Below are 288,358 nucleotides of genomic sequence, written 5' to 3'. Positions count from 1 at the left end.
AGAAAGCTGAATGTGCTTTGCATAAATTGAAAGAATAGAGAATGCAAACAAAGGTGGCACCAGTGAAAGCAGTGAAAAACAAAGAACAAATGTACAGGCAGGTACAGAAACATGCAACAGAAAAACCTGTGAGTAAAACAAAGCAATTCACAAATATTGGAACAGATGGTCAAAGGGGTAAAAAGCTACTCTGCTGTAGAATTATAAAAGCTGATATAGAGTATCTGCCCTGTTGAGGAGAGATACAAACACTCTGTGACTGAGACAAAGAACTATGGTAGAAACTGGATCTAGGATAATACTTAATTTACAGTACTAAAAAGTGGTAGAAGAAAAGTCACATTCCCCACCCCATCTTAACTACTATTAATGTGATTCATTGTCTGCTTACGTCGCTTATGTACTGTAATAGTTCAACAATGACATCCAGCAAAAATAATTTACAGTACAAACAGCTGCTGCAGCAACAAGTGTCACACAGCAGATAAAAGTTTTATCCTTCAGACAAACTGGCACAGTGCCTTTATTAGTATTTACAAAGTGCTTAGAGTACAAGGGCAAATAATACTGGAATGCGACTAAAGGGGAAAAAATGCAATGGATCAGAATTTTCACTTGGGTGGAAAGACATATAAAGCAACTACAGAAGCTTCAAAATCATACTTTATCGTCATAAATAGATGGATTTCAACCAGAAAAGCATACTTTAAATGAAATATAACTTCACAAGTAGTGAAACTAGACACGAAGTTCAATATGCAGTTGAAACATGCAGTAAAAAACTAATTTCCATTTCCTGCAAGGCAAAATGACAACAGAATGATTTAAATTACTGATTTACTAGTTAAAAGTGTATCTAACATCCTCACAAAATTTGATTATTATAGGTTAAAAAAAAAAAGCCTACAGCACTTACATATTGTCACCTAATATCTGTGCTGCTGAGTCTCACTTTCCTAATGTTTTGCCAGATAAATGTCTAACAGTTCTGGTTAAAAAGATGCTAAAAAAGCATCAGAGTAACAGTTTAGGACTAGAAATTCATTGTGAAAAATAATGTTCGTTCCAAAAATTAAAAATAATATAGTTGCATAATGAGACTTCAATTAAAACTGGACTGCCGACATAGTCTAAGAGTAGTATAGACACATATGCAAATTAATGTCTAAGTAACGACACTGAACAGTAACACCCTTGAAAGATATTCTTAAAAAGTAAATAAAACCTGTAATTCTTGCATCTCTTTATAACAATCTAAACTTGGTAACAAAGTCCTATAAAATACAGGGTGAGAAGCAGAGACATCAGGGAGAGGCTAGGAGTACAACCATAGATCCTTCTCATTCAGGTGGTTCAGGCACAGAAACTAATACAGATGCCTCCTGGACGCATTCCCGAGGAGGTTTTGAGTACAACCAGCTGGGGGGGAAACCCCAAGACAGACCCAGGGCTCGCTGGGAGGATTATATCTCCAAGATGGCCTGGGAATGCCTTGAAATACCACAGTATGAGCTGGCAAATATGGCTGGGGAAAAGGACATATGAGCTTCCCTGCTATGACTGGTGCCACCACTACTCGGTCAGATAAGTGTTGGGAAACTAATCAATCTTCTATCCAGAGTTCTTGTTACTTTTCACACTTTACTGTTAAAACAGATTATATAGTTCAACAACATTCACATAAACTCATTTATGCTTTTATCCCTCTGTACACTTAAAAAGTTTAGAAATAAAATGCTACACATATTCTTAAGTAATTTAGACACCATTAAGGCCTCCAGCATAAATAGTTCAAATCAATTGAGAAACAGGTCAGCTGTTAAAAGCAGCAAGATGGAGGCTATATTAATTTCTTCAAAAACTACTAAACCATCTTAACATTAGTAACATGTGGGAATGAAACAGCAAGCTTATCTATATATATAATTCACTAAGGGCACGCAAAACAGTGAGCGCAAGCAAGACAGAGAGCCACGGCCGCCAACATTAAGACCATGAGATACGCTCGACAGAGCCCTGCCCACCAACACTAAAGAAGGGCAAGACAAAGAGCGCACGCAAGACAGAGACCCACGCCCGCCAATTCACACAGCCCCGCCCACCAACTCTAAGACCATGGGATACGCACGATAGAGCCCCGCTCACCATCTCTAATCCTACTTCCGTGTCCACAGTCGCTCTCGATCAAACAGCAATAATTAGCAAACAAACAAAGATAACTGGCAGTAACAGTGAAAATTCACAATTGGTATGCCAGTTTGAAAAGATAAGTTTTGAGGGCAGTTTTAAAATGTGTTATTGAATCGAGCTGACGTATATGAGAGAGAAGAGAATTCCCGAATTGAGGAGCACTATGAGAGACGCTTGAGCTCCCATAGCACAGAGTTTGATGTGCGGTACAGAAAGTGGAGCTGCAGATGAGAATCTGAGTGAGTGAGAGGAGTGTCAGTCTGTAGGAGATCAGGGAGGTTGTGGAGAGCTTTAAATGTTCAGAGTGGTATTTAGTATTGTATTCTGTAGTGAACAGGGAGCCAGTGAAGTTGAGAGAGAATCGGTGTGATATGTTCAGTGGATTTAGAACAGCAGGTTATTATCCTGGCTGCAGAATCTATACTAATAAAAGGCAAAGCCCTCACTGACTCACTCACTCATCACTAATTCTCCAACTTCCAGTGTAGGTAGAAGGCTGAAATTTAGCAGGGTTCTTCCTTACAGCTTACTTATAAAACGTTAAGCAAGTTTCATTTCGAAATTCTACACATAACGGACATAACGGTCGATAACGGTCGACAACGTCCGCCATGTTGAACTTTCTTATTTATGGCCCCATCTTCACGAAATTTGGTAGGTGGCTTCCCTGTGCTAACCAAAACCGATGTATCGTATACTTATTTCAGTGGTATGATACCACTGTCGGCCGCCATATTGAAGTTTCCAATGTCACTAATTCTCCAACTTTCCGTGTAGGTAAAAGGCTGAAATTTGGCAGGCTCATTCCTTACAGCTTACTTACAAAAGTTAAGCAGGTTTCATTTCAAAATTCTTTGCGTAACGGTCATATCGGTCAACAACGTCAGCCATGTTGAACTTTCTTATTCATGGCCCCATCTTCACGAAATTTGGTAGGTGGCTTCCCTGCGCTAACCGAAACTAATGTACATACTTATTTCAGTGGTATGACGTGACTGTCGGCCGCCATATTGAACTTTCCAACGTTACCAATTCTCCAAAAATGAAATGAAATTTGGTACTTATTTCGGTGGTATGATGCCACTGTCGGCCGCCATATTGAACTTTTCAACGGTCTTTGTTACTTATGGGCCCATTTTCAAGAAATTTGGTATGCGGGTTCCTAACGCTAACTGAATCCTGCTTACGTACATACTTGTATATACGTCCATAGCCTGCAGCTCGGTCACCACGTGAGGCGGCGTTGGGTCCCCCATCCCAACGCCTCCCACGTTGTTGGCTGCCTGCATATATAAGGCTGTCCGTCGCTCCAGTCTCTACATTCCCTTCCTTGCTTCGCCACGGGATTCACGTCTCCCTGCTGATAACTACAGCCTTTTAATTTAATCCACGGCTTCTCCGCTGTTTTATTGTTCATTTATTACGATTATAGTTATTGTGTAGGTATTTTAGACTTACTTTACATTGCTCAGGTACCCATTTCCTTTATCATTCCAACCGTACTCCCATTAACATGTATATCGAGGTGATCACCATCGATCAAAGAACTGTCACTTACCGAGCGGTTTCCATGCCCGGAGATGGCACCAACCTTTTCCATTCTCTTTGTTACATATTGCACGGTCATATCAGGCTCACTCTTGATATCAGGTGGAACATTGTGTCTTATGTATTGAATGACTGGGACAGGTTCAAGGTGTGGACTGATGACAGTACAGGAGATAATTAGACTACACAGGAGCACTAGAAGAGTGAAATGCTTAAGTCCTTCACCTATGCATCTGCATGTGAGTTGATGGCTGCCGCTGAATTGTTCGGTTGTTGCTTTCAAGTGTACCGAAATGGCCAAATATTTTACACCTTTCGACAACTGCCAATGCCTCTTAAACATCTTAGATTCACAGGTGACGATTTCAGTAGTGGACACTTTGATGTTTATGAATGTTTAAACTCTTAAAAGCTGGATGTGAAGTTATCGATGAAACAGGTTGTATGCTTACAACGCTTGACAAATGCCGAATGTCACCTCAACACAACAAGTCCTACAAATACTAACATAATTGAAAGAAACCATGAAACTCAAACCGATTATGACAGCAGCAATCCAAGCTGTGAGATTTGAAACAAGATTACTGTTCACATGGCCAACTGTATGTTGCATGCTCAAGACTAAGCTCAGCGCACAGCTTGGTCATATTACAACCGGAGGGCCGAACTCACAATGAGATCCTTAACAAATAATTATTGGTATATATTCCCTCAGTTTAAAAAGGTTTAATTTTCTTCTTAATAAAAATTTTAAGGCAGTACTTCGCCGTTAGTTTTGAATAAAGTGCAAGCGATGGATAAATTTTTGTGGGATGACAGATAGAATACCATTACAGTAATCTATACATGAGGTGACTCGGGTATTAACCAATACTTTAGTACTGTGTTGCGTAAGAACAGGACGAAGTCTAGAAATGTTTCGGAGATGGAAGAAAGCAGTCCAAGAAATGTTACTTATACAGGAGGAATTATTTAATAACTAGCAAAATACCCGCGCTTCGCAGCGGAGAAGTAGTGTGTTGAAGAAGCAATGAAAAAGAAAAGGAAACATTTTGAAAATAACGTAACATGATTGTCAATGTAATTGTTTTGTCACTGTTGTGAGTGATGAGTGTTGCTGTCATATATATATATATATATATATATATATATATATATATATATATATATATATATATATATATATATATATATATATATATATATATATATATCAGAATACCAGCTTCAGCGACAGCGTAGTGTGTTAAAGAAGTTATGAAAAGAAAAGCAAACATTTTAAATATAACGTAAGATGATTGTTAATGTAATTGTTTTGTCATTGATATGAGTGTTGTTGTCATATCTATCTATCTATCTCTATATATATATATATATATATCTATATATATATATATATATATCTATCTATATCTATATCTATATCTATATCTATATCTATATATATATATAGCAAAATACCTGCGATTGGCAGCGGAGAAGTAAAAAGAAAAGGAAACATTTTAATAATAACGTAACATGATTGACAATGTAATTGTTTTGTAATTGTCATGAGTGTTGCTGGCATATATATATATATATATATATATACACATATACACACCTATACACATATATATAGTTATATATATACACATATACACACATACATATATATACATATACATATATATACACACACTGTATATATACACAAACACATATATACATACTGTATATACAACATATACATATCTACATATATACTGTATATACACATATATATACAAATCTACATATATATATCTACATATATATATTAGGTGGGACTCGATTAAAAAATTAATCCAATTAATTAGAGGCTGTGTAAGAATTAATCTTGATTAATCGTATGTAATCGACACGTAAATTTGCCCCAAATCGCAAATTTTTTTTTTTATTTAAAACGGTTTTAGTGGGCTTACAGAATCAAATAATAGACATGGACATGAATATTGTAAACTGAAGCTGTTTTAATTTCTGAAAAAAAGCTTTTAAACTGCATTTGAATTCAAAACAGAAACAAAAATATCATCCCTGGTTAAAATTGGGCAGACTTAAAAATAAAGTGGTAGTTTAAGTACTTTAAGTACATTTTCAGAATAGTATTGTCTTTAAATAATAATAACCAAAATTTCACCATAAAGTGCAGTTTTTCTTCTTAAAAAAATAAGTCAGAAACATAAAAGGTAATTTGACCAGCTTACTCTTTAAACTCTGAGTAACATTAGCCAAAATTATTTTGTACATTAGGCTAAAACAGTGTGATCATTGAACATTTTGTAATTAGATGTATTTAGAATTACTAACGGTCACGGAAGTCCAATGATCCCCAGTAAGAGCCACAAAGTCCGCTTTCTGTAATGCATCTAATTTTGCTTGCTTTTCAGTGTGCACAAAACCATGCTTTTATCAAGGCTTCTCGGGTAGTCGAAATGATCAGTCGTAGGAACGCTTTATTCCGACTCTAACATTTTTGTAGCTGTGATGTGTGCATCAGTGTAATGGATGTACCAGGAAATCATGCATTGACAAAAGTTCCCGTTTGCTTGGAATTGAAAGTGTGATTAAATGCGTTATTTTTTAACGCGTTATGGAGTACATGCATCAAGCTTCTCAGCTGTGCTTGTGCTAAGAAAGGGAAAATTTTAAAAATAACGTAACATGATTCTCGTTAACCTAATATTTTTCATACGTCCCAAACCAAGGAGATGTGAAGGTAAAATGAATCGGTAGCGCATACATACTCAGTACACCCCTCTCGAATCGAACCTCGAATGTCGGCGTTAGAGGCTTAAGACTCTACAATTAGCCACAGCGTGTGGCTTGTCTATGCTAAAGTATGTATTGTAGATGGGTATATATATACATATATATATATATATATACCGTGTATCGCAGTGGAGAAGTAGAAGTTATGAAAAAGAAAAGGGAACATTTTAAAAATAACGTAACATGATTGTCAATATACAGTAATTGTTTTGTGAGTGTTATTGAATGTTGCTGTCATCAAGGATTTGATTATCATTATTTCTTTCAATCAGGCTCGTATTTGTAGGATGTGTTCAAGTTACATTCCGTGTTTGTCAATCGTTGTAAAGATAAGAGGTTTCATTCATCGATTAGTTCCTTACTGCATCAATAAACAGCTCGTCTTCCTTTTATCTGTGATGTGACAAACTGCATGCAGGGTTTTTTTTACACTGTCTTCCTTTAGCAGGACATTCACTTTTTCCACCGTGTGCTTTGTTTCCGCAGTAGCTGCACTTATGAATATGATTCTATGTATAAGGCGCTTCATATTTTTTGCTGCCTTCTCAATTGTGTAATTCGGTTTTTGTTCAGCACTCTTTGGAACTGTTGCTTTTTGTCTGTGCACTGCGTCAGTTCACGTGAGCCGCTTGGTGTTCTTGCATCGAAGGTTCCCAGCTGTACTGGTGCCATCTCGTGTAATGTCAGCTAAGACCCGCACTTAAAAGTTTCTCTCGCAGTTTCAATGAGTTTGTGCCAAACACCACCCTGACCATCTCATCTTCCTCTGCATAAGCACAGTCCTTCACACGTGAATATTTACCGGCAGTGTTTGTATTGGATTGCCGCTGATGGACGGCCTTATATGGGCAGGCACTAAATTACAAACGCTAGTGGCAGCCTGTCTATGAACTTAATTTAATATAAACTTACGGTTCACGCCGTGCTTTGTTTCCGCATATGCATCATTTGCTTCATAATGTTTTTCTGCCTTCTCAATTGTGAAATGGCGTTTTGTGCTCATCGCTGGAGTTCTTCCTTGTTCTGTACGTACTTACATAGGAGGCGTGATGATGTCACACGAAACTCCGCCCCCCGCGGCCATCTCCAACTCAAGACTCCATTACATTATATGGGAAAAAATAGCTTCCAGTTATGACCCTTATGCGTAGAATTTCGAAATGAAACCTGCCCAACTTTTGTAAGTAAGCTGTAAGGAATAAGCCTGCCAAATTTCAGCCTTCTACCTACACGGGAAGTTGGAGAATTAGTGATGAGTCAGTGAGTGAGTCAGTGAGTGAGGGCTTTGCCTTTTATTAGTATAGATAATTATCTATACTAATAAAAGGCAAAGCCTTCACTGACTGACTCACTGACTGACTCACTCACTCACTCATCACTAATTCTCCAAGTTCCCGTGTAGGTAGAAGGCTGTTTAAAACGTTATTATTTTTTCATCAGAAAACCCAGTTTCCACGTCTACCTGTATTAGTTTAAATGGCACTTTTACCACTCACAATAGGGCGGACGCGCTGACTTTATCGTGTCGACTGGGCAACATAGTGAATGCGGCGTCTATCTATATATGTCTATGTTTTCCGTAGCCTGCTACAGGAAGGTACTCTCTCGACCATTGGCATTGGTTTCACTCCTTGCTATTTTCATTATACTGCGATGGTGGTTTCCTAAGCCTTTGTTATACTGAATTCCTTTCTCACCATTTTCCGTTCCTATTCTTACACCGCCATATGCTACGGCGGGCTTCGGCTAGTGTTTTATAAATAGATATATACAGTATTAGCTCAGTACTGTACACTACACACAGTGTTTAATATTAACATAAACTTTTGTAGTAAAAGGTATTATAAACAGTCAGTGATATTGAAGGACTCATTTCACCAAGGTGGACTTAAGTCCCAAAACAGTTTATAAAAAGAGTCTTTAATTAACAATTCACCTTTTAATAAAATAAAAGTAAAAAAAATAATAATAAAGTTAAAAGCCTGAGGAAATTGGCTTAAATATCACAGATTGCAGCAATAACTTATTTTTTACAGTACCTATTTGTGGTGGGTACGGAACCACACTTTCAACGTATGCTCCCTACCTCTCTCTCTCTCTCTATTAAAACACAACTATGAAGAAATGATATGCAAAGGTAAAATGATTTGAAAAATGCTTTGAAATAACAGTAACCAATGCAGACGATATAAAACAGTGGTTCTCAACACATTTTTAAAACTAACCATGGCTAACACCCAGAGTCCTCTCCATAGGATATACTGATTAACAGGACAGTCAACGCTTTTTATATAAAATACAATTTATTTTTGTATAGCCTAAAATCACACAAGAAGTGCCGCAATGGGCTTTGAAAGGCACTGCCTCTTGACAGCCGCCCAGCATTGACTCTCTAAGAAGACATGGAAAAACTCCCAAAAAAAAAAAAACCCTTGTAGGGAAAAAAATGGAAGAAACCTTGGGAAAGGCAGTTCAAAGAGAAACCTCTTTCCAGATAGGTTGGGCATGCAGTGGGTGTCAAAAAGCAGGGGGTCAATACAATACAATACACAAAACAGAACAAATCTTCAATACAGTATAAAAATAAAAAATGTTGAAGTACGGAGCAGAATTTAACAGTAGATGATATCACATAATATGATTTGGCTTTGTTTAGAGTCCTGGACACCTCAGCCATTAAGCTGCCTCCCCCATTTGGCCATTCCACAGCTGAAACAGCGCTGGGCCAGCCAATCCGATGAAAGGACCCCCATCCTCCATCAGGGAGGACTTTACCTTAGGCAGGCAAAACAACTTGGCAGGCTGGCTGTGGCACCAAGTGACATATTTGAGTACCAAGAAAAGAAACAGAATACGTGAGGGTTAGTAACAAAACAAAAGTATCATGTTACTTATGTTTTAGTGCTAATGACTAACAACAGAGATGCAATCTGTACAGTTAATCAGCAGCTCTAGTTAGGATATGCTAAACTGAAGTAGTGAGTCTTCAGCCGGAATTTAAAAGCTGAGACCAAAGGAGCATCTCTTAGTAGCAGGCAGACTATTCCACAGTTTAGGGGCCCTGTAACTAAAAGCTCAACCCCCCACTGTTATTTTATTAATCCTTGGAATAATAAGCAGACCAGCATCTTGAGATCTTAATGTGTGCTCTGGTTTGTAAATCATGATAAGTTCAGACAAGTAAACCGGACCATGGCCATTTAATGTTTTATATGTTAAAAGGAGGATTTTTAAATCTGCCCTAAAATTAACTGGGAGTCGGTGTAAGGATTTAAGAACCCGAGTTATGTGTTTGTATTTTCTTGTTCTTGTAATAATTCTTGCAGCAGCATTTTGGATTAACTGGAGGCTGTATAAAGAACAGTTTGAACATCCAGTAAACACCACATTGCAGTAGTCAATCCTAATAGAAATAAATGCTTGACCACATTAGTATGCTGTTGTGAGGTTTTTATTTAGTTCACAAAAGAAAAGATAAGGATGCTAATCCTTTATTTGCTGTGTGACTGTAAGAAGGCATGCATAACAAAATATCACAACCGCAGCAGTTAAACATTTCACCATTATGTGTCCCAGTTCAGCCCAGGTCTGAACCCAAAGTGTGTTTGGGTCTAGATAAAAGCAATAGTTCATCTGTTGAGATTAGGTGTTGGATTTTGGGGTGGGGACTTTAACAAAGCTGAAGAAGCATTTGTACTGAATGGAGCTTACAATCTATGAAATAGTAAAAAGACCAGCTTTGGCTGATTATAAATGATATACAGCTGTCTGCAGGATAAGCTGTGAAGTTAGGTATTTAGGGGTTAATTTTAAAGATTTCTCAAACTAAACCATCAACCTTTGCTCTCATTAATTCTCTCTCCAAATACCCCTGCTGTTTGTGATCTCAGAGAACATGCATCATGCAGCATCAATCATTATGTTCATTGGCACTGCACAATGTCATGCCGGGATCGAAACAGGACGTTTAACTGTATGAGGAAGATATGACGTGCTCCAACATCGTGTTAGAAAACATTTCTTTAGCAGGCAAATAATTCACTATGTCGAAGGACTGCAGAGCAAAGTAGACGGGTCTAAACGACTAAATTGGTGCACTATTAATAGTGATGTCTGTTGAATTACTGTTTAAACTAAATGCTGACTGGAAAAGAACTGCAGTTTAATGGTTCATTATTTTAATGTGTCAAGATTGTTTACTAATTAAAGCTTTTAAATCATTAAAATAAATATTCAGATCAACTGACAGAATTGTTAAAATATGTCATTAGTTCAGATTTTGGAAACAAATTTAAGAAATACTAAATTACAAACTTCAGAGTATTGCTCTTGATTCCTGTAAATTTCAACAGCTAATGGCAAACCAATATCTCAGTAGACATTTTAAAGTGCAAATCATTCACATTACCTTGGAGAGTAGAAACTTCTACAATTTTGCTCCATTAAAAATAACACTTATTCAAACTTGTATATTAAGTGTACAGTGAGACAAGACTATATGACAGCAGAAAATCCTGAGATAAAAATTCCTACACTTTAAAATTAGCTTGAGCTACCACTGCACTGAGATTAGAGTCATATTTGTACATACCACAAGGGTAAATTACTCCATCCTTCTCCTCCAGTATCTAATAGATATTCATTTTTATCATTCAGCCTCATAAGTGTTAACTGTATGTGCGTTCATGTACGATTTTATGTCTTGTAAATGGCTAGCATTCTGTCTATGCATCTGCTAACTCTGTAATGGCCTCAGAAACTGGTGGACTTACAAACTTTTAACACATATTGCACTTAAGCAGTTAGCTGGTGAATTGTCTGCATTAGGTGTAAATCCAGTATAATAACTTGCATGAGCTTAGAGTATTTGAGGGAATTCACCAGTTATTTCAAAGATACTGATTTTTTACTTCCGTCTACACCACAGAAGCTTATTCATGCCACAAACATGTTTTTTTTTTCTTCACACTTACAATTGCATCATTGCACAAATGTGTTATTTCCTGGCAACTGGTAACAATGCCCATGCATGCTGAACAAAGATGTTGTGAACAATATGGGAAGATATCTACATATAAACTGCCCATTTAATATTTTAAAATGGGCCAGATTTGATTTCTGCCTTAGTCACAGAGTTTGTACTTGCATGGGCTGACTGCCAGGACTGTATGTTTAGAATAGTGTCTAGAGATACACTGGTATACATTCCAGGATCAATCCTGAAGACAGATGCTTTATACATTTTCTGGAGGCACTGCATGCATGAGTTTTTCTGTCCTTTGGGAAAATGTACAGGGTTCGGCATGCATGCAGCAGTAAGAGATGCATAATCCACAGCCAAAACATTGATAAAATTCAAATTGCATCAAAGGCTCTAGGGGTGCAACAAAATTCATAACGTGATAATTCGGCCTTGTTGGAACCAATTATAAATCAAACCATGCACAGATAAAATATGTGCAATTGAAATGTAAATCCATACATGTAAATACCCACTTCATCCAATTCAAGAGCAAGGATCTTTACAGATATAATGAAAAAAATCAGAGCCCCACAAAATGTCAATGAAAGTAAAAGGGAACCTGATTTTAATGAGTCTCTGAATTTACCAAAATAAATGTGTAGAAATGGTGGCGACTAAATTCCCATTGAGGGTGGACAAGCAAACAAGAAAGAAAGCAAGAAAAAAACAGCAAGGAAACGTTTTTAGCAGGTCAAATAAGGGATGAGATAACTGTCTAGAAAATAATACAGGATCATGTATGTCTGTTACTCAAATGTATATATATTCAGTGAAAAGAATTTTCCACCCATACAAAGCTGTTTTAAAAATAAAAGCTGTGGTTTTAAACCATCTTTAAATGATTCGGAATCATCTTTATAAAATTAATAACAATATTCAAGTTTTGATGATTCTCATACCAGTTATTGAATGAATGATGTGAGATAGACAGATAGATGGACAGAAAGGCAGAACTTTATTGCTAAGCTGCAGACAATGCAACTAATTATTGTGCAAATATAGTTCCATTTGGTACAAATAATGGTACTGTACTGTTTGTTCTATAGATATGGCAGTAATGTATTATCTACTCTACTAACACAACTCAAGATCACTCAAGCTTTTCAAAAATTCAACAGTTTTTGAAAGAAAAAAAAACTGTCTAAAATAAATACATATTCAAGGTTGGCAAAATTAATGTAAGTGTGGATTGATGGAGGCAATATTTACTGGTATGGCACTGTCCGCATTAGCAAGTAACAGAAAAGATTATTACATATAATTAATTTGTAACTATGGTTGTCAAAAATATCCACATATCGATACATACTGATTTTAATATTTTAAATTAACTTCAGTGCTCATTTTTCATGGCATTGATTCTAGAGTCTACATTACAAATACAATTCAAGTTTCTCATGACTCAAGTTATGGCCCTGTTAAGAAGGTAACTTCAACAGATTCACAGCTTTCCTCAGCACAGTTAACTGACAAAGAGGGCAGTCAGAGTGGGAAATACTCTAGCTTTGTGGCAAATGGGGATACAAAACCACAAGATGCATACAAGCCTGTATGCAATATTTACAAACTTAGTCAATACAAAAAACTTTGAGAGGTGGCTTAATTCTAAATTACAGAAACATCAGTCAAGTACAAACCTATAAACTGTTGTGTTTGAAGTAGGGACGGAACATTTATTTTCTTTTTTGTACAAGTTAAAATGTTTGTTGCAGCCAGTTAAGCACATACCACATCAAGGCAAAGTCTGCAATTACTTTTACCTACAGGACACTTTTACTCTGTGCTGTTCTGGGGCAAGTTGGAAAAAAGGGGTCCAGTCACTCCCTCAATTTTTAAACATTGCCATGTAGTCTACTGCAATAATGCAAATCCTAAAGAGGACTGTTTCATTTATTTTAGGTAGAATGCCCAGAGGGGACTGGGCGGTCTCATGGTCTGGAATCCCTGCAGATTTTATTTTTCTCCAGCCGTCTGGAGTTTTTTTGTTTTTCTGTCCCCCCTGGCCATTGAACCTTACTCTTATTCGATGTTAATGTTGATTTATTTTGTTTTATAATTGTGTCTTTCATTTTTCTATTCTTTAATATGTAAAGCACTTTGAGCTACTGTTTGTATGAAAATGTGCTATATTAATAAATGTTGTTGTTGTATTACTTTCTTTTATTATGCACAATTTAAAAATTATGTTTCATCACATTTAATATATAATGTAAGGCACTATAATTTTTTCAGTACTCCATGGCATGTATTTAGTATGTCAGGGTTCTTTTGCAGCCCAACAACAGCAAGGCGTGGTCTAACAGAAGAGCACATTCACATGCCGGTCTTTCATGCAAAATCTGGAAGTTACAAAGACATTGTAGTTATTCACAGAGAAATGCAATGTGTACTGTTTGCACTTATGCAAAGCCTACAAGTGTGTTAGTGGTCTGTTTGTGTGTACTTTTCTGAACAACTGTTTACAAAAGATAACATTAAAGTTCTTTTTTCTTGAATGTCCATTTTAATATTTTATGTATACTGTTCACTTCATTGTACTACCTAAGTAACAGTATTTATTTTCATCAATGTATAAAAAAAGGTTGACCAGATTTAAATTTCCTTACTTTTTATTATTTACCTTTTACAAAAGATTGAAGTGCTTGAATCATTTGTATTTAATTACTAAACTTTCTATTATTTACTTTCATCAATGTTAAGATATTAACGCATACATATTTGAAATTCATTTAAATAAGTTTCGCATTGAGTTAAATTATATCAATTTCCATACTTTTCTAAGAATGGCATCTAACTGCTTGATTGCAGTTATTGCTGCTAAGGGTGGCCGAACCAGTTGTTAGGTTCAGGGGGCAATTACTTTTTTACACAGGGCCATGTAGGTTTGGGTTTTTTTTCTCCCTAAATAATAAAAACCATCATTTAAAAACTGCATTTTGTGTTTACTTGTGTTATATTTGACTAATGGTTACATGTGTTTGATGATCAGAAACATTTTGTGTGACAAACATGCAAAAGAATAAGAAATCGGAAAGGGGGTGAATAGTTTTTCACACCACTGTATATACGTCCATAGCCTGCAGCTCAGTCACCGTGTGAGGCGGCGTTGGGTCCCCATCCCAACGCCTCCCACGTTGTTGGCTGCCTGCCTATATAAGGCCGTCTGTCGCTCCAGTCTCTACATTCCCTTCCTTGCTTTGCCATGGGATTCATGTCTCCCTACTGATAACTACAGCCTTTTTATTTAATCCACGGCTTCTCCGCTGTTTTATTGTTTGTTTATTACAATTATAGTTATTGTATAGGTATTTTAGACTTACTTTACATTGCTCAGGTACCCATTTCCTTTATCATTCCAACCCCCATTACCATGTCTATCGAGGTGATCACCATCGATCAAAGAACTGTCACTTACCGAGTGGTTTCCATGCCCAGAGATGGCACCTGCCTTTTCCATTCTCTTTGTTACATATTGCACGGTCATATCAGGCTCACTCTTGATATCCGGAGGAACATTGTGTCTTATGTATTGAATGACTGGGACAGGTTCAAGGTGTGGACTGATGATGGTACAGGAGATAATTAGACTACACAGGAGCACTAGAAGAGTGAAATGCTTAAGCCCTTCACCTGTGGTTCTGCATGTGAGTTGATGGCTGCCGCTGAATTGTTCGGTTGTCGCTTTCAAGTGTACCGAAATGGCCAAATTTTTTACACCTTTCGACAACCGCCATTGCCTCTTAAACATCTTAGATTCACAGATGACGATTTCAGTAGTGGACACTTTGATGTTTATGAATGTTTAAACTCTCAAAAGCTGGATGTCATTTTATCGATGAAACCGGTTGTATACTTACAACGCTTGACAGATGCTGAATGTCACTTCAACACAAGTCCTACAAATACTGTCGTAATTGAAACAAACCATGAAACTCAAACCGATTATGACAGCAGCAATCCAAGCTGTGAGATTTGAGACAAGATTACTGTTCACATGGCCAACTGTACGTTACATGCTCAAGAGTAAGCTCAGCGCACAGCTTGGTCATATTACAACCGGAGGGCCGAACTGACAACATGGTATACAAAGAGATCCTTAACAAATAATTATTGGCATATTTTTCCTCAGTTTAAAAAGGTTACATTTTCTTCTTAATAAAAATTTTACTGCAGTACTTCACCGCTGCGAAGCGCGGGTATTTTGCTAGTAGTTAATAAAAAAACAGTCATACTTAGATTTTTCAATAAATATGTATGTAATCGGCAAGTGTCATGATGGACTGATTATAATACTTCCACATTATCAGTCTGCACTCATTTTTAGCCTGAGCAGCTCCCACACCAAGAACAGCAGGACTTTATTCACTTTTGTTTTGTTGCACATGTATTCTCTCATCTCCTCTGCTCTTGACTAGTATTTTTTCTCCCTGACCATCTCTTGGGCTGCCTTTCTCAGTGGGACAGCAGCTCACAACTCAGTTTGTTTATAATTAAGTACCGAACAGGCTTGTCTTTTAAGCAAGAAGCTTATGTTCTAAGGAAAGTGACGTGAAAATACTATGGTATTTTGTCCAATGCCCTCGAGTCTTTCATGAGTTCTAGCACCACAGCTGTAGACTCTCTTTGCTTGGTAATCAATAATGACTGTTAAGTGTTTAAAATGTGTTTGTCACTTACATAACCAGCAAACTAAAATCTTATTCCAGACATGTGAGAGAAAGGGAATCACACCTTCATCATGCTATAAACACATGATACAAGCGTGCTAAGTATATGATATAGCTGCAAAACAGCCAATTTACCAAGTACACAAACCACATCAATTTGACGTTGGGTAAAGAGAGCACAAAAGATATAATGTTGTGGACTGAGAAACCCACAAGGGAAGGGCACAGTGTTGGAAAGCAGTTTGCTCATGTTTTCAAAGACATGGCAGACTCAACGATATATGCAAATACGAGACCAAATACTGTAGTTGGCTTTCTTTGCTTGTGCTACATGCAGATACATACACACATCTGAGGTTAACAGATACCTTGATGGGCTAGTTAGTCTTCCTTGGTCATGGGTCTAGTGCCCTGGGTTCCAGTCGTGCATCTGATCCCATTCTGTGTGAAGTTTTCATGCTCTCCCTATGTTATTGTAGGTACTGCAGATCTTTTCCCAAATCTCAAAAATGTGTGCAACTTGCATTGTCTATATTGGCCCCAGGTAGGTATGTCCACAAGTAGGATTTACAATATACTGGGGTCCAAATTGGAAAAAGATCTCTGCTTTCTGTCCAGTGCTGCCTAAATAGGTTCTGAGCTCATCTATGTGGATTAGGCAGGTCTGAGAAAATTAAGTTCCCATAGTAATTATTTCTGTGCCGGTGTTAAAAAGCTCAAACATTACCAGAGACTGCAAACTATACAGTGTTACAGTTACAGGCGGGTCTCATTCACTTCAGAGCATTGATAAGAATACTTCACAGATGTCAACTTTTACTTCATCTTAAATTTACTGAACATTTAATAACTTATCAGTAAAATAATTTCTGCAGGGCATTAACAGTTTGCAGATAAATGCAACACACAAAAACTCTAAAATATTATAATCAGCTGTAATCAACACCCCCCCCACTATCACCACAACTTTTAAAATTAAGGATTTTCAGGATTCAACTCAAAACTACAAAATAATGTTTAAACTTTCCTGATAGAATTTTGAAATATGTTGAAATAATAAACTTATGGCCAACAGATACATTATGAATAAAAAGACAAACACACATGCTTCATTTTATTTCTAATAAAATAGGGTCCATACCTTAAATCAATTAAATAACAATAAAATATGGCTCAAACTCTAAGCCAAAATACAATGGTTCTCTTGAAACTGATGAATAAGAGCTCTGTCTTATGACAGCCCACGTCAAACAATAAAATATCACATATTTAATGTAACCAGCAGACTGTGTCAGATTAATGAAATCGGATAATCCATATCTATTAATGTCTGAATGTCGCATGAAAGATTATGAAAAAAATGAAGCAGATTATAATTTTAATTCCTAAAAAAACAAACACACACACAAGAAAACTTTGCGATTCTCTGATGATTAAAAAAAACAACACACACACACACACAAAGGTCCGGTGGTTTTCCTTTTTTTTGTATTCAAAACACTGCCAACTTAATTTTTTCTTCTTAAATAATCACCAAAACTTAAAGCACAAAGATTTGGTGTGTTTCTCAGTTTTAGATCATTTATACCAAACTACATTTTTACACTACTTTGAGCTATTACTCCTGGTGAAATATTCTACCGTCTCCTCTTAATCTACTATTATTGGGAGATCAGAACTATATTCACCCAAATACAATATACAACTGGAAAACTGTCAAATATCAAAATAAGAAAGTACCAACTATTATTTATTTCTCTTGATAAAGGTCATAAAGACTGAGAAGTGTATTCAAAACTTCAATGTCAAAGTTCACAAATACACACATTACTATATGTTTAACACTTATTTGTGCAAGACCAACAATAATTTAAATACAATCATTTTCAAGTTTTCCCTGTTTACAGACATTATTTATTATGTAATATTGAGGTCCATGTATATGGAGGTATGCAATAGTATTCAGTCCCCTTGAAAGACATAATTCCTGTGTGACAAAATATTTGTGCACATCTTTATCCACTCAGTATTTTAATGTGAACTCTTATGCTGTATCGATACACGTCCAAAGTCAAAATAAACTATTTTCACTATATATTTAACTGAAGAAGAAACACTTCACAGTTAGTGCAGTTTTTCACTGCAGTTTCTTGGAGAAAGTAAGATTAGGGCAACTTAACACCCTAACCACATTAACCCCTAACCTTAAGTATACACAGTTAAGATTAGGGGTAACTTAAGGTTAGGGGTCAGTGTGGCTAGCGTGCCGTATAGACGTGAGGTAACATCACTTCCGCCGTGAAACTGCTTTTATTACATTCAGTGACTTCCGCTAAGAAACTGCTGTGCTGTATGGATCTGCAGCTCTTTAGTTGGATACATCTTATAAACAAGCATAACAGTGGCCAACAGTGAAAAAAGAAAATCTGAAGGAAAGAAAATAGAACAATGTAACCCTGTACTGGTACTGTGAAAATTAATTTACTTATGAATGTTATAAACTATTTAAATGAAACAAAAACACAGACAATTAGGTTCACTCAGCATATAATAAAGTCCACACGCTTCAATTCGTGCAGGAAAAATAAAATATACACACTGCAATGGAATTTTAAATTAACATGCTGAAACTAGAAGATATGCAATTAAACAAACAGTTAAACACGATAATCACACAAGCCTCCGATTAACAGATTGACTGTAATGAAAACATATAGCCAGTGGGACTCTCTAGAATAGTAACTGGCATGGAAAAGATTATGTCTGCCTCTGCAGGAAAACAATACATGAGCCCACTGAGTAAAGATTTCAAGTTTGGAAATTTATTACAAGAAGAAACTCTGTCATATCCTCTCTTCATTATGAACCAAAGATATATATCACAGGATGGTTCAATAGAATACAATTTCCACATTACTTTATACAGGGTAGTCCAAATCTAATTATGTAATTTTCATTACACTATAACTTATTAAGTTAATTACATAGAGAATTCACAACTGAATGCAGGACAAGTGGGACATTACATGGAAGAATCAGTGAATTAATTCAATGTAAGTCAATTTTCGTTTATTACAAGATATTTCGAACAATTCTTTTGTCTTGCATTGTTTTCCTGCATTGCATTAAAAGTTGCATAATTAAATCTGGACCACCCTACCCAATGAAACCATCTTTTATAAAAACATGAATACTTTAATCATAAACATCTAAGAAAATTATATGATATAAAGTGTGATAAAGATATGATGTGAATTTGAACATAACTTCATAATTGTTTTCAAATTAGATATAAAAATGCAAATATTTAACTTTCAGGTATTTCTAGAAAGCAGAATAATAATGGTTTTCATTTAACACTGCAATGAAACACTAGAGGTTAAAAATTTAGGGTAATCAGTTTTGCTTGTCACCTTCAAATACAAAGAAAGAATAAGCTTTGAATTCACACAAGACACAAGTAACAAACTGAGTGCCAAGTACCTTTTAAAACTGCTTTAAGGCTTATTCATGTAAATTTACAGCATATGTTTTCCACTAATATTTTTCACTGTTGTTTGTCTTCTGTGTTGTACAAAGGCATATACTGTAAAAAGTAATTTGAAGAACTGCACATTATGAACATTTAAACAGAGAAAACAAGCTTTTTTTACATGCCACTTTTACAAAGAAGGGATTTCTGATTTAGATGGTATAATGATGAAACTGTGCTGATAATCTGCTTGTTAGTCATGCAATACATAAGGATTACAATGGCCAAATACTACAAAGACTGATTCCAAAATGATGCCCCACAAATCAAACTGAAAAATTTGTTATTTTAAATATAAACCATTGAGGGAACGTAATGGCTTATTTTGTTAAATTATCAAGATTTTTCACCAATTAATTAATATATCACCTAAAATAAATCACAAAGAATGATATGAATTTACCTTAAGCAAAGGTCTATCTGATTCAAATTCAGGCTGGCAGTAGATAATTTGCCAATGCTCCCTACTAATCAGTACAGGCTTTCTATAAGCAGTTGTGTGTCATAGATAAATCTCAAAAACATACCTTCTAAATGTAGATTGACCATCTGTTCTGAGGGGTTAAACAATAACAACCGAGACAAGATAAGTACTCCAGACAGCAAAGCGTGCTTCAGTCAGCTGGGATGTAAAAGAACTGGGATACAACATGTGTGCGGTACAAGAGGTCAGAAATATTAATAGAGAGAGCAAAGCGGCACCACCTCATTTCCATACTTGACATACAGCAGTTGAGACCTGAGAAAAATTCTTAAAATATATTTCAGGAAAGCAAGTCTATTTTTTTCCAAAATAAGCTGTCACTAATATGCAGGTACAGCTGCTCTTAAGACACGAACAGAAATATGCCAGGAGTATAGTACATAAATTGTATACGGCTTATCAAACACAAAGTAGTAAAATGGGGGAAATTAAACATATATATATTAAAGCTTTTATGAAAAACTAGAACTATAAAAAGGATTCATTTACTTGAAAAATTATAAATGGGAAATAAGTAGTGATGAGCAAAACTTTTTGTGAAATTGAATTTGCAGTGAAATTTAGGAAAAATAATTTTGCAAACACATTTACAAAAAAATGGTGTTTTGCCAGAGGTGAAATTCAGGCCATTAGCACATATATATTCATCTTATCTACAACCATTTTTCACCATGTGCAAAAGAGAGCATGGGTTTGGGTATGACAAGCATTTCAGAGGAGACAACCATGGCTGCCATCACTGATTGGGATTTGCTTACAGAGCTGGGCAATGTGAGTGCAGATGGTTATTGCTCTGACCACAATGGAGTGGTACTAGGTGAAACCAGCAAAATAACTTGCAGGCATGCAGTGCATAAGACAGATGAAAGCACACAGAGAAAGAGGAAAGGAGCCAAGAGAGACTGGGTAGTGTTAGAAGATGGACAAGTAAAGACAAACTAGTTTTGACTGCAGAACAACACTTAAGAAACAATATTACTTACTTTCCATCCCAACTTAAAAAAATCTAATTTTAGGGAGTCTCTGTTTCTCAACAGTGAGATCACATGAGAACAAATTTGAGGAGCAATTTTACAAAACTCCATGGGATGAGAAACTCAACTGTTTCCCTCATTGCTAGAAATAAGCATAACAGCACTTCAAATGTAAAACACAATTCCAACATTACATTACATATACCTTACCTTGGTGGCAAAGAAACTGGTGGTAAAACCATAAAATCAGACAGGAGATTTTCAATTCAGCTCTGAAAAACTGATTAAGTCAGTATCTACTAGTGCTCTAAATATACAAAGTTGGCATCTTGTGAAGCTAATTTCAGGTATTGTGCTAGAAAATAGGGTCTAGGTTCTAGTTATCTAGGGATCATCATAAGAAGTGTTACATTAAACAATAATGGACAATTACATAAATATGTGATCACTCCTGCTTATTTTTGCAGAATATTCAAAATGGCTCAAAAGACACTATTATGCAAAATGTTTACATAAAAGGCATAAGCTATTTCAGCACACAAACTCCTTAGAGCACTAAAATAGTTTCCAAACTGAAAGAATAGCAGCTTTAAGAGAAATAAAGGTCATTCATAGAAGCATGTGATACTAACATGGAAAACAAGAGAAAATACACAGGAAAAAAAGAACATTTACAAGTGTCTTTATGATAAATCTGAAAAGTCTAGCTCAACTAAAACAGTACCCTATTTGTTAGCTAATCAGGGCCAGTTTGATCACTGTATTCACTAAATTATATTAAGATACCATATGATGCTAAGGAATCAGACTTGGAAACCATTAAAATCATTTAAAGGAAAGATATTTAAAACAAGTACAACTTTTAACAGTGATGAAATCGGATTACTTTGAAAAGAATAGCATTCTATTCTTTGATCTAGGGTAGATACAAAGTAAGCAGGAACTTACATGATCCTTCTTTTTCATAGCAGGCTGGGCTGAAAAGTGTTTAGTATGCAGCTCTACTGTGCTACAAACTCTAATGAATTCACATTAACCTCACATTTTGAAAGTGAAAATTTGCTGTTACTAAGCTTCACACACTTCAAAAACATGTTGTTCTGCATCATATGCATGTATCTTCAGCTTTATCATCATCTTTATATTTTCTTACTACATTTTAAGTATTTAAGACTTTTTTTTGGTTAAGCAACTTTGAATAAATAGCATATACTAAATAATAATTTTGAACTATTCACTAATCATAAAAAGTAATACATTCAATTGTTTCATTTATTAGTCTCAAAGTGACCTAATTTGTATAAATAAGAGGCATGCAGCGTTATCTGTCAAACTTCTACAAGCACCAATATATTCTAAACATAAATTTTATGTATTTTACTAAGTCTTTTCCCCCCATGCAAATACAGTGGTAAGTGCAATTTTCTACTTTCTGCTTAATTACGTTAGTTCATCTTGAAGCACTACCTTCCCTGCAGGAAGGAGGATAAAGATAATGAGCAATGAACTAGGCATCTCCAACAACTAACAGCATGGTGCCAAGCCACAGTGGAGATCTGTAACGCAGCCCAAGTTTGAGGAACTAGACAGAATCATGTCTGCTTTGTTACTGACAACAGAAATAACCCAAAGAAAAAAAATAATGTAAACACAGCAAAGTTTAATGGCAAACTGGAATAAAATCATGCAGTGGAATAAGAAGTAGAGAAGATCTGAGTGGAGACATTAAAACATTTTTCAAATCTCAATACTTAAACTGTAAATAAACTAAAAAAATACATGATAGCTGGAAAAGTGTATGCTGGCACTGAATTTTCTTTACTGTATTCTTTTCAAAATGCCTTATTCTTTTCCTCATTAATGAGACAAGGATACCACAATAAACAAACATGGCATGACTGTTTCAGAATATAGTTTATGTAGTAAAATATTTAATTGAAACCTGATACCAATTACAAACTATATTTTTTCTTAATGAAAATATTTTTATACTGTACATAATATGAGACTATAACATACATAGATAATTTTTAAGTGTACTAGAATTCAGTGTTACTTGCAAATTCATCCTTTGGAAGTGTAGTTTTAATTGTGAATTAATAAATAGTAAAAAATGAAGAATAACTTCATGACTATAACCAATGTCTACAGTTAATTAATTTGTTTGTCAACCTTGCAACTATAAAGTAACTTTCTGGATTGCCTATTCAACCCAATAAATAAATGTTTTTAGACTCTGTCTTGTCCATTCACCCAAAATCTCTGAAACCCTAACAAACTATTTCTAAGACAAACATACATATACATTCACACATATGACAGACAGACAGACAGACAGACAGAGTACATATTTTTCATCACAACTTTATGTAAAAGTGCAGCACATATGTTTAATAATGCTTTACAATAAAAAAAATCCTTTGGAAAGACCAAGAAAACATGACAATCTACTGACAACTTGGGCTGCTGCTTAAAGAGAAGTTTATATTATTATAAAGCACATTTTGCTTAGGTGGTTTTAAAAGGTGATAGGCTGAGGCTGGAACTGCAATGTCTAATCAGAGATTGGCACCTGTCATTTTGATATGAAAACAGCCAAATGGTAAAACATTAAAGCTAACTCATACACCCAATTACAGCCATCATATACAAGTATTTTTACTTGATCTGAAAGGTAAATGTTGCCATTTTATTGGCTAAAATTCTGTCCTTTACCTAGCAAAAATAAAACCTTCCACGTCAGAGTCACCTATGCAGCAGCCAACTGGCAAGATGTAAAGACCAAGGAAATAACTTCAGGCATCAGAACACGAGAACAGAGCACCAGTGGAGAAACTGAAAAAACTGTGACCTGGTATGGGTCACATCCTCTACTCTGGTAGAAAATGAAAAAAGTGGGATTGATAAAATGCCAGAGCATCTTCTGGACAATAATAGTCAATGCTCGCACAACTTAGTACCCTATGGCCTATTTAATGCAGGCAGTCCAGATGCTACCTACTGGATGTGGAGAGATGCCACATGTTTGCTTATCTATCTGTTATAAATACCTGTACAGTACATCAGTACATTATACAAGACTGGAGGGAAGAAGAAAAGTATTTCTGCTGGTACCAATGACTAAACTGACTAAAGAAAGGCACAAATTTTAACGTTTGAATTTTGTCAACAACCTCCAATACTCTAAAAACAGAACATATTTGCATAGCTCATAAGGTTTCAAACCCATTAAACTTTTCCCTAAACAACTGCTTAACAAATGATACAGCGGCTTTGATGAGTAAACAGTTTTTGCGACTTGCATTTAAAATTAAAAACAAATGTTAGGGTTAAAGTGGAAAAACAAGAAACAGGCATTTCTGCATTTTTGGGATTTTTTTTAGAAACCTCTGTACTACAAGTAATATGGCAGGAATTGAAATAGAAAATATCAATCTAAATACAGCTTTTTGAATTGAAATTGAAAATATCAATCCAAATACAGCTTTTTAAAAGAAAATGCCATGCTAGACCTATATTTCTTAGTGACTCCCTAATCGTGTCAAAGTTGAACATTTTATATAACACTAAAGTTGTCCAAACATTTTATTTAACACTAGTAATGAGCGACCCCGCCTCACCATGAGTTTGGAAAATCCTGGAAATGTTCAGGAACTCCAAAAAATGCACTGAAGTCAATGGGGAAGCAAAGACTGTATTTTAAGTGTACCTGAGGCCTGGTGAAGCATATGCAAAGTATGTTAGACCAATTATTGTGGCCAAAAATGTGATCTAAGCTGTGAAGCAGCAGTGCTACCCACCAAGGCACCTTGCCTCAAATATCAAAAGACAAAAAATGAAACAAACAGCCACAAACTAGCAATAAGTAAATAAAATATAGATCATTGAACTCACAGAGAGCCAATCTTGTGGCACACATTGGCTTTGCCACAAAGCAGCAGCATGGGACTGGCACATTCCACTGTCTGAAGTCGTGGTTCTGGGAACAGCTTCCCATGTATCTGTGCAGATGTTACGCAAGTTTTACTGCTTTAAAAAAAAAAAAAAAAAGCACACAATTGGAAATCCAGCAGCAGTACTAACCAGGTCATAATGACAACAATCTTACAAAGAGCCTGCATGAAAGTTCTGCACATAGCTGCTATAGCTCTGTGATTTCAAGCTGGTGCCATAATGCACCAAAGGGCACTTGGGGGGTTAGGGGAGGGAATGTTTGCCTACACTGGCCCAAGGCAAATTTCCATGAAAATATTTGGCACAAAAGAACACCAGCGAATATGGCATATTCTTTTTGGAAAACACTGTGGTGAATTTCGAAGATCAACACTAACAAATTAGATTAAAAAAAAGCACTGAAACACTGTGCTCATTTGGCTCTTAAACATTCCATGAGCCTGAAAACCTCATTTTGCTGATTGCAGCCTTTAATGAAATACTTAATAGGATTTCGCTACGTCCAAGTTTGTCCTCAAATGTGCCCTTACCTCTGCAAGGCTATATTTTTGATAACTTTTCAATCAAATGCTTTAATGAAAATCTGATTTCAGTTGTAATACAAATAAAATACTACCTAGTTTTTGGTAAAACTGCCTTAGTAGATGCAAGCTAACACTGTAAAATGAAGTCGGGAAATATTTTTTGAAAATGCTCTGAGTTACCTTAAAGTTACAATATAGTTATTTATAATAAAAATAACCATGCACAATCTACTGTACGTAAATAAATATTACACTCAAACAAGCAATATCTTGTAGAACTACCCTTGACAGTTTACTCTTAACATATTCTCTTTATTAAGTCATATACAAAATCATATATTTAATTCAAACAAACTTTAATTTGCCTCCTGGACAAATTTGTGTTTTTTTTTAATAAACAAGACTTTTAGTTTCTATTGCTTTCCACAAAATGTAAAAACTGAAGCAATCAACTTGGGCACACTGAGAAATTTCATTTTTCCTAATACTTGTATGTCCTATGGTAAATTCTTCTAATCATCCTGTAGGAACGGGGATATACTTAATTCTACACAATGCGTGCACTTGTGGACCCTGCTGCTATGCAAGCAATGTACTGTCTATGCTTGAGTGTGAACTGGGAGATTCTACCATGTGGCAGTGCGAGAAATCATCATGGTGAGAAAACAATGTCCAGTCTCACCGTGTTGTGAGTTGAGGGATAAAAGACATTAAAGATAAAAATTCATTTGCGCATTCTGATACTGTTGCGAAGGTGCAAAAAAAAAAAAAACAAGACAACAGCAACACAGAAGATAGTATGTGAGACCTTTTGAGTCATTGTATCGAATTAATTAAGAAATGGATGTAAAAAAATCACCATGAATATATTTGCATGTCAGCATATATATTTGATGATTTGCTTCACCACATCAAACCATGTACATCGAAGCACGCACATTGATCATGTTTGAGCTGCATTGCGGTTTGCCGTCACAGGTTGGTATTAAAACAGTGATGTCACATACCAAAACTTGAACATACACTCCACCCAAATTTTTGCAGGTACTGCAACTCACTCACACGGCGCGTTAATTTCTGCCAACATGCTCAGAAGACGCATCAAAAGAACGCTGAGAATCTGTGGCAGCCATGATGCGTGCGCATATGCGTTCTGAGTATGAAGTATAAGCCGGCCGGCCGGCCGGCCCTAAGACTTACCATTGGGTGGTCAATCCAATACAGTTATTGTTCCAGCTGGGATTACATGTAGGTAGGCCTTAATTGTGTCGGCCGTGCATTTGAGATTGTTACAATGCTAAAAATAAAAGTTTTGCCAACAAGTAATTTTCCTAAAGGTTTGGCATGATCAATCAAAATCAGTTTATATTTCCCAGCAGTTCTAATTTCATTGATTTTCATGAAATTCCCTATAGTGGAGGGTAAAATGCACCCCAGACTAGGCCAGTGCCACTACCTTGCATGATAGAAGGCTGGGAATATTTTGACATGTCCCTGTAAATGAATGATTCAATTACTCAGAACAAGCAGCATGCATATTATGACAGTTGGGTTTCTTTTTTTTCTATTACACTACTGCATCTAGTAAACTATTTGCTATGCAGAAATATCACTACTACTATTAACAGAGGTTCATTAGGTTACTAATGTTGTACTGATATATATTTTTAACACAATGGTGCATTTATATATACACAAAGCAGAACAGAATCAAAACTAAAAACTTTCTAAAGGTTGTGGAAACAGGTTTCACTTTTGAATAACTTCCAAATATCCAATCAGCTGAGAAATATTATCTTTCTGAAAACTCTTTGATGATCCATGATACTCGCCTTAAATTAGCAAACAATAGGCATACAAAAAAAGCACAGCTAACAGTGCTAAGTAGCAACAACTTCCAGTACCAGGTCCACAATCCCAAAGGTTTCCACTGATACCAGTGAATTAAAAATGACTTCCTGATCTTTAAAGATTCCTTCCAACTACCAGCTGCAGCAACTCTGTGCAGGCCAGGCAGCTTAGACCAGCTCCACACAATGGCAAAAAAGCTTTATTCCACACAGATGTCCTCCCATGGTGATATTAAAGAGATGACATATACAGTAAGTATATTTAATCTACACTTTACAAGCAAAAACTTAATAGGAATGAAGTTTTTACATTCAGGAAATTAAAACAGAAAAAGATGCTTCTGCACTTGAGTCTGCACACTTTGCCTGTGGGGGAAACTCCCATGTAGTAGCATTAAATAAAAATAAAAAACACTTCTCTCTAGGCTTAAAATTACAGCCAAAAGGGCACTAATCCAAACATGAAACAAAAGCATTAGAAGTTAAGGAATGTGCCCATTTTGAAGCACTGCATGTTTCAGCTATTGATTAGCAGCTTGAGACTAAATAAACCATTGTTTAATAATTGCACAGACTGTTCACACAAAGATGTACACCATTTTTGAGACTTTAGAAAAAAAATCCAAAAGTTATTGTCTTTATATTTTTGTAACTGCCATTCATCGATAAGAGTCATAGATACAGGTTTCTGAAAGCTAATGCTGCACATTTATCTTAACTGTGGTTCTTGTGATCTTTCTATGTTTATTATTACTCTAGTCCTTTTTTTATCAAACAGGAATAAATTCTATTTATACCAACAAAATGTAAGGGTGACAAAAAGCCAAAATAAACATGTTTTATTTCTAGATTATTTTTTTATCCCCACATAGGTTTTGCAACTGGCCCTGTTATGTCACATGTTGTTGTTACTTAGCTATCCCACTTAAGTGAAAGAAGAATTACTGTTCTTTCCTCAAAAAAGATATGTAGCAAAAATTCAAATACAAAATTGTTTTCAGCCACCATATTTTCATAAACATACCTTCAGGTCAAACAGACTTGTTCTGCAAAACCTTTTTACTTGGAGGTGGACATACTCCATTATGTTTAAAGGCTTTTGTCTTACATTTGGTCGTGTGCCCAAATTGTCACAATTTAAGCTCAAGTTTACTGCCACTTACACACTGTACAGTGAAATTCTTACTTGAACAAATTATCCGAGGGATGCATTTTTTAAAAAAAAAATTGCAAATCACATCTTAAGGACTAGAGAAGAGGAAAACAAAACTCTCACTTAATAAGAGTTCATAGAAAAAAATAAACCAGATGGCAAAGGTAAGCACAAGAATATGCTTAAGTCCACAACTGAATAATCTTAAATTAAAATGGCTGGGGATAATTTAATTACAATTAGGCTTTATTGTACAAATCCATAGAGCACTAATGTTGTCAATCAAGGCTGTATATTAAAATATATTTTAAAAACAATTTTACTGCAATAAGATCTAAAAAATCCTTTGTTCTGCTATGATGAGAATTGCCTCCTCATCACTTCAGGCATTCTTGTCATACCTGTTTCAATTTGCCAGAAAAACAGACATATGTTAGGCATTTCATGCACCAAGTTTATTAACAGAAATTAATTTTCTCTCTTTTTTATGCAAGTCTTCGTCATTTCATTTTAGCATTTACCAAAACTTGCCTCAAACCAACAAGTGTTTGTTCCGTCAAGCTCTCAACATGACTCATTTGACCCATTCACTCTGCCACTGATCGCAATCTACTTAAAGTAAAATTTTATTAGTCGCAAAGAGACAGATGGGGTTTCCCTTCCCTTGCAGCTTTGGCTTCACAAAATAACTACCCACTTCACAGGCCAGGAGTAAGCTATTGATGTGGTCGAATAATGCCTCTTCTGAAAAGAAAGCATTCGGTACACTTCCGTTTCTGTAACCCAAGACAAGAATACCTCCCAAACAGAGAGTGCTTTTACTGGAAGATGCACTGTATGGCCTCTACTGCACTCTCTATCTAAAATGTAGCCTCTTACTGGCAGGTCAAAATTATGACCACAAGCTAAACAGTGCAAGATGCAAAATGTGCAAGCTTATAAATTCATCTTAAAATGGTCAATCCTAGCAGATGATGTTCAGAAAGGATACTACCATTTTCTGTGCCTATTATCATTCCAAGTATTCAGTGTATTTATAAGTCAAGAAGTTTTTGGTGACATAAAGTTATAAAAATCATTGAGCTAGCAAAACGACTTCAAATATTTGCATCACATGAATTCAAGTAAACACATAGACTAGAGAATGGGATCAAAAAAAAAAAAAAAAGAGTGAAAACAATACAAAGCTACATCTTGAAAAAAGTGTATTTTTCCCAGTTGTAGCCAAGGGTGCCAAGTCCGGCCTCAAACACTTACTCCATTTGTGACAGTGAGTATAATGTTTGACATGCTAGGATACCAAGAGCAGAACTATGTAAGCACTAGAATTAAATATTTGTGGTTACAAAGCAACACTTTGGCTATTAGCCAAATAATGTAAATAGATCCACCCACTGTATATCCCAGATTTTCTACTACAGTACAATGGGGGCCAAAAACTGATCCTAGAAAAAACTGGAGTAAGGAAAATACCCAAGAGAGGACATTCCATAACACGGTACACACTGTGAACACACATTTACCTAGACCAGGTCAATTCAGAACATCCAACTCGATTTTGTAGAAGTATATAGAACTCACCATAAAGACAGAGAGCACCCTGATGCTCACTCTCCAAGAATAATGTCTTAAGTACAAAACATCAGAGATGGTGCAGCAAGATAATTTTGCCCACCACTACTCCAGTTCTTCTCAAAAGCTGTTCATATGATAACTTGTGGTATAAATCCTCAGGCATGGTAAAGCAAACTCAATGTTTTAGGCAATAACCTCAACATTTAACTTTTGCCTTAAATTCAATTTACTTCAAAAAGATTAAAATACATTACAACTTAAAGGAAAAATTGGACAAAATGATTTTGCCAGGATAACAAAACAGTGATTTAACGCTAACGTGGAATTTAAGTAGTAGTAGTAGCATTTAACATTACAGAATCAAGGTGATGAATCAGTTGAAACACCATGAACAGTAACTTAAGATATGCAGAAAGAACAGATGAGGCTAAACAAACAATGCCTCAATATTAATAGAACAGACATGCTTTTCAAAGTCTGTGTGTACAAACGAATACAGGTTATTCAAAACCCATCTTAAAACACATTAGGCAACTGAAGAAACGATAACTACAATACAATTAACCTTGAACTGAAGCAAGTAAAAGAGTCATTCATGTGATATCCATGCTTTATTTGTTAGTCACTTTTCTTTTTTTAATAACATTCTCAAACTTATTTAGCCCAATTCATAGAGGCATGGGTTTATTTTGGGCACCCTGAACCAGGCTGCCGTGCTCACCCATACTTCTACAGGGCTTAATTTTCTATATTTGTTTCACCATTCCACATCCAAGTGCAAAATAAACTCACCCTATAATGAATGAAAATGACACAATAAGCTCTGCAAGCTCTTGCATACTTCGAGCTGATGACTGGTGTCAATGCAAGCAAGTGAAATTTAACAGGATAATCTTCTCGCTTTGTGCCACTAACATTAAGAAACAAATATTTACAAAGCAGTCTTTTAATCAAATCTATTGACTTAAAAATGATTAGAGGTGTGGGTAACCTTCAGAAAATATTTTTATTCATCTCAGAATCATGAATGTCAACTCTAAAAGATTAGTGGCTTTTTAAATATACACAAACATACATACATGTATGTACATACAGTATATAAATATTAGAAAAGGCAGAATTTAATCTATGATTTTTGAGTGATCATTGATACCCAATATTTATTAGGTACATTTACCTTCAAATATTTGTTGATCAAATAAATATACAGATATTTTCAAAATGGTATCTGTTTTTTGAATAACTATTATCAATATGTCCATTTTGATGGGACAGAGATGTAAGGTGATATTTTAGTGGTGTCCCTTTCTTCATACTCCAATGCCACAGTGACACAAATTTATACTGGTGAACAATGCGTCTCTGCTTTATCATTGGAATCATCTGATAATAACAAATATGGAATGTTGGCAGTTTTTTTGAGTATAACTATATGAATTATAATGATATTATTATAATTATAATGAAATCTCACGTAGTCTATGTGAAGAATACTCCAACTGAAAGTGCAAGAAAATGCTTTTCCAGAGTAGCACTTGATTGTATGGCTAAGAAAGAAGCGATATTGGAGATAAAGTTGAAATGTATTTGTAGTGTTGAACCAGAGCAAAAAATTTGACTTTGGTATTGATACCAGTTTTTGGACCTCAGTAATGTTAACATAACAATTCTGAAGCAAATAACAGCCTCACTAAGCATGGGTATTTGGGGATTGGTCCCTATGAAGTTACAATCACATCAAAGTGTATATCTTCATTTTATGAAGTCTACAAAACATACATTTTTCCAAAACTGCAGTAGTGAAGTTCGAGGGAATTAGGGGTGGGGAAATTGGAAGGAAGCTGATGTTTACCTCCAGTACCGTAAATCCCAAACTGCTGGCACCAACTATTTTAAAATTTGAGTTTTTCATTAATGTTCCTAATACCAGTATACAACACAACTCCATCTGTCTGTACAAAAAACAGTGTGGTAATGCTCTGGAACTTAAACTTGAGTGATTAGTTATATATGCTACCATGTGGACTCACCAGCTAGTAGGTGAAATGTACAAGATGGGTACGTTCCCATTCAGGAAGGCACTGGTCCTGAAGTGCTACAATCCTAGCAATGAAACCATGCTTGTGGAATAAGTAATGTCATGATATACATAATCTGTATTTAATTCAGTCTAAAATTCTTAAAGTAGTAATTATTACTGTAATGCACAAAAAGTAGTAAAAGAGGAATGGAGATAGTTAAACCTCTAATCCTATTTGACAAACAGTGGATTAAAACTTGATCCTTGTTTGAACATTTCAAAGGTTGGGGAAGTATGCCACTTGAAACCTCTATGATTTGAAGACTTGAAGAAAGTCAGTAACTATTCACAAATAAAAGTACAGGACTGAAAGCCTGCTACTTCATTTCATTCTGCCCATGTATTGGTAGATAAATGTGTTTACACACTTGGCATCAAGTCTTTTTAAATTGGGTTTTGATCTCCACCAAATGTGAACCTTGATTTTCACAAAAAGGATATCAAGGCATAGCCATGACTTGGAGAATATACAGTTTGAGGGCCTGATTGCTGCGCTACTGCTGTTTGTGAAAGATAAAGTCCTCTTAGACTCATCTTACCCTTATCTTTTACACGTACTGGAGTGGTTCACAGCTGTATATCACAAACTTATGACAAGAATCAGTAGCACCAAATCCGCAGCCATGGTCCTCTGCAAGAAGAGTGGTTTGCTATTGACATGTTGAAAGCAGCTGTCTCATGTGGAAGAATTCAATTACATCCAAATGTTCTATATTATTAAAGGTAAAAGTGATCATTAGATTAACCAACAGGTGTTCAATTGAAGAAAAGTGGTGTAACGTACAGTAGCATTTAAGGTTTCAGATTATCAATCAACTCAAAGTCATCTTCACCTCTGAGCCCAAGCACTGAGTAATGCTTGAAAGAACTATGTAAAGACTATAATTTGACAAAATAAGGATCAAACAAAGAATGGCTATGCTAACTCTCAGACAAGGTAAGGACCTTAACAATCTGCGATGACTACAGAGTCACTGCTCCTCCAGATGGAAAGGAGCCATTTTAAGTTGTTTATGCTTTTAGTATATCAAAAGAAGGGGGTTCTGGACAGTTAGAGGATTTACTGGAGGTACTGTACTTGTCAGCTTGCCTGGGAAACCCAGAAAATTAGCTGCAAGAACGTGTTAAAGTCAAATAAGTCTGCTGTCATTAACTTAGTCTGTGGCTAGCAAGACTTTTAAAATGGGATAGAAGACGCTACATTGCACAAGTGCAATAACACTACAGTGGAACCTCGGGTCATGAACGTCTCTGAACACGTACAAATCGAGTTACGACCAAAAAGTTCGGCAAACTTTTGCATCTGTTCACGACCACACACTCAGGTGATGAACAAGTCCATTTCCCTTCCGGTTCGTATGCGCCTATGATTTCCACACATGTTCAGTCTCTCCCTGTGCAGTGAGCGAGCAAGTGAGAGAGAAAGAGAGAGCACGAGAGAGCGAGCGAGAGAGAAAGCACGAGCGAGCGAGAGAGAAAGCACGAGAGAGCGAGCGAGAGAGAAGCACGAGAGAGCGAGCGAGAGAGAGAGCACGAGAAAGCGAGCGAGCATAGTTAAAGGCAGTTAAAGAATGCACCAGACTTGTTTTTAAAGAGACTGCTTCGAGCACTGTTTTAATCTTGTTGTATTTAATGACGACTTTTTTCTATTGGATTTTAACCTCCACTTCACTTCTGTTTTTATGGGATCATTTATATATTGAAGGATTCTGAAAGCATTGCACTTTATTTAATTTGGTCTTTGATTGCTGTTTTGTTGATTTTAATAAAAGCACTTGGCACTTTTTGCACCATGCGATTGCTCCATTGTAGTGCCTCACTGTCATGCTCATCGGTAACATTACCGACAGTGACGGGTTTAAGGGCTCCCAGAAGCGAGATGGGAGCATGCAGCAAACCCGCATTGTCACAGACTTTACCTCAAAACTGTAATCTCCTCTCTACCCAGTTCCTCCTCACTTCCTTCATGCCAGAACTCGACTCATGCAAGGTTAGTTTTATTGGTAGTTTATGGATAGTTTTTGTATAAATTACAGATTTTTCAAATGTTAATTTTTTTCCCTGTGCTTAAAACTCATTAAAAAAAGTGTTTACTGAGAGCGGTTTGTAAGGCTATAGCATGAACTCTTGCAATGTTAGTTTTCTCTGTTCAAGGTTTTCCCAGTGTTATTCAATGTTTTTACATTTAGTTTACAATTACACTGTGCATTTTATGGTATAATTAACTATTTTTGCACTGAAAAATCTTTAGAAAATATATTTACATACAGCTTGTATGGTCCGGAAAAGATTAATTGTATTTACATACAGGTCACGACCAAATTGGGTTGCGACCAGAGTTTTGGAACGAATTATAGTCGTGACCCAAGGTTGTATCTGCAAGACCTAGATTTTCACCAATCTAGACCAATTTCATGCAAGTAATTTAAGTGAGGATTTGCAAAATACAGTGCAGATAAATATGTTGGATAACTAGCTAGACTGAATCTTTGTTGTTACTTCAAGCTAAATGTACATAAAAATGTTCATTTTATTATATCTACCAGCCCTTACCATGTAATGGACTACGGTAGCAATATCATATTTGTGCACAATACAGCCATATACTAATCACGTGCAAAGAAGACTAAGAATACAAGTGGATGCCCTGCAGAGGACACTACTCAAACCACCACTTGTGTGTTAACAAGAAATACCCATGGGATACTGAGAATAGGTTAAAGCTTGAAAGTCAACTGAACAGCAGTTTAAAAAGGCACTTTTAAAGAAAACAACAACAACAACATTTATTTATATAGCATATTTTCATACAAAAAGTAGCTCAAAGTGCTTTACATAATGAAGAATAGAAAAATAAAAGACACAGTAAGAAAAAAATATATGTCAACATTAGTTAACATAGAATAAGAGTAAGGTTCAATGGCCAGGGTGGACAGAAAAAAACAAAAAAAAACTCCAGACGGCTGGAGAAAAAAATAAAATCTGTAGGGATTCCAGGCCATTAAACTGCCTAGTCCCCTCTGGGCATTCTACCCAACATAAATGAAAAAGAGGTGGCATAAGCTGGGCAGAGAGTAGGGGGTGTGCTATAATTAATTAACTAATACCTGAGCAACAGTACTGGCTAAAACAATTACAGTGGTACCTTGGTATACGTCCTTAATCCATTCCAGATCCTTGGACTTATACAAACGAATTTTTCCCATAAGAAATAATGGGAAAATGATTAATTCGTTCCCATGAAAAAAAAATCCTATTGTTATTGGCATATTATACATTGATGGGGTTGTATAAAATAATTTAAACACTGCTTAATACTAAAATACATACATACAAAAGCAATTAGATGAAATAAATGAAAATGACTTGTCCGATAACAATGAGTTTAATTTTACTGCACAACAAAGGAGAGCGTTACAGTTCTTCCAAAGGAGCCACTTCAGGCAATTGTGTAGCACTGCCGTTGTTCTTCTTCTGGCAGTCTTCAATCCAAATCCCTAAAGCAGATTCCATCCAGACTATACTTCCTTATTACATCCACTTACAACTCGTTTTGCACCCTGGTTAAAAGGACACTGCGGCCGTAGATCTTATATTCCTTTCCTACTTTTTAAATAAAAGAATCGTAGCCTTCAACAAATCCAAAATGTTTACCTTTTCGGCAATCATTAACATCTTCTGTTTGCACTTGGGCACGGCCCCTGAAGCAGTAGCAGATCGTTTTGGAGCCATAATGAAGGGCTTGACTATGCACAAAGATAAACACAAAAGAGCACAACTCTTTACACAGCGAAACACACTGATGCTGAATGAGCGAGACAAGACTTCCTGGTTAACACTGCATTCAGCACGCAGGAACTTAACTGCATCCTCTGATTGATTAGCTTCTCAGTCAGGAGAACTTAACTGCGTGCTCTGATTGGTTAGCTTCTCAGTCATCCGCCAATAGCGTCCCTTGTATGAAATCAACTGGGCAAACCAACTGAGGAAGTATGTACAGGAAGTAAAAAGACACATTGTCCGCAGAACCCGCAAAGCAGCGAAAAATCCACGTTATATATTTAGTTATGCTTTCATATAAAATCCACGATAGAGTGAAACTGCGAAAATCGAAGCGCGATATAGCGAGGGATTACTGTACAGGTTAAAACTTGGCCCTTTTTTTTTTTGAAGGCGCGCGCCCGGTATACCACACGTGTTGTTCTAGCACACGAGTCGTATACCAAGCAAAATATTTTGCCTCTAAACAGGACATATGCCAAGTTGGACTTATTCCAAAGCAGACGTATACCGAGGTACCACTGTATATTAAAATCAACTGATCATACCTCATCATGGAAGGGATGCTGCAGTCAATGACACAATCAAATTCCACTCCTGTCAACAATAAAATAAACGAAGCAGTATTATTGGACTAAGAAATAAAAACACAGGAGGCTGAATACCTAGAAAAAATACTGCTTGTACCAATAACTTCTGGTTCCTGGTTTAAGAATCCAAAATCCAAAGCCAAAAACAAAAAAGGTCAATTAATCCATTCTGCTGGATATACTGTACAATAAAGTAGGCCAGTGCTTATTACATTCAAAACATAGAGTGGACAAATTTCTATTTAACAACTTCATATCAAAATTTTTTAGTGATGCTGCTCACTGTTACTACTGTAGTTTTTTAATATTTTCATATATCACATTTAATTTACAGAAAGTTAAAATAAGAGAAACCTTTATATTCTTTTTACACCTGTGATCATTGTATGGTAAACAGTTGATGTACCATGCAGCATCACTTCCCTCAATTCAGAAATGGCCATAGCTGCTCTAATGTAAAAACAATTATGAAGTCTTTATAAATCTCCATTTTTAACCAAATTAAACATTTACATTACTAGTAACAGTAGTTAAATTACAAGGAGAGCAAAACAAATGCTTCAGTATTTCTAAAAAGATAATATATTTTAAAAGTAAAACTTCATTGGTAATGGAACACTAAGGGACACTAACAGACATCTAAACAATTCACTGCTGTCAATGTATTAAAGCACATTTTCCATTTCTAATTCTTTCAAATATTTAATTATATTTTACAGTTTACACTAAAAATTGTTCAATGTTTTGTATCAGCACTGCTCTCCCACAGATAAAAGTACAGTACATGCCACTGTGAGAATTCCGGTTTGCCAACTCTTACTCGCAAATCATTTGCAGAATTAGCCTATTTTCTGTTTCTGATGTGCTGCCTTCTATTTATTATAAATTAAATAGACAGCTTTTCATCTTGAGATGGGGAAGAGTTTTTCTTTTCAAATGCAAGTGTATTACAGCTTAACTCTACCATACCTTTCAGCTGGACAATGTACCTCTCTAATCCCTAAATATCTGCTGACATTAATGCTTAAAGGCTAATGCATACTTTAGGAAGCAGGAAATACTAGATTCTTCCTTCACAAAAACTAATATAATCAAAGGGTACTGGAAAGCTAACACTTTGAATTATGCGTCCCTTTCTAGCCTTTACACACATTAGTGGAGAAGAAGAAAAAAAAGAATAGACCACAATTAAAAACTGCCATTACTCTATCTATGATGCTTGCAGTGAATTTAATTTTTATTGGATTTTCCACACCAAATAAAGTCATGCAAAAAGATCATTTCCCCTTGGAGATTAATAAACTATATCAAATTGAATTTCTTATCACCTGTACTCTGGAAATTTTAGCTTTGTACACCTACCTCAGAGAACCCCTTTACACTGATCATTCTGTCAATTTCACTTGGTGTTTACCATGAGCAGAAAAAATAGCAACAAGTGTTTATTTACTCCAGCTGAAGTCATTTACATACCTTACTTATAACCTTTTTAATCACCATCACAATTATCATCTGTGGCACTTTCAGACACCACCATTCAGAGCATGGTTCATACATTCTCAATTGTTTTCACTACAGACATAATTTACTCAAAAAAAAAAACCTTAACACTTCTCACTACACACATGTTAAAATCCAGATCTATAAATTCAACAGCAAATTAATCTCCTTCACCACATAATTCTTTTGAATACTGAACATAAAATGCATTAGTTCACCTTATCCTTTGACTCTGTTACTTTGCCTAGCATACTCTTTTGTTGTTTTTTTTGTAATGATGTTTTATCTCTACAGTTAATTTTTATGCCAACTATTAAAATTTACATTCCTTAATTATAAACTATGTCTCATTTTCACAGGAACAATTGTTTTTATATGAGTTACTGTACAATAACCTTGTCTGCTCTGTGAAGTACTTTAATAGTGCATGCTGTTATAGGTGTCATATAAAAAAGGCAGATTTTTTCCTTTCTAGAAAAGAAACTAAACTGCCTTTCATTAACTTTCACCTGATTCATCATTTTTTAACCACTCTATTTAACCCCTGCTCCTGTCCCAGCATAAACATCTCAATAGGGGTTTGCAGATATGACATTGTTAAAGGGCGATGACTTGAATGGTTATTTGAAAGTCAACATTAACAGTTATGAGGGAGTTCAGTGGGGCTCAGTTGGTGATACAATGAATTGTGAGGGAATTTTTAAGATGTGCAATGCAGCGGAAATTTTTGTGCACAAGATAACATTTAAGAGGGAAATAAAATAACACAGCAGACTTTGTTAGTGATGTGGCTCAACTCAGGCATGGCACAAAATATAAAAGTCCTTTTAAGTGCATCAACTGACACTAGAACATCTTATAGAAATTTAATGAAGTATACAAAATTTGTGCCAAAGCTGAATATATGACAGCTGAATGGCGGCATTTGAAGGAATAATTCTGAAATGTCTGAACACTAGAAACTCAGGTTTGAAAATCACCTGGGGTCTCATGTATAAATCGTGAGTATGCACAAAAATGTTGCGTATGCCCATTTTCCACTTTTACATTGTAATGTATAAAAACTAAATTTGACGCAAAGTCACGCACATTCTTACAGCAGCACAATCCATTGCATATGCACGTTTTCTGCTCCGTTTTGCAAACTGGCAGCACCCAGCATAAAAGCAGTGTTAATGTTTCTGTGTGGTTTCCTTTATTTTTTTAGATCCACATCCCTGACGGAGCTTTATTAAATACACTGAAATTAACCGCATATCATTTATAAATTTAATGCATCTGATTGTAATCAACCTGAAACAATATAATGGTCCAAGGAATGGCCAAACTATTCCAAACACCATAGCTGCTTTAGCATTGTTACTCTCAGTGCACCACTCAGAGTATTTTAAACCAGTTTATCTTGAGAGTGGAATCACAGCTGTACAGCAGCGGATTGGAAAGCTCTACAGAGGATTGTCTCGAGAGCGCAGTGGACTATCAGGATACAGCTTACAGCACATGCTGCCTCAGCCATGCGCACCGCCTATTTGAACTTCTCCCATCTAGCAAACACATCAAGGACTTTCCTGCAGGGACCTCAAGGTTCAGAAACAATTTCATCCAAAGATAAACTCACTCAATCAGTACATCAAGTGCTCCTGGTAGAACTGTTTGTCCTCCAAAATGATTTATTTTGTGTTATTGTCACCATCTTACTATAAAAGAGAATTTCACTGGCAATTTTAGGCAGTCTTTTAAACTTTGAACTTTCCTCTATCCAGTGATGTGCAGAATGTGTTTCTGTCTTATACAATATGTTTGAAATAAATTTTTGAAATCTGCTGTTTCATTTTGAATACCCCTGTACTTATGAGTATAATTACCTCACTGTAAACTTGCCATACAGTTGCAATATTGCACAACCTAAACCACTTTATGAACCATTTGCACTATTTGCACTATATGTACCTTTACATGTATATTGCACTTATGCTTTCATATTGTATATTTTCATTGTTTTTATAGTAGTATTGTTGTTGTTATTATTATTATTATTTTATCATTTTATAGGAAAATAAGTTTAAGTAGGATCTGCATATTGAGTATCATCGTACCATACGATAACAATAAAGGAATTCAATTCAATTCAGCAGAAGACGGCACATATTCAAAGATGACGACCACTGGCTTCTAAATCAATTTAGTTTTCAAAAGCTATCTTCTTGGAGTTCATGACATCATTTTAAGATGAAATGCATTAAAGTATTATATTACTTCATAAACATACATTTTTAACTCAATTTAAATAAATGTATACTGTTAATAATTAAATGTGTGTGCATGGTGGCGCAGCGGTAGCGAAGAGCTGGCGCCCCGTCCAGGGATTTTTTTCTGCCTCACACTATATGCTTGCTGTTACTGGCACAACCCTGGATGGATAGATGGATGGAATAATTAAACATGTATTGTGAAGATTTTTCAGAAATCCTTAAAAGTTTTGGAGAATCAGTGTTGTAAGCTTACAGGATTTTTTGACATTTATAATGGAACGTATTGTGCGGCAATTGGTGACATGAAGAAAGAAAATGAAGGATAGGACTTGGGGATTGGTACATTTGAAAGAGGCAGTACTGCTGCAATAAATTATTTCACTGAGGGTCAAGCATCATGTGGGAGGCAAAACAATCTCTGGACTGGGTGCCAGCTCATCGCTAGCACTGCACCACTGTGCCCCCGTGTTTGATACATGCTTTAATTTATTTCATTATGAAAATTAGGTATACATCTTAGTATTTAAGTTGTTCAAAGAGCTGTAATATCAAGAATGTGAGGTATTATACTGTATTTCCCTGTCGGCATAAGAGAAAGCAATTTTAAGAACACCGTAGTGATTCACACACAAAGTGCACATAGAACAACACATACAGTACGAAGTATTTAACATGCTACTTTAGTTACGATAGAATCTGATAAACTCTAGTAAATCAAACATTGATTTTAAGATTAAGCTTATGACATTCTACTTTAATGACGAAATAAATTATAAGGTTAAAGTCGAGATTTCGAGATTAAAGTCAACACTGACATTTTTTTCTTCATTGCGTCCTTATTTTTTCTTTTCTCTGTACCCTAATATGCTTCCGTGTGACACTCAGACGGTGGGCTACTACTCATCATTTTATGGTGACTTTGATATCTGACGTCATCTTTTTATCTCACGTACTATGCAACTTTCTGAATATGAACTACAAGTGTCTCCGCCACTTCCTTTTGTTGTTTATACCGTTGCTTAAGCTAACGAGTAGTACATTTTTCCTTGCCTCCACTTCGCAATTGCTGAAATTCTTTTTTTCATGTGCTTTTACCATTGTCTTTTAACCAAACACTGAACGAAAAGTGGTATTTATATTGATTTGCATATTAAAATATGCAGAATTCTGGGAGGAGTCGTGGTGGGACAGCAGGCACGTGCACATACATTACTTTTCACTCTGACCGGAACTTATGGAGCAGAAGTGCGTGGGAGTTGACTTATGCATGGTTTTGTGCATCTGAATTTTTTTGTGGGCACGCACATTTCCATTTTTGTCTGTACGCCATGTTTTACTGTGAATTCTACACACAGCATTAAATATGAGGGCCCTGGTGTGATTACAAAGGACCAAATAATTACAAATGTCTTCTTGAAAACAAACAAATTTATAGAAATATATATATTTACCAGGAAGTCTTTTTTGCCAATAATTCATAATTTTTTAAAGTGCCTTTCAAGACAAACAGGAAAGTTAAAACAATAGTACTAACTTCACTGCTAGATAACAAGTATAAATTCTACAGAACTATGTACATGTGGCAATACTAATACTACTTGCATAACTACGTACAGGATTTTTTTTCAGAATAAGCAAGATTTTATTATTTTACTCTTCTCACAATAGTTCTGTGCCACTACAGGAAGCAAAGCTGTATTAAGAGATAAAGTCCTAGTTTAAGTTCCAAAACTGAAAGTCGCTACTAAACTTTCCTAATGATATTCATCTTTCTCTGAGAAAGGATTTTTTAATCAATACTAAGCAAAACAGTACATTTGTCACAGGTCAGCTTCACTGTAATAATAAAAAAAGACTTCAGAAAACAAAAAATGATTTTTTTTTTCTCTAAAATATTAAGAGTCATAAAATCTGATTTGATTATTCTTATAAAGAACCACCTAAAGCATTTTCTTCATGCATTCTCATGCAGTAAACAAAACCAGTGCGGGGGTGTGGAAGTCATCATCTCATTATCTTTTTTACTCCTCTACCAGAGCCACAAGCATGAACTCTAAGCAAAAAGAATTAAAACATATCTTTACGTTCTTCTAGCTACTGATTTAGCTGCCTGCATTAGGCCAACTTACAGACATGTAAAATGCTGATAACAAAGGCAGATTACATTTCAAGTGGAAGCAAGTTTGTATCTTTAAGTAATAAATACTTTACACGTGTACTTTCTCACAGTTTTTATTATTACTATATACTTTTCAGGTATTTTTTACAGTACTTCCAAATGTTTACAACAAGGGCCTTATAAGAATAAGTGAATTACTCCAAAAGGAAAAAAAAAACATGTAAAGAGGGAACTAAGCAGTGACAGATGCTCAGAGTAATCCCACTAAAGAAAAACAAATCAGCATTAAGTCAAACATTTAAAAAGTACACTGGTAATAATCTTGAAATGCTAAATAGAGCTAAAATTTAAGACAGCTAAGCCACATCATGCAGGCAGGTAAGCCAACAGTGAACCAAGTTGAAGATATTTGTACTTGTTACAGAGGCATGTTTCTCGCGGAGGTGAATCAAAATATGCAGCGTGTAAAACAGTTTGTGAGGGGTATCTCATGGGATCCTTAACACAATCCTTTACAACTGAGGTTAAAACACAATGAAGTAAGCAGTCTTTAAAAAACAAGTTTTCGGTTACGACTCACGACCGCGTGCACCATAGCAAACTGTTTTAGACGCTACATACAGCAATTAGCATCCGCGAAAAACGTGCGTCTTCTTAGATGCTCCTGCAGGAACACGGAAAGTCTACATGAGTCACAGGTGCATCTGGACTGTGCAAAGACGACAACGACTCAAGTGACAAGTTGGAGGTGGGCACATGAGCGATGGCGGTCCGCCAGTTTTCAGTCACGGACGATTGTGTGTTGGTTCATTCCGTGCATTGTTACAATGTTGCTTTTCTTGCTGATTTATTACATTATCGATTTTTCAAATGTTAATTTTCTCCCTGTGCTTAAAAATCATTAAAAAAACGGCCTGATTATGCGGCGTATGGTACACCGCGGGTTGGCTAGAAGGATGATAATGCTCTAGAAATTACCAAAATCAGCCACAGGAATAATTCTTTAGTTGTTAATATTTCTTCACAGGGTGTCACGTTTACTGACTCGTGGAGGATCCTTAAAGATTTGCTTTGATTAGAACTGCACCACTTAGGCTAATTATTGTGCATGCAGCCCACACCACTTTTCTTACACAGCGTTTTTCAACCTTTATGGTACCGCAACCAAGTTTTGCCTTTTCAATGTTATTAATGACCATCTATCAGCAATTTTCACTAGTGGTTGGGAAACCTGCCTTAAAAGGATGCAGCCACCAAGACAAAAATATGAGTGTGCTACTCCATACTGGCAGTTGTAGTATACATACAGGTGACCTACTTCAGACCCAAAGACCCTCCAATTGCAATGATCTGTAGACTTTGTGACCAACAAACAGCCAAACTGTCGCAAGTCAGCGCAGTTCTGTATTTTTTTTTATTGTCATTTCTGAACAACTGATATCAAACTGAATTTTTATGATTAACTAAAGGCTTGCATGTAAAGCACTCAGCCTTCACAAATTAATCTGCTGCTCTTCAACTTATACATAAAACCATGAGGAAATCTTGAGTTTAGATGTCACCCTTGGAGACAGGGTGAGGAGGGCAGACATCCAGGAGGGGCTAGGAGTAGAGCCACTGATGCTCTGCATTGAGACAAGCCTATGGAAGAGGTTTGGATGTCTGATACAGATACCTGCCAGACAACTCCCTGAAGCGGTTTTATGGGCACAACCAGCTGGGAAGAGACCCAGGAGAAGACCCAGGGCTCAATGGGAGAATTATATCTCCCAGGTGACCTGAGAACACTATGCAATCCCATAATATGAGTTGGCAAGTGTGGCTGCGGAAAAGGATGTATGGGGCTCACTGCTAAGGCTGCTGCCTCTGCAACCTGGTGTTTGAAAATGAATGACTGAGTAGTGACTATTAAATACCCTTTAAGAAATTATGGGTCATAGACAACTACAATAAAAGGCTAAATTACTGGGTTTTAAATTAAACAATTTCACTAATTGCTAACTTTCTCGACTAAGCTGATGCATTACTCTTATAAAACTGAGCTTTGAATTTCTGAAAGAATGGATCAGAACCTGAACGAAACAAGATTCACCTTAATATTCAGGGCTTTCCTTATGTCCATATTACTGACTTGAAGCTTTCATGATACCATCTCAATTAAAAATTCTTTCATTTTTGCCCTTCAGCAAAAACTTCCTTTTAATTAAGAGATATGGGTAACTTAGAACAATAACAAAGCAAAATATATATAATGACTTTCTGGATACTAACCACTGCCTGTCTGAAATAGGCAAGCTCTGATCTCCATCAAAATCAAAATTAAATTATCTTAAAACAGATAAAAGATATTTCATACCAACAATATGAATACCATGCCCTTTCATGTCAACTTTTCAATATTATTTTTATCACCTGACTTTCTGCTTTATCTTTTGATGTCAATTCTTATCTTTAGCTAAAATTGCTTAATTAGACTTGCCTCTTTCCTGTTTCTACAGCCAAACCTAACGTTCTGTATTTGACAAATTTAGAAAAACATATCTGTACTTCCACACTAGCGTCTATTAAATGGAAACTGCTTATTAGGATTTTGCACTTTTCTTTTAGTTTCTGAAAGTAGCAGCTTAATGAGATACAAACAGCTACAGTGATTCAGAATCAACTTTTATTTTTGAAGGAAGTATACCCATTATCAGTAAATGCCTATAAACCACTGAATACACCATTTAGAAATGTCTGAGTGAGATCAGAAGCAAATTAAATGACTCTGAAAAGAATAATACAATATATAAGCTCTTCAGTCAATACTGGTAAGTTAGGACAGTAAAAACAAATTTTTGCAAATATATTAAAAAAACGCAGAAGACACACTGTTGACATATTGTAACAAGTCATGCTAAATTTAAACTAAATAGGAAGACACAACATGCTTAGGCAAACAAGGATTATAATAAAAGCCCAGAATTAACACCTACTTCAGAAATGTGTTGGAATGTTAACCAAATAGCTGTGGCAAGGAGCAGAGCAAAGAAAAATTGATATACCCTGTTGTGACCAGCAGCCACAACCTTAGCACATTAACTTATACATCCTGAAACTGCAAACATGTTTTTCTTCAATTTGGATACAACACCACTTTCTACAGTTGAACCCACTACCCATTTTCTAAACAACTTTTTATATTTCATGATCACTTGGGAACCAGTGCAAGAAACAATCACAAGTTATAAACCTACTAATCAGTTCATCAACTTAAGTTTAGATTGTGAGAGGAGTGCAGACACATCTAGACAAAATCCATGGTTCCAGGAAAGTATGCAGACTTCACTAAAAAGGAACTGCAGACGGGGATTAAAGGATATCTATACCTAGTTTGTGTCACACAATTGCAACCACTAGTAACATAGAAATGCACTGTTTCCAAAGCTCTTGCTCGTTCTCACAAATGAATTCATTTGAAGTGAAACAAGCACTTTAAAATTACTCAAATTACAAAATTGAAAAACTGAAAGATTAGGCTACACACTTTAACTAAACAAGTCTCTGACCAGTAAACAAAAATGCCTCAGGACTCCAAACCTGTTACAACAGTTGCAGTTCCTGCACTGAATGAACCAATCTCTCTCCTTCCAGGGATACTGCTTTCATTCCACATTCCTAAAAACTCAATTACGGCTTCTAACTACGAAACATAACAAGTGCTATATATTTAAAAGCATTTTTACAATAAAATGACATACTTTCTGTTTCTTCCTTGCATGTATTCATGCTAGGATAGACTCCTGCTCTCCCCTGTACTATATAAAGTGTCTGTAAGGTCAGAAGCTGAGAACATCAAGCTCCATAGTGGAGGTCAATTTCCACATATATTTTACTGCAACAAATAAACGGCTCCTTACCTAAGCAGACACATAGTCTTCCTGTTTCTATTAAGAGTCTTTATATTCAGATTTAACAGACAGTACAAAATATGACACAAAGTCATACGGAGTTCTTCTAATTGCCACTAGGTCACGAATGCTTTTTAGCCAGATTCTAGATGTGATGACTCAGGGCCTCTGATGTGGCTGGCGGATCTAATTATCAATAAAAATGTATGGTGTAGATGCTACCATTGATCCAGCACAAGTGAACACAAACAATGAAACATTTGGCGTAAACTGTGGAAGTGAAATGTAAGCAATCTGCTTTCATGATCCATCCTTATACCAATATACTTCCGGTGCTGAAAAAACAGTCTCTCACTGCTAAAATATTGGATGCATTTCTTTCTTCTTTAATTCTCACTTCAACATCAATGCTCATGGAGCTAGAATTACCACGTTTGCACAGCTTTATTCCCACCAAAAACTGTTATTGCCTTGTTGTTCGAGGATGAACATAAGAGATGGCTACCATCGGAGATCTGTATCACTTTTGAAAGATTTCCTTTGTTAAGGGGTCTAGGTTACCTTTTAAACACCTTTAGGTATGTCATAACAGAGTGATTTAAAAAAAAAAATCTGAAATGAGGTTTAACTAATGTTAATACAGAATCATACCCAAAGAAAACTCTAAGTTGTAATAAAAAAAAACCTGGATAAGACAAGCTGAAACTATAAACCTACTGCTTTGCCAAACTCATTCCATATTGCTGTGAGTAAAAAATCATGGGCTCTCAATGAACCTCCATGCAAGTTAATATACTTTACAATGGGGTAGTGTTGTGGACAGTGAAAGGGAACAGACCTTAGGCTATGACCTCTAAGAAGATGGTAACCAATAGGTCACCTGGGTATTTATTGCAAATTAGAACAATGGACATCAAGATTTCAGCATGCATCCAAATACAGATTGAAAAGGAGTGAGGGAATAAATTTATTTAAAAGCACAGTGATAAAATAATGGCAGAAATCCACTAGTAAATGAGGAAGACATTCATCTGTTAGGAGAAAAAACTAGATAAACAGAATAAAAGGTAATAGGAACACAGAACAGACTAGCAGATAATGAGCTGGACTTTAATCCATTCGATTGTGAATTCAAAATGAACCTGATCGTACAAAAGTACCAGACTTGCAACACTGCTCACTTATATCAAAATGTTACAACACACTGTGGTGCCCTGTATGAGTAAAGCACCCAGGAACAGAAATCAAACTTGAAAGGTGCTGTGTTTATTAGACATGTATAAACAAAAGTGTATGTGTGTCTGTCTATGGAGTACCCTGCTCTGCTCAACCACAGCCATGCTCAACCACAGCGACTGCATACACTTTTAAATTTACTTCAGCGCTTGACTGCGCCTCACTTCTCACTACAAAAACCTGTGAGCAGCAAACGCTGCCAAGCAACAGTGACGTCATGCTAATGACACAGATGAAGAGACACCGAAGCAATCATCACAGGTTAACAACATGCAAGTGAAACACCTCAGCAACGGAGATCAAGGTTTGAAGTTTTCACTAAAAACATTGTCTGGAGGTATTTTCTCAAGGCAAAGATCAACAGGACTCATATGCCAGTGATATGGCTAAAATATGATATCGCGAGTGTCTTCTTAAGAAAACCAGTGGGGTAGCAAGCACAAGGTGGGTCCATGTCCTCTGCACTGGATAATTCTTAAAAGTAAGCTGACACCTCTCTAAGTTCATGAATGTAGTAAACTGCTAGCGGGTCTTCAGGATGTTTTTTTGTCCAGAAGACCACACATACTTAGTACTGTATAAGGAACAGAATAATCAACAGTTCAAAATGGACATTTCACATAAAACCCAAAATTATACAGTTTTTCAAATCATTCAACACTTGGATTCACCCTATTTGGTTCTGTGCCCTTCACACAAAAGGCAATTTAAATTGCTTTGCCTTTATGCCATTCTAGGTATCATCATTCTGTAGGAGTTTCTTTGTAAAAGCATTTGATCTTGTCCATGCAATGCTACAACTGACTTGACAACTGGCATCGTACAAACAATTACTGGAAGACAATTACAGTGACTTTGAATGACAGCAGCTTGAAACACATTTAAAGGAATATTAATTAGAAATACTCCATATACATAAAGATGTCAACCTAACATAACTTACAGAATGGAAGTAACATTTGTTTTAACAGCATTCTGAATAGTTTGAAAGCATCCATGTCATTTATTTCAATATACATAAAAGGCATGTTTATTTTTCCAGTTCGCTTTTATTTTTTGCTGTGATTTTCTCAACATTTTACTTGATTTCCTTATGACATATCACAGTATAGGTTTGGAAAGGGGAGAAAATTGCTGATATTGTGTATTTAGACATTACATAACCTAAGTGTCAGGGCTAAGACAACATTGCAGGCTATGAGGTTTCTTTATGTACTGTATATACATTCTTGTTTACATTTTGGGTGCTGGGCAACAGTGGGATGTAATTCAGGTTTGACCACAGGGCTTTTGTTTATAAAATATTAATTATTTAACAATATATTAAAACATATAAAGCTATATACATAATCAAATAATGTGCACCTTTTTCACACAGTATTATTACATTTTATCCTATTTAAGAAAATATAGAAATATCACATAATCCAAGATAACAGAAACAGTACACGGAAGGCAGAATTTCACAAAATTATGGACATACTAGCATAGGAAAAAAGGTAAATAAGTCTTTGTTAAAGCCAGATGTATATACTGTAAGTTTTTTTCCTTCTCTAGCTCCCTTCTAATTTGGCTAGTTCAAAGCACTGTAGATATTTCAAAATTCAATGACAGCACACACATTCTAAGAATATAACTAAAAAGGTACAATCTAAATAAACAGTATACACCACAAAAATATAAGCAGCACACACATTACATGAGCTCACGAACGACCTTCAGCAAGACACAAAGCACACTCAGTTAATCTTTGAATCATGTTGTTGAATCATGCTGTATAATTGTGGACTTGCAAAAGTGAAGAGAAGTGTTGGGGTTTTCTCCCCTTGTTCAAAATTAGAAAAATAAAATGAATGTACACAACTGCAGAATAAACTATGAAGTCCTACATGAACATGATGTGTGCACACACATCTTTCCATGTACTTTTTACCCATATTGTTAAAGCTCTGACAGGTAATCATTTCAAGTTGCACTAATAAACTCTGAAGAAAAATCAAAACTATTTCATCTTGAACTGCCCCAATTGACGGTATGAAAGTAAACTGCAAAATAAACACATGCAAATTAAAATACTCTAAGCGATTAAGCATTACTGTTTAAAAAGATGTCACATAACTATGTCAAGTGTCACTCTTTATATGCATACCCGACTGTCTCATTAATATTCTCTCAGCAACCAAGAATTTTTTCAAGAGTGGTAGTAATGGTAGGTTTAGGAAGCAAGTAAAGGTGTCCAGTATTTTCAAGTCACAATCTTAGTAGAATATAATTGTTAACAGACTACAAGTACAGTGGAACCTTGGATTGCGAGTAACTTGGTTTGCGAGTGTTTTGCAAGACGAGCTAAAATTTGTAAAATTTTGACTTGATAAACAAGCGAAGTCTTGCAATACGGGTAGTACGAATATGCTGTCTGCCGAGCATCATGTGATCACAACTGAGCTGATGGTTCTCTCTCTCTTGCTGCAGGATTGTGGGCAATCGTCTCCCATTCTCGGACTCAGTCGGCGTGCCTCACTCATATAGTCAACATCCGTACGAGCGTATACTGTTTACTATAGCATTGTAACCACGTGTGTGTGTGTGTGTGCTGTAACGTGTGAGTCAATGTCTTGCACCCCAAAACACAAAGCTGAGTCTGTACTTTAGCGACACCAGCTTTATTTAGCTTGAAACGGGAACAACAGTTATTGACTGTAGCGGGATCTGCCACTCTCCTATACACAGACACAGCAGTCAGGAAAGGTCGGGGCCAGGTTAGTGGCCAAGTAATACTGTGCCCTGCACATCTCTTATATACATTTCTCTTCTGGATCGTCCAGCTTCCTCTTCAAACCCGTTTCCACCCACACTCCGCACCCACAGCATTTCTCGATTCCTATTCATCCTCTTCCAAACCCTTCCCCATGCTGCCTGCGGCCTCTCATATACCCCCACGCCGCTTTTCTCGAGTCCTATTCCTCCTTCAGACTACCGCATTTCCCACTCCTCTCTCATGACCCCATTGTTGTCACATCACCGCCTGATATCAAGCCTGACCGCGTGACCTTTCACTTCGGCCATGTCTGCGCCTGGGAGTCTTTTCTGTAGCCTGCTACAGGAAGGTACTCTCTCGGCCATTGCCATTGGTTTCGCGCCTTGCTATTTTCGTTATACTGCAATGGTTGTTTCCTAAGCCTTTGTTATAAAAAGGCCGACAGTATCTTCTCTGTCAACGGGTTTTTGTACAACGTCATCTGTATTCTGGGATCAGGCAACTGCCTGTTCCTATCAGTACGTTATTTCTTGACACAAACGGTTGAAGAAGGCAATGCACTCTCACTACGACATAGGACAGTAGATTTCGTTGCATCACATTGAGACAGATTTGGATACATTCTTCCTGTTATTCTTTCCAACACAAGTTGAGTGATCACAACAAGTCACAAGTACTATCAATACATGGCAATATCAACAGTTTATGGTGGTGAAGCTGAAATTCAAGCTCTTTCCGAGATTAGATCTTTCCACTCATTTATCTGTCGTCTCCAGCAAAACACCTATTCACAACTATGTCTTTCAAGAAGTATTTCTTTCTTCTTGATTTCTGACTTCCTTTCTCACCATTTTCCGTTCCTATTCTTACACCGCCGTATGCTACAGAAGGCGTCCACTAGTTTATAATGTTCCTTGTGTCACCCATCAACAGCAGGTGCTTATATTATCTCTGCAGTTTTTTTGGATTTGCTTTTGCGACGAACTGCTATAGCGCTGGGAGCCTTCGATTGCTTCGGGACACTCTTCCGCGTGTCGTCCCATTGGGTGGAATCCCACAAGAGTTTTGAAACTCACCCGCACCAGCCACGATTCTTTTCAAAGGTAAAGTGCAGGTTAATTTGTTTTATGTATTTTTACTTTATATTTTTGTATTAATCATTTTTATATGAATAGTTTTGGGTTGTGGAACAAATCATCTGAGTTTCCATTATTTCTTATGGGCAAATTCACTTTGATATACGAGTGCTTTGGATTGCAAGCACCTTTCCAGAAAGAATTATGCTCGCAAACCGAGGTTCTACTGTAATATTAAAACAGACTGCACAAAGAGTTCTCTAGGTGTCACATCTTTAAAAATTTCATCGTTATATATCTCGTATGCAACTTGTAAATATATAATGCTGTCAACTTCAAAACATCTTGAAAACTCTTCTAATTTTCATCATAGCTCCCTGCAGTAAGAAGGGAAATATGAATTATTCATGGAGAAACATTTTCTCAAACTCACTCTCTAGGCCCTTTAATGAATGCTGTCACCCCAAATCTTAAATAGTGATAACCTAATAGCTATAATTCAACTTCTTTTGAAGTCGTTATAGTTCTGTTCTTGGTATGTTAAAAAAAATTCAAAAAGTTATGTTGACCAGAAAAGTAGTTTAGAAAAAATCAAAATCTTCTTACTGAGAGAAAGTTTGGGAAACCCATAATAAAAGTTGATTTCACGGTTGGTTGTTTTATATTACTACTTGCTCATCCATCTATTTTAAGAACTTTCTTAGTGCAACATGGGAAAAACTCAAAGGCCTGAGTATGGAAGTGTTGTTTATAAATATATATTTTACACAAACTCTTACATTATAATGTTCAAATAAAATGACAATATGTGTTTGATAATGATAATTTCTTGGAAGTGTTTTCATTGTTTTGATTCAACTTGGAGGCAACGACCCTCTTCCTTCCTGGAGGGCCCAATGTTACACCTGTGTGCATACTGACAATCTTGCCAGCTTGACTAAAGCCTGCATAGACCAAAGAATTCTCACCCTAAACTTTCCTTAGTAGTGCCACTGTGTACCAACTGTTAAACAATTTTCCATTTTATAGCAAGTGGGAAGCCATTGCACAAATATTTGACTTCTTGATTTTAGGGGTTTGCTGCATGGCACTGAACAAATTACCCTAAACTGCAACTGAATGTCTGCTTTATCAGTTAGTAAAGCTGATTAAAAACAGAAAATAGAGGGATGTGCATACACATACACAGTACTGTGCAAACGTCTTAAGCACTTTAGACTTCTCTCAAAAATTTTTGTTTAAGACAGTTATTTTCAATGCCTTCAGGATTTGTGTGTAAATGGAAATTACTATATTTTATAGTTCCAAATATTACTTTTGCAAAAATGAAGTAATGCAATAAACTATTTGAATATGCTTAAAGAATTAGTATTAGAGCTAGTAATAGAGCATCTGTGTGCAAAAACTTAAGGACTGGGTGCAAAAAATTGCAGCAGGTGCTTTGGATTGATGAATTAAAACTTTAATTTTTTGCTTTAAACAGGCAAACGGTCTGCTGTGGAATGACTGTGGAACAAGACAAGTGGAGCACAGTTTATGGTATCTATAAGTTTGGACATGCATTTCCCCAAAGAGAATTGATGATTTGTTCAAAATTGATGACCCTTTCACTGCTGAGAACTATATGCAGACTCTTATTCATTTTGCATTACCATCAGAGTGGCATCTGATCAGTCCCAACTTCTGCACCTTGACAATGACCCCAAATACACAGCCATAAATCATAAACTAATCTTAAGGAACAGGGAATCCTGCAACAGATAGTATGGTCCCCACAGAGTCCTGATCTCAACATCATTGAACTAGTCTGGAATTACTTGCACAGAGAGATTGAAGACGACCGCTAAAATCTGCAGTGGAATTGTACTCAATTCTCCAAATGGCTTGGATCAAAAACCAACTTCATAAGGACCTTCAGAAACTGTGCAAAAGAACTAAAAAACACCTTTGTCACACAAAATGTCGATTTAATTTTTACTCTGTTTACTGCACTTTCTAGGAAGTTTAATTATTAACAAAAACTCTTCACAGCATTATTTTTTAAAAGTATTCCTGCTTTTTGCCATAAAAGTGACGATGTACTTTGCCTACACAGATATACATACCTAACCATGTACACAAGCACATACACAAAATGCACAATATACTTTATGCATTTACACTTAAAGAAAGCAGTTCCAAGAGCCAGAGTCTGTTTTGCACTCTGGTATGTCTGTAAAATCCCTACTGGCTGAATATAATTGACTTATCTTTCTGCACCTACACATTTCCACATAAAGACCTAAACCTGTGCCATTATCTAAGAGTGAAGTTGACATTAACTTCCTCTAACTTTTTAAGTCAAAAGAAAACTGAAACTATACACAATTAGTTCTGCTTACCAATAGTTTTTCTGCATTCTTCACACTGTTTCATATTTACTATAAAGTAGAATAATAATTGTTACTGTATCAGTGACATACAAGTTGGGCTTTAAACAAAAATAGTAAAAAGGGCATATAATAATTCATTTTACATTACCCGTGTATTTATAAGCCCGACAATTTCAATGTGGCTACATTTATTTTTTATTTTTGTTTTACATGAGGTCATCTATGAATATTCCACACTACATGAAGACTTCTCATTTATACAGCACAAAAAAATGTAAAACAAAATTTGATATGCTTAATTTAAATGTTCTTCCATTTTTTTATTTTTAAACAACTACAAAGGTTAGAGAAAAATTGGCTACCCTCAATAAATGAATCAGTATTAAATACACCCATCCTATTAAAATATAATAAATTAATTAAGTTAAAGGTCTAAAGTATATTTACATTTTAAACAAAATTGTCTAGGGCGGCATGGTGGTGCAGTGGTAGGCACTGCTGCCCCGCGGTAAGGATACCTGGGCTCACTTCCCGGGTCCTCCCAGTGTGGAGTTTGCATGTTCTCCCCATGTCTGCAAGGGTTACCTCCGGGTGCTCCGATTTCCTCCCACAGTCCAAAGACAGGCAGGTTAGGCACACTGGCAATCCTAAATTGTCCCTAGCGTGTGCTTGGTGTGTGTGTGCGCCTGCCCGGTATTTGTTCCTGCCTTGCGCACTGTGCTGGCTGGGATTGGCTCCAGCAGACCACCGTGACCCTGTGTTAGGATATATAGCGGGATGGACGATGACTGACTGACTGACTGACAAAATTGTCCAGAACTCTTACAAAGCTCCTATATTTTTCTTCAAGACAGTTTATTAATGTGTCCAAAAAAACTAAACATGAAAAACACTTACTGTCAATGCAAACACTAGACAATACAGGATTTCATCAGCTTATACAGTACATGAAACCACTGCCTATGCATTTAAAGAGTTGATGAAAGTGGCCATGTTTCAGAAAAGGAATTATCTGCAGCCGAATTCTACAATAGTATTGATTCAAGGTTCAAGAAAATCTATTTCTCATACAAAATAGTAGGGGGGAGTGGGTTGACAACAATGTGCTCAATACCAAAAGCAAGCTTTGAGGTTTTGCACACTAACATTGTAGAAAGAAGAATAGCAAAAAAAAAAAAAAAAGTCACGAGTCCTGCTTTAATGTCATAATTAAGTATTTACTGTATATTGCTCTTTCCAACAGAAAAAAAAGAAAAATAAAAGTGCTTCTATGTTTCAAAAGAGAAACTTTCATTAGAAACTAAAACAGCTCAAATGCCTATGTGAACAATAATTTTGTGTAGTGTATTCTAGCCAAACTTGATCCAGCAAATTTCAGTTTCATTAACCTTTAATGGAAAGTAAAACTATACCACACAACAGTCTGAAAGAATGAAAGTGAAACTGCAAAATTATAGATCAACTGTTTTTAACTCCTCAATAAAATTATATTTTTTCACTATAATCATAATGCCTATCTAATGCTCCTAAACAATTATAATTGTATAATTTTGTTATACTTTGATCAGATTTTACAAGCCAAATTTATAAAATTAAAACCAGTAATTTCAAATAAGTCCCTTTCAGTCATTTTCCACACCTGGTTAGTCCAATACAGAGCAACAAGCAATAAGCAAGAAACATCACCCGCTTTATAATCTGCATTTTAGTTTCAGTTTCTTTGGTTTTACATTTTTTGACATTGTGGGCAAATATGTATTATTTTCTTAAACATATTAATATAAACAAGGTAGGCATGAAGCAATTAAGCACTCATGTACTGTATAATACCTAATACCACACATAATCAATGACAGGCAACAGCTGTTCTGTGTAAAGAAAGACACAGTAATCTTGCACTTACCCCATAACACATTTTAGGAAGACTTCATTATAAAGAAGCATAATTCTCAATTCGTTAACCAATGTATTGTTATGTGTGTGTGTTTATATATATTATTCATATATGTGTATATATACACATATATATACATATATATACACACACATACAGTGGTGTGAAAAACTATTTGCCCCCTTCCTGATTTCTTATTCTTTTGCATGTTTGTCACACAAAATGTTTCTGATCATCAAACACATTTAACCATTAGTCAAATATAACACAAGTAAACACAAAATGCAGTTTTAAATGATGGTTTTATTATTTAGGGAGAAAAAATCCAAACCTACATGGCCCTGTGTGAAAAAGTAATTGCCCCTTGTTAAAAAATCACCTAACTGTAGTGTATCACACCTGAGTTCAATTTCCGTAGCCACCCCCGGGCCTGATTACTGCCACACGTGTTTCAATCAAGAAATCACTTAAATAGGAGCTGCCTGACACAGAGAAGTAGACCAAAAGCACCTCAAAAGCTAGACATCATGCCAAGATCCAAAGAACTTCAGGAACAAATGAGAACAGAAGTAATTGAGATCTATCAGTCTGGTAAAGGTTATAAAGCCATTTCTAAAGCTTTGGGACTCCAGCGAACCACAGTGAGAGCCATTATCCACAAATGGCAAAAACATGGAACAGTGGTGAACCTTCCCAGGAGTGGCTGGCCGACCAAAATTACCCCAAGAGCGCAGAGACGACTCATCTGAGAGGTCACAAAAGACCCCAGGACAACGTCTAAAGAACTGCAGGCCTCACTTGCCTCAATTAAGGTGAGTGTTCACGACTCCACCATAAGAAAGAGACTGGGCAAAACGGCCTGCATGGCAGATTTCCAAGACGCAAACCACTGTTAAGCAAAAAGAACATTAGGGCTTGTCTCAGTTTTGCTAAGAAACATCTCAATGATTGCCAAGACTTTTGGGAAAATACCTTGTGGACTGATGAGACAAAAGTTGAACTTTTTGGAAGGCAAATGTCCCGTTACATCTGGCGTAAAAGGAACACAGCATTTCAGAAAAAGAACATCATACCAACAGTAAAATATGGTGGTGGTAGTGTGATGGTCTGGGGTTGTTTTGCTGCTTCAGGACCTGGAAGGCTTGCTGTGATAGATGGAACCATGAATTCTACTGTCTACCAAAAAATCCTGAAGGAGAATGTCCGGCCATCTGTTCGTCAACTCAAGCTGAAGTGATCTTGGGTGCAGCAACAGGACAATGACCCAAAACACACCAGCAAATCCACCCTCTGAATGGCTGAAGAAAAACAAAATGAAGACTTTGGAGTGGCCTAGTCAAAGTCCTGACCTGAATCCAATTGAGATGCTATGGCATGACCTTAAAAAGGCGGTTCATGCTAGAAAACCCTCAAATAAAGCTGAATTACAACAATTCTGCAAAGATGAGTGGGCCAAAATTCTTCCAGAGCGCTGTAAAAGACTCATTGCAAGTTATCGCAAATGCTTGATTGCAGTTATTCCTGCTAAGGGTGGCCCAACCAATTATTAGGTTCAGGGGGCAATTACTTTTTCACACAGGGCCATGTAGGTTTGGATTTTTTTTTCTCCCTAAATAATAAAAACCATCATTTAAAAACTGCATTTTGTGTTTACTTGTATTATATTTGACTAATGGTTAAATGTGGGTTCTTGAACTCTAGTTAGGCGCTATATCAAATACAGGCCATTTACCATTTACCATATATAGACATACACATACATACATATAGGTTGGGGGAAGAACCACGGTTTGTAGGGGGGCCATGGGAACTGAGCATGGAAACTCAACCCTGTAAGGACGTCAGCACTTCTGTTACACCGAAAAGATGCCTAAAAGATTACCAGAGACACCCATAGTGCTTCCGGGTGCTCATGCAGCATTTCCGCCACACCAGGAAGATCGTCAGAGGTAGGTATAAAAGAGGCTGCCTTCCTCCAGTCATTAGCCGGAGTCGGGAGGAAGGGGATAAAGCTTGGGAAGGAAGAACGGAGCGAATGGAAGAAAGGGAAATCCATTGGAAGGCCAGGGACTTAAGGGTGATTGGTGCAGGAGCACTATGTGCTGTGCTGTTTTGTGGACTTAATGTGAATAAACCTGTGCATGTTGGACTTATCGGTGTCTGTCCACAATATACACTGGAAAACCTGGAAAAATGGGAGTGCTCTAAAACTTTTTGGTTATATATACAGAAACATACACTCACTACTGGTCAAATGTTTAAGAAGACACATACATTTCTAGTTCAATTTAATCAGTTCAAGTCTAGTAAATAACCTGAAATGGTACATTTTCAGAGTCAAACAAAAAGGCCTTCTACAGGAAGCAAGTACTGGGTTAATAACTTACAATTTCTCTGCAGCAATTAAAGTAAATAAAGCTTTGAAAATTGATGCAAGGTGTCCCGATCTTTGTTCATTACTTACAAACCCTCTACCTGTAAAAAAGCAGCGTTGGAACAAATTGTGTTTCCACTTCCCCTAAAACACTATTTGGACAAGTGCAATGTATATTGCTATAAAAAAGCTATTAACAAAGGAAGACAAAATACTATAAAACTTAAAAGCATAATTCTTACTTTGAAGGAACTGAGAAGAAAACCAAGTTGTCAGTGAGTATGGTTTACTGAACAATCAAAAGGAACTTGGAAACTGGAGGAAACACAAAGGAACAAGTCTGGCAGAACCAACACCACACAAGAAGCAGAAGACAAGTTGATCATTTGTTGATTGCTCAAATGCATTAAAAGCAGTTATTTTTCCTGTTCCATAGCATAGTCTTATGTCCTGTCAATGATATTATGACTTACAGCCTCTAGTCTACCATTAGTTCTTTTATACAAAACTGAGGCTCAATAATTCTTAATTTGTTTCTCAAATAAAACAGCTGAAGGCAACATTGAGTACTACTTCATAATTATAATTTAGGAGATATTTTAATCCCCACTAGAATGTGCAAAAATCAATCTAATTTAAAATATGTGATTATTAAGTGACTGCAATATTAACAAAGGGTACTAGAACAAATTTTTAGTGTAAGTGAAATTGGCTGCATAACTAGGATACATTTTAGTAATTCCAAGGGGACATTTAGAGGCATACAGCAGAAGAAACATAAAAAACAAAGCTAAAAACTCAAAGTACAAATAATACAATCAATCTCGAGGTAAATAAATACACATTTTGTGTAGAAACAACCAAATGAACTTGAGAGTCTGTGTTGCCAGAAGAAAACCTTGAAAGATGAGAACTTGCGACATTGACACACATTTACTACAACTGCTTTGGTGGCGCAACGGTATCAACTGTTGACTGGTAATTAAAACTTCACGGGTTCGATCCTCAATGAGTCCGTTTTGAGAAATGAGCCATTTTTATTCTTACTATTTTAGAATAAAAACATACATTTGATATTAGTCTGTAACAGCTGGTGTAAATGTATGATATTTGTGAAGGTTAGCTTTTTTTTTTTTTTTTTATTCAGTCCCATTCTCTCAGTCGCGTTCACAATACTATCCTACACCCCCTATTCTGACACTGCTGTTTTCACATAAAGACGCGCTATAGCTCTGCACACTACTTGTGACTTTACGCTGTAGGACGTAAGTAAATAAACCAAGGTAAATAAGTAAATAGCATTCGAACTGGCTCTTATATACAAAGCACAGCGACGCCAGCTTCCAGCTGCAGCTATAGACTCTTCAGATTCTTCAGTTCGCAAGCGACTCCACGCCAGTGTTTACTTTGGATTTTGGGGGTAGGGTAGGATCGTGAACGCGACTGAGAGAATGAAACTGATTGGGGGGAAAAAAAAAAAAAAAAACAAAAACACAAAGCTAACATTTTACATTTACATTTACACCAGCTGTTACAGATTGAAATCAAATGTATGCTTTTATTCTAAAATAGTAAGAATAAAAACGGTTCACTTCTCAAAACGGACTCGTCAAGGATCGAACCCCTGAAGTTTTGATTACCAGTCAACAGTTGATACCGTTGCACCACTAAAGCGGTCATTGTAAATGCGTATCATAGTAAATACGGCTTTTAAACGCTTTTAGACTACAGTACTACAGGATTTTCCCCATTATGAAGAAATGTTTGCAAGATAGCAAAAATACATCGGAGATGCTAAATATCTAGAAATAATAGCATCTAAACTGCAGTAATATGCTCGGTACACAAGAGATGGGTAAAATGAACCAGCAGGATGACACAGTGGTTTGCCCCAATTTCTGCTACTTAATCTCACATTGTCAAGACATGAATTTTAAGCTAACTGTTGTATCTATACTGGTTCTGTGTGAGTGATTGTGTGATGTTCCGTCCTGAACTGAATCACGTCATGCATTCAAATCTGCCAGGATAAGTCATGCTTCCTGTGACACAGTAAGAGAACAAACAAGTTTAGAACAGGGACTAATGAAAGTAAGAACTCAATAATCAAAAATGTCATATCTACACAAATATTTGCATTCAGATGAGGACTGGTTAAATGTATATATATTACAAAATTACATAACATTAATGACTACTGCAAATAAAACAAATGTTATAAGAAATTAATATGTTTAAAGAAATGTCACAAAGTTAAGCAAAACTAAAGCTTTATGGGGTTGGGTACGTGTATTTTTTCCTGTCCTGACCACAACCCCATTATTTATAAATCTGACTTTATATGTGAGAGTGACAAGAATCAGAAGAACTGTGAAAGGTAAACAGAAAACTAAAAGGCTCCAATTGACTGTGACTCAAGGGCTTACTTCAAATGACCTGAAACCATCACACCCACTAACTTGAGGCTGTATTAGGAAAAAACAAAAAACCCCAAGGTTAAACAGCTGAAACTACCCATCAGACTTTCAATCTGTTTACTGAAATTAAACTGTAAGGTTGAAGAAACGTGAATTTCATCCAAACATCATCAGTTGCAAGGCAGGAATTAACTCTGGGCAAGGTAACAAGAAAATATTTCCTTTTGTTAGCCTCATCTTGACAGACTAGCATGACCTAGGGTAGGTGATATTACAAGAAGAAAGCAATTTAACTTATTGTGCTTTTCACCACCCACAATATGATAAGACTACCATATTAAATAATGTAATCTTTCTTAGTCATTTTCTTTATATTTCAATAAGGAATTATAGCAAGAACTGTGTAGAGGCTTCACTATAATGGGAGTTTAGCAAAGTGTACGGAAAGAAATTGTTGAAGACTCAAAAGGATTTTGTGATGGTTTAGTTGTTAATTGATAAGAACATACAAATTTCCATGTGCTATTTGGCTACAATTATTGGATTTTGTTTAGGGTTTACAGATATAGGTTTAAAGATCTCCTTGTATTCAAGTTTAGTATATCCTCTATGTTTCTGACCTGACATATCCTGCTCACTACTTTTCTGTCAAATCCAACCTGACAGGACAAAGAGGAAAGACAGCAGTAAAATGTCACATTACCAGCCTTTCTACATAGTGAAAGGAGGATATGGTTAGAGTTTTTTTTTTTATATATATAAATTTCATACTTTCCAAAATTTATATTGTTAACAAAATACACAAAGACTTATGTTTGGCCAAATGCTCCATCTTCTAGCCTCCTTCAATAGAATAATACTGCAACTGTTACTCATTAAAAAGAGACACACGGCTTAAAATCTCCAAAAATATAAATATATAACATATTTTTGGTTTATTTGATTTATCACTAAGTGGAGATATGTTGTAAAATAATTCTCTACAATTCTGAAAAATATTTAATGAACTTTTGTTTAGGTTTAGCAGGGAGTCAGTTATGCGTGCAGCTTGTTAAATATCAGGGATCTCACGTACATCAAGACATGAAGTGCACACACTGTTGGAGCTTGCTGGCGCACACATACAAGCAATAAAAATCTGATGCTGGAAGCATAAGATGGATATCCGAGTGTTCCCAAAAAAATGTGACAGTAACGTGAAGAAGGAAAACTGCTTGTTGCCTAAACCCTTTCAGCTTAGCTTGCTAACTGGCAAAGAGAAGCTAAAGCAGCTGTATTATCGATAAGAAAATACATTGCCTGTTTCTTTAAACTAGCTCTATGGGAGTCAAGCCAAAAATCAGTCCCAGCACTTACTAGGATAGCTCAGTTGCCAGAGAGTTCCACTATAACCGTATATAACAGGATAAGAGGATAGCAGTGATGCATTCTGCAAAATCAGGCAAAAATAAAAGCATGCATACAAAACGAGACTAGCTAGCTATGAAACCCAACACAGATCATGGGTTTGTGTCCAGCGTCCTCCCTGTGTTGTAGCACTTTAAGTAGTGAGAAAAAAGCACTATAAAAATGTAATGAATTATTATTATTCTTATTACCACATGTACATAAAAAGGAAGGAAAAAAAATTGAGGTGCACAGAGGTGCAAAACTTTGATATGGGTATGCTCAGACCACATTAAGATACATGTTTTATCAGTAATTGAGAGCAACTACATTCACTGGGACAGGTAAATTGTTATCCAAAATATTCAGTGAATTGTCATAAATACACACAACTATTCAACTCTCAAGTCTTTTCGATAAAATGTTTTTCTATAGGACAGGTAAAAGTGCTTCTAAATGAAATACAGTACCCTGGGTAAACATAAATGATGCGCTATTTTGGTATTACAGCATTATACAGTACTCAGCAAATTTGTCCTCTTTTCCTCTCAAAATCCTTCCAAACCTAGTTGTGTTGGGCATAATTTATTTTTGCTGAAGTCGTTGTCTTCCAAAGGTAAAATGATTTCACATACAGATTAGATACTGACCGCATACGCCTATTTAAATATAGAGATCACTTGATGCAATGCAGCAAGCTAACTAAATTTTATAATGCAAGTTTAAATTAACGATATAATTATTTAATTTAAAATCTGAAAGTAGGTTAATGTAAATGATGGTTAATCATTAACATCCCTTATCCTGATGAATGTTAGAGATGTTTTTTGAAATATCAACTAAAGCAACAGGCCTTAACTAAGAAATATTGCATTAATAAAGTGTATATAAGCAAAATTAATGCTATAACAGAGCACATTTTACTCAATTAGGTGTATCTACGTTTTATCAATAAGGACAGAATAAAGTACCACTACATACTAATACTATAACCTATATACACTACTACACTATAACCTTCTCCAATTTCAGGCTACTATTTTCAATTCTCACCAGTTTCCTAGTGCAAGCTCAGACCTTGCCATTAACTGATCATGTCATGTGGTTAGATGTCCTGTTCCAGTTCTATCATTTAATTTTCTCCAGTTTCTCATTTAAACTTATTAAGATACTAGCTATGGCTTGCACAGCTTTGAAAAAACAAATCATTTTGTGTTCTTACCTTTTGTTTTTGCCAGCACATAATTAACATTGAGCTGCAAATGACAAGTTAGTAAACAACTACACAGTGAGCTAGCCCTGTGTGTTCACCAAAAATGTATGTTGTATTTTATTTCCAGGACATTTTAATAGAAATGTGAATAGTTGAATGTTGAGAGCTATTAATCTGTACAGTGCAGAACATTCACAGATTTTTTGAAAAACAGACTGATGGTAACTAATGACATGGCCCAAAGTATCTAATTAAATAATGCGCTGCATTATCATAATAATTTGTTTTTTAATTCACTTAAAGAGAAACCTCTGATGCATGTTTCCAAGAGAAGTATTGTTTAAAATTGAACTACAGGCTTGTGGAACACATTTGTTACTGGGCTCTATGACCTAAATTACCTTGACAAATTGTCAGCTTAAAACATCACTCCAAATCTGGAATGTTTAGTAACAATTACTAGGTTTGAAAGAGAGAATACAATTAAAATGAAAGGCAGGGCAATATATGTGCAAAAATAAGATAATGGTAAGCTACAAAGTTTATTTCAAAGAGGATACTGCTAAAAAAACAAACCATTCTCAATCTATACTAATAAAAGGCAAAGCCCTCACTCACTGACTCATCACTAATTCTCCAACTTCCCATGTAGGTAGAAGGCTGAAATTTGGCAGGCTAATTCCTTACAGATTACTTACAAAAGTTAGGCAGGTTTCGTTTCGAAATTCTAAGCATAACGGTCATAACTGGAACCTACATATGTACATATATACCGGCCATAGCCTGCAACTCGGTCGCTGTGTGAGGCGGAGTTGCGTCCCTCATCGTCACACCTCCCACGTAATTGAGTGCCTGCCCATATAATGCCGTCCGTCAGCGGCAATCCAATAGAAACACTCTGCCACTAAATATTCGCAGGTGAAGGACTGTTCTTATGCAGACGAAGATGAGATGGTCAGGGTGGTGTTTGGCACAAACTCAGCGAAACTACGAGAGAAACTTTTAAGTGCCGGGTCTTAGCTAACGTTAAATAAAGCCGTGGACATCGCACGTGATAGCACAAGCACAGCTGAGAACCTTCGATGCATGTACTCCGTGCGGCTCACATGAACTGACTGTGAACGCAGTACGCAGACAAAAAGCAACAGCTCCAAAGAGCACTGAACAAAAAACGCATTGCACAATTGAGAAGGAAGTAAAAGAATATGAAGCGAGTGACGTATACAAGCATATTCATAAGTGCAGCTACTGCAGAAACAAAGCACACGGTGGAAAAAGTCAATGTCCAGCTAAAGGGAGACAGTGTAAAAAAAAAAACCCGTGCATGCAGTGTGTGATGTCTCAAATAAAGAGGAAGACGAGCGGTTTATTAATGCAGTAAGAAAGGAATCAATGAATGAAACCTATTATCTTTACAACAGTTGACAAACACGGAATGTAACTTGAACACAACACATCCTCCAAATACGAACCTGATTGAAAGAAATGACAATCAAATCCTTGATTACAGCAACACTCATAAAAGTCACAAAACAATTACATTGACAACCTAAGAAGCGCGGGTATTAACCTCAACACCAGCAAGACCAAGGAGCTGGTGGTGGATTTTAGGAGGCCCAGGCCCCTCATGGACCCTGTGATCATCAGAGGTGACTGTGTGCAGAGGGTGCAGACCTATAAATATCTGGGAGTGCAGCTAGATGACAAATTGGACTGGACTGCCAATACTGATGCTCTGTGTAAGAAAGGTCAGAGCCGACTATACTTTCTTAGAAAGTTGGCGTCCTTCAAAATCTGCAATAAGATGCTGCAGATGTTTTACCAAACGGTTGTGGCGAGTGCCCTCTTCTACGCGGTGGTGTGCTGGGGAGGCAGCATAAAGAGGCCTCACGCCTGGACAAACTTGTTAAGAAGGCAGGCTCTATTGTAGGAGTAAAGTTGAACAGTTTAACATCTGTGGCAGAGCGACGGGCATTAAGGAAACTCCTGACAATCATGAAGAATCCACTGCATCCACTGAACAGTGTCATTTCCAGACAGAGGAGTAGCTTCAGTGACAGACTTTTGTCACTGTCTTGCTCCACTGACAGACTGAGGAGATCGTTCCTCCCCCACACTATGCAACTCTTCAATTCCACCCAGGGGAGTAAATGCTAACATTACTCAAAGTTATTGTCTGCTTTTACATGTATTTTTATTACTATTTAATTTAATATTGTTTTATGTATTAGTATACTGCTGCTGGATTATGTCAATTTCCCCTTGGGATTAATAAAGTATCTATCTAAATATATATGTAAATATGCAAATATGTAAATATATGTAAAGATTAAGCACAAATATAGTTAATTACATCATAGAATGCACAGTGTAATAGTAAACTAATGTAAAAACATTGAATAACACTGACACAAAACACCCAGGCTCCCTGCTCAGCTACACGAGCAGGATCGATCGATCGATCTCTCTCTCTCTCTCTCTCTCTCTCTGCAGCACGCACGCACTCGCTCTCTCTCTCAGAACAGAGAGGAACATTTGAACAAATCCGAACTTTAATTTAAAAACCAACCACAAGCAACCAAAAAAGTAACAGTGCAGGAGATCACGCTATTAGCCTTACAGCCCCATCGCTGTAAACACTTTTTTTAAAATGAGTTTTAAGCACAGTGGAAAAAAAGGAACATTTGAAAAATCTGTAATTTAATAAACCACCAAGAAAAGTAACATTGCAACAAATCACGCTACGAACCACTCCATGTAAACACTTTTTTTAATGAGTTTTAAGCACAGGGAAAAAAACGAACATTTGAAAAAAGAGAAAAGTAACATTGCAACAATTCACGCTACGAACTGAAAAATTAACTTTTGAAAAATCCGTAATACAAAATCCATAAACCACCAAGAAAACTAACCTTGCATGAGTCGAGTTCTGGCATGAAGTGAGGAGGAACTGGGTGGAGAGGAGGTTACAGTTTTGAGGGAGAGTCTGGCTCCGCGATGGAGGGATATTTTCCTTCAGGTGTTTTCTCGGGTTTCTGGTGTTTTTAGCTGGTGGGAGTGAATATATATATCAGCGCTTCCCAATTCATTTTACCCTCGCACCCACTGTGAAGGACGAGGCCGATTTCGCACCCCCTTGGTTTAAGAAGTATGAAAAAATATGAGGTTAACATAGAAAAACAGATCACCAATTGAAGCTTTATGAATAATGGATACTTTATTCGCCATCAATAATTTTTTTGGTAAAGCCATACTCAGTGTAATCCTGCATCCATTTTCTAATTTTTTCGCGACTAGCCATGATTAAATAAATGGTAAAAAAGAGCGAAGCGACGGTGACTTATTGAGGCAGGGAAGCCGCCTACCAAATTTCGTGAAGATGGGGCCATAAATAAGAAGGTTCAACATGGCAGACATTGTCGACCGTTATGACCATTACGTGTAGAATTTCGAAATGAAACCTGCTCAACTTTTGTAAGTAAGCTGTAAGGAATGAGCCTGCCATATTTCAGCCTTCTACTTACACGGGAAGTTGAAGAATTAGTGACATTGGAAAGTTCAATATGGCGGCCGACAGTGGCATCATACCACTGAAAAAAGTATGTACATCGGTTTTGGTTAGCGCAGGGAAGCCACCTACCAAATTTCGTGAAGATGGGGTCAGCCTTCTACCAACACGCGAAGTTGGAAAATTAGTGACGTTGGAAAGTTCAATATGGCGGCCGACAGTAGCGTCATACCATCGAAATAAGTACGTACATTGGTTTCGGTTAGCGCAGGGAAGCCACCTACCAAATTTCGTGAAGATGGGGCTATAAATAAGAAAGTTCAACATGGCGGACGTTGTCGACCGTTATGTGTAGAATTTCGAAATGAAACTTGCTTAACTTTTGTAAGTAAGCTGTAAGGAATGAGCCTGCCAAATTTCAGCCTTCTACCTACACGTGAATTTGGAGAATTAGTGATGAGTCAGTGAGTGAGGGCTTTGCCTTTTATTAGTGTGTATATATATATGACAGCAACACTCATAACAGTGACAAAACAATTACATTGACAATCATGTTACGTTATTTTCAAAATGTTTCCTTTTCTTTTTCATTACTTCTTTAACACACTACTTCTATGCTGCGAAGCGCGGGTATTTTGCTAGTGTAGTATAAAAAGCAAACTCGAATGTTATAAGCAGTTTATGCTAGGGACACAAAGCATAATGAAACAGGAAGACTGCAGGTATACAGTACTACACACAAGTTTGCTGTAAGTAAGTCATCTGATAAACCACTAAATGCATAAATATACTCAGTAATTACAGCAATACGATATTGTCATTACTTAATTTGCTTATTTGTTTTAAGAACAAAGCAGACTTTCTAAGAAAACAAAAATTATCATCATTAAAACCTCATCTATTATGACTCCACATATTTACATCCAGTCAACTTCAAAAGGGATATAAAGATACAAACCAAGATAAGACACAAAAACAGATCAAGTACAAGTTATTTTTAATCATTCCATTCCCCCCTCTTGGCTATTTCAAGCTCTGCCATGTCACTACAGTATCAGCAGCTTCACAGAGGTTGATGTTGGCAGAATCTCTAAACAAGGGCTTCTGGACACTTTGCTAACCCTAGACATCCCTTGGAAAAATGATCAAATGATTTTTTTTGGCTTTAAAAACCTTGTCAACATTAAGCTATTGACAAAGGCACCAAGTAAGGTTGAGGTTAAAATACATAAAGCATGAGGACCAAAGCCAGTACACTTGAGTTAGCAATGAACATGAGTGGTAATATTCAGAATGAAAACATAAGGATTTTTCTTCCAATTAAACCTCACTGCTCCTTTAAGAAATATTTATGTTTCCACCATCATAGTGTCTGACAGCTGCAGTTGTTGTACTTGTCTTTCAGTTAAAAATATAAATACGTAAATAAAGTCAGCAGATGGCGGCTGGCAAGGCAAATGAATTCAGAAAAACTTATCAATGTGGAGTGTGGGGGTTAAATGTGTCAGTCCAGTTTTTGAAATTCAGCTACACCACCTGCTAACAAATACACAAAAATGGTCTGAGAAGACACAAGACATACTCACTGGACATCTGCGCATTCACTGCACCCCTGGAAATGAAGGTAACTTAGTTTATTGAAAAACACATGCACACCAGACTTTTGATTAAAAGTGTTCATAATAAAACCCTATAAGAATTTGTAGCATGTTGCAAACATTTATGAGTATGTGTTTCACCTTAAGTTGATCCAACACAACTCTTTCATATAAATCTTGACATAATACAGTATATATATTATATATATATATATTATGTATACTCCACCATCCACTGATGTTCGTGGTTGCTGCAGAAATAACCATTTTGCCCCACTTGAAGACCCAATCATTGCAAGAAAGACAGCAACACTGTAACGGTTTTGGAACATTTCAAACTTTCACCCATATTTGTGCTTATAAACCTTTATAAAGAAAACAGCTGTTAAGTGAATTTTACTGTTTTTATGACATTTCAAATAAAGAATAAAAATGTTGAATCGTTTCATATAGCACTTTTCTTCAGTAAAAATCATCCCAACACCATTTATAAGTACAAAGACAAGGTACAATTTTTACAGATTTTCTCCAACTGGAGTACAGGCATGTTTAATGACACAGACAGTGTGAAGCAGAGATTAAAGTGATGTACTATATCCAGCACCCTACACTCACCACACTCACTATAGGGAGGTGAACCCTTGATTGAACAATTCATAAGAAAAATATATTCCTAAAGAAAAACAAGTTAAAAAAAGAGAAAGCTCATCATCAACTGAAAAATAGACTTCCACACCAAAGCTTTGATATCTACAGAGCAAATAGCTTACAGTTCTTTACAAGTTCTAAACTTTTTCATCCAAAATGTAATGAAATGTGTGGGCATTAAGAGTTTGACATAATTATCTTGCATTTTCTGAAAGCAGATGTAAATAGAAAAAATGGTACAATGTAGAGCTATTAAAAAGAAATATCAATAGCTACTAATAGTTAAGGAATACTTTATAATATCTTCTCACCAATCATTCACACAGCTGGATACTAACACTTTAAAAGCTAATTGCAAAATACACTTTCTTCCTGCAAAGTTCACATTTGTTTATCACGATAAGCGCAATCTAACCAGAAAATATGTATTACCATGAAAAAAACTATCTTTAAACACTTTCACCCATATATTTCATACAAATGACCAGAGATTATTCAAGTACTGTACTAACTTAAAGCCATATGCATTACTGCCTTTTCGAGTACAACACTCAATTTGTTAAACATAGGCACAAAAATAATTACATAAATAATCACATAAAACTAATGACAGAACATGCTTTACATCTGAAACGTATGGTTAAACAGAGATTAGGCTTCTTCAGAAAACATAAGAAACAAGTCACTTAAAATGTTCTTAAATGTTTATACTATGAGAAAAGCTTATATTATTTCAACTAACTTTGAAATTCACAGTTACATTTTCTCATCAAAAATAAATCCATTTTAAAATAGAAACTAATGCCTGTAACATTATCAAGTACATGAGTGTCACTACCTGAAAAATTTAAAATAACTACAACCTTTCCAAAAATATAGTGCTTGCTATGAATACATAAAACAAATTCTTGCCTGTAAAGATGTTCATGTTGATCCTTGTCAACTGAAGCATCTGCAAAACACAATGTCTGTAACTTAAAGTGAACAGAAACAAATCTGGTTTTCTAGCAGCTGCTTATTGTATTTTGAATACATCTATCACAAACAATGCATTTTCTTTAGGCTGGACTTAAACTTGCAAACAGTATTTTCAAGGAAAAGTCTAAGCCTCCTCCAAAACCATCATATTTTAGCATTCAAAACCAGGACTATAACTGAGATGGACTATTTATCCAGTGTTATGTTATTTTTTTTTCATTAGCAGCATTTTGGTACATGTATTTAAAGTAGGTCCACTACTGAATCTCAAGGAGCCAAAGTTAGTCTGCGGTAGATGCGAGGCAGTTGGAGCAGAAGATCACACAATCGCAAGATGCTAGTGTATACACATATATACGTGCAGACATAAAGGTAAGCCAGCTCCCAATTAGTCACATTGGGCCAATTATAAGTTGACACTCACCCTGGGATGTAGGTGGAAACTAGACGACCAGCAGAATCTACAAACTACACAGGAAACACTGACCACATGAAGAATACAGATCACTGAGAAATAACAACAATAACGTTTATTTATATAGCACATTTTCATACAAATGATGTAGCTCAATGTGATTTACATGATGAAGAAAGTGAAAAATGACAAAAAAAATAAGAAAAATAGAATTAGGGAACACTAATTAACATAGAATGAAAGTATGGTCCGATGGCCAAGGAGAACAGAAAAAACATAAAAAAAACTCCAGACAGTTGGAGAAAAAGATAAAATCTGCAGGGGTTCCGAGGCCACGAGACCACCCAGCCTCCTCTAGGCATTCTATCTAACATAAGTGACCTCACAATCAGTCCTCATTGTATTCAGGGTTTACATGGAAGAACTTGAAGATGACAGTCATGTAGACTTCTGGCCTTTAATCCATCAATGTAGGGTCATCACTGTGCTTGATCAGGTGGTGGTGGCAAAGATCGGCACCACAGAAAAACAGAAAAATTAAACTGAAGAGGGTAAGACTTTTAAAACATATTTAACTGTAAGTCATGTTGTGGCTATTTAAAAGTCAACATTTGACAAACCTCACTCTTAAATCCACAAAACCATGACGACTTTTTTTACAAATTTTTGAAGGCTAGAATTTCCAATGCCAATTTAGAACAAACTATGCAGTGTCAAGGATATTTTAGCAAATGGGGAGAAATAATGGCTCCTTTTTGACACCAACTTCAGTTTACAAAGGTTACAACTAGGACAGTAACCAATACTGAGCTAATACCTTATATCAATTGTCAAGGAGGATGTTTTGGATTATGTACTTCTTGGAATAGCTACAAGGCACCTGCTTTTGTTCCACAGTAGAAAAATGCACCCTTTATTTTGTTCTGACTTAAGTTTTTTTTTTTTTTTAAACAAAGCCACAAATTTAAAGAATTTGCAGCTGTTAAAAAATATGCACCTACAGTTTTAAGCTATGTTTCAACACAAGGACTTAACTGTGTGTCACACTACTTTTAATTAGTAATTACTGTACAGTGTGCTAAGTTAATTAATAATTTTGCTAATTATATTTGTAATTAGTTTACTGAATATATTTTTGCAACCAACATTTTATTTTCGTCTATTTTATATTACTTAAGTTTTAAAATATTTTCTTAGAAAACATTAACTATAAGAGCCTAATTTGAGGGTTATTTTAAGCATTTGCATATTTTTTCATTTAAAATACAAACTATTTTTGTAAAAGGCACCCCCCTCCAAAAAAAAGTAGTCAGTACTAATTAATCATTATACACTCATTCTAAGAGGTTTACATATTCTCTCCATAAATGTCGGTCAGAATTCATATAGGAAAGAAGCCTGTATTAAGTTAACTTGCATTCCTAGGTAGGTCCGGTATGTGTAAGCACAGGCATACTGTAGATATGAGCGTGCTCCGATACTGTGTGGTAACTGTTTTCACCAGGACTGATGCTTGCCCTGTGTTTAGTGTTTGTAGAATAAGGTCAGATTCTTCACAACCAAGTAATGTAAAAATCAGGTTTTAAAAATGGAATAGATAAAATACAGAAATTTCAGGAAATTCAAAAGACACCAGTTTGAATGAGAGACTGAGAACACAAATGGACCAAAACGCACACCCTGAACACCTTGTTGGTAAAGGAATGATGGATTCACATTTGCATTGTTAACGGTAACAAATTAATATTTTGATCTATGAATTCATTTGAATCTAAAGAATTGTTCAACCAAACAAATGGCAGACCACATTCAATGTGCATAAATCAGATTAAACAAAATAAATAATCAGATACTTTCTCTTAAGAGATATGTCCACTCATAATCTGTTTGTTTTGTTCATAATCAGAGGACGTTTCATTTCTTTGTTTCAATTTCAAATTTCCTCGGTTTCGTTTCACACTGTAAACTATCAAGCAAACTAAACATATCAATAAACATCCCAAGGATGTTTCATAGAATTCTTTCATTAGGCAGAAAATTTTTTTGCTACAGAAAAAATATCATGGTGGGTATTTGCGGGCCACAGTATTTTCCATAATTATTAGCTGGAAGACTACTTGAAAATTATGCAATAAAGTTTATGTGCTGAAGGACATGTTTCAAATAGCTGGGAACAATAGAAAACAAGCTCTTCTGATGGCATACAATGTGTGCTTCAGTTTTATTACAGTAGACTTTTCATGTAACTGTATGATCTATACTAATAAAAGGCAAAGTCCTCACTCACTCATCACTAATTCTCCAACTCCCGTGTAGCTGGAAGGCTGAAATTTGGCAGGCTCATTCCTTACAGCTTACTTACAAAAGTTGGACAGGTTTCATTTCAAAATTCTACGCGTAATGGTCATAACTGGAAGCTATTTTTCTCCATATACTGTAATGGAGTTGAGCTCGATGGCTGTGGGGGGCGGAGTTTCGTGTGACATCACCACGCCTCCCACGTAATCACGTGAACTGACTGTCAACGCAGTATTTCGAAAACCAGGAAGAGCTCCAAAAGGCGCTGAAGAAAACATGCATTATACAATTGAGAAGGCAGCGAAACAATAAGAAGCGAGCGACTGACACATACAACCATATTCATTTGTGCAGCTACTTCGGAAACAAAGCACGGTGTAAACCTAAAGTTTAAATTAAGTTCATTGACAGGCTGCCGCTGGCATTTGTCACGCCCACGGCTAATGAGGGATACAAGTTTAATGAGAGGACGCAGGATATAAACGAGAGTTTTGTAACTAAGTTAAAATTGCAGGTGAATGGCTGTGCTTATGCAAATTCCGAGAGACTGTCTTTGTGGGGGGATTGACAGTTAAGGCGGGTGTGGGAGTCACGTCATCATCTCCCCTCCCATTCACCTCACTTCGCTCTGAGCTGAGCTCCGCAGCTAACGCAGTCTTGCAAAACCAACTTTGTGACGCTGCCACCAAATAAATACTCACAGAAAAATCCACAAGTTAATACACACGCTGTCTCTAGAGTTTCTCCACACTCTGAAACCTCCAGGCACTACTTACAAAAGGTTACACTGACAATCGTGTTACATTATTTTTAAAATGTTTCCTTTTCTTAGCACAAGCACAGCTGAGAAGCTTCAATGCATGTGCTCCATAACGCATTAAAAAATAACACATTTAATCACACTTTGCATTCCAAGCAAAGGGGAACTTCTGTCAATGCATGATTTCCTGGTACACCGATTACATTGATGCACACATCAGAGCTACAAAAATGTAACAGTCGGAAGAAAGCGCGTTGCTACGACTGATTGGAGGAAAATTTCATTTCAAAAGACTACCCGACAGAAGCCTTGATAAAAGCGTGGTTTAGTTAACATATATACATATATATATACATATATATATATATATATATATATATATATATATATATATATATATATATATATATATATACACATATATATATATATATATATATATATATATATATATATATATATATATATATATATATATATATATATATATATATATATATATATATATATATATATATATACACATATATATATATATATATACACATATATATATATATATATATATATACATATATATGTGGATGTATATGTATATATACTGTATATATGTGTGTATATGTATATATATATATGTTTATGTGTGTGTATATAAACATAAATATATATATATGACAGCAACACTCATGACAATGACAACACAATTACATTGTCAATCATGTTACGTTATTATTAAAATGTTTCCTTTTCTTTCTCATTACTTCTTTAACACACTACGTCTCCGCTGCGAATCGCGGGTATTTTGCTAGTGCTGCATACTTGCTTTCCAGTAGCCACGATATGAATGTAACCTCAAGATAGTTTATCTCAAATCACATCTCTGCTGTCTTAACTACTATACATATTTGTAATTAAGGTTTACTTTGGAATACCCGATTAACATTGAGCTTGATTCACTGACATGTCGGTGTTAGTTTGTGCATTAAGGGTTCACTCAAATTGCATGTGTGGTGCATTTGTGGTGTAAGATTATGACGTTTCATTGGCAATCACACAATGCAGTGTGGGTTATTTTTTGCCACTTTCTCGCCTCCATACCCTAACCTAAACATTGTCAACTACTGTCTGATCATGTGCACAAATGGCTTCAAGACTAAATCAGGTACTGCTCTGATTAAGCGAGTGATTTTGCAAGTCATTTTATGTGAATTGTGTAATATTTGTACAAGTGTGTATATTTTTTTTTACCTTTTTAATGATTGTAATGCTCCATGTTAATTACTGACTCATTATATTATGAATTAGATTATCCTATTACTGACAGCAGACTTTCAGCGTGACTACCACAGCATGCAAAATATCACGGATAATGCACAGTATTTCAGGTACTTAAAATCGATCCTGTGACGGATCACATTCAGACTTCATGGGAACTGCTCCAGGGTTTGCTTTGTATCACATCAAGACCGTCCTTTTCAAAAGGCTTTCAGTACGGTTGTTTTGGTCCACACCTGAGTGCGACTGGCATGTTCACATCTACCTCAACGAACTGGACTTTCAGGAAAATTGTGTCAAGAGTTTGAAAAGACTGGTCCAAACGAACTAGGTATGAAAATATCTTTAGTGTTCATGTTCTAGGATTATTACTCAAATTCATTCATTTACAGGAGTCAACTTTTTTTATAATTCTAAAGTAAGGCAAGAAGCGCCCTAAGGAAAACATCATACAGGCACCTACCCCTCCTTGTCTGTAGCTAGCTAGCTTGCTTTTGATTACTCTTCTGAAGATCTTGTGTTCTTGGTTCATATTAAATACTAGATGTGTAAGCCCATGCTTAACTATTGAAATCGTCTGAAAAAAAATTGAAATGTAGAGATGTCAGGTAATCGAAAGGAACTACTCTGAGCATTGCTGGAGGTTTCATTTTGCTGATATTTTTGCATCGTTTGTGCATTAGCGGCTAAGCGACTTTGTCTTTCTTTGGAGGTTTCGTTTTGCCGACATGCTCGCCTCGCTTGTGTATTAGCGGCGGGAGGAAAAGTAAAAGGAATACCGTTTTGCCGATGTGCTCACCTTACCTTTATATTAGCAGCTAAACAAGTCACTCTTTCTTCGGAGGATTCGTTTTGCCGACGTGCTGGCCACGCTTGCGTATCCTTGGAGGTGGAGCCCGTACCCCGACTCCACCTCTCACTTATGGGCCGGACAGACACACATACTTCCACACATAGATGTTTACATATAAGAATTAATCTTAAACAGGACTGGTTAAAAAATGTCTTTAGATCATCCACATCCTTAAGACATAAATTAATTATACAAACATGTTATATCATAAATATCATGGAACATAAAAACCCACATACAAAATTTGGATTTATAAAACCTAACTTTCACATCAAGACACTCTTAAATGTATGCAAACTGAAAACCAAGCACAGAACCTTTCGAACCTTTCCTTCATGCATATGCACTGGTAGACTACTGCTCAATCATTCCCCACATGATTTGCAAGATTTTTTCATGACAATGTAAGATTACACAAAAGCAATAACAAACAAATAAATAAACAAAAGCACATTTGGCTTTGTTAAGAATAATATCAAGTGTGAAATCATTCATTTTTAAAGACAAAAAGGAAGAATCAGAAAAGGACGATGAGTATGTATTCATATAGGTCGGCAGAAGGGCCATGCACAAAGACTATTTAGATCAAGCAAAGGATTGTTTAGTTCTATTTAAATAAAACTGTTTCATTATTTTATATATTACTTAATTAAAATGTAACGTTCACCTCACCAGTCCAGTATCAAGAATCATTACTTAGGGTAATTTATTCACTTTATATATGGAAATCGGGCCTAACAAGCTATGACTACACCTACTCTAGTTAGGGAATTTGCCTAAGGTACATTTCAGGAATTTGTTAGACTTTTTCACTCATAATGAAGTGACTCATGAGCAGTCATCAGCTACGATTATCAATTTGTATGAACCTCTACCAGAAGTTGCATCCCACCTTTGACAGCTCTATTAAGAGCAATCATACTTTCGCTGTGGAGGTGCAAGCTGCCTCTATGCTTGCGTTTCTTGCAAAATCAACCTTCCAGAGAGAACCTACAAACAGATCAGAAGCATCTTAGCCTATTCTAAATTCATACTTGGCTGGCTATCATTGTATTGTCTTCACAGTTCTAACAGTTTACCCTATAATAAAGCAGCTCAAGGTTCAATTAAGAAAATGTTTAAGCAAAAAAGGGATCCGAAACATAATCAGTGAGCAAAAACTGTGACAGTGTTTTGATATGAGCATCTTCAGTGAATGAGCATGAATGAACATGCTTATGTGAAAGGAAACAAACATTCAATTTAGATTCAGTTCATCTGCCATTTCATTTTCCATTTTAATAAAGTTAATCATGGGTTATTTCTTCCAATTTACATGGCATTATATCTTATAAGGATTTTTCAATGAATTCTTTGGGTGAAATTAAAATGCTCATTTGCATATGCTCATACTTAAGATGATTTGTGATTTATAAATAGGCTACAAGTCAGAACGATAAATGAACACTTTCATAGAGATATTTTATAAATCACTGGTAAAGATTTTTATAAAATAATCATACATTCAAAATTTGGATCACTCTACACACAATTTTAGAAATGAGACCTCTAGATTCTGACTTGTATTTCACACAAGATGCAAGCCTGTTGTTTACAATACATGATGTTAGAAGAGCAAGTTAGCTGGCATTCTGCTCCGAGAATGTAAAACTAAGACACTAATGATAATTTGCTGCTGTTTAATATACAGTATATGTTTGCTTCGTTGTGTTTGCCTCGGTGATTAAACACTAGGAAGAATAAAAAGCTTTTCCAGTTTATGAATACATGGTATATTATTTAACAGTAAAATTCTGCAAATGCTGTAGACAAACAACTAAAAGACAATCATCTTCAGTTCCCAGCTAAAGACGGCCGGTAATTTTTTTTTTATATATTCTAGCTGCATGCATCTACAGCAAACAAAATTTGAAAGGCATAATTTTTAAATAACACTATTGTATAACAAAAATTACACAAAAGAATTCAAGATAGTAAATTGTCCGTTTTCTCTCAACACACATTCATTCATTCCTTTGCCAAACCTGTATAATCATATTTCAGGTTTTTTGGACAACTACAGAATATACTGGCAGCTTTGGGCCCATAGCAGCTTAAACACTTTTAAATTTGAACAATTTCAAATATTACTTTAAAATGAATATGGGGAAAAAATTGGCTAGCTGGTTCCCCTTGCAATTACATAATCCATAGGAAAAATCTTGCACAAACAACCTGACAAACATAATCAGTAAAATGGTGTTGCATGTTTCCAGGATTCTCCTGCCTAAACTTGGGTATTTTGCTGTGTCCTGCATTCCTGTCACACTAAATACACTGAAGAGACTTGCATGGCCTCTAGTATGCGTGCTTTATACCTGACAAAGCTCAATCAAGCACCTTGCTTTCTACACATTTAGCACTAACTGACAAATACAGGGATAGATTATACATAAAAAAAAGTAAAAATTAAATTTTAAATTAAAAGTTGAATCATTTTACTTATAAAAAATGCTGGCAATAAGCCATAAAAACATATGTTTCCGTAGTGTAAAGTCAACTCTAATGTATTTAGTGCCCCTTTTGCTACAGCCTAGGAAGAAACTAAATGAATGCTCTATAAATAATCCTTTAATACAGTAGCTGAAATCAGTTTAAATATTTTTGTGAACTAAAAACATTATTAATGTGCTCTTAATAAAAGAGTTATAGCAAACACACCTACAAAACCAAAATATGAAAGAATGACTAAATGTACTCTGACAAATACCCAGAATTTTATAAAACTCTGCAAGGGAAATTTCTGAAGAGCAAACTTTATTTTGCATAAATGCCAAAAATGACTGTTAAGCATTAGCAAGTCGTCTGTAAAAACAATGTGCTATTTTGATATTTCAAACAATTGGACAAAATGTGCAACTTCACCAGTCTTAACTACTAAAATCATTCTACAAAATGTTCATGTTTTGCCTACTGCTCTGTTTCTTGAGTAGTATGACAATACTGTATGACATGATGGGAAATGAGGCCAGCAAAATCATTTCAGCTTTTGTCTCCACCGTTTAGCTTATTGCCAAGTCTCAAAATAGTTATGTTGGCAAAGCAGTTTGACAAGTTGCCGCTTTACAACATGTGACTGACCAATTTCATGATCCTTGCGCTAGATATAAATAAACAACTTTGTTGGACCTTAAATTTAATTGCCTCACACCATAACTGTACTTTATACAATTTAAGAAGATTGTTAAAAATACATATATACATATACACATATACATATATATATACACACATATACATATATATACATATATACATATACATATATATATACACACATATATACATACATATATATATATATATATATACACACACACACACACACACATATATATATACACATATATACATACATACATACATATATATACATACATACATATATATATATATATACATATATACATATAATAGATAATAATACATTATTATTTAGGTAAGCAGTGTAGTGTACAGGTTATGGCTTTGGACTTCAAACCCTTAGATTGAGGGTTCAAATCTTGCCACTGAAACTGGGCGACCATGAGCGAGTCACTTTACCTGCCTATTCTCCAACTGTAAAACACAAACAAGACACGCCACCAACAGTATCTCAATTGCACAACAACATTTATATTATATTACGCATATATATATAGTGCACTTTTCTTACAATGCAATGATACTTTATCCATAAATGCCTCATAAATGCCTTTTAAACCACAGTTTAAAAGTGAAATAGACAGAGCTTCCCAGTGACAAATAACATATAGATTCATAATATATACATTCATTCCTTAAATCTGTGCAATTTAATTGCAAGAAAGAACAACTGAATTTGAACTATTGGAGAAGAAAGTGGCATATCCTCCCAATGCACCTCAGCCACACAACCACCCCAATCAGAGAAAAGAAAACAAAAATTATGCCTGAGCATGTGTGCACAAAACCAAAACAGGCCCCGCAATTCATGTTATGGCATTTAAAAGAGTCAAATAATAATGAATAATATACAAGATGACATAAATCAAGGATCTTATTCTTCAAGGACTCTGTCATCTACAAGAAAGCAAGCAACAGTCTCCTTTTAAAATATAGAGCACTTGAGAACAATGACGGCCATTAAAATAAAATATCCATGAACACTAACAGGCAAAATGTGACTTTCACTGGGTAGAGGCAAACATTTCAATAGTTCTACCATTCTCTCTGCTGAAATTAAAATGCATGTCAAATCATGTATATTTTGTGACTGCAGAAATGATAAGAAGTGTAACAATGGCATAGTAAAGAATATGTATTTTAAACTAGATTTGAATTAAAGTGAGTGTGACAATGCGGCATGGTATATCTAAAAAGAGTCTAATTAAAATTGGACACAACTAAAAAATTAAATAAAACACAAAGATGAATTCCAACTTTACAGCTATGTCTTAAAGCTGAATATACCATATATGTTGCATTTCAATTTACTGAACCCACATTTTCCGTGATAGAAGAAATGGGAAGGACAGCCTGCAGTTAATGTGATCCAGCCTCACAGATGCACACGTCTGGGTTCAAATTACAGCCAGTCAATCTGTCTGTACGAGTTTTCCTCTCACACCCCAGAGGCATGTGATAGGTTAACTGGAGGCTTCAAATTGTCCTGCACGAGTGACTGTGGGTGTATATGTTACACGCAATGTATGAAAAGCAAGTATTCTATAGAAAAAAACAGGTATTGTACAGATTTCCTAGGCATTCTATATAGACACTCTAAAAAATGCCTAATTTCACACATTGCCGGTATCCTGCGAAATACTCTGTCAAAACAGGATCATGTCTTTCATCCAATGCTGCCAGGATATGATTCAAGTCAATACAAACCAAATGCTGGATTAAAAGCATTCAGTAAAGGGATGGATGGAAAACACAACCAAAGCCTACCACAAAAGAATCCAGTGCCAGCCAGAAAGCACCCTCAGGTGCTTTACTAGGAAAGTCCCAAGTGTTATACATTTTTCAAGAAACTATATTGCATGTACATACATATATTTATAGATACAGTAAGTGTGCGTATGTGTGTAAGAGAAACAGAAAGCATACACATAATGTTAAAACCTATAATGTACGACGACTTCCATTAATTTTCAGAGGCTACTTATGGATAGGGTGTCTGCCCATCAAAGGCCACATTCAAGTAAGTATACACACACAGGCTAAGCTATTTAACAGGCACTTCTTTGAGATAAAAAAGAAAAAACACAGCACCAATACAAACTTTCACATAAACATCAGGAGAACATGCAAACGCCTCACAGACAACATCAATGTGGGAATTCAAACCCAGGCTCCTGAAGCTACAAGACAGCAGTGTCAACCACAGAGCTATCCCTGTGACATATAAAACAGCAAGTGTGTGTGTGTATGTGGACAACTTTGGGAAATACAAAGTAGGGTGCTTTCAAAACTCACTTTATTTATGATTTATTGAAGATGGTTCTAGGCTTGCAAGAATAAGCAAAATTAGAATGTTGTTTTAAATCATTTATCCCAATGACATTTTATACATCAATTTCTATTCAAAACAGAAATGTCTCTTCTGCGGGGCAGTTTATAACTGATATGCAAGTTGTGTGCTCAAGACGAACCCCGTTTTCTAAACAATTACAAAGACTTGTAGAAAAAACAAACCAAAATAAGAAAAACACACAGAGAGAATCAGAAATCTTGTTTTTATCATTGCCGATTACAGATTTTCTGCATGAGGAGAGCTGGTTCAGACATAAAGCAAAAACCAACCCGCTATCTGTCTGTAGTGGACACACCCATACTGGGCCAGTTTACAAGCTCCAATCAACCCAATATGTTAAAACTACATACAGGCACAACCAGGCCTTACATTAGAGCCCAGGAATCAAGGATTGTGAAAAGTGCCACCTTAAAAGACATTTTTTTAATTCCTAGTTAAAAACTGTGTTCCAAAATAAAATGTTTTGACTTGGATCAAATCTTGAATAATTGGATTTCTATCATAAACCCCTTTTTCAAGCCCAATACAGTTATTCTAACAGAGGAGTCAAACTCAGGTTTTTGTTCCAACCACTTTCTCCTTTTGTTTTGTTACAGCTGCTAACTGAAGAGACTGCTTTTGGTTCATTTAAATGGACATGCTTCTTAAGACTCAGACTTCTTAACTGTTTGTCTCTTTATTAACTAGCACCTAAACAAAAGCAAGCCAACATAACAACCTAAGATGAGGACCTCAAAACCCAACACATTTCTTAAACAGAAGCCCATTCTTGATGTTACTGAATTCGCTTTTTTAATTCAACAGCTTGATGGTGCTGATACTCAACCACACGAGACATTTTCAAAACTGCAGATGATCTTCTTTCAGAGGACACCATCAAAAAATTTTGTGGACCAAAACACATTGGTATTTCTCAGACTTTCACCAGATGGCCACACGTGTGCAAATCGGATCAGGTTAGCTTGTCATGTTGCCTCATCCATCCATTATCCAACCTAACCTAACACAGGGTCACAGGGTCTGCTGGAGCCAATCCCAGCCAACACAGGGCACAAGGCAGGAACAAACCCCAGGCAGGGCACCAGCCCACCACAGGTCATGTTGCCTCGCTTTGCATAAAGTTATTGTTTGTTTGATTGCTGATTAAGGAAAACAAATACTTGAGAGTTGAGTCTTAAAAAGCAGATCAGTTAAAACTGACGTTAAAAACTGTGTTTCGTCGTCGAAGGTAATTGGCAAATAATTCCAGTGGTAGGAAGGAAAACATAGAGCCACTGTGGCTCCCCAGGAACACAGTTTGACATCCCTAGACTACACTGTTAAATATTAATGTGGATTTTACACTTTTTTTAATTTAATTTCGTGCTCGGTTTTTAGCAGAAACAATTTGCACCTTTGTTTCTTCAGCAGTACATTTTTATCTTCCCTCCCTTTAAATGTCACCTCAAACAAGAGTAAATTTTCTTTGCGTGTGTAAGCCTTTATAGAGGAAATTGTTAGCCAAATGCAAATGCCTCATTGCATTTTCGCGTTCTATGTTAAACACTTCTTTGTGAAACTCTTTTTGAAAAAACCCTCTCTACAGTACATGTGACACCTAACCTGGCGACAAAAACATACTGAAAAGGATCACACAATGGATCGATGTCATCGCCTTTCTAAGTAAATGTAACCATCAAAACAGTAATAATCCTTCTCTAACATTACGATTCTTTGCATCCTGAAACGTCAGAGTTAAAGCTAGTGCAGTGTCCTCTGACAGTATCATACGCATATTTTACTCACTGATTCTGTTACACACACTATTCGCCTATAATTAAAAGCTGTTAAAAGGCAACGATTGTGAATTAAAGCCTTGCCCTCCGAAATCAATTCAACTGACGACACACGTAAAGAAGACGGCGATGCCCCCCCCGAAACTCCCGCCCCTTCCCCAGTAAATACTGCCCAGAATTACTGCTAACATCCGCAGGCGTTTGCACCTTTATTAGAAAAGGACTCGGCCACCTGTAAGCGTGTTTATCGTTTCCACAGTCAATCCAACCATGCTTAATTTGCGATGGCTGGAAGATCGAGGCGTTCCGTGTGCCTAATGCTCAGGCAGAGTCCTCTCGTTGAACACCTGCTCGGACGGACATGCCGAGCTCGCGCTCTTGATGTTTTCTTTCTCTGCTCCCTTCCGCCACTCCATTCATTTTGACAGCCTGCCTCGGCACTCCTTCGTTCAGTACGACGAGGGCAGCGTGGCCTCGGCCCCGAGCAGGTACACGCCTTGCCCCGGTGCTCGAGGACAACACTTCGGCCCCTCAAACTTTCGCCCGCACCAGTCGCTACACTCCCTGTCGACTCTCCGCAGACTTTGTTTACAAGCGCTATTTTTCTTCATTATTTCGCAACCACGAATAGCGAATGCCAGTCTGCCCCGTGCTACTGTTTTTTTTGTTGAGCAAGTTACACAAAAGCGACAACACGTGCGTGACTACAACCAAAACAGACGAACGCGGGTGTACTTACCGGGTTTTCCACGAACGACCCAACGAACTGCAGCTTTGCCAGCGCCTCCTTACTCACTCACTCGCGCTGCGCTCCCTGTGTGTCTCTCTGTCGTCGTACATCGCGCGCGCGAACGCCGCCTGCTACGCACTTCGCCGTCAGACTGCGCGCGCTCGCCAACCGCTTACTTCCGGCGCTCTTCCGTCTAGTAACCACGCGCGCCCAAGCGGTGCTGCAGTTCTCAGTAGGAGCGGCGATAGATGATACACAGACCTCTGGCTTGCTGAAGAAGCAACTTCTGCTGGAGCAGGGTCATGGCACCGGCAAAACATGGAACGAACCGACAGATGCAAACAAATATTGTGGAAAATGGAACCTAGGCAGCAGAGCTTCTACACTGGCAAAGCAAGAACTCATAGAAGCTGGAATACTTCCCACTGTCAAAACGGCAAAAGCTGCACCTTTTGAGCATGGGGGAAAGTACACCTGCAAACCAGCGCCCCCTAGAGATGGGGAGATTAAACAAGGACGGTACTGTCCTAGGGAGGAGACCCTGCGCACAAGTAATCTGCAGCCCTGAGCAAGAGAGAGACCTTACAGTGGCAAAGTAGCAACCCCCAGAGGTTGAGAGAGATAGATAGATAGATACTTTATTAATCCCAAGGGGAAATTCACATAATCCAGCAGCAGTATACTGATACAAAAAATATATATTAAATTAAATAGTAATAAAAATGCATGTAAAAGCAGACAATAACTTTGAATAATGTTAGCATTTACTCCCCCGGATGGAATTGAAAAGTCGCATAGTGTGGGGAGGAACGATCTCCTCAGTCTGTCAGTGGAGCTGCTCCTCTGTCTGGAGATGATCCTGTTCAATGGATGCAGTGGATTCTTCATGATTGACAGGAGTTTGCTTAATCCCGTCGCTCTGCCACAGATGTTAAACTGTCCAAATTTACTCCTACAATAGAGCCTGCCTTCCTCACCAGTTTGTCCAGGCAACAACCGTCTGGTAGAACATCTGCAGCATTTTATTGTAGATGTTGAAGGACGCCAACCTTCTGAGGAAGTATAGTCGGCTCTGTCCTTTCTTACACAGAGCATCAGTATTGGAAGTCCAGTCCAATTTGTCATCCAGCTGCACTCCCAGGTATTTATAGGTCTGTACCCTCTGCACACAGTCTCCTCTGATGATCACGGGTCCATGAGGGGCCTGGGCCTCCTAAAATCCACCACCAGCTCCTTGGTCTTACTGGTGTTCAGGCGTAAGGGATTTGAGTTTAGAGATTAAACAATGGTTATAAAATCCCAGAGAGGAGAACCTGTGCTCAAATTATACCCGTCAGAACAAGCATCATAGTATCTTAATCTGTGAGAGAGAGACATTACACTGGCAAACCAGCACCTCTTGGAGATGGGGCGACTAAATAAGGACCATACTGTCCCTGTGTTTAAATTCTATCCATCACAACAGGCACCATAGTAGGTTAGTCTGCACCCCTTAGCAAGAGAAAGACAGTGGCAAACCAGCACCCCTTGGAGATGGGGAGATTAAACAATGGCAATACAATCCCAGAGAGTGGACCCTGCTCTCAAATTATACCCATCAAAACAGGCATCATACTACTTGATCTACACCCCTGAGGAAGAGAGAGACCTTACAGTGGCAAAGTAGCACTCCCTAGAGGTGTTTGGAGATTAAACAATGGCTATACAATGCCAGAGAGGGACCCTGAGCTCAAATTATACCCATCAGAAGAAGAGGCATCATCTATATATATATATATAAAATTCTTTTTGTGTTTGAAACGGAAATTACGTATGACCATGCGAAACGGAAATTACTTATGACCACAGAACATGTTATAACACAGGATCTAATCACTTCGTTTGTGGACGTCATTTTTATATCGTCTTTATGAATTGTTATTATTTCTGTGAGAGTTACTTTACTGATATTGAAAAGAAGTAAATACAAACACGCCGAACTATCCCATAGAAGTGCGCCCCACGTCACCCTCTCCCAGCCCGCCTCTCTGGACTCCAGCGCTGAGCTGTCCACCTCCAGGCGCGTTCTGACAGAGAGGTTTTATTTATTCGTCCCCGTGACTGTTGCGGAAACTGCCACATTATAACTTTTTTTTAATTGGCAGTACTTGATAGTAGAAGAGATGAGGAAAACAGCTTTGCGTCTTTCTACTTTTTAACTGCACCGAGCTGTAAACAATATGAAGACGACACCGCCTTCAGCGGCGAGGGGTCGTGAGAACGAAGTGGACGCTCTGAGGCGTAGAATGTCGGGCTGCTCCGCTGGGTCGAGAGCTTCGCAGTTTCGGGCGGCGTCCTCTCTTCGAGTGCCCCGTCGGCTCCTGGGAGAGTGGAAATCTTTGCGAATGAGTGTCATTGGCGCCATCGAAGCAAAAGTCTCTTTGTAAATTGTGTTGCACGACTACTTACTGTCCCATAAGGTGAGTTCGGGTCACTAAAACCCTGCAACATTCAAGGTTGCTTTTGTGATGAATTCTTTTAAGAAGATGGAGGGTTTACATCTACGAAGATGTACCGACCTCTTCATGTTAAGTTTTGGACTTGGGAATTGTTTGGACCTTCTGCCCGTTAAGCACAGAAGGGCAGCGTCCACATTTCTCAGAATAATTTTTCTCTTAAATCACAGGCACAGGCAGAAATTTGCAGGATCGCATAGAAAATGTAATTTCTATACCACAGCCGTCGTGTAGCGCCTCTCACAGGGGATCAGCTACCGAGAGAGATGATCCAAATACATTTAAGCTGCTGTTAGTGCTACTTACCTGTTGTGTTATAGCACCTTTAAAATGTTCTTTACCCGAAAGCACTCCAGTACTGCTCAATGTATCTTTACTTCTTACATGTTAATGTTTTACTGTTTAATAATTTATATACTGCTTTTTTCCCTTTGCACTCAGTGAGCGAAGCCACTGGGTAATCAGCTAGTACTATCTTAATCTACAAGAGAGCGACCTTACACTGGCAAACCAGCACCCCTTGGAGGTAGAGACATTAAACCATAACTATACATGTGCCAACTGTCTTGAAGAGGGGACCCTGTTGCACTAATGCTGCTTTCACTTGTTCTCGGACAGATGGTAAATCTGAGTTGTTGAGCCGGAACTATCACGTGAACTCTTGACACACTCAGAATTATAAGTTGGACAATTCAGACAAAACAATGCTACCCAAATTGTCAGACGTGTGACATAAAGCTGACGTTTCACCTTAGTCAGTTGTTTAAAGCATATAACCTGGTCAGCCCAAAATGCCATGCTATGATCGAAGTGCGCTTGAAGCCAAGTGATACAAATTCAACACATTTATTTTGCTCTTTATTTCAACACAAAATGCAGTTTATCTTTTTTATTCAGACCAAGTAACAAATCCACAGTGACCGTTGTCACGACGCTGCAGTAGGAGGCAGCGGATTGATTCGATAGCACCTGGGAAACCACTCGCGCCAGGGAATGGTGGGGTATTAACTTTCTCCCTCTGCTTCCTCATAGAAAGAAAGACCTTCCTGCACCATAGGCCTGGATTGACCGCAGTGCGATACTTCCGCCCTTCCTCCGCCATCTTGCCCTGACGTCATCCTTCCCATCCTCCCTTGCGGTCCTTCCCGACATTCCTCCACTTCCGGCTCCTCCCCAATAAAATGGCCGCGACGCCAGGAGTCGGCGTCGCGCATTATGAACTGTTTTGTTTGTAATTTTGACCAGTTTTTGTGTGTTTACAATATACGGGGCCGGAAAACCCCAACCCTTGCTACTGTCTCCTCGGTCCTTTACAAGTGGCGTAGTCGGCAGGATAGAGATCCCGGAATGACGGAGGGACAGGACCTGAACACCGTGCTGCAGGGAATGAACGCCCAGCTCCAGGCCCTGCAGCAAGCGCAAGCCGCTACCACCGGGAGCTGGAGGCCACGAAGGCCAGGTTAGTGGAAGCCCAACGGGCGAGACCAGACCCGCCCAGGCAGCCGCCTCCTATGGTCCGATGGGCCCTTCGAGGACGCCGATGCCTACCTGGGCATGTTTGAGAGGACGGCCACCCGGAACGAGTGGCAGCGGTCCGAGGGGCGCCCATCTTGGCGCCATACCTGAAGGGACCAGCTGCGGCCTATTATGACCTCCCTGAGGAGGAGGCCTAATTACGACCTCCTCAAGCCCGAAATACTGGCCCGCTACGCATTAGCCCGGCCAGCAGGCGGCGAATGGCGGAACTGGGTCTTTGACCCGAAAAGCCGCTTCCGCCCAGGCGTTGAGTTCTGGGGCAAGATGGGCGCTGGCTACGGCCAGAGAGCCCCGACGGGCGGAAAGTGGTCGAGCGGGTGGCCTGTGAAGGCCTGGTCAATCGCATGCCCAGTTCCCTCGCCCAGCAGGTCCGGGACACGCCTATCAGAACATGTCGGGCCTCCTCGACGCCCTGGAGCGCCAGTTGGCGGTCCTCCGACTTGGGGGTCAGAAAAGCCTGCTCGCGGGAACCGCAGGGACGGGCGGCCACCCCGAGCCCTCGACGCGCTGCAGAAGCGCCAGCCAGAGCCAGAGAGGCCGGGTCCGCCGCTGTTTCAAGTGTGGCGAGACCGGCCACCTGCTGCCAAACTGCCCCCATCACATCGCCCCGGAGCCTATGGACTGCAGCTGGACATCATCGGAGAGGTATTGTACCCCGCCGCATCCCTTGGCGAGTCCAATCACGGGAGTGGTGTTGCTAAATGGGCACGCCGTGGTGGCTTTGTTTGATTCCGCAGCAACATTACCATTGTTGCTCGCCGCTTGTCTTACCGCAACAGTGGTTAAAACAGCATTTGTTGGTTACCTGTGTGCATGGGGGACTAGGTCATATCGTTCCGCCACTGCTATGTTACCTGGAAGGGGAACCAATCCAAATGACGGTCGCTGTGTTACCTGACCCCCTTCCCAGTGATTCTGGGACAAGACTGGTCTAAAAGAATCAGCGGTAAGCCATTCGCCGCTCCCCGGGCCTCGTTGGATCTTGTCATGAGGGGAAAAGGCACCCCTCCCGCGGCCTCCACGCCGTGCACAAGGGCAGGCCCTATGGGCGCTGGTGTCTCGGGGGACCTTCCGTGGCTACGGACCTTGACCCGAAGATTCCGCGGAGAAGGGACTAGCCAGGAACTCTTCCCGGCCCAGGCCCCAAGACCCTCTCGGCGCCTGGACCATCAATTTCGTCCACGCCGCCTCCTTTAAGAGGGAGCAGTGGAATGATGACTCCCGCGCTTTGCCCGGAATGCGATCGTTCTGCCTAACAGCTCAACAGCGGACGGATCCACACCGCGGGAACCCTTCTTTGTCCTTGAGAATGATCTGTTGTACCGAAAGTGGCTACCCATGAGGGCGAGGTGCGGAAGTTGTTGCTAATTCAGCGTACCTTCCGGCGGAGATATGCGAAGTTGGCACATGCTCACCTCCTAGGCCCACCTCGGGCCGAAAAACACTGGAGAGGATTAAGCCCGCTTTTACTGGCCTGGGATCAACGAGGAGGTCCGGCGGTTCTGTCAATCTTGTCCGGAGTGCCAGACCCGCCAGATTCCTAGGAGGGACCGTGCTCCTCTAGTCCCTATTCCCATCGTGGACATCCCCTTTGAAAGGATAGGGGTCGATTTGGTGGGACCCTGGAGCCCTCAACCCGTGGCCACAAGTATATCCTAGTCATGGTGGACTATGCCACCCGGTACCCAGAGGCGGTTCCCCGCGCCCGCTAATACTAAAAGCATCGCGACGGAACTGGTTAATTTGTTTTCACGCGTGGGCATACCCAAGGAGGTCCTCACGGACCAGGGTACCCTTCACTTCGGATACGTTCAAGGAGGTGGCCAAATTACTGCAGATAAAGCACCTGAAAGCGTCAGTCTATCACCCGCAAACTGACGGGTTGGTCGAGCGATTTAATCAGACGCTTAAGCAGATGCTCCGCAAGGTAGTCAGCGCGGACGGCAGGAACTGGGACCAGCTCCTCCCGCTCGTGCTTTTTGCCTACCGGGAGGTACCCCAGGCCTCTACAGGCTTCTCCCCTTTGAATTACTATACGGGCGACAACCCCGGGAATCCTCGACATCCTAAAAGAAGGCTGGGAGGCCGAGGCTCTTCCCTCCTCTAACATTTTGAGTACGTAGCAACTGCGCGACCGACTCACAAAGATCAGGCCCCTCCTAAAAGAGCACGTGACTCGTGCGCAAGCAGCGCAGGCCCGGTGTTACAACCGCAACTCCGTCCTCAGGGAGTTCCGCCTGGGACCGAAGTTATGGTGCTCGTCCCACCTCCCACTCGAAGCTGCTCGCCACTGGCAAGGGCCTTACGAGGTTAAGGAGAGAAAGGACTGCCGACTATTTGGTGAAACAGCCCAATCGTCGACCGAAAGTGAGAGGATCTATCATGTCAACCTGTTAAAGCCCTGAGAGATAGAGAGGAGCTCCCAGCTCCGTAGGTCACTCTCCCTTTCGCAAGCACAACTGCCCTTAACCTCGGCGAAGAGCTGACCCCAAGCAGCGGCAGGAGTTAGCCCAAACACTCCGAGCTATCCCCGATGTAGTGAGCGAGTCCCCCGGCCGGACCGCTGATTGAGCACGATATAGTCACGGAGCCCGGGTAATCGTCCGGGAGAGGCCCTACCGACTCCCGGAGGCAAAACGCAGCGCAGAGGTCGAACTGGAGGTGAAACGTATGTTGGACATGGACATAATTGAAGAGAGCCATAGTCCCTGGTCCAGCCCTATTGTCCTCGTCTCCAAGCCAGACGGCTCCTGGAGGTTCTGTAATGACTTTAGACGCCTGAATCAGATCTCCAAGTTCGATGCCTACCCCATGCCCCGCATTGACGACCTCCTTGAGCGGCTGGGTACGGCTCGATATCTGACTACCCTTGACATGACAAAAGGGTATTGGCAAATTCCTTTAACGGCATCCGCAAAGGAGAAAACGGCCTTTAGCACCCCTAGCGGGCACTGGCAGTACAAGGTCCTCCCATTTGGGCTGCACGGGCCCCGGCGACCTTCCAACGTCTGGTAGATAGAGTGCTGAAGCCCCACCAGTCCTATAGCGCCGCCTACCTGGATGACGTTGTCATCTATTCCGCACCTGGGAGGAGCATCTACTGCAGGTCGCAGCTGTCCTCCTAACACTGGCTAAAGCCGGCCTCCGCATAAACCCCGGAAGTGTTTTTGGATTAAAGGAGGCCAAATATTTAGGCTACCTCGTGGGACAAGGACAGGTGCGGCCACAGAGCTCCAAAGTTAAAGACATCTTAGAATGGCCCGTCCGAGTACCAAGAAACAGGTGCAGGCTTTCTTGGGGCTTGCGGGTTACTACCGCCGGTTTGTTCCCGTTTCTCGAAAGAGCAGCACCCTTGACTGACCTGACAAAAAAGGGCGCCCCTATACGTGGTGTGGACCGACAAAGCAGAACACGCGCTCAGTGACCTAAAGAAGGCCCTAACGTCGGCACCTGTGTTACGGACGCCCGATTTTGGGCTCCCGCTTATTCTCCAGACCGACGCCGGACACAGGCCTGGGTGCCGTGCTGAGCCAAAGCGCCGATGGTGTCGAGCACCCTGTGATGTACCTTAGCGGAAACTGATGGACCGGGAGACCCGTGCACGGCAGTGGAGAGGGAGGCCTTGGCCATTAAGTGGGCAGTGACCCACCTCCGTACTACCTGCTGGGTGCGAATTCGCTCTGGTGACTGATCACGCTGCACTTCAGTGGATGTCCCTACACAAAGAGTCGAATCCGCGGGTCACCAGGTGGTTCCTGGACTTACAGCCGTATAAGTTCACTGTCACTTATCGGCGGGCACCCTTCAGGCCAATGCCGATGCCCTCTCTCGTATTCACGACCTCTCGGTTAGGTCCGCCCGACCTGACGGTCCTGGGCTAAGGGGGATCGTCACGCGCCGCGCAGTAGGAGGCAGCGGATTGATTCGATAGCACCTGGGAAACCACTCGCCAGGGAATGGTGGGGTATTAACTTTCTCCCTCTGCTTCCTCATAGAAAGAAAGACCTTCCTGCACCATAGGCCTGGATTGACCGCAGTGCGACTTCCGCCCTTCCTCCGCCATCTTGCCCTGACGTCATCCTTCCCATCCTCCCTTGCGGTCCTTCCCGACATTCCTCCACTTCCGGCTCCTCCCCAATAAAATGGCCGCGACGCCAGGAGTCGGCGTCGCGCATTATGAACTGTTTTGTTTGTAATTTTGACCAGTTTTTGAGTGTCTGTACAATATACGGGGCCGGAAAACCCCAACCCTTGCTACTGTCTCCTCGGTCTTTTACACCGTGCACATTTTTCCGAATACTACGACCAAAAGTGGGAAGGTGAAAACTCACAACTTGGAGCTCCAAATAGTCTGAGAGCATGCGAATGCGACATAATTACTGTATACCCATCAGAAAAGGCCTCATAACTGTCTAAATCTGCCACCCTTGAGCAAAACTGACTTTACACTCAAAATCAGCACACTCTAGTGGAAGGGAGATTAAACAATGACTAAATAACTTTCAATGACCAATAATCGCACCTTGGATTGTCCTTGAGGGGGGAACTCAGTGCACTATTTATACCCATTAGAAAAGACCTCATGAAACATCTAAATCTGCAACCTCCGAGCAAAAGAGAGTTTGAACTGGCAAGTAAGCACCTCCTGGTGGTAGGGAGGTTAAACAATGACTAAGTATAAACCTACTGTCCCAGAAAGGGGACCCCATGCACTAATTATACCCATCACAAAAGACCTCATGCTGTCTAAATCTGCAACCTTCCAGCAGGAGAAACCTTATACTAGCAACCAGCACCCCCTGGAGGTAGAGAGATTAAACAATGACTAAACGTGAACACGCTGTCATAGAGTAGGGACCCTGTGCACTAATTACACCCTTCAGAAAAGGACTCATAATGTCTAAATATGCACCCTTCCAGAAAGAAAAACTTTACACTGGCAATGCAGCACCCAGTGGAGATAGGAAGATTAAACAGTGACTATATACGAACCTAACCCTGTGCACCTGTTATACCAATCAGAAAAGGCCAAATAATGTCTAAATCTGTTACTTTTCAGGAGGAGAAAACATACACTGGCAAACCGGAGGCCCCTGGAGTTGGGGAGATTAAAAACTGACTACTTATGAGCCTACTGTCCTGGATAGTACTAATTATACTCATCAGAAAAGGCATACAATTTGCTACATCTAAAACTTCCAAGCAAAAGATACTTAACACTTGCAATCCAGCACCCCTGGAGGTAGGAAGATTAAACAGTTACTAGATATGAATCTACTGTCCCAGGTTGGTGGAATTAAGCAGAGGAGTGGATCTTGTAAGTCCTGATCTTTGAGGGTATCCTCTCATCTCTCTCTCTCTCTCTCTCTCTCTCTCTCACTCTATCACACATACCCTCTCCACCGATTCTCAGAATGGCTCCACGCCTTCTGAGAGCATCTCTCTCTTAAGTCCTGCCCCTTCTACAAGCAGTCTCTCTCGATCTCTTTCTCTCTTTTTTCTCTCAGGCTCCACCCCTTAAAACTGTATCTCTCTTGTTCTCTCTCTCCCAAGTCTAACCTCTTCAAACATGTCACTCTTCCCCAAGTTCCACGTCTTCTAACAGCATTTCTTTCTCTCTCTCTCTCTGCCAGGTCTCAGTCCATCTCACAGCATCTCTCTTTCAAGCTTCACTATTTTCTGACTGCATCTCTCCCTCTCTCTCAGGTCCCACCCCTTCTAATAACATCTCCCTTTCAGGCCCCACCCTTTCTATCAGCACCTACCCTCCTCTCTGTTCCAGTCTCCACCCCTTCTGATAGTATCTCTTTGTCTCTCCCAGGTCCCTCCCCTTCTGATAGTCTCTCTTTTCCTGGTTCCGCCCCTTTTGATCTTCTCTCTCTCTCTCTCTGCCAGGTCTCAGTCCATCTCACAGCATCTCTCTTTCAAGCTTCACTATTTTCTGACTGCATCTCTCCCTCTCTCTCTCTCTCTCCCTTTCAGGCCCCACCCTTTCTATCAGCACCTACCCTCCTCTCTGTTCCAGTCTCCACCCCTTTTGACAGTATCTCTTTGTCTCTCCCAGGTCCCTCCCCTTCTGATAGTCTCTCTTTTCCTGGTTCCTACTTTTGATCTTCTCTCTCACTCTCTCTCTGCCAGGTCTCAGTCCATCTCACAGCATCTCTTTCAAGTTTCACTATTTTCTGACAGCATCTCTCTCTCTCTATCAGGTCCCACCCCTTCTAATAACATCTCCCTTTCAGGCCACACCCTTTCTATCAGCACCTACCCCTCTCTCTGTTCCAGTCTCCACCCCTTCTGACAGTATCTCTTTGTCTCTCCCAGGTCCCTCCCCTTCTGATAGTCTCTCTTTTCCTGGTTCCGCCCCTTTTGATCTTCTCTCTCACTCTCTCTCTGCCAGGTCTCAGTCCATCTCACAGCATCTCTCTTTCAAGTTTCACTATTTTCTGACAGCATCTCTCTCTCTCTATCAGGTCCCACCCCTTCTAATAACATCTCCCTTTCAGGCCACACCCTTTCTATCAGCACCTACCCCTCTCTCTGTTCCAGTCTCCACCCCTTCTGACAGTATCTCTTTGTCTCTCCCAGGTCCCTCCCCTTCTGATAGTCTCTCTTTTCCTGGTTCCGCCCCTTTTGATCTTCTCTCTCACTCTCTCTCTGCCAGGTCTCAGTCCATCTCACAGCATCTCTCTTTCAAGTTTCACTATTTTCTGACAGCATCTCTCTCTCTCTATCAGGTCCCACCCCTTCTAATAACATCTCCCTTTCAGGCCACACCCTTTCTATCAGCACCTACCCCTCTCTCTGTTCCAGTCTCCACCCCTTCTGACAGTATCTCTTTGTCTCTCCCAGGTCCCTCCCCTTCTGATAGTCTCTCTTTTCCTGGTTCCGCCCCTTTTGATCTTCTCTCTCACTCTCTCTCTGCCAGGTCTCAGTCCATCTCACAGCATCTCTCTTTCAAGTTTCACTATTTTCTGACTGCATCTCTCCCTCTCTCTCTCTCCCTCTCAGGTCCCACCCCTTCTAATAACATCTCCCTTTCAGGCCACACCCTTTCTATCAGCACCTACCCTCCTGTCTGTTCCAGTCTCCACCCCTTCTGACAGTATCTCTTTGTCTACCCCAGGTCCCTCCCCTTCTGATAGTCTCTCTTTTCCTGGTTCCGCCCCTTTTGATCTTCTCTCTCTCTCCCCCTCTCCCTCTCTCTATCTGCCTCTGTGGCCCCACCAATATTTTTATGCCAAAAACGTGACAGGTAAGGAAGAACCTGTTCACAAAGTGAAAAAGTCAGAATCAGGCAGCAGTCAGAACAACAACACAAATGAAAACCCTGAACTCTTAATTTTGAAAGTGGGCTTGCAGATCGGATGGCACCTCATCTCAGAGTTCTCTCTCATGTTGTGTCTTCATTACCCAGCGGTGTCAGGTGAGCACCCTGTCACTGGAGCTGCACCATAGCAACCAGGCAGGCGCCACTGAACGGTGAAAGGAAACAGCATGTGCAAGTAAAGCATAGCCTTAGACCAGGAGAGAGCCAACATGAGGAGTGTGTGTGTGTGCGTGTGTGCAGTCTTTAAAAAATGGAGACCCCCTCATTCTGAGACATCTGTGCCTCTTAACTGAGAGCAGGCCCTAAAATGTTAAATGGAAAAATGTCCACGTGCTGGAAAAGGGCATGACGTGTTGGCGACCTAATGAGTTCACAGTGTCACAATCAGAGGCTCAAAGAGGGCATATGCAGGCATATGTCAAACGTTCTGGGGTCACACACCATTTTTTCCCATGTACTGTAAGTGTCTTCACAACCCACCATTTTGGGGGGCCCTTGGTGATTTGATTTTAATCCACAAAACAGAGAGGTGAATTCAGCTCGATCGTCAGAGGATGTCCTCTCTTGGTGAACTGAGTACAATCACCGTAGCTGTGACCCATTCGCGACACACTACCGTTATCAACGGTAGCAACTTGTGAACGACAGATCCTATGACCCTAAAATAGGTCGCCACCTAGTGGTTCAGAAACACGGCTCTGCTGGACTTCAGCTATTTGGGAAAATGACTCCCTAAATGTAACTGCACAGCCTCACCCACTACGTAGACCCACCAAATGGTCAATCAGAGGAATGACATCTGAGGTGGTATCTGAATTGTGATTTGCTGGTTCGTAATGGTCTAACCAATACTCTGATAGATTTCAAGGGACTAGGTGGGGTTTTGACTGTGATTGGGCTGTAAAATGCCACTCAAATCAAGGCACACCGTATTCAAGCTCACTCAGTAGGCGGTCTCTTGCTGCCTTGGCTTCCTTTTCCTATGGTGGTCCACCAACATCGCAACGACTATGTTGTCTATCCACTCCTCCGTGATGTGAGCAAATGTGACTGAACAAGCCAAGACTACTGCCACACATTCTGGGACAAAGGCTCCACTGAAGAGTTGGGTTCATCAGAGGATTAGGCCATTGCTGGTGAATTTATCGGTGAGTCATGTTCAAAATACATGATGTGATGCCATTTCCGCAGATAGCTTTCATGGTTTTACAATCTGCCGAGAGTTTCTCCATTTCTTCTGTCGGGTTGTTACATAACTTCATGGACTTTTTTAGATAATCTTTGAACCACTTTCATTGTCCTCCTGGTCTCCTGTAGTCAGATTCCACTTCGCCATAAGAAATGATACGAGGGAAACAGGAACGAGCCCACCAAAGTAGCCGACATGTTTATTGACTCTGAGACCCTGTTCTTCAGGGAATCTTAGTATGGGGGGGCTTTATGTTGTCATATGATCCCCAGGATCTTTTGAAGGCAGTGAATATGAAAAGACTCGAGAAGTTTTACGTGACGACGATATAGAGTCGAAGACTTAGAGGCATACAGGAAGGTGGAGACACACACAGCATTGTATACAACAATCTTGGTGGACAAAAGAAGGTCTCATTTTAATTAATTATTAATTAATTATTTTAATTAAATGTTAATTAATGTTGACTTATTTTTATTTTTTATCGTGTCTTCTATTTTTCCATTCTTCATTGTGTAAAGCACTTTGAGCTACATTTTCTTTGTATGAATATGTGCTATATAAATAAATGTTGTTGTTGTTTGAAAAAAAAAAATCAACAGTTGAAAACCAGTTACAATGATGACTAGTTTCAATACCCTGACCCCCCAACTGCCATCAATGTAGGTAATGAAGTGCATTAGAACATCCACACTTTTACCTACCTTGGAAGTATCGTCGACAAAAATGGACCACTAAAAGATAAGACTCGAAACAGGCTTAACCTCCTGAGGCCCAGAATTCTGCGTAAGTACGGTTAAGCCCAAGTCAGACTCGTGGTGACGTGTGATGAGCTAAAATAAGCCAAAATAACTCTCAGGATAATATTCTGCTGCCGTCTAGTGCAGCGTATCTCAACCTTTATGTATTTGCGACCCCAATTTTCATAACAGTTCTAATCGCGCCCCTCTAACGTTTTTTTGAAAGGGGCCCACTAATACCAATTAGTTCTTTTTTAATTAATGATATATCATAGATGGATATTTTATTATACCTACTTAACTTTTATTGACATTTATCTGACTCTATATTTATTTTTCTAGTATCAGAATGTATCCATCCACCCATCCATTTTCCAACCTGCTGAATCCGAACACAGGGTCACAGGGGTCTGCTGGAGCCAATCCCAGCTAACACAGGGCACGAGGCAGGAACCGATCCTGAACCCACCACAGGGTGCACACACACATACACCCAGCCAATTTAGGATCATCAATCCACCTAACCTGCATGTCTTTGGACTGTGGGAGGAAACCCGCGAGGACACGGGGAGAACATGCAAACTCCACATAGGGTCTCCTAACTGCGAGGCAGCAGCACTACCCACTGCCACCCTGTTTTATCTTGGTAGAGTAATATATATTGCTCTACTGTCCCCTATTGTATTATTAATATGTAGCCTTAGAATACCTAGTCTCACAAACTTACCACTGTATATAATAACTTATCCCCACCTTCCCTTCTATATCTATAACCTCAGGCAATTAGATGTAGTAAAAAGACAAGCAGGAGTTAATTATTCATAAATAATAAAAAAATGCAAAGTACATTTGAATATTGGCAACCATACAACCTGATAAAATGGTGATGTGTAATTCAGGTGGCACACAGACTTGCAGTTACTTAAAATGTCTCTAGTTAAGGCATCGTTGGTGCTCAGCTTTCAGCCACATGGCTGTTCAATATGGCTGCTGAGCTGTGCTCTTCATTGTGTTGTCTTCATCATCACAGGTTAGCAAGAGAGATGCTTCTTCATCATATGTCGGTCAGAGAGAGAGAATGTGGTTGAGCAACTACATTTATAGATGTTCTCTCCAATTCCTAGAACCAATAGGATATCACGGTACTTGAGGGCAGCAGTAGCTCAGTAGGTAGAGCTGGTGGTCCAGCAATCGGAGGGTCGCAGGTTCGATCCTGGCTCCCGGCATGAGAATGCAGCTGTTGTGTCCTTGGGCAAGACACTTAACCTACCTTGCCTGCTGGTGGTGGTCGGAAGGATTGGTGGTGCCAGTGTTCGGCAGCCTCACTTCTGTCAGTGTGCCCCAGTGTGTGTGAATGGGTGAATGACTGTTGTGTTGTTAGGCGCTATATCAAATACAGGCCATTTACTTGAAGGCCTCTGAGACAAGCCAATTCCAAACAGCCATATGGGTGAAATAGAACATCTTATCTCCTGCCCCCCCAAGACCATATATTACACTAACCTGGTTTTGTGTGGGAGATCAAACTGGTTTAAGACACATCCCCCCAAATCCTGTCGTAAAATTACAAAGAAAAGTCGTAAACATGGGGGGGATAAACAAGAATGCCTCTCACCAAGGTACCACTAAATTATAAATAAAGACATACAAAACATTTATCAAGTTATATGCAAAATCTTACATCACAACACGCCCGTATCAGAATGTAGTTTAAGTTAATTTGTGTTGGTTTCAATAGATGTATTTTTCATATTTTTGATTCTTGTTTTCTTTTTTTTCAGATCTTCACGCCCCCCCACAGTTTGAGAATCACTGATCTAGTGGATGAAATAATATCATCCTGCAAAAAATCTTGAATATTCCCATTGATATGCCTGGTGACTCTGGTTGCAGGAACGAGCCAAGCAGTGTGGCACAGTACCCGTATCGCAAAAGGGCAAAATGATTGCAACCAAATGGAAGGACAAGAAGAATGTCTGCCTCCTAGACGTTGCTCACAGTGCAGGAACTTTTGATGTTCACGTCAGGGGAAATGTGGAAGTCAGTAAGCGTAACGCGGTGGTAGCCCTCAATAACACAATGGTTAGCTTTGATCGTGTGGGTCAGGTGCCAACATTCTACCCTCTCATGTGCAAGCAACAGTAAAAAATCTCTCCATTATAAAAGAAAATCTTGGGACGAGACGAGGCTTTTTTCACAGCGACGAGTCGTGATCTTTTGAAGAGAGACAGAGAGACACCTTCACGTCCTGCAAGATGGTCAGCCATTTTCAAAGAAGATCACGGTCATCTAACGTCTCAGTTGTTTGGAATGCTTTTGGCAGACACACGTCCTGCGCTCTCAGCTCTTAACAATTTTACACGTTCTAGATGACACGTCAACGACTAAGCGAAGAAGAAAGAGCAGCGCGTCGAAAAGAGACACAAAAACATTTGAGAGAAAAGAATGCAAAAAAGAACAAAAATAATCTATGTGCAAATTCTGAAAATAAGGAAAGTAATAATCAACCCGTCCCGTGAAGACTAGACTTTGTGCCAAGAGATTTAACCACGCCTGGGGCCGGAAAAAGACAAAGTAGAACGTAGTAAAGAATTCAAAAACGTTAGCGCGATACACATGCAGAGCAGGTTAGAGATAATGGGAGTAGGAAAATTCGAAAGTCTCAAAAAAATGAGAGTAAAGATCGCATTAGCGCAAACAAACAGAAAATATTACTCGGTGAAATAACGGAACAGCGAAAAGAGATCGAATAGTGTTTGAGGATGTCCGGGGGAGAAGAGAGACAAGGCAGTGAGACAAAAGGACAGCTGCTGTACAGGCTTTTAAACGTTCAGAGCGCCGCACGAGATGCAGGTCACGCAGCACGGCAGCAGCAGATCGAGCAAAGAGGAGGTAAAAAAAAACCCAAAAAAACTGTATTTGTTTTCCATTGTATCACCGCTTAAGAGGGGTTTCAGAGGAGCGACCGCGTCTCTTTGGGGTCCGTTCAGCCCCCCCTTTTCACAATGGTGCAGGTTTGGCGAGCGAAGTAAGCAGGGGGTGAAGCCCCCTAGTATTAAAAAAAAAATTATCTCAGTGCGTGTGGGCATTGGTGACAGTTTCAAAACATGTCACACAAGGCCTTTGCACTAAATCTGCATCAGTACAGATGTGGACACCAAGACAGACATTTCTTAGTAGGGATATCTTGACCTCGTGGAATTTACATGTTTCTCTTGCACATAATAACATTTTTTGTTGTTTATGGAAAAAGAAAATTAAGGCTTTTGTCTCGATTAAAACAAAACACTAAGGTGGCTACGCTAGCATATTCCTCTTCATGCTGGCCACATGGAGACAGGCCTTCCACTTGTCAGATCTGGACAGGATGACAGCTGATTCAATATTCGGTAAGCCACTGCACTGGAGGGCCAGCTGAGGTTCCTCTCTGTGCACCTTTCATCTGCCGCAAATCTGCTCATGCCTTCCTGCTGTACAAGTCCCTCTGTGATGATTCAATGGATACTTGATCATCTGCCAGTCCATCTAGCTTGGCATCATCTGCAAACTTAACCAGCTTTTCATTTATATTCTTATCCACATTATTTCTATACCAGGAACGGCACGCTGCTATAACGCTAATGTGCACTACGCACACTTGACTTGCGCACTCCTAGTTTTCAGACTCTTTCTCTGTACGTTTATCACTCGTTTGCTCGGAGGTTGATGCGCTTGCTGCTTCCTTCTTTTCTCCACCCTAGTGGCCCGCTGCTTCTCCTCTTTCGTCTGCATCTTAAAACTGATTACGTCAGTGTTTGTGTTGCAATTACTTAGTACGTTTTCTTTAATTTTTCACTTAAGCTGGCACTTAAGTCTTCAATCTGCCTCAAGAGTGATTTAAAATATGAAGAGGTAGGGGAAGTGGCGGCGAAGGTGTTTAGGGATGAGAACGGCGCCCGTACACATGCGCCGCACAGACGCCCTGCTGGCCAATGCCGAGAGTTGATTCTACAATAAAATAAAAAGAGGAATAACCTTGGAGGTCAATCATTTCCTCGAAAGCGGATAGTAGACGTCACGTAGTCTATGTGTACCAAATTTCAGGTCAGTAGGTCAAACGGTTTGCGAGCTACAGGTACAGCCACGATAGCGTATTTTATATATAACTAGCGACTGGGAGCCTGATCGAATCGGGCTACAAATTCAACGTTTGTGAAATCCATTCTTTCTCTGCAAAGAATTATTTGTTTTGTTAAGTCCTTGAAATGATTTTTTGTTATCATGGCACTCATTTGTGGTTAAAATAGACCTTTTCGGCCACCGCAAGGCACGGGCTGCTCGATTTCTTTCAACCCGTGCTGCATTTGCGGCTGCTCGAGTTTCTTCAGTCGCTTGTGCACGGCTGGCACGATGTCTGTCAGCGTTAGTAGCCTTCTGTAGCGCATGTTCTTCATCTGTCCTTTGTGTCCCATTTGCACGATTCCTTTCAGCGTTAGTAGCATTTGTATCCGTTAGTTGTGCTCGTTGTGCACGTGTGGTCGCCTTAGCAAGTCCACATACCGCGTCAGTCATGTGACTTCGTTTCCTACGCATCCTTCCCGCGGCCACTGCTCGAGGTATTGCTGCGTACCCCATACATACGGATAGTTTCAAATTATATATAAGGATACTCTACCGTGGCTGTTCGTTTGTCTGTCCAGGATTTTAAATCACTTGTAGCTCACAAACCATTTGATCTAATTACTTGAAATCTGGTGCACATATACTACGTGACGTCTACTATCCGCTCTCGAGGTGATGATTGACCTCCAAGGTTATTCCTCTTTTTATTTTATTGTAGAACTAGCAAAATACCCGCGCTTCACAAGCGGAGAAGAAGTGTTTTAAAGAAGTTATGAAAAAGAAAAGGAAACATTTGAAAAATAACAGTCTCGTTTATACCCCGTGTCTTCTCATTAAACTTGTATCTCGCGAATATCGTATTCGTCGTAGGCATGACGCGTGTCTATAAACTTAATTTAAACTTACGGTTTACACTGTGTGCTTTGTTTCCGCAGTAGCTGCACTTATGAATATGCTTGACTCGCTTCATATTCTTTTGCTGCCTTCTCAATTGTCTAATGCGTTCTCTTGTTCAGCGCTCTTTGGAGCTCTTCCTTGTTCTCTACGTACTGCGTTCACAGTCGGTTCACGTGAGCCGCTCTCTTGTGTGATCTTGCGATGTCCACGGCTTTATTTAAGGTTAGCTAAGACCCGGCACTTAAAAGTTTCTCTCGCACTTTCGCTGAGTTTGTGCCAAACACTAGACCATCTCATCTTCGTTTGCATTAGCACAGTGCTTCACCCGCGAATATTTACCTTATATGGGCAAGCAGTCAAATACGTGGGAGGCGTGACGATGCGGGATGCAACTCCGCCTCCCACGGCCATCGAGCTGCAGTCTATTACAGTATATGGACGAAAATAGGTTCCAGTTTTGACCGTTACGCGTAGAATTTCGAAATGAAACCTGCCCAACGTTTGTAAGTAAGCTGTAAGGAATGAGCCTGTCAAATTTCAGCCTTCTACCTACACGGGAAGTTGGAGAATTAGTGATGAGTGAGTCAGTGAGTGAGTGAGGGCTTTGCCTTTTATTAGTATAGATAAACTCTTGGCAGTAGCCAGCAGGGCGGCCATGTGGCGCATGGGTACGGGCGCCATTCTAATTCACTACCACTTCCCCTACCTCTTCGTATCTTAAATCATTCTTGAGGTAGAATGAAGACTTAATTGCCAGCTTTAGTGAAAAATTAAAGAAAACGTACTAAGTAGTTGCAACAGAAACACTAACTTAATCAGTTTTAAGATGCAGACGAAAGAAGAGAAGAAGCGGGCCGCTAGGGCGGAGAAAAGAAGAGCTGCTCAGGAAGCATCAAGCGCATCAACCTCTGAGCAAACGAGTGCTAAACGTACAGAGGAAGAGGACGAGAACCAGGAATGCTCAAGTCAAGTGGATTCACTGTATGTTATCGTGCAGTACGCCGTGTCACACATGTGCGATTAGGAGGCAGTCAAAGAGCCTAAAGGTGAGTGAAACATCGCGAGATAGAGGGTTGTCACGTGGTACTTACCTGAATCTCTTTTGCCCAACAGAAAACTGAAAGAAAAATAATTCCTCCACTTCCGGAGTCCAAAATGGCCGCGACGACGCCACTTCCGGTCCACCATGATGACGTCACTTCCGGCTCCATCAATTCACCTCACTTCCGTCCCATCCTGATGACGTTGTATCCGGTTCCCGTTTTCAACGTCACTTCCTGCCAACCATTTCCTGTCCCATAATCCTTCCCTCTATAAAGTCGCCATTTTGACTCAGGAAGATTGTTCATTGTTTTATTTTGTGACTTTGAATCGTGCTTTTCTTTGATTGTCTAGACGACAATATATGGGGACGGTCCCCAAAACTTTATTTTGTTTGTGTAACATTCTTTTAAAGAAGAATCCTCATCACAGCCGTTACTGGTGAGATATAAACTAAGATATTAAAACTAGGAGCAGTCCTAGCACTGACCCCTGCTGGACACCACTCTTAACATCACCCATTTCTGATAAGGTTCCTCACACGATCCCCTTTCTTATTGTCCTTGTATTTTGCATTGTTTTGATGTTTCATTTTGCTCTTATTGTGTTTTATTGTTTACTGTTTTGGGGCTGTGACAAGTGCTTTACAAACACATTTTTCCTTTACTTTGCTTGCACACTTTTGCTGGATTATTTGTTGTCTGAAAGCGCTCAATGTTGGTGTGCCACAGAGAGGAGGTGCTACATCGTTCATAATGGCACTCAGTTTTATCTTCATTCACTCCCCAGGGTTGTCCAGAGTGTATCCCATATCTGAGCCTGTTCTTTAAATCATCTTGTTGGTAAGGTGGCTCTCTCTTGATGTGATGTTACCAGCCCAGCAACACCACACTGGCCATCACAGAACTGTAGAAGATATCAAGGACATCACTTCCCACATTAAAGGTACACAGTCTCCTAAAAAAAAAAGTGCCTGCTCTGCCCTTCCTCATTGAGTTCCTCCGTATTCCGAGACCAGACCAACCTGTCACTGAGGTGGACCCCCAAGTACTTGTAAAGCGTGTGCACCACCACTACATCCACTCCCTGAATAGTGACCGGACATGTAGGACCAGTCCGTTGGTGTTGCTGATGTTCAGGTGCAGACAATTCTCAAAGTTGTCCACCTGACTCCTCTCCTCCCTCTCATCCCCCTTAATCGATAGACCCCATAAGTGCAGAATCATCTGAGAATTTCTGCAAAGTGACATGACCTGCTGTTCTCATGAAGACCTCAGCAGTCTGGTGCCAAACCAGTGAATGGGTGGAGAACATCAGGGTCTTGCCAAGTCTTTCCACCCACAGCCCGGTAAGGTCGGGCACAAAGTCACGCTGCACTGCAGACTCGAGGTGAGGAGTGCCAAGTCCATCGGAGCCGAGTTCCTGCAGAGGGAGCCGCCTCACTCGCTCACTCGCTCGCTCGTACAAGGCGGAGTAATTAAAAGCAGCTGGTCGGCCGCTGTCCTCACATGAACTCCTTGGCTGCTTTGGAACTCTTTTTTTCCTTTAACGTGGCTTGTGGGTTATTCCCGTTTTTTTTTTTAATTTTATAACCGCAGACTACTTTGATTAGAGTCATTATTGCAAACATATGTAAAACAGAAAACGAAAAAAAAAAAAGCCCACACCGCCTTGAACCGGCTGGAAGGGGATGTGCGAGCAAAGCGGGCAAAGCTGTGAAAGTTCAGGGGAGGTCATCGCCGCCTGTCCCTGCCCTTCGTGATTTTTTTTTTAAACCTGTTGGGTTTCCAGACGCTCAGTTTTGCTTTCTTTTGGTGCCCATCTGTTAAAAAGCTGAAAGCCTAGACACAAAATGAGAGAAAACTGGCACCTTGGCATCTTTTCTGCCTCAGCACGGGTTTGTTTCGTTATTATTTTTTCATCGGTCTTTATTATGAAGGATGCAGTCTGTGAGGTATAAACTCCGATGGCAGCTACCAGCTGGGCATTGCTGGCCAACACCTTAGTGATGGTGCAGTGTGGTCACCTGGGAGCCCCCTTTCACCAGGATTTCCATCCATTTTCTAACCCGCTGAATCCGAATACAGGGTCACGGGGGTCTGCCGGAGCCAATCCCAGCCAACACAGGGCACAAGGCAGGAACCGATCCAGGGCAGGGTGCCAACCCACCGCAGGACACACACAAACACACCCACACACCAAGCACACACTTAGGGCCAATTTAGAATCGCCAATCCACCTAACCTGCATGTCTTTGGATTGTGGGAGGAAACCGGAGCGCCCGGAGACATGGGGAGAACATGCACACTCCACACGGTAAGAGAACCCGGGTCTCCTAACTGCGAGGCAGCAGCGCTACCACTGCGTCACCGTGCCGCCCCTTTCACCAGGATTTCACTCCGTTATTCTTGGGATATCTCAAGGTGGTGGAGCAGCAATGGTTGCCCCACACAGCTCTAGCCCAAGAACCTTTGGTTCTCCAACACCTTGTCCTGCCATCTTAACCAGAAGCTCATTTGTTCCTCCTCCTCTGCCAACTCCCTGATCTCCTTCTTCGTTCCTCCTCAAATTCCAACTCCCTGATCACCTTCCTTAACCTTATTCTGGTTACTCCCACGGACTTCAGCAGACGCCGGGTGGAGATTGCAATGAAGCCTCTGCAGTCAGGGTCAACAGGATAGGTGGTTGCCTTCCACCCTCCTTCTCTGCATTTCGCTATCAGCTCTGTGTATCTAATCTTCTTTCTTTTCAAAAGCCAACTCTGTTCCTTCCTCCCATGAGACCATAAGCTCTACCATTCCCAGGGTTCTTGACAGGAGTGGACCACAGCATGATGTCTGGGTGTAGTTAGATTGTGGTGAGCTCAGCTGAGAACTTCATCTGTGACTCAGGGTCCACTCTCATGCTCCCCTTGCCTAAGGGTACCAGGACTGACCTCTACTTCCTTCAAGGAGATGCCCTGTGCTCTACTTCCCTGTCCAGTAAACCGGACCAGCTGATGAGATGGTGTTAGGGCTACTCTTGTTTTCTTCCAACCATAAGGGCCTCTACAACTTCAACAAGCTTCTGCAGGCCCTTATCATGATGCCGTCTATACCAACCCAGAGCCAGAGCCACTCTGCTGATGGATAATGAATGTGCTGCCAGCTTGGGTTTGGCACATCACAGAGCTGGCAGGCTAACCCTGAGTGGTACTATAACCGGAAGTTGCTGGGACTTGGAGGTGTCATACATGGACCTGATTAGGATACTCAGTCTGGCTTGACGTCATTATTTACTGTTGTAGTGTGAAATTTTGTATATAAGTTGATAAATATTTGTATGCCTTTATTTGTAACTTAGAAAAAGCAAATGTAATATTAGTGTTACATTATTGATAAGAATAGGAATGGTTTGATGTGTAAGAACACCCCCCCCCCTTTTTAGGACAGAGTCATTGTAATTTTATGACAGATTGGGAGGCAGCTAAAGAGCCTGAACAAGTGTAGTTCCACGTCAGACCAGGGGGTGGCGAGGTGCACTAACTGTCTCTCTCAATCCTCTGCAGACCATCCATGGAAAATCCTGCCCGGTTCTGGTCCCACTGATGATGTCACTGCAGGGGTCACTGATGATGTCTCTTCCAGTTCCCACCTTCACTGCTGATGTCACTTCCTGACGCGGCCTTTGAAGCCGCCATCTTTGCAAGCCTTAAATGAGTTCTGTTGTGGACTCAGACCTGTGAACGTCTCACAACCTATTTACCCATTTTGCAGCCAGGGCCCAATATTACGGGTGGCTGTCCCACACCTTTTTGATGTCCTTTGTCTATTCTTGTGACGCAGGGTCAGGGGAAGTGCCTAAGACCAGTTTGGCCAAGTGATTCTCTGCAGGACCCATAAGATTTGTTAACCCTCCTTTTGTGTTAGGGTCTGCACCGACCCGTTTTAAATTTTAAATGCATGCAAGAATGACATAAATTTGTTTATTGCATCAAGGCCTTTTGACTTTGTCAGGAACATCTATTTCAACAAAATAAAGCAAAAAAAAAAAAAATTTTTACTAAATTATAAAATGCTCTCGTTGAAATTATGACCTTTGTGTTGTTAGGGGGGCGGCACGGAGTTACAGTGGTAGTGCTGCTGCCTCGCAGTTAGGAGACCCGGGTTCTCTTACCGTGTGGAGTGTGCATGTTCTCCCCATGTCTCCGGGCGTCCGGTTTCCTCCCACAATCCAAAGACATGCAGGTTAGGTGGATTGGCGATTCTAAATTGGCCCGTGGGTGTGTTTGTGTGTGTCCTGCGGTGGGTTGGCACCCTGCCCTGGATCGGTTCCTGCCTTGTGCCCTGTGTTGGCTGGGATTGGCTCCAGCAGACCCCCGTGACCCTGTGTACGGATTCAGCGGGTTAGAAAATGGATGGAAATCCTGGTGAAAGGGGGCTCCCAGGTGACCACACTGCACCATCACTAAGGTGTTGGCCAGCAATGCCCAGCTGGTAGCTGCCATCGGAGTTTATACCTCACAGACTGCATCCTTCATAATAAAGACCGATGAAAAAATAATAACGAAACAAACCCGTGCTGAGGCAGAAAAGATGCCAAGGTGCCAGTTTTCTCTCATTTTGTGTCTAGGCTTTCAGCTTTTTAACAGATGGGCACCAAAAGAAAGCAAAACTGAGCGTCTGGAAACCCAACAGGTTTAAAAAAAAAAATCACGAAGGGCAGGGACAGGCGGCGATGACCTCCCCTGAACTTTCACAGCTTTGCCCGCTTTGCTCGCACGTCCCCTTCCAGCCGGTTCAAGGCGGTGTGGGCTTTTCTATTTGCTATTAATTTAGGTATTTTTACAAGCCTTAAATTTTACACCGTTTGGCTTGCTCTCTCGATCTGTTCTTAGCATAATTCTTTTTTTGTAAAAACTTGATTGCTATGTATTGATTGTAATAAAATTAATAAATAAAAATAAAAAAAAAAAAAAAAAAAGAAAATGGATGGATGGATGGGTGTTGTTAGGGTCGGTTTCGACCCAGTTATGATAATACGATGATAAAACAATAATTAGAGCCACTAATGCACTGTCTGTCAGCTGACACACTGACAACCAGCTCCTTTCTCAACTCGCGTGGCTTTCCAGTTTACCTGCACAAAAAAACAAAACCCACAAAGACGGCCATGTCCAGACACGTGAGGTGAATTCACTCATTTGAGTGGCCATTCGACTTGCAGAGAGCACATTTACAATTTGCAGCATGCAAAAAATGAGAAGAAGATTTCCAGTGAGCCAAGTTCTGGATCATATTTTTGGTGAAAACGAAGGAGAGGACACAGAGCAGCATAGCGATTCAGATGAGCAGGTCTCTGAGGACGAAGACAATGTGGGGTATCATCCAGAAGACACAGACACATCTGATGAGTCGGATGAGGAGGTCACTGGTGCTGAAGCTGCTCCTGCTGAAAGTCCAAAAATGGTGAGATCTTTTGGAGCTCAGTACCTCAGCTGCTGCAAATGTCATCCAAATGACCCCTGGAATCACAAGGTTTGCTCTGACCAGAGTCAGTGACATCAAGACATGTTTTGAACTATTGATGCCATTGTCACTAAAAAGAATCATCACTACTATGACGAACCTTGAAGGAAAAAAAGTCCATGGCGACATGTGGAAAGACATTGATGAGGAATACCTGGATGCTTTCATTGGTGTCCTTCTTCTTGCTGGAGTGTACAGATCCTGCAACGAGGCCACTGATCGTCTATGGGACGCATCAACAGGCAGAAATATTTTCCGGGCAACGATGTCACTTCACGTCACGACATTTCAAATGATATCAAGAGTCCTCAGAAAGAGGTGTCGGGTCTGCCCAAGCAGTAAGGACAGAAAGACAAATGGATTGTGTTTCAACTGCAAGAAATATGTCAGCAGAGAACACACAAGAAGTGTCACTTTCTGCCACACGTGCCTCTAAACACACACACACACACACAAGCATGTTGTGGCACACAGAGGTTCTTACTCTGATTTAGCTTTGTATTAGTTTTGGATTTCTATTTGTTTGATTTTCTTGATTGGTTTTCGTTTATTTGACCGTGCAAATATATATTTTGTGCCCTGACCTGTTCTGCTTTTCATTTTTTTCAGTTTCTATTAAAGTTCTATTGTTAAAAAAAATATTTTTTTGCCTTTTCTTGATGTAAATATCTATGGGTCGAAATTGACCAGTAACACCATAGATGTCACTTTAGTTATTAATATTAAAATGAAAAAAATAAACAAAACAAATTCATTTAAGAGATGTGTTCTCTACCCCTCAGTATTAGTCAGGTAACACAACAACCTTTTATTTATTAACTAGCAAAATACCCGCGCTCCGCAGCGGCGAAGTACTGCATTAAAAGTTTTATTAAGAAGAAAATTAAACCTTTTTAAACTGAGGGACAATATACCAATAATTATTTGTGAAGGATCTCTTTGTATACCACGTTGTGAGTTCGGCCCTCCGGTTGTAATCTGACCAAGCTGTGCGCTGAGCTTACTCTTGAGCATGTAACGTACAGTTGGCCATGTGAACAGTAATCTTGTCTCAAATCTCACAGCTTGGATTGCTGCTGTCGTAATCGGTTTGAGTTTCATGGTTTGTTTCAAGTACGTTAGTATTTGCAGGACTTGTGTTGAAGAGACATTCAACATCTTACACAACCAGTTTCATCGAGTTTCATCGATAAAATGACATCCAGCTTTTGAGAGTTTAAACATTCATAAACATCAAAGTGTCCACTACTGAAATCGTCACCTGTCAATCTAAGATGTTTAAGAGGCATTGGTGGTTGAAACATGTAAAATATTTGGCCATTTCGGTACACTTGAAAGCGACAACCGAACAATTCAGCGGCAGCCATCAACTCACATGCAGAACCATAGGTGAAGGGCTTAAGCATTTCACTCTTCTAGTGCTCCTGTGTAGTCTAATCATCTCCTGTACCGTCATCAGTCCACACCTTGAACCTGTCCCAGTCATTCAATACATAAGACACAATGTTCCTCCAGATATCAAGAGTGAGCCTGATGTGGCCGTGCAATATGTAACAAAGAGAATGGAAAAGGCAGGTGCCATCTCTGGGCATGGAAACCACTCAGTAAGTGACAGTTCTTTGATCGATGGTGATCACCTCGATAGACATGTTAATGGGGATTGGAATGATAAAGGAAATGGGTACCTAAACAATGTAAAGTAAGTCTAAAATACCTACACAATAACTATAATCGTAATAAATGAACAATAAAACAGCAGAGAAGCCGTGGATTAAATAACAACAACAACAACAACATTTATTTCTATAGCACATTTTCATACAAACAGTAGCTCAAAGTGCTTTACATATTAAAGAATAGAAAAATGAAAGACATAATTATAAAAAATAAATCAACATTAACATCGAATAAGAGTAAGGTTCAATGGCCAGGGGACAGAAAAACAAAAACTCCAGACGGCTGGAGAAAAATAAAATCTGTAGGGATTCCAGACCATGAGACCCCCAGTCCCTCTAGGCATTCTACCTAACATAAATGAAACAGTCCTCTTTGGATTTAGGGTTCTCACGGAAGGGCTTGATGATGATGATGGTCACGTAGACTTCTTCCTTTTAATCCGTCCATCATTGTTGGAGCATCATGAAGCTTTGAGTAGGTGGAGGTGGCGCAGGCAACCGGAAAAAGAAACAGAAAAGAGAGTAGGGGTCAGTACGGATTTTAGAGCCACCATGAATAGTTGTTATGATGAATTGAACATACAGAGTATCAGGATTAAGTTAAATTACGATTAAAATGAAGTTATAAAAGGCCATGTTAAAGTAATGTGTTTTCAGCAGTGTTTTAAAGTGCTCTACTGTATCAGCCTGGCGAATTCCTATTGGCAGGCTATTCCAGATTTTAGGTGCATAACAGCAGAAGGCCGCCTCACCACTTCTTTTAAGTTTTGTTCTTGGAATTCTAAGGAGACACTCATTTGAGGATCTGAGGTTACGATTTGGAATATAAGGTGTCAGACATTCCGATATATAAGATGGGGCGAGATTATTTAAGGCTTTATAAACCATAAGCAGAATTTTAAAGTCAATTCTGAATGACACAGGTAACCAGTGTAGTGACATCAAAACTGGGTGATGTGTTCTGATTTTCTTTTCCTAGTTAGGATTCTAGCAGCTGCATTCTGCACTAGTTGTTTATATTTTTTTGGGTAGTCCTGAGAGGAGTGCGTTACAGTAATCTAGTCGACTGAAAACAAACGCGTGAACTAATTTCTCAGCATCTTTCAGTGATATAAGAGGTCTAACTTTACTTATGTTTCTTAAGTGAAAAATGCTGTCCTAATGATCTGATTAATATGTGATTTAAAATTCAGATTACAGTCAACAATCACCCCTAAGCTTTTTACCTCCGTCTTGACTTTTAATCCTAATGTATCCAGTTTATTTCTAATAGCCTCATTGTATCCATTATTGCTGATCACTAAAATTTCAGTTTTCTCTTTATTTAACTTGAGAAAATTACTATTCATCCATTCTGAGATACTAGTCAGACATTGTGTTAGTGAATCAATAGAATCAGGGTCATCAGGTGCTATTGATAAGTACAGCTGTGTGTCATCAGCATAGCTGTGGTAGCTCACGTTGTGCCCTGAGATAATCTGACCTAACGGAAGCATGTAGATTGAGAATAACAGCGGACCCAGGATAGAGCCTTGTGGAACACCATATTGGATATCATGTGTCTTGAGTTGTAATTCCCACAACTAACAAAATATTTTCTCCCTGTCAGGTAGGATTCAAACCAATTTAAGACACTGCCAGAGAGGCCCACCCATTGACTAAGGCGATTTCTAAGAATGTTGTGATCAATGGTGTCAAATGCAGCACTCAGATCTAAGAGGATGAGAACAGATAAATGGCCTCTGTCTGCATTTACCCGCAAGTCATTTACTACTTTAACGAGTGCAGTTTCTGTGCTGTGATTTGTTCTAAAACCTGACTGAAATTTATCAAGAATAGCATGTTTATTTAGGTGGTCATTTAACTGCATAATGACTGCCTTCTCTAGAACTTTACTTAAGAAGGGCAGGTTAGAGATGGGTCTAAAATTTTCAAGAGCGAGGGTCAAGATTATGTTTCTTAAGTAGGGGTTTAACTACAGCAGTCTTAAGACAGTCTGGGAAGACCCCAGTATCTAGTGACGAATTTACTATGTCAAGAACATTATCAATTAGCACGCCTGATACTTCTTTGAAAAACCTTGTTGGTATCGGGTCAAGGACGAGGTGGAGGGTTTTAATTGAGATATTATTTTTTGTAAATCAGGTAAATCTATCCTAGTGAAAGAGTTTAATTTGTTTATAACAGGATGTTGGGGTTTAGGGGATCCTTAGTGTTGGGGAGATATACTATGTTATTTCTAATATCATTAATTTTTGATTGAAAATACAGCGACAGCCTCACAGGTTTCACTGGAAGCACTTAGGAGGCATTCCTTTGAGCTACCTGGGTTTAGTAGGCGATCAATTGTTGAAAATAAGACTCTGGGATTACTAGCATTGTTATTTATAATATTAGAGAAATAGCAGCGTCTCTCAAGACGGACAGTGTTATTGTATTCTGTTATTTTGACTTTTAATATTTCGTGGTGGATAGTAAGTTTAGTCTTCCTCCATTGACGCTCAGCTCTACGGCATGTTCTCTTTAAATCAGACACTCTTTGGGTCTTCCATGGTATACAATGCTAGAAGATTTTTTCACTGTCTTTTCAGGTGCAACTATGTCAACAGCAGCTCTCACTTTAGAATTAAATCTTTCCACCTTACTATTTACATTGTCCTCGCTATTATAGCTGGCACTATAAACGGACTGATTGCTTAAAATGTTTGTAAGTTTTAAAGCTGCTGCGAATCAAAGAAGCGTTTTTAACAATATGCTTCTCATGAGTGTTTTTATCATTATTTCTATATTAAAAAGTAGAAGAAAATGGTCTGATAGACCAATATCAATGATCTGTTTTATATCAACTTTCAGTCCTTTAGTAATCACTAAGTCTAATGTATGACCTGCTTTATGTGTAGGCTGATTTATGAGTTGTCTCAAATCAAAAGAATCCAGGAGGTTCATAAATTCTTTTACTTTTAGATCACACTGATTATCTATATGAAAATTAAAGTCGCCAACTATTAGGAGTGTGTCATAATTAGTAATTAAAATTGACATTAAGTCAGAGAATTCCTCAAAAAACGACGCGTTATATTTAGGAGGTCTATACACGGATAGTACTAGAACTTGAGAATCTCCATGAATAACAACGGCGAGATACTCAAAGGACTTGAACTTACCAAAACTGACATCTTTACATTTTAATCGGCTCGAGTAAATGTTAGCCAATCCGCCCCTTTTCCCTGGCGGTTTGAATGAGTAAAACTGTAATCCGGAGGCAGATTCGATTAAAACTGACGCGCATCTGAATTCAGCCATGTTTCATTTAGTGCAATAAGATCTATTTTTATCACTAATAAGATCGTTGATAAAAACGTTTTGTTAGTTAAAGCTCTGACATTTAATAGTGCCATATTTAATGTTTCGGAGGTGCAGAGATGAGTACTATGTGCGTTATTGTTATTTGGAATAGGAACTAAATTATTATTATTAGCGCCGCTCTGTGTATATTTTTTGTTTAATCTGTGATCTGTTTTTATAGTTTTAATACATTGTTCCTCTAAAATAGTGATTTTAATTAGATTATTGGAGTTTATGCCGTATTTTTACAGATGAGAGCAGGTTCACCCTGAGCACGTGACAGAAGTGAAAGGGTCTGGAGAAGCCATGGAGAACTTTATGCTGCCTGTAACATCATTCAGCATGAGCAGTTTGGTGGTGGGTTAATGATTGTCTGGGGAGGCATATCCATGGAGGGTCACACAGACCGCTACAGGCTTGACAAAGGCACCTTGGCTGCCATTAGGTATCAGGATGAAATCCTTGGACCCATTGTCAGACCCTATGCTGGTACAGTGGCTCCTGGTGCACGACAATTCCTGGCCTCATGTGATGAGAGTATGCAGGCAGTTCCTGGAGGATGAAGGAATTGATACCATTGACTGGCCACCACACTTTCCTGACCTAAATCCAATAGAACACCTCTGGGACATTATGTTTTGGTCCATCTAATGCCACCAGGTTGCACCTCAGACTGTCCAGGAGCTCAGTGATGCCCTGGTCCAGATCTGGGAGGAGATCCCCACAACACCATCTGTCATCTCATTAGAAGCATGCACCGATGTTGTCAGGCATGTATACAAGAACACAGGAGCCATACAAAGTGCTGCGTACAATTTTCAGTTGCTGCAATTAAATTTTGGCAAAATGGACTAGCCTGCCACATCATTTTTTCACTCTGATTTTTGGGGCGTCTTTAAATTCAGGGCTCTGTAGGTTGATCATTTTCATTTCCATCAAACGATGTGGCATCCTTTCGTTCCTAACACATTACCCAGTCTATATCAGTATAGATATCCAGGAGGATTTCTTTTTCCCATTGAGATCTGATGTGTTTTCAAAGTGTTCCTTTCATTTTTTTGAACAGTTTACATGGGTCAAGACCGACCCGTTAACAAAAGAGATGATAACAGAAAGCTAACACAAGAGGAGGGTTAACAAATGGTATTGGGGGGCAGGTTTGAAACCCATTGTGTCACACCAGAAATATGTTGGTCTAAAGTTGCCTGCTTGGTTTGAAATCAGAAGCCATTAAGTACCACGACGCACTATTGGCTGTAGGGTTTGGACAGAGAGTCTGTAATTGGCTTGCTTTACCCCTCCCTCTCTCTCTCTTACACCATCATCATGATGGAGAAGCATCTCACACACCATGAACTGAAATGAAGACCACACTGAGAAGCACAACCCGGCAGCCATATTGAGACAGGCGTGCGGCCTGTTCTGAAGAAAGCTGACCAAAAATGAGGACTTAACTGGAGACATTTTAAGTAACTAACAAGTCTGTGTGCTGCCTGAAACTACACATCAGCATTTATCAGGTTGTATGGATGCCAATATTCACTTGTACTTTACTTATTGTTATTGTTTATGAATATTATCAATAGTGCATTATTTAAAGTCTAACTTAACTCCTGCTTGTCTTTTACTACACCTAACTGCCTGAGGTTATAAATGTAAAAGGGAAGATGGAGAGAAGTTATAAAGTACAATACCTTATAAACAGTGGTAGGTCTGTGAGATTTGAGGCATTCTGACAAGGGCTACGCATTAATAATACAAAATAGAGTAACAGAGAGCTCTACCAATACAAAACATTTACTTACTATTTGGCTGACGCCTTTATCCAAGGTGACTTACAACATGTGAGATACAATTGGTGACATTTCTTTTGTTTTTCCAGTTGGAGCACTGGCAGGTGACGTGACTTGCTCGGGGTCGCACAGTGTCAGTATTGGCATTTGAACCCACGGCCTCAGAATCTGAAGTCCAAAGGTGTAACACCTGAACCACACTGCCTACAATTTGTGCCATCAGACTAACAAGATCACAGCACGAATTTAACAAACAAACAGAAGGGTACATGTGGGCACTAATAGGCATTTACTACCCCACCGCCAGGCCTTCAGAGGCAGGAGTGGGCAAAGGTTCCTTCGGTCTAACAGGTTCAATGCCACCTGAGTGTGCATTTTGAGGGGAAAAAGAAAATGTGGCAAATCTGCAGGGCTGCACACTGGCATTCTGGGACAACCGAGGCCTCGCCCAACCAGCTGCATTAGCGGGGCTGCACTCTGGCATTCTGGGACAACCGAGGCCCCGCCCAACCAGCTGCAATAGCGGGGCTGCACTCTGGCATTCTGGGACAACCGAGGCCCCGCCCAACCAGCTGCAATAGTATGACTGCACTCTGGCATGCTGAGACTGCATTAGTGGAACTGGACTCCACCTGCTGGTGAGCCCTGGATACTGTGGGCTTAAAGAACTGAAGAATGGACTTGGGCATCGGAGTCACCCGCCTCCTGACTACTAAAGGAATAGGCGAAGAGGGTCCCTATTGTCACAAGTACAGCGATCAGCCTAGAAAGGGGGCAGGTGTAGACCAGAGACCCTCACGTTCGGTCCTGGGAGGCTGCAGTTCTGCAGGTTTTTATTCTTGCCAAATCTCCAAACTTCACTTCAGGAAATCAGGGAGGACAGTCGCTTTAAACTCCCACAGAAACCGCTCCAGAAATTCCTGTCGTTTCAGTGCCATGCGCCGTTTTCATGAGGAATATTGGAGGTAATAAAAATGATGGGAGTACTGCATAGCATTTTCCGTATGTATCAAGAGTCAGGCATGCATGTCCGTAGATCAACCTTAGGGCTTCCAACTTCCTTCAGCTAAACAGATCTAAAACAGAAGCCATTTTAGTTGGCACACCACACCAGCTTCGTTCTTCTACCACCACCAATATCACTTTTTCTGATAAAAAGATTCCTCTTTCTACATTTGTTACAAACTTGGGTGTTAAAATGGATTCTCAACTCACTTTTGACACCCACATTAAACATCTCTGTAAGTCATCTTTTCACCATCTCAGCAGCATTGCTAAACTCCGTCCAACACTTACCCTGGCAGATGCAGAGGCTTGTCCATGCCTTTGTCTCGTCCAGGCTGGATTACTGTAATGCGCTCCACATTGGGATTCCTGGCAAGAGTATCCAGAGACTCCAGTACATTCAGAACAGCGCTGCCAGGATCCTGATGAGGGTGCGAAAGCATAGCCACATCACTCCTATCTTGAAAACCCTTCACTGGCTCCCTGTACCGCTTAGAATTGAGTACAAGGATCCCCTTCTTACCCATCAGTGCATTTATGGATCTGCTCCCCTGTATCTACAGGAACTCCTTATCCCTCATACTTCCTCACGCACCCTCCGCTCTGTGCATACCAACACTCTTGGGTGATCAGGCCTTTTCTTCGGTGGCGCCGAGGCTGAGGAATTCCCTCCCTGACTACTTGAGAGCCCCACAGTCGACCGATGCCTTCAAACGAAACCTAAAAACGTATCTTTTTAGAAAGGCATTTTGTTAATTTATTTCTATAGATTTCCATCCATCCATCCATTTTCCAACCCGCTGAATCCGAACACAGGGTCACAGGGGGTCTGCTGGAGCCAATCCCAGCCAACACAGGGCACAAGGCAGGAACCAATCCTGGGTAGGGTGCCAACCCACCGCAGGACACACACAAACACACCCACACACCAAGCACACACTAGGGCCAATTTAGAATCGCCAGTCCACCTAACCTGCATGTCTTTGGACTGTGGGAGGAATCCTTCTCTTTCGTCTCATTTTCTCTTTCTTTTTGTCTTTTTCTCTTCATCTCATTTCTGTAGTTTCATTTTCGTTTGACTCTTTCTTCTCTTTGTCTCATTTTCTCTTTTCTTCTCTTTGTCTCATTTTCTCTTTCTTCTCTTTTGCTCATCCCAGTTTGAACTCTAAAAAGCGAGTCAGGGAATGAGAACTGAACTGGCACCACTGTGACTTGATATGGCCCGTTTCCGTCACTAACGCCACCCCAAGATGTTGTGGCTGACCGTTTCGGGGGTGACGCGGTGTGGCGGATGGACGAAGAGATGAGGGGGGCCATCCAACCTTGACTTAGCTTTGCTCCCTCCCTCCTTTGGCGGTGCACCTCAGGTTCAGCCTAGCCGTGCACCAGCCCGTGAGGGCACACGCTGAGAGTGGCACAGAGTGGCAGAGGTGAAGACGGCATTTATGAGGTTTTGTTTTTCTTTGTTTCATAAGCACTCTGTGGAGAGGCTTTAGGGGTACATTTCCTGCGTAGTGTTACAACTTTGAGCACTGGAAGTGAAGTGGCCCGTTCAGGGGGTGCACATCAAATTTGTGTATTATATATTATTGTGTATTCTATGTTAATTAATGTTGACTTATGTTTATCTTTTATTGTGTCTTCTATTTCTCTATTCATTTTGTAAAGCACTTTGAGCTACATTTTTTTGTATGAATATGTGCTATATAAATAAATGTTGATTGATTGATATATATATATATATATATATATATATATATATATATATATATATATATATATATATATATATATATATATATATATATATATTGTAGCAACCTGTGGTTGAGTATTGAAGTTTTCAGAGCCGAACTCTGCCGTGCCTTCCCAAGCTATCGGCTAGCGGAATGCCAGCGTCATGCACGCAGCTGTACCCAGCTCATTAAGTAGGCGAGCACTCGTGTCCCATACACCGCACGACTCCGAGTGTCTCCGTAATAATTGCATAGATGAAATCTAGCAACACACAGCTCTGTCCTTTTGTATCTCTATATTAGAGCTGATAGTCAGAAACAAAGCTCAACATATTGCAAGGCCGTTTCCAAGGTCATTTCTGAAGACATCTTTCTCATTGATGGTAACTGTTACACTTATTATACTTGGGCTACAAATGTCCCAAACCCCCCAAGCAACTGCAACACAATACACATATACATTCCCAATACAAAAGGAAATTGACTGCCTTGCTTGCCCAGCGCAAACAGTGAACGTTACAGAATTACACACAATGCACCACGCCGCCAGCGCTGACTGCCGGGTAATTATATATATACAGTGAAAATCGTTTAACACGAAACTGAGGGGACTGAAATATTTTTTCATGTTAAAAGAGTTTCGTGTTTTTACAAAAAAAACCATACAGTATATTCAACAAAATTAAGTTTATTAGCATTAAAGGTCCTGATATGGGAGCTTTCTGAGATCTCGCTTGTTTGAACCAAACAAGAAAAGCCGTCTCTAAATCCTCGTGCTTGGCCCTTCTCATCCGTTTTCGCTCTGCCTCAAACTTACTCCGTTCAAACATTTCCGTAATTTGCTCTCTTTTTTTAATTATTGTTGATAATGTAGAGTTAGCAATATCAAAATCTTTACAGATTTCCATTTTCGTCTTCTGTTTTTGATCAACAGCCTTAAGAAGCTCCATCTTCATTTTAAGCGAAATAGCAGTTTGCTTTCCCCCTGAGCTCTTTGCCATTGTGCTCGTAAAAAACTTCTTCTAAAACAGAAAAAAAAAAAACGCGAACCAAACTCACTGATTTTTACTCACCTGCGATGTACTCGTCACCGAATTCCAAAGCCAACTGATGAGAGATGAGATGTTTTCGTGTGGCGTTTGTAGGGTGGAGGGTGAAAGTAGCGTAGATAAACAAAATTGGCTCGTGTCACCGGCTGTTCCGAGGGTATTTCAAAGCCAAGTTAGCGTCCTTTCTACGAAACGTGTGAAATCACCTCTCTCTCATTTCACACCCCTCTTAAATCTCGCCTGCGCGGCTGGTGTTTTCTGTATTTTGTTCATTCACAGAAGGGATATCTTTTCGTGATAAGCGATTTTCGTTTCGTGTTAAGGAAAAAAAATGCATGAAAATACATAGTAGTTTGTCAGGACCGTTGTATTATTTCGTGTTAACTGATATTTCGTCTTAAGCGTTTTTTTCGTTAAATGTATTTCACTTTGTATGTATATATATATATATATATATATATATATATATATATATATATATATATATATATATATATATACATACATACACAGTGGAACCTCGGTTTGCGAGCATAATTCGTTCCGGAAACGTGCTCGCAATCCAAAGCACTCATATATCAAAGTGAATTTCCCCATAAGAAATAGTGGGAACTCAGGTGATTCATTCCACAACCCAAAACTATTCATATAAAAATGATGAATACAAAATATAAAGTAAAAATACATAAAACAAATTAACCTGCACTTTACCTTTAAAAAGAATCCTGGCTGGTGTGAGTGAGTTTCTAAACTCATGTGGGATTCCACCCAAAGGGATGACACAGGGAAGAGTGTCCCGAAGCAATCGCAGTCTCCCAGCGCTGTAGCAGTTCGCCGTACAAGCGCATCCAAAAAGATCGCAGACATGAGTGAGGCACATAGACTCAGACGGAGAATAGGAGACGATTGCCAGAAAGAGAGAGAGAGAGAGAGAGACGCACGCCCGCGCGCATGAGCGAGCGAGATAAGGAGAGACAGAGACGCGGGCGAGCGAGAGAGATAAGGAGAGAGAGAGAGAGACAGACACGCACGCACGCACGCACTGCGCGCGCGAGAGAGAGATAAGGAGTGAGAGAGAGAGAAGAACCATCAGCTCAGTTGTGATCACATGACGCTCAGCAGACAAAGTGTATCCATACTACTCGTATTGCAAGACATTGCTCGTTTATCGAGTCAAAATTTATTAAAAAATTTAGCTTTTCTTGCAAAACACTTGTAAACCAAGTTACTCGCAAACCGAGGTTCCACTGTGTGTGTGTATATATATATATATAGCCTTTCTAAAGTAAAAACTCTCTCCGAAGGTGCTCCATGGGTTCAGGACAGCTGCTTCGTATTCATGCAAGGTGAGAATGGCCAGGTGACGTGGCCCACTTAGGGTCACACATGGTGTGCCCTAAATTTGTGCTTTCCCTATACTTGGGGGCTCCGCCCCCTGCTCGCCCACCCCCGGGATTGGTTTACCGAATATACAATTTAATGAGATTGTTATTTTCACTTTTACTTTAAAACGTTTGTAAAAACAATACTTGTCCTTTATTTCTGGCCCCAGGCGTGGTTACATCTTTCTCGCAGGACGTATAACGCTACTTGCACTGTGAAGGGGGTGGCTGAATGCCTGCTAAGGAGATGCCGTCGGATCAGTTCGGGTGTGTGAGGTGTTCAGCTTTGTATAGCGCCTTTCAACAGTGAGCACCAAGACTCTCTCAAGGTAACTTTCAATGGTTTCTATGAATGACCCAGTCAGTGCGAGGTAGAAACTGAACTGCAGCTCCACGCCTGGCCACCTAGGGAGCAGAAGCCATCCTCGTCAGTCTACCTGTGGAAGAAACCCAACCTGGAGAACATGCCAATTCCACCCAGACGGTGACCACATGAGGCCGTGGGCACAGTGTGATCCACCGCACCACCTTGCTGCCCTCCGGAGGTGCTGGGTGTCGTGTAACTTGACTGCCTGCTCCCCAAAGTTAAAATACCCGCTGTGTTTGGAGAAGATTCTGACAAGAGGACCCCCCTCTTTGTACACCCCACCAAGCACCATAAAGGCCCTCCGTGTAGAGTGTACTCCGCAGCGCCATCACAGGGGTTGGAAACGCCACTGCAGAGAATCGTGGACCAATTGACCAATGTGTCACTGTCACCGCGTCACCCCCTGCTCTGTGTCACTTCACCTTATGGATGTTTAAACTCATCCAAAGGAAATGCAGCTCAGCGTGACTGAGCGAGCAAAAAATTGATGCAGAGAAGATCAAAGGACCCCAGGATCAATAGACCCCTAACCGGGCAAGCTGACTTTTAACAGAAATCAATCTCCTCTCATTGAGCTGCCCAGGTGACAAGTGCCACATGGCCCCCTAAGGGGATGGCAGCTCACTGCAGGACACCTGATCAGGCTCACACCTTGTGACGGTGGAGGAGCAGCCACAGGCCCAGGCCTAAACGGCCCCCCGCGTCCGCAGGGGACCATTAAAAATGCAGGCGAGTGATCTGGCTTTGACAGCAGCTCTGGAGTGCGCCTTTTAATATACAAGTGTTGAACGCGTCAACGTTGTTCTCAGTAAATATACCTCTAATGGGGCTGTCGACATGAAATTTTCCCCAGATGTCCACACATACAAAGAAATCAAAACCAATAAGTCCATAAATTATGTGTAATAAAGTGGAATGACACAGGGAATAAGTATTGAACACGCTTACTGAAATGTACTCAATACTCGGTAGGACTAGGGTGTTGTACCGTGTTAGCCATAATGAATGGAGTGAGAAGTCAAGCAAAATGACCCCTTTGATTGGCGAACTAAAAAGATTACAATATGCAGGCTTTCGAGGAAAGTCAGGCCCCTTCTTCAGGCGAGATGTCATTTTGGAATTCACTGCACCTCACGAAGGGTCCCGAGTTTCTCTGAAAGCCTGCTGCATATTGTAATCTTTTTAGTCCGCCAATCAAAGGGGTCATTTTGCTCAACGTTGTAGAAAAAGCCTTTGTTGGTAATGCCAGCTTCAAGACGCCTCCCGTATGGAGAAACGAGTCGCACGCATTGCTCCGGTGTGATTCTCCTACACAAACGGTCTTCAAATCTAGAAGGTTCCGGGGTCCTCTTCTATGAACTCTGATCGTCGGTTCTTTCCATAGATTATTAATTGGATTCAAGTCGGGTGACTGACCATTCTATATATATATAGTGATGGATGGCCGGCGTTTCAGTCCGACCGGGAAGTCCCTCAACAGAACCTTTTCAGGGCACTACATTCCTCAGGACGCTAGATGATGGCTCCCCTGGATGGAAATGCTTCCTCGGATTCCTGCAGGGCAGTATGGGACATGGAGTCCATCTCTTCAGCCCTGGTGGGCACCTCCAGGGGGAGCTCGCCAAGAACCCAGGGAATATTACTGTGACGCTAACCCGGAAGTACTTCGAAGTCACGAGAACGGAAACATCTGAAGAAGAAGTTTGACCCGGAGAAGGAATACTTTAAAAGGACTGTGGGGAACCCCAGCAGACCAAGCCGGAGTTGGGTGGTAGTGTGACGGAGCTGCTGGGAGTTGGAGGATTGTTTATTGTATGAATGGTGCTTTAGGCACTATTATCGAAGAAATTATTAATAAATCTTCATTGTGCTTTTTTAAGTGTGTCTGGGACGTCTGTCTGAAGGGCTTAATGGGGCAACAACGCCTCTAAGTACCACTATATATATATATGGTACCCAGCCAGGACACCCAAGAGGATCAGAGGAGGGCTTGTGCCTCCTCCAGACCACTAGGGGGCGACCGCCCTGGTTACGTTGGGGACCACGGGTACAGGGCTTGGAAGCTCAACCCTGTAGGGGCCTGTGGTCACTGCCAGGGGGTGCCCCGGTACCTGGAGAACCCTGGACCTTAACTGGAAGTGCTGGGGGAAGAAGACTGGGGACACCCGGAGTGCTTGCGGGTGCGCAGCAGGCAGTTCCGCCACACAGCGGAGTGTCGGGAAGCACCTGGAGCCCATCCGGGCAAGTATAAAAGGGGCTGCCTCCCTCCATATGAGGACTGGAGTCGGGCGGAAGGGGACAGAGCTCGGAGGAGAGGAGTGGAGGCGGCCTGAGGAAGAGAGGCCTGGACTTTGGGGGATTGGTGCTGGAGCACTGGGTTGTGCAGGGACTGAAAATATAGCAGCGTACATAAAATGTGTGTGTTGGGTGACCAAATGTCTGTCTGTGTGTGTCCGGGGCTCGTTCCACAGTGTGTGTATGTGTATATATTTATATATAATATAATATATTGATAGCATTTTTAATGTAGGTAGGTTATTTCAACCTGGTCATTTGAAAAGTAGCTCGCAAGCCGAAAAAGTGTTGGCTCCCCTGATCTAAAGCGCACAGACAGCGAGAGTGGCATCTGTGAGGCGCGCTGCATGACAGTGAAGAACGTCACCGGACTCTGCACTCGTGACAGTAATGACAGTTTTAATGGGACTCTGTAGGAGTGAAGTGTTTAGCACAGGGCCCATAATTTTAATGGTGCCTTTTCATGGTGACCACTGGCCCATACTGTTAAAATCCAAGGTGTGATCCAGTCATGTGAAAAAGTTTGGGAGCCCCTCTTAATTCTTTGGATTTTTGTTTCTCATTGGCTGAGCTTTCAAAGTAGCAACTTCCTTTAAATATCTGACATGCCTTATGGAAACAGTCGTATTTCAACAGTGACGTTAAGTTTATTGGATTAACAGAAAATATGTAATCTGCATCATAACAAAATTAGACAGGTGCATAAATGTGGACCCCTAACCGAGATATGACATCAATACTTAGATTTGAAAAGGAGGCTCAGCTAACAGCCTCTCGACGCCTCCTGTAGCCTTTGATGAGCGTCTGGACTCAGGATGGAGGGATTGTTGACCCCATTCTTCCATAGAAAATCTCTCCAGTTCAGTTCAGTTTGATGGCTGCCGAGCAGGGACAGCCTCCTTCAAATCATCCCATACATGTTCGATGATATTCAAGTCAGTGGACTGTGACGGCCATTCCAGAACATTGTACTCCTCGCTCTGCATGAACGCCTTTGTAGATTTTGAACTGTGTTTTGGGTCCTTGTCTTGTTGGAATATCCAACCCCTGCGTAACCTCAACTTTGTGACTGACACTTGAACATTAGCCTGAAGAATTTGTTGATATTGGGTTGAATTCATCCGACCCTCGACTTTAACAAGGGCCCCAGTCCCTGAACTGGCCACACAGCCCCACAGCATGATGGGACCTCCACCATCTTTGACAGGAGGTAGCAGGTGTTTTTCTTGGAATGCGGTGTTCTTCTTTCGCCATGCAAAGCACTTTTTGTTCTGACCAAATAACTCAATTTTTGTCTCATCAGTCCAAAGCGCTTTGTTCCAAAATCAATCTGGCTTGTCTAAATGAGCATTGGCGTACAACAAGCGACTCTGTTTGTGGCACGAGTGCAGAAAGGGCTTCTCTCTCATCACCCTGCCATACTGATGAATTGTAGAGCGATGTACGGACACACCATCTGCAGTGAGATGTTCTTGCAGGTCTTTGGAGGTGATCTGTGGGTTGTCTATCACTATTCTCACAATCCTGCTCATGTGCCGCTCCTGTAGTTTTCTTGTCCTGCCAGACCTGCTGGTTTAACAGCAACTGTGCCTGTGGCCTTCCATTTCCTGATTCCTTACAGTTGAAACTGACAGTTTAAACCTCTGAGATGGCTTTTTGTAGCCTTCCCCTAAACCATGAGACTCAACAATCTTTGTTTTCAGATCTTTGGAGAGTTGCTTTGAGGATCCCATGCTGTCTGTCACTCTTCAGAGGAGAGTCAAAGGGAAGGAAGCACAACTTGCGATCGACCACCTTAAATACCTTTGACCACTCATGATTGGACACACCGGTCTATGAAGTTCAAGGCTTAACGAGCTCATCCAGCCAATCAGCATTGAGCAGTGACAGGCATTCAAATCAGCACAATGACAAGGGGACCCACATTTGTGCACAGCCAGTTTTTCATATTTGATTTAATTTCATAAGTAAATACTGCGTCACTAAAAATCTTTAGTGTACTCCGATGTTCCTAGGAAATGAAAGACATACCACTGTTATCTTTTATGTTGAAAGGAGAGTCAGTTATTATGCAGGCTGAGAGGGGGTCCCAAACCTTTTCATATGACTGTATATAGCGCCTTGCAGCATGAAGACAATTCTTTATTTCATGTGCTGCCAGCAGTTAACACAAAGCCCACCATCTATCAAGTGCCATTGCATGAACTCCAGGCCTCGAGTGCCGCAGTGGCTGCAGGTTTTCTTTCTTACCGTCTTCTTAATTATTGACCAGATTAGGACCCGAGTGCGGCCATGCAATGCTGATTCCTTCTTTTAATTTACTTGACTCGGGCCCCGTAGTTGTTTCTTTTTCTTTAATTAGCAGCCAAACAGTAATGAGACCCAAAACAAGCCACCACATGAGCAGCTAACCTGTGCCCATCACACAATATCTGAAATTAAAGAGAGGTGAAGGTCTCGGTAAGGTTGATCTCTCAGGTCACCAAAACATTTTGACATTGGTGCTCTTAGAAAGAACGACAGTTTTGGAAATGTCTGCTGTGGCAGAATGAGAGCAGCAACAAGCCATGGAATTAAATGACGGGTTTAATTAACAGCAAGAATCGGCTTCTCATTAAGAGGCTGGTTGGAGTGAAATTGGTTGGAGTTTGAAGCCCCAGTTTAGCTGCTCATCTGTCAGCTCGTTTCGCGTCTCATTTCTGCTTGGCTGTCATTTAATGAAGAAGGGAATCAATTCAGAGCAGTAAAAGCTGGTCACTGATTAGGCAAAGCGTGAGAATGAAAACCTGCAGCCACTGCGGCCCTCCAGGCCTGGAGTTCGACGCCCCTGGCTTGCCTTTGCCGAATAAAGCCCACCAGCAGAGGGCACTCCAGAGCCTTTGTTGTTACCTGGTGGGCTGCTGATAGCCCCCCCCCCAATACCCAAGCGTGATTTCCATTTCACAGACTTTTCTCTCTTCTGGAGATTTCAGAGCAGCTTATGATGTTTCCTGTCCTAATGGCCTTAAATTGAGTCCAGGAAATGAGGCGTAATCACCAGGGGTGGGGGGTCCGCTTAATGGAAATGGAAGATTTTCAGTCCGCCAGCATCCTCCTTCTAGTTATTAAGTGCTAATCTCTGCGGAGAGTGGGGAACCGCTAGCAGCCGTCACGGCACAAAAGAGCACGAATGCCATCAACAAGTTGCCATCGACAGGCAGGCGAGCGGGCATCGCATCCATGGCACAATCCCCTCCGCCTCCTCCCCATACATACAGGCAAAAAAAAAAAAAAGAGCCCAAGGTTATAGAGAAATGTTAGAAAAAAATATAATAAAGAATCAATCAGCAGGGATGTTGGGAAGATGGGCTTCCAGTGTTGCCATAGTAACACCTTTGTTGTTGCCAGGCACAGTGACCTTTATACACACAGGAGGTGGAGGGGCACCGGAGCAACATCCTGGTATTTAGTGGTGGGGGCCGCCAACCACTAGCTTTGGAAAATTGTGACGTCTGGGGTCAGGAGTCACTTGGGACCACCGACCACCCAGTTTGGTCTTCTGGGCTTTGTGTTGGGTTTTGGTTATATGGGCAGGGCCAGAGACCACCTGCTTTGGAGTTATGGGGGGAATCACATGGTGCTGCTGATAATCCCATTTTTGGTCTTATGGGGGTCACTTTGTGCCGCTGACCACACACTTTGGTCCTGAACCAGTGGATAATGAATATAACCACTCAGCCCCTCAGGGTCATCCCAGTAAACGTCCATTTCACATTTTGATGCTTCCATGATGTGGACAGAACTTTCAGCAGAGTCCACCACATCCACCCCCACAGGACCACCAGAAATGAAACCTGTGCCCCCCACATGCTGCCCTTCCCTCTGTCAGGTTGTTAAACACATTTCCCCATTTTACAGATGGATTCTTTTCATAAGCCCACCATGACTTCTTCCTCCTGTCACCCACCTCGCTGACATGAGCGCCTAGCGTGCCGCTTGCTTCACCCAGCTGACCCTCCTTCCCCACTGGCCCTTTGTGTTGTGATGGGCGCCGCCGTGTCACTTGCCACTAGCACTACAATCTCTGGTGCCCCTCTGGAAAGTGAAATATCAGGTGGTGGTCCTGACATCCCCTAAATGGACAGTGTTTCCGAGAAGATGATCAGGGGCCAACATGTGAGGATCACTGGAGCCCACTGAAAGACAACGGTGAGCCCCTGGTCAGTGCCACTTTGACCTCTCTGTTTGGTGGCACCCCACACCACCCCTTTAAAGGAACAACAGAAAAGAAGGACAACGTCCAGGCGTTTGTCCAGCTAGAAGACTGTTTAGGGGAAGGAGCAGCAAGGGGACAACTGGGGGTGGGGTGGGGTGGGAGACTGACCAATAAGAAGCACGGACACCAAAAAGTGAAACAGAAAGGGACACCCATTCACAGTGAACAGATGAAGGACATGGAGAATGTGACAGAGGGACAGAAACAGAGCTGGAGAACTAAAAGGCACTTTATAATGGATACGGGGCTAGACAGGTGAAAGGCACTATATTATAGATAAAGGGCTCGACAGATCAATACATGGCACAATATGACAGAGGTAGGGCTAGACCCATCAATAAAAGGCACTATATAATAGGTACAGAGCTAGACAGATCAATAAAAGGAAATACAGCGGTGCTTGAAAGTTTGTGAACCCTTTAGAATTTTCTGTATTTCTGTATAAATTTGACCTAAAACATCAGCAGATTTTCACTCAAGTCCTAAAAGTAGAGAAAGAGAAACCAGTTCAACAAATGAGACAGAAATATTATACTTGGTCATTTATTTATTGAGGAAAATGATCGAATGACATATTAGTGAGTGGCAAAAGTATGTGAACCTCACGGATGATCAGTTAGTTTGAAGGTGACATTCGAGTCAATGAGATGCCAGTCAGGTGTGAGTGGGCACCCTGTGTCATTTAAAGAACAGGATCTGTCAAAGTCTGCTCTTCACAACACGTCTGTGGAAGTGTATCATGGCACGAACAAAGGAGATTTCTAAGGACCTCACAAAAAGAGCTGTTGATGCTCATCAGGCTGGAAAAGGTTACCAAACCATCTCTAAAGAGTTTGGACTCCACCAATCCACAGTCAGACAGATTGGGTACAAATGGAGGAAATTCAAGACCATTGTTACCCTCCCCAGGAGTGGTCGACCAACAAAGATCACTCCAAGAGCAAGGCACACGTGTAATAGTCGGCGAGGTCACAAAGGACCCCAACTGAAGGCCTCTCTCACATTGGCTAATGTTCATGTTCATGAGTCCACCATCAGGAGAACACTCAACAACAATGGTGTGCGTGGCAGGGTTGCATGGAGAAAGCCACTGCTCTCCAAAAAAAAACATTGCTGCTCGTCTGCAGTTTGCTAAAGATCACGTGGACAAACCAGAAGGGCTATCAGAAGAATGTTTTGTGGACGGATGAGACCAAAATAGAACTTTTTGGTTTAAATGAAAAGCGTTATGTCTGGAAAAAGGAAAACACTGCAGTCTGGCATAAGAACCTCATCCCATCTGTGAGACATGGTGGTGGTCGTATCATGGTTTGGGCCTGTTCTGCTGCATCTGGGCCAGGACGGCTTGATGTCATTGATGGAACAATGAATTGTGAATTATATCAGAGAATTCTAAAGGAAAATGTCAGGACATCTGACCATGAACTGAATCTCAAGAGAAGGTGGGTCATGCAGCAAGACAACGACCCTAAGCACACAAGTCGTTCTACCAAAGAATGGCTAAAGAAGAATAAAGTGAATGTTCTGGAATGGCCAAGTCAAAGTCCTGACCTTAATCCAATCTAATGTTGTGGAAGGACCTGAAGAGAGCAGTTCATGTGAGGAAACCCACCAACATCCCAGAGTTGAAGCTGTTCTGTACGGAGGGATGGGAGAAAATTCCTCCAAGCCGGTGTGCAGGATGATCAGAAGTTTAGTTGAGTTATTGGGGGGTCACACCAGACACTGAAAGCAAAGGGTCACATACTTTTGCCACTCACAGATATGTAATATTCAATCATTTTCCTCAATAAATAAATGACCAAGTCTAATATTTTTGTCTCATTTGTTGAACTGATTTCTCTTTCTCTACTTTTAGGACTTGAGTGAAAATCTGCTGATGTTTTAGGTCACATTTATACAGAAATACAGAAAATTCTAAAAGGGTTCACAAACTTTCAAGCACCGCTGTATTTGATAGATATTGAGCTAGTGAGAAAAGGCACTATATGAGAGATACTGGGTTAGACACACAAATAAAAGGCACTATATGAGAGATACTGGGTTAGACACACAAATAAAAGGCACTATATGAGAGATACATACATGGTGTGATGACCAGGGGTGCACCTGCTGCCCCAATCTGACACCAGGGGCGGCTCTAGGCTCGTGGCAATGTCAATATGGTATCTTATGCCCGGTGGATGGCCACGTCCGTTGCAGACACTGCATAGCCGCCTCGTGCTCATGACACAAGCGTTTACACCCGCCTTCTGATAAAGTTCATGATGGCTCCTTCCTGTGACGCAATGAAAGCCTCCTGAGCCGCCTTTCTCTTTCGTTTTGAATAACCAGATCCGTGTACTCGAAATCTCTTCATTTTGCTTAGAATGGGTATGCGAATGTCTCGTGTCTCCTATCCGACTACATATTCACTATGACTGTTGCGTTAACACTAACACTTTATTAAAACTTGGTGAAACATTAGCTTGTAAGACGACTTGCCCACTTGCACCAGCTTTGCTTCAGCTGTCACCTGTGTCATTATTTTCTCTCTCTGTTTTATATTCAATATATATTGGCACGGCGGCCCCTGGGATTTGGCGGCTCTGTGCAGGTGCAAGTACCCCAGCTCAGCCCAAAGGAGCCTTTATTTATACAGAACAGTCACAGGTGTAATGAAAATCCGATCCCTTTCCTCCCGAGCCTTCCTCCTTTCCAGGCAAGTCCCGTCAGCGTTCTCCTGCGACCTGGGCTCCTTTTTAAGCCACACCTGACAGCACTCCAGGCGGCTCATGAAGGAGGTCTGGAGCTGCTCCCGGGTACGGCTAAGGCACCAAGTTGGGCTCTGCAGTTCCCGCAGCTCCCCCTTGTGGCATCTACGGATCCCAACAGGGCTGTGCCGGCGAATAGTAACTCCCACCCAGCCCTGCGGGAATCCGAAGTGGCGTCACAACGCTTTGCCAAGAACAGTTTGCGTCGCCCAGAAAGTCCTCTCCAACTGTCCTTTCGCCTCGATGGCGTTCCGGCTGGGTAATGGCACCGGCTGCCATCCGTCATAATGGCTACTGAGATAAAAGGCACTATATGACAGCGTCAAAGCCAGACAGACCTATAAAAGCAACCATATGATGGATTGGTAGAAAGCTAGAGAGAGAAAAGGCACAATACGAGAGATACAGAGTTAGACACACAAATAAAAGGCACTATATGATCGGCGGCCAGAGCGAGTGAGGTAAAAGGCACTATATGACAGATTCAGAGTGAGAGGCGCTATATGACAGCTACAGAGCTAGGCACGCTGATTAGAGGCACTATATGATAGCTGGATAGAAGGCACTAGAGCAGTCTCATTGGCACTATTCTTTCTTGCATATCTGACTGGCATGTGACACACTGGCACCTTGCTGACCACCGATGTGCCCAAACCCAGAACCTCATTTTAACTCCCAGAAATCACAAAGCGGCTCCCCTGCTGTGCCTGCCTATAGCGGCGACAGAGAAAATGAGAATGTACGAGACAAAGAACATTTAAATAAAATAAATAGGTAGATGAAAGGCACTATATAATAGATTGGTGTGAAAGGCAGGCGTATAGACGTCACATAGCCCGATATATGGAGCCCAGTGAAAGCCCACCTTTCCGGTATGCGGTGTTGAGCGAGCGCCTGTTCCTAGGCAGGGCTTCATTTGAATTAAACGGCCCACCCAGTGCATATGCTGGGCTGCCCCCTTTTCTGCTCTCGTGTGGATATAAATGAATAGGCAGAACTGAGATGGCGGGTTCACAGTGCCACCCCTCCCTACATACCTGCGAATGCCCACTTCGATGTTTGTATCACGTAGAGCACGTGCCATCTTTAGAAATGTCACTTTCAGATTTGTAAAAAGTGAAGAAATTGGTGGAACAAAAATGTCACACAGCAGAATAACTGGTAGCGGGTGCCAAGTGTTGAACAAAGGGCACAGACTTACCTGGCTGTACCTCCACAGGGGCTTCTCCTCTGCTAAAATCCAACAATGAGCCTCTGTAAGGGTCCTAGCATGGAGATGAGGCCATTGAGGAAGACGGCGTCACCTCTGAGCCCAAGGGAAGTGTGATGTGGAACGGCTGGCATGGGGAGAAGAGGCTGCCTTCACACCACTGTGCCCTGAGGTGCCAGTCTAGTCTGCTGTCTCCTTACTCTCACCTCAGTTTGTTACAATGCAGGTCCACATCCCTACTCTTACTGGGGATGAAATGAAGACCCAAAAACATCAACCTCTCCAGTGGAGGCTTTGGAAATAAAAATGCGCCGTTCTTACAAAGTGATGAAGGCAGCGAGACAACGGAAACTTCTGGAACAGGCTGAACAAAACAAAACAAAACAAAACAAAAAAAAAACAAATGCAGAGGGCCAACCAGGAGAAGGATAACTTAATAAATAAAATAACAAACTCCATTTATATAGCGCCTTACATAGCGAGTGGGAAGGCACCTCAACATCAACCGAAGTGTCCCACCCACCTGTATGATGAGACCACCGCCATTCTTGTGCCAGTTTGCTTACTACACATGAGCTGTTGGGTGGTGAAGGGGTAAGAGAGACAGACAGGGGATGATTAGGGGACCCGAATGAGCAGGCTGTGGTGGGCAATTTAGCCAGGACATCGGGGGGACGCGCTACTCTTTTCAGGAATCTCTTATGACCACAGAGAGTTAGGACTTCAGTTTTCTGTGCCATGTTTACAGTACAAGTGACCCAATCACCGCGCTGCACTCCACAGGGTAAGCGCCCCCAGCTTTTCCTTGGTGGTGTGTCATCCAAGTACTGGCCTGGCCTGAACACGCCGAGACCTCCAGGTGGATGACCCCTTCTGAAGGCCAGCTGCTGTGACTCCGTGCTGCTCCATCCCGCGCCACCCCAAAGTCATGTCAGTCGAGTGTCATTCCACTTTGTGCCCCCCCATTACACTCTTCCTCCACCACCACACCTGCTTATGCCTCTGCCAGTTTTATTTCATACTTGCTCCTCCTCACCCGGACCCCTCATACCTCACTCCATCCCAGCACCGTATCTCTGTCCCCTTTGACCCGCTGCTCATGCTTGACCCAGTACCACCAATCCAGTGGGCACAGTTCACACTTAAATAGCACCTTACATAGGCAGTGAGGAGCCACTTGAAGCAGCACCCACCTGGATGATGAGATGGCAGCCATTCCTGTGCCAGTCTGCTCCCCATACATGAGCTATCAAGTGGTAGAGGTAGATAGGGGGGTAATTAAGGGCCAGAATGACCAGACTGCACTGGGCAGTTTACCCTGGACATCGGGGTACCCCCTACTCTTTACAAAGGATGCCCAGAGGTCTTTAAGACTACAGAGACTCAGGACCTCAGATTTTACGTCTCATCTGAAGGACGGTGCCACTTTTACAGCCCAGTGTCCCCGTCACTGCACCAGGGTACCCTACACGGACCACAGGGTAAGCGCCCCCTGCTGGCCTCCCCAGCATGTCTGCCAGCAGCAGCCCAAGCTTTCCCTCGATGGTCTCCAGGCTGGTGGGTGGCCTGTCCTGAAGTGACCACCAAGCCTCGGTGGGGTCAGAGGAGGTCCCAATTTTAGATGGCGAATCCAATCCAACATTGTGATCTTAATTCAGAGACCACCATCCACACACGCACACACCGTCATCATTCTTGGCCTGGTAGCCCAATGACCTCGGAATTCTGACATTCTTATTGGGGGGGTGGGGCTGCAATCTGACTGACTTGGTGGGGGTCAACGCTTCTTGTGTATTTTCTATTTGTATTTGATTTTGTTCACTTTGACATTAAAGGGTCTTTTACTGTTTCTAAATGTCAAATCCCCTGGGAACAACCAACTAGGAGAACATCTGAGAACGTCAAAAAGGTGAAGGCCTTCAGAGGGACTGCACTGAACTATAGCAGGTTAGCATTTCCTTCTGTCATTGGGTGGGCTGCACATGCCAGGCTTATGCCAGCTGATGTCAGACCGGTAACTGGTGAGGTGGGCACGTCCCCCAAAGCTCGGGAAGGCCCTTTTAGTGGTCCTGCATCATTTCTGTGGACCCAAAGACACCCCACCAATCTCATGGCCGCTCCCTCACCACCCTCTTGTGCGTCTCCAGCCTCATCCACCTCAGTCCTTGATCGTGACAGGAGCTGGATCACACCGCTCTGGGCAAGACGACACCTGGCAGATGTTCCTACAGCGCCCAAGGCGAGAATCTGACACTGCGGACGTCTTCAAAAAAACAAAAGAGGAGGAAGAGGGCCAGCGAAGATGAAAACTGAAATGGAGAGCGAGACGCCGGCGTGACTCGAGGACGTCACTGTCTTCCTGGCACCTGAAGGTGTGTGTGGGGATGGGGGTTTGGGGGGCTTAAGGTGATGAGGTTCAGCGAGGACGTGAAGGCTTCAGAAATAGTGATGGGGGAGGGACACATGGCATGGATGTAACGGAAGACGAGGTCTCGGGGCCTCGGGGTCAGCCGGGTAAATAGATGACGAGTCTGGCAGGTGGTGTGGCCAAATGTAGGCGAGACCCTCCCTGTGTGGACCACGTGGGTTAGCCCCCCGTAAGGTGTCTCGTCACAAAATATGGTGACACTTTAAAAGGACCAGGGTGGTGTGACTTCTTAGAGGCTGGCGCTGTAAAGCACCCGATGTGAACATCATGACAGACACAGGGGTGCCCCAACTGTAGGGGGGCATAATGGAAGGATGGAGGGGGTAGACGGTGTCTCAAAGTCGATGTACTCTCCAGTATGAGAGATGGTGGCGTTCCTGTGGCTCGGCCCCCGTTTTGACACCAAGAGGATTGGAAGGCTGAAGGGTCTACAGGTGCCACCGTCGGGAGAGACCCTCCCTGTGTCAGACAAGTGCCGTATGACCCAGAAGTGCCTCTGGCCTGCAATGTTGTGACACCAGAGCTGCTTACAGGTCCATCAAACAAGGAGATGGCTGCCCTCGCTAGTCGGAAGGAAGAGGGCGACCATCGCAGGGGAGAAGTGGAAGCAGACGGAGGGGCTTACTTGTGTGTTTAAACTGAGCTGCTCTGACTGTAGAAAAAAACACAACTTTTACTGAACCTCAAATTGTGTTTGGGGCACTGGGGTGCCCTCTTGTGGCCACAATGGCAAAAAAAAAAGAAAAGAAAGTTCTGTAGCAAGCAGATTGTGGGCTGAAATCCCACCGCTGACACCAGGCGACCACAAGCACAGACCCTGCATCTGCCTGTGCTCCAACTGGGGAAAAAACAAAGGAAATGTCACCCATTGTGTGTCAGGTCACCTTGGATAAACACATCAGCCCAATGACTAGTAATAAGAAGAAGAAGAAAGCAGTCCAAGTGGGGGCACGACAGGTTAGGTTGGCATTTAAAAAAAAAAAAAAGTCGATGACACCCAAAACTTACAGGAAGGTGATTTGGAAATGGAAGACTGTCGAGTGCAGAGGGAAAAGGCAGATTAGAAATTGGAATGTTTACCATCAGGTGCAATCGGGGGGCCGCACAGGAGAGATTCCTGCAGACTAACTCTGATACAGCGGGGTCCGCGGCTCTGAAAGAATGGCCAGTTTGTTGGGTTGTTTTTTTTTTTGTTTTAAAATAATCCATTGGCCGTGTCGGTCTCCGTGGGCGCAGCTGCAGGGAGTTGGTGAAGTAATTGAGGCGAGGCGTACCCGCACGCGAGGGGGTAATCGCTCTCAATCGCTTCATCGGCTTCCTGCAGTGCTTAATTGAGACGCTGTGCCCACGGAGCCATATAAGTACAGGCCAGCACAGAAATAGGGGGGGAAAAAGAAGGAAAGAGAAAAAACAAAAAAGAGAGAGAGTGCGGCATTGGGGCAGGAAAAGAGAACGAGCCAATCGGCTAGAGAAAAACCGAAGGCAGTGCGGCCAGGGGGTCCCATGATGGAGCGAGAGATCGGCGCTCTAGGGATGGGTCATACTTAAGGATTGTGTTGAGGAGTGGGTGCCATTGAGGTGGTGTCCTCTCCAGGGATCCAAAGGACGACGACTGCGTGGGCATGAAGGACGACGAGAGGACGACGAGAGGACAAGTGACCCCGAGCTGTCTGGCAGAGACGGGGAGTGAGGGGGTCGGGACTGAGAGTCTCCCGAGCTGAACGAGTGATGGGTGAGCTGGGAAGACTAGGAAGGACCCATATGACCCAGTGACTGGTGGTGTTAAACATTGAACATCATGGACTTTGAGATCTGCACTTTTGGACACAAACTGTTTTGATTTTTTTTATTTTTACTGTTAATAAAAGCACTTTTGCAGTTTGGCTCATCCCGTCGCTTAGCTTGTGTTTTGTCCCCATCTGTCAGCTCATGCGGTTAAGTTATCGACGGTGTCGGGTTCAAGAGGCTCCCAAAACAGGAAGACGGGGCATGGAGCCGGACCCTCACCCTTCCTCACTCCTTCTGCCACTTGACCCCCAGTTCAAGCACTGCTTCCCTCTCTTCTGGCGGGACAACCCTGCGCTGCAGGAGGACCACCTCTCCAGATGGCCCCCGCTCCTTGCTTCACTCCCACTACTCCTCCGTTGTGTTCCCGTCAGCTGGCCCACTTCCAAACTCCCAGATCGGCCCGGCTCGGCTCGGCTCCGTCCTCCGTGCCACCCGCTGCTGCTCTCCCCTCCACAACTCCCCGGTGGTCCATCTGCCGCTCTGCTGACCAGACGTGCCAAGGCCGAATGATGTTCCTGCACGAATGTCCACTCGTACCCGACCCTGCCGGCCTTTGAAGACTCGCCTTCTCTTTGAATACTTTGGAGCTGCTGTTGCACCGATGAAGAGTTTCGGATTCTGATGTTAAGAGTGTTCCGGTACATTCCTAGGAGGAGTTCAGACCTCATATAACAAAGATGGCCGGGCAGATGCAAGGAAAAAAATGCGCGGGTATGAGTTTAAGGTGCGCCACCGGGCAATCAATGGAAACAATTACTAACAGGCAGCATGTCCTCCAGTGACAACGGTCGTCTTTCATTATCCAGCCATCTTCTTATCCCGCTCATTCAGGGCGGGGTCACAGGGAGAGCTGGTGCCCATCTCAGCCAGCACCGGGCACAAGGCAAGAACAGGAACAACACTGACAACTGCTGCAATGCATGCATTCCAACAGGTGGTGCACTGCAGACGTTAATGTTGCAGTTTGCGTTGAATGCCGAGATTTGCGCCCGTCTTAGCACAGCGGGTGTAATTTTAAAATGTTAAAGCATCAATGCACAGGAATTGAAACACAAGGACAACGGGAAAGAGAACGGACCACTCAGCCCAACTGGCTCGTCTGTCACGTTCACCGAGTTGAGACCTGAAGGTCCCCAACGGCCTGCTGCCTACCACACCATCTGCTCAGTGCTTTGGTGGTCTTTACTCCGAAGAAAGATGGAACGATTTTTTCAAATGGACCCCTTTAACAGGTTTCCAGGGGTGTGCCGGTGGTCTTGTTCAACTCATTTTAAAAGTCACCCGTGTTAATTCCCTCCATAATTTAAAACGCTTCACTTGCATCACCTCCCCATCTCCATTTGCTTACACCGAAAAAGTTCAAGTAAACTAAACGCCCCCTTTCCAGAGGGGGTCTGCTCGATCCTCTCCTTAATAATTCCTTATGTTAATTCACCTACTGGCCCGACCTGTAGTCAACTCTGATCGGCCCCATCTTGTCTTTTTTTTTATCATGACATTGGTGTGGAGTAAAATAAATCATTTTATTGATATAGCGCCTTTCGCACGTGTGCAGAGATTGGGGGCCGATATCTGTACTGGCTGACTGAGCACTCGAGGGGGTCGGGTCCTCGCCAGACTCCACACCGTTTATTCTACGCAGGCTTTGTGCATCGATTATTGGACCTGCTGCTTCTAATGTCCGCTCAGAGCTCCAGCGGATTCAAAACTCGGACCACCAACAGCGAGCACATCACACCCACCCGGCTTCGCCCCCCACTGGCCACCCGGTGTCTTACAGGACTGAATTATAAAATTCTACTGCCAAACATCAAATGGGCTCACGAGACGACATCAGCGACGACCTCCTCCAGCGATCTGCTCACCCACGGAGGTCCTCTCAGTCCAGCCGTCTTGTTGTGCCCCCCGCTAACCTGCATGCGGTGGGCGCCAGCTGGAGGAATGGTCTCCCGAAATGAAGAGGATCAGCGGACTCGTCTGTGCAGGGGCTCGGGAGAAGTGGTGTGTGTGTGTGTGTGTCTATCTGTGTATATATGAGTGTGTGTCTTCTGTCACCAATGGTGTCTTTTTGTGTCCCCCTCTGGTTTCTCGTCTTTTCTTCTCCTTCTTTGTTTCTTTGCCCTCCGCCTGTCGTCTCCATCGCCATCTTCAGCAGGTCCAGAGTGTCAGCTTGCTATTCTGATGGCAGGTCGGTGGTCCTCACTACGCGCGAACTCAGCAGCATCGGCCCTCCAGTTGGGAGTTTCCAAACTTCTTTCTTCCAGAAGTTTCTTTTTTTTTTTTTTTAAAGCCCACCAGAACTGTAACCAGGTATGCCCAAGTGCCACCCAACAACTGCCAGTCAGCATGGTGTGACCCCACAGCAGCAGCCTGCGCATATTTAGTTGGTTGCGTGCACAGGAATTTCAAATGAGAGAATATTCTGGATTTTTTTTTTTTTTGGTTAACACCTTTGAAGTGCGGTTGCACAGTCAGGGTGGGCCAACTGCATTGACTGTGTGGCCCCTTCGTGTTCTCCCTGCACAGACTGGATCTTTTTTATCTGTGGTCCTTTCCCTTCCCTCTCACTCACATTTCATGAACACGACGGACACCTCATGACGCCGGAGCACAGCTGGGTTTCTGCTGGCGCTTTTGGTTTTGTCAAGGAGACAAAAAACGCAGCACTTTAAGAGTAACACAGGCCATGACAGATTCTGAATTGTGACACGCAAGTTACCAGTGGAAAACCTGCAGCAGGACTGAGGACCCCCTTAGTGGTGGGCTGCTGCTGCTGCCCCACAGCTGCCACGTGGGATGTGCAGAAAGTGCAGACTTCTATAGTGGTATGCAAACGTTTGTACGCCCCTGCTGAACTGTGAAGTGAGCAGAAGATGACCAGACCACCAAAAGCCCCGAATTCAAGATGACGCGTCTCTTGTCAGCATTTCATGCCAGATTAGCGTTTTGGTTTTTTTTTTTTTGCCCAATTGTTCAGTGAACAAAGGAAAGGAGTGCCATGTAAAAGTCTAAAAGATATTTGAGGTCTCAGATGACTTTTCCCAAGGTGGGCTCAGACCTTCATTAGCACTATGGCTTGTTCACAGTCATTGTTAGGAGACCCCCGGTTATGCAAATATCAAAGCAGTCTAAATTCTCAGACCCCTCAAACCTTTGGGGTCCCTCTAAGCAGCTGCCTAGCACTCTGACAAATTAAAGAACTGACGTCCACCAAACAGGAGAAGTTGACAAGAAGAGAGCCAAGCGTTGTCAGCTCGCAGTCTGCTCCGGTCGTGATGGCGGAGGTCAAGTGGACGTCTGAAAGACCAATAAACTTTCTGAGAGAACTGCTCGTCGGATTGCTAGAAAGGCAAATAAAGACCCCCGTCTGACAGTAGAAGACCTTCAGGAAGACTGAGCCGACTCTGGAGTGGTGGTCCACTGTTCTACTGTGCAGCGACACCTCCACAAATCAGACCTTAATGGCGGAGTCGGCAGGAGAAAACCTTTGCTGTGTCCTCGCCACAAAATTCAGCGCCTGATCTCTGCAAATGGACATCTCAACAAGCCTGATGCATTCTGGGCATCGAGTCCTGTAGGCTGACGGAGTCAAAGTAGAGCTTACTGGGCACAACGTGCAAAGGTGGGCTTGGAGATAAAAGGGGGGCCGAATTCCAGTAAAAGAACACGTCTCTGACGATTAAACATGGCAGTGCTGGGGGGCTTGTGTGGCAGCCTGTGGCACAGGGGGACACGTCATTGCTGGAGGGAAGAATGGAGTCCAAGAAATAGCAGCAAATTCTGGGGGCAAACAAGTTTAAAAAAGGATGGGGGTCCGACAACAAGATGATGACCTGAAACACACACCAAAATCTACAATGGGACAACAGGTGCTGAAGGTCCTGCCACGACCCTCAAAGACCCCAGACTTGAACGTCATGGAAAATCAGGGGTGGTCTCAAAAAGGAGCAGAGCAGGCAAGACGGCCCAAGAATCTCACAAAAGTAGAAGCCTCTTTTAAGGACAAAAAGACCCCAAGTTAAGAACGGATACCCACCAAAGGGGGTCTTACTGAGCACTGACCACATCGGAGGCCCTTTTCATTTTTTGTTTTGCTCTTTTGAACCCGTCAGCGTAATCTTGTTTAAAATCTTAAAAGAAACATGTCCTTTTGCACTCGATGCCTTTTGGTGGTCTTCTATTCACTTTACCATTCACAGAGAGTCACATTTGAAGTGTGTGTGTGTCTGGGGGGCTGCAGCCGTTTGCTTGCTGTGGTATAAAAGCGTAAAGACGACGGCGCACAGGAAGCGATCATCAGGGCCGATGTGGCAGGTCAGCCGGCCTTGGGTACGCCGTGACTCAGCAGCAGGAGTGGTCTCTGCACACGGGGGCTTCAGGTGCCGTCCTTCAAAAATGTATATTATTTTTATTAATATTATTATTAAAAACTCCACAGCCACTGTGGCCCTCCAGGACTGTAACTGAGACCCCCTCCCTGACTGATGATCACTTGTTGCCCCCTGGGGTTCAAGGCTGCCCACCACTGAATATCCCTCAGTACTTAATGGAGGACACGACACAAATGTGAGTATTGGAACAAAGTACAGGGTGATGAAGAAAATAGATAGATAGATTAGATAGACAGATACGAAAGACAATATAATAAACAGATAGACATAGATATGAAAGGCACTATATAATAAAGAGATAGATATGAAAAGTACTATATAATAGATATGGAAGGCACTATATGACAGACAGACAGAGATAGACAGATAGATAAATGGCTGCCAGCTAGAAAAGCAGAGCGGGTGCCAGCTGGGCAGCTCGAGTTCACTGCGTTAAACTGAAGCTTCACGGAAAAGCTACACTTATAAAAAAAAAAATAAATAAAAAAAAAAAATCAGACCAACACATAAAAAGACAAAAAAATCGAAACTACAAACTTCTCACAATTTGAAACAATTAGCTCAACTCGGCAGAAACTAAAGGTCGTGAAGCGCTGCCCCCTTTTCGCAGCCCCTTTGGATTTCCCCAGTGCATCGACTTGGCACTCCAGGCAGCGGGCCTGTAAGGGAAGCCATTTCACAACCTTGAAAAGCACATGTGCTGCCAGTGAACACCAGCAGATGGCACTGCTGCCAACATCTGAAACTTTACTGAGAACAATAACAACTGTTTACATTTATATAGCGTCTTTCTCACTACTCGAGTGAGTGGGGAGCCACTTGAACCACCTCTGAAATGTAGCCTCCACCCGGATGATGCAAGAGCGGACCACTCACCACACATTGTCTGTTAGGTGGTGAAGGGGAGAGGGAGAGCGGGAGGGGTTGATTAGGGGGCCACAATGACCAGGCCATGGTGGGCAATTCAGCCTGAGCACTGGGAAACAAGCACCCTGCTCTCTACGAAGGACACCCCAGGGGTCTTTTATGACCACAGAGAGTCAGGACCTCGGTTTTTAGTCTCATCTGAAGGACGGCACCAAGTGTCCCCTTGTTACTGCATTGGGATCCACACACAGACCACAGGGTAGGCGCCCCCTGCTGGCCACTCCAGCACCTCTTCCAGCCACAGCCCAAGCTTCTTCCTAGATGGTCTCCCATCCAAGTCCTGGTGGAGCCTGACTGTGCTTGGCTGCAGGTGGATGACATCTTCTGTGGCTGCCAAAAGTGGTGCTTCAATAATCCTGTGCCAACAGACCTCAGCGGGCACCAAAACCTCCTCAGCCGGTGGTGCCGTTCATCTTGATAAAGACATTTCAGGGTCTTCTTGACCGTGTCGTACTATTAAAGCGTATTCCCCGGCCACCCCCCAGTGGCCGTCCCTTTTCCTAATCACGGTCACATTTTGCACCAACCCCGCACTTCACGTAGTCGACACAAGAGAAGAAGCCCCCATAAGAGGAACAGAGTTTATTAAAAAGAGCAAGCAGTTTGTTACAGCACAAGTGCAAGGCCGCCTTCCTCGACCCGACGTATTGCTCAACAGTTCAATCAAATCCCGGGGACTATTTTGGCAACTTTGCTCATGCACTAAAGCGGCACTAAAACGTGGACTCATTCGGAATCGATTTCCACTCCTTCTCAGGTACATAATGAAGGTCAAGTCATAAAATAAAAACCCAAGGGATACTAAAGAACATCAGGGCGACATCAGGAAGCCCACTCGTCGCCCCCCATCGACGGCGCACCACGGCCCGGTGTTCTTTACACTGGGATGGTGCGGCAATGGAGATCTCGCTCTCTGTCTCTGCACCACAAGCCTCAAAGGCCACCCTGTGGGTGGGCTCTTAGCAAAAATGAAGACAACCCCCCCCACCCCAACCAGGTGCCTTAAAGCACAAACTTGTTTCCGCATTATGAAATCTCATTAAAAAAAAAAAAAACTAAACGAACGGTAAAAACAACACAAGTCTCTTAAGCATTAAAATGGCTGTGATGACTGCCGAAGTGATCTACACGCTGACTTATGGGATGCCCCCCACTTTATGCTTCTGTCCTGGTAAGAAAAATACTTAAGTATAAGAAACTACAAAAAAAAAAACAAAACAACTGGTCCTCCCACCTTCATAGGAGTAACTGAACTCTGCGGCCACCATTACAAAGTTCGACGATTTACACTTCCTGCCTTCCCAAACCGGACACAGTGACGAGGAGCGTCTCTTCAATGCCTGCCGTCTTGTGAAATGTTACCGTCGGTCTGAATGGGACCCCTTCTCGTTAACAAGCCCGTATGGTAAAAGGCGTCTCCCTATACCCTAAAGGTCGTTGGCTATCTCTGTACAGGTACATACATACAGACAATCAGCGACAGGAACAAAAAAAAAAAAAAAAAAAAAAGGCCGCTAGTCTCCACTTGCACCCGTGCTCGGCCTCGGGCCCTGCCTGACAGCTTCTCATGGCGCAGCTTTTCGGGCACTCGGTTGGGGGGGTTAAAAGCCCGGCAGGTAATGCTGATTTTTAATGACACAAAAATAAAAGCATAACTGTTGTAGTGAACTTAACAACCTGAAAGTTACCGTCCTGACAGAAAAAAAAAAAAAATGGGAATTGAAAGGTGACGTTTGTTTCAAGCCCTGCGTCATCGTCGTCATCGTACTGTGTATATAAATAGAGACCATCGCCACATACACCATCATTAAGAAATACAGTTAGTAGTAAAAGCAGAGCTCTAAGACAAACTTCTCAAAATACTGTGTGGCGGGGAAGCCACTGGGCCCCGCTGGTCTCACTGCTGATCAGAGCTGAACTCCATAGCCAGGGTCAGCGATTCTGCAAAACAAAGAAGGCAAAGGAAGAGACATTAACAATACGGTGGGGTGTCCTGCCTCAACGTATACGTCATCTATGAAGCAAGCGGGAACACTCAAGGCAAGTATGGAAATGGAGGGTAACGACAAAAAGGCTGTGGATAGGAAAAGGATGTGGAAGTGCAGAGCTGCAAAGCCAGCAAGCCAAACCACCACAACATAGCCCCCCGATGCGAGGTTAGCTACGCACGCTGGCTGCAAGGATGAGCGGACACAGCAAAAGCCAAAGAATCTCAACAAATTAAAAACCTTGTGAGTGAACGAGTCTACCAGCCACTGAGGGATGCTCAACGTTACCTAGTTGCTCTCCGCCGCTGGCTTCCGCTCCTTCGTTGTGAATCAGGGTATCGAACGTGCTGGGAGACATTGGAAACGGGTCGCTGGCATTGCCGCAGTTTGTCCTGCACACAAAGAATAGAAAAAATTAGCATGGCCGCCGGCTGCTGTAATGTGCTGCTATGACCGGAGAGAGAAACAAAACAGGCTTGGAGGAGGTTGAGGGACACGGCGACACCTGGACATGCGACTACAGAGCTCAGTCTTCTCAACTTCGAGGGGATATCGGTTTTTGTTTTTTTTGCTTAACATTGTCATGGGCACCGGGCATGGGCTGGTGATCCGGCTGGGATGGTTCAAAGTCCCTTACCCCGCCAAGAGGCCATTTTAACAAAATGACAGAGGACATGGACTATTTGTCCTGATTCAACAGGTGGCAGACTTCCTGGGCTACGCTGCCCCGCACAGACAGCCCTGTTGTGGTCCATCAGTGCCAGCAGGGGGAGCTGACCCAGAAGTGCTTCCAGTGTGCAGTGCTTTGGCAGCCAGACACCTCTGCAGCACCGCTGGACAGCCAATTGGATTGCAGCTTTTTGTCACCTGGTTGACTCGACTCAAGCCAGAGAACTCCTCCCACAACCCTAACCTTAACCTCAGCATTATATCAACACTTTAAAATAGACAGACATAGACCAGTTATGTTTGGTCTGGAGCAGCAGGCATGGTGGAGCAAAACGAGGAGACTCGAAGTGGAACGGAAACGGATGACGGCATTAAGTACCTGTGTCCCATTGGGATTAAATAAAAAATAACTTTTTTTAATACCTTTCTATAGATTTATTCTGCGGTGGGCTGGCGCCCTGCCCGGGGTTTGTTTCCTGCCTTGCACCCTGTGTTGGCTGGGATTGGCTCCAGCAGACCCCCCGTGACCCTGTGTTGGGATATAGCGGGTTGGATAATGGATAGTGTTTTAAAGATGATTTTATGGGATTATTAGTATTAATTTTTCTATTTATTTAAAGAATTTAATTCTTGGAAAAATATTTTTATATAATTATAGTAAGAGGTGGATTACAACAGAATTAATTTTTAAAATTGGGATTTGTGTACCAGTGCATGCCACTAATGGCCACATCCCCTACCCTAATCCTAACCTTAACCACAGTGTAACCAGACGAATCATTGACATATCACCTAAAGCAGGGGTCCCCAACTCCAGTCCTGGAGGGCCGCAGTGGCAGCAGGTTTTCATTCTAACCCTTCTCTTAATTAGTGACCTGTTTTTGCTAATTACCTCGTAAATGACTTGCTCTTGAAGACTCAGCCCCTCTTAACTGTTTCTTTTTCCTTAACAATAATGAGATACAAAATGAGCTAAAACAGGACCAGCAAACTGTGCCCATCATACAATATCTGAAAATACAGAAAGGTGAGGGTCACAGGAACGTTGCATCTGCTCAGGTCCATAAAACCTTTTATCAGAGCTCTTAGAAAATCAGCAATTCTGTAAATGTCTGCCATTGCACAATGAGAGCAGCAACAAGCCATGGAATTAAAGAACGAGTTTGATTAACAACAAGACTCGGCGCCTCATTGAGCAATTGGTTGGAGTTTGAGGCTCTGACTTAGGTGGTTGGCTCACTCACTTCATATTTCATTTCTGTTTGGGTGCTGTTTAAGAAAAGAAATGAAGCAATTCAGAGGAACAATTTGTTAAAAAATAAACCAATTAAAATTAATTCAAAACAATTATCAGCAAAAACAGGACACTAATTAAGAAAAGGGACCCCCCGCCTCCTCAATGCAGCAGAAGTACTCCTGGGGTCCGACGTAAATCAAGCCCAGTTTCCTGGATGAGTGTCCGTAAAGTGGATGAGATGGAAATGACTTGTGGATGGGAGGTGGAGGTATTGTAAAATAATGAAAAAATAAATACATACTGTAGCTTCTGCTTGAACCCAGGACCGGGCTGTGGAGTACTGTAACGCCCCCTACTGGTCACAAGACCTTTCAAGAACTTTATAAATCGCTATTTCTATCTCTATACATTATTCATTTTTGCCGAAAATCCGTTCCAGTTTTCTATCGTGTTCACGACGACTGGCCTCAAGTTTAAGGGTCCTGGCTCCCAATTCAGCATTGTTACTTGTGACAAGATCTGTCCCACCAGGGTCCAGATCTGGATTTATTGTTTCAAGAGTGTTATGAGGAGTTTGTTAGGTGACAAGATGTTTATCTGGATAACACAGCCTGTTAAAGTACCAACACGGGGTGAAGCCTGTCTGGATTTAGTATTCTGTAAGAATCAGGATAGAACTGAGGGTGTAGAGGTGATTGGACCAGTAGGGTCATGTGACCATAATGTAATACACTCCTCAGCATTCTGTAAGAAAAGGTCCAGAGAAGAGCGACGAGGCTGTGTGGTATAGCGGGTCCGCGGCTTCCAAAAAAGTTAGGTTTTTTTAAATCCGTATAGTCGTGTCGTTCTCCGTGGGCGCGATTGCACGACCGCGGGGAGTTAATGGGGTGATTGGAGCGAGTCGCACCTGCACGTGTGGGTGCGGCCGTTCTTGTTTGCCTCTTTGGCTTCCTGCGGTGTGTAATTAAGACGCTGTGCCCACGGAGGCAGAGAGAGGTGTATATATAAACGAAGGTACACCCGAGAGGGGGGAGAAATCGTGGAAAAAAGAGAGAAATGGAAGGAGGTTGAAAGATGTATGGAGGAGAAGGAGGTTAAAGTACGGCAATGGCAGTCTAGGCTGGACGATCTGGCCACCTTAGGAGAGAGACAGAACGAGCGGGGGCCCCGCGAAGGAGCGTTAAGGCGCTTTTCCACTGCATAGTACGGCACAGCACGGTTCAGTACAGCTCACCTTGGTTCGGCTCAGTTCGGCTCGGTTTGCGTTTCGACTGCAGTTTAGTACCGCTTTAGAGTGGGCGGGATTATTCACGTGTCGTTGCAGTTGCGCCGCCTCTACTGCCGTGACACCGTGGAACTTTTACAACAACACGCAGACAACGACAACACTTTAGCTCGACGACGCACAAGGGTAAGCATCTAAAAAAGCACATCACTAGCTAACTTTTCTCACTGTTGTAAAGCATAAAATGAACTTAACTGCCAGTGTAACATTAAAATGCTGATTCTGTAGATTACAGATCTTCCACATTTTGCAAAAAAGTCGCCGCAACAGACCATCTGTTTGGACATTTAACCGTGCTTCAGAGTGGTGGGATGTGATTGTTCCCGGTTTTACAAACACTCAGTGGCTGGAGAACTTTCGAATGTCTGAAGAAACATTCATCCACTTATGCAACAAACTGCGTCCAGCGATGGCGAGACGGGACACAAACTTCCGCGTGTGTAAAGAAAAGAATAGCCAGTGACGCAGTAATGACGATTTTCTCCGGCCAATCAGTGACCAGCAGAGTTTACACGTCACGTTTTGGTTAACGGTTCGGCGCGCTTGGAACCTCGGCTGAGGTGGCACTAAAAAAAGGACCAGGTACCAGGTACTGTTCCCAGTGGAAACCCCCCAAAAGTTAGCTGAACTGAACCGTGTCGTGCCGTACTATGCAGTGGAAAAGCGCCATATGATGGAGGCGCTCTAGGGGGCTAGTTCGCCCCACTGACAACTAGCGAGTGGGGTGAGCAGGAGAGGTGTCATCCCGTCGGATCTGAGGAGCGACTACGGGTACGCGAAAGATCACGGGGAGGAGAGCCAGCCTCGTCGGTCTGGCAGTGACGTCCGTTTGGAGGCCAAGATGGAGGTTGACAGAAGGAGCTCGCGACTGTTGGGTCTCCGCGGCTGCGAGTAATGGTGAGCCGGGGAGAGAGTGATGGAGGTGGGCCAGAGAACAAGAAGGGACGGAGAGACTGCATTTTTAACCTCCGATTTTATTTATTAGATTTATTTATTGTTGATGGTTTTAACCCCACTGGACACTTGATTTTATGGATTTATTTACTGAACTTTGACACTTTGTTCTTTTTGATTTGATGATTGTTTTAAATAAAAGCACTTTATGGAATATCCCCTGGCCTTGAGAGATTTGTCCCTATTTGTCAGCACATCTCGGTGACGTTATCGACGGTGTTGGGTTCAGGGTTCCTGAACAGACGATGAGAGCATGGAGTCGAACCCGCATCGATTCAGGGCTACAGGGGATGAATTAGGAGGAAAGATCTAAAGAGCCGAGCCTTCAGAGTTTAAGAAAAGAAGATGAAGGGGAGACCCGAGTGAAGAGTTTAAAATGACGAAGGGAATCAGTCCAGTGGATCGAGATGGTGACTTTAAAATGAGTTCATCAAGAACACGGGGACACAGTTGGAAACTTAAGGGTGAATTTCACACAAACATTATGAAGTTCTACTTCACACAGAGAACGACAGACACTTGGAATAAGCGACCAAGTAGTGTGGTAGACAGTAAGACGTCCGGGACTTTCAAAACTCGACATCACGTTATTTTGGAAGAATTAAGTGGATAGGACTGGCGAGCTTTGTTGGGCTGAGTGGCCCGTTCTCGTCTGATTGTTCTGATGTTCTAACATGTCACTGACGGCTGGAGCTACAGTGCTTGTTTGGTTTGATATATTTATGTACAGCTACAGCACACTTACTGCTCAACGTGATTCACTATCGCTATACCGTTGTCTTTGAGGTTATCCATAAAACGTCTTCACCCCCCTTGGAAGGTTTCACGTCTAAATGTTATCCAACTTTGAATCCCCAATGGATTTGAATGGACTTTTTTGACCCTGCACAGCAGAAACCTGAGCCTGGCCTCCAACTAAACACTGTGCCTGAAAGAAAAGCCAACAGCAGCCATGGCGGGACGACCCCTAAAAATACTTCAACAACAAAATCCGAGGTAAGCTATCAGCAATCTTATAAATGAACCACATTCGATCTGCCATTCATCTCCAGATCGTTTCAATAGGTTGGCACTGTGGTTAAGGCCTCAGACTTCAAATCCCACTACTGACACCTGTGTGACCCTGAGGAAGTCACCACACCGGCCTGCGCTCCAACTGGAAAAACCAAAAGAAACGATTGTCTTGGATATACGGGCCTCAGCTAACTTCTAAGTAATCACAAATTAAAGTTAGGTATCGTTTACGAAGTTCCTGCCATGAAACTCCAACATCGTACATTAGAGGAGGATTTAATCTTAGACATTATATTGATAAGTCAGAAAAATAAAAAGCTCTCACTGCAGTTACACGGAAGGACCAGGAGCAGCAGCCACCGCACCGCCGCGCTCCACAGGGCAGGCTCTCCCACGCAAACTCCCGAGCCAATGTGTGTTAGCAGAACACCGAGGTCATTTCTGCTAAAAACGTCCCGGCACACCATCTGGCTTAAGGCAGCCCGTAAACTTGATCTGCTCATCGGCTTTGAAACAGCAGCCTCATCATCAAAAGCAGCCACGCTACGCCTCGTTCCACATCAACGGCTCCCCTGTCCCAGTTAGCAGCTTCCAATTCCCGAGTGTCCGTATCACACCGTCTGCCTTTCCTGGTCGCTCACCGCCACCTGCATCCTGAAAAAGGCTCAGCAAAGAACCCTTTTATTGTCAAGTGAACTTTGACCGCTGCACTATTCAAAGTATCCTGACCAGATGCATCACGGTGTGGTTTGGTAACCTGGCTTGCCAGAATCGGGACTGTCTGCACGGCACTTCGGAGCTCACTGAGGCTGACCTTCCACAGCTTCATACCATCTGCTCCACCAGATGTCTGAGGAGAGCTGAATCCATCATCTCTGATGCCAGCCAGCCCCCTGACTTCACTTCTGCCTTCTGGGAGGCCCTACTGGGGGATCACTTCACCTTCTTCATTGACGGCAGGCCATACGACCACTGAACTCCGAATAACCTGAGCCGACCTGCCCTGTTCTGTGTACTGTGCCCACCAGCTGGTTTAGGTGAACATGTCCTGTATTTACTTAATGTACCCATTTATCTCCTGCTACTTCTATTTATTTACTGTCTGTACTTCTAGATCACCACATCTGTAGCCTCGTTGAAGCCAGATGTATAATACACAGGATGAGTCAAAATTTGAATGGCGGAAACAATTTATTCACAAAACAAGATGATGTACAGGAATGCCTCAACCTGTTCGCCGTCACATTCAACACTCAAAAACCAACGAGCGACAGTACCATTTAAAGCCCGGACACACATTTCGCGGAGAATAGTTAATACCACAGTCTGTATTCTGTCCTTCAGGTCATTGATATCATGAACTTTCCTTCTATACCTGCGCGCTCCTTCACCGTACCCCATAACCAGAAATCACAGGGTGTCAAATCAGGGGAAGTGTGGAGGCCATGGCAGTGATCCACCATGACCTGTCCGTCCATCTGGAAAGGTGTGGCCGAGATAAAAATAATCCATTAGTGTTAACATCATTTTGATTCACCCTGTACATGTCAGGAGTGAACTGTGCTTAAAATGCCTTGTGAAGGCGGAGCTCAAACTAGGGGCGGGGCTTTCAATCACCTAGTCTGATAAGACAGCAAGCGTCTGATTACGATGAACTGTCCAGAGTCGAAACGTCTCCTAAAAAGAAGTTAGACACACAGTCAAAGTAAAAAGTGTGTGAACCCCTAGGCATTCTCTCTATTCATGTCTAATTCCCATATAAAACACGGCCGTATCTTCATTTCAGTCCCCATACAACACAGTCTCCTATAACTAAAGATGCACAGAGAATATTTGACCATATTGAATAAATCATTCAAACTGTGAAACTGAAGGTTGGAAAAAGTAAGTGAACCCTAAGCTAACGACTTTTTAAAAAGCTCATTGCAGTCTGAATTTCGCACACCTGGAGTCCATTTATTGAAACGAGTTCAGAGGTGTGGTGGCCCTGAATGACTTTGATTGATCACAAACACGATAAAGTTTGAGTTTCTGACAAGAAGCATATCCAGATGGGAATCACACCTCGCACAAAAGAGCTGTCTGAAGAGCTACGATGGAGAATTGTTCATCTACATGAGGGTGCAAAGGGTTACAAAGTCATCTCTGAGATTTGAGATCTTCATCGGTCTACTGTCGGGCAAGTTGTCTATAAATGGAGACAATCTGGTATTGTGGCTACTCGGCCTAGAAGTGGGCGCCCTGCCAAGATGACCCCAAGAGTACAAAGTCAGCAATGAGGTAAAGAAGAACCCTAGAGTGACAGCAAAGGACTTGAAGAAGTCATCAGAACTGGCTGACATCTCTGTTCACGAGTCAACTATACGCAAAACACTGAACAAGAAAGGAGTCCATGGCAGGACACCAAGAAGGAAGCCACTGCTATCAAAAAAGAACATTACTGAACTTCTGAAGTTTGTGAAAGAGCACTTGGACACTCCACAACGGTACTGGGAAAATGTTTTGTGGAGTGAAGAAACCAAAATTGAACTCTTTGGGAGGAACAAACAGAACTTCATTTGGCATAAAAAGGGCACCGCATATTAACATCAAAACATCATCCCTACAGTAAAGTATGGTGGAGGGAACATCATGACATGGGCTTGCTTTGCTGCATCAGGGCCTGGACAGCTTGCCATCATTGAGGGGAAAACAAATTCACAAGTTCATCAACAAATTCTCCAGGATAATGTGAGGATGTCTGTCCGTCAACTTCAGCTCAGAAGAGGCTGGGTGATGCAACAGGACAACGAGCCCAAACATCGCAGCCAATCCACAGCACAATGGCTGCCTTTTAGAGCGGCCCAGTCAGAGCCCAGATCTCAGGCCTATTGAGCCACACACAGAAGACAACCAAAGAATATGGAAGAGTTAAGGCAGCTCTGCAGGGAAGAATGGGCTCAATAAGCCAGGATGTGCAGGTCTGATCTGCAGTTACAGGAAGCGCCTGGTTGAGGTCATTGCTGCCAAAGGAGGGTCAGCCAGTTATTAAATCCTAAGGTTCACTTACTTTTTCCAATACGACTGTGAATGTTGAATGTGTTTGTAAAATAAAGACATGAAAGAGTAGAATTGTTTGTGTGTCGTTGGCTTGAGCTCATTGTGTAGATCAGGACCTGTGACTCAGATGAAGATCACATCACATTTTATGACCAATTCATGCAGTAAACCAGATCATCCCAAAGGGTTCACACACTTTTTCCTTTGACTGTATAAACGCGTGTCACGTGTGCAGAGAGTGTTAACAATAACCCTAACCTGATGCGAGAGAAAACCCAGTCTGCACCATCAGATTATTCACTGGTATCAATGGTGCTGTGTGTGCTCTCCGGTGTTCAGCGTGACGACGACAGTGTCGCAGTTGATGTGAGCTCGAAAGAATTGGCAACGATATGCACAGCGGAATATGCATCTGAAGTAAACGGTGGGCCACACTCCGTCAGAAGGGCTGCTGTTAAGTGGGCAGATAACGAGGAGCCACAGGAGATGACGAATTCAGACGCATACGGCAGCAGAAACATAAAAACAAGGACCTGGACTCACAGCACAGACAATAACGCAATCAACCGATCGATAAGTTAATAAAGTGTATGTTGTGCAGGCATTTCAAAATGAAGTCTCATTGAAAAGTGTCATATGCTGCCTGACATCACTACTTTTTATAACACACTTCCACAAAGTCTGATAACCAGTTACTGTGGAGGACCCCAGTTCTGGACACCAGTAATGACTGCAGGTTTTCATCACAAGCCATTTGCAAATTTAATGTCAATTTTCCTTTAAAACTGAACTTCATATTTAACATGAATATAAAAATCTGTCAAACTGTCGCAATGCCTGCCTATGTGCTAAGCTGGAAGGAGCTGCTTTTTAATTTATGGGTTACACAAAAATTTCTGGAATTGTTATTGGAGCTTGTAGCTATCATACAATCTCACTTTAATCTGTGTCAAAGTGCACCCCTCGAGGTGCCATACGCTTGTCCAAGTGCTTCGTCTGTTCCCAGAAACGTCTCCTTGCACTTCAACTTTTCTTACTTGGGATATATTTTGTTTTTCTGGATTTCTTCCATGGTAGCCAATTGCTTCTTTTCCCTCGGTTTCAATTTTAAATTTTGTGAAAGACCAGGGGATACAGGGGGTGCAAAGCAACAACCACATTCATTTTGGTCAAAAATGCTGACTGTTAATATGGCGCCTGCTAGTGAGCCCCCACGGTGAGGTGGTGTGTGCCGGTGGGCCGCCACGGTGAGGCGGTGTGTGCGGTGGAGCGCCACAATGATGCGGTATGTGCGGTGGGCCACAATGAGGCGGTGTGTGCGGTGGGCGCCACAATGAGGCGGTGTGTGCGGTGGGCGCCACAATGAGGCGGTGTGCGGTGGGCGCCACAATGAGGCGGTGTGTGCCGTTGGGCCGCCACAATGAGGCGGTGTGTGCCGGTGGGCCGCCACGGTGAGGCTGTGTGTGCTGGTGGGCCACCATGGTGAGGCGGTGTGTGCCGGTGGGCCGCCACAATGAGGCGGTGTGTGGCAGAGAAACAAGTTTGTCAGTTTGCTAAAACACAATCTTTGTTCTTTTGATGGTTGATGACCTGACAACTAAACTAAAAACTAAAAAGGCAAAAGCCCCGCAGGAGTCACATGCCCGACTGTAGAGCAGATGGCACAAATTGTCACTCCATTAACTCGGCACAATGCCACTCGGTGGACTGATTTAACACGACTGCAGGCATATGAAATCTAGTGGCATAGTCGATAACTAAACCCTAACTCTTGTGCTACTGACCAATTCCAGGAATTTTTGCCCCTTAAGTGTGTATAGTTTGAAAACAAGAGTTAAGGGGTTAAAAGGTTCCATAGTTTCCCCGACAAAAGTAAAATAAAGGCTGAAAGGAATTTATGACATATCAGTATAAGAACAAGCAAAGCAAAATATCTAATTTAATGGCGTGTTCCATATACCAAGGCCACCACCACAAGGTTGTGTCATCCCTACCAGGGAAATCCTTTTGTCAACAGGTCACTGTCAGGCAGGTCCATGGTCAAAAGTGGGCACCTACGGAGACAGGTCATTTCTTACTAATCAGGCTTATTCTTCAGCAAATTAATGTCAAAGAAAAAAGTTTAACAAAATCAGCTCCTTTGGCATCATAACTACCCAGCCTTGACAAAATAAAATGTCACGGCGTATGTTAATATGGTGTGGTGACAGCAACTCTCCGAGGATGGTTTTGTTAGACGTACGATGGATTCAGACGTCATTCACAAGCCTTCACAGTTCACACATTTTGCTGCGTTGCAGCTTAACATTTAAACCGTTTCATTCATTTTTCTACCCAAATCAAGCAAGACTTGGTAACACTTCACGTTATTATTACTATAACATGGAAAACATTTCTGTTTCAGGTACGTGTTCAGCATTTCTTGCCTCGCATTTCCTGTCATCCTACATTTACCCAGATCATTGTAAGCATGGAGCACACATGAAATGCACATATTCCAAATAATGATATATTATTTACCCTATGCAACTCCAGGCACCTCACACCACAGTAAAGAGGCTTGAGCTGGGAGAACTTCAGCCGTGTCGGTGGGGGAGATGGGACGGCAGGCTGCTTGTGCTTATTGACACATTTACAAAACAAAAGACGCTGATGGAGAGGTGCAAAGGAATTTAAGGTGGCCCGGGATTACAACTTTTTTCGTAGGCTTCAGGGATTCTAGTTTTAATGACAACCTGCTCCAGAGTGCTCAAGACCTCAGACAGGGCCAAAGCTTCACCTTAGAACAGGACAAAACAAAAACGACACAGGAGTGGCTCAGGGACAATTCTGGGAATGTCCTTGAGTGGCCCAGCCAGAGCGCAGACTTGAACGTAAACAAACACCCCGGTAGAGACCTGAAAATAGCCGTCCACCGAGGGTCTCCATCCAACCTGGCAGAGTGTGAGAGGATCTGCTCCAAACGAACAAATACAGAAACAACTGCAATTACTAAGCTTACAAGATCAGAACACGGTATTAAACTTCACATTTAGCATTGCAAAACTGGAATTGGAAAGGCTGTCTGGAATTGTCTACATTGTAGTGCAGTCTCGGGGTTTCCCGAAGACAGCCGTCCACTGGTGGGGGTTGGTTGGTGGTGTTGGTTTCTTCAGCCAACCTGACAGAGAATAATGACAGGAAATCCCCAAATCCCAGGTTTGTGAAGCTTATCACGTCAAACCTAAGATAACTCCTGCCTGGCTATCAAAGGGGCTTCCAACTAAGAATAGAGGAAAGAGTCTGAATGCTTGCATCAATGGGATATTTCAGGCTTTGACTCTTGTTATGGTGTATAAAATCTGTACATTTTGGTTTAATTTTCCATTATATTTTGTTCAAGACAAGACAACAGATGAACTACATTCAGGACAAATCAAGGCATATCCTCTTCCCTTACACCTCACTTTTATAACAGTTGTTCATAGCATAATGCTAAAATTGTTTTACAGTCTGGGAAAGGATGCTGAGCCAATACCTTAAACTATTGATTTCTTTATGAGTGGACATCTGGGACAACAATTTGGTTTACAGCCTGGGAAAGACGGACATGGCGATATTTTAGGCAACATCAAAAAACTTTACTATCTGGGAAAAGATAGATTAAAGAGTTTGAGCAAAATCCATCAATCATATTGACAGCCAGCCAAGCAGGTGCATGTGTTGTGAAACCATGGCATGACATTTCATAATAAATACGCCTCATTTTGAAAGTAAGGAAGATGAAGAAGAAGAACAGGAATGGACGAAGACGTCACTGGTCGTCAGAAAAGCATCATGAGCATCAATTGCTAAATCAAACGCCGCCCTGGGACATTCATCCTTGTTATCTGTAACTTTTTTGTAAGCTTTTTCTAAAGACTATATATATCCAGACTTTCCTATCAGTACCTATTTTTCTATTATTCTTTGTTCCAGTGGTATTATTATTCTTGTAATAAATACCATGCTGCTTTTAACTCTCTATGCTTTGTCTTAATCTCTATAGAGTGATTGAAATAATAAGTTAGATTTCTTTGAGCAACTAGTGCAGCCGGAGATTTGCAATTACCTCTGTGCTGTGAGGTTTATTAAGGCTGAGGGTGAGAGCTCCACCCAGTAGTAGTGAACAGGACGTAAAGAAGGTGTTTTTGGCTGATAGATGGCCTATAGTCAAGAGTGCTGAGCCTTTATGTGTTTAAATGTACAGTGGAACCTCGGTTCATGAATGTCTTGGAACACATACAAATCGGGTTACGACCAAAAAGTTCGCCAAACTTTTGCAACTGTTCACGACCGCACACTCGGTATACGAACAAGCCAATTTCCTTTTCGGTTTGTGTGCGCCGATGATTTCTGCACGTGTTGCATTGTTCTCGGTCAGACGTGCATGCATGCTTTCGCTGTGAACTCTTTGTGCTCTACAGTATTTTGTGTTAACCATGGCTTCTAAGCAAGTGAAGAGTGGTGAGAAGAAAGGTTTGAGGAAAATTGAAATCGTAGCAAAGAAAGAAATTATTGAAAAGTGTAAGCGTGGCGTTTGTGTTACTGATCTTGCTGCGATTTCTAAGATTTTGACTATTCTAAAGCAGAAAGAGGCCATTAAAGCAACTCATGTTGCAAAAGGAGTCACAGCGTTAACCAGGCAGAGGACTCAAGTGCTGGAAGAGGTGGAAAAACTGTAACCTCCTCTCCACCCAGTTCCTCCTCACTTCCTTCATGCCAGAACTCGACTCATGCAAGGTTAGTTTTCTTGTTGGTTTATTAAAATTACGGATTTTTGAAATGTTCACATTTTTCCCTGTGCTTAAAACTCATTAGTGAGCGGTTCGTAAGGCTGTAGCGTGAACTCTTGCAATGTTTTCTCTGTTGTTCAAGGTTTTCTCAGTGTTAATCAAAGTTTTTTCATTTAGTTTACTATTACGCTGTGCATTCTTTGGTATAATTAACTATATTTGTGCTTAAAAATCTTTAAAAAATATATATATTTACATACAGTTCGTACGGTCTGGAACGGATTAATTGTATTTATATACAATCCTATGGGGGAAATTACTTTGGGTCACGACCATATCGGGTTACGACCAGAATTTTGGAACGAATTACGGTCGTGACCGGAGGTTTCACTGTGTATTCTCGTAGACCAAAAGTAATATTTAGGTCTGAGATATCATTAAAACATTGTACGTTGTTCATGCTGATGATAAGCAAGTCTCTTGAAGTGCTTAGTAACAGGCTGCGTTATTCCTAAAGCACTTGTGCTAAAGGTCAATCAGCGTGTGCGTGTGTGTGTGTGTGTGTGTGTGTGTGCGTCACTCATGGGGCACTGTTAGGGTCTGTGTGAATGCGTATAGCTATGTATGTGTGTGTTCATCTTAAAGTGCAACCCGATAACGAACTTGACGAGTACACTTAACTTTGAGAAAACAGGGAAAGGGTAAGCAGAGGGAAAGACTACGATAATACAACTCTGAACTAAATTTGTCATTTGTGAAGTTTTGTTTTTGCTTTAGCAGTCTGAGTGAGGTACTGAGTGCTGCCCAATGAGGAGATTAAAATAAATGTAAAATGATTTTAGCCCAAGGCTGCAACAGAACAAAATGTGGAAAAAGCCAAAGGAGTCTAAAGACGTTCCAAATGCGCTGCGTCACTGGGGTTATTTTCACCATTTCATCCACACGTCAGTTCAGGCCGGGCAATAAAGTGAATGAAGCGCAGCCCAGACATGAACAGTGGCATTTAAACTACAAGCACACATGGCTCATAAACTACTGCTGGCATCTACTTCAGCACGAGGAAGCAGCCATTAGGATGAAAATTGTAGACTTTAACCTTTGGGCTCAGCAAGGCTCGTGTGTGTGTGTGGGCTTTATAACCTCCTGGCAGACCGCGTTTTCATCAAGTAAATCTCAAGCCTTTGAGTAACTGAACACATTTTTCACTTCCAATCTCAAAATCGGTTCTTTTTTTTTTTTTTTTTAAATGCGCCGTCACTAAGAGGGCCTAATTAGAGGCATTCAACACTTCTGTTTTCCGTGATATTTGCATATCCACCATCTTGCTAGCCTGGCTTCCATCCTTTCTTTTAATCTCTGGTTTAAGACGGCAAGAAATTCTTGGCACTTTTCTTGCACCGACATTTTCTGATCATTTCAAGCGGACAGCAAAGCGTCTCTCCAATTTGTTAACTTGACGATGGGAATCGACCCTTCGTGCAAAGTGGGAACATTACACATTTCATTGAAATTTATGCAGAAAGACAGCTTGACTGTTTTGTTCTACAGCGTCAGTAAATGTGCAATTAAAAATCCAGCCTATTAAACGTGCACTAGAGGAATGTACAGTGGTGTGCAATCCTCTTGAAAGTCATCCTAATTTTCAGCATGACTAAAGATTTGTCCTCATATTTCCATCCATCCGCTATATCCTAACTACAGGGTCACGGGGGTCTGCTGAAGCCAATCCCAGCCAACACAGGGTGCAAGGCAGGAAACAAACCCCGGGCAGGGTGCCAGCCCACCACAGGGCACACACACCAGGATCAATTTAGGATCGCCAATCCACCTAACCTGCATGTCTTTGGACTGTGGGAGGAAACCCAAGCAGACACCGGGAAGAACATGCAAACTCCACGCAGGGAGGACCTGGGAAGCAAACCCGAGTCTCCTAACTGCAAGGCAGCAGCGCTACCTACTGTGCCACCGTGCCACCCATACTCCTATTTCTCCATTCGGTATTTTTAATGTGAACTCTTCTGCTGTTAAAGTCCAAATAAACCAGATATTGAACCGAAGGAGGCAAACTCCAAAGTTCGTGTTTACCTAACTAAGCATTCAAAGCCTACACATTCACACTTTGTCAAGACCCCTTTTTGCTGCAATAACAGCCTTCATTCATCCCAGTTTTTCATATTTTTTAGGAAGGATTCTTCCTCATTCTTTTTGGCAGAACTGGTCGAGATCCTCTAGGTTGGTGGGGTGGACCACAGTTTTCAAATCGTGCCACAGATTCTCAGTAGGGTTAAGATCAGGGCTTTGACTCGGCCATTCCAAAACATTCAGCTTTCTGTTTCTGAGCCAATCCAGTGCCACTGTGGCCTCACTCATGCTGAGGGTCAGTCACGTTGAAAGTTGAATCTTCTCCTGAGCTGGATATTCATAGAAGACTGGACCAAGCTCTCCTGCAATATCGTGTGGTTTTTGTGTCCATCCATCGTCCCTTCAACTCTGACAAGATTCCCAGTCCCCATAGCCTGACGCTGCACCCACCATATCTCACTGTAGGCCTGGCGTTTCTTGAGGTCCGGGCAGTGGCAGTTTTACACTACACATCCCTCTTTGAAGTCGGGCCAGAAAATTCTGTGTTGGTCTCCTCGGACCATAAAACCTCCTCCCACATCTTAACTGGGTCTTTCTTATGCTTTGTAGTAAATGACATACATGTTTTATATGGAACTTCTTAAGGAATGGCTTCTTACTGCTGCCCTCCCATAGAGGCCTGTTATATGGACAGCTCTTGAAATTGTGGACCCCTGCACCTTCACTCCAGTCGCAGATGTCTAAGAATGACGGTTGGGTTTTTGATCATCAGCTGACGTCTCACTCCGACATTTTATTTTGAAGGACGGCCTGTTCTAGTAAGAGTTGAGGTGCTGTGATGGACCTTTGATTTTCCGATGATGGACCAGGAGTTCTCGACGGGACATTCAAGCTCTGATATTTTTTTGGTAGCCATTTTACTGACTTTGTTTCGCATATCAGCCGAATGCTCCTTTGTCTTCACTTTTGCAGTGATTGTCCAACAAAGACTATGGTCATTACAGAGGGGGATTTTAATATCCAGAGAGATGTAAGGGTCTCATAAGCAGGACCTCATTACCTTTACTTATGACTGTCACCTTTGTGTCATTTGTCTAAAGCTGGAGCTTCCAAAGCCCAGAGGTTTAAATACTTAGGCAAACATGAACTTTGGGGTTTTTCTTCTTCAGTTAAATATCTACAGAAAGTGGTTTATTTGGACTTTGGAAATGTATTGTTACAGAGTGAGAGTTCACATTAAAATAGTGAATGGACGAATAGGAGGACAAATCTTTTGTCATGCAGAAAATTACAATGACTTTTGCACATAGCTGTATTAGGTGAGAAATGAGGCAGCATGAAATGTCTCAATCCGTATTAGGTATTGGAAAGACAAAATGTCTATTTGAGAGGAGGGAATGACTTCTGTTGACGCAAGTGGGCATCATAAAATGGGCAACAGGAAGGTCAGTTGTTAAAACGGTGCAGGGATCAATGCAGGATGAAACAATGCAGAAAAGCAGTGAGAACAGACTGGCCAGAATGAAGGACTGGAAATTCACAAGCGCTGGTTCAAAATGTCTACGGAGACGAGCTGTAGGAACTTCAACAAACTGTTTTAACCTGCCAGGGCTCTGAATAAACCCATAATGGAAACAACTGTGACTACTAAGTTAGGATCATTTGGTTCGCGGTGGGCTGGCGCCCTGCCCAGGGTTTGTTTCCTGCCTTGCTCCCTGTGTTGGCTGGGATTGGCTCCAGCAGACCCCCCGTGACCCTGTAGTTAGGATATAGCAGGTTGGATAATGGATGGACGAGGATCATTTGGTCAGACGTCGTATTCTGCTTTGGCGGATAAACTTACACAAGGTGACTTACAAGATCAGAATGCATTCGTGGGCGGCACGGTGGTGCAGTGTTGGCGCTGCTGCCTCGCAGTAAGGAGATCTGGGCTTGCACCCCGGGTCTTCCCTGCATGTTCTTCCCATGTCTGCCTGGGTTTGCTTTCACAGTCCAAAGGCATGTAGGTGAGGCAGACTGGCGATACTATTTGACACTAACTGGGCCGTGTGTGTGTGTATGTGTGCGTGTGTGTGTGTGTGTGTCTGGGGATGTGTGTGTCGCTTGGTCCCAGGTTTGCTCCTACCTTGTGCTAGCTGGGATTGGCACCAACACAACACTGCAACCCTGATCTGGATTAAGTGAGTTAAAAAAAATGACTGATTAACATTCACCAGCTGGCACTGTTAGGGTCATTCCTAATTGTGTACAGTATGAACTGAATTTCACAGTGAACACTTTAAAGAAATGCATTGTTTATTAGGAGTTCTAAAATTAGAATATCTTGACAAAGTTGATTTATTTCAGTAATTCCATTCAAAAAGTGAAACTTGTATATTCGATTCATTCATTACACACAGACTGATGTATTTCAAATGTTTATTTCTTTTAATTTTGATGATTATAACTGACAACTAATGAAAGTCCCAAATTCAGTATCTCGGAAAATTAGAATATTGTGAAAGGTTCAATATTGAAGACACCTGGTGCCACTCACTCTAATCAGCTCATTAACTCAAAAGCCTTTAAATGGTCTCTCAGTCGAGTTCTGTAGGCTACACAATCATGAGGAAGACTGCGGACTTGACAGTTGTCCAAAGACAACCATTGACACCTGGCACAAGGAGGGCAAGACACAAAAGGTCATTGCTAAAGAGGCTGGCTGTTCACAGAGCTCTGTGTCCAAGCACATTAATAGAGAGGCGAAGGGAAGGACAAGATGTGGTAGAAAAAAGTGTACAAGCAATAGGGATAACCGCACCCTGGAGAGGATTGTGAAACAAAACTGTGGGGGAGATTCACAAAGAGTGGACTGCAGCTGGAGTCAGTGCTTCAAGAACCACCAGGCACAGACGTATGCAAGACATGGGCTTCAGCTGTCGTATTCCTTGTGTCAAGCCACTCTTGAACAAGAGACAGCGTCAGAAGCGTCTCGACTGGACTGCTGCTGTGTGGTCCAAAGTTATGTTCTCTGATGAAAGTAAATTTTGCATTTCCTTTGGAAATCAAGGTCCCAGAGTCTGGAGGAAGAGAGGAGAGGCACAGAATCCACGTTGCTTGAGGTCCAGTGTAAAGTTTCCACAGTCAGTGATGGTTTGGGGTGCCATGTCATCTGCTGGTGTTGGTCCATTGTGTTTTCTGAGGTCCAAGGTCAACGCAGCCGTCTACCAGGAAGTTTTAGAGCACTTCATGCTTCCTGCTGCTGATGAACTTTATGGAGATGCAGATTTCATTTTCCAACAGGACCTGGCACCTGCACACAGTGCCAAAGCTACCAGTACCTGGTTTAAGGACCATGGTATCCCTGTTCTTGATTGGCCAGCAAACTCGCCTGACCTTAACCCCATAGAAAATCTATGAGGTATTGTGAAGAGGAAGATGCAATACGCCAGACCCAACAATTCAGAAGAGCTGAAGGCCACTATCAGAGCAACATGGGCTCTCATAACACCTGAGCAGTGCCACAGACTGATCGACTCCATGCCACGCCGCATTGCTGCAGTAATCCAGACTAAATACTGAGTGCTGTACATGCTCATACTTTTCATGTTCATACCTTTCAGTTGACCAACATTTTTAAAAATCCTTTTTGCGTTGGTCTTAATTGATATTCTAATTTTCCGAGATACTGAATTTGGGACTTTCATTAGTTGTCAGTTATAATCATCAAAATTAAAAGAATTTGAAATACATCAGTCTGTGTGTAATGAATGAATCTAATATACAAGTTTCACTTTTTGAATGGAATTACTGAAATAAATCAACTTTGTCATGATATTCTAATTTTATGACCGGCACCTGTAATAATTCTTATTTTGTTTGATTTGTCCTTCCTTTAAATGTAATAGATCTGTGCTCCATTAATTTGTACTGCCACAAACTAACTCCGTAATGAATGGTGGGGTTGAAGTTATTTCTAAAGTAGCCGCGGTTTTCTAAACGTTACATTAAGTTTGTCAGGTTAGCGGAAATCGCCAATGCACACAAGAAACGCAATCTAAGTCGGGTTGAATAAGTTCATTGTATATTTGTTATTTCTTTTACGTTCCGCAAGAAAGCTCTTTATAATTAAGAGTGGTTTGGCACATCAGCGTCTTCATGCCTGCTTCAAATGTTGGGTGTTTGCCACCGTAGGACGGTTTAACTGATTTGTTCGCAGTTATGGTTCGGTCTGGGTTACTGCCCTGGCTAAAGTTAATTTAATATTTTTGTTCTTTTATAAGTTAGACATACTGACAGTTATATTTACATTGTGTTTATCTAGACAATAGAAGCACTTTACGTAGACAGCTGGGAGCCACCACCAATGTGCAGCATCCACCCGGAAAATGCAACGGCAGCCATTTTTGCACCTATTTGCTCACCACAGACCAGCTACAAGTGGGTGAAGGGGTGAGAGAGACAGCTGGCCAGTTGGAGAGAAGGGATGACTAGGGAGCTAAAACTGACAATGCCACAATGTCCAATTTAGGCAGGACACCCTACTCGTTTCTGAGGATGCCCAGGGATCTTTAATGACCACAGAGGAAGGACATCGCCATTATTACAGCACAGTGTCCCAATCGCTACACTGGGGCACTGGGATACACGCACAGACCACAGGTTAAGCACCTCCTGCTATCCTGACTTACACACCCAAACTTTTCCTAGGTGGTCTCCCATCCAAGTACTGGCTGGGCCCCAACATGCTGAGCTTCAGGTGGATGACCTGCTCTGAAGTGCAGGGGGTGTTAATCCTGTTTTGGATCACCACTACGTAAAATCATGTCATCCTTAATCATTTTTTTTTTCCAGTATTTATTTTTGTAAGTATTGTGGTTTTAAGTGCTTTGAATTCATTCCATGTGTTCTGTGGGTGGATCCCCAAGAGGCGGGGCCACTCTGATGTCACTGCTGAAGGACCGCCCTCAGTTTTTATATTTCAGGCTGGGGAGTAGGCCCTTCAGTGGTTTGACGTTTGCCGAGGAGTGCATTTATCTGTACTGTTGTGTTTTCCCCCGTTTTTTTTTGGATTCTCTGCTTCTGTCTTTGGATTTGATTTTTGGATAACTGAGAAGGACTCGTTGGCTATGGGTAAGTAAACCCTTTTGCCTAATTTTTCTTCTTTTGTTAAATTCAAATTAAATTCCTTCATTTATAAAGATTCTGCACTGGACTTGTCTCTCAAGCCAAAGGTATCCCCTTATAGGGAGTTTGTGTGTATTTTGGGTGTTATTTGAATGTTAAAAGCCTGTTCCCCTATTTTGGGCCCATGCAAGGCCAAAGCCTGCTTGTGGAGTTTTTTGGGTAATTTGTGGGGCTACACAGGGTTACTTGGGTAAAGGCCAACCTGTATGCAGGCCAGTAAAGCTCCTTGGCCCGGTCTGAGGGTCTTTTTAGAGGCCTATAACCCTTTCTGCTGTATTGTGTGCACAACATTAAACACAGAGCGAGGCAGGGACAGGAACTGAACTGACAATTCTGTGGCTTAAAGTGCCTCAGCCACCCCACGGATCCTGCTAAAATGGCTGAAGGTGCATTTATGGTTACTGGATGGGGAAAGTGATACATCATGTGCTATCTGAGGCAAGTGAATGGTCTCTGCATTTTCTGAATTCATCTTTATTTTTCAGTATAAATAAACTAGCTGAAATACCCAGCAGGGAGGAGAATAAAGTTGTTTTTTTTTATATTGTTTGAGAAAAATATAATAGAAAAAAAAAACACAACTATAAAAATAAAAATAAATGAACAAACAATGAAGACTCACTAATGTCCTTGTCTTGCGGTCTTGTATGTACGTTATCATCCACCTGACGCTCAGAACCGGCCAACTCTATTTAATTTGAAAAGCAACAGGGGCGTGGTGCTGCTTAAAACATAAAGAATGCTGGCAGTCGCCTGCTATATACTAACTGTGTAACAGCACGGGATCCTAGAAAGTACTGAACTACTCTGGGCATCGTCTGTGCATTAGCAGCTAAGCGACTGTCTTTCTTAGGAGGTTTCCTTTTGCTGGTGTGCTGGTCTCGCTTGCGTATCCTCGGAGCTGGAGACCTCACCCCGACTCTACATCTCACTTCCGGGCCGGACAGAAACACACACTTGCACACGTAGAACTCGATTTAATTTCAAAAGCAACAGGCGGGCGCAGTGGAGCTCAAACATAAAGAATGCTGGCAGTCGCCTCCAGTTCGCCATCTGCTGGTCGTTCAGAGTGTCAACTGAATGATAACGTGCATACAAGACCGAAAGATCACCTCCCACACTACCCAGAAGGGGGTGTGTTAGGGCTGATTTCACCCTCCAGCAGGGGTGGTAAACTCCAGGCCTCGAGTGCCACAGTGGCTGCAGGTTTTCATTCTTACCGTCTTCTTAATTAGTGACCAGTTTTTGCTGCTGATTCCTTCTTTTAATTTACTTAACTCAGGCCCCGTATTTGTTTCGTTTTCGTTAATTAGCAGCCAAACAATAATGAGACACAAAGCAAGCCACCACATGAGCAGCTAACCTGTGCCCATCACACAATATCTAAAATTAAAGAGAGGTGAAGGTCTTGGTAAGGTTGATCTCTCAGGTCACCAAAACATTTTGACATTGGTGCTCTTAGAAAGAACGACAGTTTTGGAAATGTATGCTGTGGCAGAATGAGAGCAGCAACGAGCCATGGGATTAAATGACGGGTCTAATTAACAGCAAGAATCGGCTTCTCATTAAGAGACTGCTTGGAGTGAAATTGGTTGGAGTTCGAAGCCCCAGTTTAGCTGCTCATCTGTCAGCTCGTTTCACGTCTCAATTCAGAGGGCCGAACTCTTCTAACAGGGCTAATAAAGTGATAGGGAAAAAGTTCATTAGCAGTGAAAACTGGTCACTGATTAGGAAAAGGCTGAGAATGAAAACCTGCAGCCACTGCGGCACTCCAGGCCTGGAGTTTGCCACCCCTGCCCTACAGTATTTTTGGTTGACCAATGAGAAACGTGCACCAAAAATCACTCCAGTTGTTCAGAAGTGATGCTGGAACATACACACACATATACATACATACACACACACAAACATATTGGCATATATATATATTTGTTTTTGAATAGTTTACTGTCAAATAATGCAAAGAGTACGCAACACGTGTTTCGCCCTAATTCTGGGCTCACCAGGCATACACACTCATTGCACCGCCCGCTCGGGGATCGAACTTCGGACGCCAACGTCAGAGCCAAAGCCTCTTACGTTGCGCCACAGCGTGTGGTTCGTTTATTTGACAGCATGTAGATCGGGATAATTACATTCATGGCATTCGCAGTCTGAATCACAATCTGATTTTATGGGTGGTTACCTACCAGGTGATGCTTGTATTTGACAGTAAACTATTCAACATTCGATGATCTGCTTCTCGCAACTGAAAGAGGGCACCGTGGCAGACATTTGCCAACTTGCAGACCAACCACAAGCATTACCTGGTAGGTAACCACCCTTACAATCTGATTGTGATTCAGACTACAAGTACCATGAATATATATATATATATATACATATATATATATATATATATATATATATATATATATATATACACACACACAAAAAAAACTGTGAAAAACTATTTGCCCCCTTCCTGATTTCTTATTCTTTTGCATGTTTGTCACACAAAATGTTTCTGATCATCAAACACATTTAACCATTCGTCAAATATATTACAAGTAAACACAAAATGCAGTTTTTAAATGATGGTTTTATTATTTAGGAGAAAAAAATCCAAACCTACATGGCCCTGTGTGAAAAGTAATTGCCCCTTGTTAAAAATCACCTAACTGTGGTGTATCACACCTGAGTTCAATTTCCGTAGCCACCCCCAGGCCTGATTACTGCCACACCTGTTTCAATCAAGAAATCCCTTAAATAGGAGCTGCCTGACACAGAGAAGTAGACCAAAAGCACCTCAAAAGCTAGACATCATGCCAAGAGCCAAAGAAATTCAGGAACAAATGAGAACAGAAGTAATTGAGATCTATCAGTCTGGTAAAGGTTATAAAGCCATTTCTAAAGCTTTGGGACTCCAGCGAGCCACAGTGAGAGCCATTATCCACAAATGGCAAAAACATGGAACAGTGGTGAACCTTCCCAGGAGTGGCCGGCCGACCAAAATTACCCCAAGAGCGCAGAGACGACTCATCCGACAGGTCACAAAAGACCCCAGGACAACGTCTAAAGAACTGCAGGCCTCACTTGCCTCAATTAAGGTCAGTGTTCACGACTCCACCATAAGAAAGAGACTGGGCAAAAACGGCCTGCATGGCAGATTTCCAAGACGCAAACCACTGTTAAGCAAAAAGAACATTAGGGCTCGTCTCCATTTTGCTAAGAAACATCTCAAAGATTGCCAAGACTTTTGGGAAAATACCTTGTGGACTGATGAGACTAAAGTTGAATGTCCCGTTACATCTGGCGTAAAAGGAACACAGCATTTCAGAAAAAGAACATCATACCAACAGTAAAATATGGTGGTGGTAGTGTGATGGTCTGGGGTTGTTTTGCTGCTTCAGGACCTGGAAGGCTTGCTGTGATAGATGGAATCATGAATTCTACTGTCTACCAAAAAATCCTGCAGGAGAATGTCCGGCCATCTGTTCGTCAACTCAAGCTGAAGCGATCTTGGGTGCTGCAACAGGACAATGACCCAAAACACACCAGCAAATCCACCTCTGAATGGCTGAAGAAAAACAAAATGAAGACTTTGGAGTGGCCTAGTCAAAGTCCTGACCTGAATCCAATTGAGATGCTATGGCATGACCTTAAAAAGGCGGTTCATGCTAGAAAACCCTCAAATAAAGCTGAATTACAACAATTCTGCAAAGATGAGTGGGAAAAAATTCCTCCAGAGCGCTGTAAAAGACTCATTGCAAGTTATCGCAAACGCTTGATTGCAGTTATTGCTGCTAAGGGTGGCCCAACCAGTTATTAGTTTCAGGGGGCAATTACTTTTTCACACAGGGATTTTTTTTTCTCCCTAAATAATAAAAACCATCATTTAAAAACTGCATTTTGTGTTTATTTGTGTTGTATTTGACTAATGGTTAAATGTGTTTGATAATCAGAAACATTTTGAGTGACAAACATGCAAAAGAATAAGAAATCAGGAAGGGGGCAAATAGTTTTTCACAGTTTTTTGTGTGTGTATATATATACATATATACATATATATTTATTTTCATGGTACTTGTATACAGTGCCCTCCACAATTATTGGCACCCCTGGTTACGATGTGTTCTTAGCCTTGTAATAAATTCTTTTTTCCCCAAAAAAATAGAGGCTCACAACACAAAAACCAGAAAAACCCAACCTTTAATTGAAGTACATTTTATAAAAAAATCCCACATTAAGAAATACATTTTTTACATGAAATCATTTGTGCCACAATTATTAGCACCCCTAACAATTCCTATAAAATAAATGTAATTGAAGCGTTTTTGTAATTTCTAGTTTAGTTTCTAAAAGTTGATCAGAGTAAATAGGAAGTCATAAATAACTAATTAAAAGTTACAGTGTCCCGGGGGTGTAAATATGACGTGACACAGAGTCCGATTGCTCTTAGCCACTTTCAACATGGGAAAGACAAGAGAACATGCCATTCAAGTAAGGCAGATGTGTGTTGACCTTCATACGTCGGGTAATGGCTACAAGAAAATAGCTCCTCGCCTAAACCTGCCTGTATCAACAGTCAGAGGAAAAATAATGAAGTGTAAAACAACGAGAACAGTGACAAACAAGGCTGGATGAAGACCCAAGTTTATCTTGCCACCACGCACAATGAGGAGGATGGTAAGAGAAGTAAAAAATCTCCAGAGTTCACTCTTAGAGAACTGCACCAAAGAGTGGTATCTTGGGGTCATAAAGTCTCCATGAAAACCACAAGATGCTATCTCCATGCCGACAAGCTGTTTGGGGGACATGCAAGGAAAAAGCCTTTTCTCACCTACAATCACAAACATAAATGTCTGGAGTTTGCCAAGTGATACTGGGGCTTCAACTGGGACCGTGTGCTTTGGTCGGATGAGACTAAAATTGAGCTTTTTGGCAAAAAACATTCTAACTGGGTCTGGCGTGAATCCAAGAATGAGTATGCGGTAAAGCACCTCAGGCCCACTGTAAATAATGGTGGAGGATCTGTGATGCTTTGGGGCTGTTTATCTTCCAATGGCTGGCCCTGGGAACCTTGCTAAGGTGCATGGAATCATGAACTCCTTGAAATACCAGGATATTTTAAATCAAAATCTGGTGGCCTCTGTCAGAAATCTGAAGATGGGTCATCATTGGGTCTTCCAGCAGGATAATGACCTTAAACACATCTCAAGATCTACACAAAAATGGCCCAGAAGACAGAAAATCAAGCTCCTTCCATGGCAATCTCATTCCGCAGACCTCAACCCCACTGAAAACCTGTGGGGTGAGCTGAAGAGGAGAGGACCCAGGACTCTGGACGATCTAGAAAGATTGTGCAAAGAGGAGTGGTCAAAAATCCATGTCTCTGTATTCTCCAACCTTGTGAAATGTTAGAGGAGAAGATAAAGTGCTGTCTTGTTGGCAAAAGGGGGTTGTACGAAATATTAACAGCAAGGGTGCCAATAATTGTGGCACACATGATTTCATGTAAAAAAACATATTTCTAATGGGGGATTTACTTCCCAATGAATAAATGTACTTCAATTAAAGGTTGGATTTTTCTCTTTTTTGTGTTGTAAGCCTATATTTTTTTGGGATAAAAAAAAAGAATTTATTAGAAACTATGAACGTACAGTGCATCTGGAAAGTATTCACAGCGCATCACTTTTTCCACTTTGTTATGTTACAGCCTTATTCCAAAATGGATTAAATTCATTTTTTTCTTCAGAATTCTACACACAACACCCCATAATGACAACGTGAAAAAAGTTTGCTTGAGATTTTTGCAAATTTATTAAAAATAAAAAAATTGAGAAAGCACATGTACATAAGTATTCACAGCCTTTGACATGAAGCTCCAAATTGAGCTCAGGTGCATCCTGTTTCCCCGATAATCCTTGAGATGTTTCTGCAGCTTCATTGGAGTCCACCTGTGGTAAATTCCGTTGACTGGACATGATTTGGAAAGGCACACACCTGTCTATAGAAGGTCCCACAGTTGACAGTTCATGTCAGAGCACAAACCAAGCATGAAGTCAAAGGAATTGTCTGTAGACCTCCGACACAGGATTGTCTTGAGGCACAAATCTGGGGAAGGTTACAGAAAAGTTTCTGCTGCTTTGAAGGTCCCAATGAGCACAGTGGCCTCCATCATCCGTAAGTGAAAGAATTTCGAAACCATCAGGACTCTTCCTAGAGCTGGCCGACCATCTAAACTGAGTGATCAGGGGAGAAGGGCCTTAGTCAGGGAGATGACCAAGAACCCAATGGTCACTCTGTCAGAGCTCCAGAGGTCCTCTGTGGAGAGAGGAGAACCTTCCAGAAGGACAACCATCTCTGCAGCAATCCACCAATCAGGCCTGTATGGTACAGTGGCCAGACGGAAGCCACTCCTTAGTCAAAGGCGCATGGCAGCCCGCCTGGAGTTTGCCAAAAGGCACCTGAAGGACTCTCGGACCATGAGAAACTAAATTCTCTGGTCTGATGAGACAAAGATTGAACTCTTTAGTGTGAATGCCAGGTGTCACGTTTGGAGGAAACCAGGCACCGCTCATCACCAGGCCAATACCATCCCTACAGTGAAGCATGGTGGTGGCAGCATCATGCTGTGGGGATGTTTCTCAGCGGCAGGAACTGGGAGACTAGTCAGGATAAAGGGAAAGATGACTGCAGCAATGTACAGAGACATCCTGGATGAAAACCTGCTCCAGTGCGCTCTTGACCTCAGACTGGGGCGACGGTTCATCTTTCAGCAGGACAACAACCCTAAGCACACAGCCAAGATATCAAAGGAGTGGCTTCAGGACAACTCTGTGAATGTCCTTGAGTGGCCCAGCCAGAGCCCAGACTTGAATCCGATTGAACATCTCTGAAGAGATCTTAAAATGGCTGTGCACCGACGCTTCCCATCCAACCTGATGGAGCTTGAGAGGTGCTGCAAAGAGGAATGGGCGAAACTGGCCAAGGATAGGTGTGCCAAGCTTGTGGCATCATGTTCAAAAAGACTTGAGGCTGGAATTGCTGCCAAAGGTGCATCGACAAAGTATTGAGCAAAGGCTGTGAATACTTATGGACATGTGATTTCTCAGTTTTTTATTTCTAATAAGTTTGCAAAAACCTCAAGTAAACTTTTTTCATGTTGTCATTATGGGGTGTTGTGTGTAGAAATCTGAGGAAAAAAATGAATTTAATCCATTTTGGAATAAGGCTGTAACATAACAAAATGTGAAAAAGGTGATGTGCTGTGAATACTTTCCGGATGTACTGTATCTTAACCAGGGGTGCCAATAATTGTGGAGGGTGCTGTGTATTAAATATATATATATATATATATATATATATATATATATATATATATATATATATATATATATATGAGGTCTGTCGTTACTGTGAATGCCACGATAAGTCCAGCTATTAAAGGACAGAGCGGCACCAGCTTACAAGCAGTACCAGAATGAAGGTGGTAGCGGAGTAGATGAACTGGAAAATATACAAATCGAATGGATACTTGAAACTGCAAAGTAGATGTTTAAACTGCAAATGACAAAAGACACAAAACATTTTCTGCAACCTTGCATATGTGAAATCTCGAAATGCATTTCTTATGGTCTGTTGGTGAATGCAACATGGGAAATAACAGAAAAAATATACTTACGGAGTAACACAGATGAACTTGGTCTTCAGGTATGGTACAGTATCTATAACACCCAAACGGTATTGAAAGAAAAAAAAAAAAAGATATATTGTAATACAAACAACAGCATGCCTATGAACGTTTCTTTACTTTAAGGCTTGAAATGCAATTCCTTAAAATTGCTTCCTCCTTCCACAGACGCGTCACGGTCCAATCAGACATTCAACGACTACCTGGGTCCGGGTACTCTGGTGGCTCAGTGTTTTCAATGCGGCAGTACTTTCCAAAGGCTTCCTCCTTGGGGATTTCCGGGTACAGGTAAACTAGGGGCGACACCAGGATGTTGGTTGCATCCATAATCTTGTAACCCATAATGATCTCTGCAAAGGACATGCTGTTCAGCTGCTGCTTAGTATACGGCTCGACCGACTGGATCTGGGTTTTGCCTGCAAGAAGAGACTGAACATCAGTTTTGAAATGGGATCTGACGGATCAAATTTCATTCTTTTTGAAACACCAATGCATCTTAAGACGTAAGTGAAGGCTGAAAAAGCACCTAATTATGAACGCCATCCTTCAAAGGCAGGCAGCCAATAAGACAGACTCACCACTAATGTCTTTCTCCACCCAAGTGAAGGTGATGCCTCCTTCTTTACTACTTTCACTAAATCTCAGAAGGAAAGTCCCGGGAGGTTTTGTGCTTAGGATGGCCCGCTCCCTCTCCTTACTGATAAAACCCATTATGTACCTGACAAAGATAGAGAGATAAAAGGTCACAGAGGAGACAAAAATACGTGTCCTTCTCATACATTTGAATTTTAATGGAACAAACTAAGGATGCATCACCAGCAGAGCTCTAAAGAAAAGAAAAGAATAAATCAGAAGAGGACAAATGCAGCATTTAGTGCTTGCAAGAACATTTCTATTTTAACATTATTTCTTGAGTATGCACACTGAATTTAAATAGAAACGCGCGCACACACACAGGATTCGTGGCAAATGGCAAGGATAGCTGATGAGGCTTTTCGGGAATTTAAATTCAGCCAACGTGGATTACACTGGAAAACGAAGACTTTGCTCTCTGAACACTTTTGCGTGTACCTTACTTTACTTTAACATGGTTTTCTCATAACTTCAATTTAGTGTAACCCTGATATCCTGTACATGCACTGAATTATCGTTTTTTTTTTCACGGTTCCACAATCCGTCCTAACCCAGACTTTCTCTGCTGTTCTTTTTCCTGTTTTCTGTGGTGGCGATCTGCGCCCCCACCACCCGATCAAAGCACCGTGCAGTCCAGAGGTCCACATAACCATCATCATCAAATTCTTCCATAAGATGGCGGAAAACCATGAGGACCGAGTGAGGTCATTTATGTTAGGTAGAATGCCTAGAAGGGGCTGGGTGGTCTCGTGGCCTTGAGACCCCTGCAGATTTTGTTTATGGCTGGAGTTTTTCTTTTTTTTTTTTTCTGTCCTCCCTGGCCATCGGACCTTACTTTTATTCTATATTAATTAGCACTGCCCAATTTTATTCTTATATTTTGTCTTTTTTCTGCTTTCTTCATCCTGTAAAGCACTTTGAGCGACATCACAATGACTGACTGACTGAAATGTTGTTGTTGTTATTATTGAGTTTGGCCTACTGATCACAAATACCACCTTTTATCATTTAATCCCAGATTTTTGCGATTTCCTCTCATATTGTAAGTCTAAATATATAGAACAACATCCACAAAAGGAACATCTGTGCCAATCTTAAAGTCGTCACAATGTGGATTAGATATGCAAAGTACCGCGGATGGGACAGCCATGCTAAAGAATCTCATTACCTTAAAAAGAACTGGCTGCTCCATGGCACACAAACTGTACGTCAACCCAACAAACAGAACTTTGCCTCCTGTTCATATAAAACTTGGATATGTGAAACACTGAGCCCAAGATTATGGAAGACATTTTTGTTGGTCTCATCAATGACAAGCGGTTCAAAGATCTGCTAGCGGACCCGTCAGAAATCAAATGGAAGGCATTCAAGGATGTTGCTGAGAACTTCCTTAGCAGCTACAGAGCAACAAACTCCATCCCACTGGGTGACAAGACGCGTCCATCATACAATATCCATCCATCCATTTTCCAACCCGCTATATCCTAATAACACAGGGTCACGGGGTGTCTGCTGGAGCCGCCAATCCCAGCCAGTACAGGGAGCAAGGCAGGAACAAATCTCGGGCAGGGCGCCAGCCCACTACAGGGCACACACATCACCCACACACCAAGCACACACTAGGGACACTTTAGGATCGCCAATGCACCTAACCTGCATGTCTTTGGACTGTGGGAGGAAAGCCACGCAGACACGGGGAGAACATGCAAACTCCACGCAGGGAGGATGCGGGAAGTGAACCCGGGTCTCCTTACTGTGAGGCAGCAGCGCTACCCAGTGTGCCACCGTATCATACAAAACCACAAAGTGCAAAAAGATTCAGGACTTCTTTCTTCCCTGCTAACCTCGGTAGAGTCACTGATGGACACAGTGAAAGGTTTCAACAGGACATTGCAACGATGGAAAAGCAGTATGAGGGCAAGTAGAATCGAGCCATGCTGGCAGATTATTGTTGGACACCGAAACGAGAAGCATTATATGCGGAGTACAAATGAAAAGAAGCAGTAAACATTTTTACATCAGTTATCAAGCCTAATGCTTGCTGGGATAGATTCCAGTTTACCCCGGAGGACAGATGGAAGCAGTGGCATCGCTAGGGTTGGTGTCACCTAGTGCGGTTACCGAGGCCGGGTGAAGTAGTGAATAGATCTTCTTAACAGAGAGGTGATCATACTTTAAATATATCGCACTCCAATACCCAGCCGGTTTAATGCAGCCCGGTAATTCTTGTTTTTAACAGCACTGTGAGATTTGACCATTACATCGAGCAGGGGGATGTGTATGTGTGTGTCACTTGGTGATTTTAGCTTAAAGACACTCTACCGTTTCATGCAGGGGTCTAATTCTCTTTGATGATTTCAGCCTGTGGACACTTGACTGTTTAATCGAGTGGTCCCAGCCTGAATCCTCCAAAAAAAAATTTTTTTATAGACATTCATTTTGGTGTTAAATCCTTCTAATGGTGTCATCTATTGCGGTCTGTACTCCCCTAGTGATGCTACTGGATGGATAAATAGATGGGTGGATGAACTAGTGCAATGTGTCCTCATCATTAAATGATTAAACACACTAAATGTCCATCCATCCATCCATTTTCTAACCCGCTGAATCCGAATACAGGGTCACGGGGGTCTGCCGGAGCCAATTCCAGCCAACATAGGGCACAAGGCAGGAACCAATCCTGGGCAGGGTGCCAACCCACCGCAGGACACACACAAACACACCCACACACCAAGCACACACTAGGGCCAATTTAGAATCGCCAATCCACCTAACCTGCATGTCTTTGGATTGTGGGAGGAAACCGAGTGCCCGGAGGAAACCCACGCAGACACGGGGAGAACATGCAAACTCCACGCAGGGAGGACCCGGGAAGTGAACCTGGGTCACCTAACTGCGAGGCAGCAGCGCTACCACTGCGCCACCGTGCCACCCACTGATTAAACACACTAAATGTAATACAAATGAATTAAGTGTTGCTTCAAATTTCTGTGAGACAATCAATCAGAATTGTATTGTTGTTCAGCTTGAAGCCATCCATCATAAGCACCAAAACTTTTGGGGAAAAAAATTGCCCACTTTTAGTTGCATCAGGGAGCAATCTCTTATACCTGTACAGTATATATTTCTCTTCTGGTTCGTCGTGCTTCCTCTTCAAACCCGTTCCCGCCCACACGGCATTTCTCGATTCCTATTCATCCTATTCCAAACCCTTCCCCACGCTGCCTGCGGCCTCCCATACACCCCCATGCTGCTTTTCTCGATTCCTACTCGATTTTTCGGACTCTCTCATTCCCTGTTCCTCTCTCATGACCCCATTAGTGCCACGTCACCGCCCGATATCTAGCCTGACCGCGTGACCTTTCACTTTGTAGCCTGCAACAGGAAGGTACTCTCTCGACCATTGCCATTGGTTTCGCTCCTAGCTATTTTCGTTATACTGTGACGATTGTTTCCTAAGCCTTTGTTATAAAATGAACGACAGTATCTTCTCCGTCAACGGGTTTTTGTACAACGTCATCTGTATTCCGGGATCCGGCAACTGCCTGTTCCTATCAGTGGGTTATTTCTTGACACAAATCGTCTCCAGCAGAACACCTATTCACAACTGTTTCTTTCAAGAAGCATTTCTTTCTTCTTGATTTCTGAATTCCTTTCTCACCGTTTTCCTTTCCTATTCTTACACCACCGTAAGCTAAGGCGGGTGTCAGCTAGTATAATATATTCTCCTTTACAACGGGAAGGATATCGGCTTGTGGAAAATAATACAACAAATTGGTTACGATTTTTGTAACCCTTTGAACCCAGCAGGGTCATATTCTTGCCAGCCGCTTAGCAGTATCTGCCCAAAAGGCTGGTATAACAGCCCACCTACCTACCATCATAACCCCACTGGCCTGAATATCAGTCTAAGTGTTTTTTGTTACGCTGCTCTGCTCTCTAAATCTTGCAGTCTGTTGCCATAGAGAGACATATTTTATAAGGGCCTCCACACCTGTCGTAACCCGGCTGGCTGGAATCCCGGCCTTCGCGATATTAGACTACGCACTGTGATAAAGACACTTTATTGGCGCCGACCTGACACAGACTGACACCAGATGCATGGGTAAAGCAAACAAAACGTCTTTTCTTTGTCTTCCCCGTGTCCCACCGACCCTAACACGGTCCCAAAATAACCAAAAGTAAATCACAACCCAAATCACACTCTTCTCTTCCAACACTCCTCCCATGGCAGCTTCGTCCTCCTCCTCCTCCTCCAGGCTGCCTTTATAGCCCACCCGGAAGTGCTTCAGCTGGTAATTAACCTCAATTAGGCTGCACTTGTGGGCGTGGCTGCGTTGCTGCCCACATGGGCTCAGAAGGCCTTGCACGGGGGTGGTGGCCACGGAGCCCAACCAGGATGAGCTCCGGTGTTCCATATTATCGGCCCCGATGCAACCCAGGGGGGCTGCCACCAAGTGTTCCAGGGGACGTACCGTGCATCCCATGGCTGCTCCCACGGATCCAGTGTTGAAGGGGCATCCCGGCCATTCGCCACAGCATGTAATACACCGCTGCCTAGTTATGCTGTGACGCTACTTGCGCAAGTTACGTTGCTGTTTTTTTAGGTGCAAGTCAGTTGTGTTTTTTCTCATAGGTCCTTGAGCAAGACCCTTAACCTAACAATTGCTCCTGGGTGCTCTACGATGGCTGACCTTGTACTCTGACCCCCAAAAAAAGTCAGGCAGAAAGGCAGTTTCCCCTCGGGGATTAATAAAGTAAAACAAATCAAATTCAATTCAAGAAGAAAACCGGAAGGACTTCAGTTGTACAAAACAATCAATGTGTGGTGTGTGTAGAGACGCTTCTGCCCTTCCGCTCCATGGGAGGTTTATTTCCTCCCTGACCTCGCCTTTAGTGTTACGGGGACCCCAGTCAAACTCTGGTGCTGTGCTGCACTACGCCCGAGGGAGTTCAGACGCTTGATATCAGAAGTGAAAGCAGAAGGTGAGACGAGGGTTAATTGATCAGACGATGGTGCAAATCTTGTCAAGTGTTCTTGTGCATTGATTGCTTCTGCCACTAAAAACTGTTCTGAAACACATCACTCAAAAGTGCAGCTTTGACGTCAGGTCTGTACAATGGATGGTAGATAATAATACATTTTATTTATTTATAGGCGCGTTTCTAAACACTCAAGGACACCGAACAAAAGACAAAACACAGATTACAAACAAAAATTTAAATCAGACAGAGCAAATGTAATCAAAAAGAAAAAGCAGTCGTAAACAAATGAGTTTTAAGTTTAGATTTGAAAAGTGAAAATGATTCAATATTTCTAAGCTCAGGCGGTAGCGAGTTCCAGAGCTGGGGAGCAAAGCAACTGAATGCAGACGAAGGGGACAGTCAAGTGGATGGAAGAAGAGGATCTGAGGCCGGGTTTATACTTCACACGACGCGACGCGTGCTGCAGCGGACGCTCCTGCTATGCAAGCGTTTTACTGTTCATACCTGTGCGCGTACTTTACATAAATCTGCAGGAATCCACCAGGTGGCAGTGCAAGATATCATCACGGTGAGAACAGGTTCGGCTCGCTGTGTTGTGAATTGCCTGGAACACCCAAAATGATGACACCTTACCGCAATATCTCTGAAAAGGATGTTTAATGATTAAATCCATCAATCCAGGGATGTGTCCATTCCAGCTAGCATTGGGCGCGAGGCAGAAACAATCCCATCGCAGGGTGAATACCAGCGCACACACACACACACACACACACACACTAGTGTCATCTTAGTGTCACCAAATCTTCATATCTTTGGAAGGAAACTGGAGCACTCTGTGTAAACCCAGCAGGCAAACCTGCAAACTCCAGACAGGGAACACCAGCGACGTGACTCCCTGCGAGACAGCAGTGCTACCGCTCCTCCACCGTGTCACCCCCATATGTGTAATTATTAACAGTATTTATTATTTAAAGAAATTAACGATTTCTCTGTAAAATGTAACATCCATACTTTAATGCATTTCATCATGAAAGTGTTATCAAGTATAAATCTAAGGATTCTAAAGGAGCAGAGAGTTGGAATATCATACATTTAACATGCTCAGTGTGGTGTTCTATTGCTGTTTGCCGCTGCTGTCAGGACCGGAGGAAGACGGCATAAAAGATGGTATGTGAGACTTTTAAAAAGTCTGGTGTCATTACGATCAGGAATATGCGATGCTTGATTATAAAAGCACCACGAATGCATTTGTATGTCGGCATCAAACCATTTATCAGACATCGAAGCGCGCACATCGATCGCGGAGGATCTTCAAAGTAGCTTTCTGTCACATGTAGATTCTGACGTCACATTCCAACTTTTAGCCCACTAAACCCAATCCAAACCGAGTTTTTGCTGGGACTGCAACTTGCGCACGCATCGCGTTAATTTCTGAGGACCTGCTCAGAGGACACGTCAAATGAACGCTGGGAACGCATGGCAGCCATGAGGTGTTCGCGTATGCGTTCCGAGCTTGAGGTATAAACGAGCCCTAAGGGTGTCGGAGTGAATGGCAACATGGAGGATGTCAGACAGATATGGAGGGGCGAGGTTGTGGAGAGCCTTAAATGTTAGCAGGAGAATTTTGAATTGAATTTGGAACTGAACTGGAAGCCAGTGAAGCTGCTGCAAGACGGGAGTGATGTGGTGAATAGAGGGGGGTTCTAGTAATGATGGGGGTGGGCAGCTGAATTCTGGACCAGTTGAAGCTTATAAAGAGATTTGCGAGAAAGACCAAAGCAAAGGGAATTGCAATAATCGAGACGAGAAGTGACAAGGCTATGAACGAGGATAGCAGTGGTGTGGGGAGTGAGGGACAGGGGGGTGAATACGATTAAAGTTACGCAAGTGGAAATATGCAGACTGGGAGATGTTATTGATGTGGGACTGAAAGGATAAAGTACGGTCAAGGATAACGGTGAAAACTGTGAGATTTCAAGTGGTTGTAAGAGGTACAAGAGGTGTCAATCTGTTGTTATAACACTGTGGCTTATCGTCCTATATTAAGATTTGACTTGATTATATCAAAATTACTAGGGTTATAGTGCTAAAACGCTGGGGAGGGAAGGGATCAAAGGGTTAACCTACTGAGGGGGGCACATGCAGACAAGATTAAAATTAAAAACACGTCTTTACAGCTAAGCACAGTCAATCAAATGTCCACATTGGTTTCTTGCTGTCGCAGTAAAGAAACACCAATAAATCTAACAGGTAAAACTTTGAAATGAGGGAGGAAGACGAAACACACAGAGAAAGCCCACCCTACCCGGACGGACGCACAGTAAATAAATAAACCTGGGCCCTGTGGGGTCACGAGACAGCACTCCTACTCCGTGCATCAACACGTCACCTTTATGCTACTGGGAATCGTATAACGAGTGCTGCACTGTGACATTTCATGTGTTACTCATAAACGCTAAAACTGTTTACCGCTGGCTTTGGAAATCAGAAATGAGTCAGCAGATCATATTAATGTGGATATGGCAGCTCGGCATGTCACTAGGCAACCAGCCAACCCCACAACAGCTAAAGCAGAGGAAGAAGACGACAACGACGATGACGACAACGCCAAAGGTGGAGCAAAGTGTGTCTGTGCTGTTTGGGAGGCCAGAATCATTACGGTGGCTGGGAAGAAAAGCAAGACTGGGCTGCCGTCTTGTATTTCTGTGAAAAACAGGAGGTCGGTGTATGCGAATGTGTGTAAAACTAGAAGGCTTCTAGGAAGGGAAAACAAAAACGTCGTCATTATATTTGGATAGGTGGTCAAGTGGGGACGTTTCAAAGCATTTTGTTTTCTGGGAAAGTTTAAAAACACACACGTGGTGTTATAATGATGATAATAATAACGATAATACATTTTATTTATTTGTAGGCGCTTTTCTAAACACTCAAGGACACCGAACAGTAGACAAAACACAGATTATAAACAAAAGTAAAATACAGAAGTTAAAATCAGACAGAGCAATTGTAATCAAGAGAAAAAGCAGTCGTAAACAAATGAGTTTTAAGTTTAGATTTGAAAAGTGACAATGACTCAATATTTCTAAGCTCACTGCGGTGGGTTGGCGCCCTGCCTGGGATTGGTTCCTGCCTTGTGCCCTGTGTTGGCTGGGATGGGTTCCAGCAGACCCCCGCGACCCTGTGTTCGGATTCAACGGGTTGGAAAATGGATGGATGGATTTCTAAGCTCAGGAGGTAGCGAGTTCCAGAGCTGGGGAGCACAGCAACTGAATGTGGACGAAGGGGACAGTCAAGTGGATGGAGGAAGAGGATCTGAGGGTACGGGAGGGAAAGGCAACATGGAGGAGGTCAGACAGATATGGAGGGGCGAGGTTGTGGAGAGCCTTAAATGTTAGCAGGAGAATTTTGAATTGAATTTGGAACTGAACTGGAAGCCAGTGAAGCTCCTGCAAGACGGGAGTGATCTGGTGAATAAAGGGGGGTTCTAGTAATGATGGGGGTGGGCAGCTGAATTCTGGACCAGTTGAAGCTTATAAAGAGATTTGCGAGAAAGACCAAAGAAAATACGATTAAAGTTACGCAAGTGGAAATATGCAGAGCGGGAGATGTTATTGATGTGGGACTAAAGTACTGTCAAGGAGGACACCTGTGGGGAAGGGGAGGCGGAGGAATCATCAATAACAAAGGAAAAATGATCAGTTTTGGATAATGTTGATTTTGTACCAATGAGAAGATGAACCTCAGTTTTGTCACTTATTTAATTTAAGAAAGTTTGAAGAAAACCAGGATTTGATTTCTGCTATGCAATCAGTAAGTGAGGAGGGTGGAAAGGAAGCAGTAGGTTTGCTAGTGAGATAGAGCCGGCGGGTGTCATATTTTATAATGTTATATTTACGAAAAAGATATTACCGAGGGGAAGGAGGTAAAGAATGAAAAGGAGAGGCCCCAGGTCAGAGCCCACCTGAAGTAAGAGCGACATGGTGACAATCACGTCAGGAATAGGGGACAAATTTAAATATAAATCGAAATGAGAATCCAACACACACACACACACCTTCATCATTCAATAGTTAACGGCTGGCGCTAGCTCGGTTACAATTTCATTATTTGGATATTAAAAGATGAGCTCACCCCTCGTTCCAAAGAGCCAAAATGTATTTTTTGACCAAGTCGATGATGTTGTCCAGCCACACCCAGAAAGAGAATCCTTTGCCGGCCATGTTCTCCTGTAGAAACAAACAACATTGGGTAAAGCAGCCATTGACCAAGGAGCACCAAGTGAATAAATAATTTGATGTGTGCCACCTATCTAAACATCGTTAAAGACCCGTTACACCTTCCCTGACACAAGTGGCACCGGTTCGGTATCCTTCGATAAGGGCGCGTAAAGAAAGGAGAGCTTCAAAAGGGCGACCTCAATTGGGCGCAGCGAATAAAGGCAAATGCAACAAAATTATTACAGAAAATTTATTAGATAAAGGTAATGACTGAACGTATAAAAAGGCGAAAGCAAGAATATTAAAACATCCAATTCGTCTCTTGACGAAAAATCCATTTTTGGTATGACAGCGAGACGAACATTTTCCAATCCTATATTCAGTGCATTTCAAGATGTGTTTCCCGTTGATAGTTTTCTCCGTTCTGAATGTGTAGCCTTCGACTACGAGTAGATCTGCACCTTTGTTGCTCTTCACATATTCCACAGCCATTTGAACTAAATTATCTACAAACGCCTTTATTTGCCGCGCTCAATTGAGGTCGCCCTTTTGAAGCTCGCCTTTTTGTGCGCGGCCTTATTGAACAGGGCCCACCCATTCAGCAGGATACTTTGCCCTGCCTATACTGCACATATTGTTCAGGAATGGATAGAGGAGTATGAAGAGTTCAAGGTGTTGTCCTGGCCTCCTAATTCCCCAGATCTTAATCCAATCGAGCATCCGCAAGTCATTAGATCATTTGGATGAGAACAGGCCATACAACCCAACAAAGCTCACCAGTGCTTGCTGCTTAATTCTTCTAAAATATAACCGAGTTTTGAAAGTCCCTAAAGTCCTCCTGTCCACCACACTACTTGGTCACTTGTTCCAAGTGTCTGTGGCTCTCTGCGTAAAGAAAAACTTCCTAATGTTTGTATGAAATTTCCCCTTCATAAGTTTCCAACTGTGTGCCCGTGTTCTTGATGAACTCATTTTAAAGTCACCGTCTCGATCCACTGGACTAATTCCCTTCATCATTTTAAACATTTCACTCAGGTCTCCTCTTCATCTCCTTTCACTTAAACTGTAAAGGCTCAGTTCTTTTAATCTTCCCTCCTACCTCATCGCCTGTACTCCCTGAATCAGCCTAGTCGCTCTTCTCTGGACCTTTTCTAGTGCTGCTATGTCCTTTTGGTAGCCTGGAGGCCAAAACCGTCCACAGAACTCCAGATAAGGCCACACCAGCGTGTTATAAAACTTCAGCATAACCTCCTGTGACTTGTACTGCACACATCAAGGCGCTATATAACCTGACATTCTGTAATGGCTTATGAACACTGAACATGATGGAGCAACAAGTCTCATCCACTGCAGCTCCAAGTCCAACAAGAGTTAGAGAATCTGCTGCAAATATCTTGGTGTCAGATACCACAGGACACCTTCAGGTGGCCTTGTAGAGCCCACGCCTGGGTGGGTTGGAATATGGAAGAGCAACAGCTTATTAGGCAGGTGGTGATAAGGATGTGGCTCATCAGAGAATAACGTCTGCTTAAAACTTTGAGAGCAGTGCAGTACGATGGCACACCTGGCTCACTTTGTGACCTTCAGCGCTTCCCCAAACCTACTTGTGCTTAAAAGTATGAGGACCAGAACTAAAGACGCAGCTCTGTGATGATTTAAGGAGCTTCGAGACTTACACGATTGCTGAAAGGCGCTATAAATTGACTCACTCATATTTAAAAACCGACATGTCCAGGTGAGGTTATGAGGTTTTGTTACTGAATCACTGGGGTCACACTCATGACCCCACGTGTGTAGTTGTGTAAAGTTATGAGTCTGCTATTGCCAGACATCAGACAATAGCAGCAGGCATCTTCAGTTTACTCAAAGGACTGCTAAGCACATGGCGTCAAACCAGACAAGCATGAATGGACTTCACGTGGGCATTTCCAGTTTCGTTAACAGAGCAAAAACTGGGAGGCATCAGATGGTTAGTAAAGCAATAGGATATTTTCCGACTTTGCAGTGAAGCCAATAATACTAACAGACACGGCATCATTACAAAAAATAAGTAACTTTAGAGATGGTTCTACTTCACGTTTGGCAGACTCATTCTACGCATTCCAGGATCCATCACTAGCTTGTTTTTAAAAATATATTTTAAAAATGACAAGTTTTTTTTTTTTTTGTCCTTCCCAAGACTTCCTTACCTTGCAGAATTTTGCCCAAGTAATCTGACATCCTGAGTAACTCACACATGGACCTTGGAGAGAGGAAAAAAAAAATTACTTCAGAGTTATTCAATAAGCTAACACCATCCCTAATTAAATTTGTATTGTCTGTTTCAGAAGCTTTAAAGAATACAACTATGTCACAAACAAGAATATTAAGGTACTCAGATAAATGTCCACATTAAGCCTTCAGTCCTTGACTGGGCCCACAACTCTAATATACCTGACATACTCTACCTAAAAGCTTCTCTGCGAGCGTGGTGAGCTGTTCAATAGACAAGCCTCGCTTTGTGGTAGATGAGAACTGCCAACTTAGCACTTCAGCCACTTGATCCCAGGTGCCTACCGGTGGTTTGGTAAAAAAGTTCACATTCTAAGAAAAAAGAAAGAAAGAAAGAAAGACCTGAGGATGTACTTAGATTTTATCATTAATGCACCATTGATATGACTACTTAGCTGTGCTACCAGTCTAAGACCTCCATCTGTTGGACTAACAAATGCAAAGCATACGTCTCTGTCATACGCCACTTGGTATGAGATTCATAAAAGCAGGGATAATGTTTGTGATGCACCATCTTTTGGAATGAAAGGGGCAGAGCAAACAGACAGACACTTTGCCTTTTATTGAGGTGGATTGGCCCTGAATTTTTCTAGTTGCGTTTTTTGGCATGGGCGGCACGGTGTCGCAGTGGTAACGCTGCTGCCTCGCAGTAAGGAGACCTGGGTTCGCTTTTCAGGTCCTTCCTGCGTGGAGTTTGCATGTTCTCCCCGTGTCTGTGCGGGTTTCCTCCGGGTGCTCCAGTTTCCTCCCACAGTCCAAAGACATGCAGGTTAGGTGCATTGGTAATCCTAAATTGTCCATAGTATGTGTCTGGTGTGTAGGTTTGTGTGTGTGCCTTGCCCGGGATTTGTTCCTGCCTTGCACCCTGTACTGGTTGTGATTGGCTCCAGCAGACCCCCCGTGACCCTGTGTTAGGATATAGCGGGTTGGATAATGACTGACTTTTTTGGCATGATGACACGGGGGTCTAATTATGCTTTTTAGAAGACTAGTTGTGCTACCTGTCTAAGCTAGGGAGCAGCTTCAGCGACAGACTGAGGAGATCGTTCTTCCCGCACACTATGCGACTCTTTAATTCCACCTGGGGGGTAAACGTTAATATTATACAAAATTATTGACTGTCTGTTATACCTTCATTGTTATCACTCTTTAATTTAATATTGTTCTTTATCAGTATGCTGCTGCTGGAGTACGGGAATTTCTCCTTGGTATTAATAAAGCGTCCATCTATCTAACTATCTAGGTTGATATCCAAGTAATCATTGTATACCTCAGTGTTAACATTTGCAGTGTACCATGCAATCAATGTGTCTCGGTTATATGCCATTTAGTATGGGATTCAAAAAAGCAGTGGTAATGTTTGTGATGCGCCATCTGTTGGTAACACAAATGCAATGCATTTTATTGCTAAAAATCTTTGTGATCCGCCATCTTTTGGAATGACAGAGACATAGCAGTTGGACAGACACATAAACATGTATGTTTTTATTAAGGTAGATGGGATTATATAGATTTTTAAAGTAGGTAAAACTATATTTACTCTGTGTGTCTGTGTCTGTGTGTGTGAGTAAGAGATTGTGTCCAGTTCCTGTGAGCAATACAATTGGTCAGTTTGACTTTTCGGGTGATTGGTCAGTTCAACTGAAGGAGGAAGTGCAAGTGTCAGACATAAGAGGAGAAGTAAAGGCCCCGTTGGCACGCGTTGCTACCAAGTAGTGCAAATTGGGTAGTGACAGGAATACTGAGAGTCAACTTCAAAGACGGGAAATCTAAAAGTACACAGGAAGTGAGAAAAGTGCATCAAAAATAATCGCAGAGTCTGAGAAGCAGGCTTTTTTTGGAAACGTCTTCAACAGGGGGAGCATCGGACAAGAGTGGTTCAGACACAGACACACACAGGGCAAGAGATAGCAAATATTTTTAAATTAGTTCTTATACTGGTGTTTGATAGGTCACATGGATCGTTACTAATAAATTAGGATAAAAAAAATGAAGCACACATTTTGATGTCATGATCAGAGGATTTATACTTATTAGTGGCTAGCTGGGTACTTAAAATGCTTTTTATAAAAGCCAAGAACCCAAAGAATTATGGTCAGACCACATGTAGACAGAGACAAGTATTCAACAATCTAAGATATGAACAAAAATAGCTTCTCATGCTGAATGTATTCATTCATTCATTTCACTAATGCACTGAACAGGTCAGTTTAGGTAGTATGCCATAATTTACAACTTTTTCCTATTAAAGACCAAAACAAAAAACAACAAACAATTGTGTCCATCCAAAGTGTTTTTTTTTTAATCTTCTAAGAGTCCCCATTGTATCTATCGTGGCCTACTGGGTCAGTCTCCTAACTGAACTAAAAGGCACAAACAAACCCCATCCCATCATCCCACTTTGACTCAAAGTCAAAGAAAGTACAAAACGTACCTTGGGGTGATTAGTCAGCATGTTGTACCACAGGATTGACGCCCAGGCGTTTGGCATCTGGCAAATATTTGAGATGACCACCACTGGCAGAGAGTGTGTCTGTTTGAATATAAAAAGCAAAAAACAGCATTATGAATAACGTCTTAAAGATTAGAAACTAGTTAAGACAATACAGCATACATCACATTGGTTAATTAACTAAAGGCTAGTAAACAAAAGTTTAATTAAAAGAGTAAAAAAAATCACGAGTTTCTTATTGCTAACAAACAAAAAGATATACTGTATAAGATGGCAAACATTTTTCACAGCAGTGAACTGAAGGCTCACTTTGGTTATGGGAACGGCTTGAACATTACTTACAAAATGTACCTAACTTGGACTTCAGCACATTTTAAAGAACAGAATGATAGAAAAGATTAAAAAATAAACTGTGCAGCAATTCTTGCCTTACCAGGTGTTTAAGTTCAGATACCATGTATATATATCCCCCAACATGGTGGGCTAAGAAGAGGTTCCTTTTTGCCTGCTGCTATCAGGCAATTCAATGCTTCCTCCTGATGCCCCAAACTAAATGCTGCCCCCCTTTAAGTTAATTTTGTAAATTTTGGGTTCATTTTGCAGTTTATGCACAATATACAATTTTATTGATTATTATTGATTGCATTGTATTATTTGTCCTACGAGTCTGTAGCCTTCTTTATATTTCTGCTGCTGTCAGTCAGTTAGTCATCGTCCAACCTGCTATATCCTAACACAGAGTCATGGGGGTCTGCTGGTGCCAATCCCAGCCAGCACAGGGTACAAGGCAGGAACAAATCCTGGGCAGGGTGCCAGCCCACCACTGCATGTACCTAAATTTCCCCTTGAGATTAATAAAGTGCATCTAATCTAACAAACATACATACACACACACAAAGACACTGAGACTGACATCTGTGTTCCTGTAAGCTAAATGCAATTTTTCTCCTTTCAAATTTTTGAGTTTACGCAGCTTTTCCAAGTTCAGTAGGCGGATTGGGAGAGCATGGGGGGGTCATGAGGTCACTGGAAAGGGGTGTGTGGCGTTCCCGATATCTGTGCAAAAGAGTCCTGGTGCTTCCTGTCTTTCTATATGGTTGCGAGACATGGACGCTATCCAGTGACCGGAGACGAAGACTGGACTCCTTTAGTGTCTATTCGGAAAATCCTTGGGTACCATTGGTTTGACTTTGTGTTGCTCAGGGAGTCCCGAATGAGGCACATGACCTGCATTGTGAGGGAGCGTCAGTTATGGCACTACGGCCATGTGGCACGTTTCCCTGAGGGTGATCCGGCTTGTAAGATCCTCATTGCTGGGGACCTGAGTGGCTGGACCAGGCCAAGGGGTCGCCCACGTAACACCTAGCTGCGGCAGATAGAAGGTCATTTCTGGAGGGTGAGACTGGACCACGTGTCTGCCTGGGGGATTGCCAACCAGGATCCCGAGCTGTTTCGTCGTGTAGTGGGTGCAGCAATGCATTATGCAAGTACATGCTCCCCAACTTGACTTGACTTAAAATTTCTGAGTACACATTTTTTTTTTTTTGCCAAACCTTGGGACAAAGTCACCACTGAACATCCATCTTTAACTATTTCGGTGCCAAGACTAACCTCCAAATCCACTTTTAAGCCCTGGTGGTAGACTTCAGTTTCAAAAGTGATCAGATGCAACTCTTCTGTCACAATCAGTGAGGCCTTAGGAGAGATTGAGGAGGGAAACAAAAAAAGGAGATTTGATTACAGCAGATGGCAGCAACCATAAAATAAACCCCTGATCCCATAATGACAACATGCAGCACTGATGAGCCAATGTAGTGTGCTGCAGAAACTAATCTTTAAAAAAAAGAAATAATAAACCCACATTTTTATGATGCTATTTGCTAGGCTATCCTAGTCAGTATATGCATGGCAGAATAAATGCTACTTCATATTTGGCCATTCAAAAATAATAAAAATAAAACAACTGAGAGGAGTCCATTCAGTCCATCAATCCTGTTTGTTTAGCTAAGAGCCAAGCTGTCCCAATTTCTCCTCCAGAGGCTTCTTAAGGATTGTCAGAGTATCTGCTTTAACTCCAGAGTACCCCAACTCTTTTAGTAAAGACAGGCTTCCTGGCTTCAGTTTTAAATGCGCTGATTCCAGCCATGATTCTTTTCAAAGGTAAAGTGCAGGTTAATGTGTTTTATGTATTTTTACTTTATATTTTGTATTAATCATGTTTATATGAATAGTATTGGGTTGTGGAACGAATTAACTGAGTTTCCATTATTTCTTATGGGGAAATTACTTAGATATTCTGTATATGCATTCAATTATCATCATCACTCATGGTGGCTCCACAATCCATACTCATCCCTACTTACTCTGATGCTCTTTTTCCAGTTTTCTGTGGTGTCGATCTGCACCACCTGATCAAAGCACCATGCAGTCCCTAAATTGATGGATTGAAGGCCAGATGTCTACATGACCATCATCATCAAATTCTTCCATGTGAAGCCTGAAAACCACGAGGACTGATTGAGATCACTTATATTAGAGGGACTGGGTAGTCTTGTGGCCTCGGAACCCCTGCAGATTTTGTTTCCGTTTCTCCAGCTGTCTGGAGTTTTTCTTGTTTGTTTTTTCTGCCCCCCTGGCCATCGGAACTTACTTTATTCTTTATTATTTAGCATTGCCTAATCTTATATTTTACTTTGTTCATCTCGTAAAGCACTTTAAGCTACATCATTTGCTTGAATACGTGCTCTAGAAATGAAGGTTGTTGTTTTATTTGTTAACTGCTTCTGCACATTGCTTAGTCGATGAAAATGTTGTGTCATCATTAAAACCCAATATTCAAATTGATAACGAAACTCACGTCACTATTTGCTCGGCCTCCATTGCCACATCGCTGTTCCCTTAGAGTCTGCAATGAGAAAAACAATCAAAATTAATATCAAGTGGAAGAAACGATCTGCAGGAACGAAACAAAAGGCTTTGTCTGAAGTCTGGTCTTACCAGGTGTTTAAACTCGGCTGAAAGGCTGCCGTTATTCGATTCCTCCATATTCATAACCTTTGTGTTTGTGCCAAGAATATTAAACTTTCGAGATCTGAAAGCAGGAGAGAAGGAAATGGATTATTTTTGCTATAAGTAACATGATGCTATTCTTTAAGCAGTGCTGCACAACAAGTAATTTATTTAAGTTATCTAAAAAAAGAGAGATTCCACTTTTTAACACACTTGTTTTCTACTGAATAAAGCGTGTTTTTTGTTTTAAACAACGGTTAGATATTTAAATATTAATGGCAGCTGCTTACCCTCTCAGTGAGGCAACATCACCAGACTCTCTGTTTAAAAGAAAATAAAAAAAAGATGACATTTTACGCCCTCAGCATAAGACATTCACTGACAGCACAACACGCATTAAATAAGGAGCCATGCTCTGATATTTCCATCATTACAGGTCTCTGTACTTTTAACTCTCAAGGGAAATCTTGTGTACGTTGTGTTTTACCACTCACTTCGATCTGACAGAAAATGTCAAACTATGAAGCACACTTTATTTATTTGTTTGTTTTTTTTAATTGAGTGTTTCTTTGTGTAGAACACAGGGATACGTACTTGTCAATGCAGACTTTAATTTTAAGCTGGTAATTCAACTCTGGGAACTTCACTAGTAACCTAAAAGAGACAAAAAACAAACAATTCCACATAATAGAAGCCCACATAAATGAGTCACCGTACTAAAACTAAGACGTGTCAGTTCACTTACCTGACTTTAGTAGTAAACTGTACACCAGTCTTGATGACGAGGGGCCGGTCGGGGTGCATGGGCATGCAAGGCTGTCTCTCAACTACAAAAGCGCTGGAGTAAAAAACAACAAAACAAAAAACAGCGCACTGATTAAGGACTTGGCACACAATAAACTTACCTTTCCAAATGGATTTGCTTTTGTACATAATTTAAATGTTTTAAGAGGCTCACTGGGATTTGTCAAAATTAAAAAAAAATAGAAGAAAAAGCTTATGAGCTCATTTAGGTCACACAATCAATCAATCTCTGTGGTCTTGCCATATCACGCATACCAGGAGAGCCATTGTCAGGCAGACGCGTCTTTTCACAGTGCTTTAAATAGCAGCTTTCATTCTTGGCAATGCAATTCATATCTCTAACATCACCCTTGACTGCCAAAAGTATTAGCAGAAGTCAAGTCAAGTTGGGAAGCATGCACTGGTACAGAGCGTTGCAGCTTGGGATCCCGGTTGGCAACCCCCCAGGCAGACACGCGGTCCAGTCCTACCCTCCAGAAATGACCCTCTATCTGCCGCTGCCAGGTGTTACGTGGGCGACCCCTTGGCCTGGTCCAGCCACTTGGGTCCCCAACAATGAGGATCTTATGAGCCAGATCACCCTCGGGGGAATGCGCCACATGGCCGTAGTGCCGTAACTGACACAATGCAGGTCATGTGCCTCATTCGGGACTCCATGAACAACACAAAGTCAAACCAATGGTTCCCAAGGATTTTCCGGAGAGACGCAGTACCAATGGAGTCCAGTCTTCGTCTCGGAATACTGGATAGCATCCCTGTCTCACAACCAAACAGCAAGACAGGAAGCCCCAGGACTCTAAAGACTTGGACCTTCATCCTTTTACAGAGATATCAGGAGCACCGCACACCCCTTTCCAGCGACCTCATGGCCCCCCATGCTCTCCCAATCCATCTACTGACTTCACAGGAAGAGTCACCAGAGACATGAATGTCACTGCCAAGGTAAATAAACCACTCAACAAGGTTAACACTCTCTCCGCAGACAGACACACTGCTGACGGCCGTGCCCAAGAGGTCATTAAAGGCCTGGTTCTTGTTTTTATCAGGACACTCACAAGCCCAGATACTCAGACCTCTCACTCAGTCTCTTGAGTGCCCTGATCTGAGCCTCCATTGACTCTGCGAACATCACAGCATCGTCAGCAAAGTCAAGATCCGTGAATCTTTCTTCACTAACAGATGCCTGCTGGACCCCATGACCTTGCCCAACACTCAGTCCATACAAGCATTAAACAGAGTAGAACAGAACACACCTCTGACGAACCCCAGAATCAACTGGGAAAAACGCAGAGGTCCTGCCTCCACTCTGCACAGCACTCACAGTACCAGTGTACAGGCCAGCCATGATATCCAGCAACCTCGAGGGGATCCCGCAAACCCTCAGGATGTCCCACAGGGCAGCTCCATCAACTGAGTCGAACGCTTTCTTAAAATCGACAAAGGCTGCAAAGAAACTCTGCTGATATTCGCCTTTACACTCCATGAGAACCGTCACTGCCAGTAAGTGGTCGATGGTAGACTACTTAGGCAGTAAACAAGACTGTTCCAGTCGCTGGTAGGTGAGCAAGTGATCACGGATCCTATTGAGGACGACCCTAGCAAGGACCTTACCCGGCACTGAGAGCAGTGTTATCCCCCTATATTTGCTGCAATCCAGGTGAGCACCCTTCCCTTTCCGGACAGGGATGACAAGTCCCATTTTTCAGTCAGTTGGGATGATGCCAGTCTCCCAACTGGAAGCAAAGATTGCTTGCAATCCCAGGAGGACAGCCTTACCACCAGCCTGGAGAAGATCACCCCGGATACCACAGATCCCTGCAGCCTTTCCCCACTCAGCTGGTTCACCACCTGTGCAATCTCAGTGAGACTGGGTGGTTCAAAGCTAATTGGAGGATCAGCATCAAGAACCGTGGACCAGGAGATATCCAACATCCTGGCCGGAAGATCAGCAGAAGATTAAAAAAAAAAACAAAAACTGTAAACTTTATAAAAAAAAAAAAAAAGAGGAAGAATACGAGAGATTGATATGCCAAGAACATGAAATTCAAACATGAACGCAGCCTTTTCATGAACGCAGCCTTTTGCACTTCCTGTTTTGAGAAGCAACATGGAGATAACATCCAAAATTGTGAAAGTTTAGATTTGGGCAGAACATTGTTCACAGATTACTCTTTCCACAACATGTCATGCATCTCTTTTCAGTGTAGGAGTTTTCCATATGCTGGAAGCTATGCACACCAACTGACTATTACAAGGGAAAGAGGGCCTGGAGGGTTAGGAGCAGGCACTGATACAGCACATGGCCACAACCACCACATGACAAATCAACTCAGGATCCCAGATTAGGACCCGAGTGCAGCCATGCAACGGGTGACACCTCAGCACCACGCTAATTCAGATGGAATGGAAACAGTGTGAGGTTTTTTTTATGGTGGCTGGAGTGCCAATTCTGCCACCAACCCCGATGTTTTTTCCTGCAGGTTGGAGGGCCTACTTGCAGGGCTGGATACAGATTAACGTCATACTCGGAACTGAGCAATTGCAGGTTAAGGGCCTTGCTCAGGGGCCCAACGGAGTAGCGTCACTTTTGGCATTTATGGGATTTGAACCAGCAACCATCCGATTGCCAGCACAAATCCCTACCCTCAGAGCCACCACTCTGCCCAGGGCCTGGAAGGCAAGTCTATAATTGTGCAGATGTTGTTCCTGCGCAGTTTCTTGGGAATGTCATCACACTGCATAAAACTGAAGTTTTCTTTTTTGTGGTGTGTGGCGGACAGCCGGATGCCCAAAGAAGAGAAGGATGGTAGAAGGCAGCTACTGTGGGACACTGCCTCACCCAAGACGCCAGATGGCGAGTTCTCTGCAGCATAACAGTGCCCCGGATTCCCACAGGGCATCATGGAATCTGTAGTTCGGCATCACAGCCCTGCTGGGTACTGTGGGTGCCGCCAGGAGACACTGCAGGAAGATCTGGGGATTTGTATTTCCCATACATGGCTGAAGAAAAACTTCAAGTCCTCCATTTGATGTGGAAGTGCTGGCAAGTCACAGGGATGGAAGAACGGATGCACTTCCGGGTCAAGGACTACATAAAGGACTACTGAAGACCCAGCAAGCGAGCTGGAGTTGGGAGGTAGTAGGGCAGAGCTTGCTGGGAGGAGTGGAGGAGAGATTTGTGTTGTTTATTGTAATTATTGTTATTATATTTGTTACTTGCCTGTTTATGGTGGTGGAGATGCTTTTGGGCACTATAAAATCGGGAAGAATAATTAAAAGCCTTCTTGGTGATTTTATCCTGTGTTCAGTGTGTCTGTCTGTTGGGTTGAAAGAGGTAACAGTGACCTCTAGCATCTTACAGGTGTAAAATTCAAAAAGCTCAGGTAGCCTTGTCCACTGCCATCCTAATATAAGGGGTGGAGGGGCACTGCTACATTTTCGTAACGCTGATCTCTTTTATATAGAAATGGCTATGGATTAATACTTGTGATTACAGTGCCAGTGATCTGCTGTCATGTACTTTTAAACTGGCTGCTTTAGTAATCTTTAGTTAAGCTCAAGTTTCAAAATGTCTGCCCAGACACTCTGTAAGTTGTATTTGTCACTAATAACAAATGGGTGCAGCTTGACGCTCATCACATTGTGGAGTTGATCAGCCTTTCTATACAAGTCAGTGGGCTGTGTATTGCTGTTTTTATAGGACAGCTGTATTTTTTGAAAAGTGGAATGGGTTTGGGACGGCAAGGCATATGTTGGTCATTTTCTAACCCTCTTAGGCCTGAACAGGGTTGGCATTGGGGTGCTGGAGCCTATCCCAGCTAACACAGAGCACGAGGCAGGACCAAACCCTCTGGACAGGGTGCTAGTCCATCACAGGGCAAACACACACTCGCATGCCAATTTAATTTCATCAATCCACCTATGCTGCATGTTTTTGCACTGTGGGAGACACAGGGAGAATAAGCAGACTCCGGGATGCAAACCTCAGTCTGCTTACTGTGAGGGCAGCAGCGCTACCACTGTGCCACCTTGACAATGCAATAAGCAACTCATCCAAGAGGCATCATCCAGCATCAAGAATTCCTACATGGAATTCCTTGAATTCATAAATCTGGCAACTGCAACATGTTACCATATTGATTATTTACTGGGAAATTGCAGTATAAGTGACACCTCAGATCTATGTACCATTTCAGCAGATTTCGGAAGAGCTCCACAATCCTCTCCTCCAGGACCGGGCGATGCTGCACAATAGGATCCCCTTTATAGGAAACCTTCTGCTGCAGCTCTTCTAACTTCTTTATCTGCTGGCGTATCTGCAATTGTGACTCTGCCAAAGATGTAATCCTGAAAAAGACAAGAAGGAAATGTCACTATATAAGATTTCAGGAAATAACAGTTTTTTCCCCCCAATACAGTCAACTTTACTGTAATGTTTCTAAATCACTTGTGCTTTAGTAATAAAGTAATCAATAAAAATGAGTAATTCAATCAAAATCTACACATAAAAAAACAAATTAAGTAAAAATATTACCAGGTTTCCAGGCGGTCAAGACAGATGTTAGGCGGTCCTCCTATACAGGCAATCTGCTGTCTTCTCTTCCAGTCTGCCAGTTCATCATCTGTTAATGTCTTCTGAACAAAATCCATGGCAGACAGCAGGCCGGCCATTTCAGTCACAATTTGCTGTGGGGATAAAATCAAACTCATAATCAATAAAACACACTGTAGAAGTGTGCTGTGAAATCTGCAGCCTAAAGAGAACACTGCCAGGGATATTTCGATTAAAACGCAGTTACCTCAAAGACAAGCAGTTTACGAAAGAACCATTGGCAGCCTAAACTTAAATAGACAAGTCCATACACAACAAACACAACTGACATTTTCTAGGTGGTCCATTTATAAAAAGGCAGGACAGCGGAAGATTTCTGGTGCCTAAAAAGGTTTACCATACAAATCATCATCTCTGCCACATTACCACCCTGATAAAAACAAGACAATCCCAGTACCCTTCTTAGTTGATCCAGAGCAGTGAGCATTTGTTCCAGCTGAGCCATCTTTTGTCTCGTCGCAGCTGCCTGATTGTTTCCATTAAGATCTTGCATTTCTGGACATTGGAGAGGTAGGGAAAAAAAAAATCAAAAGACACAAACACATAAATACACAAATATCACCACCATCATTACTTTTACATTAGAATTATTCTTCAAGGCTGCCTTACCTCCCTGACTTTTAAGTGTCTTGTAATTGAAGTCAAAGTCGTCCTGCAAATTTTCCAACATTTTCATTTTCTGTTCCAGATCCTACATAACAAGTCAGACATCAATTGTAAGATACACAATCCTCATCTTTGATTTGAAGTCACCAATAAGTAGTACAAGAACTGCAGAAAAGGCAGTTAAAGTTATCCCGAAATTGGTATTTGGTATTAAATAGCACTACTAAAGCAGTTCAGTATCTGTCAACATAAAATAAATAAATGTTAGCAATCTTAATTACAAAAGCTAAAATACTGCAGGACTTTACTAGAACAGCATCTTAAGATTTTGAAGCAATGTACAAAAGGACTTTTATGCATTAAGTTTATATAGAATTCATAGAAGACATCTTTACTAGCGGCAATTTACCAAAAATAATACTAATATTGCAGTGCATTTAAAGTTCAAATGCATTATAGTAACATTAAAGTGTGTGTGATATATACAGTCATATGAAAAAGTTTGGGAACCTCTCTCAGCCTGCATAATAATTGACTCTCCTTTCAACATAAAAGATAACAGTGGTATGTCTTTCATTTACTAGGAACATCGGAGTACTGCGGTGTTTTCCGAACAAAGATTTTTAGTGACGCAGTATTTAGTTATGAAATTAAATCAAATGTGAAAAACTGGCTGTGCACAAATGTGGGTCCCCTTGTCATTGTGCTGATTTGAATGCCTGTCACTGCTCAATGCTGATTACTTGCAACACCAAATTGGTTGGATGAGCTCGTTAAAGCCTTGAACTTCATAGACAGGAGTGTCCAATCATGAGTGGTAAAAGGTATTTACGGTGGTCAATCGCAAGTTGTGCTTCCTTCCCTTTGACTCTCCTCTGAAGAGTGACAGACAGCATGGGATCATCAAAGCAACTCTCAAAAGATCTGAAAACAAAGATTGTTGAGTCTCATGGTTTAGGGGAAGGCTACAAAAAGCCATCTCAGAGGTTTAAACTGTCAGTTTCAACTGTAAGGAATGGAATAAGGAAATGGAAGGCCACAGGCACAGTTGCTGTTAAACCCAGCAGGTCTGGCAGGCCAAGAAAAATACAGGAGCGGCACAGGCTGTCCATGCTTGGCATCCATCAAATGGAACTGAACTGGAGAGATTCTGTATGGAAGAATAATCAAAAATCCCTCCATCCAGAATCCAGACACTCATCAAAGGCTACAGGAGGCGTCGAGAGGCTGTTAGATTTGAAAAGGAGGATCAACTAAGTATTGATGTCATATCTCTGGTGGGGTGGCACCTGTCTAATTTTGTTATGATGCATATTGCATATTTTCTGTTAATCCAATAAACTTAATGTCACTGCTGAAATACTACTGTGTCCATAAGGTATGTCAGATATTAAAAGGAAGTTGCTACTTTGAAAGCTCAGCCAATGATAAACAAAAATCCAAAGAATTAAGAGGGGCTCCCAAACTTTTTCATATGACTGTATCATACATATATACATATATATACATATATACATATACACACACACACACACACACATTATATACATATATATATATATATATATATATATATATATATATATATATATATATATATATATATATATACATATATATATACATATATATATATATATACACATATATATATACACATATATATATACATATATATATACACATATATATATACATATACAGTATATATACACATATATATATACATATATATATATACACACACATATACACATATATACATATATATATATATAAATATACACATACATATATACACATACATACATACATACATACACACACAAGCTTTTAAGGAGACTTGAAATCTAAGTAATTAATGTAGACCTCAGTGTTAACATCTGCAGTGCATCATGCAATGTACTGTATAATGTCTCTGTTATATGCCATTTAGTAAAAGCAGTGTTAATGTTTAAATCACACCATCTGTTGGAATGGCAAATGCAATGTACACTTCTCTTTAATGCCATTTGATACAGGATTCTCAAAAGCAGTGTTAATGTTTGTGATGTGCTATTTTTGTGGAATGACAAGAGACTCAGGAACTTAATGGACACACAGACAGTCACACAAGACACTTACAGAATATATATATTATTTTGTCATGCAGGTGCCACCTAGCGATGACCTTCCAGGCTCTTCTGAGTTAAGCAGTACCATGAAGGGACAAGAGGGGGTGCTGATACTGTTTCTTTCTTTTCGACCAGTAGCTGCAAGTGTGGGCAACTTTACCCAACTGCAGAGGAAATTGTCTTTTTCACTTTTCGACCTGAACCTTGACCTGAAGCAAGATCCTGCGCTATTTCCAAACCTTCCAAAGAACCACCTTTTTCTTTGGAACCAGCCAATACACCGCTATATCCTGTTACTGGGGCCACTGAGCATGGTTTTTATTTATTTTTTGTGACAATTAAACTGGGACATCAGGTTGGTGACCTAACAAGTTGAAGCAGCTGTTTCTAGTCCATCTGCCCGATCACTATATATATAATATAGCGTATGGTTTGGCCTACCCTATGCTAAAAATGAACAGCAAATAGACTGGCTTATGGCTTCTGCAGTTTTTCATCGGCTTGCCAGTTGGACTTTCACCTGCACAAGTACTATGATGCAATTATAATTTATTTATTTATTTTAAATGAACATATATTATCTAAATACATCATGAGGTTAATTTGACAGTAATATCTGTGGACCAAAAAAAGTCAGTCTGACAAATTTTACTTCATTGTCATTGTGTGGATTTCTTAATACTGCTGCCCAAGAATGCAACAATTCGTGTTAAAATTTTACTATTGCACAAACAATGTAGGTTTTAACCAAAAACACGTTTATGAAGATAAAACTGATGTATGTCAGCATTTCATATGGTAATTGATTTATTAATGCTATAAAAGCAGCGCACAGATTTGTAAAAACTTGGGCTGCTAATGTAATCATAATGTCAATTTATTTATATAGCACATTTAAAACAACACAGGAACGCTGTTACCCAGAATGCAGTGCCAGCAAATACAACATGTTCGGTTTTATTGCATTAGACAGACAGCAATTGTACAAGTGCAGTGTGCAAAGACACAGTTAGGAGCTTTGTGTGCAGCTACAAAATGAACAAAGAGTCCAGGAAAGAACCAAAAAAACAAACCATTAAGGCAAAAGGCTGATGTGTTTGTTTTACTCAATGCTTAAACAGATATTATAAAAAAAGTACCTACAATTTTTGTGATGAACTATTAACATCAGCAGTTTCAACTTTGGGACATCCTTAAATGTGAAGGTATATTTATCTGTATTTAATTGCTGTTAATTATTTGCCTCCTTCCTCTTCTCTGTGTCCCTTTAAGAAGTCACATAGGACAGACCCATTTTCAAACATCGTCTACATAAGTTCAGCTTTTGTAGTTTGCCTACAGAGTGATCCTTTAGCGAAATGTGGGATTTGGGTTGATGACCACCTCAGATATTTTACAGAGAGTTTCCTCTGCCTCCATCAAATACATACAGCCTTGCATATACTGCATGACGCTTTTCTGTGTGTTTAGGCTGCACTTGTTTATATGCATTTTGTAATTACTGTAAAGCACACACCGTGCGATGGCCTGGCTGGGATAGACTCCAGCTGCCCTGCGACCCTGACCTGGAGAAGTGGGATGAGAAAATGGATGGATGCTGGGTTCACGAGTGGAGGTATACCTAATAAGAAGAAAATTACATTTACTCAAGTCGTGGGCCAGTAAAGAAAATGTTTGAAGCGTATTATCTGTCCAGTAAGTCTTTACCTGACTTTATTTGGATACTACAAAAACAAAACCATGATATACTAAGAATTCTTCTGACCCATAAGACAAGTGCGCAATCAAACTGTTCAAATTTGCTTAGATATACAAGCATCAAATGTGTTTCACTCATGCCTAATGCACAGATTTTTACCAAGATTTGAAATGTATTTGGACAAACCTGAACTCTCTTCCTCACATCCTGAAGGTGCTGCTCCAACATTTGCTGTTTTTCAGTTACAACAGTGCCACCATGATGTGGTGCCTGCCCATCCTGGTAAGGAAAAAGAGGTGCATAAATAACACTTGATCTCATTTACAGCAGCTATTAGACACATTAGGATGCATTTTACACATGCAATTGCCTCTTAATTTATGAAATATCAGTACTTCAAGAGATACAGAGAAGTTGATTAGAGAGGTGGTGGTTAAGTTGGAAACTTGTGGAGGAACCACCATCTTGGTTCAAACTCTAAGTGATGAAACACCAATTCAAGGAGCTTACCGCACTTTAGACATGACGGGAAATCATTTTAGTTAGCTACACTGCTACAGTCCCAGTCTTCCAGGCACCTTTGCATAAGCTTGACCTTTGAGCACATCATTTGGAAATCTTGTATATCATATACAGGGTGGGGCACAAAGATCCCCCACATTTTGAAAGGGTATAAAAAAAAAATGAACAAAGCTATCCAAAAAAACTGTATATATTTCTGAAAAGTACACAAAAAACAGTTTTGTTTTAAGGGGTTTTAAAAATCATATCAGACAAATGGCGGCCGTCGTTGGCAATACATTGCTGAAGACGTTCCCGGAAGTTCTCCATCACTCTCCGGGTCATCTCAGGTGGAATGGCATCGATTTCCTGTCCTTCAAATCCTCAAGAGATCGAGGATGATGTTTGAAAACCTTTTCCTTTAGGTATCCCCAAAGGAAAAAGTGACAAAGGCTTAAATCTGGTGACCGTGATGGCCACCTCACATCTCCCCTTAAAGAGATCAAATGCCCAGGGAACATTTCCCTCAACACTCCGAGCGAACATCGTGCTCTGTGTTGAAACCACACATGTTCTGTCTTAGGTCTACCAGGTGATTTTCTTTTCAGTGTGGACCCAGTTGCCCAAAGGTTAGAAATCCATAGCAAAATCGTTTTCCGATCTGGTAGAGATGCATTTCAAACGAGCGTGAAGTGTGTATGAAAAGCTCTCTGCGTCGCTATCACAGAACGGCTGTTCTCATAATATGCTTGAACAACAAAGCCCCGATGTTCACCGGTCCAACTCATGATGGATTCTGAAAACGGCCTAACCTACCGAATGAGACCTACCCCACCTCTCTACCCCCACTACAACAACAACAACAACATTTATTTCTATAGCACATTTTCATACAAATAGTAGCTCAAAGTACTTTACATAATAAAGAATAGAAAAATAAAAGACACAATAAGAAAATAAAATAAACCAACATTAATTAACATCGAATAAGAGTAAGATTCAATGGCCAGGGGGGACAGAAAAAACAAAAAAACTCTAGACGACTGGAGAAAAAAATAAAATCTGTAGGGATTCCAGACCATGAGACCGCCCAGTCCCCTCTGGGCACTATAGCCCGCACAGTTCTGTCCTCGAAATGTGGGAGATCTTTATGCCCCACCCTGTACTTAAACATTCGCTCATTCAATTATTCCATGTTCTGATTGACAGATTTATGAAAATCTACACCTTTGATGACTCTAAGCTAAAAATTCACACCACACACAGATTTCTCCAACTTTAACTTTACACTCATTAGCCACTGCAGTTTTAATAGAACTTCAATCCAATCAACGGATTCAATTTTGCAGAAAACACAAAAAGCCCTGCAGTACCTGCTGCTCTGGGTATCAGAACTGACGCAATAATGTTTGACAAAGAAACCAGGCTGACGTGATTTATGTACCTGCATTTTGCTGCACTTCACGGTGCGACACAGAAGTGTCAATGTATGGCGACAAAATCAGCCTGAAGTCCTTCCAATATTTTTTGAAAATTTAAAGAAATGACAATTGCATTACAAATTGGAAAACAAGATATAAACACCATAGAGAACTTTGACGGCTCAGATTATATATGTAGTGATCAGTGTGGTCACCTAGGGAGGCAACTTGAGCGCAAGAGAAGCAAAAAGCCTGAACAAACTCATCACAAACTCCTCCTCCATCACAGGGTGAACCCTGGACACACTGGAAGCTGTTGTGGAAAAGAGGCTGGTGACAGAATTGGATACCATTATGAAAAATCCCCTCCAGGAGGCGCTTTCTTGGAGCACTTTTAGCCACAGGCTCATCGCACCATGGTGTGCTAAGAAGCACCTCTGGAGGTTTACTTAACCCGGGACTATCAAGCAATTGAATGCTTCCTCCTGACATAATCTTAGTATATGTTGAAATATGCGCAAAATATTTATCTATCTATCAATCAATCAGTTTATTGATTGGTTGGCTGGCTGTGTTCTGTCCTGTGAGTTTGTCTCCTTGTTTTTTTTTTTATTTTTCTGCTGCTGTATGCATCCGAACTTCCCCATGGGATTAATAAAGTTTTTATCTAATCTAAATATAAAGGTAACCTTAATTAAATAATTCTGTATTTCACCATTAAGTCACATACTTATTGAGACTTCTCACCTGTGTTGTCGTTGCAGCACTTTGCAGTAAGCGAGATTCCTCCCACAAGCAGCGGGCTACGATCCTTGCTATCTCCATTGGTTTCTCGAGGTACTTGCTCTGTAATGAAATACAATGATGTTACACGTCAAAGGGCTATTTAATGGTGCACAGGACAGTCAGGTGTACACGGCACCGAGTTATACAGAAATTCTGAGCATCAAAGGCTGAAGGCAACATAGCTTGGTGGCTAAGAAAGACTGGAGAGCTGAATTAGTGAATAATGCAAATGTGTCGAGAATGGTTTGTGAAGTGGGTTGTGGTAGGTAGCCGCTGGTTGATTATCGGTTGTTACCGACAACTGTCCTTGACTACTACCCCCCTCCTTGACCAATGTCCATGATTCTCCAAGGGACCACAGCCGCAAGTCACTGACAATGTTATGATAGGGCAAGATTCTCCAAGGGGGGGAAAAAAAAATGATGATCTGCTATGATTCTTGAAAGGGGAACACCCCACCCAGCCGACACATACTGACGATTGTCTGGACAATCAATGTGACAGGTCAGGTCAGGTTGGGGAGCATGCACTGGTACAAAACATGACAAAATAGCTTAGGACCCCGGTTGGCAACCCCCCAAGGAAGACAGGCGGTCAAGTCCACCCTCCGGAAATAACCCTCTACCTGCCACAGCCAGGTCTTATGTGGGCGTCCACTTGGCCTGGTCCAGATGCTCAGCTCCCCAACAATGAATATCCTGCAAGCTGGGTCACCCTCGGGAAATCGCGCCACATGGCCATAGTGCCGTAACTGATGCTCCCTCACAATGAAGGTAATGTGCCACATTCGGGACTCGGTGAGCAACACAAAGTCAAACCAGGAGGACTCGAGGACTCTCTGAAGAGACACCAAAGGAGTCCAGTCTTCGTCTCAGGTCACTGGATAGCATCCATGTCGCACAACCGTACAGCAAGACAGGAAGCACCAGGACTCTAAAGAATTGGACCTTCGTCCTTTTGCAGAGATATCGGGAGCACCACATACCCCATTTCCAGAGATCTCATGACCCCCCCATGCTCTCCCAATTTGTCTACTGACTTCATAGGAAGAGTCACCAGAGAGACATGAATGTCACTGCCAAGGTAAGTAAATGAAGTTGACACTCTCTCTGCAGACAGACACACTGCTGATGGCCGTGCCTAAGACCTGGATCTTGGTTTTTGTCAAGGACACTCCCAAGCCATGACACTCAGACTCCTCGCTCAGCCTTGTGGGAGCCCCGATCACAGCCTTCATCGACTCCACAAAGATCACAGCACCGTCGGCACAGTCAAGATCAGTGAATCTTTCTTCACCAACAGATGCCCTACGGCTGCTGGACCCCACAACCCTGCCCAACACCCAGTCCATAGAGTAGGAGCAGAACACACCCCTGACGAACCCCAGAATCAACTGGGTTCAGCCTCCACTCTGCACAGGACTCACAGAACCAGTGTACAGGCCGGCCATGATATCCAGCAACATTGAAACAAAGAAAAAAAAACAAAAAAAACCAACAAAAATAAAAAGGTTTCATTACTCCTGATTTATAGTATTTACCACTGTAATTGAAAACCTGTCAAATGGCACCTTGTCAAACCAGTCATGTTGTTTAGTTCAATTATGCAACACTTTTCAGTCTACCTCAGGATAAAAAAAAAAGGAAGAACTTCCTGATAATGCATCAGAGCATTAAGAGGAAAAGCCACACAGCCTCATTTTCCCCTTTGTAATGGCAGACTGAATATTAGAGAAAGAACATAAAAGTCTCTCAAAGTCAAACCGCCCTATCATCTTGATCTAAATAGCTGTCAGAAAAGGCTTCATCAATCCCAGCAGTTTGTCTGAGCTACATTAGCAGCCACACGGGCGTAAGTCAGTACCTGCAAATGCTGCTTTATCCTCCTGAGGTTATGCTGGTAGAGAACGTTGTTTTCCTGGAGGAAGCGGCTGTACTGCTGATCAATTTCTCCTAGCAGATTGTGGAATACAAGAGTTGCGTGGGACTCCTTGTTAGCAGCATAAGCCCTGCATAACATAAATGAATTAAATTCTCTGATGCACACAAAGAACAAAAAAACAGTACATTTATGGTTAATGTAGAATAGCAATAAAGTGACACACAGACATCGCTTCCCAGAATTGGTCATTGCCTTTAAATACTCAACAATCAAAGCAAACGGCCGATCGGCCTACTAGAAATTGTCACTGGGTAAACTAACAAACCCACTGCACTATTCCTTTGTCACCAGACTCTTAAAATGATTTTGTTTCACTGTGAATGACACTAGCAGGTTTCCTTTTGGCTGAAACAAGACTCAGTTATGACAGCATGCACTTTCAAGAAATACAGCTGTGTGCTGAGTAAAGACGATGAATCCCAACCCAGCATTTACCGCATACTCACTGACGCGAGAAGTTTAAATTCTCTGATAAATTCAAAATAGTATTGTGGGGAACTAAGACACGGTGCAAACTACTGAGTGAATAAATCTTCAATGTCCTTGATTTTATTTCCAATACACAGTGTCACACTCAAGCACTGAAGCAAACAGGGCAAAACTTTGGAGATCAGTCAGTATTAAGTAAAGTGACCTTACCTTTTGTTCATGGGGGTTGCAATATCATTTTGAACATTTAAAGGAATACTCAAACCAAAAATGGTATTTTTACATTCTCATATACAAAGTATAGGGAACGTATTGGAATCGTCCAAAAATCTGATGTCGAGATTTTGATGAATCTCGACATTTTAGACCTGCATGCCTTTCTTGTATACGAAGTATAGGGAAAGTATTGGAATTGTCCAATTGTTCACTTCCTGGGTCCTCCCTGTGTGGAGTTTGCATGTTCTCCCCGTTTCTGCGTGAGTTTCCTCCCCCAGTCCAAAGACATGCAGGTTAGGTGGATTGGTGATCCTAAATTGATCCTGGTGTGTGTGTGTGTCCTGCAGTGGGCTGGCGCCCTGCCCGGGGTCTGTTTCCTGCCTTACGCCCTGTGTTGGCTGGGATTGGCTCCAGCAGACCCCCGTGACCCTGTAGTTAGGATATAGTGGGTTGGATAATGGATGGATGGATTTCCCACACATATACTATTATTATTATATATTTTATAGGATGTAATTTATATTGTATTTTCCCACATGTTCACGATCATTATTATATATATATTTTTAGGATGTAATTTGTATTGTGCTTTCCCACACGTGCACAGGCAGCAGAGTAGCATATCTTTGGGTTTTTTGGAGGAGTTTGTTACATGCCATTATTGTACAAGCTTAAACCCTGCCCAGGATTGGTTCCTGCCTTGTGCCCTGTGTTAGCTGGGATTGGCTCCAACAGACCCCCGTGACCCTGTGTTCGGATTCAGCGGGTTGGAAAATGGATGGATGGATGGATATATGAAGTATAGGGAAAGTATTGTAATCGTTCAAAAATTTGATGTTGAGATTTTGACGAATCTCGATGTTTTAGACCTACATGACTTTCTCGTATACAAAGTGTAGGGAAAGCATTGGAATCCTCTAAAAATTCCATTTCGATATTTTGATGAATCTCGACACATCAGACCACCCTAAGTCCGAAAATACCATTTTTGGAATTATGTCTATGTCTGTTTGTATGTGTGTGTGTGTGTGTGTGTGTGTGTGTGTATAAACATGATAACTTGAGTACACTTTCACTTAGGTCAATCAAATTTTGCATACAAGTATTAGATACAAAATGTAGATTTCTTATCAACCTTTGCTCTATTTCCGTTAACCGGAAGTGGTACTTGATCTTTTTATGAAGTATAGGGAAAGTATTGTAATCGTTCAAAAATTTGATGTTGAGATTTTGATGAATCTCGATGTTTTAGACCTACATGACTTTCTCGTATACAAAGTGTAGGGAAAGTATTGGAATTGTCCAAAAATTTGATGTTGTTTTAGACCTACATGACTTTCTTATATACGAAGTATAGGCAAAGTATTGTAATCGTCCAAAAATTCGATGTCGAGATTTTGATGAATCTCGATGTTTTAGACCTACATGACTTTCTTATATGCAAAGTATAGGGAAAGCATTGGAATCCTCTAAAAATTCCACTTCGATATTTTCATGAATCTCGACACATCAGACCACCCTAAGTCCAAAAATACCATTTTTGGACTTATGTCTATGTCTGTTTGTGTGTGTGTGTGTGTGTGCGTGCGTGTAAACATGATAACTTGAGTACAATTTCACTTAGGTCAATCAAATATTGCATACAAGTATTAGATACAAAATGTAGATTTCTTATCAACCTTTGCTCTATTTCCGTTAACCTGAAGTGGTACTTTATCTTTTATTCATACACCTGCAGAGCCCGATTTATTCAACTTTACTTTTATAATAATTGTTCAATATATCGTTAATTTAATTTGATTTGTTGTTGATGGTTCTTTAATGTGTTCTTTAATGTACATAATATCAAAATATAATCATTGTCTTGCGATTTACTCCACAAATATCCATTCCCACACCTGAGTATACTAGAAAGTCCAGGAGAAACCACTCCCGATGTTTTTTTATATGTTGCTTACTCCATGTAGTTCGTGGCAATGCCCCAAAAAAGTACATTTTTTAATCTTACGTTTTCACACAGAACGGAGGTAAAGATTTTCCTCCAGAATGAGAGCCTAGCTTACCCACTGCACTCACCCAATGACCCTTTCAAAAACCTTACTCGGTTAAAGACCCCCAACACAGGCAGTAACTCAGGGTAGGCACACATATGTTTAAATATAATTTCAGCAAGTCATTAAAACATCAGAACTATTGCCTATGAACCTACCAGTCTTGGCTTTCAATCCAAGGGGCCAGAAACTGCCTGAGCTCCATAGGAAAGCTGTCACTGTACAGGTGGTACAGCTGCTCCAGGTATCTGGGGTCCAGCTGCTGTAACTGGTTCCACTGCGCCATTGCCTCAGCAATTGTTGCTGTAAAGGAAAGAAAGAGAAAATAAGAGACAGTGAGTAAGACAGGGGATTTTAAAACTACTTGACAAACACCTAGACTATTAAAATACATGGGAGGTGTTTGATGACGGGGACCAACTTTTGCATTGCAAGCTAGAACCAGGAAGAAGGAAACAGGACTGTTTAATCCTCTCAAAAAGTACTTAACACACATTTGCAAATTAAGGGCCATGACTAAACAGATGGATCGCCCAAAAACAAAAAATAACACCTGACACCATTAATCAATGGACCCGCTTCAGGCATTCAGGGTAATCATTAATTTTGATATAAATCACAAAGTGCTCATCACAAGAAGATGACAGTGCTGGAAAAAAAAAAAAAAAAAAGAAAGGAACTGGGCATGAAAAATGTGTTCTTGTGTGGCAGGACGGTAATTTTCATAGTCTAAGATCTTCGTAATTTTCTAGTGCTAACACACGTGGAGTACAACAACATGGCGGTGAACAATGACATACTTTACATGCAATGTTGATATTACATTCTTTGAAAAAGATCACATAAAAGGCTAATAATGAGATGTGAGAGTGTGTCGAATGTGTAGAAGATTTACAAAGAAAATGTGGGTTGACAATGCCATATTTGCCCATAAACATACACATACAGTATACACAACCAGTCAAAAGTTTTAGACCAGCTCAGTTTTAATGGAAATGCGTGCTGCTTAATGTTTTAATGTTTCATAAAATTGAGGTACTGAAAAAATAAACAAAGGCAAATAAAAAAAGTCAAAGAATCATCAAGTGTACAAAATTTTATTCAAATGTTTGATTCATCACAGTAGCCTGGCACCTTTTGCTGATATAACAGTCAAACTGTGGTAACCCTTCTGATTGAAAATGCCAGTCATTCTGTGCCAGCCACCAACTCTGCCTCTAGCAAAAGAACCCCAGACTGTCACACTTCCTCCTCCATATTTGACAGTTGGTGTCACACACTGTGGAACCGTCACCATCTCAACGGCGTACAAACAGCCTGTGTGATGAACCAAAATTTTCAAATTGATTCATTGGTCTATTTCAAGGTTCTATTTTGTCCTTTAAGGAATGGCTTTCCTCCTGCCACTCGCCCTGTCAAACCTGCGGCACAAAGTCTCCTCTTCACAGTAGAAACTGACTCTTAATTTTTATGACCTGCACTCTTAAGCTATGCTTGAAGCTGTTGTGCTGTGAGGCACCGGTCACCCAAGCTGGTGACCCTCAGAAACCTATCTTCTGATTAGGTGGCGCCTTTGGCTCTGCCAGATCTCTTCCTATCAGAGTTTCTTCCAGTTTCCAATTGCCTTTGGATTGTGTAGGGCATCACTGGACTCACGGACATCGATTTTGTTTGCAATTTCTCTAAATGAAAGGCCGACACTTCAAAGAGTAACAATGCTCTGCCTCATTTCATTTGTTAATTGTCGTTTTCCTGCCGTCATCACTGGAATATTGTTCAAGTGGTACTACAGAGGGTGTAGTAACATAATTTGTTCCAATTTTGCTTTAAGACAAACAGAGGGATTTTAAGTAATCAACGCAAGTTGGGACGCCTGTGCAAATTGTTTAACTCAACTTGTAAGGCTTCATTTACTTTAATTGCTGCAGAACAGCTGTAAGTTGTAACCTATTAGTTGTTCCCTGAAGAAGGCCCATTTGTAACATTCTGAAATTCCCTTTTTATTTTCAGTTTTTGCTAACTTAAACTTTAAATATAAACCTCTGGCAGTTTACTGCTTACCTTTTCACCATTTTAGGCCATTCATTGCATTTCAACTGATTAAATTTGAAATAAAACTCTACAAACTGAGGTGTTCTAAAAATTCTGACTGGTAGGGTATAGTTAGGGATACGTGTCAGAGGACCTCCTCACAGGCCCAATTGAATTATGTAATAACCTGCCCAGATAAGAGGGGGTGCTGCCGCAGCCACCATAAAATCCCAGGCGACCCAGAAGGAGGCATCATTATTGGCCAGAGCAACCAACCGGAGAGAGCTCCACTAGAGCGACTGCACCTCTTACTTAGTTTGAAATCCATGTTGAAGGGATACACGTCAGCGAGCGTTTTGTTGAGTTTTATTTTTTTTTCTGTCTCTGGACAATAAGCTGCGCGGCTCTGCGGTAGAGGAAGTGAGCGACTTGCCAGCTGAGCAAAGTGCTGCATATGGCACACTGAAAAAAGGCCGCCGAGACTCAAACATCAGTTTGTGCTTCCCCGTGAAAGTAAAATTATGCGTATCGATGACACACAGAGCCTGAATTACAATAACCTGTACACTTCATGACTGTCTTATATACGGCGAAATGGCCATCCCAGGACTGTATAAGATTTGTTAAACTCTGCAAGCCGCCTCCATTTGCATCCTAGTAGAGTGGCAGAATGGCACAGCGCTTTACACGAGAAGGCTGATATTCAATGATTGCCAGATTACACGTGTCTGTTGCTGTGAACCTTTAAATATGTCCCAGTTCAGAACACCTAAAAACTCACCAATGGAAACTCTGACACTCAGTCACTTGTACACACACATGCACATGGGAGGCAGTCTAAGGGCTCAACGATGGGTAAGAAGCAGAGCCAGGGGTTCATGAACTGCACTAATGCCTTTTCTCCCTCTTCCACAGAACACCAGAAGAGAAGCCCAGCTAGAGCTCCACCCACTTCCGTTCCCAGACCACACCCCCTTGCAAACGTCACTTCCTCATAAACCCGCCTCTTCCTGCCTAGCCTCTATAAAAAGAAACGAACCCTTCATCCTGCAGTCAGTCACAATCTTGACTCAGTCCTTTATGATTACTCAGTTTATGTTTTTTTGCTGCATTGTCATAATACAGTAATCCCTCGCTATATCGCGCTTCGACTTTCACGTTTTCACTCTATCGTGGATTTTATATGAAAGCATAACTAAATATATAACGCAGATTTTTCGCTGCTTCGCGGGTTCTGCGGACAATGTGTCTTTTTACTTCCTGTACATGCTTCCTCAGTTGGTTTGCCCAGTTGATTTCATAGAAGGGACGCTATTGGCGGATGACTGAGAAGCTAACCAATCAGAGCACGCAGGGGGAAGTCTCGTCTCGCTCATTCAGCATCAACGTGTTTCGCTGTGTAAAGAGTTGTGCTCTTTTGTGTTTATCTTTGTGCATAGTCAAGCCCTTCATTATGGCTCCAAAATCTGCTACTGCTTCAGGGGCCGTGCCCCAGTGCAAACGGAAGATGTTAACGATTGCCGAAAAGGTAAACGTTTTGGATTTGTTGAAGGCTACGATTCTTTTTATTTAAAATGTAGGAAAGGAATATAAGATCTACAGCCGCAGTGTCCTTTTAACCAGGGTGCAAAACGAGTTGTAAGTGGATGTAATAAGGCAGTAGTCTGGATGGAATCTGCTTTAGGGATTTGGATTGAAGACTGCTAGAAGAAGAAGAACGGCGGTGCTACACAATCACCTGAAGTGGCTCCGTTAAGGGCTGTAACGCTCTCCTTTGTTGTGCAGTAAAATTAAACTCATCGTTATCGGACAAGTCATTGTGTCATTGTTGGTAAGTAACCATAATTAATTTTCTACTTACAGTACTTAGTACATGTACATACATTTAGTGTCACTGTACACACATTTACTGTATACTATTTTTCTTGCACTGTACGTATTTATTGCTGGTGGCCTGTCTATCGTAACGGCTGTAACATATGTGATATCGGAGACACTCAATATCTTTAAAATAATATTTAGGTTTTACTGTATATAAACAGTGTGTTTATATACATATTTCAATGAATCTTACCTAATATCTAAGAGAATACAAAGGGATTATGCTGTATAACTGCGGGGAATATTTATAAACAGTGTGGGAGAGTTTATAAGGGCTTAAAATATATAAAAATAACCATACAAACATATGGTTTCTACTTCGCGGATTTTCACCTAGGCGTTCCAGACCCCCCCGCGATCGAGGAGGGATTATTGTATACAAACCTTTCTATTTGTTCTTGTCTATTTTTACCAAGGCTACAATTCCCAAATCAGCCATGTTGGTTAAGACTGCAGATTCAGTCACCATTATTTTACAGGTTGTGATTTTGGGAGCAATTTTACTGTTGTTAATGTTCCATCATTTATGATAAAATAGTTTAGCACAGCTATTAACTATCTAGATAACCAGACGTCCTGATATGCAAATCATGACCTGCTCTTTAAGAATTTTCAAAGCAGAAAGTCTCAATCAAGGTGAGGCAGCAGAAATTCTTTATGCTTATTATATATAAAAACAAAAGGTCAGTCCTGCAGTTTTAAGTTATGACTGTACTAAAAACAAGAATTACCAGTTGCCAAAATTATTAAAAGAACAATCCTACCAAACTCTAGAGCCAAAATAAATACTGCTAAGATTGGAAGCAGCATCGGAGCTTGAGCCGTCTTTGCCCAATTGAGAAATTGCTGTTAGGGTGGTCTTACCTGTGAGCACAGATGACTGTGAAAGGGAATTTTCTGCACCAAAGAATAAAAACCTGTTTGAGTAATTGCTTGAATGAGAACACATGAAATAAATCCGATGGCCGATTTCTCTGGCGGTCCAGGCCAACGCAACTGGGGTTACATGAAGAGAAGAATTCATGCATACAATGTCAGGCTTTATAAATCACTATGAGCTTTTCATTAGATAATCATTTTATTATTCTGTACAAAACATTTCTGTGGAGACGACCGCTATGGAACCTCCTTCACTACTGCCATACAAATTGCCAGTAAAGTTTAACAAAAATAATTCACTTGAGTTCAGGAAACAGGAAGGGCCCCATTTCAGTTTTTTTTTTTTTGCAAAAAAGCCCCAGATTGTGTTCTCACCTTTCTGCTGTCCTATACACCCTGACTTATGAAGTCAACTGAAGCTGTCCGACTCCCACAGTCACCTTTTCTACTGCTTGACGTCTTTCACAGTTCCTCAGAGACTTTGTCACCTCTGCAGTGATGAGGGTTGACGTCTGCAGAGGTGACCTAATTGAAGTGTTTAAAATGATGAAGGGAATTAGTCCAGTGGATCAAGACGGTGACTTTAAAATGAGGTCATCAAGAACACGGGGACACAGTTGGAAACTTGTGAAGGGGAAATTTTGCACAAACATTAGGAAGTTTTTCTTTACACAGAGAACGATAGACACTTGGAATAAGCGACCAAGTAGTGTGGTAGACAGTACGACTTTAGGGACTTTCAAAACTCGACTTGATGTTCTTTTGGAAGAAATAAGTGGACAGGACTGGTGAGCTTTGTTGGGCTGAATGGCCTGTTCTCGTCTGGATTGTTCTAATGTTCTATAATGAAACACTCAGAATGAGGAGTTTCTTCATCAATATAGGTTACTTCTCGTAATGTAGACAAATCCTTCAACTGTAACGTTCACTCTACAAGGAACTCCAATAATGAAACCAGCATCCCGCTGGTCCTCCCATTCCTCCCTTGCACTCCACCTTTCCTAAAGGTCATTAAGCAAAATGTCCTCTTTTTGCAGACTGATCCTCCCACAGGAGCCTTTCTTCTTAACCTTCCATTGATCTCCTTCATTTGACCAACTAAGCAACAGAAACTTCTCGTCCGCAGCTTAATTACAGGAGAGCCAAATACCCCACCAGGCACTGAGCTGTAACAGGAGCAGATGTGTCACTTGCCAATATGTCACCAACAACGCCCTTGTATCTGGTCCCTCCGGTAAATTCTATATTAAGCAATGGGCCTCTTGCCAGATTAAAAACGTGATTTGCTGTATGTCTGATAGGACGCGTCAACCATCAACAGAGGAAAGACGGGGAGAAGGCGAGCAGATTGTTTCAGGGAGCTCTTAAGATCAAAGACCTCACAAAGCCTGTTGTAGATCGCTCCATGTTTCCTGATCATCACCACACTGATCTCCCGGCTTGTGGTCTTTCACAGGGCTTCAAAGACACTTTTCAAAGGAAAGCAGGTGGTCATTCTCAGCCTCACTTCTCTGGGACTCAATGGCCAACTAACTTTTTCATCTCTCCCTCCATCTTCTCCTATGACAATTTTTTCTCAGGCTCTCTTTACCCTTTTCTTCTTTCACCTTCCTTCTTTCCTCTTTACCTTATAGCTACACATCTGATGAAGGCCATACAACCAAAAAGTTGCATCTTTAACCTTCTTCCATTTGCAGCATGGAAATAACAATTTATCCCATTTTTTTCCTTTGCAGATGCAGCTTGTAGAAAAAAAAAAAATGATTTGCATATATTCAAAGAGAGTCATAAGCATTTATGAAAAATAAGTATTCTATCCTAACGCACACTAGCAAAGTAAGGGTTAAACCATAAAAAGTCCCCGCCTACACATTTTATTATTGCTGCTAAGCTTAAAAACTTTAGTCAAGGACACTGTGTACTTTGAGAGGGCTAAACAGGCCATTGTTTTAGAAATGCAGCTGCTTAAAACTTCAACCTTGAGAGATACTTAGACGTCAAGTAACTTTCATTTGAACAACACGATATCTCATATTTGGGTCCTCCTGGTTTCGACTCAAACTGTGTTCTTGATCAATGACTACGTTTCAGACACCTGCACTGGGTTTGAAGTAATGATGGCAGTTTCGGTCAACTGATGGACATTAGGTCATGATGGGAAGAACTAGAAGGAGGAGAGTATGTGGCACACCGTATATATTCGCGTTTAAGTTCTTCCCCGGATAAGGTGGGGCTTGATTTTACCGTAGAATATCCGGTATTCATAATGTCAGTCGTATAAGTCGAATGCGGAAAACTCAGGCTATTGGTCCAAGAACTTATGCCATGCTAACGCCTAGAGAGTAACCATGGGGTACACGGCCTTTTTTCCCCCCACCTAAGTATTGTGCCTACGTGACCACATGGTAATACCCAAACTATTCCGAAGCGGCGTTGGCACCGAGTTGTGTTTTTTTGTATCTCGCACCCTCATTCACCTTTATCTACGATGGAGCTTTCAATCAGAAGAAAATATGAAGCTGGTTTTAAAATTAAAAGTCGTCGAAGTGGTGAAAGAAATTGGTAATTGAGCTGCTGCAACAAAATTCGATGTGTCTGAGAAACTGGTGTGAGATTGGAGGAGGCAAGAAAGTTAAGTGTCACATTTTTGAACGGGTGTACAAGTCGGGTCAATTCCAAACGCACTGCTACCTTCTTCAGAAATGGTTCACAAGAACACTCTGGTCAACTACTTCAGCAGTAGTGTTAACAGACTCCCAAATGATTAACTAACACTATATCTACCATGGCAGGGTCTTGCATGCACGTCTGTGGATCACTCTCCGGGCTCACTGGAGGTCAAGAGGGGGCGCCAACGCTAACTTTGTCCTCTTCCGTTTTCCTCTGTAGTAATGAGGAGATGCCCAGTGAAGGTGTCTGCAGGTGTTCCATTACGAATGCAATGCACCGCAGCACGGAGCTCCTTACTGGTGACCAACATTCTGGATGCTGCCAAGACTCACGGGCTTGTCTCTTACTTCTGAGACCCCCTAGTTAACATTTTTGTGCCCGTACCGGCCATTTCTGTTTGTTTTCTTTGGTTCGATTAAGTGGGGGCGACCGAGTAAGCGCCTCAACATTTCCTTTACTCGATCACAACAGGCATTTGAAGATTTTGGCATCTGGCTGTCCTAATGTGCCATCTGAAAGGATGCTTAAAACAATTCATGAAGAGAACAGTGTAGAGTGGGCTTCCCAGGTTAGCGATCAATTCCAAGAGCTCTGACTCGTGTTGCACTCCATTTTACCTATCATTTCGCTACCCCAAAGGTCATGGGGTGTGGACTTCTATCCATCACAATCTAGAATTGCCTTCATGTTTACAAAGGTCCATATGGGTTGCAATTTCATGGTATCATATACACAACCGTTAAGGATTGCGCAGTACAGGAAAAAGTACAGAAAAACCCCAAACTAAAAATAGTACAGCACTTACGGCATCTTGGTATTTTCAGTACCAGAAGTAAACATCAGGCAGGCATTCCCTCAATCAATGATACCCCCAACCTATTGCTTTAATAAGCTCTGGACTTCATGGGACTCCCCCAGTGTTATTCCATCGAAGTGATGGTGACTTCACAGGGAATTTGGCTTCAATGCGGGGCATGATGTGGCACACCAGGGAGGCAACTATAAAGAGTGATGAGATGTAAAGTACGGCATGATCAGGACTTCACTGGAGATCATCTCATATTGCTTGGACGCCCTTGCAACTTCACGGGGTGTAGCCAACCTCTACAATGTCCACCCACCACTTATTGCTTCAATGCAGTACAACACCTCGGCGCAACAGGGAGACTGGCGTAAGACAGGTTTTGGAGTATTCCGTTATCTGCCTCAGTACTGAGGTTCGAAAGCCAATTTCAATGCCCAAGTCAAAAGTGGCAGCATGGTGGTGCATGAAGTGGGCTGGTTCAAGTGGGACTTGAAGCTTCAAAAGGGACTCTGGTATCATATACAGAACTAATATTGAGTGACTGTGGGGACTGACACTGGGAGAGGCCAGCTGACGTCACCTGGAGGCACACCAATCCTGATGTACAGAGACGGACTTCAATAGCATATATTAATATACTCATGATCCAACCTCGGGGGTGGGGGGGCTACCCCTACCCCCTACACCTCCCCCCAATCATGTAAAAGTAATAATGAATTGGGAAGAGGAACAAAGACACTGACTAAACCGAGTACTGCCAATAATTTGGTTCCACTTCAAGCACCGCTTGTGGGCAAATAGAAATGTCCTTTGTAATGGATGGCCGGCCATTTATCCCGGCCAATACCCCCAAGCCGCCAGGTGGAGCCCTCCTTGCAGCGTGGAGGTCCCCAGAAGACCAGCAGGGCATCATGGACATTGGAGTTTTTATGCAAAGCCCTGCTGGATGCCGTGGGGGCCACAGGAGGGAGCTGCAGGGAGGACCGAGGGCTTTTTTGTGTCCTGTGACCCGGAGGTTCGTCACAGGAAGAGCGACGGACTTCCGGGTTGAAGAAAGGGACGATTTACCCTGACCCGGAAGGGAAAAGGACTTGTGGACTATTGGGCAGAAACACTTCCGAGTCAGGGATTATAAAAGGACTATGGGAACTCCCAGACAACGAGCTGAGCTGGGTGGAAGGGTGGCAACGCGTCTGGGAGCTGGAGGATTGGTTTATTGTTTATTATTGAGTATTATTGTGAGTTATATGAGTATTGTGGAGGAGAGTGTGCTTTGTACACTGTGGAAGAAAAATAAAGTCGATTTGAGGACTTTTACCTGGTGTCTGGAGTCGTGGACAGGGGTTCAAGGGAGCGAGAGCGCCCCCCTATCGTTCACACCTTGTACTGTGTACGTGAGATAGTCAATCTGAAATAAACTCGTTACACTATACAGAAAAATCAAAGCAGGGCCTTATATTATTTCTAAAAACCTAGTGCCTAGTACACAGCAAGCTCGCCATATCATTCAAGACTCGGCCTTATGCGCATTATAAGAAGAGGCCAAATATGCGCTACAGCCAAGCCACGAGGAAACACAATGAAGTCCAACTTTTTTCTGTAACGTAAGTCGAGTCGCATTTTTTGTTCTGAAGGTGGTAGAAAGAGAACTGAGGAGGCCGTGTTCGAGCGAGTAAAAGTAATTAGTAACATCTAAGCTAGAGAGGCGAGACTGCATTGGTTTGGACAAGTGCAGAGGAAAGATGCTGGGTATATCGAGAGAAGGGTACTAAGGATAGAGCGACCAGGTAAGAGGAGAAGAGGAAGGCCTAAGAGAAGGTTTATGAATGTGGCGAGAGGGGACATGAAGGAGAAGGGGGTGACAGAGCAAGATGATGAGGACAGGAAGATATGGAAGAAGATGATCCTCTGTCTGCGGTGGGTTGGCACCCTGCCCGGGATTGGTTCCTGCCTTGTGCCCTGTGTTGGCTGGGATTGGCTACAGCAGACCCCCCGTGACCCTGTGTTTGGATTCAGCGGGTTGGAAAATGGATAGATGGATGGATGATCCTCTGTGGCGACACCTAACGGGCGCAGCTGAAAGACAAAGAAGATGTCTCCTAAAAAAAAAAAAAAAAAATCTTCCCTAAGGGTAGACCTTTATTCAAATCTGCTTTCTGATGCCGAGTTTTGTGCCAATACGGCACTGTGACGTGTAGCCATTTTAAATTAACTTGGACCAAATCATCTTTGAATCAACATAACAACATTACCAAGTACAGGTGCGCAGGCCGAGTCGTAGCAATCGGTGAAAAGACAAAACTCCTGTGTCCCGAGCTAAAACACAGCGCATCATTCCTCCCACAGTAACACGAATGAATCAGCTAATTACTCAGAATCCACAAACATCCCACTATTAAGATTAGTTTAGACAAACTTTATTCACCCCTTGGGTGAAATTCAAATGTATGCAGCAGCAGAAATATAAAAATCAGGAGTGGGTTCCCCTCGCCTTTCTCGTATATTCAGATATGGGGATGGATATTTGAGGAGTAAACCGCAAGACAATGATTATATTTTTATATTATGTACATTAAAGAACCATCAACAACAAATCAAATCAAATTAAATTAATAATATATTGAACAATTGTTATAAAATTTCAGTTGAATAAATCAGAATCTGAAAATGCATGAATAAAAGGTAAAGTAAAACTTTGATTTTTGATTCCTCCCTTTCTTATTCCGCCCACATAAGTCACATTAAGAAACTTTCTTACTTTCACCTCCGTCACGTATCCTGTGTTCGCTCCTTCCTCTCCTTTTCTAATGCTGAGAAACTTGTCCCTGTTTTTATCACATCCCGCATCGATTATTGTAATTCCCTACTGGCAGGTGCCCCTTCTAATCTTATATGACAGCTCCAGCTTATTCAAATCTCTGCTGCAAGAGTCCTTACTCAAACCAACAGCAGCGAGCACATCACACCCATCCTGCTCCGTCTTCACTGGCTCCCTGTGTCTTACAGAATCCAATACAAAATCCTACTAATAACCTACAAAGCCTTAAATAACCTTGCGCCAAACTACATCAGGGAACTTCTCCATCACTATGTGCCTGTCCACCCACTAAGGTCCTCTGATTCTGGCAATCTTGTGCCCAACACTAATCTACATTCCATGGGTGACAGCAGGGCCTTCAGTTCTATAGCGCCCAGACTCTGGAATGACCTACCAAAATTAATCAGATCAGCGGACTCCATGAATTCTTTTAAAAAACAACTCAAAACTCATCTGTTCAGGAAGGCGTTTAGCTCTACTTGACGTCATTCCCCTTCTCTCAGTTTACTTCTCTGTCAAGATGTTCATGTAACCTGTGTGTGTGTGTGCAGACCATCAATTATGTGGTCTGTTAGGCTTTTTCTCTAAATTTACTATCTTACTCTTCTTTATTTATCTATCTGATTTAGTACAATGCTACATACTGTATACCCTGCCGTTCTTCCTAAACTCTGTGAAGTGCCTTGAGCATGGGAGAGGCGCTATATAAATAAAATGTATTATTATTATTACTTCCGGTTGGCAGAAATAGCCCAAACATTGATAGAAATCTACGTTTTGTACCTAATATTTGTATGCAAAATTTGGTTGACCAAAGTGAAAGCGTACTCAAGTTATCTTGTTTACATACATACACACACACACTTCCAAAAATGGTATTTCTGGATTTTGGGACGTCTAAAATGTCGAGATTCATCAAAATCTCTAAATCAAATTTTTCGATGATTACAGTAGTGTGTGTGTGCCCTGCCCGGGGTTTGTTCCTGCCTTGCGCCCTGTGCTGACTGGGATTGGCTCCAGCACAGCAGAACCCCGTGACCCTGTGTTACGATATAGCAGGTTGGATGATGACTGACTGACTGAGGACTACAGTACTTTCCCTATACTTCGTATATGAGAAGGTCAGGGAGGTCTAAAACGGCGATATTCATCAAAATCTAGACACTGAATTTCTGGACGATTACAATTTGATTTGCCTATATGAGAAAGTAAAAAACTAGAGAGATGCACAGGGCAAATTATACAGCCAGTCAATCTATCAATCAATTAAAAAGTACATAAAAATGAACTTAACTAGTACATCAGGTGGAAGTGTTGGATTTCCTGATAGCAGTGGGCAGAAAAGACCCCCAGAGGCACTTCTTAGCTCCAAGAGAAGGCGCCCCCTTGAGGGGAGGGAGTGGATTTTCTCTCTTTTTCTCTCCATGAGGTGATAGCGTTATACACCATCCTCCAGAGCGCTGTAAAAGACTCATTGCAAGTTATCACAAACGCTTGATTGCAGTTATTGCTGCTAAGGGTGGCCCAACCAGTTATTAGGTTCAGGGGGCAAGTACTTTTTCACACAGGGACATGTAGGTTTGGATTTTTTCTCCTAAATAATAAAACCATAATTTAAAAACTGCATTTTGTGTTTACTTGTGTTATATTTGACTAATGGTTAAATGTGTTTGATGATAAGAAACATTTAGTGTGACAAACATGCAAAAGAATAAGAAATCAGGAAGGGGGCAAATAGTTTTTCACACCACTGTATACACACACACAGGTATAATATATATATATATATATATATATATATATATATATATATATATATATATATATATATATACACACACACAAACACATTATCTATCTATCTATATCTATATCTCTATATCTATATCTATATATATACACACTAGCAGAATACCCGCGCTTCGCAGCGGAGAAGTAGTGTGTTAAAGAAGGTATGAAAAAGAAAAGGAAAAATTTAAAAACATACACACAGGTATATATATGTGTATATATATGTATGTGTCTATATGTGTGTGTATAGCTTTGGTCACTGAGAATATAATAAAATATAGTCTATAAGTTATTAAACAGTAAAACATTAACGTTTTAAGAAGTACAGGTACATTGAGCATTACTGGAGTGGTTTCAGGTAAACTACATTTTAAAGACTGTGTAACACAACAGGTAAGTAGTACTAACAGCAGCTAAAATGTATATGGATCGTCTCTTGGTAGTTGATCCCTTTTGAAAGGCGCTACACGACGGCTGTGGTATAGAAATTACATTTTCTATCTGAACGTTCCAATTTCTGTCTCTGGTAATGTGCCTTACCGGCATTACCAGCAATTAAAGAAACTTAGTTTTGTGTCCTCTGTAGTGTTAAGCGAGAAAGGCTTTGGTTTGGGATAAAAGGAAAAAAGGTGTAAAGAAAGGAAAGTTGCCTTTTTCTTTTATATAGTATAGATATGTGTTTGCTGACGATATGATCGCCTTTTGGGGACAGTCGCGGTGGGTCTTGTGTAGACTGGTGAGGCGTCCCTGCCATTAATCGGCTGTAATGGCACTGTCAGTCCTCCACTCGTGTGCGTGTCTTCATAACCCGAGCTGAGGACCTCATAATCGTATAAGTTGAAAAGAAAGTGTGAATCACCTTAATATTAGTTTGCTGCGCTGTAGAACAGGGGTCCCGTGTTTGCACTTGTCTAGGCTATAGCTCAGGGGGAGGATGAAAAAAATTAAAAGTGCTCACTTTGACTTAAGGCAGAAGCGCAGTCAGCGTCTCAAAGGCCGGCACAGTACAGGCTGGAGTTTTGCAGGGCAGGAGATGCCAATTTTTGCAGACACGTTTACGTGATCAAAAGTCTCAGCGCTCTTTGGAGGTCATTCATATATTATATATATATATATATATATATATATATATATATATATATATATATATATATATATATATATATAGTGCTCAAAAAATTAAAGGAACACTTTGAAAACACATCAGATCTCAATGGGAAAAAGAAATCCTCCTGGATATCTATACTGATATAGACTGGGTAATGTGTTAGGAGCGAAAGGATGCCACATTGTTTGATGGAAATGAAAATGATCAACCTACAGAGCCCTGAATTCAAAGACGCCCCAAAATCAGAGTGAAAAAATGATGTGGCAGGCTAGTCCATTTTGCCAAAATTTAATTGCAGCAACTCAAATTGTACGCAGCACTTTGTATGGCCCCTGTGTTCTTGTATACATGCCTGACAACATCGGTGCATGCTTCTAATGAGATGACAGATGGTGTTGTGGGGATCTCCTCCCAGATCTGGACCAGGTCATCACTGAGCTCCTGGACAGTCTGAGGTTCAACCTGGTGGCATTGGATGGACCAAAACATAATGTCCCAGAGGTGTTCTATTGGATTTAGGTCAGGAAAGTGTGGTGGCCAGTCAATGGTATCAATTCCTTCATCCTCCAGGAACTGCCTGCATACTCTCACCACATGAGGCCAGGAATTGTCGTGCACCAGGAGCCACTGTACCAGCATAGGGTCTGACAATGGGTCCAAGGATTTCATCCTGATACCTAATGGCAGCCAAGGTGCCTTTGTCAAGCCTGTAGCGGTCTGTGTGACCCTCCATGGATATGCCTCCCCAGACAATCATTAACCCACCACCAAACTGCTCATGCTGAATGATGTTACAGGCAGCATAATGTTCTCCATGGCTTCTCCAGACCCTTTCACTTCTGTCACGTGCTCAGGGTGAACCTGCTCTCATCTTTAAAAGCACAGGGCACCAGTGGTGCATCTGCCAATTCTGGTATTCTATGGCGAATGCCAATCGAGCTGCATGCTGCTGGGCAGTGAGCTCAGGGCCCATTAGAGGACATGGGGCCCTTGGGTCACCCTCATGAAGTCTTTCTGGTTGTTTGGTCAGAGACATTCACACCAGTGGCCTGCTGGAGGTCATTTTGTAGGGCTCTGGCAGTGCTCATCCTGTTCCTCCTTGCCCAAAGGAGCAGATACTGGTCCTGCTGATGGGTTATGGACCTTCTATGGCCCTCTCCAGCTCTCCTAGAGTAACTGCTTGTCTCCTAGAATCTCCTCCATGCCCTTGAGACTGTGCAGGGAGACACAGCAAACCTTCTGGCAATGACACGTATTGATGTGCCATCCTGGAGAAGTTGGACAACCTGTGCAACCTCTGTAGGGTCCAGGTATCGCCTCATGCTACCAGTAGTGACACTGACTGTAGCCAAATGCAAAACTAGTGAAGAAACAGTCAGAAAAGATGAGGAGGGAAAAATGTCAGTGGCCTCCACCTGTTAAACCATTCCTGTTTTGGGGTCATCTCATTGTGCCCCTCTAGTGCATCTGTTGTTAATTTCATTAACACCACAGCAGCTGAAACTGATTAACAACCCCCTCTGCTACTTAACTGACCAGATTAATATCCCATAAGTTTCATTGACTTGATGCTATACTCTGATTAAAAAGTGTTCCTTTAATTCTTTTGAGCAAAACAATTACCAAAACAATTATTGATGGCGAATCGATTATTCATAAAGCTTGAATTGGAGATCTGTTTTTCTGTGTTAACCTCATATTTTTTCATACTTCTCAAACCAAGGTGGTGCGAGAATAAAATGAATCGGGATGCGCTGATCAATGTAATCGGTGTACCAGGAAATCATGCATTGACAAAAGCTTCCCTTTGCTTGTAATGCAAAGTGTGATTAAATGCATTATTTTTTAACGCGTTATGGAGCACATGCATCGAAGCTTCTCAGCTGTGCTTGTGCTAAGAAAAGGAAAGATTTTAAAAATAATGTAACACGATTGTCAATGTAACCTTTTGTAAGTAGTGCCTGTAGGATTCAGTGTGTAGAAACTCTAGAGACAGCGTGTGTATTAACTTGTGGATTTTTCTGGGAGTATTTGGTGGCAGTGTGACGAAGTTGCTTGAAGACAGCGTTAGCATGAGCTCAGCTCAGAGCGAAATGAGGTGAATGGGAGGGGAGATGATGACGTGACTCCCCCACCCGAATCCCCCCGCAAAGACAGTCTCTCGGAATTTGCATAAGCACACCCCTTCACCTGCAATTTTAACTTAGTTACAAAGTGATCAAAACTCTCATTTATATCCTGCGTCCTCTCATTAAACTTGTATCCTGCATTACCCGTGGGCATGAGAAACGCCAGCGGCAGCCTGTCTGTGAACTTAATTTAAAGTTTAGGTTTACACCGTGCTTTCTTTCCGAAGTAGCAGCACTCATGAATATGGTTGTATATGTCACTCGCTCGCTTCTTATTGTTTCGCTGCCTTCTCAATTATATAATAAATGTTTTCTTCGGCGCTTTTTGGAGGTCTTCTTGGTTTTCTACGCACTGCGTTGACAGTCAGTTCACGTGATTACGTGGAAGGTGTGATGATGTCACATGAAACTCCGCCCCCCACGGCTTTCGAGCTTAACTCCATTACAGTAAATGGAGAAAATTACCTTCCAGTTATGACCATTAGGCGTAGAATTTCGAAATGAAACCTGCTTAACTTTTCTAAGTAAGCTGTAAGGAATACGCCTGCCAAATTTCAGCCTTCTACCTACACGGGAAGTTGGAAAATTAGTGACGTTGGAAAGTTCAATATGGCGGCCAACAGTGGCGTTACCATCGAAATAAGTACGTACACCAGTTTCGGTTAGCTCAGGGAAAACCCTACCAAATTTCGTGAAGATGGGGCCATAAATAAGAAAGTTCAACATGGCGGACGTTATCGACCGTTATGACCATTACGTGTAGAATTTCAAAATGAAACCTGCCCAACTTTTGTAAGTAAGCTGTATTGAATGAGCCTGCCAAATTTCAGCCTTCTACCTACACGGGAAGTTGGAGAATTAGTGATGAGTCAGTGAGTGAGTGCTTTGCCTTTTAATAGTATAAATTAAAAATAGCAATGGCCTCAGCACTGACCCCTGCTGAACACCACTCTTAACACCAGCCAATTCCGATAGGGTTCCTGGCACCATCACCCACTTCAACTATCTACACACCACACCCTGATATCTCCCAAGTGCCAACCTCTGATGTGGCACTTTATCAAATGCATTCTGAAAATCAAGACAAATTAATACCATATGCTCCACTCTGGTCAAATCCTTTTGTTGCTTCCTCACAGAACTACTAGTATAGGGTGGTCCAGATCTAATTATGCAATTTTCATTAAGCTATACCTTATTATATACAAAATCACCCAAAAAATCCCGGACCATCGAGAAGTGTGCGAACTGACACATGAAGAATCATCTTTGAACCGAACTGGAATCGTCCCCACATAAATCAAAGTCATCCAGGCGATCTGGATCTGCATAATTAGATCTGGACCACCCTGTAGAAACAAAAGAATCTAAAAAGCCAACATTTGTTTCTATCCCACATGTGACAACAGTCGGCAAATTCATTGCAGAAGGGAGTCTAACACCATTTTTTAGTTACTTTTTTTTTCTTTCATTTTTTTAAAAATTTTACTTTCTAAACAGTTCAAAACTATTAAAAAGCACCATTAAGAGACAGAGACATAAACTATCTGGTGGTATTATGCTTAGGAAGGTTATAAACAAATAATTGTGCAGGAACAGCACAGTCAGCCAATCAAATCCTCTCAAGCCACAAACATCAGACGGGTTATAATTTACAGTTGAAGGTCTTGTTTGACATTTACAAACCATGTCCCAAGGAGGAAGCCTGAAGGTTATATAACATGCCAGAAAAAATGTTTTACAATGAAAATGGAAAAAATAAATCTTTTTCCAAAACAAAAAAAAAAAAAAAAAGAAAACGAAAAATGCAGGCGCAGCGGGTTTACAAAACAGTTTAGCAGAAGTGTATCAAGTTCTCTGCATAAAAGGAGAACTTGGATGGTCAGAAGAAAACCACACTGCTCACTCGCATGCCATTAAGGTTACTTACCCTGTAGAATATTTTAAGGGTCTAATGCCATTTTTGGATAGATTTGTTCTGAGCCCGCATTTAAAACCCCCACAAGGCAATGGGCTTAACAAAAAAAAAACCATTGCCTTGAGCCAAGTCATTTTTGTGTTTTCTTTTCCTGGTAAGGGCTCTCTCTGTCGAGCTTGTTACTGGAAGACGTAGGTGTTAACATAAACACTTTTTCAGTCAAGCCAAAAATAGCTGGACATTACCAAAACAATGAAAGGTTTCTGTCCTTTGACAGCGCAAGGGATAACTGCAGGATGTGTCACTCTGTCATGTGAAGACTACAGCCATGGCCATTGAGGTGGCAGTGTCACGTCGACAGTACTTTTTCATTTCTTTAAATACAAATTTCAACCGGCACTGTAGAAGCAGACTGGCGCAAGCACCCTCGGCCCCAATGAGGGCACTTGGAGTCTCAGGACACTAAGTCAACCAATCAGAGAAGGCCAATTTGAAAGCCAAATCAAAACGTTCCTTCTGCCATTGCTAAGAATATCCAGTTTCACTTTAGATACAACATAAAGAACCTCCAGCCTGCTGCGACTACCCAGATGTTGCTATAAAAAAAAAAAAAAAGGTCTAACATGTTCCAATATGTTAAGAGTCGACGTGTTTCTAGGAACTACTACAGAATAAAGGAAGAATATTTGTTAGATAATATAGATTATGGGCCTAACCATAATGATTGCCATATATCAAGATAATCAAAATTAGAGCTTCATATTTTCAGGATGCAACTAGTGACCTTCGAAACGATTTCAGGCAAAAAAAAAAAAAGATTTAATTCTGAATGGGTTTCTGGGAACTACACACACACACACGAAAGAAAAAAAAATTTCTGTGAAGACAGCTGTTACGCAGTCGAAAGCAAATGGCGGTAATGCATGATGTTGTGTACCAAAACAAAAAAAAAAATCAGGAGTGGTCTCCCCTCGACTTTCTCGTATACTCAGATATGGGAATGGATATTTGAGGAGTAAACCACAAGTCAAAGATTATATTTGCATATTATGCACATTAAAGAACCACCACCAACAAATCAAACCAAATAAATAATATATTGAACAAGTAATATAAAAGTAAAGTTGAATAAATCGGACTCTGCAGTTGCATGAATTAAATGGGAATAAAATAGAGTATGTGTTCAGGTAAAGTACCACTGCCGGTTAGCAAAAATATCCCAAAAGTTGATAGAAATCTACATTTTGTAGTTAATACTTGTATGCAAAATTTAGTGGACCTAAATAAAAACACACTCAAGTAATAGTATTTACATACACACAAACACAGACAGACACACAGACATCATTCCAAAAACTGTATTTTCAGACTCAGGGAGATCTTAAACATCCAGATTCATCCAAATCTCTACATCACATTTTTGGACGATTACAATACTTTCCCTATACTTCATACACGAGAAAGTCAGGGAGATCTTAAACATCGAGATTCATCCAAATCTCCACATCACATTTTTGGACGATTACAATACTTTTCCCTATACTTCATATACAAGAAAGTCCGGGAGGTCTAAAACATCGAGATTCATCCAAATCTCCACATCACATTTTTGGACAATTACAATACTTTTCCTATAGTTTGTATACGAGAAAGTCAGGGAGGTCTAAAACATCAAAATTCATCCAAATCTCTACATCACATTTTTGGACGATTGCAATACTTTCCCTATACTTCATACACGAGAAAGTCAGGGAGGTCTAAAACATCGAGATTCATCCAAATCTCTACATCAGATTTTTGGACAATTAGAATTCTTTCCCTATACTTCGTATACGAGAAAGTAAAAAGAAAGCAACAGCACCCGTACATACAAATATTGAAGAAAAGTTGTCTAGTATATCCAAGGAATACATCTCTTGTCCATTACAGTGAACTAAATACTGTTGCGAAGTCTTTAACTGGATCGCCACGCAAGTTTCTGACAGTCTTCAGTAGCAAAAACAGTAAAATATAAGTAAGGGAATGTCAGACAGAAGGCTTGCGCCAATGCTCTTATCGTTTTCTTTGATTCAACGTAGGCTCCCGGTTCACATAGTAGAAAATCCTCATTCAAAGACGTCATCCGTCTATTGAAACCCCTATATGATGGGTCTTGCTGAAAAATACTTCAGTAAAACAGCAGGCCATGAAATGAGCAATTTTGTTAAGAAAGAGGTAACTGCTTTCACTGCCATACCTGGGCTATGTCCACATGACTACTTTCATTTAAAAATTGCAATTTCAGACATAGACGTTCTCTGTTCCTAATAGCGTTTTCATGTGTGTCACTAGTTCACACTAAAACACCCGAAAACACATAACGTAGATGTTTATTTAGATTTCTATATGTTGCCTCGAAAGCTTGCATATTATAATCTTTTTAGTTAGCCAATAAAAGGTGTCATTTTGCTTGGCTTTTCACTTTATGTTGTAAGATATATAGATTTATTTTTTCTTTGTTATTCATTATTATTCTTACCTAATGTTATTTTTTTCTTTTCTTGTACCTTGCTCACTGACACCTTGTAAAAGCACTTTGAGCTCCATTCTTTATATGAAAATGTGCTCTACAAAAAAGTGGTGTTATTCACCTACATAGGAAATGCACACATTGGTGGAAGGGTTAGCAACACAGCTGGCCAACTGCAGCAGCCCATAAAGGACTTACCTCAGGGGTGCGTAGGCAGCACCAAAGTGCACGAAATGCAATTTAGTTGTGTACAAGTAAGAAACACAAGCACCATGGAAAGCAACTCCTTTATGTCCACTATAATGGAATACAGTTTTCTTTCACAAAGGGTGACATGTAGTAATAAGCAGGACCCAATCAGGTACCAACCACGGAATAAGTACAAACAAATCAGAGAGCGATTAGAGTCTGCGTTTTCCCTCAAACAAACTGCAATGGCGAGTCTGTATTTTACGAGGGGGCTTATTTTCCAAAAGGCTTCCATTACTTGAGGTTAAAAACACAGAGGATTGAAAAGTGAAGTGTGGACAGAGCCTTACTTTTACAGACATAATCACAGATGGGCCTGTTTCACTGTAATGTCAGTTCATTTTACTCCGATGTGAAATTCAAAATTTATGTGGTTAATTTTTTTTAATTAAGCCAATTAGAGATTGTGTCTCTAAAGTTTATTGCCTTTTGATAAGTGGTTTTATTACACTACAGTTAGTGTTAGGATGATTTATATGAGCATTACTTTGTTTTTCTCTACACCTTAATTACCGCTAGGTTTTTACTCTATGGCCCACCGTGCTGTTATGACTTTTCATGCTCGGCTGCACATGCCGCAAGGGGGTGCGTAAATGGAGGAAAACTAAATTAGCAGTTCACTATGAAATATTGAAGGCACATAATACTGAGTACTACAAAGCAGCCTGACTAGAGATGCAATCTCATTTTTCTAAAACTTTGAATGAAAACGCTGGAAATCCAAGAGTTTTTATTTTCTACTATCAATCACCTTCTAAACCCAACTCACCCATCGGATTGCCTCCCGAATACTTCAAGTGAAACGTGAAGCTTTTATAGCATTCTTCAATCACAAAATAAACGATAGGAGATGTGATATAATACATCCCTCAAAGGCCTATACCGTTGACCCTTAGGCCGGGTTTATACTTCACGTGACGTGACGCATGCTGTAGCGGACGCTCCTGCTACACAAGCGTGTTACTGTTTATACTTGCACATGTACTTTACGTAAATCTGGAAGAATCCACCAGGGGGCAGCGTGAGATATTATAATGGTGAGAACAGGTTCGGCTTCGCTGTGTTGTGAATTGGCTGGAACACCCAAAATGATGACACCTTATCGCAATATCTCTGAAAAGGATGTTTAAAGATTAAATCCATCAATCCAGGGATGTGTCCATTCCAGCTAGCATTGGGCACAAGGCAGAAACAATCCCATCGCAAGGTGAATACCAGCACACACATACATACACACACACACACACACACACACACTAGTGTCATTTTAGTGTCACCAAATCTTCATATCTTTGGAAGGAAACCGGAGCACTCTGTGGAAACCCAGCAGGAAAACATGTAAACTCCAGGCAGGGAATACCAGCGACGTGGCTCCCTGCGAGACAACAGTGCTACCGCTCTGCCACTGTGTCACCCCCATGTGTGTAATTATTAACAGTATTTATTATTTAAACGAAATTAATGATTTATCTGTAAAATGTAACATACATACTTCAATACATTTCATCATGATCATAAATCTAAGGATTCTAAATGAGCAGAGAGTTGGAATATCATACATGTAATGTGTTCTGTGTGGCAATCTATCGCTGTTTGCTGCTGCTGTCAGGACTGGAGGAAGACCCAGGAAAAATTCAAGATGGCACAAAAGATGGTATGTGAGACTTTCAAAATGTCTGGTGTCATTACGATCAGGAATATGCGATGCTTGATTATAAAAGCACCACGAATGCATCTGTATGTCGGCATTTTTCTTCATGACATCGAACCATTCATCAGACATCGAAGCACGCACACCGATCTCGTAGGATCCGCAGAGGCTTTCTGTCACATGTAGATAGTAAACAGAGACTCTGACGTCATGTTCCAACTTTATCACACTACCCACAAACCCCCCATTACAACAACTTTTTGCTAGAACTGCAACTCGCGCACTTGTCGCGTTAATTTCAGAGGACCTGCTCAAAGGACGCGTCAAATGAACGCTGGGAACGCGTGGCAGCCATGATACGTGCGCGTATGTATTCTGAGTGTGAAGTATAAACAAGCCCTTATCGAGCTCACAATAGGAAGTTAATTCCTCCACTAAAATAGGTTTACCTGAACTTCATTAAATCATCACTCAATTCAGACCTTCCACTCGTAGCCTTGACCAGTCCCAACACACTTTGTTAGACGTTTCTAATGTGCCCACTGTTAGTTTACTCGATACAGTAAAATCCTCATTAGATATGGGGATCTTCCCAGATTCTCTAAAGACAGCTCAAAAAAATGATCCTGGTGCCGCAGGGGACTGTGCTTTCTCCGGTCCCGTTCAGCCAACATACATCAGACTTCCAATACAACTCGGAATCCTGCCATAGCAAAAGTTCGCTGACGACACGGCTATTGTGGGCTGCATCAGGAGTGGGCAGGAGGAGAAGTATAGGAACCTAATCAAGGACTTTGTTAAATGGTGCGACTCAAACCACCTACACCTGAACACCAGCAAAACCAAGGAGCTGGTGGTGGATTTTAGGAGGACCAGGCCCCTCATGGACCCCGTGATCATCAGAGGTGACTGTGCAGAGGGTACAGACCTATAAATACCTGGGAGTGCAGCTGGATGATAAACTGGACTGGACTGCCAATACTGATGCTCTGTGTAAGAGAGGACAGAGCCGACTATACTTCCTTAGCAGGCTGGTGTCCTTCAACATCTGCAATAAGATGCTGCAGATGTTCTATCAGACGGTTGTGGCGAGTGTCCTCTTCTACGCGGTGGTGTGCTGGGGAGGCAGCATAAAGAAGAGGGACGCCTCACGCCTGGACAAACTGGTGAGGAAGGCGAGAGAGAGAGCGTTAGCAAGAAAGAGAGAAAAAGAGAGAGCGAGATAGAGCAAGAGAGAGAGAGCAACAGAGTGAGAGAGCGAGCCCAAGTTGTTTCCTCGTGTATGACGCGTACCTGATTTTCTAATGCTAATTTTCGGGAAAAAATGTGCGCCTGTTACTCGTGTAAATACGGTATATTATTTTTTATCGATTTTTAAAGTTTGTCCTGTTTCACTACTACGCAGGTGGAGCCGGGGGGGACAGCTGGTAAAGTACAGGCTGTCACTGGGTTACGTATGAGATAGGGACAAGGTTTGTACTTAAACTTGTATGTAAGTCAGATCTGCGTTTCAGAGACATTGTTGAAGGGTGAAGACAAAAGGTTAAGATGAGCTCTTCTACACAGCACTGTGCACTCTATCACAGTAGGAAGGCACCCGTCGTCAACATGTCTGATGTACTGACAACAGATAACTTCCTGCTACGTGTGTAACAGTACAAGCAAGCTTGCTATTGAGAATGAATGGGGGTAGTGAGGGGCGATTCACCACACAGTCACCTCCACTACAGTATGCTGCCTGCAGCGTCCGCCCACCGAGAACAAACACAGTGCGACCAAAGGCGGGTAGTGAATCACCCACCACCGCCCCCAATCAACAGGCAGCCACCCAAGGCACACTACAATGCTAGACCCTGCCGCCCAGTTCATCCTCAATGGCCTCCGTTCAGCCACAACCAGGTCCCTACTTGCAGCATCACCATGGACTATGGACCACGGGTCACCGCTTGCCGCCAGGAGCCGCCCGAGGGACACTACACTGTGCGGGCAGCACAATCGCCCCCCTCCAGCCTCCGTCTAGCCACTGCTTGAAGCATCCCCAGGCCGAAGATGATGGAGTGGCAGTTACTGAGGCGCATGCGTCGCAGCTGCAGCCCCGTTCGTAAGTCATAGGTTGGATGTCTGTAACCTGGGGACTACATGACTACCTGTATATATTAAAAAAAAAAAAAAGCACATACAGTATAATGCCCAGAATCGTTAACCTAAGTTTGAATATATTTGAATATTTCCTTATTTGTATTTGGAATATTCAAATATGTTAAACTAACCAATCAAGTAACATTATCACTTCTGTAATGCATATTATATAAAAACACAATGCACAAGTACAGATTTATTTCATTTTGAAACTGCCCGAAGCGAGGCGCCACACTTTTAACTAAAGGGATAGGCACATGGCAATGATTAAATTGTTCTTTTTGTAATTGCTTTGTCCTCCCATTTTCTATTTTTCAGTCAGAGGTTTCCTGCTGACATTAGGCTCACATCTTACCGTGCCTATTATTTAATGTATGTAATAAAGTTTCGAGGTAAGAACATAAGGAATCTGACAAGCGAGAGGAGACCATTTGTTTGTTTGTTTGCTAGTAGCTAAGATGTCCCAATGTCTCATCCAGATCTTTCTTAAAGGTTGTCAGGGTTTCTGCTTCATCTTCATGTCCTGGTAACTTGTTCCACATTCCCACAACTCTCTAATAATAATAATACTGCAGTTCTTTATATTTATATAGTGCTTTTCTCGCTACTCAAAGCACTTCTTCATTATGAGTGGGGACCCAATTCAACCACCATTAGAATATGGCAGAGTCTGAACAGCTCACAAAAATTAAAATTAAACATCAACTTGCAAGTGAAAAATCTGGGCTGCAGCATATTTTCTGAGAAAATTTTCTAAAAAATGTCATATAGGCAGCAACACCCAAGCTTCTGAGCAAACCTCTCCATTTCTGGTCTAGGAGAGCCCACCCCCTTACCCAGGATGCTTTGTGTGTACCAATTCATACAAGGAATACAAGAACCGGTGGCCATCCGAACAGACCACAAAGTCCAAAAGCAGGTCCCGAAAAACATGGCCGCACGAGTAACCTCTCTCTAAGACAGCGCAAAGAGATGCTGGTGAGGCCAGCAGGGGGGAGCTTACCCTGTGGTCTGAATGCAGAATCCAATGTACCCCAGTGCAGACGGAGACACTGTACTGCAAAAATGAGATGTCTCCTTTAAATAAAACCGAGGACTTGACTCTCGGTGGTCATTAAAGATCTCACTGCGTCGTTCATGAAGAGCAGACTGAATCCTGATGTCCAGGCTAAATTGCCCACCACTGTCTGGTCATTCTAGTCCCGTAATCATCCCCAGTCTCTAATTTGTGATCTTCTTCACCACCTAACAGTTAATGTATGGTGAACTTACAGGCACAAAAATGGCTGCCATTACATCATCAAGGTGGCTGCTACACATTGGAGGTGGCTGACGTAGCTCCCAGCTCGCTATGGTTAAAGCACTTTGGGAAGTGAGAAAGGCGCTATATAAACATAAACACTTAAGATTATACGACATACAGACATCTATATACATATCTGTCTTGGTCAGGGAATGATCAGCTACCAAAAACTCATCACAGGTAAAATCATCAGGAGAACGCTGCGCATCACTTACAGTAGGAATAACTCGCTATATCAATAGGTCTTCCCTGTAGTGGTCAATCATAATAATAATTCTTTATATTTACTGTAAAAAGCTCTTTTATCACCATTAAAGCAATCATCACTACATTATGTACACTAAAGAACCATCAACAACAAATCAAATCAAATTAATAGCATACTGAACAATTACTATAAAAGTAAAGTTGAATGAATTGGACTCTGCAGCTGCATGAATAAAAGGTTAAGTAACACTTCCGGTTAGCGGAAATTGCACAACAATTGATAGAAATCAATGTTTTTTTACCTAAAACTTGTATGCAACATATGCTTGACCTAAGTGAAAGCGCACTCAAGTTATCGTGTACACACACACACACACATACACATAATTCCAGAAATGATATTTTTGGACTCAGGGAGGTCTAAAACATTGACATTTATCAAAATCTCGACATCAAACCTTTGGACAATTACAATACTTTTCCTATACTTTGTATACAAGGAAGTCGGGGAGGTGAAAAACGTCGAGATTCATCAAAATCTCGACATCGAAGTTTTGGACGAGTCAAATACTTTTCCCTTTACTTTGGATAGGAGAAAGTAAAAACGGCAGGTTAGAAATGGGTCAAAAAGTTGCTGCTATCTTTAGAGAATCTGGGAAGACCTCCATATCTAAAGTGGAGTTCACTGTATCGAGCACACTAACCGTGAGCACATCAGAAATGTGTTTTAACAAAGGAACTGGTCAAGGGTACGAGTGGAAGGTTTGAACTGAATGAACATGCGATGAAGTTCAGGTAAAGCTGGTTTGGTGAAGAAACTGAGATCCTATAGTGAGTTTCAGAACGGTCAACAGTGTGGAGATCAGCCTTGACAGACACAGGCAGGCACCAATGGTTCAAACATCACACACGTTTATTTACAAATAAATATTGTCCAGGGCACAACCCAGTGTCCTTTCACCGATCACTCACCAGTCCAGGCCTCTCAAAATCCTGTCCTCCTTCACCGCCGCCACTCCTCTCCTCCAAGCTTCGTCCTCTTCCACCCGACTCCAGCTGATGACTGGAGGGAGACAGCCCTTTGATTCCCACCGGACATGCTCCAGGTGCCTCCTGATGAGCTTGTTGGGGCACTTGCTGGTGTGGCAGAAATGCCGCATGAGCACCCGGAAGCACTCCGGGTGTCCCTGGTAATACAGCACCTCCGAGTGTGGCAGAAGTGCTGACGTCCAGGGCTTCACAGTCTTCAGGGCACCCCGTGGTGGTGGCCATGGGCTCCTATAAGGTTGAGCCTCCATGCTCAGTTCCCGTGGCCCCCAGGGAGGCTACCCTCTCGTGGTCCGGGAAAGGCATAGTCCCTCTCCTGGTCCTTCTTGGTGTCCCGGCTTGGCACAGACACCCAGCAGCCCGCCACAACGGTATAGGCCTTTGGGGGATGTATTATATCCCCATCTCCTATCGTTTATTTTGTGATTAAAGAATGCTATAAAACCTTCACAAGTTTCGCTTGAAGTATTCAGGAGGCAATCCGATGGATGAGTTGGGTTTAGAAGATGATGATAGTAGAAAATAAAAACTCTTGGATTTCCTGTATTTTCATTTCTAATTTTAGAAAAAAATAAGATTGTGTCTCTAGTCGAGCTAATTTGTTGCATTCTGTAATATGCACCTTCATTGTGAACTCTTAATTTAGTTTTGCTCAGCCTTGCGGCATATGTAGCCGAGCATGAAAGGTCACAACAGCACGGTGTGCCGTAGAGTGACAAACTATCGTAATTAAGTCAAGTTGGGGGGCAGGCACTGGTACAGCGTGTTGCCGCACCCACCTCACGACGAAACAGCTCGGGATCCCGGTCGGCAACTCCCCCCAGGCAGACACACGGTCCAGTCCAACCCTCCCCTGCCGCAGCCAGTTACATGGGGGTCCCCTTGCCCTGGTTCAGCCACTCAATGAGTGTCCTGTGAGCTGGATCACCCTCGGTGAATCATGCCACACGGCCGTAGTGCCGTAACTGACGCTCCCTCACAATGCAGGTAATGTGCCTCATTCGGGACTCGGTGAGCAACACAAAGTCAAACCAGCAGGACTCTCTGAAGAGACACACATGAAGGAGTCCAGTCTTCATCTCTGGTCACTGGATAGCGGCCATGTCTCGCAACCATATAGGAAGGAGGTGTCCTTTTTGTCGTCTCACAGCTGTGTGAAGTTTTTTTTTTTTTTTAAATGGTGGCTGGAGTGACAATCCTGCCACCAACCCCCATGATTTCCCTGCAAGATGGAGGACCACTTGCAGGGCCGGATGCAGTTTAACATCATACCCAGGACAAATTAAGGTGTACAGAAAAGCAAAGTAATGTTCATATAAATTATCCCAACACTCACTGTAGTGTAATAAAACCACTTATCAAAAAGCAATAAACTTTAGAGACACAGTCTCCAATTGGCTTAATTAAAAAAAAGACATTAACCACATAAATATTGAATTTCACATCTGAATAAAGTGAACCGACATTGCAGTGAATGGGCCCATCTACGATTATATCTGTGAAACTAAGGCTCTGTCCACACTTCTGCGTTTTCATTTAAAAAACACAGACCTAGTTTTTGTTTTTCGCCTTTCGTCCACAGCCCCCCAGTATTTTTAATAAATTGGACTCTGTAGGTGTATGAAGTAAAAAATTCCGGTTAGCAGTGTCACACACGTGCGCATGGGAGGCAGCTAAAGGGCTTGAGTGAAGGCAGTTCGGAGGCATGCCGGGATGTGGCAGAGTACACGGACTCTTTTTCTCCCTTCCCTCCAGACCATTCCCGGGGGAGTCCACCTGGCTCTATTGACATCACTTCCGGGACCGAGCCAATGGAAGTCGACCTCACCAGCTCCGGCCCCTCTGATGTCACGTCTGGCTATGGTTGAAGACCACGTGCTCGATCCTTATGACCTCACTTCCTGTCTTCCCCTTTAAAAACCTGCCCCTTTTCCCTCAGTCTTGTTTTGGACTCCACTGTATGCACTTCAGTGCTAATTATTGTGATAAAAACGACTTTTGCAGCCGGGATACCATATTACACGGGTGGCTGCCCCAAACCTTTATCTGTTCATGTCTCGTTATTGTGACAGCAGAAATAGCTCAAAAGCTGATAGAAATCTACATTTTGTGCCTAATACTTTTATGTACAATTTGGTTGCTCAAAGTGAAAGTGTACTCAAGTTATCGTGCTTACACACACACACACAGACAAACAAACAGACATACAGTGGTACCTTGGTATACGTCCTTAATCTGTTCCAGATCCTTTGACTTACACCAAACAGAACGTATACCAAGCAAATTTTTCCCATAAGGAATAAAGGGAAAATGATTAATCCGTTCCCATGAAAAAAAAATCCTATTGTTATTGGCACATTATGCTACATTGATGGGGTTGTATAAAATAATTTAAAACACTGCTTAATACTAAAATACATAAATACAAAAGCAATTAGATGAAATAAATGAAAATTTAACCTCACTTTACTTTTTAATAACGTCTTTGTTTTTCACAATCGTAGATACCGTCGTTCTCGGCATACGGTATGCAGCAGCCAAGTCCCAGATACGCATGCCACCTTCATACTTTCCAACAATCAATACAAATTTACGCGAAAAAACACAAAATCCCATGAAAATTCAAAGAGAGCTATTGTGCGTACTGACGCTTGTGGGCAGTCGTGGCTTTGTCGCGAGAGAGGTAAACAAGGCAGCACGCGGGTTGTTCACTGAATGCTAACAACTGGCGTACTGACGCTCGTGGGCAGTCGTGGCTTTGTCTCGAGAGAGGTAAACAAGGCAGCGCGCGGTGTTGTAGCACGCGAGTCGTATTCCAAACAAAGGTCATATATACCAAGAAAACTTTTTCGCGTCCAAACAGGACGTATACCAAGTTGGACTTATTCCAAAGCGGACGTATACTAACGTACCATTGTAATTCCAAAAATTACATTTTCAGTCACATTTGCTTTTTCCAACTAGTGCGGTAAAAGGACAGCGAGCCACCTCAAAGACTCATGTCAAGAGCAGAGAATTCATCCACTGTGGCGCTCTGCGCTGGTGCTGCAATCTTCTTATATAATACGCTAACATGGCTGTTCGTTCGTCTGTCCAGGATTTTAAATCACCTGTAGCTTACAAACCGTGTGAACTATTGACTTGAAATTTGTTACACATATACTACGTGACCTCTACTGCCCGCTTTCAGAGTGATGACTGACCTCCAAGGTTATTTCTCCTTTTATTTTAATTTTATTTTACTGTAGACGCAACTCTCAGCAGCGGCCATGTGGCTCATGCGTTCTCATCCCTAACACCTTCGCCATCACTTCCCCTACTTCTTCAGATCTTCAAGCACTCTTGAGGCAGATTGAAGACTTAAGTGCCATCTTAAGTGAACAATTAAGAAAAACGTACTAAGTAATTGCAACACAAAAACTGACTGAATCAGTTTTAAGAGGCCAACGAAAGAAGAGAAGCGGGTGGCTAGGGCGGAGAAAAGAAGAGCTGCTCAGGTAGCAGCAAGCACATCAACCTCTGAGCAAACAAATGATCAACGTACAGAGAAAGAGGATGGAAACTATAAGTCAAGTGTATTCACTGCACGGTAAGTGCAGTGCGCCATTACTGGTACATAATAACCGGACTTGCTGGACAGCTTACCTTGTGAAAACCTGAACCGTTTCTGTCCGAGCCAGCAAAACGGTGAATGCCAAACCGCTGCTCCATTGTAAGGGTCTCAATTTGTTTCCTGGAGCTGGAGGATCTCCTCTCTGACAGACACATTTTCATCAAGCACCTGGTTGACGATTGCTGGATCTGGAGCTGACGCGTAGTCCTCGAGGATTTTATCATCTTCCTCCTCCTCCTCTATCGGTTGCTTTCTCCACTCTCAAACCCTCAGGTCTTGAAAGTGAAACGGAGAAATTGTTTTCCGACTCAAAACAATGCAGGGGCCGCTGCCCTTCTCCAACAGTTGCCGACCTGGCTCATGAACATCGACGTCGACTACAAACTCGGGTACAAACTAACTGTACAAACTTAGGTACAAACTAACTGTAAAGCTCTTTCTACGGATAGCGGTGATCCATGTACTTACTGGAATCTCGACATAAAGGTCTATGACAATGTTCAGCTGTAGAGCTATCTGTACGCTGAAACACAAACTTCTCTTTCTTGGACTTTCTCGGCACTAAACTGCAATATGGACGATGGATGTCACTGAGCCGGCTGAGATTTCACCAGGCATGTGTCTGTACCACTGTGTGCTTATAGAGAGCAGCCAGAGCAGCGCTCCAGGACTGGAGTTAAAGACCCCCGTCTTATAGTGCAAGGCGCATAAGCGCACTTCTTTTTCGCTATTGTGTGATCAACGTCTACTATGTTCCGACTGAAATTTCTCTTTACGTCTGCGTGGTGTGAGGACGCATATTTTAAAGTGAGTGTCGATTCTAAATGGCTCCACGTTGGCAGGCATTTACATGAACCGGCCCTGCGATGGGCTGACACTGTCTGTCCACGGACACCTCTAACCCAAGAGTGACTCTGGACTGGTTTAAACTGGCTTGATAATATGAGGCTAGTAAAGGGGTCACACCAGCTCTGGTCCTGGAGGACCACTGTGGCTGCAGGTTTTCATTCAAACCCTTTTTTTAATGAATGCCCTGTTTGTGAGGCTAATGAACTCAATTCATTTGAATTGACTTCTCTTGAATTCCTTAATTTCTTTCCTTAAATGGCACCCAAACCGAAATGAAACATGAAGTGAGTGAGCCGACACAAGACCAACCAAGTCAGGGCCTCAAACTCCAAGCAATTTCACTCCAACCAGTTGCTTAATGAGGTGCCGAGTCTTGTTGTTAATTAAACTCACTCTTTAATTCCATGGCTTGTCGCTGCTCTCATCGTGCAATAGCAGACTTTTACGAAATTGATTTTCTATTTTTTTTAAAAGACGCCATGAAAATGTTTTGTGGACCTGAGCAGATCAACAATCCTGAGACCTTCACCTTTCTTCATTTTCAGATATTGTATGATGGACACCAGTTGTTTTGGCTCATTTTGTATCTCATTATTGCTTTTTGCTGCTAATTAAGGAAAAAGAAAGAATTAAGGGGTCTGAGTCTTCAAGAGCAAGTCCATTAAAATGAATTCAAAAGAAGTTCATTAGCAGCCAAAACAGGTCACTCATTAAGAAAAGGGGTTAGAATGAAAACCTGCAGCCACGGTGGTCATCCAGGACCCCTGGGCTAGAAAATAAACACATTTCAGCTAACCCTATCAGTCCAATTTCAAAGGAACACTTCTGCAATTAAAAACACACAAAAAAAAAAAAAAGCTTTAATATTCTCGGACAAAAATTGTTTCACATCCACCGTGCGTGTTCATGACAGGAAAATCCCAAGTATGGGCCCATGATAGAACGTTAGTTAGCTTGTCGTCTGTGCACCAAATTTCCTGGAATCTGCCACCTCAAGGCGCATTTTTACCTCATCAAAAAGCCCTTCATTCTTGCCCACCCACGTATATATTCTACATTCCTTCATTAATTGTTTTTTTTTAATAATGAAACAAAAGGTGTGTGTATTAAGACAAAAAAAAAAAAAAAAAAGAGAATACCAACCTAATCCAGTATTTGTCTTCTCAACAAGACAGACTAGAAGCAACCCTGGATGGGGCACCAGCCCATCTCAGGGCCCGCTCAAGCACAAGCTTCTAATTTACAGCTGCCAATTATCCAATGGTGGTGATGAGGGAGGAAAACCAAAGTACCTTCACAGATGCTGCACAAGACAGGCAGATGATGGCAGAATGTGCAAACTCTACACAGACGGGCGGATGCAAGGTTAATACCGAGAACGGCCGATCTACGAAGAGGCAACAGCCCTGGGCAATCCAAATATAGGGAAAAACCCTTTTCAAATCTTTTCTTGGAAAAAAGGATGGATATAAGTAGCGATGGGTTTCATAAAATAAAGATAAAGTAAGTTTAAGCAAAGCAGGTCACACTGACACCTCATCGCAAATTAAGAAAACAGACCGGGAATACAAAGCCACATCAGAGGTTTGTGGTTTTAAATTAAGCAGAACGATTAGGTGTTTCTCATCTTTTAGCGGTCAAGCATAAACAACAAGAACGGAACGTTCAGAGCGCCTTCTGCCTCAAATCCGCATTGAACCATCACGCGTGGGTAAAACAAATGACGCAGCTGACGAAAGAAGCATCCGCAGAAAACGAGGCAAACGCAGAGCTGTGAAAACCTGAACATCTGTTGTTGAAACAAAGAAAACAAATAAAATGAAAAAAACCGAAGCTGAACGCGTATTACAAGAGGCGGCACAACCCGCCAGGGGCAAAGGAGACTCGGCTTTTTATTGACTTGGTGAGATGTAATGAGACCCAGGGCTGTTTGAAGGAATTTGGGGGCCCCAAGCAAAATGGACATGGAGGCCCCCCGCACGCATGCACGTAAAGGAACCACAGCATAACCATACAGTTTAAATTCACTCACACTTTATATAAATAAAAAAGGTTTACAGTGCAAATACTGCTGTTGCATATAAAGTGCATAAAATTTGAACATTTTCAACAATTGAACATTTGCAAAAAACACCACTGTACAAATAAAATCAAATATACATTAAAAAAAGTGCACAATAACTAAATCCAACATACTTAAAAACACACACACACACATACATACATACTCACATTAACATTTTTCAGTTCTCTCAAACATGCGCAAATTATCTAAAACTGCTGTTTGCGAGCCTTGTTTTCTGCAAAGGCAATCACAATGTCTCCATGTCCAAAGACTGGCGAACATCCCGCTCAATTGACACAAGTGCCAGTCCTGTGAGCCTTTCTTGGCCCACCGTGGACCTCATGTAATTTTTTATCAGCTTCAAAGCTGAAAAGCTCCTCTCACCAGAGGCCAATTATTCTTATTTCTTTTTATTATTTTAATGTCTTCTATGTAAAGCACTTTGAATTGCCATTGTGTATGAAATGTGCTATATAAATAAACTTTTTACTGTTAACAAACAATGAAATGTTTACTAATTATTAGTAGTGCTGTGAGTCGACTACCAATGCTTAAAAACATCCCAAGCTAATGTTTGATGCGCAGAATTTATTGTGTGGTTTTCCTAAATAGATTATCACAGTGGAATAGTTAGTATAGCAGGCTATGCCACTTTCATCAAAACCTATTACAAAGCTATAGCAATGTCATGTCATTTATGTATGATACATAAACATATTTCTGCCAGCCTACCCGCTGCAAAATTGCACCATTTGTACAAGACAAGTAGAGCTATTTTATGTGTGTAATTTATCACTTACCACTGTCTTGTTTTTTCTTATCCTCCTCTTCCTTTCTCTTCTTTCTTTTTTGGCTTCCTGAAGCATAATTCCACTTCATGACTGCCGAGGAAGTTTTGTATTTTGCCGGCAGCAGAGATCGCGTGGTTGGCTGGCTGCTGTCAGCGAGGGGGGCCCCCTTGAGGGGGATCCCGATAACAGTGTCATTGCACTTTACTGCATTCACTATCAATGGGGCGCTCACACAGTTTGTCGCTGCATTTTATTCTTAACCAGTCGTTGTCTTGGGGCCCCAGGCCAGCTCGGGGCCCCAAGCAATTGCTTGGTTTGCCTGCCTTGTCGCGACGGGCCTGATGAGACCAGCAAGTCAGTTGTCTAGTTTGGGGTCTTAAAGGAGCCAGTATCTCTAGTACAGGGGTGGGCAGGTTCAGTCCTGGAGGGCCGCAGTGGCTGCAGGTTTTTGTTCCAACCCAATGGCTTAATAAGAAGCACTTACTGCTCAAGTAACACTTCTGCTTCACTTTAGTCGTCTCGCGCGTTAAGATTTTGAACCCTTATTGCTTATTTTAGTCTTAAACAGCTGTAGTCTTGGTTTTTAATGGCTCCTTACTAGCAATTAGATGTAAATGACAAAAGAGACCAGCATTTCTCCATTTAGCTGGTTTCCATTTACACCTGTGTGTGTTTATCATGCACTATAGGGTTTAATTAAATACCAAGAAGGAAAGAGAAGAGAAAAAAGTAAAGCACTGAGAATCACTCGTCTGTTTTAGACTTCAAATCATTTGGATGATATCCTTAGAAAGGGGAAGAAAATCTAAGATACGAGAATGACCTGACATAGCAGAGTTAAAGCACGAACAAGACATATAATGAAATAATTGATAAGGATTGTTTTCTTATTAAGCAACTGGGTTGGAACAAAAACCTGCAGCCACTGCGGCCCTCAAGGACTGACTTTGCCCACCCATGCTCTAGTAGCACCAGGTGCATGGTGGGAATCATCCGCCATATAACCTAACCTGCAACGTCTTTTTTTTTTTATTTTTTAATGAGGGAGGACATCCCACTCAGACACAGGAGACAAAAACGGTGCCTGGATGGGGAAACCAGTGCTAACTACCAGGCCACCTAAGAGTAACGATGATAATAACAATAATAATAATAATACCGTATTTACTCCTGTACCACACAATTTTTACCAAGAAAATCGGGACAAAATCTTTTGCCCCGTGTACGACTCGCATTGTGATTATATAGGAAGCGAGTGAGGTTGGAGTAAGACACCGACGTGAATAACTGTAATGGAGAATAATTATGTCTCGTTGAATTCTTTCTGCACATGATCGAGTATATTGTACTAACTGTAAGCAGTACCCGTACTGCAGAACGTTCAGTGTTTGTCACACCATGCTGCGAAAGGTGGGAATGACAAATAGCCCTGTGAAATAAGAAAAGAAAGAACCGTGTAGAGACAATCGGTAAAGGACTGTAACGGCAAGTGGAAAATTATTGTGCTCACCAGAATATTCCAGTTTAATCATCATCCGCCGATTCGCCACCGCTACTGATGTCCCATACAGTGTCGTCTTCGCTTCCCCATAAGGTGTCGTCTTCGCCTCCATCGATGCTGTTGGATATGCTGCACCTTTTGAAGCTTTTCACAACCAAATCCTCTGGAATAAGCTTCCAAGCAGCGATGATCCAGGCACACACCTGCGCCAATGTTGGGACTTTCATTTTGCCACTTGGCGTTGTTTCGTGTACCGTTGTTGCAGCCCATGAAGCGCGTAACCCATCCGCGGTTAGCTCTGAACGGAGTGATTGGTGTATCTTTCACTATATCACGAGCTTTCACCTGAATCATCTCCGTGGACACTGCATATCCAAGCTGACGCCTGCCTTGAATGTAATCAGCGCGTGCAACTTCAACTTGTGGGAACTGGGCATGTTTCCCGTGAAATGCCCGTCTGTTTATGTTGCATGACGAAAGTTTTTCTTTCTTCTGTCGCCAATCTCGAACACGACTCTGGAACACTGTACTTGCGACCTGCTGCCCGATTTCCTATCTTCTCTGCTTCCAAAATCACTTTGAGTTTCTCTCCCGCCGTGAAGGAGCGTAAACGCTTGCTACTATCCATGCTGAATGACGACGCCAAACTGATTCAAAAACAAACCTACCCCTACCGCATTCCTCGTGTATGCCGCGTACCCGATTTTCTAATGCTCATTTTCGGGGGGAAAAATGTGCGCGTGGTACACGTGTAAATACGGTATAGTGTTTTTTATCGATTTTTAAAGTTTGTCCCGTTTGCCCGCGGGGGACAGCTGGTAAAGTACAGGCAGTCACCAGGTTACATACAAGATAGGGACTGAAGGTTTGTACTTAAACTTGTATTTACGGTAATAATAATAATAATCTAATTCGAATGCAATACCCGTAGTTAAAACGATTTGGGTCAGCAGGTAAAACAGAACGCCAACCCAATTTGTCATTTGATACAGTGACGAGATTTGGATTTCAATAAAATGGAAAGGGTCACCTGAACAGTAACAGGCCTCACTGAGAACGAAGCAAGAGCTTTGCCTGCGCTTTAGTTTGGCACTTAATCCTGACCTAAGGCTCCTTACGGAAACATGGTGGCACACCGGAGAGGCGCTTACAGCATGCAGTGTTTTGGGGATCATTGTCTCTGTGGAATCTGCATGGAAGTCAGTTTCCAACCGAGTGCATATTAAGTTAATGAACGCTGCAGAAGTGTGGGATCTGTGGTGGACTGTCACTTGCCTTGCACTTGATGCTGCTGGGAAGAGCTCCTTAAACCCCACAACTTGATTATGCACGTTTGAGAATCTTATGTCACTTAAACCGAGAGCCAAAAGTGCTAACGGCAAATGAGCACAAGTTCAAAGGCTTTTAATAATGTACTAGTCAAGTAATCGGTGTTGCCTGGGAATAAATAAATAAACACATGGAGGGAATTTAACTTGGCTAAGCACAACACACAGTGTAAAAAAAACACTAATTCAATGAGGCAATGAAATGGACATCCATATCAGTCGAGAAGGAAATGCTACACATACCTATAGTCTGTTGGCCACTACAAAAAGGTTTGGTGTGTGCTGAAAGCATCCTCCCATCAGCCTCAGCACACCCCTGCTGCCTGATGGGAATTGTAGTCCCCATGTCAGTGCAGTTTTCTTAGGTTGTCTCTATCTACCTATACTTATGCTTACTTTGACCCCAAAGGAAAATTAAAATATTGAAGCTTACAAAAAAATAAACAAATTAATAAATAAATAAACAACCCTCCCCAATAGAAATAAAGACTTCTGGCTTGAATAACAGAGAGCTGCTGCTGTCAATAAGAGGCAGTAAGATTACGCTAGGCTTCCATGATACGCCATACTGCCTATATTTTAAGTTGGATCAACGGCAGTGCACATGAAAAATTCTGTGAAAATTGATTCAGCCATTTTTGCAATGGTTTGTGAACAAACTGCTAATGATTTTATTTAAATACCAGCTGTGCTATCATCTATGACAGGTTGAAATCTAAGTAATCAACATACACCTCAACATGCTTGTAGTGCACCATCTATTGGAATGTATTTTGTAATGCACGTATTAAATAAATGCATTACATTCTTCGTTCCAACACATGGCGCATCACCAACATTTGTAGTAATAAAATGCATTACTACAATTGTTTCTGTTGTGCCATCTGTTGGAAACAGAAATGCAATGTATTTTGTAAGTAAAAGTCTTTGTGATGTGTCATCTGTTGGAATGATAAATGCAACGCATTTTATTAGTACAAGTGTTTGTGATGCGTCATCTGTTGGGAAGACAAAATTAATGCATTTTGCTACTCAAAATGTGATGCGTCATCTGTTGGAATGACAAAATTAATGCATTTTACTACTAAAAATGTGATGCGTCATCTGCTGGAATGACAAATGCAATGCATTTTGCTACTCAAAATGTGATGCGTCATCTGTTGGAATGACAAAATTAATGCATTTTACTACTACAAATGTGATGCGCCATCTACTGGAATGACAAAATCAATGCATTTTACTACTAAAAATGTGATGCGTCATCTGTTGGAATGACAAAATCAATGCATTTTACTACTAAAAATGTGATGCGTCATCTGTTGGAATGACAAAATCAATGCATTTTACTACTAAAACTGATGCGTCATCTGTTGGAATGACAAATGCAACGCATTTTATTAGTACAAGTGTTTGTGATGTGTCATCTGTTGGAATGACAAATGCAGGGCATTTTACTATTAAAACTGTCTGTGATGCACAATCTGTTGGAATGAAAGAGACATAGCAACCAGATAGAGCCACGGACGCTTACCCTTTTATTAAGGTGGAATGACATTGCTTGTTTAACCCCACACTGTGGTATCAGAGAAAAAGCTGTCAACTCCCAATGAAACAAAACTGTCTAAACTGCACACAAAGAACATCTGCTTGCAACTTGTTGAAAAACAAAAAGCAGAAGATGAAATGCATTGAAACAAAGAACGTAACTTGGGAACGCTTTCTATTCTGGCATAAACGAAACATTCAAAACACAAAAAAGTGCTGAAAAAAAAAAAAAAAGAGTCAGTGAAAAGGCTCACTCTGTCAATGAAAACAAAGGAGCAATGCAGCCATTTGCTATTATAAAACCATAAGTCAGAAAATCCCACAAAAATACAAAGCAATGAACATTTACAGGCAGCAGCAGCACATTTTAAAATGATCTCTTGTTATCTGCCAAGCGTGTGCCTAAAATGTCTTGTCTTAAAAGTTTATCAGCAGATTCCACACTTTATACAAAACATTTGTGAACCACCACCTTCTGTACTGTAATAAAACTTTTTTTTCATTTCAACAGATGGCACGGCTAATTAAACTATTGGAATGTTTTTTACCACACATGCCTCCCTACCCAGGGGCTGTTCCTGCCTTGTACCCAATGCTTGCTGGGATAGGCTCCAGTTTCCCCTTGACGCTGTTTAGGATAAGCAAGTCCTGAAGACGGATGGATGGAAGAATAAAATTCCAATAGAGTTGTCATCACAAGCATTGGCACTACAAAAAAATCCTACAGCAAATGCTGTATATATGAATGGGATATCAAGACAAGACTCTGAAACTATCTGGATGGCACACCTGCATGCTGTGGAGGACTACTGTATGTCATCTTGTTCTAAGAGGCAGCCTCTTTAGGGCACTGCTTACCCCCCAGAATGCTAGATGGCAGCTCCCCGTGACGGCAGCGGTGCCCCGGATCCCCACAGGGCACTATGGGACTTGGAGATCTTTATATCAGCCCTGTTGGGTACTGTGGGTGCTGTAAAAATGGAGGTTGGAGTTTCCACCTAACGCGGAACTGCTTACAGGCCACGTAGGCGGAAAAAACAGAAGCACTTCCGGGTTGGATTCTATAAAAGGACTTGCCAGCCTCACAGAGAGGAGCCAGAGTCGGGTGGTGGAGGACAAAGCTTACGAGGAGGAGCGGAGGCAAAGAAGAGAGAAAGAGAGGACTGTATTTCTTTCTGTTTGGTGCTTTGTACTGTGCTGTGTAGAAGGAAGCAAAAAAACAAAACAAACAAATGCTTCCTCACTGTAGAATAAAAAATGGTGAACTTGTGTCTCAGCCTGTCTGCGTCAGCTATACGCCCCCTGGTGGACAACACCTGTATTAATCTGTTGTAGTAAGTATTGTATTCAAAGGTACAGATACCCTGCTGTTCGGAGATTCTGTGAAGCACCTTGAGCAGGGGAAAGGCACTATAAATAAAAAGAATTATTATAAAAGTAGATAATATTTGAATGTTGCCTCTCTTATTGTCCCAAAATAAACATCATAATGGTTTAAGTGAATAAACAAATACTGTATATATTTGCATATAAGTACAAATCAGACCCCGACTAATACGCCCGTTCAAAAATGCGACACATAATTTTTTTGGTTTTTTTACATCTTCTTGCCTCCTCCAGTCTCACACCAGTTTCTCAGACACATCAAATTTTGTTGCAGCAGTACAGTTATTAATTTCTTTCGCCACTTCAATGATTTTCTTCTGATTGAATGCTCCATTGTAGATAAGGAATGTCCTTACGATAAAGGTGTACGAGGGTGCGAGATACACAAATCAGTGCAAATGTCACCTCGGAATACTTCGGGTATTATCGTGTGGTCACGTAGGCACAATACATAAAAAAAAAAAAAGGCCATGTGCTCCGTGGTTACTCTCTCAGGAGGGCTTTAGCATATCATAATCTCTTGGACCAATAGAGTGAGTTTTCTGCATTCGACCGAAATTATAAAATACCGGAAATTATATGGTACAATCAAGTCCCGACTTATCCGTGGGAGAACTTAAATGCGAGTATATACGGTAGCCAATTGTGTTATCAGATAATTATTTGAGTACACGTGAGGTAATGCATTAGCACAAATACAGACTTTTCACAAATTTCATTATAGTACAAATTATTTGCCCATCATTGGGGCTGACATTTAACATATGGACAAGGGTACGTGTCATGCCCTGCGCTTCTTTTCGGAGTTTCACACTCGGGACTCTGCAAATGCAACTCTTCAGTGGCAGATCTCACGAGGCCTAATCTCAGGAAGTCAGAGCCATGCATGGTGGGCTACTGTGAGGATCAGCCACGTAGTCCGACAGCCCCTGCCACTCAGTCCAAGCAGTATACCACTTGCCCTGACTAACTCAGACAGGTTTGATTGAGAATCAGGAGTGAATTGTGACAGACGGGTATCAGCAAGAGTGAAAGGGAAGGTCTACAGGACGGTAGTGAGACCAGCTGTGTTATATGGGCAGGAGACGGTGGCACTGACCAGAAAGCAGGAGACAGAGCTGGAGGTGGCAGAGTTAAAGATGCTAAGATTGGCATTGGGCGTGAGGAGGATGGACAGAATTAGAAATGACGACATTAGGGGGTCAGTTCAGGTGGGACGGTTGGGAGACAAAGCCAGAGAGGTGAGATTGTGATGGTTTGGAGAGATGCTGGGTGTACTGGGAGAAGGATGCTAAGGATAGAGCTGCCAGGCAAGAGGAGAAGAGGAAGGCCTAAGAGAAGGTTTATGGATGTGGTGAGAGAGGACATGCAGGTGATGGGGGTGACAGAGCAAGATGATGAGGATAGAAAGATATGGAAGAAGATGATCCGCTGTGGCGATGCCTAAAGGGAGCAGCCGAAAGAAGAAGAAGGCATTTTTCAAGTGGAAGTTACTTTATTTCTTCACAAACATGGTATATAGGCATCTGAAATGTGACATTGTGTTCTAAAGTGAAGAGTTTATTTAGAAATAAAAAAAAAAAATTGCCCCCGATGAGGCTATGGAGCATAAAAATTCAAACAGCATAAATCAAGTTCTTAAAATCATTACTTAACCTTTAAATGCTGATATTGTTAAAGTCATTAATTACTTCAAAAATGGTTATAACCAAAAAATTAATAATAGTGAGGAAAATAAGAAAACCGCATGAAATAATATCGATGGGAAAAGTTTAGCTCTGGAGGCCTAAGCTCTTTAGTAGTTCAAGAATACAAAGACCTGTCAATTTAGGCCAAATGGCCGCCAGCCACCCCCCTCGGTCATTCAGCATTCTATTAAATTATTTTATTTATTATGAAGTTGTAAAGGTTGGACGATGCCCCATGTCACTTTAGTGATTTAATGATTTTGAGAAACTTGAGACATCCCGAATGCAGTTAAACGTTTATTTTAGGGAAAATTATGAAAGTGCCACCATTCCACGCCAAGTCTGATGTGGAAATAATTTCTCATTCTTTCATTACAGAGGCGTTGGCATTGCTGAAATTTTCTTCTCTTTCCGGAGAAAGCATTAGACTGACAGATTAGAGCAGGTGCTGTTCTGTGATGAACCAAACACATGTGCCACCTCACCCAGACTGGCTCAGAGAAGATCAAGCTGACCGACAACCTTCACTGTGCCCGTGTCCCCGCTATGACACTCTCAGAACGCCCTTCTTCAAAGGCATGGCTACAACACTACGAGGGTCTCTCCCTGTCTAGCTATGAGGCTTCGCTCATCATAACCCGAGACTGTGCCGCTCTGTCACCCTTTCATGTGCTCAAATCACTGATTAATAATGTGCCCACTGGTGACGCTTACTAACGAAGGCACTACATGGAGGAGTGATACTGTTATTGATAACGCTTTGTAAAGAACGAGAACAGTCACTTCCCTGTGGTGCTTCTACCCTGTGGCACGCTTAGTAAAAGTGCGATTTACTTCTTGACCTGTTTTGATGGAGTTTATTGGGTCACAGTGGTGGCAGAGTACAGTGAAACTCATAAGCCCTATTCAGACGGGATTAGTTTTACACCAGGAGGACCTCTTTGTATGGACTGTGAGGTCACATTTCAGTAAAGATTGTAGAGCCTTTTACTTTGTACCAAAAAAAAAAAATAATCTAACAAATAAATAAATGAGTGCCACACAAATTGACATACGAGTATAATTCTGTCCTTTTGAAAAACACCGAGGTGCTCCAGGAATAACCACTTTACCTCACCGTCAGTCAGTCGGTCATTGTCCCACCCGCTATATCCTAAAAGGGTCACGGGGGTCTGCTGAAGCCAATCCCAGCCAGCACAGGGCGCAAGGCAGGAATAAATCCTGGGCAGGGCGCCAGCCCACCACAGGGCACACACACTAAGGACAATTTAGGATCGCCAATTTATCATTTTATACGATATCACTTAGTCGTATGCACACATCAAGCAGCCAACAAATCCCGGGCAGGGTGCCAGCTCACCGCAGGACACACACTAGGGACAATTTAGGATCGCCAATGCACCTAACCTGCATGTCTTTGGACTGTGGGAGGAAACCCATGCAGACACGGGGAGAACATGCAAACTCCACGCAGGGAGGACCCGGGAAGTGAACCCAGGTCTCCTAACTGCGAGGCAGCAGCGCTACCCACTGCACCACCGTGCCACCCCTTTACCTCACCGCCTAGTGTAAAATGAATCCAGTCCCGATGGAGCTTTACTTGCATGTGCTAATCAACATGCAACACATCAGCACGATTAGCGAGTGTAATAACCTTACCTTCAAACAACAGTACCTCAAGAATAACGATATTATTGCTTTGTTGGAGTTGCTGGCAATTCTCACCCTTCCTGGGTATAGACCAGGGCTGTGGAGTCGGTAGATAAATCCTTCGACTCCAACTCCTTAACTTCTAGTACTTCTGACTAGTGATGAGCGAGCATGCTCGGCCGAACATGTGTTCGGCTCGAGCATCGCTATGCTCGGAGCATGGCGCTACACGACCGAGCACCACATGTGCTCGTGCGCCATGCTCGAGTCTCCGCCCCGCACTTTTCGCGGGTTGGAGACAGCCAATCAAGGGGCAGGTTAAGTACTCAGCCCTCACTGTAATGCCAGTAGCCATGTCAGGTGCTGGCATTACAGTGATTGGCTGGCCGAAACACGTCATCGGGTGCTATATTTGCAGGCACTGTCGTATAATGTTTTAGAGCGTCAGCTCACCTGCAGGCACTGGCATATAATGTTTTAGAGCGTCATTTTTCCTGTAAAATTGTTTTTTTGGGGGGGAGGGGTTTTGGGTGTGTTTTTGTCAGTCTGTAAAAGTGGCGTACAACTCGGACAAACTGGTTCCCAGCAGTGACTTGGGAGTCCAAGATGCATCCAGACCATCGTCCCCATGCTGTTCCCGGTCCATTTGGGTGGTGTGTGACCTTTTCCAATGGACCATCCTCCCCTCTTCAGAGCAGGGTGTGCCTGGTTGTCTCCCATTGACTTACATTATACTCGGGTGCTCGGTGGAGCACACGAAGATCGCGATGTGTTCGGACCAAACACCCGAACACTTTGGTGCTCGCTCATCACTACTTCTGACTCCTCTGTATTTAATATGTTAATGTATTCTCCATGTTGATTGAAGGAAGGCGACATACACGGCATTGAACCACAGAGCTACTGGCTAGGAAGCTGACTCTCTACTGTATTGGCCAGTTTAAACAAAAGAGAAGAACCCCTGAACACACATCAGGCCACGGCGCACACCTCCACCTACACCATTACACTTGTTAACACTCAAATGAACTTATTAAACAAATTATATTACTGAAATAAAATTAAAACACTTAGTGTAATGCACCATAATCCAGATTGTAATACAGTATGTGAATGTCAGGTTGTAGAATAGCTCAGCTGAGCTTCACACTGGTAATAACACAACTACGCACTGGGCTTCATTCTTACGTCAGAGAAGTGCTTCATTAGGACTATTGTTTGTGAAATGGGACATTTAAACTTGCTGTCTTTTTTTTTTTTTTCATTTCAATTTAAATTTATTAGGAGTACATTTTTGCCGACTCCGACCCTGACCCTGACTACAGGTAACCAAAATGGTCTCAGACTCCACGACTCCGACTCCACAGCCCTGGTATAGACATACTAAATATTCATGTAATTGATGTAGAAAAGGTGATACGCAAAACTTTAAGCTTTTACAACAATGGCATGTAACAAAATCCCCCAAAAAACCCAAAGATATGCTACTCCCCTGCCTTGTGATAGTGCACGTGTGGGAAAATACAATATAAAATTACATATTAAAAAATATCTAATAATGATAGTGCACATGTGGGAAAATACAATATAAATTATATCCATTAATATATCTAATAATGATAGTGCACATGTGTGGGAAAATACAATATAAATTATATCCATTAATATATCTAATAATGATAGTGCACATGTGTGGGAAATCCATCCATCCAACCCGCTATATCCTAACTACAGGTTCATGGGGGTCTGCTGGAGCCAATCCCAGCCAACAAATCCCGGGCAGGGTGCCAGCCCACCGCAGGGTACACGCACACACACACCAGGGACAATGTCATATCGCCAATCCACCTAACCTGCATGTCCTTGAACTGTGCGAGGAAACCCACGCAGACACGGGGAGAACATGCAAACTCCACGCAGGGAGGACCTGGGAAGCGAACCCCGGGTCTCCGAAGTGCGAGGCAGCAGTGCCACCCACCGTGCCGCCCTGTGTGGGAAATCACACCATAAATTACATGATAAAACATATAATAATGATACATTAGTATATAATAAACATAATCATTTACTAACTGACCAGATATAAAGAAGATGGCACGGTGAAGTGGCTTTTCACAATGTTGTCCTACAGGTCCAGGGTGACTTCCAGTTATGCTTACAGTCGATTACCAAGTCCCCCTTCTCACATATCAAACCTTAAAACAGCCAATGCTCTGCTTGCTTACTTTGTTTCCTGTCTGTTTGAAGAGATCTGTGTCTTCACGTGTACTCATTATGTAATTAACTAGAAGTGAAGTCGGTACGTAGCCGTGATTTTTGTCACCTTGCCATGTGCCTGCACTCAGTGAAGACTGCAAGACAAACATCAACTGAATGGATCTGAACGGAATCTCGGATACACGCAGATAGCTAAAGACAGTCAAAGGTGGTGTGAGGGTAACTAAAGTGCGTACACGACTGGCAACGTGTCCAGGGTTGGTTCCTACCTTCTATCCCATGTTGCAGGGATGTCCCCAAGCTCCTCACGACGCAGATGACGATGGAACAGGTTCAAAAGCAAGTGAATGGATGGATTGAGGACGACGAAGGGAATTAAAAACCCTTATATTGTCGAGCACTTTTTGAAATGGCATAACATAAAGCAATATTGTATAAAATGTGAAATTATATATTGACTGTAAAGTAGTTTTAGAACCTGTGGAAGACTACTATATGTAGGGCAATGAAAACCCTTGATCTGTAATGCACCTTTTGATGTGTGCATACTACAAAGCGATATTGCATAAAATGATGAATTATATTTGAACAATACAGTAGTGTCAGAAGCTATGAATAGATAACAATGAAGGGAATTTAAAGCCCTTTTATTGCCAAGCACCTTTCAATATGGCATGCTACAAAAGAATGTTGCATAAAATGTGAACTATTAATTATAAAGTAGTTTTAGAACCTATGGAAGCCTTCTATAAGGGCACTGAAAACCAATTTATTGTTGAGCACCTTTTGAAATGGCATAATACAAAGCAATCTTGCATAAAATGTGGAATTATACATTGACTGTAAAGTAGTTTTATAACCTGTAGAAGACTACCATGAAGAGTCTTGAAAACACCTTGATTTATAATGCACTGCTTGATGTGTGCATACGACTAAGTGATATCGTATAAAATGATAAATTGGCAACCCTAAATTGTCCATAGTGTGTGTGCCCTGTGGTGGGCTGGCGCCCTGCCCGGGATTTATTCCTGACTTGCGCCCTGTGCTGGCTGGGATTGGCTCCAGAAGACCCCCGTGACCCTGTGTTAGGATATAGCGGGTTGGACAATGACTGACTGACAGTAAATTAATTAAACAGCAGTTTTAGAACCTATGGACAGATAACAACAAGGGGAATTGAATGCCCTTTCACTGCTGAGCACCTTTCAACCTGGCATACCATATAACAATATTGCACAAAACGTGGAATTATATGTTGACTATAAAGCAGTTTTAGAACCTGTTGAAGACTATGAACAGCATTGATAACCCTTGATTTATAATGCACTTTTTGATGTGTGGATATTGCATAAAAGGAAGAATTATAAATTAATTAAAACAGCAGCTTTAGAACCTATGGATAGATGACGATGAAAGGAATTGAAAACCCTTGAATTGTCAAGCAACTTTTGATGTGGCATACTACTAAAAGAAACTGTATAAAATGTAGAATTACATATCGACCAAACCTATTGATAGATGGCTATGAAGGGCATTGCAAACCCCTGATTTATAATGCACTTTTTTATGTGGCATACAACAAAATTAGACTGAATAAAACGTGAAATGGTATATTGACAACACAGTACTTTTAGAACCAAGATTATACAGTCTTGTATAAATGATTAATGTGAAAGACGACAATGTATCGATCAGCAAAGTATTAAAGCAGCCATAACCCTTATGTATAGAGTAATAAGGAAGTAAAAAAAAAATGCATAACGCATCTTGGAGGAATAGTCGCTGTGACAATGCCAGACAAAATAAACTGGACGGTCTTGACAGTGGCCATGAAGTACACCCTCGCTGCTAATTGAATTACACAGCACGGCCATCTATAATCCATCAGAGATGCTGGACAGGCTGTTCGACCAACAGCACAACACTACGACAGTCCAAGAATCCCGGAGGTTTAGACACGGAGCTGCAACGACTAAGACCGGAGACGATAGTAAAATGGAAAAAGAAAGCCTCAGCATCATGCGATTGTCTTAACTGTTTGTTTTTGCAAACTGAAGGTAAGAGAGCAGCTGAACGCGGATAGTTAAAGTTAGAAATATAAAGACAAACTGGGCAGAATGGCACAGCGATGAGGCTGCAAAGGCACACTGGCGACAGTGTCAACCCCCCTCCGACACCCGCCTTCCGGCTGAGTATGAGAACATAAATATTGACACATGGGACAACGCGAAACCAAGCAGATCTCGACACTGTCACTGCTACAAAAACCAAATCTGCAGTCTGAACAACTGCAACACCTGTAAGAATAAAACCTGTCCAGTGGCAGTCGCGTAGCTCGGGAAGTTAAGAAGTTGTCGCGCTTTGGAAAAGTTAAAAGCAGGAAGCGATGGAACATTTACCCGTGGAAATGGAAGTTATTAAGCAGATTGCCCAAAGTTAAAATTCCGAGCGCAAGCATTCCTATCACAAAAAAAAAAACTCACCTACACTTCCCCGTCCGAGGATACAAAAAAAACAAAACCACGACAGTTCGCTCTCCTCAGCGCTGGTTCTGCCTCTGACTGGAAGGAACACTGGCGCAAGCCAACGGCGCAACCTACCACAACGGCGGGAAACACAGGAGGAGCAGCAACAGCATGCAATCACAACTGAGGAAACGCCCAGCACATGCAATAAAACATGAGACAGGGAAGGTTACTCCAATGAGCGACCACAGAGGGCGGAGACTTTACGCTCAACCCCTCAAATTAGGTTGCGCTGTAGCCACACCCCAAAGCTGTTCTGCGCCTGAATTTGCTCACCCGCCGCTCTGTTGCCACACGGCGCTATCTGTCGGTGGGAGGGAAAGCGCAGATTTTCAACAGCGATGCTGGAAATCATCTGAATTACTGGCAGAGAAAACGTCATTGGCAATTTAATTAAACTATTTCTTCGTATGTTGCGGCAAGACCTTAGGTTTCACCTCGAATACAAACTAAACAAATGAAATAAGTTGTCAAAGCTGCAGACTAAAAGGTCTTGAAATTAACAAAATCATTTATGAAATAATAAATATTTATCATTTTGAAAAGTAAGAACTATGGCGAATTAAGAATCTCTGTCGCAATAAAAGTATTCTTGTGTTTAGTTTCTCCACTCTAATGTAGAATCAGGTGGACTGATTTTTAAAATTAGAGCATTCATCTTAAAATCGAGTTTTGTTCTTCACTATCTATGGTGTTACTGATCTAACTATAATTGTATTTCCGATTTTTCTTTATCTCTTACGCTTCTGCACCCATTCACTTCTCATCTTGTTGTCTCCGTCTTGCGCCTCTCACTTCTCCCTCCAAAGGCTGCTTTGTTTGAGGATCAAAAATCCAATCCCTTTATTATCTCGGGCTCCTGATTTAATTAGCATAGGACTTTACTTTCCCCTCCGCGCTCACTTCGGCACTTTAATGACCGGACTATCAGTCCTATCTATAGAGGTCACCTGCCAGTGCCACTGGTCTCGATGATAGGACCCCCGGAATGTTCTAAACGGATGTCTGCCCCCATTGATCAATTAGTCTCATCCTGATCCCAGTGTAATGCTGGCCCATGTGCAACACTCTTTTCCAATGATTGCTCCAAAAACGTTCTAAATTTTGAGTTGTCTCTTCATAAGAATGAAGAAAAAGTCAGGAGAAACGCCAGTAACATCAATCAAGTATCTGTTTTCTGCATCAGAAGGCGTCAACATACTTAGAACAGAAGAAGTTTGACATAGGAGACAATTCAGTCCATCAAGCCTGTTTGTTTAGCTAATAGCTAAGCTGTCCAATATCCCGTCCAGGTCCTTCTTAAAGGTTGTCAGATTTTCACATTCAACTCCATGTCTCAGTAGTTTGTTCCAGAGTCCAGCAACTCTTTGCATAAAGAAGAGGTTCCTGGCTTCACTCCTAAATTCACTTCCCCTTTGTTTCCACTGAAGTCCTCAAGTAGGAGATTCACCCCTCAGACAAAAAAAAGTTGTAGGATTGCAGGGTTTACACGGTCTTTCTAATCAAAATTTCTACTTGTTGGTGCAATCACCATAGCTGACGAGATGTTGTTCATTATTGGTATGCAGCTCTTCAGGGGAGCGGGGTCTCTGAAATGAACAGTTTCACCAAGCAGGTTCTATCTCTTGTGCAGGTCATTTGGGCCTTTGGACTACACCCTTAACGATCTTCTCAGCTCTGCCTTGGACCACTGGTTTCTTTGGTGTGGGGCAATCGTCCTGCTTCTATTGTTTAGTTGTTTTTTTTTCACTCTGGGTCATTGTCATGTCTCCAAGTTATGATATGCTTTTTTTTAATTTCTTCTATACCACATTTATTATAAGCTGCAGATTCCTCATGGGACGTTGGGGGTGATGCCATTTCATTGTAGGAATCACTCAATGTGTGCCGACCTTGCTTAAATTGAATTGTTCCTGAAAAATGTTCAGCTGATCCATAAAGAATCAATAAAGTATCTGCTAAGTCACACTGCAGCAATCTACAGGTCGCCTTTATGACCCACTTGAGTTTGAGTGTTGCAAATTCAATGATAGCACAAAGCCTCATTTTGAGACTTTATACCTAACATATATAACATAATATACCTAACATATTTTAGAGCACAGGAGCTGATCGTCTGCCACTTAGAAAATCAGCACCGTAGACAACCACTTTCACTTTCAGGCTCTATCTATCTATCATATAGTGCCTTTTATGATCTATCTATCTATCTATCTATCTATCTATCTATCTATCTATCTATCTATCTATTATATAGTGCCTTTTCTATCTATCTATCTATCTATTATATAGTGCCTTTCACAACTATATAAATATTATATAGTCCCTATCAAATCTGTCTACCTGTTATGAAGTGCCTTCATATTGCTCTATCTATTGTAATGATCGCTAGTGGACGGACCCACCTGCCTGGATAGAAGGTCATACCTTGCCTGACCAAGAAGGACACCATGCTGGAATGGAGCTACTATCACACTATCTATCTACTATATAGTGCCTTACACATCTTATCTACCTGTTATATAATGCCTTTCATGTTGCTCTATCTGTTACATAGGTTCTTTCTGATCTACAGTATGTAGCGAAATATTATACAGTGTCTTTCAGATCTGTCTGTCTAAAATAAAATGCCTTTCATATCTACCTGTTATATAGTGGCTTTTCTATATACCTATCTAACCATCATAAAGTGCTTTCCATGTCTATCTAAATACCTTATAGTACCTTTCACACCTGTTTACCTGTTATATAGTGCCTTTCTTATTTGTCTATCTCAAATTCAGTGCCTTTCCTATCTATTTGTCTATCTATACAAATATTATGTAGTGCCTGTCACGTGTATCTATTTGTTATATAGTACAAGTCCCACTGCTCTATCTGCATATTATATGGTGCCTTTCATACCTATCTATTTCTTATATGGTCCTTTTCATTATCAAATTTCCCCTGGGGATAAATAAAGTTCAATCTTTCCATCTAAAATATAGTGACTTTTGTATCTATCCACCTGCTATACAGTTGCATTCTTATCTTTCTATCTAAAATATAGCACCTTTCACATAAACCTGGTAGATAGATAGATAGATAGATAGATAGATAGATAGATAGATAGATAGATAGATTGATTGATTGATTGATTGATTTGAAAGGCACTGTTAGATCTTTGGCTAAAAATAAAAGGAGCAGTCTCAGTGCAGCACTAAAAAGGCATACAACGTTTTTTGTATAAAGGAGCTCCAGGAGCATTCAAATAAATTAATTTAGTAACAGAATCAAACTTGTTGCATGTATTGTCATTTGTTTTTCAAGTAATTTTAATGATGTAGTTAAAGGTCCTTTTATTCTATATTACATATTCATAAATATAAAACAGATTATCTAGTACCCTGTCCAGGTTCAGGCATGCATTAGATATACATACATGTAGCAGACATTATTCCATTTGCTTCAAATCAACATTCTGCTTTATGGAGTGAGTCTTATGAGAACTACTTACTTAACCTATCTATCTATCTATCTATCTATCTATCTATCTATCTATCTATCTATCTATCTATCTATCTATCTATCTATCTATCTGCCATATAGTGCATTGCTATTGATCTGTCTATTTATTATATGATGCCTTTCATATCTATTTTCTATGTTATCATTTTTTTCTATTTTGTATAGTGCCTTTCAAACCTATCCTGCTGTCCTATAGTGCCTTTCCTTTTCATTGATCTGTCCATTTCCCAATCCAAAGTTCAAATTGTGGTTCACATCCGCCCTCCTTCCTTTTGCCCTCCTCCCAGCCGCTGCCCACACTGTAATGCCACTCTTAGACACTGACTGGATTGTCTCTTTTCTGTTCACCTGCCGGTCCTCATTCAGGTGTCACCCATACATAAAACCAGCACACACACTGACATGTACACCCCTACTCCTTGGCTCTTCTGACCGGACTTTCACTTTTCCCTCATTCCTTCACTTATCTCTAATGTCTTCTGGTCCCCTGGTCCTCTGCTGGTCTGCTCCCCATTAATCTGGTGTTTTCCCAGGTCACTCCTACCCCCTGATTGGCTTATCTGTTTTCCCTTCATCTCCTCACACAGATCCTGGAGTCATTCCCACCCGATCTGTCATCCCGCCTGGATGGCCCCTTCTGCTCATTGACGATTTTATGTGTAACCTGAGATCGGGCCCTGCTCGGCTGGTCACATGGCTCTCCCTCGATGGACTCCACTCCCGCCTGCTGATTGGTCAGGGTGAAATCCAAGCTCAGTATTGGGAGGGAGCGGACAGACCGGTGGATGGTTATTTCACAGAGGAGACCCACATCCTGGACTGAAGCCCTTGCCACATCTGCTGTCCTAAATGGATTGTTGCTCCTGCCTACTGAGTGGTGTTGTCTCTGAGGGGCTCCCCCCATAGGCCACTCCTTTCATTTCCTGCAGATTCATATGCAGTCCTAAGTGCTCATCAGCTGTCTCTTCTGATTGCATTTATTGATTATCTATTTTTCTACCACAAATCACCAAAATACATTCCCAGTGGGTCCTAAAAGTCCACTTCTCAGTTATTTATTAAGTAATTATTATTAAGTTGTGCTCAACTTTTCGCAATTTGACTTCATCAAGAAAAAGCAGCAAACAACAGCCAAAGAAAAGTCAGCATTGACAGTAAGCCAAAGGTGCCCACCCTCCAACGCCCCTTCCCAAAACTACCCTATTAAAGGGGGTCCATAAAGAACTGAAAGGCTTACAGAGGGTCCATCCCAGATGGGTCCCCGGGTGGTCCATCACTCTTCTAATGTTCTGGCGTCCAGTCCACAGCTGGGGTCTTCTTTGCACTTTACATTTCTGTACATTGCTAAATGTATGGCGTTCTCAGTGGATGACAGCAGGCTGAAGGTTTATTTATTGCACCACATATTTTTATAGTTACCTTTTATTTTTTCCCACTTTTCACATTTTATAATAGAATTGAATTCTATTTTATTTCCGGCCGAGGGCGTAACTTCACATGATTGATGCTAAATGCTACTTAAGGGTTCCCACTTAAAAGAAAAGCGAGAGTGAACTTCAGTGATTTCTTTTAAATTGGCTGTTTATCAGCAGACTCAGATGGCACCTTATAAAGCATGTGGTAATGAAATGACCGTCAAGGCGGCAGCTGTGAGAGGTGTGTCACGTTAACACAGGAAAGAGAGGCAACTCACCCCCCAGAGCGGAAAGACACCTCTGAGGCAAGGGGGCTACCAACGGGGTCAGCTGCAGCAGTCATCGTTACCATTGTGCCCACTTTAGTGACAGAGCCAGTCATTCATCGAGTCAGATAGCCATCCATTATTCTTTTCATCCGTCATCCCTCAATCCAACCAGCCAGCCATCTATTCATCTTGTTGGTCATTCATCTTTCAATCCTAGCAGCCATTAATCCATTTATCAAGTCAGCCATCCATCCATCCATCCAATCATTAATTTATCTTGTCAGTTACCCATCCAGACATCCAACCATTAAGACAGCCATCCATTAATCCTGTTGGCCATCCATCCCTCAATCCATCCAGCCATCAACCCATTTATTTAGTCAGTTGTCCATCCAACTATCCATCCATCCATCCAGCCAGCCAGCAAGCCATCAATTTACCTTGTCAATCACCCTTCCAGACATCTACCTAGTCAGACATTGGCCATCCATCCCACAATTCAATCAGCCATCCATAAATTAATCTATCTGGCTTTCATCCATCATCCATTCAGCCAACCATCAATGTATCTCATCCATCCATAAATGTATCTCATCCATCCATCTAACAATTCAGCCAACCATCAATGTATCTCATCCATCCATAAATGTATCTCATCCATCCATCTAAAAATTCAGCCAACCATCAATGTATCTCATCCATCCATCCATTCATCCATTCAGCCAACCCTCAATGTATCTCATCCATCCATCAATTTATCTCATCCATCCAACCATTCAGCCAACCATCAAAGTATCTCATCCATTAATCCATTAAGCCAACCATTAATGTATCTCATCCATCCATCCATCCATTTAGTCAACCATCAATGTATCTCATCCATCCATCCATCCATTCAGCCAGTCATCCATTAATTTTGTTATCCACCTATGCCTCAATCCAACCAGCCATCAACCCATTTATCAAGTCAGCTGTCCATACAACTATCTATCCATCCATCCATCCATCCATCCATCCATCCAGCTAGCCATCCATCCATCCAGGCAGCCATCAATTTACCTTGTCAATCACCCTTCCAGACATCCACCTAGTCAGACATTGGCCATCCGTCCCACAATTCAACCAGCCATCTATCCATTATCTATCAGCCTTCCATCCATTCATCCATCCATTCAGTCAGCCAGCCATCAATTTATCTTCTTAATCACCCATCCATCTATCCACCCATTCAGCTAGTCATCTATTAATCTTGTTGGCCATCCGTCCCTCAATCCAACCAGCCCTCCCTCCATTCCTCCATTAATCTATCAGCCGTCCATCCATCTGTCCCTCCATTAATCTAGTCAGTGTTATGTATCGGTTTGAATGTTAATGTATTCTACATGTCATTGATGTTTCTGATCATTTTTCGTTATGATTTAGGTATTTCTGCTGGCTTCACTTATCATTTGTTATTTGTGGTTTGTCCCTTTTCCCTTTTGTTCTGTTTTGTGAGAGAGCCCACAGTAGGCGTGGTCAACATGATGTCACAGCTGCTGGCTCCTCCTTTTGGCTATTTATTCCAAAGAGAAGTGAGAGCCTGCAGTCCTCATTATCAGCACTGATGAGTGTTAAGTCTGGAAGCTGTAAAAGTAGGAAGAATTTAAGAACAATAATAAGATTATCCAGCCATGTTAAGAAGAATGCATATAAGAAACTTCATACGTTTCACATGGCTTTCAGCACATGAAAGAGTGGAAGGAAACAAGATAGAAGACTTTCCATCAAAGACAGCTTTCATCTGAACAAGACACCTCTTGACTATTGCAATTTTTTTCTGCTTTTCTTTTTTGGCCATTCCAATATATGGGGATCACTGCAGAGCCCCAACGAGCCCCTGTGTCTTCTCACAATATCTCAAAGGCTTTTTTCGGCTACAGAAAGACCATCGTAAACAGAAGCTTGTTGTCTGTTGGACCAGGTTAACGTGAGCACCTCTCATCTTTGCTGCTCAAAATCCCCGCCCCCTACTTCATGAGGTGTTGGGATTGGTTTAGGAATGTGACACTCAGTGAGCCGCCGTCTAATTGGCCCCACCCAGCTTTCAGCACGATTCACTCAGGGCTGTCTCCAGATGTGGCTACCTTTCAGGCAACTTCCTTTTGGCTTATTTGTCCTCTTCTGAGTATTTTGCTACTATTTTTCTGATCTCTGTAATTATTCATTTATTTGTAAAGTTGTTGTTTTGGTACAAGTGAAGGGTTAACAGTCAGTCCCTGTTGTTACGGGGCTTTTGGCCAGATCTTGAGACATTTACATTTGTTTCGAGACTAAAATCCCATTTGGGCCTGCAAAACCTGAGACAGGCCACTGAAGTTGGGATTAAGCCCCACTGGGGTGAGGCCTTTTTCCAGGCAGGCAAATGAGGCCTGGGCTGACCTGGCTGGTAGAGCCTTTTGTGGAGACCCTCACACCCCTTTGCCATGTTTGAGTCTCCCGTACACAGCAGTCAGCTGCCCATTTACCCCTCCATACATCAGTTTAGTCACTTGTGATGGAACAGGGGCATCACCCCAAAACACAGATACCCAAATACAGTCCTGGGTTCAAATAAATAATGGTTTTATTACAAAACACCTCCAGAAGTAACAAACACAAGTCATCTCTCCACAATTCGCCTCTCCCCTCACCACCACACTGCCCCCCTACAGTTGAGTGTTGCCCATCTCCGTCCTCCCAGCTCCAACTTGCCTGGATAAGGGACTGTGGCCCCTTTTATTGAGGACCTGGGCGTACTTTTGGTGCCAGGGCAGCTGCCTGTTGGAAATCCATTATAGCAGGGAGCACCTCTCCCTGCAGTGCCCTCTTGAGGCACACATGAACTCTGGGAGGGCTGTGCTGCCGGACTACAACTCCCAGCATTCCCTGCTGGTTCCAAAATGAGCGCCGATATGGAAGACTGCAGCCATCTAGAGCCTATGGGGAAGAAACACCCCTCAAAGACAGTTCTTCCCTGTCTTCTTTTATGCCAGCCCTGGAAAGTATTACACACATGTCCAGTTATGTCCAGTGGTAAGGGATCCTGTCTTCTTCTCAGGATGTCCATCCACACATTAGGGCAGCCTTGTCTGGGTGCGTCATCCTTCCCCTCTTGGCCAGGATGCCTTTCTGTTCACTCGGGGGCCTCCTGTTCACCCGACTCCTTGCCAGGATGCCCGTCCATCCCATGTGCCACCCACTCACTTCATGGTGACTTTATTTAATATTCCACGCCACGTCACTTGGCTTTGTGTATTCATAAAACTTCGCTCTGCTATATCCAGCTTATAAATGTCATTCTTTTAAGTTCGCCACTCATGTTTTGTCTTGGAATTCATTTGAAGACCCTTGAAATGACATCTAAAAGTCACCTGATTTCTGGAGACCGCCACTCCCATCTCTCATCTCACAAGGCAGGCGTGCCACTCCAAAGTAAAAGTCCCCGAACTGTAAAAATAAAAGTGGGATGATAGGAGCCGAAAGGTGTCGAGGGTTTGAAATAAAATAAAAGTGTCCGACAGGGACACATCTTCTGGAATTCCCTTGTTTGGCAGCGGCCCTGAGGGTCTCTCACTATTCTTTTATTTCACTTTTCATGGCTCCTCTGAGGCTTTGTGATTTCCTTTTTTTTTTTGGACTGAAAGTAAAACTGAAATTATCACCTCTCAGTAAAACGTGTTAATCTCTGGCACGTCCGACTTCAGAGGTAAGAAAGTTTCGGGGTGGGGGGGTTGCATTTTGACTAGCCGGTCAGAGTTTCACAGGGCAGGTGACAGTAATGACATATAAACGCACGCCGCTTCTGCTTATTAATGTTGCTTGCCTGACCGTTTATGTGCACATTTGTGCTTTTGCTTTCATTATTGCACCGTGAGAAAATATTTTTTCTGATACGGCTTGGAGGATGAGGCTCCCAGTTAGACAAGGACTGGTTTATTGGGCCAAAACTGAATAATCTTAAAGATGTAAAATGTGTCGACAGACCCGGGCATTTGAGACCCTGCAACAGCTGGAGCACCACAACTACTGACCTGACCAGACCTGGGGGCTTCAAACTGTGGCGCTCCAGAACCTTCTGCCTTTCAAACCACTGCAGGCTACGAGGCTACAACCCGTGGCACCTACGTGTCACATCATGAAGACCTTTAAGAGGCTGGTCCTCTGGAGGAAGACCACCTGGACCCACTGCAGTGCACCTATCAGACAAAAGATTGGAGTGGAGGGTGAAATGATCTGTCTTCTCCACCAGGCCGGACAAAGCAGCCTTCAACACCATCCAGCCATCCCTGTTGAGGGGTCTGCTCAGAGAGATGAGCATGTGGGGTCCTGATGATGGACCATCTGACCAGCAGACCACAGGTTGTGAGACTCCAGGACTGCGTGAGCAACACTGGGGCATCACAAGGAACAGGCCTGTCACCTTCTCTCTTCACGCTGTGCACCTCAGAACATAAATACAACAGCAGGTCAGGTCACTTCAAGACATTCTCAGATGATTCTGCACTTATGGGGGTCTATTGATAAGGGGGATTGGAGAGGAGTCAGGGGAGAACTTTGAGTATTGTCTGCAACTCGACATCAGCAAAACCAAAGAGCTGCTTAATGACTTTCACCGCACCAAAGAGCCTCCATGTCCGGTCACCATTCAGGGCGTGGATGCAGAGGTGGTGCACTCCTACCAGTACTTGGGGGTCCACACTAGTGAAAGGTTGAACTGGTCTTGTAACAGAGAGCACCTCAATAAGAAAGGGCAGAGCAGACTCTTTATATTTAGGAGAATTCACTCCTTTAATGTGAGTAGTGACATCCTTCACATCTTCTGTGACGGCCAGTGTGGTGTGCAGGGCTGGTAACATCACAAATGAGGACCACCAAAGTCAACAAGTTAATGAAAAGGTAAGACTCAGTTATGACAAACACTTTGGAACACCTGGAGGCAGCAGAAGAGGCAACAATGAAGACAAAACTGAGTGCCATTATGAACAACACTACACACTCTCTCTGTAACACAACAACAATGAGGACTTTCAGATAATGAATTACTCAGCAGAAGATTGTCAGCAAATGGGAGGGCAGGCGGGTGGGGGGGCCTTTATAGCAACAGCAGTACACCTGTAGAGCACCTCACTGGCATGGGGGCTGCCAAGGCAGATGCTTCCTTTTCTTTCTTTTTAATTTTCTTCCTTTCAGTCATTCAGGTGTGTGTGTGTGTATTTATCTATTTAACTATTTACTGTACAAAGCCACACTTCCCCATTGGATTAAAAAATAATATCTATCTATCTATCTATCTATCTATCTATCTATCTATCTATCTATCTATCTGTCTATCTATCTATCCATCTATCTATTATATAGTGCCTTTCACATCTATCTGTCTATCTATCTATCCATCTATCTATTATATAGTGCCTTTCACATCTATCTATCTATCTATTATATAGTGCCTTTCACATCTATCTGTCTATCTATCTATCTATCTATCTATCTATCTATCTATCTATCTATCTATTATATAGTGCCTTTCACATCTATCTATCTATCTATCTATCTATCTATCTATCTATCTATCTATCTATCTATCTATCTATCTATTATATAGTCCCTTTCACATCTATCTATCTATCTATCTATCTATCTATCTATCTATCTATCTATCTATTTATCTATCTATCTATCTATCATATAGGGCCTTTCATATCTTTCTATCTATCTATCTATCTATCTATCTATCTATCTATCTATCTATCTATCTATCTATCTATCTATCTATTATATAGTCCCTTTCACATCTATCTATCTATCTATCTATCTATCTATCTATCTATCTATCTATCTATCTATCTATCTATGTATTATATAGTGCCTTTCACATCTATCTGTCTATCTATCTATCCATCTATCTATTATATAGTCCCTTTCACATCTATCTATCTATCTATCTATCTATCTATCTATCTATCTATCTATCTATTATATAGTCCCTTTCACATCTATCTATCTATCTATCTATCTATCTATCTATCTATCTATCTATCTATCTATCTATTATATAGTCCCTTTCACATCTATCTATCTATCTATCTATCTATCTATCTATTTATCTATCTATCTATCATATAGTGCCTTTCATATCTATCTATCTATCTATCTATCTATCTATCTATCTATCTATCTATCTATCTATTATATAGTGCCTTTCACATCTATCTATTTTTAATATGATTTTTAATAATATTTTCTTAATTCGAGATATTTTTACCGATTGCCCTTATTTCTTTAGATCAAGAGAAGGCCTTTGACAGGGTCAGGCATTCATTTTTATGGGAAGTCATGCAGGCTTTTGGGTTTGGGGACCGTTTTGTTAAATATATTCAGCTATTGTATAGTGACATTTCTGGTGTAGTTAAGGTCAATGGTGGTTTGTGTGAACCTTTTGATGTCAGAAGAGGAGTCAGGCCGGGGTGCCCTTTGTCTGGAATGCTCTACGTGTTGGCCTTGGAACCTTTTCAGGTTAAACTGAGAGGAGTGTTGACTGGTCTATCAATTCCATGTTGTACTGCGGAGCCTGTTAAGGTTTCAGCATACGCTGATGTCATCATCATCGTCATTAAAAATCAGGAGGACGTTGACATTTTGCTTCAATGCCAGAGATCTTTTGAAATTATTTCCTCAGCTAAAATAAACTGGGGAAAGAGCAGTGCTATCTTAGTGGGCAAATGGACTGGTTTAAAACCACGACAACTGGTTGGTGGCCTGCAGTGGTCCTCTGGAGGATTGTTATATTTAGGAGTGTTTCTTGGGGATGAACACTTCATACGAAAGAACTGGGATGGAGTACTGCAGAAGGTGAAGGATCGGCTTGCACGGTGGAGGTGGATTCTACCTCAGTTATCCTACAGAGGCAGGATGCTCATCATTAACAACCTCATAGCCTCAGGACTGTGACATAAATGCATTTGTTTAGAGCCTCCTGCACAGCTGCTTCAGAATATTCAGGAAGTTTTAATCCACTTTTTTTGGGATGGCCTGCATTGGCTTAGGAGAAGTGTCCTGTTTCAGCCACTGGATGAAGGTGGACAATGCATTATAGATGTGTTCGGGAGAGTTGCTGCATTTCGGCTACAGACTTTACAGGAATTGTTGTATCCTTCTGAGCACCAGCCGTGGATGGATTTTGCACAACATTTTTTTGACCACATTGAAAACCTGAAATTTGGAAAAACTCTGCTGCTGTGCCAGGTGAATAAATTTGATATGTCGGACATACTGGACTTTTATAAGAGTCTTTGTAGAGCCTGGCAGATGGTGACAATTAAAGGGGATGATGACAGCCTGTCATTGTTCTGGGTTTTGGAAGAGCCCATTGTTAACAATGTGAAGTTCAGTAGCTCAGTGGGACTGTCTCAAACTTTTATTAATCATCTTAAAAATGGAGTGTGCACAAAACTAAAACATGTTATTGACTGTGAGAAGTTTTGTTGGAAGAACGCAAAAGAAATTGCACACCAGATTGGAGTGCGGTCAGTGAGAGTGGAGCAGACCTTTTTAACACAAGTGAAGGCTTCACTGTCAGCTGAGAGCTCGGCACTCCTAACAGACGTTCAATGAACGGACTCATCCACTGAGGATCCTGATTTTCCAACACTTTTGGTATCTCCTGTGGCTGACTGGACAACAGCGGAGCAGAGCAAATTTCTTTCGGTGGAGAGGCTGATGGACCTCCATTGCCAACGGCTACAGGGAAACAAATGTACTGGCTGTGCGTAAAAGTGAGACATCGAGACAATAACAGACACTCCATGGAGGAGAAAGATGGACTGCACAGAATTCTCAGAGCCAGCCTGGAGGACGCTATACAAGCCACCATTGACGAGTAGGGTGGGCGATTTACAGTGGAGGGTCTTACATGGGATCTTAGCTGTGAACTCCTTCTTGTCAATTATTATGCAGGGGTGTCTGACAGTTGTTGTTTCTGTGGGGAAAGAGAGACCGAGTTTCACTGCTTTATGTTTCGTCCAAGGCTGGAGCCTTTGTTTAATTTAATAGAGAGGCTTGTTGGGGGATTGGAAATGGTGTACACTAGGGTGGGCTTTCTGTTTGGTTTGAAAAAAACTAAAAGAAACACAGATAATGTGAATTTGGCAAACTGTATTATGGGGCAAAGTAAATTAGCTATTTGGAAAACAAGAAAGCACAAAATTGTAGGGAGTGGTTTACAAGATCCGATTGTGCTTTTTAAAATACTGTGCATTAGTCGCATTTGGATTGATTTTAATTGTTACAAATCCACAAAGAATATGGACAAGTTTAAAACAATATGGTGTGTGAATAGTGTGCTGTGTGACTGTGATAAGGAGGAACTGCGGTTTATTATTTAGGGGTTTTGTTGGTTCAAATGTGTTTTTTCAAAAAAAAAAAAAATTTTACATGAAAATGTATTTATAATAATAAAATGTGTAAGTTGTATATTTGACTGATGTTTTTGTCAATAAAGTTTGTTTTTAGAAATAAAAAAAATATCTATCTATCTCTCTATTATATAGTGCCTTTCACATCTATCTTTCTATTATATAGTGCCTTTCACCAATCTATCTATCTATCTATCTATCTATTATATTGTGCCTTTCACATCTATCTATCTATTATATAGTGCCTTTCACCAATCTATCTATCTATCTATCTATCTATCTATCTATCTATCTATCTATTATATAGTGCCTTTCACCTATCTATTTATCTGTCTCTTTCACATCTATCTATCTATCTATTATATAGTGCCTTTCACATCTATCTATCTATCTATCTATCTGTCTATCTATCTATTATATAGTGCCTTTCATATCTATCTATTATATAGTGCCTTTCACATCTATCTATCTATCTATTATATAGTGCCTTTCATATCTATTTATCTATCTATCTATCTATCTATCTATCTATCTATCTATCTTATAGTGCCTTTCATATCTATCTATCTATCTATCTATCTATCTATCTATCTATCTATCTATCTATCTATCTATCTATCACACAGTGCCTTTCATTATCTATCTATCTATCTATCTATCTATCTATCTATCTATCTATCTATCTATCTATCTATTATATAGTGCCTTTCATATCTATCTATCTATCTGTCTATCTATCTATCTATCTATTATATAGTGCCTTTCACATCTATCTATCTATTATATAGTGCCTTTCATATCTATCTATCTATCTGGCCTACACCCCTTTCAATGCCCTTTCATTTGAGGACTGGTGGTCCGTGTGTTCCTCTGGTATCCCTAAAATGAAAGATTCTAATAAATTACTCCAATTCTGGGGGTCCCATAGTGATAATGGACATACAGTATTTGATAGCTATGGTGTTGCATTTCCTCAGCCTTCTATAAAACAAGCCACCACACGAAACTCCTGCCCACCCAGGGGCCTCACTGCCGTCCTCTGGCACGATGACCCCCGAGTGTTGTGAATGGAGAGTTTCCTGTAATGCCGCCTGCACTGAGCGGTTAGTTTGCTGGTAAACCGAAGTTTTTGTTTCCTTTTGAGAGAATGAAACAGCAGATTAGCAGACCCCGGCCAAAGACAGTCGCCTTTATCGTGATCTGGCAAAACTGATCCTTTGGGCCGAGTGGTGCATTTCCCAGAAATTCTAAACTTTCTTGTAAACACACAGACGATACAAAAGTCACATCCTGTAGCCAGCATGGCTGTGCTTACTGGTAAGAGTGGTCCTGTGGTTCTGCTTTTCAATTATACGTTGCAATCATTTAATTTTTACAAAAACTGCTGTTTTTTTTGTTTTTATATATTTTACTTTCTCCTAAGCACTGCTGCTCCAGCTTCACTTAAATCACGTTGAATTGCTGGAATGGTGAATGTGGGGTCTGCAGCACACGAGTGTCATGCAGAGCATTAAACAAAGGCGGGTAAAGAAGGCAACACCACAGAGAGGTGGCAGGTCACCACCAGGGGGCGACGTGTTCTGTACATTCCCTGGGTGCTTTGTCTGTAAAATCTCGGATGATGAGGAAGTCCGAGTTGTTTGCTTACAAATTAGGGCATCCGTGGGCATCAGAATGAAGTAAAACTAATCCAACTACAGTAAATGCATTATTCTTAAAGAATCTGTTAAGAAATTCAAAATGCCCACATTGACTCCTGTAGCTCCCCCTGGCGGCATCCATGGCTGTCCTCAGGACTACGATTCCCAGCCTGCCTTGTGGTTGAGAAAAATGGGCACAGCGACACATGGATGCTGCCCTCTAGGCTAAAAACACATAATCATTCCACAAAAGAGATCAACTTCCAGCCTGGCCGAGATGCCAGCCTGTCACTGTCCTTCCACACAGGCCTCCTTTCCTGGCAGGGTGGGCCACCTTTCTTCCTGAACAGGATGCCAGACAATCCCATGTGGCACTAAGGGGTCATGGATCAAAACCTTCAAGATCATCCCCTTGACAATGGGTCACCGAATCATGGCAAAGTTGCCACAAAATGGCATCAAAATGAAGATAAAGGTTGGAGTTTGAATTCCATGGGTATGTAAGCCTAGAAAAGAATGACTTGTAAGTAGAAGGAGACCCCTGGAAAAAAATGAAGTTACAAACTAAACAGCCAAATGAATACAACAACCCAACATCAATTGTCACACACATGTGCTTACGGGGCACCTTCAGGGCTCTGCTGTGGCAAGCACTTCTATCCCGGGACAAGAGTGGGTGCTGTTGTTAATGACGTCTTCACTTTGATGACCTCTGACCTCGTGACAGGACGTCACCTGTTTACTCATCCAGCCAACGAGAAGTGGGTGTTCATTTATGGAAGGATCCTTTTATCTCAGGACCCAGAAGTACCTCTGGTGTCAAGAAACTACAGCCTGGCAGCACTGCTGGGTCAAGCAGAACCTCCTTTGAAACATCCACCTTGGGGTTGTTCTCTGAGACTACATGTCCCAAGGTGCACTGCAGGAGTATGAATGGGAGCTCTGCCAGAGGGAAGCTGCCACGTAGTGTACTGGGGGGACAAAGAGCCATCAGAGGCTGTCCTTCCAATTTAAGTCTGTCCATCAAATTGGGGCATCCCATCCGGGTAAGGAACCTTCCACTCTGCTTGTCAGGGTATCTGCCCATCCTGTTTGGGACTTACAATAGCTAGGTAGATAGAAATGAAAGGCACTATATAATAGATAGATAGATATGAAAGGCACTATATAATAGATATGAAAGGCACTATATAATAGATAGATAGATAGATAGATAGATAGATAGATAGATAGATAGATAGATAGATAGATAGATAGATAGATATGAAAGGCACTATATAATAGATAGATAGATAGATAGATAGATAGATAGATAGATAGATATGAAAGGCACTATATAATAGATATGAAAGGCACTATATAATAGATAGATAGATAGATAGATAGATAGATAGATAGATAGATAGATAGATAGATAGATAGATAGATAGATAGAAATGAAAGGCATTATATGATAGATAGATAGATAGATAGATAGATAGATAGATAGATAGATAGATAGATAGATAGATAGATATGAAAGGCACAATATAATAGATAGATAGATAGATAGATAGATAGATAGATAGATAGATAGATAGATAGATAGATAGATAGATAGATAGATAGGAAAGGCGCTATATAATGGTAGTAAGCACTCATCCACTGAGTCAGCATCCTCTGTATGAGTTCCAACCATAGTTGGCAGGTCACAGTGCTCGCTCAGCCCAGCAGAGGCCTCAGTCTGCTCTTGGGAGATACAAGGAAGCTCATCTAAAATATCTTAAAGGAATTAAAATTAAAGCTGTGTCCTGGGGCCTCATGTATAACGCCGTGCGTAGAACTCGCACTATAACATGGCGTAAGCACAAAAGCCGAAATGTTCTTACGCACAGAAAAATCCAGATGCAGGAATCTGTGCGTACTCCAACTTCCACGTTCTTCCGCTACATAAATCCTGATCAGCGTGAAAACTAACGCTCGTGCACGCGCTTTATGTAACGCCCCAAATCCTCCCAGAATTACGCCTATTTGAATATGCAAATCAATATAAATCGCCCTTAAGCGCAGCCTTCTGTGAAAAGACAATGGGAAAAGCACGGGGGAAATATAAAAATTTCAGCGAATACCAAGTGGAGGCAAAGGAAATACATACTATTTGTTCAAATAAACTGTGGTATAATCAACAAAAGGAAGTTGATCGAGTGGCATAGCGTGTTGGAGAAACTTGAAAGCTCACGTTCACAAAATCGCACAGTGCCGGAAATAAAAAAGAAGTCACGTATCAAAGTTGCCGTGAAAAGCCGAGCTGTAAGCCCACTGTCTGAGTGTCACATGAAAGCCTATTAGGGTACAGAGAAAAAAGGCACACGGTGGGGAAAAAGCACGAAATGCCAACTTCAATCTCGACATTTCCACTTTAATCACGTAGTTTATTTTGTCATTAAAGTAGAACATCATAAAATTCATGTTAAAATAGTTTAATTAATCAGTTTCTCAAATCACATCGTAGTTAAAGTAGCACGTTAAATGCTTTGTTTTGTATTTGATCTTCTATGTGCTCTGTGTGTGTGAATCACTACTTGCTTCTTAAACCGGCTCTCTTCCTCCAACTGGACACAGAGTCCATGACAGTCGTGATATTACAGCTCTCTGAATAACTAAAATACTGAGATGTATACGTGATGTTATTTTCATGATGATAGTTAAAGCATGTTATTGACTGCGTGCGACCTTTGATGAAATTATTTATTGCAGCAGTACTCATGGACGGCTCTGTCCAATAGAGAAAGTCCAATGTCAATATGGTGGCTTATGCACGGCGGGTGGCCACATCCGTTGCAGACACTGCATAGCCGCCTTGTGCTCATGACACAAGCGTTTAACTTTTGTCGAAATTTGCTGCTGCATTTTTAGCTGTGACGTTATTTTCTCTTTCTGTTTCATATTCAATATAAACTGCTCAAAAAAATTAAAGGAACACTTTGAAAACACATCAGATCTCAATGGGAAAAAGAAATCCTCCTGGATATCTATACTGATATAGACTGGGTAATGTGTTAGGAACGAAAGGATGCCACATCGTTTGATGGAAATGAAAATGATCAACCTACAGAGCCCTGAATTCAAAGACGCCCCAAAAATCAGAGTGAAAAAATTATGTGGCAGGCGAGTCCATTTTGCCAAAATTGAATTGCAGCAACTCAAAATTGTACGCAGCACTTTGTATGGCCCCTGTGTTCTTGTATACATGCCTGACAACATCGGTGCATGCTTCTAATGAGATGACAGATGGTGTTGTGGGGGATCTCCTCCCAGATCTGGACCAGGGCATCACTGAGCTCCTGGACAGTCTGAGGTGCAACCTGGTGGCATTGGATGGACCAAAACATAATGTCCCAGAGGTGTTCTATTGGATTTAGGTCAGGAAAGTGTGGTGGCCAGTCAATGGTATCAATTCCTTCATCCTCCAGGAACTGCCTGCATACTCTCACCACATGAGGCCAGGAATTGTCGTGCACCAGGAGCCACTGTACCAGCATAGGGTCTGACAATGGGTCCAAGGATTTCATCCTGATACCTAATGGCAGCCAAGGTGCCTTTGTCAAGCCTGTAGCGGTCTGTGTGACCCTCCATGGATATGCCTCCCCAGACAATCATTAACCCACCACCAAACTGCTCATGCTGAATGATGTTACAGGCAGCATAATGTTCTCCATGGCTTCTCCAGACCCTTTCACTTCTGTCACGTGCTCAGGGTGAACCTGCTCTCATCTGTAAAAGCACAGGGCACCAGTGGTGCATCTGCCAATTCTGGTATTCTATGGCGAATGCCAATCGAGCTGCATGCTGCTGGGCAGTGAGCTCAGGGCCCATTAGAGGACATGGGGCCCTTGGGTCACCCTCATGAAGTCTTTCTGGTTGTTTGGTCAGAGACATTCACACCAGTGGCCTGCTGGAGGTCATTTTGTAGGGCTCTGGCAGTGCTCATCCTGTTCCTCCTTGCCCAAAGGAGCAGATACTGGTCCTGCTGATGGGTTATGGACCTTCTATGGCCCTCTCCAGCTCTCCTAGAGTAACTGCTTGTCTCCTAGAATCTCCTCCATGCCCTTGAGACTGTGCAGGGAGACACAGCAAACCTTCTGGCAATGACACGTATTGATGTGCCATCCTGGAGAAGTTGGACTACCTGTGCAACCTCTGTAGGGTCCAGGTATCGCCTCATGCTACCAGTAGTGACACTGACTGTAGCCAAATGCAAAACTAGTGAAGAAACAGTCAGAAAAGATGAGGAGGGAAAAATGTCAGTGGCCTCCACCTGTTAAACCATTCCTGTTTTGGGGGTCATCTCATTGTTGCCCCTCTAGTGCATCTGTTGTTAATTTCATTAACACCACAGCAGCTGAAACTGATTAACAACCCCCTCTGCTACTTAACTGACCAGATTAATATCCCATAAGTTTCATTGACTTGATGCTATACTCTCATTAAAAAGTGTTCCTTTAATTCTTTTGAGCAGTATATATTGGCATGGTCGCCCCTGCAGTCCTTGCTTTTGTTTCTCCAAGTAACCGATCCCCACACAATCAGCTCTGCAATAGACGTTAAGCCATCTGTAAGCTTAGAGCGCCGATTCTTCAAAACATACAGTTTGAAGATACAGTGATATAAATACTCCGAGTGGTGCAGTGAGAGGAATATGGAAAAAGATGATCCGCTGTGGCAACTCCTAACGGGAGCAGCTGAAAGAAGAAGAAGGTGCAGTGAGAGTAACAACGCTAAAGCAGTTATGGCATTTGGAATACTATGGCTGTTCCCTGGACCATTATATTGTTACGAGTTAATTACAATCAGATGCATTATACTAATAAACAATATGCGGTTAGTTTCAGTGTATTTATAAAGCCGCGTCATGAAAATAAGGAGTAATCACACAAGAGCAGTAGCACTGCTTTGACGCTGGGTGCCGCCAGTTTGCAAAACCGAGCGGAGAACTTGCGTACGACAAGGCATGAGGTACCGTGGAAAAGTGCGTGGCTTTACGTCAAGTGTAGGTTTTATACATCGCGATTTGAACGTGGAAAACTTCTTACGCAACATTTCACCGTTTATACGTGAGGCCCCTGGATTTTTCTGTGCGTAAGCACATTTCGCTTTTGTGCTTACGCCATGTTATTTTTAATATCACGACTGTAATGGATTCTGTGTCCAATTGGAGGAAGAGAGCCGGTTTACGAAGCAAGTAGTGATTCACACACACAGGCACATAGAAGATCAAATACAAAACAAAGCATTTAACGTGCTATTTCGTGCTTTTTCCCCACTGTGTGCCTTTTTTTCTCTGTACCCTAATAGGCTTTCATGTGACACTCAGACAGTGGGCTACAACTCGGCTTTTCACGGCGACTTTGATACGTGACTTCTTTTTTATTTCCGGCACTGTGCGATTTTGTGAACGTGAGCTTTCAAGTTTCTCCAACACGCTATGCCACTCGATCAACTTCATTTTGTTGATTATACCACAGTTTATTTGAACAAATAGTATGTTTTTTCCTTTGCCTCCACTTGGTATTCGCTGAAATTCTTATATTTTCCCCGTGCTTTTCCCATTGTCTTTTCACAGAAGGCTGCGCTTAAAGTCGATTTATATTGATTTGCATATTCAAATAGGCGTAATTCTGGGAGGAGTTGGGGCGTTACAAAATGCGCGTGCACGAGCGTTAGTTTTCACGCTGATCGGGATTTATGTAGCGGAAGAACGTGGAAGTTGGAGTGCGCACAGATTCCTGCATCGGGATTTTTCTGTGCGTAAACACATTTCGGCTTTGGTGCTTACGCCATGTTATAGTGCGAGTTCTACGCACGGCGTTATACATGAGGCCCCAGGTGTACAGTGGAGGAGGTCACAGGCAAAGAACGAGGGGGGTGACTAACAGAGATCAGTCAGAAGTAGGGCTGACATGATTGGACATATGGGGGTATTTGGCGCAGGAGGTAAAAGTACATGAAGTGGGCGTGTTTGGAGAGCGTCTACAACGAGGAGGCGTGGCCAGAGACTTATCTACAAAGGGCGACCAGTATGACCAGTGAATGACAGCCCTGCTCAGCCAACATTGAAGCCTCCAGTGATTTTTCACGCTGGCTTAAGAGCTGTCCTGTCCTGTCTTGAGATCTGTGCTCCTGATTGTACCGACATGCCTGTTATTTGGATTGGCGATGCTACGTTGGCTCCTGCTGTGTTCGTCCTGTCCAGACACCTTTCCTGCCTTGCACCCGATGCTTACTCGGACAGATTCCAGCTTCCGTGCCATCCTGTTCCATCTTTTGACGCTGATTAACTTTCTTTTGATCACTTTCAGTTTTGACGCGATTATTGTGAGGTCTTGAATGGAAACGCAATACACTCGGATCAGGCGCAAAACGAAATTCAATAAGTTTGCTATGACACTCGATCTATGGATGTGAGTGAAAATGCAATACTGCGCGCCACGATAAAAGGCAATTGGTCATTTGACTGATGTGTTTTCTAATTATGACACAATAAAACTAAAATGAAACACAGCACGTGCACACGCATTGCATTGCTATGTAGTTAACACGTTGGATTGCATTTCATTTTGGCACGAAGTACTTTCCAGCGTGCAAGACTCGCAGTTCCGCATTTTCAAATATAGTGACATCTAGTGGTGGACAGAAATCACAACAGCCAAGAGCTCGGGAGGGAGCGCGCATCCAAGCCCACTCCAATACTATCCACTTGCAGAGCCACAAAATAATATACAGGTGCCGGTCATAAAACTAGAATATCATGACAAAGTTGATTTATTTCAGTAATTCCATTCAAACAGTGAAACTTGTATATTCGATTCATTCATTACACACAGACTGATGTATTTCAAATGTTTCTTTCTTTTAATTTTGATGATTATAACTGACAACTAATGAAAGTCCCAAATTCAGTATCTCAGAAAATTAGAATATCAATTAAGACCAACGCAAAAAAAGGATTTTTAGAAATGTTGGCCAACTGAAAGGTATGAACATGAAAAGTATGAGCATGTACAGCACTCAGTATTTAGTCTGGATTACTGCAGCAATGCGGCGTGGCATGGAGTCGATCAGTCTGTGGCACTGCTCAGGTGTTATGAGAGCCCATGTTGCTCTGATTGTGGCCTTCAGCTCTTCTGAATTGTTGGCTCTGGCGTATTGCATCTTCGTCTTCACGATACCTCATAGATTTTCTATGGGGTTAAGGTCAGGCGAGTTTGCTGGCCAATCAAGAACAGGGATACCATGGTCCTTAAACCAGGTACTGGCAGCTTTGGCACTGTGTGCAGGTGCCAGGTCCTGTTGGAAAATGAAATCTGCATCTCCATAAAGTTTGCCAGCAGCAGGAAGCATGAAGTGCTCTAAAACCTCCTGGTAGACGGCTGCGTTGACCTTGGACCTCAGAAAACACAATGGACCAGCAACAGCAGATGACATGGCACCCCAAACCATCACTGACTGTGGAAACTTTACACTGGACATCAAGCAACGTGGATTCTGTGCCTCTCCTCTCTTCCTCCAGACTCTGGGATCTTGATTTCAAAAGGAAATGCAAAATTGACTTTCATCAGAGAACATAACTTTGGAGCACACAGCAGCAGTCCAGTCGAGACGCTTCTGACGCTGTCTCTTGTTCAAGAGTGGCTCGACACAAGGAATACGACAGCTGAAGCCCATGTCTTGCATACGTCTGTGCCTGGTGGTCCTTGAAGCACTGACTCCAGCTGCAGTCCACTCTTTGTGAATCTCCCCCACAGTTTTGTTTCACAATCCTCTCCAGGGTACAAGCGGTTATCTCTATTGCTTGTCCACTTTTTTCTACCACATCTTGTCCTTCCCTTCGCCTCTCTATTAATGTGCTTGGACACAGAGCTCTGTGAACAGCCAGCCTCTTTAGCGATGACCTTTTGTGTCCTGCCCTCCTTGTGCGAGGTGTCAATGGTCGTCTTATGGACAACTGTCAAGTCCGCAGTCTTCCCCGTGATTGTGTAGCCTACAGAACTCGACTGAGAGACCATTTAAAGGCTTTTGAGTTAATGAGCTGATTAGAGTGAGTGTGGCACCAGGTGTCTTCAATATTCAACCTGTTCACAATATTCAAATTTTCCGAGATACTGAATTTGGGCCTTTCATTAGTTAGTTGTCAGTTATAATCATCAAAGTTAAAAGAAATTAACATTTGAAATACATCAGTCTGTGTGTAATGAATGAATCTAATATACAAGTTTCACTTTTCGAATGGAATTACTGAAATAAATCTACTTTGTCATGATATTCTAATTTTATGACCAGCACCTGTATAGATAGACGCCGCATTCACTGTGTTGCCCAGTTGACATGATACGTCAGCGCGTCCGCCATATTGTGAGTGGCAAAAGTGCCATTTAAAGTAATACAGGTAGACGTGGAAACCGGGTTTTCTGATGAAAAAACAATAACATTTAAAACAGTATCGTTTGCATACGACAGATTTTGGTGAATCATTTACATGCAATTATTTATATCCATTTATACACTTATAATGGCAATTATTAAATAATATAATAATAATAATAATGATGATAATAATCATCATCATTATTATTATTATTATTATTATTATTATTAAATAATTCCTCCCATATAAGTAACATTTCTCGGACTGCCTTCTTCCATCTTCAAAACATTTCTAGACTTCGTCCTCTTCTTACGCAACACGGTACTGAAGTATCGGTTAATGAGTCACGAGTCGCCTCACGTACAGATTACTGTAATGCTATTCTATCTGTCATCCCACAAAAACGTATCCATCGCTTACAACTTCATTAAAATTCTGCTGCCAGGATAAAAACCTGCTGTTCTAAATCCACTGAACATATCACACCGATTCTCTCTCAACTTCACTGGCTCCCTGTTCACTACAGAATACAATACTAATAAAAGGCAAAGCCCTCACTCACTCACTCACTCACTCACTCACTCACTCACTGACTCATCACTAATTCTCCAACTTCCCGTGTGGGTGGAAGGCTGAAATTTGGCAGGTTCATTCCTTACAGCTTCCTTACAAAAGTTGGGCAGGTTTTATATCGAAATTCTACGCGTAATGGTCATAACTGGAAGCAGTTTTTCTCCATTTACTGTAATGGAGATGAGCTTCAACGCCGGGGCGGAGTTTCGTGTGACATCATCACGCCTCCCACGTAATCACGCAGTACATAGAAAACCAGGAAGACCTCAAAAAAGCGCTGAAGAAAACATGCATTATATAATTGAGAAGGCAGCGAAACAATAAGAAGCGAGCGAGTGACATATACAACCATATTCATGAGTTCTGCTACTTGAAACAAAGCACGATGTAAACCTACACTTTAAATTAAGTTCATAGACAGGCTGCGCTGGCGTTTGTAATTTAGTGCCTGCCCATATAAGGCCGTCCGTCAGCGGCAATCCAATAGCAAACTGCCACGGGTAAATATTCACGGGTGAAGGACTGTGCTTATGGAGAGGAAGATGAGATGGTCAGGGTGGTGTTTGACACAAACTCAGCGAAACTGCGAGAGAAAGTTTTAAGTGCCAGGACTAAGGTAACATTAAATACAGCCATGGACATAGCACGAGATGGCACCAGCACAGCTGGGAACCTTCGATGCAAGTACACCGAGTGGCTCACGTGAACTGACGCAGTGCACAGATAAAAGCAACAGTTCCAAAGAGCTGAACAAAACCGAATTACACAATTGAAAAGGCAGCAAAAATATGAAGCGTCTGATAAGCATATTCATAAATGCAGCTACTGTGGAAACAAAGCACACGGTGGAAAAAGTCAATGTCCGCTAAAGGAAGACAGTGTAAAAAACCCGTGCATGCAGTGTGTCAGGTCTCAGATAAAGAAGAAGACGAGCTGTTTATTGATGCAGTAAGAAACGAATCGATGAATGAAACCTGTCATCTTTACAACGATTGACAAACACGGAATGTAACTTGAACACAACACATCCTACAAATACGAACCTGATTGAAAGAAATAATGATAATCAAATCCTTGATGACAGCAACACTCAGTAACACTCACAAAACAAATTCTGTATATTGACAGTCATGTTACGTTATTTTTAAAATGTTCCCTTTTCTTTTCTAGCTTTTTAACACACTACTTCTCGCTGCGATACGCGGTATATATATATATATGTATATATATATAACCCGATCTACATACTCGAATAATGGATACTTTATTAGCCATCAATGATTGTTTTGGTAAAGCCATACTCAGTGTATTCATTAGATGAACGGTAAAAAGTAAGAGCGAGGGAGGATGACTCATTGAGGCATGCAGGCTGTAGTCTTGGCGTCAACTCTATCTGAATTGCGATCACATTTGAAAAAATATATCTTTTCAAGTTCTATTTAGTCCATATGTGTCAAACTCAAGGGCCGCGGGCCACATCCGGCCCGGCGTAATTATATCCGCCCAGCGAGATCATTTTATATACTGTATTATTGTTATTAAAGCCGGGTATATGAAGTGCTGGTAACACAATAAACTACAGATCCCATAATGCAGCGCTTCAGCTGCCTTGCGAACACTTACCGCTTACTAGAGTTATTGCGCACTGAGTTTGCACGGCGCTTTGGTGACTTTGAAGAACAAAAAAAGTCCGTCTACATGCGGCTCGAACCTTGTGCATGTTTGGTAGCACATATCTGTGTGAGAAGCTCTTCTCAGTGATAAAGACTAACAAAACAGCACACAGGAGTCGCCTCACTGATGAGCACCTGCAATCCATCCTGAGAATCTCCACAACACAGAACCTCACACCAAACAGAAACGAACTTGTGGCCAAAAAGATGCCAGGCGTCCAGCTCTAAAATGACATATGAGCAAAGACAACTGAATGATTTGATTTGTTATTGCACGTAAGAGCGGGAGTCAACCGTTTTAACAAACAGCGTATTGCACTGATACGAAATAGCTGTGTGTGTATATATGTAGATATGTATGTATATGTATATATATGTTTATATATGTGTGTGTGTATGTATGTATATATATATGTATGTATTTGTGTGTATATGTATATATATATATATATATATATATATATATATATATATATATATATATATATATATATATATATATATATATATATATATATATATATATATATATATATATGACAACAACACTCATCACTCACAACAGTGACAAAACAATTACATTGACAATCAGGTTACGTTATTTTCAAAATGTTTCCTTTTCTTTTCATTGCTTCTTTAACACACTACTTCTCCGCTGCGAAGCGCGGGTATTTTGCTAGTACAATACTAAATACCACTCTGAACATTTAAAGCTCTCCACAACCTCCCTGATCTCCTCCAGACTTGAACTCCTCTCACTCACTCAGATTCTCATCTGCAGCTCCACTTTCTGTACCGCACATCAGACTCAGTGCTATGGGAGCTCGAGCGTCTCTCCTGGTGCTCCTCAATTCGGGAATTCTCTTCTCTCTCATATACGTCAGCTCGATTCAATAACACATTTTAAAACTGCAATCAAAACTTATCTTTTCAAACTGGCATACCATTTGTGAATTTTGCACTGGTACTGCCAGTTATCTTTGTTTGTTTGCTAATTATTGCTTTTTGATTTATCACTATCTTGTTTTAATTTTACTGTTGTTGTTTAAATTTATTGTAAGGTGGCCTTGAGTGCTAAGATTATAAAATGGGATTTTCTAATGGCCAAATATAACCAAAATAATTGTTCAGCCCTACGTATGAAATGTAATCCCCCGGGATCTGGTTTGGAGCGTACAGCGGTTTGTACAATCCCAATCTTTATCCATTACTTCACTCCACAGCAGTGCCACTCGCAATATGGCGGCGACGTTGACGTACGATGCTGCTGGTCGTGCGGCGTCCAGTAGTTGTAAGTCTATGGTTCTAGACCCGCGATTACAGACCCGGAAGTGATGTCACCTTCGTTTCAGGACTGACTTCGTAAAATTACTTTTGGAAAGTTTGGGCAGTTCTTGGCAAAGCCCGGAAAGTAACGTTGGGTGAAGGACCCGTTCAGAAATTAAGCGATAAAAATGAGAAGAAAAAAGTACATCAAACCAAATAATACGCATCATTGTGAAGTTCAGAGGGTTTCTGCCATCACGTCGTGTCATACATCAAACTAAACAATACGGATCGTTTCTGTGAAATATTAATATTAGCATATATGTTGTGTTCGGGTCTGTGGGAACCATTTAACATGTCGACAAAATTAAAATCTATCTATCTATCTATCTATCTATCTATCTATCTATCTATCTATTATTAATATAGTGCCTTTCACATCTATCTATCTATTATTAATATAGTGCCTTTCATTATCTATCTATCTATCTATCTATCTATCTATCTATCTATCTATCTATCTATCTAGCTATCTATCTATCTATTAATATAGTGCCTTTCATTATCTATCTATCTATCTATTATATAGTGCCTTTCATTATCTATCTATCTATCTATCTATCTATCTATCTATCTATCTATCTATCTATCTATCTATCTATTATATAGTGCCTTTCATTATGTATCTATCTAAAAGAAGAACAATAAAAACCCTAATAAGAACACACTTTATTTATTTAGCACCCTTCCTATGCCCAAAATTCAGAAAGAACAACAGGACTGATATAACATTCACTAAATCAAGTTAAATACAAGATACACAAACCATTCAAATAGAATAAAAGACAATAATGCAGACTACAATAGAACATGTAATTCTACAAAACAATCTTCAACAAATAGCATCAATTGTGATAAAAATGCAAACCCTGAGTACCTGAACAGGCAGAGGGCAGAATGTCAGGTCAGTTTAATGTCCTCCTGAACAAATGAAGTGAGTCAGCTGATGTCATTAATTTCAGGAGGTCATTCCACAGTCAGGGCGTTATGTACAGCTGAAGACCCCCACAGAGTGCAGGTTAGTGGGGGGCACCAAATGAGAGGACCTCAGTGGGCAGGTCAATAACAGAATTTGATATTCAGTCCTGTGAGACACCGGGAGCAGTGAAGGTGCAGCAGGATGGCTGTGATGTGCTCGCTGCTGGTGGTCCGTGTCAGGACTCTTGCAGTTGAGTTTTGAATCAGCTGGAGCCGTGATAGAAGATTACAACTGGCACCTGGCAGTAGTGACTTACAATAATCACTGTAGGATGTGATAAAAGCAGGGACAAGATTATCAGCATTAGAAAAGGAGAGGAAGGAGCGAACATAAGAGAGGTGACACAGGTGGAAGTTTTTTAGTGTGGCTTACAAGGTGAAATAAGAAAAGGAGGAATCAAAGTGACACTGAGAAGGTCTGAGGAGATCATCACCCAGAATGGCTGAAGAGGAGTTTGTTTTCTTAACTTTGCAGGAGTTCAGTTTTGTTGCAATTTCATTTTAAAGAGTTTTGCCCTTTTCAGGTTTTAATTTTACTTTAATTTCACTGAGGCAAGCTTTGAGCTGAGAAAGCTGTGATGAAGTGTCACTTTTAACACTGAGATTGATCTAAGCATCATCTGCATACAAAATGATAAGCCAGGCCAAAGCTATGAATAACTTGCTCAAGGGGAAGCACAGCGACACAGAAGAGCAGAGGATGTCATTTCATTAACAAGGGGAAGTCAGATGGAGGAACTCCGGTGAGAAATTAAGGTGTGAGGCTCAGCCTGGACATGACGTAAGCTGCATGGCCGCAACGCCAAATGTGATAACTTTTAGTTTTACACAAACTGGGACAGCAGCTCCTCAAGAGGAAGGTAACAACGCTGAGCACAATAAGGACAAGCAGGCCAGAGCTGTCATCTCAGCAGAACAGGCCAGTGAAGACCTAAACAACTGACACTCTTCTATTTGAATGGTTTGTGTATCTTGTATTTAACTTGATTTAGTGAATGTTATATCAGTCCTGTTGTTCTTTCTGAATTTTGGGCATAGGAAGGGTGCTAAATAAATAAAGTGTGTTCTTATTAGGGTTTTTATTGTTTTTCTTTTGATGTCCCGTCGTTTATAATAATAAGTGACAAAATACAGAGCAGTTCTATATAAGAAAATTAATATATTACATAATTCAGTGTAGAATATGTATTGCCGTTTTCTTCACATAAATGTTTAAAAATATTAGCTTGGCTTAAATGTTAATTCTAAATTGGTTGAGAACGATATTGCACACATGCACAGTACATTTCAAAAAACGTAATCACTTTTATTATTAAAGTTTTAATAAGCTCTAATGTGGTGTAAACATTATAATTATATTGTATATTTTATTTTATTAATGTAAATGAAAAACTATTTTCAGTCAACACAGATCTTGATGATTTTAATTTTGTCGACCTGTTAAATGGTTTCCACAGTCCAGATAGATAGATAGATAAATAATGAAAGGCACTATAAAATAGATAGATAGATAGATAGATAGATAGATAGATAATGAAAGGCACTATATAATAGATAGATAGATAGATAGATAGATAGATAGATAGATAGATAGATAGATAGATAGATAATGAAAGGCACTATATAATAGATAGATAGATAGATAGATATGAAAGGCACTATATAATAGATAGATAGATAGATAGATAGATAGATAGATACATAGATAGATAGATAGATAATGAAAGGCACTATATAATAGATAGATAGATAGATAGATATGAAAGGCACTATATAATAGATAGATAGATAGATAGATAGACAGATAGATAGATAGATAGATAGATAGATAGATAGATAGATAGATAGATAGATAATGAAAGGCACTATATAATAGATAGATAGATAGATATGAAAGGCACTATATAATAGATAGATAGATATGAAAGGCACTATATAATAGATAGATAGATAGATAGATAGACAGATAGATAGATAGATAGATAGATAGATAGATAGATAGATAGATAGATAGATAGATAGATAGATAGATAGATAATGAAAGGCACTATATAATAGATAGATAGATAGATAGATAGATAGATAGATAGATAGATAGACAGATAGATAGATAGATAGATAGATAGATAGATAGATAGATAATGAAAGGCACTATATAATAGATAATGAAAGGCACTATATAATAGATAGATAGATAGATAGATATGAAAGGCACTATATAATAGATGGATAGATATGAAAGGCACTATATAAGAGATAGATAGATATGAAAGGCACTATATAAGAGATAGATAGATAGATAGATAGATAGATAGATAGATAATGAAAGGCACTATATAATAGATGGATAGATATGAAAGGCACTATATAATAGATAGATAGATATGAAAGGCACTATATAATAGATAGATAGATAGATAGATAGATAGATAGATAGATAGATAGATAGATATGAAAGGCACTATATAATAGATAGATAGATAGATAGATAGATAGATAGATAGATAGATAGATAGATAGATAGATAGATAGATAGATAGATAGATAGATAGTTAATGAAAGGCACTATATAATAGATAGATAGATAGATAGATAGATAGATAGATAGAAATGAAAGGCACTATATTAATAATAGATAGATAGATTGATAGAAAGATAGATAGAAATGAAAGGCACTATATAATAGATAGAGTCATGGCGCTAGATAAGGAATGTCATGTCATTTTCTAACTCCCTTTATCCAGACAGGGTCTCAGGGTTGGGGGGCTTGAGCTTATCCCAGCTAGCAAACAACACAAGGCAGAAGCAAATCCTGGACAGGGCGTCAGTGCCAAGGTGGATGGGCTGGCATCGAGACTCTGAAGGAAGGTGAATCCTTGCCCAGCTGGGAGGCCGTAATGGGAGGACAACATGAGAGGAGGCACATCCCACCCAGGATGGTTATTGATCCTTAACCCAGTGGAGATAATAAAAACTAATGGATGCACAGGGGGATTGTGAACTGTTCATCCTCCAGTGTGTGAGGGGGCAGTGCCCCACTGGTTTTGGCCCCATGTCTGGGCACACGCAGGTTTGCCTTCCTGGGACTTGTAGTTTTGAAGGACGTCCCTTTGTGGTTCCTCGGGTGCCTCCAGAGGGAGTTGTTGGGAATTCACCTCCCTGGTTTGAAAGGTTTCTGTTATGCGAGGAAGTGCTCAGGGGTCCGCCATCAAACGAAGCCGACTTGCTTCAGGGGTGGAGTCGGAGCCAAGGTTGTGAGGGGGTCCAGCTGGGGTGGCAGTGTGGGTTTACACAGATGAAGTTGTCCTCTTCGCCTCATCTAAGGGTGACCTTCAGCACACTTCAAGGGCTCAGTCAGAGTCGGGAGGCAGAGGGTGAAACTCAACTGGAGGGGCAGAAGGAGACTTTGTGTTCATTGGTGACTGAATGCTAAAAAAAAATAAGGGATTGGGCTGCCTTGGCGTAATTGTGTCTTGGGTATTGGGGGCTCAGTGGTGCCCCTTGGTGGTCACATTGGTTTATGAAAAAAATAACTGTTATTCCAAAGATCAGTTATATTAGATGTGTATGAATTTTGAATTAATAACATGTTGTGATTCTAGCAATACAATACCCAAGTAACCAGCTAGAGTTGGCACAAAGAGATCATTTTAATATGAATATCAAATACTAAAGCATGAAATGGCGTAATGTCAGTTGTTAATTGCATTCATTTTCCTGTTTGCTTCTTTTTGACCGTGAAATGACTCAGCCTGTGTCTTGTCACCAGTCTTCTTTGTGGTTTCCGTGGCCAGGATCTGATGGCACTGCCAAGGTCGTGAGGGGGTCCGGCTGGGGTGGCATCGTGGCTTTACATAGATGATGTTGTCCTCTTTGCTGCATGTGGCGGTGACCGGGATGAAGGATCAGCACCTCCAAGTCTGAGGTCATGGTGGTTCCCTCTCGGCAAAATGTGGATTGGCAGGAATAACTGGCATTAGTGGCATTGTGATCAGTTGTGAGAGTAGGGAGCAGGTCGAGGAGACCCTGGAGAGGTGGAGAGCTGCTCTACGGAGGAGAGGAATGAAGGTCAGTAGGACGGTGGCACTGACCAGAAAGCAGAAGACAGAGCTGGAGGTGGCAGAGTTCAAGATGCTAAGATTGGCATTGGGTGTGACGAGGATGGTCATGATTAGAAATGAGGACATTAGAGGGTCAGCTCAGGTGGGACGGTTGGAAGTCAAAGTCAAAGAGATTACGCTGGTTTAGACATGTGCAGAGGAGACATGCTGGGTATACTGGGAGAAGGGTGCTAAGGATAGAGCTGATGGGTAAGAGGAGAAGAGGAAGGCCTAAGAGAAGGTTTATGGATGTGGTGAGAGAGGATGACAGCAAGATGATGAGGACAGGAAGATATGGAGCAAGATGATCCGCTGTGGCGACCCCTAACAGGAGCAGTAGAAAGAGGAAGATGAAGAAGAAGAAGAAGAAGAAGAAGTGGAGGAGTTCAGGCATCTTGAGATCTCGTTCACAAGTGATGGAAAAAAGGAATGAGAGATTGGAGTGGCAGCACGGAGGAGTCTAAAGACCACACTCTCACTTCACCGGTCGATCTGTCCTCGCCTGCGCTCACCAGCTGTGTGGTAATGCCCCGAAAGGACGAGGTCACAGGTACAAGCGGGGAAAATGACATTTCATCACAGGGTGGCTGGGCTGACTGGGGGAGAAGCTCATTGACTTGGGAGACCCTCAGAGTAGAGGGGAGTCGAGAAGAACCAGTTGAGGTGGTCTGGCCTTGTCCTAAAGATGAGCGCCCAACTCCCACCTCTGCAAGTCTAACTGATATCTCAACCTGGATGAAGGACCACCATCTACAGCTGAACCTGTGAGCTTCTTGTGATCCCAGCCAGCCAGTCTGCTCAACATCTTGTCTCGGTGTCACTAACACCTGCCGGGTCAGTAGGTGACCTTAGGGTGGCTCTCTTTCTCTGACCACATTTCTACTGTGTCTCTCGTCCATGCAGATCCACGCTGTACAACATCCACAACGTCAGACCCTCATCTGGTAGAGCAGGCAGCACAACCTCTGGTTCAGGCTTTGGTCTCGTCACGTCTGCAACTCACTTCTGGGAGGAGGAACCGCATGTGCTTGTATTTAACCAGCCGAGAGACTGGCACATGGCACTCCAAGTTCAAATCCCTGATGCTGGCCTACAAAGGGTCCGCACCCGAGTATATATGGAGACACTGGTGAGGGGCTCTGCTCCTTCTCGCCCACTCAGGTCTGCCAGTGCACAGCGTCTGGTGATGCCACCTCTGTGTGGTATCAAGTCTCAATCCTGACTCTTTTCCTGTTGTAGTTTCTTGCTGCCCACCTCCATCTGTACCGCTGACCCCCTCAAGAAGCGACTGAAGACCCGTCTGTTCTGTGAATATCTGTCTGTCTGATCGACTGGACTTTGCTCTGAGATCTTTTACACTGTTGGTTAATTTGTTGTTTTCGGTTAAATTGCTTTATCGATTGTAATCCATGAACGTAAATTTATTAGTCAGCACTTCTTTTCACTTGTGGCAATCACCTTTTGTTTCCTGTCCTACAGTATATACCCTTACTGAACAAACAGGCCCAAGGCTAATGTTACTCGATTATGTTGACCTCCTTTGTAAGTCGATTTGGACAGAAGTGTCTGCCAAGCAAATGAAAATGTCACGTCTCACTTGCGCATGCGATTCACTGCTAAGTTGAAAGACTCCTGCTGGGTCAGCTTTACCAACGCCTTTGAGGAATTTAGAGACCTTGATGAGGTCCCCACTGCCCCATCACCCCAATCCCACTCTGGTGGTCTCTTCTGCTCGAGATTCATCAGGTTGAATTCTCCGACTCTGTCGCCCCGAAGTCCTGCGATGAGCTCCGCTGCTCCCTCCCCTCTGCTCGGCGGGTTGGGGCTCACTGGCGCCCTCTTGTGGTCACCACCTGTAATCATTTCTGCTTTTGTAATCGGGACCGCACCGGTAAAGCTGCTTGTAGTCCTCCTCTTGTCCACAGACACCTGGACCGCCTAATCCCATCTGAGGATACGCACACTTCTAGGGATTTATTTTTTTTCCCCCGTTAGAGATCTTTATTTAAATATTAAACGACAGGCAGGCGCCTGCAGAATCAATGCATTAAATCGCTTCCAGACAAACACTAAACGCCTTTCTTCTTGTTTTGAATGACACAAATGTCGCCGCAAGCGAAACACAATTTAGTTTGCTTTTTGTTTTTCTATTCTAAAGTGAGACACTGAGCCCTGCTGCGAGTTCACTGTTTGTGCTTCACTACTTACGACCCTGAACTGAATCAAGCAGGTTGGAGAATTAGGGGGTCTCATGTTAAAGCGGAAAGCATATGATATAAGGTGCCACATGAGAAGGTGGGCATCAAATTAAAAGAAGTGGCAGTTCAGG

At 41.5% G+C, this 288,358-nt stretch overlaps 1 protein-coding gene across 9 annotated transcripts; it reads right to left on the bottom strand.

Moving 5' to 3' along the window:
- Window positions 1–141,378: 141,378 nt before the first annotated feature.
- On the bottom strand, window positions 141,379–253,787 carry stat3 (signal transducer and activator of transcription 3 (acute-phase response factor)). Of its 9 annotated transcripts, XM_039740141.1 has the most exons (25): window positions 253,674–253,787; window positions 205,581–205,725; window positions 202,649–202,793; window positions 200,747–200,845; window positions 198,264–198,356; window positions 194,268–194,349; window positions 194,056–194,153; window positions 193,581–193,732; window positions 193,235–193,393; window positions 188,988–189,080; window positions 188,837–188,896; window positions 188,533–188,562; window positions 188,231–188,324; window positions 188,091–188,138; window positions 186,845–186,928; window positions 185,216–185,314; window positions 182,958–183,093; window positions 182,700–182,752; window positions 180,425–180,519; window positions 171,253–171,392; window positions 170,875–171,090; window positions 170,666–170,708; window positions 152,992–153,051; window positions 143,040–143,191; window positions 141,379–142,752 (listed from the first exon to the last, which is right to left on the bottom strand). In XM_039740141.1, exons 2-25 carry the CDS (start codon window positions 205,706–205,708, stop codon window positions 142,709–142,711), a joined length of 2,403 nt encoding a protein of 800 aa, XP_039596075.1. In that variant the 5' UTR covers window positions 205,709–205,725; window positions 253,674–253,787; the 3' UTR covers window positions 141,379–142,708. The 9 variants fall into 9 exon arrangements, with proteins under 9 accessions (XP_039596075.1, XP_039596077.1, XP_039596076.1 ...); XM_039740143.1 differs by lacking the exon at window positions 253,674–253,787 and having other exon boundaries at window positions 143,088–143,191; window positions 205,581–205,708; XM_039740142.1 differs by lacking the exon at window positions 253,674–253,787 and having other exon boundaries at window positions 170,878–171,090; window positions 205,581–205,708.
- Between the last annotated feature and the right edge of the window lie 34,571 nt (window positions 253,788–288,358).

This window comes from Polypterus senegalus, chromosome 17, assembly GCF_016835505.1.
Source record: "Polypterus senegalus isolate Bchr_013 chromosome 17, ASM1683550v1, whole genome shotgun sequence".
Lineage (NCBI taxonomy): Eukaryota > Metazoa > Chordata > Cladistia > Polypteriformes > Polypteridae > Polypterus > Polypterus senegalus.
This window is presented reverse-complemented; position numbering and strand designations above follow the sequence as displayed.

Bases quoted from the DNA above. Each gene is read 5' to 3' on its own strand.
- stat3 (XM_039740141.1), bottom strand. From the start codon at position 205,708: ATGGCGCAGTGGAACCAGTTACAGCAGCTGGACCCCAGATACCTGGAG. The intron at 200,846-202,648 runs GTACTGACTTAC...ATTTCATTACAG, and splicing joins GGATAAAGCAGCATTTGCAG to AGCAAGTACCTCGAGAAACC. The intron at 194,154-194,267 runs GTAAGGCAGCCT...TCCAATGTCCAG, and splicing joins GACACTTAAAAGTCAGGGAG to AAATGCAAGATCTTAATGGA.